This window comes from Tiliqua scincoides, chromosome 3 (genome assembly GCF_035046505.1).
Source record: "Tiliqua scincoides isolate rTilSci1 chromosome 3, rTilSci1.hap2, whole genome shotgun sequence".
Taxonomy (NCBI): domain Eukaryota; kingdom Metazoa; phylum Chordata; class Lepidosauria; order Squamata; family Scincidae; genus Tiliqua; species Tiliqua scincoides.
Window position 1 is genome coordinate 174,406,780 of NC_089823.1, and position 213,882 is coordinate 174,620,661.

Below are 213,882 nucleotides of genomic sequence, written 5' to 3' on the forward strand. Positions count from 1 at the left end.
AGCAAACACTCAATGGAAGAATGGGATGGCATGCAGAATGGAAACACACTGAGCTGATAGCACTCATTCTCAGTTACTCAGCTACAGCCCAATCCTATGCATGTCTACTCAGAAGTAAGCCCCATTATAGTCAATGGGTCTTACTCCCAGGAAAGTGTGACTAGGATTGTAACCTTAATAGGCACCCCATTGCACATACTGTTAATGCCTGTAAAATATGTTCATGGGTGCCATCTCCAAAGGAGCCACAGTCCACCAATGGGTACCTTTCTGGCTGCATGTTTCCTTTTCCCCTGGACCTAAAGCCATGCATGTGAAGCCTCACTTCACAGAAGGACATCATACCCCAGTCTACCCAGCAGACTAAGCATAGGTGATGTCTCTTCTTCTTCTTTGCCTTCTCTCTCTCTCTCTCTCTCTCTCTCTCTCTCTCTCTCTCTCTCTAACCCTCATAACAATTCCAAATGCTTTGTGAAAACCTCTGTTCTTCAGTGTCTGCTTTACACCTTCTGCTAAGCTTCTCTCCAGTTGGGTCATCGCTGGCAGGAGAGAAGATTAGAAGGAGAGAAGATTGTTGAAGACTGCAGATAACCCACCTCTTTTCTGCCAGCTCCTGTCGGCTGGTGTTCTCAAGGAGGGGGCTTGTGCTTTTGTCCTGCATATTTTCTTTTTTCTACTGAAAATTATTGTTGCTAGGAGGTCACCCAAAAAGTGTGTTTTGCCTTGTCATTTTAACATCTTAATGATATCTTTACTGGTGAGCTCCTGCCTAAGTAAGAGTTTGGCTCTCTTGTTACATGAGCTTCCCCTTTCCTGCTTTCTCATATGTGATCTATCTGTGCCCCCCACCATGGGGCTGAGCAATCTGTTGCGTGAAGTGTTCTGAAAAATGTCTGTGTGAAATCCATGGTAGCCCAGCAAGATTCACACCCTTCTTCAGGGAATTGGGTCACTTATGGGCGCAACATGGCTACAGAAGCCTATGATGGGGAAAGTGGTGTGGACCAAGCCCGCAGCCACCTTGTGCGTTGTAGGAATTGTGCGGAATGGGCTCCTGCCATCTCCTCACATTGATTGCTGCCCTTTGGGCACAGGTAATGTGAGAGCATTACCACTGATTAAAATTGTGATTGGTGGAAAATCCACCAATCATAATTGGTGACTGTGACTGGTGGGTAGCAGTGGAGGCGGTCAGTGTTATTGGTGACTGTGACTGGTGGGTAGCAGTGGAGGCGGTCAGTGTTACTGCTTTGTTTCTATAGCTCTTGTGTTTTTGACTTTGTAGCAAACAGAACATAGGACTCTACTACTGCAATCCTATGCACACTTTCCTAAGAATAAGCCCCATTAAGACAATGGGACTTCTGATTAGATAAGCATAGGATTGTGCTCCACTCCCTGACCACTCCCTGGTGGGAGCTCCACTCCCTGACCACTCCACTCCCTGACCACTCCCTGGTGTGCAGCAGAGTGAAACTGCAAACAAAGCGACTGTATCACACGAAAAAGGAAGGAAGACCTCGCATTGATACCAGCAAGACCCGGGATCAGAGAAAAGTGGAGGAATTTGCACAAGCGCTTGAGGAATCTCTTCCAGGCCCGGCCGATGCAAACGCATCCAACAAATGGGAACATTTCAAGAATACCGTTTACAACACCGCCTTGTCCATATTCGGCAAGAAGACCAACAAGACGGCAGACTGGTTTGAAGCCCACTCTGAGGAGTTGACACCAGTCATTGAGGAAAAGAGGAGAGCTCAAGCAGCATACAAGGCCTGTCCCAGTGAGCGCAACCTGCAGGTCCTCCGAGCTGCTCGCAGCAAAGTCCAACAGACTGCCAGGAGATGTGCTACTGGCTCCAGCTCTGTTCCGAGATACAGATAGCAGCTGACACGGGCAACATCAAGGGGATGTATGATGGTATCAAGCAGGCCCTAGGTCCAACACAGAGGAAAATTGCCCCTCTGAAGTCTGCCACAGGCGAGGTCATCCAGGATCGGGCACAGCAGATGGAACGCTGGGTGCAGCACTACTCTGAGCTATATTCCAGAGAAAATGTAGTCACCGAAGAAGCACTGAACAACATTGAGTGCCTGCCTGTGCTGGAAGAGCTTGACAGTGAACCAACCCTAGAAGAACTTCACGTGGCCCTGGACTCCCTTGCCTTTGGCAAGGCACTTGGAAAAGACAGCATCCCTGCTGAAGTCCTAAAATGCTGCAAAGAGATCATCGTCACTGAGCTGCATGAAATCCTCTGTCTCTGCTGGAGAGAAGGTGGAGTACCTCAAGACATGAGGGATGCAAACATCATCACGCTGTACAAGAACAAAGGTGACAGGGGTGACTGCAACAACTACCGCGGCATCTCTCTCCTTAGCGTTGTAGGAAAGCTGTTTGCCCGAGTTGTACTAAAGAGGCTCCAGGTACTTGCAGAGAGCGTCTATCCAGAATCGCAGTGTGGATTCCGAGCCAACAGGTCCACCACTGATATGGTATTCTCCCTTAGACAACTGCAGGAGAAATGCAGGGAACGACGACAGCCACTCTTTATAGCCTTCATAGATCTCACAAAGGCTTTCGACCTGGTCAGCAGAGACAGCCTCTTCAAGATTCTCCCCAAGATTGGATGTCCACCCAGGCTCCTGAGCATCATCAGATCTTTCCACAAGGACATGAAGGGCACTGTTGTCTTCGATGGCTCCACATCAGACCCTTTTGACATCCGAAGTGGAGTGAAGCAGGGCTGTGTTCTTGCACCAACCTTGTTTGGGATTTTCTTTGCTGTCCTGCTGAAGCAGGCCTTTGGAACTGCAACAGAGGGCATCTATCTCCGGACCAGATCAGATGGAAAGCTCTTCAACCTCTCCAGACTGAGAGCAAAATCCAAAGTCCAGCTGAAATGTCTGCGTGACTTCCTCTTTGCCGACGATGCAGCTGTCACTACCCACTCTGCCAAAGATCTCCAGCAGCTCATGGATCGTTTTAGCAAGGCCTGCCAAGATTTTGGGCTGACAATCAGCCTGAAGAAAACACAGGTCATGGTTCAGGATGTGGACTCACCTCCCTGCATTACAATCTCTGAGCATGAACTGGAGGTTGTCCATGACTTTGTGTACCTTGGCTCAACGATCTCCGACACTCATTCTCTCGATACCGAGCTAAACAAGCACATCGGTAAAGCAGCTACCACGTTTTCCAGACTCACAAAGAGAGTCTGGTCCAACAAGAAGCTGACGGAACATACCAAGATCCAGGTCTACAGAGCTTGCGTCCTGAGTACACTTCTGTACTGCAGCGAGTCATGGACTCTTCGCTCACAACAGGAGAGGAAACTGAGCACTTTCCACATGCGCTGCCTCCGACGCATCCTCGGCATCACCTGGCAGGACAAAGTTCCAAACAACACAGTCCTGGAATGTGCTGGAATCCCTAGCATGTATTCACTGCTGAAACAGAGACGCCTGCGTTGGCTTGGTCATGTCGTGAGAATGGATGATGGCCGGATCCCAAAGGATCTCCTCTATGGAGAACTCGTGCAAGGAAAGCGCCCTACAGGTAGACCACAGCTGCGATACAAGGACATCTGCAAGAGGGATCTGAAGGCCTTAGGGATGGACCTCAACAAGTGGGAAACCCTGGCCTCTGAGCGGCCCACTTGGAGGCAGGCTGTGCAGCATGGCCTTTCCCAGTTCGAAGAGACACTTTGCCAACAGTCTGAGGCTAAGAGGCAAAGAAGGAAAGCCCATAGCCAGGGAGACAGACCAGGGACAGACTGCACTTGCTCCCAGTGTGGAAGGGATTGTCACTCCCGGATTGGCCTTTTCAGCCACACTAGACGCTGTGCCAGAACCACCTTTCAGAGCGCGATACCATAGTCTTTCGAGACTGACGGTTGCCAATACAAATACAAAGGATTGTGCTCCAAGTACATTACCTTGGCATTAGCCCTGATATGATATTGATGAGCACAGTTTAATTCATTGAATTTCAAATAAGGATGAACTCACTCAAGATAGTGTGAAAGAGATAAATATGGAGAACTTTTAAAATTTACACTGCTAAGATGTTTAAATATAGCATTTCCAGTTTATTATTGATTACATTTTTAGGCTTCCTTCCTAGAAGTTCCAGGAAGCTTGTAGAGGGCTGATAAGAAATGTTTGCATAGCTTCTCTTTGAAGATAAGTAGTGTTTCTGATTAAACTAATTAAAAAAAAATCAGGATCCTGTTAAGTTTGTTACCAGGTCAAATTCAGTGTTCAGTTTCATTCAGAGGTACATTCTTTTTTTTTTTCTTTTTAGTTTTAATATTGCGTTGAAATCGGTTTTTCCAGTGTCACCAACCAATAAATGACACATAACAGCATGAAATTTCATCAGCGATTGAAAAAGACACAGTGCCATTGAAAATACTTGCTGTTGGACATGCTCAGTAGGCTTAGTAGTTTTCCAGTGGAGGGGATACCACTGAGATCCTAGAAGGGTCAGGGCACACTCACATGAGACCCCATGTATATGTCCAGCTAACCCCTGGAAACAAGGGATTGCTGCTGCTCATGCTCCACACCAGCACCCAGGAAGCTGTGACTTAATGGGGCAGCATAACAGGAGCTGGTGGAGCACAGGCAGCAACAGGAGCTTATTCTCGTTCTCCTGCTACATCAGATGCTGAGGCTCCCAGTAATTGTTAGAAAGCACTGGAGGTTTGTCAGAATCCCAAATGGGCATGTCAGAATGCCAGATGCAAGGGAGGGCACCAGGATGAGGTCTCTTGTTATCTGGTGTGCTCCCTGGGGCATTTGGTGGGCCACTGTGAGATACAGGAAGCTGGACTAGATGGGCCTATGGCCTGTTCCGGTGGGGCTGTTCTTATGTTCTTATGAGGTAGAACATGGACTGCTATCACCTGCTCCCCATAATCTCCAGTAAGCTTCTCCACTGGGTCCTTGACCACCATTTTACAATTCCCTAAGGTCCTGGCCCTTGATGATTTGTTGGGGGGGGGGACTGGGACAGCCTGGGAGCTGCCGTTCTCTCTCATTGCCCAGGAAGCCATTAAGAACCCCATGGGAGCCATACTGAAAGATGTCAATGAGGAACTGCTATACTGGCAATGTGAAGGAGGACTCATCTCCATGTCTGCACATGAGGGGAGTAGCTGGTGTGTGCCCATTCAAAGAGTCAGGAGCAGTATGCCACAGGAGATCCTGCAGGGCTTTTTTCCCCCACAGCCTCCCAAAACTCCATGTACCACCACCCACCTTCCAGTAGATGTGACAATCTTTAGCTTTTCCACAGCAAAGTGAGACTCCTGTATGACTTACCCTTTCCTATAAAAGTTTGCAAAGGTCAATTTGTTCATTAACAGGTTGCCAAACACTGCATAACTGTTTATCTTCCCTCATTAATACATTTGTCAGAATATTGCTGAAACAAAGTAAGCTGGAATCTGCAAATTACTCCTTGGAGATTTAGAAAAGGAAACTGATTGCCAGAGGTCTTAGTGAGCTCTGCGAAGAGGTCCAATGTAACACAGTTGGCCTAGAACCTGTGGAAATCAGGTATAACTCTTGTTTCAGACACGAAAGTTAGACTGTTCATTGGCACAATCTGCCTCAGCCTCCCTCATTAGAGGTTTTAAAGCAGGAACCAGATAAACACTTGTCAGGGGTGCTGTAGTTGTTGCCTGCACTAAGTGGAGGGTTGGATTACATGACCTCCAGGGCACCTTCCAAGTCTAATGAAGTCTATGAAGGCCTTTGTTCAGTCATTATCTGTCAACCCAATCTACTTCATAGGGTAGCTGTGAGGATCACAGAGGAAAAGGTCTTTCAGACTGCCTTAAATTCCCTGGAGGAAGGGCAGAATTGATGTGGAAGAAATTAGTATGCAGTACCAAATATAATCTTTATAGCAGATTGGTGAGGAGTCCTTCTTTGTAGCACCTTTATACTTACCTAGCACCTATACTTACTAGCTAGGGCTGGTTTTAGCCAATTGTTCCCCACACCTAAGGGGCCCCTGCATTAAGGTAAACTAGCTGTCTTAGCTTTGCTCCTGGCCAAAGGATATGGAGGCCGGTACTGCTCTGCAGACTATTACTGATGGCCGCAGCCAAGGTGCCCTTCTCCAGGGCCTCTGAAGGAAATTTTATCAGGGGGGTACAAAGTTTCTTTTAGGTCCCTTTGCAAAGGGGGCAGACTGAAACAGAGCTGGGGAGGGTGATGATGGGTAGCTACCGTAGCAGTCCAATTTCCTCCCAGATTTGTCATGTGTTAAGGAGTGTCATGTATGCATTCCTCAGCCCAGCATATATGGCTTGCCAGTAGCTGCAGCTGCACACTCGTGGTAGTTTCCCCAGCATCCCATGTGGGCAACAAGTCTGAGTAGGTAAGGATATGTAGGATCCCAGGAAATTTCTGGGCCCCTCCTTTGGCTCCTGGGCCCCCTTTTTGACCCTGGACCTGGGTACAAATTACCCCCTTTACCCCCCTCTCTTAGGCCCTGCCCTTCTCCTGTGCTTCTGCTGTCTCCACTGCAGTGACAAGCTCTAGAACAGCATCTGTGGCTGGAAATGGTGACCTTCAGTTGCAAGCTGGCCCTGCTGCCCTTTCATACACTGCTGCTCGCAGCCTGGAGTCTGATAGTTACCATAATCTCACTGGGTAGGGGGCATCCCCTCTAAAGGGTTCACAAGGCTATCTTTTTGGTGAAGCACTGAAGGGTCCCTAACAAATAGCACTGTCTGTTGCGAACAGTCTTGGCTGTTAATGTGGGGTCCCACAAAAAATGTTTCTAGTTGTGCCCCGCAGCTCCTAAGGCTGGCCCTGTTCCCAATTCTATTCCCAGTCCCTGGAGCAAATTTGCTCTGTTAGTCAGAGCTGACCAAACAACCTTGCAGCTGATGAAACGTGTCCCCTTGCTGCCACAACCTGTGAATTTTCTAGTGAACTTCTAGAAAAACCAGTTGATATGGGTCTGTCAAATACTGAGGCAACATCAGAGATAAAATCTAAAGATGCAGCCAAACCAGCTGAGACCAAGGACAAGTTAGCACCAAAAAACCCACACAGTTGGCCAACTCTTAAAGCCATCCCATGCATTTTGTCCCTGGCAGAGCATCCTGCTCTCTAATAACCTTTCTGCTAACAACCTTTCCTTGAAGTTTATTTCCGTGAAGAAATCTGTGTGACTTATATTTACTTGTACATGATTGTGCAACTTCAAAACTCCGGAAAGATGAGGAGATAAGAAGGGGAAAACACCGTAGGAGAAGATCATTTCCTCGTGCAATGTAAATAATAGAAGCTGACCCAGGAGTCTCACAGCATTTTGTAACATAAAGTCTGGTGCATAGTATAGCTTTCCATTTAAAGCCTGAGAATGTGGGATTTGGTTTGAGAAAGACATTCAAGCAGAGCACAGTTCAAATAGCAAAGAGAGGAGAGATGCCCACTGACAAGCTGCATATACTAGAGTCGCATATAACGAAGTCCTAATGCTCCCTTCTTCCTCCCAAAGCTCATCCAAAGAAGGGTGATGAACATCAGAGAGGGCATGTGAGTGAAAGGAGTGCTGAACCTTTCCTAAGCAATCATTTTTCACATAAACCACCCTCCCCTCCAGTGGTGTTTATCCCCACCACTGTTCCAGGGCTTTGTTTACAAGTATGCTTTGCACGGAAGATAGTCAGGGCCTACTTTCAGCCAGCTGAACCAATTGTTCCCAATTGGGCCCTGCACCTAAGGGAGCCCTACGCTGGGGTAATCTACTGTAGTCTTGTCAAATACACAGAATAACAAATTGAAACAGACACCTATCTGTTTTCACATCGCAGGTTTTATAGAAAGCAGCCAACAATTTTAATTTTAAGGCCGACCCTGAAGAAGGTCCATTATGTTCAGCTGCAGTGTCGGATGTAACTTGTCCCATATGTCCTTCCTCACCACCCCATGTCAACCTGCCTTGCCTGAAATCCTTATTTGATGCTGTAGTTATGAAGTACTAAATGAGTATGTGCAGGCGAACCCACGGTAAGTGTGCTTTCTTGGAAGATCATGGGATCACCTCTTTGCGCATGTTAAGAAGTCTGCAAGAAGGGGAACTTGACTGGGTTAATCTGGAGCAGGGAAATGGTGGCTGGAGAAAGAATTGGGCACCGCTTCCATTTTCAAGGGCTTGGACTTGAAGCTGTTGGTAGGTTGAGTTGATTCTCTTTTCTGGATGGCATGCTGTTTCTAGAGGAGCAGGACTGAACCAGCTGTGCTAATGCTGATTCTTCAAACTCACTGAACCATTTACAGGCTTAGTCACTCCTGCAAGACCCTCCTTACTTTCAAAAAACAAACACTGGGCTAGTTGAATTATTTCTTACGGAAACACAGCCTGCAGAGTTGTGTGCTTCTCACTATGTTTTTTCCCCGTTCCTTTGTGAAAAGTGTCCATAAAGCCACACCCTTGCAGACGAAAGCATATAAGAACTCTTAAGTCTAACATATGTTCCTTGCACAAAGCAAACAGTGGGAGGCTGTTTGCTACCATGGGCCCTGCACTGTTCCTAATGCTTATTACAGGAATACTTCGTGATGCTGGCTCAGGTAATGTGCCTAATTGTCTATATCTGCTTCTGCATCTTTACCAAGGCTAAATGTTAACTAGGAAGCTGAATACAACAGATTCACAGCCAACCATAACCATAAACCGCTTTCACAAGTGATGCTTGATTAAATAGTCCTGCATGTAAAAGGTTTGGTGCACACCAAAAACAAGTATGTCAAGGAGAAGGTTTATAGTTTTATATGTGCAAAGATTATTTTCCATTGAGAAACATTTAATCATGTGATCTCATTTATAGCCTGAAATGGTATAGGTCAGATGCAAGTTTGTTTATATAGATTTGAAACACTCTTAAGTCTTCCTTAATTCAACCAGGAGCCTAGAACAGCCTACACATAAATTGAAACAATGGACAATAGTTACAACAAGAAAAAGTGCATTGGAAGTGAACAGAATACATGGCTTGCTTCTTTTCTCTTTCAGGTCTGCATCCTCACCGTTGGTGTTTCTGTGGCCACTGCGTAGGGGCACTGTATACCAGCCCGCATGAACTTGTGATCTGGAAATCATCTCTTCTGAGAAGTGTTAATGGATTTTAATAGGGAGAAGTTGAAGAACAGCAATCAAATATGCAGTCCAGTCAATGCCACTTTTTCAATTTGCAGGGACAAGAAATACAAAATACATATTTCGTGTTGTGTTGGAGGGGTGAGACAAAACAGGGATTCTGTTGGTGTACTGCCCACCTTGCTGCCAAACAGACTCCCTGCCTGAGCTGACGGAATTGGTCTTGAGCGTGGTGCTGGAGTCCCCCCGCCTATTGGTGTTGGGGGACTTTAATGTCCATGCCGAGGCCCCGGGAACAGCTGTGGCTCAGAATTTCATGGCCTCCATGGCAACCATGGGTCTGTCTCAAAGAATATCTGCCCCAACGCATGATGCGGGACATACGCTGGACCTGGTGTTTACTGCTGGGCAGGCTGATGGTGATCTGGAGGTGGAGGACATTAAGATCACTCCTTTGTCATGGACAGATCACTTTCTGGTGGGATTTAGGCTTGTTGCGGCCTCTCACCTCCGCAATGGCAGGGGATCACATTCTATGATCCGCCCTCGGAGGCTGATGGATCCAAATGGATTCCTGAGGGCTCTGGGGGATTTTCCTGCTGCCAGAGCTGGAGACCCACCCGGCGCTCTGGTCGATCTCTGGAATACGGAGATGGCCAGGGCCCTGGATGAGATCGCTCCCGAGCATCCTCTGCCCAGTCGCAGAGTCAGAGCGGCCCCTTGGTTTTCTGAGGAGCTGTGGATGATGAAGCGGCAGGGCAGATGTCTAGAGTATCAGTGGCGAAAGACTCGTACTGAATCTGACCATACACAGGCTAGGGCCCAGTTAAGAGCTTATTCTAAGGTGGTGGTGGCAGCTAAAAGGGCATACCTCTCTGCCACCATTGCATCTGCAGAGAACCGTCCAGCTGAGCTCTTTCATGTGGTCCGTAGCCTTTTACATCTGGCCCCCCCTACTGGTGGGGAGGAGCACACAGAGGCTCGCTGTGACGAGTTTGCAAAACACTTTGCAGAGAAGGTCGATCAGATTCGGCATGACTTGGTCGCCGCTGTGGGCATATCTAGTGATGTCCCCGGGGAACCTGTCTATCCTGCTATTTGGGATTCTTTTCAGCTTGTAGAGCCTGAGGATGTGGACAGGATTCTCTGGAGTGTGAGACCTGCTGCTTGCCCGCTCGACCCGTACCCAGCATGGCTAATTAGGGCTGCCCGGGAAGGGCTGGCTGAGTGGACGGGGAGGGTGGTGAATTCATCTCTGAGGGAAGGGATGCTTTCACTTGCCTTGAAGCAGGCAATGGTTCGCCCCCTCCTGAAGAAGCCCTCCCTGGATCCCACTAATTTAAACAACTTTTGGCCAGTCTCGAATATTCCATTCCTGGGCAAGGTGATTGAGCAGGTGGTGGCATCCCAGCTTCAGAGGGTACTGTGGGAAACAGATTATCTGGACCCATTCCAATCTGGCCTCAGGCTGGGGTTCAGGATGGAGACTGCCTTGGTCGCCTTGGTGGATGACCTTCGCCGGGGATGGACAGGGGGAGTGCAACCCTGTTAGTCCTGCTGGACCTCTCGGCAGCTTTTGACACCATCGACCATGGTGTCCTTCTGGGTCGGCTCACCGGGTTGGGGCTTGGAGGCACTGTTTTGAAGTGGTTCCGCTCCTTCCTGGCTGACAGATCCCAGAAGGTGGTGCTGGGGGGTGCCTGTTCAGCACCCCGACCTCTTAGGTTGGGGTGCCGCAGGGTTCCATCTTATCCCCCATGCTTTTTAACATCTACATGAAGCCACTGGAAGAGGTCATCTGGGGATTTGGAGTGGGTTGCCATCAGTATGCTGATGACACCCAGCTTTATCTCTCCTTTCCCCCTGATTCTGAGGAGGCAGTTGGGGTCCTGGATCGCTGTCTGGAGGCGGTTAGGGGCTAGATGTGGGCGAACAAGCTGAAATTAAATCTGGATAAGGCAGAGGTGCTCTTGGTTCGGAAATCCACAGCTCGGGTACTGGACTATTGTCCTGCTCTGAATGGGGTTGCACTCCCTCTGAAAGAGCAGGTCCACAGCTTGGGGGTTCTCCTGGATCCACAGCTGCACCTGAAGTCCCAGGTGGCGGCGGTGGCCAGGGGAGCCTTTGCTCAGCTTTGGCTGATTCGCCAGCTGCGACCGTACCTGAGCTGCGTGGACCTGGCCACAGTAACCCATGCCCTAGTGACATCTAGATTAGATTATTGCAATGTGCTCTACGTGGGGCTGTCTGGAAATTACAACTAGTACAGAACGTGGCTACTCGTGTGGTGGCTGGAGCATGTCGGTTTGACTCTGTTGAGCCATTGCTTTGGCGGCTACACTGGCTGCCGGTTCTGTTCCGGGCCCAATTCGGTGCTAGTTTTGACCTTTAAAGCCCTTTACGGCTCGGGTCCGGGGTATTTGAGGGACTGCCTCCTTCCTTACAATCCTGCCAGGGCTCTTAGATCATCTGGGGGGCCCTTTTGACTGTGCCGCCACCAAGAGAGGTGAGAGGGGCGGCGGCCAGGAAGAGGGCCTTCTCGGTGGTGGCCCCCAAACTGTGGAATACCCTCCCCTTAGAATTGAGAACTGCTCCCTCTTTGCTAACATTTCGGCGTGCACTGAAGACCTTTTTATTTCAAAAAGCTTTTAATTGTTGACAGGCTGGCTGGCTTTTCTTTGTTTTTATATGAGGATCCACGGGGTTTATTGTTTAGATTTTTAATTATTGTTAAATTGTTTTAATTATTGTTTTTAATGTTGTATTTTTAATTGCTGTAAGCCACCTTGTGTGCCCTTTGGGCATAAAGGTGGGATATAAATTAATAAAATAATAATAATAGCTGTACAAGAGCTGTACAAGAGCTGTACAAGAAGAAGCATGAACAATAGCTTGTCCATGACTTTGTGTACCTTGGCTCAACGATCTCCGACACTCTTTCTCTCGATACCGAGCTAAACAAGCGCATCGGTAAAGCAGCTACCACATTTTCCAGACTCACAAAGAGAGTCTGGTCCAACAAGAAGCTGACGGAACATACCAAGATCCAGGTCTACAGAGCTTGCGTCCTGAGTACACTTCTGTACTGCAGCGAGTCATGGACTCTTCGCTCACAACAGGAGAGGAAACTGAGCGCTTTCCACATGCGCTGCCTCTGACGCATCCTCAGCATCATCTGGCAGGACAAAGTTCCAAACAACACAGTCCTAGAACGTGCTGGAATCCCTAGCATGTATTCACTGCTGAAACAGAGACGCCTGCGTTGGCTCGGTCATATCGTGAGAATGGATGATGGCCGGATCCCAAAGGATCTCCTCTATGGAGAACTCGTGCAAGGAAAGCACCCTACAGGTAGACCACAGCTGCGATACAAGGACATCTGCAAGAGGGATCTGAAGGCCTTAGGGATGGACCTCAACAAGTGGGAAACCCTGGCCTCTGAGCGGCCCGCTTGGAGGCAGGCTGTGCAGCATGGCCTTTCCCAGTTTGAAGAGACACTTTGCCAACAGTCTGAGGCAAAGAGGCAAAGAAGGAAGGCCCATAGCCAGGGAGACAGACCAGGGACAGACTGCACTTGCTCCCAGTGTGGAAGGGATTGTCACTCCCGGATTGGCCTTTTCAGCCACACTAGACGCTGTGCCAGAACGACCATTCAGAGTGCGATACCATAGTCTTTCGAGACTGAAGGTTGCCAATACTGAATAATAATAATATTTGCTTTTGGCATCACTTGTGAAACCGCCTTGCTGATTGGAAATAAAGTCAGGGCTGGAGGCATTAAAAAGGCTAAATCAAAAATCTGTGGGCTTATTTTAAATTTTAAAATACCTGAAAGTGAGTGGGATCTTTGTGAAGTCTCTTCATCTTCTCCATGTGAATATCTGTTGCTGTACTTGGAAATGGAACCATTGATTTCAGTTTTTCTCACTTTCAATAAACCATGTATAGTCAAGTACAGTTCAGCATGGTTACTGAGAAGTAAGTCTCACTGTGTTCAATGGAGTTTTACCTTCTGGTCATTATTTTTAAGTCTTCGGAATGCATAGGCTTGCTCTAGAAGTCTTGACATTTGAGCACCCCCTTGTGGAGATATATTTTGATTGTGAGGAGCTCCAGAAGGAACTCTCCAAACTGGCAGAATGGGCAGCAAAAGGCAGATGCGCTTCAATGTCAGTAAGTGTAAAGTCATGCACATTGGGGCAAAAAATCAAAACTTCACGTATAGGCTAAAGGGTTCTGAACTGTCTGTGACAGATCAGGAGAGAGATCTTGGGGTGGTGGTGGACAGGTCGATGAAAGTGTCGACCCAATGTGCGGCGGCAGTGAAGAAGGCCAATTCTATGCTTGGGATCATTAGAAAAGGTATTGAGAACAAAACGGCTAATATTATATTGCCGTTGTACAAATTGATGGTAAGGCCACACCTGGAGTATTGCGTCCAGTTCTGGTCGCCGCATCTCAAAAAAGACATAGTGGAAATGGAAAAGGTGCAAAAGAGAGCGACTAAGACGATTACTGGGCTGGGACACCTTCCTTATGAGGAAAGGCTACAGCGTTTGGGTCTCTTCAGTCTAGAAAAGAGACGCTTGGGGAGGGACATGATTGAGACATACAAAATTATGCATGGGAAGGATAAAGTGGATAGAGAGATGCTCTTTACACTCTCACATAACACCAGAACCAGGGGACATCCACTAAAATTGAGTGTTGGGCGGGTTAGGACAGACAAAAGAAAATATTTCTCTACTCAGCGTGTGGTCGGTCTGTGGAACTCCTTGCCGCAGGATGTGGTGATGGCATCTGACCTGGACGCCTTTAAAAGGGGATTGGACAAGTTTCTGGAGGAAAAATCCATTACGGGGTACAAGCCATGGCCTGTATGCGCAACCTCCTGATTTTAGAAATGGGTTAAGTCAGAATGCCAGATGTAGGGGAGGGCACCAGGATGAGGTCTCTTGTTATCTGGTGTGCTCCCTGGGGCATTTGGTGGGCCGCTGTGAGATACAGGAAGCTGGACTAGATGGGCCTATGGCCTGATCCAGTGGGGCTGTTCTTATGTTCTTATGTTAACAGGTTCACTGAAAATTGGGGGAAGGGGTTGGCCAAAGTTTGACAATCTCAGCAGGATTTACTTAATCTAGGACAGGGGTGCCCAAACCCTGGCCCTGGGGCCACTTTCAGCCCTCAAGGACTCCCAATGCGACCCTCAGGGAGCTCCCAGTATCCAATGAGCCTTTGGCCCTCCAAAGCAATTTGCTGGAGCCCACACTGGCCTGATGCAACTGCTCTTAGTGTGAGGGCAACTGTTTGGCCTCTCATGTGAGCTGTGGGATGAGGGCTCTCTCCACTGCTTGCTGTTTCACATCTGTGATGCAGTAGCAGCAGCAAAGGAAAGGCCAGCCTTGCTTTGTGCAAGGCCTTTTATAGGCCTTGAGCTATTGCAAAACCTTCATTCATTCATATAAGTTCATCTTTAATATATACATTTATGTAAACGTATCTAAATTTATTCAAATTTTAAATGTATACTGATTCTTTTTTTCCTCGCCCCCTTACTGTGTCAGAGAGATGATGTGGCCCTCTTGCCAAAAACTTTGGACACCCCTGATCTAGGATGCCTAGCCTTGACTATTATTAAAACTGTGCAGGCCTGAGCCTCAAAAATAAAATCAATGGCAGAAGCACTCCTGTGAAAGACACCTGCCTTAGACATTCCCACATTTTCTGCCGCTCACTTCCCAACAATGTTCTTGCTCCTCTCCCCATCTTGCCCAAAGCATCCTCAGCCCACTATTCTTCCATCTCCTTGATTCCCATTACCAACATTCCCTCCCAGCTTTTCTGCTTCAAGTTGTTCCTATATGGCACACACCTGTAGAAGTCCTGACACATTCTGTAGTGACTTCCAGACATCCTGTCCTGAAAATAAACTTCCCTGTACAACTGAGAACTTTGCAATGACAATAAACAGCATACATTATACTATATGCATGTGTGACTGAATGGATGGGTAGAGCAGGTACGAGCACTGTATTGGGTCTGTGAATGCAGTGCCAGGGATTGAAGATATTTATCCGTCTCACTGTATCCTCAAACAGGCACTTGGATGATTCCTGTAAGACTAGGTAAGTACTTAACCCACAACAAACACTGGGCTTACTTGGGCATATTTCAGCCATCTAAAAATTACTCGGCCTTCTAGAAAAACCATCAGACTGCAAGATGAATAATGCATTGAAAAGCCTATTCTAAGTTTCTCTTCCTTTCTAGAGTGAACCTATGAACCTAGTTTAATATGTGATTGTGCACCACCTAAGACTAACATGGCATGTTTTGTTCCAGTTTTCAACCTGAGGCTGGTCAATTCAGAGAACCATTGTGAGGGGCGCATTGAGGTTTATTACAATGGCACTTGGGGAACAGTTTGCGATGATTATTGGGATATGAATGATGCACAGGTTGGTTGCAAAGAACTTGGATGTGGAAATGCTCTTTCAGCCCCAGGAGAGGCTCATTTTGGTGAAGGTGCTGGAAATATCTTGCTTTCTAATGTGGAGTGCACAGGCACTGAATCTCATCTGTGGCAGTGCAAACACTTGGGCTGGGGTGTACATGGCTGCCGACCAGCTGAAGATGCCAGCATCATGTGCTCAGGTAATTAGGATTTTTCATGCCTACTTGTTTACACTAAGATAAAATTTAGCATTTTCTTCCAGTTACCAACCCACATATACAACAGAATTGGAAAGTACAGAAACCTTGCTCAGTCAAGCAGAATGCAGTCAGCAAGTTGCTCTTCTCAGGGGTATGGCAGGCAGATGGTGGCAGACTGAAGTGCTTTAACTGGATCACTGCTGTTCTAGCAGAGTAGTGGGATGGGGACATGATTTAAAATAGAACATGGATGAGAGGGAACACAGAAGCCTCCCCTTGAAGTGACTTCTCCCCAGGCATTTTTCTCCTGATACATCTCTCTCTCTCTCTCACTCACACTCACACTCACACTCACACTCACACTCACACTCACACTCACACACACACAGAGGAGGAAAATGGCTGCTGGGGAGAAACAGTTCTTGCATGCTATGTAGACTGCAGATTTAAACAAGCAGGCTTGACTAGCATTACAAGTCCATTGGTACATAAACAAGTGAGTTCTGAGATTCTTTAAGGAATAATGGATTTATTTTTTCATGAAATTTCATGGCCAAGAGCCTGCTTCATCTGATGCATAACCAGATCTGCATCTGAGCTCTTGCCTATGAAAACACATGCTGAGATAAATTTCTTTTAAAGGACACTTGTTTTTGCAGTCACGTATGTATCACATCTATCATTTCTATCAGTTACCTAAAGACACAAATGTAAAATGGCACATTTCTTCATTTAGAAGAATTAAGAGGTAACTGCTCTCTAAATTTCAGCTATGTAACTCAGAATGTTCATGCATTTCTGACGCTGTCAAATTACTGTTCATGCACAACTGATGGAACACTACCTACTGTCCACTAGGTGTCATTATAAACCAGTATCTACAAGCATACATGATCTCCCTACTTGCAATTCCACTTTTACCTTCATCTTTCCCTCAATGCCTTCCCCACCCTTTGTGCAAAATACATGTGATCCCCTTTTTTCTCAAGTCAGAAAAAGTCAAACCGCTATAGCAGTGGTTCTCACACTTTTAGCACCAGAACCCACTTTTTAGAATGATAATCTTTCTGGAACCACCAGAAGTGATGTCATGATCAGAAGTGACATGATCAAGCAGGAAAAATTTTAACAATCCTAGGCTGTAATCCTACCCACACTGACACAGCAGTCAAAAGCATCTTCATAGTAGCCAGTTCAAAGTACAGATCTGTCACATCTCCTCAAATGCAGTCACATACCGTAGTAGCATCAAGTCTAATATATTAAAAATAAAATATTTAAATGAATGGGAACCCACCTGAAGTTGGCTCATGACCCACCTAGTGGGTCCCGACCCACAGTTTGAAAAACACTGCGCTATAGAAATCCAGTGGCGGCAGGGTACAAAAAGGGTAAAATCCAAGATCCATGAACGTGGCCATGAACAAAAGTATAAATTATCCTGGCCAAGGAAAATGATTGTTGTTGCCCTTGTACAGGGGTCTCCAAACTTGTTGGCCAGAAGGCCACATCAAATATCGGGCATGGTGTGGACGGCCGGAAAAAAAATTTGAAAAATAAAAGTTAAATAAATAAATTAGAGATGGAGCTTAGATGAGTGAATAAATGAATGAATGTGCTCATTCATTCAACCTCTCTGGCCCTCAGAACACCCTCCAGACACAATCAGAGCACAGTTCTGGTCACGTTCTGTTGAGTGGGCCAGAGGCTTTCAGGGACAAGAGGTTGGCCACGGGCTGGAAAGAGGTTTGCTCTGGGCCGAGGTTTGGAGACCCCTGCCCTAGAATATTGCCACTGTATGAACCATGATCTTCCACCGTAGATGCAATTACTATTTATTATTAAATTAATCATTTGTTAAATCATTATATTATTGCTTGTTAATAAATAATTATTGCACTACTTCTGCAATTAGCAGGGATAGTCCTTGAGGCAGACTTGCCCATTTTGATCTGTCTCCACTGCTGCACCTCCAGGGTTCTAAGCCTACTACTTTCCTTCTCATCCATGTTTCAGCTTTTCATCTGTTCTGCAAATGCAGGGAGCAGAAGAAAAAGAAAGATAGCAGCTGGAACTGTGCCGACTAAGGGAAAGTCAAGGACCAGCCCTAGTGATTAGAGTGATTCCATTAGAAAACAAATGGAAGATATTTAGCAACATTTGGGGCATTTTTTTGGCACGAACTGTTCCTGGGACTATATGATCCACCAATAAAAGGCTCTCCTCTTTGCCTTTTCCAGCCTACATCAATAAAATGAATTGTAGGTTGCTAAGTGTGTAGCACCATGCAGAGAACAACAATGCAACATTGTAACAGATATCATTTCCATAATTCCCATGTCAAATGCCTCACAATGTAATAGCATATGGCCTTGGAAAAATGAACTATGAAAGAAGATTCCTGTTATAATTAGTAACCCTACTGAGTCATGCCAGGGACTGACAGTTTGAGGGGCGAATTAATTAGGTGCTAAAAAGCAAGCTTCTGACCTAGACGAAATAGGGTCCTTGCAGCTGTGCTATTACTCATCAAAGAAATAAGATCCAATTTAATCAGGGCAAATGCAAACTAAGTTAGGTGGAAGGATGCCCGCAGCAATAGAATCCAGTTGTTTGGCATGTACTGGCTGGATGGGAAAAGCACCAACTTGTAAGAGCAATCAAATGTGCTGCTGTATTAAGAAGGCTCTCGCATGCTACAAAGATGGAAGTTTCCATTTGTTTGCAGAGCCACTGCACACAGGCAAGTCAGTCACATAGGATACTGGGTGTGAAGGACCATCACTGTAAACTGTGTATTGATACAACAAAAATGCAGTGCTTGAAATTCAGGGCATTGACTTTGGAAGCTTGTTCATATGCATTGACTGAATTGTCACATGAGTGGGCATTTGTTCGGAATGAGCAATCAGTCAAGCACTCATTTAAATGCTAAGGTCAATCTATGCATACACAGCAGTCATCTGATGGTCTTGTGATACTGTTGTCAAAATCAGAGTCAGTGGTTGGCTTGACAGTTAAATTCAGTCTGAAAAAATCCAGAACAAAAATCATCTCATGGCAGTGAAAACGCAAGCTCTACTTTGTCTGCCTTCATCTTTGTAAATTGCAGCATGAGGCAATTCACATTGGCCTCAGTAGAGGTGTGCATCACTTAATGGATGGCTGGATACATAATGGATGCATGGATATTTGTAAATCCCTGTTTCTACAATCCCTGTTTCTCCAATCCCAATATCCAAGGGATTGGATATTTCTCCAATCCCTGTTATGTGATTGGGTTGTTAAGCGAACATTTAGCCTAATCGAGAGCCTTTGTTGTGTTCTGGCACTCTACAAGAGCTACAAGAGCTACTGTTGTTACTGTTAAAGCTACAGGTGACTGAAAAGATAAAGAGCATGGAGATGAGCACAGTTGCAGCCTCAGGGTTCCTGATAACCCAGTTGAACGGACATAATTATGCCACTTGGTCTCGTAAAGTCTCGTTGTTGCTAAAGCGAGAGGCTCTGTGGAATGTGGTGGTTAATCCGCCAGACTTGGCAGTCCTCAATGAGGAGGACGACGCAGAACTAATACAAACTTACCAAAGGGAAAATGAAAGAGCATTGTGTATAATTGGCTTGACCTTGGAGGACCAGCAGCTAGTCCACATTGACGGACTTATCTCGGTGAAAGAATGTTGGGAGGCACTCAGAGCCATCTATGCGCAGATACATCTCATGCAAAAATTGCTACGGACACGCCTCCAGCCAGGAGGGAACATACTGACTCACCTAGAGTTTATGAAACGGACTCTGGGGGAACTCCAGGAAAAGGAACTAAATTTTACTGAACTGCAGCAGGTGTACATAATTCTCTGCTCCCTCGATGAAAGCTATGACCAGTTTGTGGCAAATTTGGAAGTAGTACCCCAAGCAGAACTAACAATTGCCAGCCTGACAAGTCGACTCCTTGATGAGGAAAGGAGGAGAAAGGACAACAAAGTGCTTAGAGATCATAAGCAGAATTCCTCAGCCCTGCAAAGAGGGAAAGAACCTGTGGAAAGAGTAAGTGACCTTGACTCTGCAAAAGCTTACTCTGTTGTGAAAAAATGCTATCACTGCCAAAGCCCTTCCCACTTAATCAAAGACTGTCGGTCTAAAGGGGGGGGGGAAGAAACCCCTCCGTTATGGCAAAGGAGGAGGGGTGAATTTGACTGTCACCGGAAAAACAAAGGAATGTGGAAACTACTTTGTTATTGACAGTGGGGCTACGGCAAACATTTGCAATGATGAGACTGTTTCAATCATTCGAGCCGACAACAAACCAATGTGTCACACTAGCAGATGGAGTCACTGCCAGTGTGTGTGGAAAGGGAAACGTCCTTTTGCCAGTACTGCACAGAGCCCTTGAAATGGTATATGTACCAAACCTGACCTACAACCTCCTATCTGTTGCTGCGATGACAAGGCAGGGCTACACCCTGCAATTCCATACGGAGGAGTGTGAAATAATGAAGAATGCTGAGCACGTAGCAACTGCTAAATTACGTGGTGAATTGTATTTGTTATACTTGACTTCAAAAGAAACTGTGGGGTCAGTGTTGACTAACCAAGCAGCACACTCACATTGTATCCATAAGTTACACCGCAAATTGGGACATGCTTGTTTCCCAGCCCTTAAAAGGACAGTAGAACAATCAGAAGGGGTTACGTTGAGATCATGCGGCTTGTACTTGGATTGTGAAGTACGTAAGGCTATCAAGTCCAAAGCTACACCCACCAGGAAGCCTGGAAATTACATTACCAAAGAGGTGCTAGACCTAATATTCATGGACTTAACTGGGCCATTCTCTCCCAGTATGGGAGGAGCTAGGTTTGAGTTGTCCATCGAGGATCACCATTCTCATTTTGGATTTTGTTATCTGATGGGCACAAAAGCACAGACCAGCCAGACAGTGGAATACTGGCTGAAGTTTGTAGAGGAAGACAGGCAGGCTACCCAAATGCATCATAACTGACCGGGGAGATGAATTTGTGAACCAAAGGTTTGAAAGATTGCTGAAAGAAAATGGCATCGAGCACCGCATGTCGGCACCTTACCGACCTCAACACAATGCCCAATGTGAAAGAAGGGGCCAAACTTTGCAGAATATGGCATTCTGTATGCTTAAAGACAGTGGACTACCATTTAAATATTGGGGCGAGGCAATGATGTGTGCTTCGCATACTTTAAATGTGATCTGGCATTCTGGCGCAGGACAGATACCATATAAGATATGGCATGGGAAAACACCCTCTCTGGACTATGTACATGTGTTTGGTGTCCCTGCATATGTACACATTCCTAAGACACAAAGGCGTAAAGGACAACAGAAAAGCAGGAAGATGCACTTCCTTGGGTATGAAGCGAACCACAATGCGTACAGATTTGGGTACTTGCACTCAAAGGACCTTGTTATTAGTGCAAGTGCAAAATTCTTAGAGGACACTACAGGGTGGGAACGTTTGGGGCCATGTGTTGCCACATCCTACCCAATGGCAGATTACAATGGATTACAATCAAAGAAATCTGTCCCTGTAAAACAGAAATCGCCTAAAAGACTACCTCCTATGCTGAAGGAGGAGCCTAGGGATGAGGAGACATTCCCTGATATGGATGAAAAAGGATTGCAGCCAGAACCTGAGACTGAGATACCAGACCCAGAACCTACTGTTGTGACTGATGAGGATGTCAGTATACCCCGTAGATCCACCAGAGAACATAGGGAACCTGATCGGTTCAAACCAGGGACTATCTGTCAAGTATCCATTGAACCTTCCTCATATGACGCTATAAAGAACATGCCTTTAAGTGAACAAACAGCATGGAAGGAAGCTATCAATGCTGAGTTAAAATCTATGCATGATTTAAATGTGTATGCGGAAACCTATCTCCCACAAGGGGAAAAGGCAATTGGGTATTCAAGGTGAAGAGGGATGCAAATAATCAGACAAAATGTAAGGCCAGACTAGTCGCACAAGGATTTGGACAGGATGCGTCAGATTATGATGAACTGTTCGCACCCACTCTCAGAAATTGTTCCTTGTATAGTGCGCTGGTGTTAGCAGCGAAGGAAGGGTATAAGATTAGGCATTTAGATATTAAGACCGCATATTTACATGCGCCACTTAGACACACTGTTTACATGAGGAAAACTTTGGGGACTGCTGAAACTGATAAAGGATACTGGCTACTTAAAAAGAGCCTATATGTTAATGTGCTATGTTTTGTTGATGACCTTGCAATACTATGTAAGAATGCAGAACAAGCAGATGTTCTTATAGAAGCATTGCGAAAAAGGTTTACATTGCGTGACTTGGGGGAAATACACAATTATGTTGGATTGGATATTACCAAAGTATTAAATGGCTACAAAATATCACAAAGAGGCAAAATAGCCACCTTGCTAAGAAAGTTTAACATGGAGCAGTGCAATGGGGTGAAGATGCCTATGGAGACTGACTTCGAGAAGGATGAATCGCCCAGTCCCATGTTTGACACCAATATGTATAAATCCTTACTGGGAAGTTTAATGTACATTAGCCAGTGGAGTAGACCGGACATAGCAACGGCTTGTAATTTATTGGCCAGAGCATCAAGCCAACCCAAACAGAAACACTGGCTGGCCGCCAAACGTGTCCTGAGGTATTTAAAACAAACAATAGACTTGTCCTTGTACCTTGAACCTAAGGGTGGTCTGAGTCTTACAGCATATGTGGATGCAAATTTTGCCTCAGACACCGAGACAAGGAAGTCAACCTCAGGCATGACACTATTTCTGGCAGGAGCCTTAGTGGGATGGAAGACTGTAAAGCAAAGACATGTGTCGCTATCCACATGTGAATCAGAATTTGCTGCGCTGAGTTTGATGTGTTCGGAGCTTATTTGGTACAACCAGTTAATGTTAGATCTTGGCATACAGGTACCTAAACCAATTACAGTAATGGAGGATAATCAGGCAGCCATCCAGATGGCTATGACACCTGGTGTGAGAGGGAGGTCCAAACACACAGATGTACGCTTCCAAAACGTGAAGCAATGTGTGTCTGATGGTTTAATCAGCCTGACATACTGTGAGTCAAGCCAGGACGTGGCGGACGCACTGACTAAAGTGCAAGGAACTAATAAGCATCTAGAAAACTGTGAGATGCTGGGACTAAGGGTCTGAGTATGATAGATGACCTGAACCAAGGAGGAGAATGTTAGTTTTGTGTTCTGAGGGAAGCAGAACCACAGCTTACAAGTTGGTTCAGGGAGCAGGTGTAGATTGCTGAGTCAGCAGAATCAGCAGGCACCTGGGACTGACACACCCTGGGTGTGACCAAGCCAGCACTGATTGGCTAAGCTGACTACATAAGGTTAGTCTGCTGGAGCTTCCAGTGCAGCAGTAAGGGAGTTGATGGAGATAACTGAGGAGGCTGGATACTGTATGTATATGTTATTACTGACTTATGGACTGAACCTTTGACTGTGTATTGTTGGAAACTGATTTGGATTTGTTATATTTGGACTGACTGCTCTTCGTGTTGACTCTTGGGACTGTTTACTGACTACTCTACTTGTGATATCCCTTGCTCAAATACATCTGCTGAAAGTACTCTGCTGTCTTTGCTGTTTTTCTTGCAACCTGCTCACATTGGGACAAAGCAGGGACCCTACACCAACCATCCTATACAAAATTTAACCTTAACATGCCAGAAACTAGTTAGCTGCACAGGCAACTGGAGATAGAGCCTCTTTGTTGTGGAAATAGACACTCTGCTGAGCCTCTTTGTTGTGCTTTGACTACCATCAAAGTGGAAGGTTGTTAAGCAATGCCCACCTGTATAGGATAATGTCAGGAGGTACTTCTCAATAAAGTGGCTTCAGAAAGTTAGTGTTTAACACACACATCTTCCAGTATAGTGAAGAGAAGTGAATTATAATATGCAAGCTGTTTATATCTATCACAATAAGTAGTGAGATAAAGTAGTAGTTGTATTGGAACAAGGTGGCACTGACAACATGCAGAAAATTAAAGTCCTTTAAATAAATTTTCATGACAGAAAACACAGAGATACTGTTAGAATTATTTTAATTACACTAGGAAAATACAGTATTAAAAAGTACAGCATGGATTCAGTCAGGAAAGGCTTTCTGGGTTTTGTTTGTATAAGTCAACTTTTATTTCCAAACATGTTAGCCAGCTATCATACTTATTAACAATCTGTTTTCCTTTCAGGCAGAACTAAGCTGTAGGTAGATTGAATACTGCAGTAGTGCATAGAATAGCTGTGGTCTGACTAGCTGTGGTCTGACTTTCAAGAAGTCTTGATTCAAAGTAGTGACAGGTTTTCCACAGGGAAGGAACTGGATGTAGACCTTGAAGTATAGTAACAGTTGGAGCAGCCAGTAGAGAATACATTGCATACATAAAGGATAGCAGAAGTATCATCTGGATTGGTTAGGTTTTGTGCCTCAAACCTATATGAACATTACTTTTATTGGCCAAGACAGTTCCACTGAATACGTGGATGGTTGGTCAAAAGTCTACTGTTTCCTGTACCAGCACAGAGACAATATAAACAGTCCTCTGTTTGCTCTTAAGAGAAAACATGAAGTCCAGCTCATGTTTCTACTTAAGGGTCAATTTCTTCAGGTATCACTGTTATTATAATATCTTCATTGCCCCTACGTACTACCATGCTGAGCGTATTGTCCTTTTTAATAATGTCACTGACATCACTGGCTGAGTGTATTGGTTGTCCGTTGATGCTTATAATCACATCATTTTCTTTCAGGCCCCCACTGAAATACAGAGAGAAAAATGTTACCAACAGCCACAAGAATGGTAATTTTTTTTGCCTCTAGCAACAAGCTCTCAACTCTACGCAACTCTGTCCACAATAAGAACACCACAATGGTTGCTTGACAAGAACACGACACTGAGCCCCTTTCTATGTTCACTGAGCCCCTTTCAATAAAAGGACATTTTAGGGAAGGTTCTTGATATTTAGGCTAAATTGGAAACTTTCAAGGAGTGTATATCTCAGTTCAGGAGTCATCCACCACCACCCATTCCTTTTATTTATTCATAAAGATCTTACTTAACTTTGTTTCATTTTACTTTCTAGCTTTACCATCAAGTAAAACTTAAATGATTACTAGGAGAAACAGCACCCATCTCTTCTCTTCTCTCCCCTCACCCTATAAGCATTCATTTTTAATACAGAAATCAAACGTCCTTCCTCAAGAAGAGCAAATCTATACATCAAGCAGGAAGAAGCTGTTGCAACAGAACTGGCAGCAGTCACTACTGGCGCTGAGGCAAATGGGAAGGATATGGCCTTTCACCCCCTGTATCTTCTTGTCCCGTCTTGTAGACAAATTCTGGCTCTCAGTTATGGAAACACCAAATCAGCTAACAAGATGAGACATGATTCAACCTCTAAATAGAATCAGTTTATATAGCCACAAAGCAAGCACAAGCTTCTCATGAAAAGAAAAATGACTTACACAAGCATTTCTTTCAGAATAGATCTTTTTTAGAATCCACTAATTATTGAGAGGACCTGGCATTTTATGATGCTCAGAATGAACACCAGTATGGCAGTGAGTAAGAATTTTTCCACTCTTATTATTCAGCATTTATACTACAACACTAGGGCTGCAATCCTATCCAGACTTACCTGGGGGTAAGCCCCCAAAGGACTTACTTCTGAGAAGACTTGCATAGGATTGGGCTCTCAATAAGTAAATATAAAAAGCTAACTCCTTTGTCATTACACAGAATGACCACAGGCCCATTAGTTGTTAACATGTGTGAGATTTAGACAAGAAGAGCCCCTCAACTTACGCTTCAGCTGGAGTATCATGAATTACTTCAATAATGTAGGCTCCAGAAGTAACATCAGGGAAGTCTTTGTGGCGGTCTTTCAGTTCTTTAGCTTTGCTGTGAAAACCAATCAAATGAAATAAGAAATTACCCTTCTGTTTTGCCCTTAAGAGCAACATATAAAAGGCTTTCAGAAAATAAAACAGTCCTTTATTTTATCTGTAGCGATAAATACCGCTGTTCTGATTTTCAAAGTCCAATGTAAGAAAATTTTTTGCTGCTACCATTGTGAAAAATCCTAGTTTGGATAGCAGTGCCTTCTGAAGTTTGCTTTAGAAATGGTTCATTTTGCAGACTGACTAGTTTCTTTTTTAAAGTTCATATTTCTTGAAATATTTTGGAGTGTTGAGCTTAGGACAGCATTTTAAGTACACCAACTGAGAGTGTGTTCTTTCTTTTTTAGCAGATTTTGCTTGTCTCTGACTATCAGATTCTATTTCAACTACAGGAATCCACAACAGTTGTTAGGAAGATGACCACAATTACCAGGAAACTAGTGGAAAACTATGTGCCCTTCCTCTGTAGCATATAAACTGCAGCGCTGTGTAGGGTGTTCCACAAAAACAAATAAGCCCCCCCCCCAATGTGAATGAATTTGTCAGGGTTCCCCTGACCTACCTGAGAGTAGAGCTGCCCAGGAGCAAGTCCCCAGGCTGGGTAGCTGCAGTAGCGGGCGGAGAGAGCCTGCCTCAGCCCCTATGGCTGGCAGGGGAAATGGAGCCTTGGAGCTGTCATGGGCAGACCTTCATGCCTGCTGGGAAGGCAGTAGCAAGGCCAGATAGAGGAGATTGGCCTGCAGACTCCTGAGAGCAAGCCATGGCGAGCCATGAGTGGGTACTTAGTGGTAAACCTTGCCTGTTCCTGAGCCCGGTGCTGGGACTGTGGGGGACCAAGCCAGTTCCTGACCAACTGGGCGGACCTCCAGCAGATGGTCCAAAGCTCCAGGGCTCACTGTTGCCACCTTGCTTGCCACACTGCAGGGCCAACACCACCCACAAGCCCAGTCCACTCCAGAGGCGAGGCGATATGTAACATCTTCCATTATTATAATTAAATCCTGACTGGAAAGTGACCTATTGGTCCAATTCAGTTTATTCACCAGCAAGTTGAATGAGGGGGAAAAGGAGTTAAACATTTCCCTGGCTCCATTTCCCCATCTTCAGTACAGCCTGATGAGGCTGCTAATTGGTACAAACCAAAAGCAAAACCGGAGGTTTGTATCACATCAGGTTTAGCCCGGAGAAGGCACATTCTCAGGAGAGACTGGGAAATAGCCACTGATAAGGGAAATGTGGCAATATGAAAACTTACCTAGGAGAAAGAGACATCATTCGTATGCCAATATATTTCTTTTTAGTTACAGCTTTTCCTGTTTGAAGAGGGAGGAATAAAAGTAAAATTTATTTTGATAAACTCTTCTTGTCTGGACAGAAACTTTCCACTTATTATGGTAGAGAGAACTGGTAGACCTTGGGACTATCACATTAGACCTTGTGATATCACCTTGGGACTATCACCTTGGGACCTTGGGACCTTGTGATATAGACCTTGGGACTATCACATTAGAATGCAAGAAAGAGGCAGTATTTTTGAACATTTCCCTATATGAAGCAACCCCATGCATATACACTGACTCCCCAAGGTACTAAAGTTGGAGTTACAGATGTCCAAATTATGGATGTGTGTGTCTGCACGTGCAGTTTGCCTGTTGTGGTGCTTTTGCACAGCTGTTTCTATCTATGTACGTTCCAACTTCCAGACAGACCTCCAGAATGGAACCAGTACTTATGTTTGGGACAGAGCCCAATACTATTATCCACCAGCATGTAGCACACAGCAGCACTGACAGAGCATGCACTGCATGCTGGGGAAGGAAACAGACAGCCTAGGAGAGATGAGTAAAACTTTTTCTTATGTACAACCCTGTAGGCTGGCTACACCCTCTATTAAGTGAGGAGAACATAAGAACAGCCCCACTGGATCAGGCCATAGGCCCATCTAGTCCAGCTTCCTGTATCTCACAGCGCCCCACCAAATGCCCCAAAAGAGACTCAGGAAAGGGAGAAGGGGATAGGATCCCCTGCCATGTATGCCTGCCGCTAAGATGCTTCCCCTCTCACCCCAGAGCTACCTCCCGCCCAGCTGACTGCCCACCCTGAACCCCCCACAATCCTCCCCCACCACTGATTCACCTGCTCCTAATAGGGCATTTGGGAGCTGCTGTCACGCATGCAGGATGTCCAGTCATTTGTGCCAAAGCACACAACGGTGCCACAGTTTTTGTGTCGCTGGTCTTGGGCTTACGGTGGCAGATTGTGAGATCTGCCAATGTAATGTAATCCTTGGACAGGATTGGACTGCCAGTGCATAAAACTATAACGTTAGGGAAAAGATTTAGCATACCCCCTCACTGATGTGGCAGTTTATTCCTTGGGGAAGAATTTTTTTAAAAACACTCCACCTATAGTCTGAAGTGATACAATCCTGATTGCTACCACCAACCCCATGGAATGTGTAAAAAGGCTTTCAGTTTCCTACTGTACAATACAGTACCTTTAGATTGTCGGTCATGGGACTCAGTGAGGAATTTTTTAATTTTGTCTGATGGTATTGCAAAGGAGATTCCAGCAGTGACTTTCAGAGTATTAATGCCAATCACTTCACCGTCCTGTAGTAATGTGAACAATTCAATAAGCATGAGCTGCCCAGATAAAGATGGCAAGTCCTACCATACTTACATGGGAACTGTCGAAGTTGTGTACAACCTCTGCTGTTGGAGTGTAACTACACCCAAGAAGATTTACTTCCAGGAGTTGTTTGTATATCTAGGGATATAATTGTCATGGTGTGAAAGGACTTGTGATCAACTTTAAGGAGGCCAAAGGAATTAAGGTAATATAGCTCAATAATATACAGGCATGCTTTGCATGTATAAAGTTCCAAATTCTATCCTTGGTATCTTCTGTTTCAGACAGAGCTGGGGTATAAGCAAGGGCTGTAGCCACATGGTGGGTGTGCAGAACGTGGTTTCAGCCCATAAGACAGAGTTGGCAAAGACCCCTTCCTGGAAACCTAGAATTGCTTCCAGTTAGTTTAATAGTGGTAACCTGCATGGGCATACTGTCTAACTCAGAGTTCAATCCTAACCATGTGCTATGCTGGTTGAACATGTGTTTGCTGCCATCACAAATGCAACTCTGCTGGAGAGTGCATCCTGGCCACCACTGGGAGAAGTGAGCAGCTAGGTCTGTAAAACAACAGATGCCAGATTCCTGTCGCCTCAGGTGAGGCTGTGCAGGAGTTGGGAATGGGGCAGAACAGGGCAGGAGTGGGGAGAATTGATGATGGGGCAGGGAGGATCGAGACCGGGAAGGGTTCCGTTTTGGCATCAGCAGTGGCATCAGTAGGATAGTGCTAAGAAATGTCTGTACCATCTCTTCAAATAGTATGTTAGAAAAACCTGAATCTTTTCATATAATTATTTAGTGAAGATTTACAACAGATGGGATTTAGTCAATATACTATCGTTCAATTCTCCGCAATCCTGGTCTAGCACAAGGTTCTGTGTTGCTCACAGTGCCCTGGTCATGACAGAATAAGAAATACCAGAAGTCTCAGGTCCTTTTGATAATGCTTAGCTGCAGACAACAGTTTAATTCTGATCTACTAAGTTAGCGTTGCTAAGGCACCAACAGAATCACAGATAAAACAAGAGAACTAAAATAACAGGGAGCACCAAGCTTCCATATTGCATCCTCTTAATGGTGCAATCCTATCCAACTTTCCAGCACCAGTGCAGCTGTAATGCAGCCTCAAGGTAAGGGAACAAATGTTTCCATGCCTTGAGGAGGTCTCAGTGACTGCCTCCTCACCACAGGATGCAGTTGCACGCCCCATTGGCACAGCTGCACTGGCACTGGAAAACTTGGTAGGATTTGGCTCTAAATGCTTAATAGATCAGTTCTTTAACCCATTCTGCCCAGTCCACAGGTGTACACATTTGATATATGTTGCATATATGCAACACTGGGCAGAAATGGCTTTTAAAAAAGCATCTAAAGAATATATCCATTTGCAGATAAAGTAAGCAAATACACTATGATTACATTCATTTGGAAATGTGCACATAGCAAACGTTTTAAATACCAAACTTTTGAATTCCAAGAGCATCACATGATTTGCCAATGTCAGCAAGAAACAGTAATTAATAATGTTTGCATAGACACTTCTCAGCTTTCTAATATAAACTCTACCAATGGGGTAGGGAGTCAATTATGTATAAAATCCACAACACTAATTAGAATTTTGAAAAAGAAACTCTTACCAGGTTTACTAAAGGTCCCCCAGAGTTCCCATACTGTAAATTGAGAGAAAATTGTTTTAGTATTGTACTCTTACTAAGTCAACCATTTTGAAATATAGCTGTTGCTTGAAAAGGGCTTCATATTAACTTGTTTATTTATTTCGTACTAACAATGTACATGGAACTCTATACAGAGTAAAACATGTCTATTCAAAGTAAATCCTATTATGTTTAATGGGAATTATTCTCAAGTACTGACTCAACCTTTTAATACAATGATTTTTTAATCCAAGGATTAGATTCAACATTGATAGCCAATGCACATAAGAAGGACCCTGCTGATCCCCAGAGAAGGGGGGGATTTCCCTTTAAAAACTTGTTTTCAAAACTTCTAAAACTTGTTTTTCTAGGAAGTCAGAGGATTAGAACTGCTATTCTGCAGCTCACTCCAAAAAAAGTGACCCCCTCCTCCCACCTTGACTTGCTGAACAGTGGAATGCGGAAGTGATTAATTACCAGCCAGGAGCCAGGGTAGAGGGACAGGGGTCACTTTTCTCAGAGTGAGCTGCAAAACAGCAGTTCTCATTGACTGCCTGACTGACTCATGCTTGTTTGTTTTAATGCTTTTATTTAACACGTTTTTTGGTACCTGCAGGGACTTAGAGAATCAAACCCCAGCAGATACCGAGGTCCCACCTGTAAGTGTGTATAGGACTACTGCCTAAAGCAAATTCTTTACCAGTCAACATACCACAATAAGAAACAAACTGCAAAACGTGCTTAAGGTTCATGCAATCTCATGAGAGGAAGGAGGAACACTAAAACACACAGCCAAGACTTTGTGAAAGAAGACAGTTCAAAGACAGTTGTTTCCCAAAGCACACCACAGACCAAACAAAATACTAGAGCAGCCAAAATAAAGTGCTCTTATGTGGAGATACTTAAGGAATTCTGTTTCGTCACTACAATGGTCTATAAAGTAATGAGACCTCTTACCTGGTATTATTTGAGAAACAGACATATCACTGTATTATTCCCATTGGTAACCTTGATGTCTTCCTAGAGAACCCTAAAACGTTTGCTCTTTTAGTAGAGTTCCTTGCCAATTTAACTGAACTTGCTAGACACAAATTCTTTCATTTCTGACTTTGCTACTGAAGCTTAAGTAAATAAGGTTTTTTTCCCCTTAATTTTGTAGATTTCCAAGAAGTTAGACTAGAGTACAGCACAATCCTATGCATGTCTAATAATAATAATAATAATAACAGGTATTTATATACCGCCTTTCTTGGTCTTTATTCAAGACTTTATTCAAGGCGGTTTACATAGGCAGGCTTATCCAAATCCCTTATTAAATAGGGATTTTTACAATTGAAAGAAGGTTCTCTCTTTCAAGAACCACTACATTCAGGTGTTTCAATCCTATCTGGCTTTACATTCTGGCCTCCATCCTCCCACGTTCAGAGCAGATGGAATAGCTCGGCTTCAGCTTGTCAGCTGCTTCAAGGTCGCACGGTGCTGGTGGCCTCGAACTGGCGACCTTGTGGATGTTATCTTCAGGCAGACGGAGGCTCTACCCTCTAGACCAGACCTCCTGCCCCTCTAGACCAGACCTCCTGCCCCTCTAGACCAGACCTCCTGCCCATGTCTACTCAGATGAAAGTCCCATTCAGTTCAATGGTGCTTACTATCAAGTAAGGGCCCAATCCTATCCAACTCTCCTGATGCAGCCATACCAACGGGGTGTGCACTGCATCCTGAGGTGGGGAGGGGCAGTGACGGCAGCCTTCTCAAGGTAAGATAATGTTTGTTTCCTTATCTTGGGGTGGCATTGCAGCTGCATCAGCGCTAGAAAGTTGGACAGGATTGAGTCTAGGATTTTAGTCTCAGTTACCTGCTCCTTCAAGTGGAGCAGAAGAAGCACTGGAAGTGACAACTCCTTAACTTGATTCTAAACAGACAACATTTTGCTTCTTTTGCATCTTTAAAGATGTCTGAAAAACATAGCGTACATCTAATAATTCTAAGTCAACTATTTATGATGAAATACTTGACTGTGTCTCCATAAAGAACAAACCTAAAGATTAGTGCAGAATGGCTGCTGCCCATGTTCCAAGGTATAGGAAATCATTTTAACAAATGTTAATGCAATAACTTCATATCTGGGGGAACAGAAATAGAATCCTTGGATGCAACATATTTCAGAAGCATAAATTCAAGAGCTTTATGAAAAGTCACCTACATTGATAATTGCATCTGTCTGAATGTAGTCCATATCAGAGTTTCTAAGCCCCAGTTCCTTGCCTCCACGCTGGGTGGTGCTGACAATCCCAGTAGTCACTGTATTTTGAAGAGAGAATGGACTTCCAATTGCAACCACAAATTCACCAGGCCGCAACTCAGACGAACGTCCAAGAAGGAGGACTGGTAGTTTCCCCTGCAAATAGACACGGTCTAAAGTTTAAACCATCATAAATCCATAGCAACACAAGCAGGCATATGCTGAATTAAACAAAGGACCCAAAAATAGGTGAATTCAGTTTTCACACTAATAGCGTAATAGGAACTGCTCTCCCAAGAATGTTTAATCCTAAAAGACACAGACACACACACGGATATGTAATCTGAAAAAGTCATTATAAAACAAATTAAAACTCTATGGTGAAGCACTCCAAGACATGTATCTTATGGCTCCAGGATTGTACTTGATAATGACAGTTTCCTGGAATAAATTAGAAAAGGGAAAAGCTGGAGATGCCCACAACAATTGCTTAATAAGAAATTCTAAGAATAATAATAATAATAATAATAATAAAACTTTATTTTTATCCCGCCCTTCTCCCTAACGGGACCCAGGGCGGCTAACAACATATTAAAAACAATAAAATTTAAAAAACATTAATACAGACAGATAAAAACATTTAAAAACACACTACAGGGCCATAAAAACAGTAGTCAGATTAAAAGAGTAAAAGAGCAGATCACCGAGGAAACAAGCCTGTAAAACTAAAAGATGTATAAAAAGTTAAGAAGGCCAGAAATCAGAAGGCTTGTTTAAACAACAGTGTTTTCAGGCCTCGCCGAAAGCTCTCAAGAGAGGGAGCCATTCTCAAGTCAAGGGGAAGGGAGTTCCATAATGTTGGTGCCACTACCGAGAAGGCCCTATTTCTTGCAGCCACCCCCCGGACCTCCTTGGGTGGCGGCACTTGCAAAAAGGCCTTCTCTGATGACCTGAGATGGCGAGCCGGATTGTACGGGAGTAGGTGGTCTCTAAGATATCCTGGCCCATTCTAAGAAGTAGAAAAAAGCAAACCAACTAAGATGTAGATGATATTTTAGTTACAGAAAACATCTGTAACTGTAGCATCTGCCCCTCTCCAACCATAAGGCAATGCAGATTAGGAATAGCTCTCTTCAAAAACCATCCAGTTGCCCCCACAGCAAACTTGCTAAGAACTGGGTGAGAGGCAGTGTCTCTTTGCCAGGAATATAATGCCTGAGCATCAACTGCCCATGTTTTATAAGCTGCCAGGCCTGTTTTCTGGATAGGACCTGATTGGCAAACCCATGAAGTGGACCAAAACATAAATATCCCATTAACAACTGTCTCGGTTTTGCCTCTGAACTTAGGTTGGCAGGCAGAGGGAAGGGGATGTACTGCCTAGACTCTAGCCAGCTTCACACAAAGAGCCAATTATGATGCCATTTGTCAAGTGACTGCCCCCCATTCATCCATCTGAAAAACCACCACCAGCTGCTTCCTCACTCCATGAACCTGCAAGACAATCTTGCCATAATTATTCAAAATGAATTTGTGAGTACGCAATTGCTGGGTTCATTATGTTTAAGAAGACTGAAGTTCTATCATAGGAACGTTTCGATAAGAATCCTTTCCAAAATTATTCCTCAAAAATATCCTCAGCCAATGCAAGCCGTATTCTAACCTGTCTATAACTCTGAAAGCAAAATGCACTGCACCATCCAGCAGAGATAGGGCTTTGGCAATGGCGATGAACAAAATCATCCTGAAATCATCTGTGATACATGTGGAAGAGTCCTGCCCTGTGAAGTCACTTCTTATTCACGTATGAATAAACCAATACAGATACAAGCATGCCCTCGTATCCGTAGAGGTTCTGTTCTGGAATCCCCCATGGTTAATTGAAACCGCTGATATGGGCAAATGCCACCTCCCCCCAACTTCCAGTGCCAAGGGGACCCCTGAGGGCTTTCTTGGGCCTCCCAATGCCTTATAATGCATTAAAAATGTCACTCCTTTTCTTTCTTTCTTTTTTTTAAACCTGAAGTCATGTGTTTTTTTCTCTCAGAAGCCATGGAGTCTTGCTGAGCTCAGATGACTTTCCAGAGGCGAGAGGAGTGGAGCTTCTCTCGGCTCTGGAGGGGGCATGCGGGGGAGCTGAGGATTCGATCCGCAGATAAGTGAATCCATGGATACAGGATCCGCTGATGTGGGGCCCCCCTGTACTACAGAAAGGACTTTCACACCACCTCATTTCAAAATACAATTTTTTTTTTCAAATGGAATTTGTTCACACTTCCAGTTGCAGGTATTTAAACAATATAAATTCTTGGGTGACCTAGTTCTATGTAATGCAGCTTCTAATCAAAAAGAAATATTCAAAAAGATCATTAGTATTACAGTTCTGTGGCAGCTGTCGCTTCCACTAAGCTTCATGCAAATAAAAACCAGGAGTGGAAACAGAGACTGTAGTAACCTGCTTTACCTGCAGACACTTTTATCAGACAAAGGGCACAATCCAAACCTGCCCTGGATCTCCATCAAGGCAGGATTGGGGCTGAAAGTGGCTCAGCCCGGGGCAAGGGGAATAGCTTCCCCTTACACCGGGTAAAGCCACAGCAGCCCCAATGGGGTTACTTGGATCTACACCACCTCAAGAGGTAGTGCAAATCCAAGCAGCCTGGGACTGCCCTGGGCCACCCAGGAACAGGGTTAAGATCCGGCATAACCACTGGATCCTGGTCCTGCCTCCTGCTCCCTGCCCACCAACCCCCGGCAGCACCCCAAAACACCTCCTCCCCGCCCACACCACACACACCCCCAACCCTTGTGTTGGTTGAGCTTGGTCGACACAATTTACCTGCCTACTGGGGCCCGCGTAGGTGTGGGGAAGCTGGCACATGTCCATGTGCCGGCCTAACGCCACTTAGGTTGCCGCAAAAGTGCTTTGCGGCACTTTCACGACAGTGTTGAGCCAGCGCAAGGGACATGCGCCAGCCCAAGGCCTGGTTTGGATCAGGTCCAAAATGTATTCAAGAAAATATTAAGAAAAGAACCGTTCTGTGACAACAGATAAATCAAAATTGAGAATCCCAAGCTCTCAGCTAACAGCCTTAACATGACATCCAGCTGTGCTTCACATTTTCCTGGAATGAGTACTATGTTTTAATTAATCTGCCAATTGGAAAGACAGAAGACAGTGGAAACTTCCATATTCGACTGTCTGCTAATATATTAAGAAACCCTTTAGCTGCCTGACAGAATCAGCCACTTTACTTAGCTACTGTAGCAGACAGACACCCTGTGCCTTATACTCACAGTCTATAGTGGCAGCTTTTAACAGATTTATGGTCAAATCCTATCTTAGCCCTGATGTAGCCAAGCCAATGGGGCACCTGCTGCATTTTGCAGTTTGGGAGCAGTCAAGGAGGACTCCTCAAGGTAAGGGAACATTTGTTCTGTTCCAAATGTTCTGGGCCTGCACTGAGGCTGTACTGCTGCTGGAAAGTTGGGTAGGATTGGTTCTTTAGTAGCTTTAAAGCTTTTAACATAAGCTTCTACTTTTGCATTGCATGCTACATAGCGTCCTGGCCAGTAGTGGTACTAAAAACACATGCACAGAAGGAAAGGCAAAGAGGCTGGGGGGCTTTGTAACAGATGTTAAGTGCCGTTTAGAAGAAAACAAATACAGTACAATGAACTTATTAGCTTCTTCAAAGCAGCCACATCCAACTGCCAGGATGCTGCTCTACAATAAGAATGCTAAAGCAGAGGCATTCTGCTTGCTCACAATGGCCCGACTCTACTGACAGCCATTTCTATTGCTATGGTTCTTGATGCTACTGAATGAATCAAATGCAAACTAAGTATGTGCAGGGATACAGCAGTGATGGGGACATTAAAAAAAAAAAAAAGATATGCATACACATCTTTCATCTGAATGCCAAGTTCTTTTTCTGGGAGAAAGCTTATTCACATGCCAAATCGCTCTTAAGGTCAAGAGCCCCCCCCCCCATGCCCCATATCCATACTCTTTATTAAGCTGCTAGAGCAGGGGAAAATTAGGGGTAGAGACTGAGCAGAAAACAACATGTTTTGTATAACAGAGCAAAAGAAACTTTTTTTAAATCAGGTCAGGCCTAGATAACAGCAATAGATCTCCTGAAGCACATCTTCATAGCCTTGTTATTTTTGGCAAGAGAAAAGCAGCTATATAATAAATAATCAGTGAGTAAAGCAATTATTTGCAGTTGTTTTGAGTCTTCAAGCCTGGGCCAATACATATTGGTGAAATGTTGGTTCAAAGTCATGTACTGTATGAGTTGGCTGGGGATCATCTGTGTGATTCAGCATGCCTTCTGGAAAGAGTTAGCCTTTTTTTGTGGGGTTAAAAAAAATCAGCTGCAAAAATCCCTTCCTCAGCAGATGTTATAAAACACGCAAAATGTATACAGAACAGAAAGTTTCCAGAAAAGACCAGGTTATGTGTCATTTTCTTAAGCATTTTAAAACTTAAGTCCTCGAATGCATTTCATGCTTATTTACCAGTTTGTTCTTAGTCTTCGAACAATTTAAGCAATCACCTACTTATGTAAACAAAGCAACTCTTCTTTCTTTTTGTGCAGGTCCTGCTGATCTAAAAAGTTGAGCCAAACCAAACAACTACAGGGGGAGCCCCATATACGTGGATCCCATATCCACGAATTCACTTACCTGCAGATCGGGTCCACCCCCCCCCCAGCATGCACACTCCCTCCGCTCCCTCACCACCAGAGCGGCCTCTGAGCTCAGCAGAGGTCAAGGGTTTCCCCGGGCCTCCCAATGCCTTATAAGGCATTAAAAACATCACTTCCAGTTTCATGGGGAAACCAGAAGTTGTGTGTTTGTTTGTTTTTTGCCTTCAGAGCTCAGCCTGAGCTTGGCAGAGGCCAGGGACAAACCCCCGCAGATAAGAGAACACACCTGTATTTGCAGGATCAGGACCTTAGGGCACTTTCATGCATGACATTTGCAGTTAGTGTGCAACAAATGCACAACCTGTATTGGACAAAATTTGAACTCACATGATTAGTGCCTCATTTCCACATTGACAGTTTGCTTGAGAAGACATTCACTTACAGCCCAAACTTAACCCACTTTCAGCACCAATGCAGCTGCACTGCAGCCTCCATAATTGTTCCCACATTGCAGTGCAGACTCCACTGGCATGGCTGCACCACTGCAGGAACATTGGTTAGGACTGGGCTGTTAACTGGCAAGTGAGATAGGCTTTAAATATGAAAATGATCTTTAGTGCAGAAAGAACTACTGTATATTTCTTTTGACAAAAGGTCAAGGATGCTGAGGGAATTCACATTCAGTGGTAAAGAAGATAACTTTTACATGTTGTAAATTAAATGATACCCAGTATCTGACCCCTTTCTATGCCCAACTCGAAGTATGCCACTTTAGAAAAGCTTTCTTACAGCTTAATCCTATCATCCAGACTGTGCTGCCAGAACTCACATTTGGACAGCATAGCCTGACTTACAGCATTTGCCGACTTACTTACTTGCCGACCCCCCCCAGGTGCCTCTGGGAGGAAAGGCCGGGAGTAAGGCCCATTGTACTCAATGGGGCTTACTCCCAGGTAAATGTGGCTAGGATTGCAGCCTCACAGCCTAATCCTAGGCATGTCTACTCAGGAGTAAGTCCTGTTATACTCAGTGGGGCTCAAGGTACACCAACATACATTGTACACATAAATGTTATATGTTATGATGGCGCGAACATTGTAAAAAAAACTCTGGTAGATCTCCGGGCCTTGCTGGGTTTCAAAGTAGCTCTCGAGCCAAAAAAGTGTGAGCAGCCCTGCAGTATGTGCCTTTTTGGTGTGGCTGCATCGGTACTAGTGGAAGGGGATAAGATTGAGCTGTGTGGTACATATAGGCAAAACACAAAGGGGCAATGGTGTACCTACAAGCGGGCAGCGTACTGTAGGCACTACAACATGCCATGTAAGTGGACCCTCCCACTCACAGTCGGAGCCATTTTGGGCAGTGACGACAATGCGCAAGCGCTCCTGCTTGTTGCCATCACTGCCCAGAATTACTCTGATGATGAGGGGGCACTTACACGGTGCATTGTGGTGCCTGCAGTGCTTATCATGCCACATCCCTGTAGGCACACCCCTGTGGACAAATGGAAGTGCACAGGGCCCCCATGCATTCACCACTTCTGCAGAGGATGGCACTGAATGCATGGAAGTCCAGTGATGCAGGGGCACATGTGTGGCTTGGGGCACATGTGTGACTTGCCAGCACTCTCCCATTTGCCCCTCTCTGTGCACTGGCTCTATGCAGCACGCATAATACCGCAGTAAGGCCTCAGGAAATTACATTTTGGAGTGCAACAAACTAGTTTGGAAAATTCCTCTAGTTGTTTAAAACATTCCTGATGACTTACTGTGGGCATGTGTGAACAAGGCTGAAGAATGGGCTTTTCTTGCAGTAAATTGCAGTAAGAATACAATCTCTTACGAATGCACTAGTAAAAAAAGAGAAATGTGGGCTTTAATCTCTATTTGCTGTACAAGCTGAAAAGTTTATGGTGCAGAGTGGTTTGGAAATTAATAAATAATTAATTTATTGGAAAGTTTGCAGAGTGGTTTGGAAATTAATAAATAAAAAAGAAGTGACAGCATTCGGACCTCAATTTATGCAGCACCCTAGTTTTTCTTTAAAAGGAAAATAGGTTTATTTTTCATTGCATTCACACACTCAGCTGTTAGTGAGCTGTAACAGCAGTAACCCTGGGAAATGCCTTAACTAAACTGCACCAATCTATCAGGGTAAGTGATGCCAGAATGCAGACAAGCCTAACTATATTAAGACAGGAATGCTGTTTTATGCCTTAACAACATGCCAATAAAAACAGGGAAACTTCCAACTTCAATAATTTTACAGGCCTTCAATACATTCACATGGTCTAACAGAGCAGACCAGTGAACAAATAATCTGCAAAAAGAAAAGTTACTTTCCACTGTGATGCCCGAGTACGACTCACTCAAGGAAATATTGATTGTAAACTTAACCATACAAAAAAAAATCAATATTTTTAATGCAAGCGGAAAGGGGCTGAAATGACCTTTCCCAGTGTCCAGTAACACTATCACCAATGCAGTGTCAGCAACATACCAAATCCATTATGTGATGCTGAAAGCTAAGTCATGGTTAAAAGTGAGATGCAAAGATCTATGAGCAGATAAAATGAAAGCAGAACAAATTAAAACTGAATGAGGTGAATGCATATAGGACAAAAAAAAATTCACCAAGGCCGCAATTAAATACAGGACAGGGTTCCATACAAACACTAAAAGGAGGCTGTCCTTCAATTCTGCGGTTATTTTATAAAACTATACCATGAAAATCATAAAACACAAAAATAGTTCAGCCAAGATTCACCTTCGGGACATAAAGGAATACTTAATATGTGCTGCATGCTGTTTTATAATTTGTAATTGGAACCAGCTCACTAAACAACAGCTTATGTTCCAGTGTTCACTAAACTGGAAAGTATAAGGGAGCATGTGTGAAACACATGTACTTATTTCTGAAGAATGGGGAAAAGTACAACCTTCTTCCCCCTTAGTATTTAGGGACGTGGTGGTGGTCCAGTTCGGTATCATATCCCATGGGGGGCAGAAATGTCTTTTAACACCAAGAAGTCTAGGTAGAAACAATGCCCCCGGAAAGGAAACTGGCAACCCCAAATTCAGAGGAAGCTGAGACTCCCCTGCCTCACCTCACCTCCCACCTTAAGGTAAGTCCAAGAGGCCAGAGTTATCTCAGCAGATAAGCCAATGCTATACAAGCAAACAAGGAGGCTGCCTGACCAATCTAGTTCCAACTCTTCTGTACCCACATTTGCCCTCAGTAGTGTCAGCCCTGAGAGTCCAATCAAGATCAGGAGAAAAAAGTTATGTGTTTTCAACAAACTACAAAAGAACTGATTTTTAAAAAAAATTAAAAAGAAAAAGGGGAAAAGGTATCAACACAGACAGACAAAAACAGACACTTGCAAACAGGTAAGAAATACTGTATGGCTCGGAGTTGAACAAAAACCCAGGTCTTGTAGTTAAAGGCAAAATAAAGAAAAGACAGTGGTGCAACTAGTAAGACATGGTCCTATCTAGGTAAGCACTTAGTTCATTGCCATTTCTTCACATCTTTCCCCAGCTTAGGAGATGGGCTGGATCGCACAATACACAGACTGAAACCTCTTAGGAAACAATCCTACCCTGCGCTGGAACAGGCAAGCCAAGAGGTTTGTGCTATATCCAGCGCAGGATAGGGGCCCAAGGTGGCTCAGCCACAGGCAAGGGGAAACTTTTTCCCTTACCCCTGGGTAAGGTGCCCTTGCCCCTATGGGTCTCCTGAGGTGACCTCCTAAGGTGGCACAAGTCTGAGGAGAGTGGGGCGGCTTGAAGCTGATCTAAACTCCCCAGGAACAGGAACTCCCCAGGAACCCCCCAGCCCCACCTCCCACTCCCCACCCCGGGTCTTCCACTGCTCACTCTCCCCTGACCACCCCCGCCCAGGAACGCCTCTCTCCCACCCACCCCAGAGCATTGCATTGGCCCAGCTGGGCCGACGTAAGCCTCATGGAGGAAGAAGCCACAGAGATGGAATTCAGCCTCCATGTGTCGGCACACCTCCGTGTGTCGACACGGCTTACTCCTGAGGAGGCACAAACATGCTTTACAGCACATTAGCAACCCTCCTGGGCCAGCGCAAGTCCCGAATTCATTTTCAGAATTGTGTCCTTAGTGTCAGAACCAACAACAGCCTCAAGCACATTGGTGTTTGCCCTTAAGTGACCTAGCTAGGAGTGTTCATTTGCCTTTCTGATTTGAGGAATCAAGACCACTTGCGCCCCCCCCAACCTTCAACTTTGTCTGGTATATCTGAGTGCCCAGTAGACTGGCGCATTATTTATTTAAAACATTTATATCCAACCTGTGCTCTCACAAACGTGGAACACGCAAGGTAGTACATCCAATTTCAGCAAGTAGGTTGTCTAAGGCCTTTTGCTTCTCTAATATACAAACTGGCTGAAAAAGACAGACCATGCAACCAGTCTTATAGTACGGAGTTTGGAATGGCTGAATTGAGCCCCTATCATATTACACTAACTTAGGTGATTTCTTAGAGTTCACCACAGAACTAAATATTAACAAATGAACAGCAACTCTAGTAAGCAAGACTGCTGGTAACTTAGATTCAGGAGCAAGGCAGTACTGTATACTCAGAGCAGGGGAAATGCCCCAGGCACTGGCTGGTTGGCAATGCCAGAAACATTCATGTGATCTTCTGAACCCTCACCTCTCAAGAAAGTTTAGGGGAATGGAAAAAGCACATTAATAGTGCTGATCAGGGAGTGGGAGAGCGCACAAAGGAAAGGAGGGCTAAGGCATCAAGTCTATCAGAGGCTCTGCACTGCTGGAACTAACATTGCAGCACTGCGAACCGCTTTACGGTGGCATGAAAGCTGGGTTGCTGTCGCATGCTTATGGGTCACTGGAGGCGGGGAGTGGGAAGGTTGGATCCTGGTGGCAGCAACTTGCACCAGGATCCTATCCCCTATTTCCCAGTACACCCCACCCCTTTTCTCTCCTCAGACCTATGCCAGCAAAGATCCAAATTGCTTATTTCTCAGTATTGCCACTGCTTGAGGTCCAGTTATATCAGCACCAGGAAGTGAAGGCGAACTTTTGCCCTTCTAGTTTCTCTTTCACCAGCTGCCTTCCCTTCTATTTGTCTGATCAATTCATGTGGTTTTGCTTCCCCTCTGTAGCACTGTGGTTACTGTATTTGTGTGGCCAGAGGGGATTTGGCTTTTTTCTGTGTACACAGTCTGCGGAAAGCAGCAAAGCAAACTCTGTGTGTTATGCTCAAGTATGCTATTAGCCAACAGTTCTGAAAGCAAACTAGCTGCATCTCTGAGGTGCCTCTTGCAAAACATGTGGAAGTGATCTTGACCCTGCACATAATCAGACCTTAGAAAGTATCTTCTCAGATGTTTCCCTCATGGTGGTTTCAAGACATGTAATGAAGATTTATCTATTTATTTTTAAATTATCAGTACATGAAAGCTTTTTATTCCACATGTTCAGGAGGTGATTTTTCATTTCATTAATTTTCAATTGTGCTAATGGCCACTAGTTATTTTCTAAACACATCAGAAGACTTAAGACCACCCTCAAAGTACATAAAAGCAAACTGTGAGTAGTGACATGGAGAGACAGACTTCCTGGTTTGTAGGTAGGTAATTAGATTTTAAGGGATGACATCTAGTCCCTATTGCACCATATACTTGAGCATGCTGCAAGCAGTCACATCTGTATTTCCTCCTGCAAAATATATATATATATATATATATATATATATATATATATATATATATATATATATATATATATATATATATATGGTTCAGGAACAGAGTATCCTCTCCAGTGCGCGAAGCCTGGGTAAAGTAGATATGGAGGATAGACTGTTACCCATGCAGCAAATCCCCCCTCTCCACATCGCTGAAATGGACCAATGGAAAGGCAGAGGCCAATATGGTTGGTTCCAGCGGCGTCGCAGGAGTTGCCAGAACGTGACTGTGTTCAGCCATGAACTGCCTCAGGGACTCCGGCTCCGGATTTTGCCTTGAGGTTGACTCCTGAAGCCTTTTCCATAATGGGATGTAGCCACAAGGCAGTGGAGGTTTGGGATCAGAGTTTTCCTTCTCTCAGATGAGCTGCCTTCCCAGGCTAATGAGTCCCATCTACCCGGTGGCTGTTTAATCGCCTCTTACGACAAGTACAGCCAAACTGAGGGCCTATTCTTATCCCCCAGCCCCCAGGGGATAACATTCATAACTCCCCAGGGGAGTACATTCATAACCATGTACTCTTTATTCCAAAGTCTGAGACTCAACGGTGCCCCAAAGCCTCCTGGCACCCAGAGCTTGGGGATGCAAAAATGTCACCCTCCTGCATAATGCATCATCCCCACACCTGCATCTGACACTCTCCCCCACTTTTGGAATGGCTCCATTTTGGAGCCAGTTGGACACAAAGGCAGGTGGGCCCATCTTTGTGGCACTCGCTGCTTTCAGCAAGAAGAGCTGTGCATCTCCCCCCTCCAAGAACCCAGGAAACACCCGGAGCGCTGTGGAGGTGGGGTGCATCACCTCAGCCACCGCCTTCTGACAGCCCCCTTTGGCCTATCACCTGTGTCTCCCCGGCCACCCACTTTGTCCACTACTTCTGAGACTGCAAAGTTGGGCATTTTAAACCAACAACTACCACTATGTCATGACTGAAGGTGCTACCTGTACATCAATCTGATGGGTTGCACTTTTTCTCCAATTCAACCTCCTATTATCCACTATTAACTCAACCTGGCTTAACATTAAGCTAAATATGTGAACCGGGGTACAGAATAGACCTTTCCTTTTCCAGTATAAAGAAATTCCTCCATGCAACATAAGAACACACCTAATCCATAACCATGACAAAAATATACACCCTTTAAAAAATGTTTGTTCAATGGGCTTGGGACATCATTATTTCCCTGCACACCCTTCAACCAAAATGCAACCAACTAAGCTCTCTACACACTGTTTACCACTTGAAAGTCCTTGAAGGGAGGTCCTAACCAAACTGATGATGATGATGATGATGATGATGATTATCAACTACAACAACATTTATATACCGCCTTTCTGGTCATCGGATTACTCCTCTGACTTTATTCAAGGTGGTTTACATAGGGGGGCGTTCCTAAATCCCTCAAGGGGATTTTTACAATCATAGAGGTTCTCTCTTTCAAGAACCAACAACATTTCAGAATGGATCTTCCTGGTTTGGTCTCACTTCTGGCCTCCAGTTCTTCCACGCAGGCTGACAAGCAGCTCCATCTCTCACATGGAGGGCAGCCAAGACACTTCTTGCTCACACCAAGAGCAGGTGCAATCACTCAGCTCGGCTTGTCAGCTGCTTCAAGGTCTCGTCATTCTCAGCCATTCAGGGTGTCCTCGAACTGGCGACCTTCTGATGTTATCTTCGGGCTAATGGAGGCTCTACCCTCTAGACCAGACCTCCTGATTATTTATGAGTGAACTCAAACATGTACAGTGCCACTACTATCCCACCACCCTTCTAAAACTGAAGGAAATGAATTTATTCTTTCCTCATCTATGATCTGTGCTATCCGGATAACTGACTGACTTTTGGCAAGGCAGATGGATTTAAGTACTTGTTTTATAAACTGAGACACAGTGGTCATGTTTCATATAGTCAGGCCACCAGAGGTAATGTACAGTGAGGAAGCAGCAAGGACAATCTGTTAGGGCAGGGGTGGGCAAACTCCAGCCCATGGGCCAGATGTGGCAGGCAGCAAATCTCCATGTGGCCCACTGCAAGCTTCTCCACTTGGCCTGTAGCAAGCCCGTAACTGTTCGGAGGGTGTTCTGAGGGCCAAGGAGGCTACACACGGCCTCTCTGGCCCTTGGAACACCTTCAAAGGCCTCTGGGAGGACATAGAAGGTCACTTGTGGTTTTTCAGAAAAATCAGAAATGGCCTTCTAAATCCTCCCAGAGACCTTAGAAGGTGTTGGATGGACCTTAGAAGGCGTTGGCCCTCCGGAGGATTACAGGGTTCTGACAGCAAGGCCAGGAGCCCTTGGAAGGCCAGAGGTTAGCCTAGGGTTAGAGGCTGCAGCAGGTGGAGCAGAGATCCCCTCGCCTCCAAAGGGTCAACAGGGAGAAGCTGCACGAGAACCCTTGGAGCCTGTGCAAGTAAGGAGATCTTTGCTTGCCTCTCATTCCTTATTTTCAAAGTGCTTTTGGCTGGTGTTTCAACAGATCTTTCCTTTCCCACCTAAGTTATTTTCAATGAGACCAGCTCTGTGATGTGTTTTGCCCTTCAGATTTTTTTTCCTACCCACATCTGGCCAGGTCTGAGTCTGTGCTATGTTGATTTCTTTGCTGCCTGCAATCTCCTTTGCTCAGGTGCTGTTTTCTGCTTTTTTCCCCCATGTGCATCACTGTCTTTTTCTGGCGTTATTTCCACCACCACCCCATTCCTGGCTTGGTTCTATTTCTTTTTCAAAAAACTTGGAAGTGCCTGGTGCCTCCCATTGTGCCCCTTCGTGATGCTCATTTCATCCCTACGATGTATGCTTTTCATATCAAACTTTTTCGCATTGATGCAGCTGCAGTGCAGCCCTGCAGTACCGGAACGAACATTCCCTTACCTTGAGGAGGACTCTGTGACTGTCCTCCCACCGCTGGATGCAGCACACACCCTGTTGACACGGCTAAATCAGCACTGGAAATTTGGATAGGACTGGGACTTACCTTAGAGTTGTAAGGATTACATTCAGAAAATACATGTGAAGTGTTTGGCTAATTCAGAATGTATTATCCAACTGTCAGGTACTAATGTTAGACATCTTTAGTTAAAATGTGGAAAAAGGTTTTTGCCTTAAATGCTGGGCATATACTACCAAGGTTGGAGGAGACATCAGATGGGCCAACTTTCCAACTTGGCAAAGGGAAGCTTGCATCATCGCTTTTGCTTTGTTTCCTAAAAGTCCTTTGTGCTCTCCCGCTAGCAAACAAATTCTGCATAGGTGGCACTTTAAAGTCCCTTATTCAAATAATCCAATATTATTATGCGTCTCCGTGTGGGCTAGGTCAGCATAATGTTATGGAAACAGCAGGGGGACATCCTAAGAGTTCTGTTACTCATTTACTCTAAATTCTTTTCCGTGGAAAAAGGGGTTAGTCAGTGGAAATCAGTTCACGCTACTGGTGCCTGCAACTCAATACTTTATTTAATTTCCTTTCCTGTTTAGAAAATCAGTCTGTCCCGAGTCAGAAATGTATCACTTATAGGAAAATTGTATGCACAGGGGCTGCAAGACCACAACTGTTTTAGAAATGCTGGCAGCTTGGAATCTTACAGCAACTCTTCATATGTTTACTGACCACAGACTTCTGTGAGCCACTCAAGGCCAACCTGATGCACCAAGACATAATTTAGACAGACTTGTCTGCCTAAGAGAGAAAATATTTTCTTATGCTTTCAAGGCAGAACTGCCAGATAGCTAGATTCAATAATCGCCATAAATTTAAAACAATATTAAATATTGGTTCAAATTTAAGTGATAAAAAGACTAAGCGGAATGCAAACGTAATGGATGATATCCAATAGTATCATCAACAGAAAGAGTCTATATCCAGTAGAAGGAGCCCTTCTGACAGAGGATGGAAACTTTTGGATACAATCCAATGCCTTTTATGGCACTGAAATTTAAGTGGCAAAATGGCAGCATGAAAACCTGATAAACCAGCAAGCAAGCACTTCCTCATTCAGTAAAACAAACAAACCTTTTGACTTCACTATGCAATTTAGCATAAAAATGGGAATAAAAGCAGGAACTGTTTTTCCCAAAAAAATTTCTAATACTTCTAGTAAGCTCCTACTAGCTGAAAAATATCACATTTAGGGCACAATCCTAACCAGGTCTACTCAGAAGTAAGTCCTATTTTGTTCAATAGGGCTTACTGTCTGGAAAGTGTGGTTAGGATTGCAGCCTTAATAAGCAAACTAAAGTATAACTGTTTTCATGTTATATACAAATATCAACACAGTTTGTTAAACTATTACACCATGAAACTAGCTATAAATGTTCAATACCTTGCTCTGTCATTAAAATATACTGTAAAGAATAATATGATCTTAGCTAGAACAACTGAACACAGAGTTTTGTACAAGTACTTCCTATTTCCAGAAACAATATATAAAATAATCCAGGAAACAATCTTAAAAAGGAAATGGCTGAACTCAGCTACTGTGTATTTTCAGTTTACTTCCTTTGTACATCTTTGCCAAAACTGTAGCTCAAAGCAGAGTCCACTACAGTCAGCTAAGTGTACTCCCTCCTCAGTGTTCTCTGGACAGAACAGGTTCACAGTTTTCCCAGACCCATTTTGGGCAAATTTACTTTTAAAAAATGAAGGTAGTTTTCTTCAGAGCACTAGAAAATACTCTCATGAATTTATCTGTACAGCCAGCAGAGAATGATTGAACAGTTATAAGAGCTGAATAGCCCCACTGGATAAGGGCTCCTGTGTTTCCATTTCCTGAAAACTATGTGCAATGGAAAATGAAACAGCGTTCATCCCTTTACAAATGCCAAACTATATAACATCACAAACACACACACACACACACACCTCTGCAGTGCATTAGAGAGAGGTTTCAAAATAGTACAAATACAGTGGCAAAGCAAACTTACCACATGAAAAACAGAGAGCACTCTAGGGCATAAACAAACATTATTCTTGCTACATTTTGGGACAAAAAGTAAACACATGCCAGAAAATGTATTCCAAAAAACAAAGTTGTGTCTTAACTGAGCATTCCTCTTCCAAGACCGCACTGCTGAATTAGGACACATCTGCACAGCAATTACCACTGCTCTCAGCTGAACCCACAGTGCATAAAGTACCTTTTGCCCTGAGGTGACCTGATATGGAGAGTGCACAATCTGCACTGATGCCACAAAAAACAGTTTGCCAGTATTGCTGAAGTTTCCCTTTCTGTGTGGGCTAAAGCTGCACTGGAAGAGTCCCTTTGGCAATTAAAACAACAAAAGTGCATCAATTCTATAAGTCCTGTTATCTGCTCTCTTTATCTGCACAACAAACAGAATACATGCAAATGCCATGTGTAACACCTAAACCATTGTCCCAATTCCTTTCCCCCCATTAAAGAATTTTGCAATAATTTCGTAGTGAGGAATTCTTGTAACAATTTGTTAAGACAACAATGTTTTTTCAAAACACACTAGTCCTGTTCAAACAACAAACAAGCCATGGTTAGTTTTTATGGGCACCACTCAGTATGAGGACAGGAGACTGGAAGCATCCATTTGTGGTTTCTAACAAACCACGCTTCCCATTATTTCCAAATTCAGGAAACTGTGGTTTGTTACAAAATTGCAAAAAGGAAAAAAAAAAAAAAAAAAGAGGGACACCCTTTACATATCTTCCCTTCATGCACAAAGGGAAAGAAGCATGCCTGGATTGTGTATTCAAAATAACTGAATTCAATTGTCAAGCATACAATAATTTTTCAAAATACAATAGCTAGACGATTGTTATCTCTAAACCAGGGGTGCTCACACTTTTTTGGTTGGAGAGCTACTTTGAAACCCAGCAAGGCCGGGAGATCAACCAGAGTTTTTTTTAAATTCCATTATAGTCAGTGAGGCTTACTCCTGTGTAAATGTGGACAGAATTGCAACCTCAGAGCCCAACCCTATGGTGTCTACTCAGAAATAAGTCCCATGCTAGTCAATGGGGACTACTCTCCTGTAAGTGTGGATAGGAGCTTTAGAGCAGGGGTGCTCAAACTTTCAACTTTAGGGATCCTGGACCTTTAAAATTATGTAGGAGAGAATTTCAGCAGGTGCAGCTTGTCATCTGTGGGATGACAAGTTGCACCTGCTGAAATTCTCTCTTCTATACACTTGTTAAAGGTCCAGCATCCCTAAAGTTGAAAGTTTGAGCACCCCTGCTTTAGAGCCCAATCTTTTGCATGTCCCCTCAGAAGCAAGCTAGTCCATGCTAGTCAATGGGGCTTACTCCCAGGTAAGTGTGGAGAGGACTGCAGCTTGTGTGCCCAAGCCTAAGCCTGTCTCCTCAGAAGTAAGTCCCATGCTAGTCAATGGGGCTTACTCCCGGGTAAGTGAGGAGAGGACCGAAGCCTTGGGCACCTGCATCTCTCAATTGTTGCTGAACTTCCCCAGCCACCACCCTGCATCAGTGGCACTTCTGAGTGGCCCCAAGCAACTCCTCCAGACAGTCCCGGGCTGCTCCCGAGCCCTTCTGGAGATGCTCCTCAGGTTCTCCAAGGCACAACCAAAGTTCTGCTCCTGCAAAGTCAAGCCCAACTTTGCAGCTGCAAAGTCCTGCAAAGACTTCCCTGCAAAGTCAAGCCCAACCCTTGTTTAGCTCCACTACAGTTACTTGGGTGTAAGAACCATTGACTATAATGGGACTTACTTCGGAGTAGACAGGCATAGGATTGATCCTATGCACATTTACCTGGGAGTAAGCACCATTGCCTATAATGGAATTTAATTCAGGGTAGAACAAGCATAGGACTGTGTTGTAGGGCGGCAATGCTATCCATACTTTCCTGGGAGCAAGTCCCACTGATTATAATGTGATGTACTTCTGAGTAGACATGCATGGGATTGGGCTCCAAAGCCCATTTTATCAGATGCATAAAGTGTCTGCATTTAGCAAACAGAAGCACAGGGGGATACAAAGAAAATGTTATAGGGGGGAAAAAGCGATTAACAGTACAGTTTTCTGCATGTTTTCTCAGAAGTAAATCTGTGTTCAAAGGATTCACCTCCAGGGAAGTGTGAAGTGATGGTACAAAACAACCTCACAGTTCCATTGGGACTGAATTGAATATGTGGCTCAGTTTTAGTTCCACGAAGCCAGAGCTCCATCCTATGCATGTCTACTCAGAAGTAAGCCCCGTTAGAGCCAGTGGGGCTTCCTCCCAGGAAAGTGTGGACAAGCTTGCAGCCTCAGAGCCCCATCCTAGGCATGTCTACTCAGAAGAAAGCCCCATTAGAGCCAACAGGGCTTAGTCCCGTGTAAGTGGCTAGCACTGCAGCCCCAGCCAGGCTCCTTACCACATGTACCTCATGTCATCGGTGAAGAAGCGCGCCTGAAGCTGAGCCATCGCAAGAGCCCGAGCTGGTAATGCGAAGGGCAGAAATCCGCAGCCTGCCTGCTGCCCCCGAAGCAACCTCCCCGCTCCCACATGGCCCGGTTGGGAGAGGTCTAGCTAGAGCTCCGCAATCGATTAGTGAGGGCTGTCCTGCAAAGTCAAGCCCAACCCTTTAGCAGCTAAAGGCAAAATGAGTCGATCGTGGAGCCCTTAGTCTATAGACTAAGTCTATAGTAGACTAAGGGCTCTGCGATCGACTCATTTTGCCTCACGATCAACCGGTAGATCAGGATCGACGTGTTGAGCACCCCTGCTCTAAACCATGTCAATATGTCTGAGAGAACGGCACTCTGGATTTAGATATTTAAACAAACTTAAAACCCAAAGAGGTATACTGTTTTACTGAACTTTCCACAGTGTGTGCATTTGAGTACAGATCAGTGGGATCAACTGTTACAAACACCCTGTTTCCTCAAACATGTGTCCATTTTGGTTTCAGGGTCGGGCAGGCCTCCCTGAAGTGAAAAGGGATGAGATTTTGCTGGCTCCCAAGGAAAGGCCCCTCTATGGTTGATTAAATCTGGGTGCTTAAGGTCTGACAAAGGATGGCTAGCAAGAACAAGTCCTCCCGGAATGTTAAATTGAATTACAATTGTCCAACTAGGTAGTTCTTTTCAGACTCTAGGCCAAGAAGTTCTTCCACCTGAGATAACACACCCTGCCACACTATTGTTCAGTAGAAACTTCCTGGATGGGCCATCAAGCTCTTTTCTGACCTCCTAGAAAACTCAATCAAGGCCAGGAAGCGCAAAATGCATCACTCAAGAAGCTCTCCAAACTCCTTTGTCCTGCAGATATTCCTTTGTTTCCTTTGTGAAAAGTCCTATAACTTCCCTGCTCTAGAAGCAGATTAGACAGAGCAAGAACAAGACAGAGCAAGAACAAGACAAGAACAGAAGAAAGAGTTCATTCACTGCAGAGGCAGTGGGAGAGTACAGCCTGGCATTTCACTTTGGAAGAAAGAGGGAACTTTGCAGCCCTGCCTTGCTGTTCAAGAGGGACTTCACACTCAAGCAAACCAGCAGACTAAGATAGGTGATCCCCCCCTCTCAATTCCCAAAAGATTATTTCTTTAATAAACTCTTTATCTTCTTTGAAAAGCTCTGTCTTGTGGTTACTGTTAGCCTAATTTTGAGGCACTTTGAGATTGATTGCACTGCTCAACCATGTCAACGATTCCAAACTGCTAGATTTGACCTTTGTCTTGCTAATTTCCCCAACTTCAGGTATTTGTGTATGTGAGCATGACACGTGTAGGTCACATGTGTACATGTGAAGGAGCAGTGTTGGCAACACAACAATGTCTTTCTCATTCAGTCATGACCTTCTCTCCCAGCTGGGCAAGAAATTGGTGAGAAAGGCCAAATAACTGTACAGAACTGGTCCTGCCCATTTGGATCTGGAATTTGTAAGTATGTCTTGTAGCAAGGATCTGCTGACTCCACAGGAGGCTATGAAACTCATGTTTGATGTTTTAACTCATAGCTTTGTGGCTTGCAAAATCTCAAAAAGCTTTGGACCTTGCAAGACTTGACTACAAAAAGAGAACCTCACAGTAGGTCAAAAATAATTGTGTGAATCCAACCTAACATTGACATCCTGCTCATATTTATTTGGAAGTACGTTCCATGGAAATCAATGGGACCTAGTTCTAAACATGGTCTGTAATTGTTCATTCAAGCTTCTTTTAAAGCTCATTGTTCTCTATAAAACTTATCCCCCCCCCCCCCCAAAAAAAAGCCAGAGTATTCTGGTATTGGCCCAAGAAGCAAGGCAAATCCATCTATTACAATTGACTCACCTGAGCATCTATCTTTATTAGTGCAATATCTGCTTTCTCATCAATATCTTTAATTTTAGCTTCGTACGTGACACCATTCTTCAGCTCCACTTTTACTTTGTTCTTATTGGTAACAACATGGGCATTTGTAACTATCAATCCATCTTCAGATACAATGAATCCTGATCCACTAGCAACAGGAACTTCCCTCTTTGAAAAAGGCAGTCTAAAAAACATGAAATATTCACATCAAGAAGCAAAGCAGTCTGAAAAAGTATCTGGTTTTGCAATGACAGATACATCAACTTTCACAGTGCACATATTACTACATTAAATAAACACTTCTCCTCTAATAGACAAGTGTGAAAAGTATCATGCTATATTATTCGTATGTTTAAAATAATGTTTTCCTCCGAAACAGCTTCTAAATCATCAATATTTTGCACAACAGCACACAACTTCCACACAACCTCCAATACTAAAATTGGGATGCCTTGTTTACTTGCGAAACAATTCAATGTGAACCACAGCTGGTGCTATCTTCTCTACCACATCTGCAATGAAGTTGTATTTGTGCCGGAGGCTGTTGGGATCTTCCTGGCCTGAGGAATGAAAGAGAAAACACTTGTCAAATTAATCATAATGACAGCAAGAGGGTTGTGCAATACTTGTATTAAAAACAGCAGGTTTATATCTATTAAATCTCAGAATGTAGCCCAAGAATTGACAACAATTTTGTGGTTGAGATTATTTTTTATTACTAACGTGGTGAGGATTACTTCATTTCTGCCTCTGACTTGATCCCTAGTGAGCTTCTACGCACAGAAAGGATGACAAAACACGCATTTTCACACAGTGGTTCTTGTTCAGTTGCTTTGTAATGCAAATGCCACTTGCACTGATCAAGCAAGTTCATCTGCATAAAAAATGGTTCTCTCCTGCATTCTCTTCCACAATAAATACAATCACAATGGGAACTTAGATAGGTGAAGAAGTTCCATGCACAACTCTGCCACTTACTTTTTAATCTGATATTGGAGTCACTTCTCTGTATTTGCTGTTCTCACTGACTCTCAGACTCTTTCCATTCTAACAAGACTGCATTCTGGTTTCAATAAGTACATTATGCATAACACACCTGTAACATTATATATAGCTAACTAACATATTGCTATTGGTACAGCCATAAAAGTAGGGGGGGAAGCATTAACTAAAAATCTCAGTGGGCCTAATTACACTATCTTTAATTTTCCCACCTCTCGTTTCCACAGATTGTTTATGTCTTTCTTTTGATACCCTTTTGGCCACCACTCTGGATTATTCTAACCAAGGGTTGTCAAACTCCTTTCATACAGAGAGCTAAAATTAGCATTCATGCTGCCTGCTGAAGGCCGAAGTGACATCATTAAGCAGAAGACGGCCAGAAAAAAGCACTTCGTTATCACATAGAAACTCATTAGCTGCAAATGACAGAAGAGAAAAATGTGCAAATCTCACTCAAATTTTCAAGATATCCCAATTATCACGCTGGGAGAGACCAATTATAATGGGGGACAGATAAACTGCTTCGAGGGGGGAGCACTCAGCCCGCGGGCTTTATGTTAGTGACACCCCTATTCTAACCTTTTTACTATTATAAAAGGATACCTCTGCAGAACCCAAGTTCTCTCTTTGCACATGAAGGCGTTCTAATGGAGACTGTGAATTTTCAATTTCCTACTGTCTTCAGCAACAGACTCTTCTTGAACCAAATCTACTGATCCTAAACTATAAAATCAAGGACAGACACTTTTCTAGCAAGGGCATGAAAAAGCCCATAATCAGATGATTCCGCAAAATGAGATGAAAAAAAGATACAGACAAGAAGATGACTTAATCATTTTCAGTGCTAGCTTAAGTCTTCAGATCATCAATGTACTTAATCCCTAAACCACTTTGTGACCCACATTTCAGGAGATTAGCTACCCATTCCTTATCCTGTCCAGACACCGTTTGGAATCAAGAGGGGATTTTTTTCTGAACAATTAAGCTATGCATCCTAAATGAAAATAAAATTACTTTGATATGGTTAATATGATAGTTAACCTCAATCTGTCACTCTCAGATATGCACACACACTGAAGCTTACAGTGCTACACTGCCTTATATTTCTGCACTGATAATTTTCCTGGGAAGTGGGGCAAATCTGAAGAGCTCTCTGGTCTTTTACCCAAGAAACTCCTCTCCCTTCCCTTAGTCTTAGAATGCCAACTTCTGCAGTGTACAGGTCATGAGATTTATGACTGACAGCCAATAACTACTCAGCTACAGTTAGAAATAGCACAGAATCCTAACTGCAGATTCCACTTAGGCTGCAATCCTACCCACTTCCGTGGGAGTAAACCCTACTTAGTGCAAAGAGTCTTATGGTCCAGCCCTACCAAGCACTGGGTAGGGGTGGAGCATGTGAAGGGGTTTATGACAATGGAACACAATTTCACAACACACCACCAGCAGCCATTTTAGGAGGGCTGCTGCAATCAGTGACAGGGCAAGTGTACTACCACTGGACCAAGCAAGGTCAGTCCAATGGCAGCAGGGGGTGGGCAGAAGAGGGAGGAAGGGGGACAGAGGGAGGGGTGAATTGAGGCCAGAAAGGGGGTGGTATTGGTGGCAGCAGTGCTACTGATCCAGGGCCTGAAACTCCCCCATGGGATACAGCACACACTACATTTGGTGCATCTGTATCACTGCATAAGGAGTTAGAGAGGACTGGGCTGTTACTTCTGAACAGACATGCACTGGAGTGCACTGTTATAACAAATTATAATTAAAATCAAATATAAGCACTTGCTTACTGACTCAAGTAGCAAATGATCTTAAATCATAGTCATGCAAAGAAAATTTGCAGGAGGCTAGACACAACTCCCTTTAGTCTATTATACTGCTCAATTGTTTAGAGTCGCCCAAGCCAACGCAACACTCCACGTGGCAATGTAGCCACACTAGTGGAGCGTGTGCTATATCTTGCAGAGGAGTTTTAGGCTCTGAAGATCTCCTCAGGGTAAGGGAACATTTATTCCAGGAGGAGTATTCCAGGGCAGGAAGTCTGGTCTAGAGGGTAGAGCCTCCATTTGCCAAGATAACATCCACAAGGTCGCCAGTTCGAGACCACCGGCACCGTGCGACCTTGAAGCAGCTGACAAGCTGAAGCCAAACAATTTCATCTGCTCTGAGCGTGGGAGGACGGAGGCCAGGATGGAGGCCAGATCAGAATTGAAACATCTGAATTGTTGTGGCTCTTAAAAAATAGAGCCTTCTTTCAATTGTAAAAATTCCTACGGGGATTTAAATAAGCCTGCCTATGTAAACCGCCTTGAATAAAGTCTTGAATAAAGACCAAGAAAGGCGGTAAATAAATACCTGTATTACATTATTAATTATTATTATTATTGTCCGGGGGTAAGCCCACACCAGCCCACTGGGTCTACTGAACTATGTGCCAGCTATATTGCTGGGGCAAGTCCATGTGCACTCAGGTCAGGATAGATCAGGTTCCCAGGTCAAGAAAGGGGATAGGATATCAGCATGCAACACTGCTGCCAATACTACCCCCTTCCTCGCCTCAATCTTCTCTCCTCCCCCATCTACCTCCTCCCTCCCTCCTTCCCACTTCCTGCACCAACTTACTGGTGCTGCTGGGCATCCTCCAACCATTGGCACACAGCCCTAGCTGCTTGCTACTTGTAAAAATGGCCAGGCTGCACTGAATGGTGTACTGACTTTTGCAACAGCGGTAAAGGCCCTTAAACCATTGGAACGCTTGTTCTGACTGCATAAGGCCCTAACAGGATTGAGCCATTAATTTCGTTATCTAGAAATATAGGCTTGATGGTGCTATAAAAAAGAGGGCAAGTCTCTCACAAGTGATAGGAAGTTCAAGGGTAGTTTATTTATCAGGGTAGTTTATTTACTTGCTGTGACAGGGTATACTAGACCAGCGGTTCTCAAACTTTAAGCACCAAGACCCACTTTTTAGAATGTGAATCTGTCCGGACCCACTGGAAGTGATTTCATGACATCATCAAGCAGGAAAATTTTTAACAATCCTAGGCTGCAATCCTACCGACACCTACCCAGGAGTAAGTTTCATTTACTATCATTGTTAAAAGCAAATACATAGTAGCCTGTTAAAAGTACAGATCTGTAACATAAACAAAAAAAATCCCAATAGATGCTTCTTTGTTTGCATGTGCATAGGTACAACACAGCTATAGTTCACTGTTTATAAAATAGCTTGAGTGGGAAAACAGGAATATATTCATCAACATTATCAATGGAAAATGTGTCCACATAACTACCAGTATTTTGTTTTTGCTTTTTCTATGGTTTTTTCAATTAACTGTTCTTTAGTATCTATGCATTACCCCTTAGCAGTATCTTTACATGTAGAAAACATACAAGAAAAAAATGCTTGGATCTTATTACATTAATGAGCCACAAATACAATGTTCAGAGTTGGAACAATAAATTTCAATAAATAAATTTCAAAGCTGGAACTTGTTCCATCCTGTAGTATCTTATCACAACTGAAGTGTAGTAAAAGGTCAAAATTTACATTACACTCACTGCTTTTGTAAGCGTTAGGTAACTAAACCATGACACATTGACCTAAATTCTTCCAAGAGCTCTCTCAACTCACAAACAAACCTTACCTAGGGTAACAGCACTGAACTTTTCTTTTAAAAAAAACAACACAAAAAACCTAGAAACAACTTAAAGACAAACATCAATTACAAATTTAGAAAGTTAGCAAAGCATATGGGGACCATCCAGTGTATTGCATCCATATATGACTAGCTGCCTACTATGTGGAAGGGAGTAGGTGCTCAATGAAATGAGGTCTTTATCTAAACAGGGGTCTCCAAATTTTCATTATGAGGGCCACACTGTATATTTTACACGTTTTTACAGGCCTAAAAAAATCAGTTTTATAAATGAATGAAATGTAAATGAATAATGAATAAGCTTTACTTTGATCTTTTTTTGTAATCAGCATGATAAGATTCAGAACCAAAGAGAAATGTGACAATTACAAAGAAACAATGCCAAGATGAGATGATATACAATGATATGATATAAGAAATTATATACAATTAGTAAAAATGTCAAAATTAGCAAATGCTCTGATAAAAAAAACAAAAAACAAGTTGCTTAGGCCAGATAAAATCTTGTGGCAGACCTAATGTGGCCCCTGTATGAAGACCCCTACTGTGGCCATAGTATGGAGACCCCTGCTCTAAATCACTGGTTCCCAACCAATGGTGGACCACAGAGTAATGGTTCATGAGGTCTTAAGAAAAATCACTTTTGATCACTTCCAGCGTCTTGCCGAGCAAACACTCCCTCACCCACCACCAGAGAGGGCAGAGAATGGACACAGTTGCAGCCAGCAAGAAAAGTAGCAACCCACAAATCTTCTCTATAAAAAAAATACATCTAATAAGTCTCTAATAAATCTTCTCTATTACAAATTTAATTGTACTTTTTTGTGTGCAGGGAGGTGGGAGAAGTTGTATGTGGTCCATGACGATTCCAATTTTTCTTCAGTGATCCATGGGCTCCTAAAGGTTGGGAACCACTGCTCTAAACAAACAAGTTCCCCTCAAGGCCAAGGAGGCCGACCTGTAGAAGCTGTCAGAATACACAAGAAACATTCCTGGATTTCTGATAAACATGTCAATCATGTGGTGACTTGCCAGCCTGGAAAAAAATTGCTGCTTCCAGAGGTTCTCACACATTTATCACCAGGACCCACTTTTTAGAATGAGAATCTGTCAGGACCCACCGGAAGTGATGTCATGACCTGAATGACATCATCAAGCAGGAAAATTTTTAACAATCCTCAGCTGCAATCCTACCCACACTTACCCAGGAGTAAGTCCCATTTACTATCATTGTTAAACGAATAGGTCTGTAACATTTCCCCAAATGCAGTCACATACCATGGGAGCATCGTCTAATATATTAAAAATAAAATATTGAAATGAATGGGAACCCACCTGAAATTGGCTCGCGACCCACCTAGTGGGTCCAAACCCACAGTTTAAGAAACACTGGCTTAGACAACAATCTTTGCTGGAGATGGACCACACTGTTCTGTTGTATGGGGATGCAGCACACCAATGATATCACAAAATGTCACAGTGAAATCCTAGTGAAAAAATTAGGATTTTTTAAGAAATCCTAACCCATTTTCCAGTACTGGCATAGCTGTGCCAATGGGACGTGTGCTGCATCCTGCAGTTGGGGGGCATTCATGGAGGCCTCCTCAAAGTAAGGGAATGTTTGTTTCCTTACCTAGGAGCTGTATTGCCCTTATATCGGGGCTAGAAAGTGGGTTAGGATTGCACCCTTAAGCTGCTAAATAGGACATTGCTGAGGATCTCCAAGGCAGCATTTTCAGAAATCCTACCACTTTCTTATGTAGGACCAATAAGACAGGCAGAGCCTGACAGGATCTCAATACATGGTAGAGACAGCACTGGCTAAAAGAAGAGTTTAGATTTGTTTGGCCCTGGGGAACACTATGGACAAGCCAAGCCTGAACATAAAACAGACAAACTCCACTTTAACCGCAGTGGAACTGATGGCCAACACTGAATGTCAGTAAGGCTGTAGGGGAACTTTTAAAGGGACTGTTGGGAAAAAGCTAACAAGAATTGGAGAGCATCCAGTTTGAGACAACTCCTCCTTTAGGATTAGCAGATAAATGCATCAGGTCCACAAAGTGGGAACCCAGTTAAATTTATAATGTACAGAAAGAAAACGGCAGCTGTTTAAATCAAAGAGTAACAGGAAAAAGTACACACATAAAAGGTATTTAGAGAAAGAAGCATTGAAGGGAAATGGACAGACATTAACTCTACTGCCAAGACAATCACCTCAGCTGATCTCATTGATGGGTTGGCCCCACATATAGCATGTACTGTTGAACCAATCAGAAATTGTGGCCATAGGGCTATGGAATTCAGCATATACACAAGTGGAAATTTTGCCAGAATGTTCAATAGAGTCACACTTAATTTCAAACTTATGGAACATGAAGGAGAATCATTAAATGGAAGTTGAAAGGGGGAACAGCAAATCCCTTCAGGACACTTAGAAGTGATTTAGAACTACTGTAATTGAAGCTCAGTTCAGAAGGACAGAATGTGCAAATATTAGGAAAGTAAAACATAAGACCAGAAGGATGGTTAACAAGCTGAGCCAAGGAAACTATAAAAGGCAAATAGACATCTTTTCAAAGGTGGAAGTGGTGTTTAAATAAGGGAAATAAAAAAGAATAAAATCTGATAAAATTTTGGCCACCCCATCACAAAATGGGTACTGTGAAGGGTGCAAACAGGAGTGACCAAAACTGTGAGGTACAAAGCATTTGGGGATTTTTAGTTTAGCAAAGGGGAGATAGAACATAGTGCACTTGCCACACCATCCATAATTTTATAAAACTTTCTCCCTCCCATTTAACGTTATAGCTCTGGGTTACCCAGTTAAATGGATTCACTTGAGATTCAAGACAGACAAAAGAAATGTACTTCTTTGCGTAATGCATTGAAGTCTTAACTGCCAAAAGGTGCGGGAATGGCCAATGGCAATATCTAAGGGGAACGTCCATGCTTAGAGGAAGGGTACTCTGGAGGACAGTGGGGTGAGCATTTTTGCCTTTACACCCTCCGTGTGTACTACTAGAAGTGTTTGGCTGACCAGTTGCAGAGAGAATGATGGGCTTAGATAGACTCTCGGTCTAATCCTGAAGGACTCTTCTTAACTCCCACTCTTGCGTAAATATTTTCTGTTGTATAACGTGTATAGCAACAGATGGTGAAAAACTGCTTTAATGGAAAACATCTTTGTGTAAACAGAATGCTCAAGAAGCATAAGAATCCTTTTATAACAGCATTCATTTGCCTCTATAAGCAGTCAAGATAGTTACAAAAAAATGAACTGAAGGGGCATTTTCCCACATGCACCTCACTGAAAACCAATGACAGAACCTCACCAGAGTTCCAGCAGCCTTAGGAGACATGGCACTTGCCCAAAGAGTCTTGCAGCACAGAAAAACATGTGGCTTGCATGCCACTGCTCCCCTTCTTTTGAGACACACCCTTAATCTTTGACAGGACTTGAGAGAGGGGGGAGGAGAACAGAAGGACAGACCAGAGAAAGCCCATGGCCACTTTTTATCAGCTGTTCCTAGCCATCCTGTTCCCACTTATGTTGGCCTTGGGATAAGAGAAAGGTAGTTGAAACAGGCCTCACTGGGAATGTCCTAGAACTTCTTGACATTGGGGGCAATATTTTCTTTGCCCTAGTTTCCTTTGCCAGAACTTGCAAAAACAATCCTACATACCCTGTCTATACTTTACGTATAAATATTACACACACTCACACCTCAAGTGAAAACAGTGAAGAATCATCTTAAAGAGGAACTGTTTTACTGTGGCATCAGCTTTTATAGACCATGAATGCTAGTCTTTATGATGCCATGCAATGCTTTGCGGCTGATGTTGCAACAAACTCATAAGGTTACTCTTCTGGAATATCCCAGGTGGCAGCAATACTGACATGTACACAGTAATACGTAGCATTTTTAAAAAAAAAAATAGAGGCAGTAAAACAACTGCGGACCTCCGCAGCCCCACGCCTGGGGCAAAGCTCCGCAATGGCACCCCCCCGCAGGCTATCACTGCCCCCCCGCACAGAAATTCACCCCCCCCACACACACCAGAGGCTCACGTAGCCTCCCACGCCGGGGAAACCTCTGTGAGGTTCCCCGGCACTATAAACTGTGCTTCCGGCAAACCGGAAGCACAGTTTCCACCCCCGTTGGGAGCCTCAGAGGACCTAGCGGCCAGCGCCTGAGGCGTTTGTCCCAGGGAGATCTATGGCAAGCATACAACTGCAGTCAAAGCATCTCACATACTTTATCTCAATAAAACCATATAGATAGGTACTGTCCCATATGGCAGCTGTCACGGGGTGGGGCAAGTGCCTTTTCCTTTAAGAGGTTTTAAGCTGATGACTGGGCAGAAGATTCTGAGGCTACCCAGATGTAGTTTATTGATAATTCAGAGGATAAAACAGGGGTGTGGGTCCTCAGAGATGACACAGGAACAGCAGAGGAAGGAAGGAAGGAAGGAAGGAAGGGTGGGTGGGTGGGTGGGTGGGTGGGTTAGTTAGTTAGTTATATGGCTGACCTGCTTGTAATGTTGATAACTTTTAATCTGTTAAGTTAGCTAGTTTTTTTGTTTTATTCTACTGAAATGCATGTATTAATGTTTCTGGAGCAATTAGAGCTCCCTTAACATTTTATAATAAAATTCTTCTAAATGAAGATTAAGTGTAATATTTATTGACCAAGGAAATGTATTTTTAAAAGAACCTGAGTGCTTATGGTAGTATAAGCAAATCATATTATCCTTGGGGGTTTGGTGGATTAGGTTGGTGGAAGAGGGTGTGGGCTACATCCTGCCTGGCTTTGGGAATGCCCTCTAATCTTTCACTGACCCCAAGGGTGATGGTTGTGACATGGTGGCAGCTAAGGTTCTTAAGCAGCTGGTTGTGACATGGTGGCAGCTAGGGTTCTGTCTGACGCAGTGAAGTGTGGGTTCTGCTAAGTGTCTGGCATGGTGATTAGTGGTGGTTACCTCCAGCTTTGACTTGTTAGGTGGTTGTGGTGTTTCATGGTGCTTAGTGATGTACAGCTGTACCTGATAGAGTGAACAGTGATGTTGGTGACCTAAAACAGAACTAGGTGGTGCTAACCATCTGAGATACATGGTCCTTGGTCAACTGCACTGGCTACATGCATTTTACAGCAGCTGTTTTTGTTTTGTGGAGTGAGGAATGCAACAAAGATTAGGACAGATAAACGAGCTGCTGCAGTAGTCCCAGAAGTGGTGTAGCTTCCTGTCGGTGATCAGGAGTTGCTGTGGAATTTTCCTACACCCAAAACGGAGTGCTTGGAGTTTTGTCTCTCAGAAGCAAGAGAGTGGCATATTGATGTTGGCAGTGGACAGTTTGATGCCTACTACTAGTCTGCGAGTGTCAGAGGCTAGAGTACAAATTTTGAGACAGATGTTGAAAAATCAAATTCAAATTCTAGCCCAGTGGCGGAAATTTGTCAAAGCTACTTTCCCACAGTTACAATGGCAAGAAAGAACAATTTAATGATGTACTGGAGCTATCAAAAGTGGCAAATGGAAGGAATGTGCCTGACTCTTGCAAACTGGAGGCATCCAGTGCAGCAGGGGGAATCAGAAAAAGTGAATGCCAAAGCTACTTTCCCACAGTTGCAATGGCAAGAAAGAGATGGAACCAATTAATGACGTATTGGAGTTATCTGATTCTGCAAACTGGAGGCAACCAGTGGAGCAGGGGAATCGGAACAGGTGAAGAAGCTGCATGCCATGGAGTTGGCAAAGGAGAGAATGTGTAAGTCTGGTTTAGACTATACCAAATGTTGGCAACTGAGTGCAGTTTTTACAGAAAAGATGGCAAGTCTGACTGAGTTGCAACTGGAATTTGACTATAAGAACTTTTACAGAAAAAGAACTATTGTGTCTAAGATCCAAGTTGTGGCCCATGAAAATATAACTGAGGGTGGGAAGGAGGTTTCCAGGAAAGAAGAGGTTAAACAAATTGTGCTGGGTCCAGGAGAGAAGGAGTCTGTGGAAGTGGCTGCAGTTGTTGAGCCATTAGCATTCTCATCTAATTCTGCTAGGCATGAAGGCACCCCTCAAGGGCTCAGTGAGTTAAAGGAGACAGAGAAGTTTATCCCAACTGCTTGTCTCTCTCCTGAAAAACAAGTTGTGGAAGAAGATCTATTCCAGGACACTGATGATTTGTCTGGACTTTCCTTAACACAATCTGAAGCAAAGGACTCCTCAGAAGAATTGTTTCCAGGTGTGGAAGGTCCATTGGAGTCTGTTTTGTGGCAAACTGAAGTAAAAACCTTTTCAAATGAATTGTTCCCTTACAGTTCTCAAACAGTGAGTCATGGCCCACAAGTGGGTCACTGGGCTGGCACAACCTGGAAGCTGCAATGCATTATGGGTCACATTCCCCAGAATGTCTTATAGCTTCCAGATACCTCTGGCACACAACCCACTTGGTTGGCCACATCGCACTGTATACCAGAATGTCTTGCGGCAATGCATTCTGGGGCATGACCCAGAAGCTACAAGACATTATGTGGTGTGATGTGGCCTCTATGGTTGATGAAGTGGGTTGTGGCAGTAAAAAAATCTGAGCACCATTGCTATATGTTGTATGACTCAGGCTGAAGGAGAATGGCATGCCTAAGACCACCTAGCAAGTTCATGGTAAATGTTGCAGTTAAACTTAGCAACTCTAAGTATAAATTTTGTGCATCCTTAACATGTTTACACAAAAATAAGCCTTCTTCCCTTGGACTTGTTCCAAGGGAAATGTTCATAGCATTGCAGTCTCTGTCTCTTATAGTCAAAACAAATGTGATTTTCACTGCATGTTTACTTCTCAGTTTCATTTGTGTGTAGTTTCTTTTTTTAAGCAGTCAAGTCTTTATCAAATACAAGATGTTTCAGTCACACTACATTCAGTACCAGGTTTCCAGCTGACTCTCCAATCACTGATCAGCTATGCTAGCACTTAAATTAATCTTCAACCACATAGATTTCTGAAATGTGCATAGAGATGCTCAAGAATGTAATCTTGGCATAAGCAAAGCAATGCCAAATGGACAGGACACACAAAAACAAAGCTGATGAAATTGTCTGAACAAGTAGTGTCTTGTATAAGAGAAATACTTTGCAAACACTTAACAGCCAAGCACCCCAAAGTACTCAAAGATGTAAAATTCAAATGTAGCTGTTAGGAATATCCTATTCACATTCAGGACTTGGTTTCTAATAAGGATACCACTTTAAGTGAAGTGTGTTCCCCCTTTCATTACAAAGAAATGATGAATGGAAAGGCTACAGGGGCGGGGAGGCGGGGTTGCAATGGTCTATCGGGATTCCATCTGTCTTACCAGAAACCCGGTTCAGCGGTCCACCGGGTTTGAGTGTCTTCGTGTTGTGTTGGAGGGGCGAGACAGAACAGCGATTCTGTTGGTGTACCACCCGCCCTGCTGCCCAACAGACTGCCTGCCTGAGCTGACGGAGTTGGTCTCGAGCGTGGTGCTGGAGTTCACCGCCTATTGGTGTTGGGGGATTTTAATGTCCATTCCGAGGCCCCGGGAACAGCTGCGGCTCAGGATTTCATGGCCTCCATGGCAACCATGGGTCTGTCTCAAAGAATATTTGCCCCAACGCATGATGCGGGACATACGCTGGACCTGGTGTTTACTGCTGGGCAGGTTGATGGTGATCTGGAGGTGGAGGATATTAAGATCACTCCTTTGTCATGGACAGATCACTTTCTGGTGGGATTTAGGCTTGTTGCAGCCTCTCACCTCCGCAATGGCGGGGGATCACATTTTATGATCCACCCTCGGAGGTTGATGGATCCAAATGGATTCCGGAGGGCTCTGGGGGATTTTCCTGCTGCCAGAGCTGGAGACCCACCCGGCGCTCTGGTCGATCTCTGGAATACGGAGATGGCCAGGGCCCTGGATGAGATTGCTCCTGAGCGTCCTCTGCCCAGTCGCATAGTCAGAGCGGCCCCTTGGTTTTCTGAGGAGCTGCGGATGATGAAGCGGCAGGGCAGACGTCTAGAGTGTCAGTGGCGAAAGACTCGTACCGAATCTGACCGTACACGGGCGAGGGCCCAGTTGAGAGCATATTCTAAGGCGGTGGTGGCAGCTAAGAGGGCACACTTCTTAGGGTTAGGGTTAATTAGGGCTGCTCGGGAAGGGCTGGCCGAGTGGACGGGAAGGGTGGTGAACTCATCTCTGAGGGAGGGGGTGCTCCCGCCTGCCTTGAAGCAGGCGATGGTTCGCCCCCTCCTGAAGAAGCCCTCCCTGGATCCCACTAATTTAAATAACTTTCAGCCGGTCTCGAATATCCCATTCCTGGGCAAGGTGATTGAGCGGGTGGTGGCGTCCCAGCTTCAGAGGGTACTGGAGGAAACTGATTATCTGGACCCATTCCAATCTGGCTTCAGGCCGGGGTTCGGGACGGAGACTGCCTTGGTGGATGACCTTTGCCGGGGGATGGACAGGGGGAGTGCAACCCTGTTAGTCCTGCTGGACCTCTCGGGGGCATTCGACACCATCGACCATGGTGTCCTTCTGGGCCGGCTGGCCAGGTTGGGGCTTGGAGGCACTGTTTTAAAGTGGTTCCGCTCCTTCCTGGCTGACAGATCCCAGAAGGTGGTGCTGGGGGACGCCTGTTCGGCAACCCGACCTCTTAGGTTTGGGGTGCCGCAGGGTTCCATCTTATCTCCCATGCTTTTTAACATCTACATGAAGCCGCTGGGAGAGGTCATCCGGGGGTTTGGAGTGGGTTGCCACCAGTACGCTGATGACACCCAGCTTTATCTCTCCTTTCCCCCTGATTCTGAGGAGGCAGTTGGGGTCCTGGATCGTTGTCTGGAGGCGGTTAGGGACTGGATGTGGGCGAACAAACTGAAATTAAATCCGGATAAGACAGAGGTGCTCTTGGTTCGGAAATCCACAGTTCGGGTGCTGGACTATCGTCCTGCTCTGAATGGGGTTGCACTCCCTCTGAAGGAGCAGGTCCGCAGCTTGGGCGTTCTCCTGGATCCACAGCTGCTCCTGGAGTCCCAGGTGGCGGCGGTGGCCAGGAGAACCTTTGCTCAGCTTCGGCTGATTCGCCAGCTGCAACCGCACCTGAGCTGCGCGGACCTGGCCACAGTAACCCATGCCCTAGTGACTTCTAGATTATTTATTGCAATGCGCTCTACGTGGGGCTGCCTTTGAAGACGGTCCGGAAATTACAACTAGTACAGAACACGGCTGCTCGTGTGGTTGCCGGGGCACGTCGGTTTGACTCTGTTGAGCCATTGCTCTGGCGGCTACACTGGTTGCCGGTTCTGTTCCGGGCCCAATTCAAGGTGCTAGTTTTGACTTTTAAAGCCCTTTACGGCTCCGGTCCGGGATATTTGAGGGACCGCCTCCTTCCCTACAATCCTGCCCGTGCTCTTAGATCTTCTGGGGGGGCCCTTTTGACTGTGCCGCCACCAAGAGATGTGAGAGGGGTGGCGGCCAGGAAGAGGGCCTTCTCAGTGGTGGCCCCCGAACTGTGGAATACCCTCCCCTTAGAACTGAGAACTGCTCCCTCGTTGCTAATGTTTCGGCGTGGACTGAAGACCTTTTTATTTCAAAAAGCTTTTAATTGTTGACAGGCTGGCTGGCGTTCTTGCTTTTTATATGAAAATCCACGGGGTTTGTTTTGTTTTTAGCTTTTTAATCATTGTAAATTGTTTTTAACTGTTTTTCATGTTGTATTTTTAAATTGTTTGTTAGCCGCCTTGTGTGCCCGTTGGGCAAAAAGGCGGGGTACAAATTAATAAAATAAAAAATAATAATACAGCAATAAAACACTGTTATTTAGATATATTACATTTGGTGACTTAGTTCTTTTCTGAACACTATGGGTTTGTGTCAGAACTGAGCACTGTTCCCTCCTGCCACCTGCATAATGGTAAAGGCTGCTGTTGGGTTTTTTTTCCTCCCTGGAAATAGAATTCTGCAGATTGTGCCCTATCCCACTCTTCAATATTTGTAGTAACTCTTCGATGTCACAGAAGCCCATGACATCCTCTGTTCACTTATCCTTAACAGGAAGGGATTTCAAGGGATTCATGATCGCTAGGTACTTTGCACTTTCTGAAGCGGAAATTCCCAAGAACAGTTGCTTTGCATGAATTCCTGTCCAGCAACTGCAGGAAGCCTCCAAAGAGTCTCTCACATTTAAGGCAATTTGCAGTTTGGCACCCCAAACATGTTCTCTTCTATGGAGAACTCGTGCAAGGAAAGCACCCTACAGGTAGACCACAGCTCCGATACAAGGACATCTGCAAGAGGGATCTGAAGGCCTTAGGAATGGACCTCAACAGGTGGGAAACCCTGGCCTCTGAGCGGCCCGCTTGGAGGCAGGCTGTGCAGCAAGGCCTTTCCCAGTTTAAAGAGACACTTGGCCAACAGACTGAGGCAAAGAGGCAAAGAAGGAAGGCCCATAGCAAGGGAGACAGACCAGGGACAGACTGCACTTGCTCCCAGTGTGGAAGGGATTGTCACTCCCAAATCAGCCTTTTCAGCCACACTAGATGCTGTTCCAGAACCACCATTCAAAGCGCGATACCATAGTCTTTTGAGACTGAAGGTTGCCAACTACTACCCCAACCATACCCAAGAATTGGTGTAACATTTAAGGAAGCAAAATGTGTGTTGGCCTGTGTAATTAAAGAACAAAACACTTACCTGATCTCTGCATCAAAGGACAAGTGAGCCTATACTGTAAGCCTTAAAGTTCAAGCATCCTTCTCACTACTGTCTACTTTCTTGGTGTTCCTGCAGCAGAAACACATTTAAGCTTTTGCATCAATGCAGTTTGGCATTTAATGCTTTGCAACAGCCATAAAGGAACTTATGCTGCCAGAATGGGCTGTAAGTTATGCTTAGGGAAGCCCCAACAGTTTGTTCACTTTCAGGATCCTGCTGCAACATGGTAGAAGAACTGCTGATCAGCAGGGATTAGTAGAGGATTTAATACAAAGCTTCCTGTTTGACTTGAATACAATTTGCCGCAGAGAACATATGCAGTCTCATCATATCCTCATACAATCTACATGGCTAGCAGATTCTTTTTGCATACATAGTTTAATAATGTAATCATTTCCCCCCTCAGTATGTATCTGAAAAATAGGGTTCATGAAGGGCCCAATCCTAACCACATGTTTTGCCAGCATAGTCGGCTTTCCAGCTGTCACAAATGTGACTCCGTTGGAGAGCATAGCCTAGCCACCACCAGAAGCAACAAGCAGCCAAGTCCATGCAGTGATGACCGTGGACACTCTCTGCCTCAGGTAAGGCTGTGCAGGGGCTGGGAGGAAGACAGGATATAACCCAATAAAACTGTCAGCCGCAACTCCTCTTTACATTAATTCTGTTCAAAGATGTGCTATTGAAAATGGAACATTCCTAAATGTCAAATTAAGCTTTTAAGTACTTTGATTATTAACTTTCAATAAGATTACAAGATGATATGAATTTGGGGTGCCCCGATTCAAAAAATGGCATCCGTTTTGCTGTATCACGCCTAGTTTTGGAGATACAGTATAGCCTCATTTGTGAATGGTTCAAGTAGCTTCCTCATGAGGAAGCCATGGCCTAGGCTTCCTCATGAGGAGCTGCTTGAACAATTCACTAAAGAGGCTATGCCATGTCTCCAAAACTAGATGTGATAGGGCAAAGCGGATGCCATTTTTGGAATCGGCACCCCAAATATACCCAAGAATTGGTGTAAAGTTTAAGGAAGCAAAATGTGTGTTGGCCTGTGTAATTAAAGAACACTTACCTGATCTCTGCATCAAAGGACAAGAGAGTCTATGCTGTAAGCCTTAACATTCAAGCATCCTTCTCACTACTGTCTACTTTCTTGGTGTTCCTGCAGCAGAAACACATTGATGCTGCATGTGTGACAATGTGTATATTTTTTCCTACATAATAGTTCCACAAAATAAACTGTAATGAGCTGGAATTTGAACCTTGACCCTAATCTGCTCTGGCTAGATTGATTTGGTTTTAATTATGCAAGGGAGTAGCACCAGGATCCAGGTCTCTCGTTGTCTTGCATGCTCCCTGAGACACTTGGTGGGCCACTGTGAGATATAGAAAGCTGAACTAGATGGGCCTTTGGCCTGATCCAGCAGGATTCTTCATATGTTCTTATATCAAATTTGTTTAAAATATATAGGGAATGCAACCATGATGCTGATTCTTTAAAACTTCAGGCAGGGCTGGCTTGATTTTAAACAGGAAGTTTTCTCCCTACTAGAGTGCAAACCACAGGTCAGTGGTGTGTGAGTCAGTTAACCATCTTCATGTCTAGCATGGCTGATGAACATGTCTTGCTTAAAGGAACTCCAGTGGTTTAAAATAAATGCAGACCATTCAGGGGGTTCAGATCCTAATCTCAGTCCCAATAGTCAGTTGCATGCATTATATGATGACAGTTTCTACAAGTTACTTTTAAATGGTTATATGTCACTAAAACAAGACTGGTGTGAAGCATAATTAAAATTGGCAAACTACAGAAAAGATGCCCATAAAATTACCAACTATTACCCACACCTTGGCAAAGACTCTTTATTGCTCATTACATTTGCTCCACCAAAAGCTGTCTGAAGGTTTACATCAGTGGAAATATTTTGGAGACATTTATTGATCTTCAAAATCAATGAGGGAGAAAGCTTTCTGATGAGACACGAAGGGAAATAAACTGGAGAGAACAGTGCCAGGAGACTAAACTAACCCACACCTTAAAGATACTAACTGGATGATGAAAAATGGAATTCTGGGCTTTTCTATAGCACGTGAGCTCCAGTGTCAGAAGCCTTGTTACCAAAAGGGCTGTTTTGTTTAGGGGAATTATTACACTGCCCTTTTTGGAACATTAGGATCGTAGGCTGGATAACAAGACGGCGTAATGCAGAGAAATTCCCTTTTCCTTAAAGAGGAGACAGAGAAAGATAACTTTCAATAAAAGATTATGGTTTATTGCAAAAAAACAAAGGTAAACATAATGTACATGGAGAAATATATTTCTTGGTACCTAGCTTCCATGGTGGTTGCGTGTGAAGAGTATTTGGTGCATCCGAGGAAATCAGAAAAAGGAAGGGGGGTTGTAGGGAATGATTTTAGGGGTCCCTGCTCTCCCAACCCCAGCTGCTAACTAAAGATGGGGAGAGAAGGGGAGAAAAGGGGGGGGAAGAAGGGAAAGAGTTCCAAGAGCAAGATAGTTACCTGTTGTAGAGCCAGTTGGAGGGGCGGGGGGGAAGAGTCCAGTGGAGAGGACTCTCTGACACAACACAGATATGTTGGGCCTTGGAAAGAGAGAGAGCATGTGAGAGGAAGCTCTCTCTTAAAAGGGGTTGGGAGATAGTGCTGAGCTGGATGGTAGCTTGATTGCTAACCCAAAGCTGGGTGCTTGGAGTATGTATACATTTGAATGGGGATCAGGATGTCAGTTATCAGCAAAATTCAATGGGGTCTATGGCTGGCTTCCTAGATGGGGGAACTTAACAAAGACTGAGTGGAGACAATACAATGAATCAGTAACACAAGAAGGCAGTTCAAGTTTGCATACAGTAATGTAGGAGATGCTTGAACAGTGATTGGATTCAAACACAAGACTTCTTCGCATAATGTGTGACTATGGGGGGGGGGGTTGTGTAACCATGAGCTTGTGGCTTGACCAGAGTCCGGGAAATGTGGCCCTTATGCTGGGAGAACAGTTTAGCTTGCATGATATTATAGTCCATAATAACGTAACCAGATACCGAAAATCACAGCTAAAAGGCAAAAGGGGATTCTCACGTAGCAGCCTGACTTACTCTGGTCTACAGTCCAACCTATAAAGATTTCCGGCAGTACACAGGGGTTGGACTAGATCACTTACAGGCCATCTCCAACTCTGCAATTCTGTGACTGAGGGTTCTTCTCAGGGCCCCTGTGTACATTATGTAAATAATGTGACTGACTGCGGTAGGCTCACTTTTCCTAACTAGCCCCAAAGCCTGATTAAGAAGCACAGTGTGTGGGAAGGAGATTAATCTTTGCCATTATCCTGATCATGCTGTCCCCTCATCCTGGCAGCTGCCATTTATAGGCAAAAAATCAACCAAATAGGGGCACATTATTAATATATTGTGTAGTATGGCCTCAAGAAGCTTCAAATGCATAATCAGGAACAGATCAAGAAAGAAGTAAATGAAGCTTTAAGATGGGAAGAAAGAACTGTTCAGGGAAAAAGATGAATGGACTGGAAACTACCATGGAAGGAAACTTTGGTCTAGACAAAACCACAGTACATGACAAATTCTTGGGCTTCCACAGTTCCTCCTTCCCTTCTGTACAACAGCTCCCTCCCACTCTTCCTCATTTCCAGCAAACCCTAGTTTGTTTGATTCAGATGTAATAAACTACTATTTGCTAACGAGCAGGAAAAGAATGAGAGAACTGTAGCATGCTAAGGAATGAGTGTGAGAGCCAAGGCTTATTCACATAGTACCAAAACTATGGTTTGGCATTGAATCTCAAGATCCATGTTCGCTTTCTAAAATGGTCAATTCTTTCTGTTAGGTTTATTTCCTACATTTACCTGATTTAGGCTCAAATCCTAACCAACTTTCCAGCACTGACACAGCTGTGTCAATGGGGCACGTCTGCATCCTGCAGTTAGGTGGCAGTCATCGAGGCCTCCTCAAGGTAAGGCAGTGGTATTCAGACTGGCCTGAGGGCCCTGGCCTCTGCCCCCTTAAGGGGTGGGGCAGGAGGGAAGGCAGCAATCCCCAGGACTGTGTGGCTAAAGAGGTTGCAGGGACTGGGATGTACTCACCAGTCCCTGCAGCAGCCTTCCTGGGGTGAGGGGAGCCCTGCACCAGTGCCTGCAGTGCTCCCCAGCTGGTTCGAAGTGAAAGTGGAGCGATCACGCTCCACTTCCAGTTTTGCAAAGAGTATCCCAGAGAGTTTGAAAACTGCAGACGTAAGGGAATGTGTGTTCCCTTACCTCAGAGGTGCATTGCCCTCAGTGCTGGAAAGCTGGTTAGGATTGTGCCCTTAATTTCAAAGTCATACAGTCATTTCTCATAATCTGCTGATTATTCACTACCCCCCCCCCCGTTAGGTTTCTGAAAAACCCAGTGGATACTAAATCATTGATCCTATGGGATCAATGCGGGGTGGGGTGGGGGGGTAGCTAACCTGATCAGGGATGTCAGAAGTGGATAGCTTCAGAATGGGTGGACAGTTTCAGACTGAAAGGAATGACCTCAGAATGGCAAAGATAGGCTTGAGAATGGCCACGATGTTCAAAAGGGCCATGAATAGTTTGAGAACAGCCGCAGGTGCCATGGATAGCTGAGAACAGGTAGCAGATGGTCCAAGGTATTTTTGTTCCCATGGATAAGAAAATCTGCATGAACAGTGTGCAGACAGTGAGGACTGACTGTATTTCTTACCTATCACTACTAACTAAAGTGTAAAGCTAACACACGCAACTTGATATTTGGTTTTCACTATAACTGTCAGGGATGCAACTAAGATGTACAGCTATGTACAGGGGGGGGGGAAATGCACCCATGTGTGTACCTTACTTAGATTTTGACATTTCTTTTTTTGGAAAACAGGATGCAGTCATTCCATTTAATAGGATGTCCCAGTGAAAGAACATCTGATGAGTGTTAATATTCAGTACAGCAGAGATCTTTCCTACAGACTTTGCGGACAAAGGGCCAGTTGTCTTTGTAGAATTTCTTATTGCCTGCTGAATTAAAAGCCTAAAATACTAGTAGAGTAATGGAAAAGACAGTTTCCAATTTGCAGTAAAACTGTGCAAATCTTAGAGAGTAGCATTTCAAGGCAACAACTTCCTTCAAACTAAAATAAGTTCATTTCACTAAAATGTCAATAAACGTTGCTGTTTTTCATGACTAGTTACACATTACTCTCAGATAAGTATGTACAAATTACAGTCCGAAAGAACATCAGTGCCATATAAAATAGGAAAAATGATAAAGAAACCAGTGAAACCATAAAGATGAATTTATTGTAGTATGAGCTTCCATAGATGAGTTCTCACAGGCAAGAAGTCATTTCACATGCTCTTCACTATGACACATCATATAACAACCTACCAAAAAAATCAGCTAGACCAGATACGGCCAATCTACAGTTTTAAGGTTTCCTTTGTTCTCCGCGAGCTTTTGGACTGGTGGCCAATTAGATTGGGCCGTCATTCATATATCACATACAAATCCAAAACAGAAATAAACACTCAAATGTGCAACTTCTATCCAGCAACATCCAGACCTTTAGTGAAGCAGTGTTCCACTGCCTGAAGCTTCATCTGTGACTAGAAGGAGCTGGTGCAATCCTTCCAATGACAGTCCACTGCCTCGCTAAAGGACTGAATGCCACCTTCTATTTCATAAAACTTGGAAAACCCATCTGGAGCCAGAAAACTTGCTTCAAGGCTGCAGCCAGTAGAACATTAGTGGAACATTTCTGTGCTAGACAGAAATCCTAAATCTAAATATTTGGAATTGAGAGGTGGTGTTTTGTTTTGGTTTTTGCAGCAACTGATGGACACAACTAATGGATACAACAACTTTTTTCAAATGAGCTGATAACAAGCAAGGATGTCTTTCAATGGCTTTAATGGTGTTTTCCCTAACTAAAACAGGGTGCAGAAGGGAGTGATCAAGCCTGGAATCAAAGAGAAAACACCAGGGCACTTTATGCGTTTCGCATAATTCATAGTATTAAGTATTTCTTTAAAGTATTTAGTATTTATTTAAAGATTGGTTAGTATGCAAATTAAACCTACCAGCTGACAAATGCAGGCTGGAAAGCAGCAGGCTAAGGGGAGACAGTATCTGAAACTACTCGCAGTTTCAAATCATCATCTATAAATCATCTGTTCTAGTTAGAATTGTCCCAAGAAGAGGACAGAAGCAAAACAAAATCAGTTCACATCCTTGTTAACACATCTATGTTATTCACTCTTTTAAAAAGATATATCACTTTAAATGTGTTAAAGTACTTGGTGTGCTGCAGAGAATACTCACAAGTCCTTCCAGAATGCTATCCGTATTTAACCTTGATCTGATTTCATCTTCATGGAAACAACTGTAAACTTAGGTCATAACACTACTAATTTTCCTCTTGATAAATATCTGGTCTGACCATCCAGATTTCTCAGTGGAATTTCCCTTTCTACCCTGACTTTTCATTGCTGCAATTATTTCACCACTAAAAGTATTCATCTGCCTCTGTCATGCAAAACAGAATCTAGATTGCTGGAGATGATGATAGGAAAAATAGTAAGTCCATACTTTCCCTGTCTTTTGCTTGCAGAAGGATTGATGAATGTTTCACATTCCATTTTAGAAGTTCTCTCTTCTGGTTTTTTTTTTACCTGACTACTGTTTTTATGAAATGTTATGTTTTTATCTGCTTTTAAATTATGTTTTTAACTTGTTTTAACCTTGTTTGTAAGCCGCCTTGAGTCCCTTCGGGGAGAAAGGCGGGGTAAAATAAAGTATAATAATAACAACAACAACAACAATAATAATATTCAGGTTACTATAGACAAGCAGGCAGACTGGAGCAATGACCATATATACTAGACAGTGAAGTTTTTCTTCACCATTGTATTTCTTGCATTTGTAAACCCTTAAGCATCTTTTTTTATGATGGGTTCTAAGAACTTCTCAAGTAAGAATCTCCCGAGAATAATTGTTTGGGGCCCCAGCAGGTGCAGAATGTGGCAGCTGCTTCCCAATTGGGGTATGCTCCACCGAGGCACTAGCTTTCTGACCCACTTAACTGCAATAGCTGGGTTTCTCTTACAAAGCTTTGACTGGACTGGAGTTAACATATCTATGCTCCTTTCCGATCTCCAAGAAAATGTCCTCTTGGTAACCAGCAGGTCAAGTTTGTACAACTTGGGTATATCCAGAGCCATTTGGACAACTCTAGGTATGTCCAGAGCCATTCCACAGAAGACTAGCCATAACTAAAGCTACATTCAAAAATAAATCTATTATCAGGCTAGTTTTTTTATAATTGCTGAAGTTGCAATTATAACATTGCTAGATTTCTGTGATGCTGTGTGTTTTGAAAGTTCTGTCACTTGGCCCAGACACATTGGTCAACTGTGGCCACTGAAGTATGAACAATGAAGTGGCCAACACATTGGCCACTGAAGTATGAACAGGGAGTTCAAGAATAGGACACAAGGAACACACACAGCAAGCTTTAAAATTTCAGAAGAGTCTTAAGGAAAGCTATTTTCTCCAGCAAAACAGATGGTTGTCCTATCATCACACACTAATTGGACAGCGGCAAAGAAGGACTTCACCTTTCTGGTCCACTCAGCTGTTACAAAATGTGAGTGGCAGGGAAGAAAGAAGGGAGTACTACAACTTATAAGTATTTTTAAAAAGGAAGAAAACATTAATCCCGGAATTTACATTTAAATATCTTGGTCAAGAGATCCTTTTTGTAAAAAGAAAAATACTGTAGTGTGCTCTCTCAGAAGAGAATTTAAAACAACATACAGTACATGAGATTCTCTACAGGACTTCCAGAATTATGGAACAGCTTGTTTTTCTGGGTCACTCAAGAACCCCTTATAAAATGCTTAAAAAAAATTTTTTTCAACTAAGCCACTCCAAAAGTTTTGGCTTGCAGTACTACTTTATCTGTCACAAGGATGAGACCTGTCTGCTTTTCTAGCCCCTCCCTTTTTTTTTTCCAACTGACATGCAGACAGAGTACCAGTCATAGGAAACACAGGAGCATACTGGTTTTCCAAATGTTCCTAAATAGATCATTTTGAAAACACACACATGACAGTCAAGAGGGAAAAGTAGTAAAGAAAACAAGGATGCCTGAAAACCAGACTGGAAGTCCAGGATCTGGTAACCAGGTCAAAAACTGGGTTGGCAGCAAACTTAAGAACTATCCCATCCATGTAGGAAAGTTGAGGGCTGCTGAAAAAGAAAAAAAGAATCAGGAATGTACTAACAACACTGCCTAAGGACTAGATCCTGAAGTTAAAACAACTAAGTACTGCTGCTGTGTAATCTCAATTCATAATTAGAATTCCAATTTTGCAGAAATCTGTGCACAAATAGTTTTGGCATCTGTTCTGCCAGATTCCAAATCCAAGCCTCACTTAGGGAACTTATGCCCACTCTAAGCTTATTAGCTCTCCTTTTGTTCCCCAACTGTGGCCCCGGTTCTCTACTGCAGTACTGCTAGACTCCACCACCAGGGTAGCTTGCCTGTTTAAACTGCAGGGATCCACTTCCTAAGGCAGCAGTCCTTCCAGGTATAGCAGCACACCTCAGCTCCCCAGCTCTCAGCAGCCTGTTTGGGTAGTCCATTAGTCAGTGAGCCAGATAATCAATTAGCCAGAAGGTCAGTCCAGAAGGCAGAGCCGCAAGTCAACAGTCCAGTAGGTCAGATTCCAGGTCAGTCAGTCAAATCAGTCAGAGTACAGAAGCCAAAGTCCAAAGTCAATAAGCCAAGTCACAGTCCAAGGTCAGATTCCAGGTAAGTCAGTCAAAACAGTCAGAGTATGGAAGCCGAAGTCAAAGTCAATAATCCTAGTCACAGTCCAAGGTCAGATTCCAGGTAAGTCAGTCAAATCAGCCAGCTGCCAAGCCGGAGTCCAGAATCAATCAGCCCAGCCCAGCCCAGCCCAGCCCAGCCCAGCCCAGCCCAGCCTCCTCCCTCCCTCCCTCCCTCCCTCCAACCTGTACTCCTGCAACCCACAAACCCTTCTTGCCTCAGGTGCTCCTTATATCCTTAGGTACCTCATTGCCTCTAGTGGCTGCAGCTGTGCAGCACACCCTTTGCTGAAAGCCCAGGCATTAACTCTTAAAGGGGCCACTGCAGACACCATATTCTACCTCCTCGCCAGATCTTCTGCGATTCCAATACAGCATCTGTATATACATCCATTTTATTTTTAAAAAAGCATAAGTTGCAAGTCATTCCTCTGCTTAGTTTTGCATAATCAAATTGACTATTAGTAGGTTTTTAAGGGGGGGAAAAAAGAAAATTACTCATATCTTTGGTTGTATCCTAAGTTTAGTTAGTCATGGCCTTATCATTAGTTAAGACTATTCAAACTAAGAATCCAACCAATTGATTTCAAGTTTTCTATAAAAAAGAAGCTCATTTCAATATTAATTCTCATTTAAGTTCAAATGGTCATGGGACCAACAGAAAAGGATGGTTTTGGAACACCAACAAATATCTTTATTTTTGTTCAAATTTATCATTAAATTCAAGCAGGCAAATGAAAGCCACCTTGCAATTTATTTATTTGTCATAGAGGATTTGTATTCTTTCCAAAGAGCTCAGCAGCCCAAACCTAACCAGCACTGAGCAGGTTGGAGGTCTGAGCAGGTTGGAGGACTGAGCAGGCTGGAGGTCTCCTTGGGACGAGAACATTTGTTCCTTTACCACAGAGGTCTCCAAATTCCAGCCCAGGGGCCAGAGGAGCCCGTGACAAGCCTCTCAGTCATTTTCAACCACAGTGCCGTGGCACACTGGTGTGCCGCGGATGGTCTGCAGGTGTGCCACAGGACTTTGAGGAGGGTCATTTATTAGTAGGGCAACTGGGAAATTTGAGCCCCCTACCAGCAAAATGGTGTGCCTTGTCAACAGTCAAAATACAGATGGTGTGTCTTGACCATTTTAGCACCTTGCCAGTGTGCCATGAGATGAAAAAGATTGAAAAAGGCTGCATCTGATCCGGGGCAAGCCTCTAGACCCCTTCAAGTCTCTGGCCCGCTCAACCAAATGTGACCAGAGCTGTATTCCAGTTGCGTCTGGAGAGAGTTCTGAGGCCGGAGAGGCCTTGCACCTCCCCTCAGAATGCTTTCTAAAGGCCTAAAAACAACACTTCCTGGTTATCCTGAAAAACCAGAAGTGACAATTTTGGGCCACCTGAAGGCCTTAGGCTTTCTGAGGCTTTCTAATGTATTTATTTAAATTTTATATTTAAAATTTATTTATTTTTCAGGCCCTTGACACCATGCCAGATATTTGATGTGGCCCTCTGGCCTAAAAGTTTAGAGATCCCTGCTTTACCCCATGTCGAGCCTGTGCAATGAAGCTATTTGAGAAGCCCTATGTTAGGCTTTCAAGCCCAGGAGGAGTAGAACAGGATTTGTCATAGACCAGTGCTGCTGATCCTGCCCTCTGCCAGGCCTGACCACCCCTCTCTCTTCCCTCTCCCCCTTTACACCCCTTCCTCATCCTCATCCCGCACCATCTGGTGGGAGCTCTATTGGGTGCAGCTCTGGGATTCAGAACCTATGGGGATGGCATAGGACTTCCCACCAGCGCAGCACACTCACCAGGTGTCGCAAACATTCTTTATGATATGCTAACACCACCCCTAGCTGGTGCAGCAGCCACTATGCTGGAAGGTAAGAATAGGATTGTGCCATGAGTTGTCTCTTTTCATTCTCTCAATAGTCTAGTTCAGGGGTCTCCAAACCCCAACCCGGGGGCCAGATGCGGCCCACGACAAGCTTCTATTCAGCCTGCAACCAGCCTCTTGTCCCCTGAGAGCCTCTGGCCCACTCAATTGAACACAACTGGAGCTGTGCTCTGGTTGTGTCTGGAAGGTGTTCTGACAGCCAGAGAGGTTGAATGAATGAGCCCATTCATTCATTTATTCACTCATCTACCAGGTAAGTTCTATCTCTAATTTATTTATTTAAATTTTATATTTAAATTTTTTTTCTGGCCTTCAACACTGCACCAGATATTTGATGCAGCCCTCTAGTCAAAAACTTTGGAGACCCCTGGTCTAGTGAAATAGGTTAGACTTAACAACAGTAACTTGCCTAAGGCTATCCATCTAGCTTCATGATGATTACTTGACCTTAGGTCTCCTCTGATGCACGGTTCACAATGCTGGTTCTCACTTCACGTCAATCTCAGCAGCAGTGGATCTACCATTAAGCAAACGAGGCAATTACCGCGGGCGAGAGTCTTTAGGACCAAAGGGGAAGCCTTCTGAGGTTCCTGACACAGCCAAAAACTGTACCAGAAGTATAGTTTAAGATCATGGGGAAGCCTCAGACAGCTTCCCCAGTCAGTCCTGTTGCACTGTGGACCTTTGCCTTGGGGTACTTCAACAGTAGGTCTCCTACTGAGTCTCAGTTCAATTTCTCAGCTTTGACTGCTCTGATCACTCCATATTCTGGCATCATGAGCATCATCACACTTGCAATTTTTTGTTCAGCCTCAAGCAAATGTACCAGACCAAGTTCATAAAAGGCAGGTTTTGATGAGATTGCTTTAGCACTGCCAAGAATTGGCTTCCTGGGCTTATAGCATCCATTCATCAATCATTCATTATGCTGAGGCTGTCAGTTTTGCATTTCTGATCACATTTTCCATAACATCAATTGGCTCAAGGGCACCTAGCCGTAAAGGCCTTCATAGAAATCTGGATTTAGCATTTCAGCTACATCATCTACTTTGGAGGTGGGGTGTCACATAAAGCAACTCTACATATTCTCATTTTCTACAGTAATAGAGCAAAGCCAACACAGCACCTAAATATTTTAAACGGTACAGTACTGTTTAAGACAACAATAAAGTAAATCTCAGAATTATACCAAAGAATGGATCAATTCCAAAGAATAGATCAAAGTTCTACCAGCCACTTTAAATTATCTTCAATAGCCATTGTAATATCTTTTTATCTATACACTGAAGTTCTCAGGAAATAGCATGTCTGCTTTGCAGTATTCATGTGTGAAGAAAAGATATATCCCAACATTAAAATAGTTTTGCTCTTTTTTTTTTTTAATAAAATGTTGTTTCAAGGCTTCTTTTTTTACCCAAGAAACACTCCCATACCCTCTGTCCCAATGCCTGCCAGATGTTTGTAAGACCTTTCAATCACATTCTCATAAATAGAGGCACTTCAAAGTTACTCAAAAGTCTATGTGCATTCCAGACCACATAGTTTAATTCTCAAATTCCAGACTTAACCTTCTCAAGTCTGTCCAGGGAACTGTTCATTGCATGCATTATTTGGTGATCCAATAGCCACAGGCAATATCCGTCAATGCATTGTATATATTTAGCTAGATTTTATTATGCACATTTAGTACTACGCAGTTACATACATTCAGAAGTATGTTTTACCAAATTTAGGGCAAAACTGATTTGATGGCACGACCCAAGGTTGGACCCTGCCAATACTCTATAAAGCAGGCAGGATTTTTATATATCAGTGAGATCAACTCCTAGATAGGTTCTCCTAGAAAAGAGTTACTGAATAAGTGATTCCTAGATAATCGCTTTGAGCCCCAGGAAAAGCAGTACACAAATGTTTTAAATGAAAATTAGTATGCAAGTGCCATGGTTTGGAGCAGGCCTCAGGTAAGTGATTAGCAAGGGTAGACATCCTATGGATTTCTCAGTCACATTTTTATAGATGGAAACAGTTATGTCTAGGAAAATGTTAGGTAGTGTCCAATATTACAGAGCAGATGCATGACTGTTTCCCAAGTTGTTTTTTTTAATAATGAGATGCAGTCACAGAAAGCTGCAGTGTTGAGCAGAGAGAAGGTAGTGTTTTCCTCCTCAAAAATCACACCTCCAGTCTACTTTTCCACTGACAGAAAAAAAAATATACATGTAATTATATGTTTTCCCCTGCAGGTGTAAAGCAGAAGGGGAAAGTGAAATGGGGAGGGGAGAGAGGGACTGCCAGAGCAGAAAGAGTTAAGGAGCCTCTCACCTACTTGAGCTGTTTGTCTACTCAAACTTGCAGCTCCCATGACTGCTTTTATATTCAAAAAAGGTGGAAGACACACATATCTTCGATATAGTGAATCTCAAGTTCACAATAGAATTTATCTTTATGCAATTGATTGGCTGTAACTAACCGTCAATCAGTACAACTAGACTAAAATAAATTATCCATGATAAAATGTTCCAAAGACTATTGTCAATGGTTGCAAAGGTCTTATCATATCAATAGTCTGATTCATGCCCATGTCTTCCTTGGGTGTTTCACAACTTATTCGGGACACCTGCTAGAAGATTTGGCTACTGTGATACACAATGAGAAAGTGCTTATATTTAATAGTTATGCATACACAAGAGAGCTGGCATGGTGTAGCAGCTTAAAAGAGACTGAGCTGCAAATCAGATCATCTGTGGTTTGAATCTCCCCTTCACCATGAACTCAGTAGGAGTCCTTCAACAAGCTACTCCCCTCTCCACCTCAGCTCCCCAGCATGCCAGCCACTATCACTATGTAACCTACCTCACAGGGTTGTTGTGAGGACAAAAAGGAGGTAAAGAGCCATGTACAGTACACCACCCTGAGCTCTTTACAGGAAGTGTGGTATAAGAAAATTTTTTTAAAAAATCCTCGCTTACCTTACAGAATTGATGAAAGGACTACACTAAGATAACTCATACATAAGATGCTATTCAAATACTAAGTACTATAGTAATACGTATAGAACAACTGGAAAGAATCACACCAATATCACTAATAACTTCCTTCTTATAGAAAAAAAGAAGAATTCTAATAACTATCTTTTGCCCTCTCCATCTTCCTCAGACACTTTTCCTCACTGTCTTGAGCCCAGGGAGTTTCCTTACCCTATCCTCATTTCTGAGTAGCAAAGCTTCCCACCTAGAAACTGATCCTTTCATCCTCACCTTACCACACCCACTTATTTCCTTTGTGTACTTCCAAGTCCATTTCCACTGTGCCCATTTCCAGTTTATTACTTTCCTATCAAATCAAAGGTAGCCCCTTCCCACCATGATTCTGCATCCTAGACTCTCCCTCTCCCTGTCTTCTTACATAAACAAGAGCTCTTCCCCCCTGCCCCGAAGCATCCTGACTCATCTCCTCTTCCTCTCCATCTATCATTGCGGTTGCAGCTATTATGTGCATTTTGGAAAGACGTATTCTGAGGACAATGTGAACTCTCCAAGGTATTGGAAACAAATCAATGAAGTGCTGGATTCTAACCAAAGCATGTGGTTTCCTCATCATGGAGATGGCAGCCCCTTTAGTACTAAGGGAGAGCCCAATCCTAGCCATATCTACTCAGAAGTAAATCCCATTGTAGTAAATGGGGCTTATTCCCAGATAAGTATGGATAGGATTGCAGCCCTACAGCCCAAATCCTATGCATATCTACTTCTGAGTAAACATGCATAGGATTGGGCTGTAGGGCTGCAATTCTATCCATACTTACCTGGGAGTAAACCCCATTTACTACAATGTGTTCAACGGAGCTTATTGGGTTCCTTGTGTTCAATGGGGCTTACTCCCAGGAAAGTGTGGCTAGGATTGGAGCCCAAGACACCTTGCTTTCTCCCCCTGGCCACTACAAGGCAGGAGTGGGACACAAACAGAGGGGATGCTGAATCAGGCTGCACTCCTAGCCATACTTTCCTGGGAGTAAGCCCCACTGAACTCAACAGAACTTACTTCTAAGTAGACATGCATGGGATTGCGCTGTCACTCATTTCAGAAGCTTCTACTCACTGATGGAGGAGTCCAAGTGGAGGAGTTCCATGTATGATGGAAACTTCGATTACGTAATGAGTGGGGGGGGGCTGGAGGAGGAGGTCGCCACTCGGCACCCTGACCCTGTCTTGTAAGTATTCCAAACATGCTTCTGCCCATGTGCAGAGCGCCTTTCCGTCAAGTGACGCAAACGCACCGTGCGCGCCTGGGATGGCAGGAGAAGGGGCGCTGCAGCCTCCGCCGCCCTCGCCGCCCGCACTCGCGGCTTACCTGGACCGCAGGCGCCCCTCTGGATGGCGATGACAGTCGGCTGCTGCTGGCCCTCGGAGCGCCGGCTGGCAGCGCGCAGCTGGCACACGTTGGCGTAGCTCCTGCCGTCGTTGCCGCACACGGGCTCGTCGCTGGCGCACACGCAGCGGCCGCCTTTGGCCCGCCGGCGCACCGTGGCCGAGGCCGCCACGCCGGGGCCCCCGGGGGACAGGACGCACAGCAGCCCCTCGGCGCAGCCCGGCTCCCCGGCCGGGGGCCCCCCGCACGGCTCGCCCTCCTGCGCCGCGCAAACCGGGCAGCAGCCGCAGGAGTCGAGAGCGCCGCCCGCACCGCCCGCGCACTCGGAGGGCAGCTGCGGGCAGCGCGCGGGGTCGCAGCGCTCGGGGCAGGCGCGCTCCTCATAGCGCCGCCCGAAGAGCTGAGCCGAGCCGGGGGGCAGCAGCAGCAGCAGCAGGCAGGAGCAGCTCAGCGCCAGCGACCCCAAGAGCGCCCTCATCGCTTCTCCAGGCGGCGGGAATCGTCGGGCGAGCGGGACACGCGCCGGGCCAGACTGCTGCGCGCAGAGGCGCAGGGAGGACTCTTGGCTCGCGGGGTGGAGACAGCACCGGTGCCGGCGCTTCCGCCCCGCCCAAGCCGGGGCGGGCGGGAAAGCCGCAGCAGCAGCTTCAGTGCGCCTGGAGAGCGCGGCCAGCTGGTTCGTAGCGCTGCTGCTGCTGCCTGGGAGGGGACTTGCGCAAGCGCCAGGGGAGGCAGGCAACCTGCCGCCGCGCCAAGTGGGGCAGCAGCAGGGAAGGGCCTCCTGTGCGAGGCTGGGCCTGAAGCTGCGAAGCACCGCGCGGAGCGCAGAGCCTCTTGACGCGTTCCAAGGCAGGCTCAGGCCCGCTGGCGCTTTGGGCGCCTGAGCTGAAGAACAGCGGCTCCGAGCCGCGCAGTGAGGATCAGGGCAAGTTCTCATCAGGCAGAGCCCGGATGGTGCGGTGCGGTGGCTCCTGCACAGCACCAGCTGTGCCTGTGCCTTAGAGTCCTGGAGCCCACCTGTCGTACCCCTGCCCAGAAGGGCAGCGCCAGTTCGGTAGACAGGGTGGATTCTGTCCAGTGCCGCTGAGGCCCAATAAGCAGACACTGAAAGGTGGAAGGCTTTGAAGGTTCTTTATTGTTCAACAGACATGTCTGTGACCTTTGAGAGTTTGCACCACTCAAATTCAAAGGCCATGTTAGAAGGGTGGGACCCTCCTTTTATACATTTCAGTTGTCATTCAAAACACAGTCCCCTAAAAGGGTGTTAACCTTCCCTGGTAACGTTCTACTGGCCTTCTCGTGCTTTCGCTCTCTGCCCCTCTCCATTGCCCTCCTCATGGCTTTTGCCCCCCACCTTCCAACAAGGAAGTATCCTGGTTTCGGTCTAGCTATAGCAAAACAGGTCCTGCTATTTTCAGCTATGAGGTTACATATTGTCTGGCATGTGGGGTTTTGTTAGCTGTCAGCAGGGGAATTTTGTGACATTAAGCACTTTGGTTACCTCGTCAGCGAAAAGGAAGGGGGTCTGTTAATTATAGAATTTGCAAGGCAGTTAGTCTGGAGCATCTCGCCTAAGTTCATACTTGGCCTGCCTTTGTTCTGCTCCCGCTCCCCCTGTCCTGTATTGATGGTTGTTACAAGTTACTTCTAGGACACAAGGGGTCCAAGACAGGTAAATAGGCATCACACCGGAGGACAGGTGACTCTGGATTTAATACTGTGTGGTACTCAGGACCTGGTTAGAGATGTAAATGTTACAGAGCCATTGGAGAAGAGTGATCATGCTGTGATCCGTTTCGACATGCACGTAGGGGGAAGAATACCAGGCAAATCTCTCACAAAAACCCTTGACTTCCGACAAGCGGACTTCCCTCAAATGAGGAGGCTGGTTAGAAGGAGAAAGGGAGGGTAAAAAGAGTCCAGTCTCTCCAGAGTGCATGGAGGCTGCTTAAAACAACAGGAATAGAGGCCTACCAGAGGTGTACACCACAAAGAAAGAAGGGTTCCACTAAATCCAGGAGGGCGCCCACATGGCTAACCAGCCAAGTTAGAGAGGCCATAAAGGGGAAGGAAGCTTTCTTCCATAAATGGAAGTCTTGCCCTAATGAGGAGAATAAAAAGGAACATAAACTGTGGCAAAAGAAATGTAAGAAGGTGATATGGGAGGTCAAGCGAGACTATGAGGAACACATGGCCAGCAACATTAAGGGGAATAATAAAAGCTTCTTCAAATATGTTAGAAGCAGGAAACCCGCCAGGGAAGCGGTTGGCCCTCTGGATGGTGAGGGAGGGAAAGGGGAGATAAAAGGAGACTTAGGGAGGGCAGAGAAATTAAATGAGTTCTTTGCATCTGTCTTTACGGCAGAAGACCTCGGGCAGATACCACTGCCCAAACGGCCCCTCCTGACCAAGGAGTTAAGTCAGATAGAGGTTAAAAGAGAAGATGTTTCAGACCTCATTGATAAATTAAAGATCAATAAGTCACCGGGCCCTGATGGCATCCACCCAAGAGTTATTAAGGAATTGAAGAATGAAGTTGCTGATCTCTTGACTAAGATATGCAACTTGTCCCTCAAAAGAGCCACGGTGCCAGAAGATTGGAGGATAGCAAATGTCATGCCTATCTTTAATAAAAAGGGAAAGAGGGGGGACCCGGGAAACTATAGGTCGGTCAGCCTAACATCTACACCAGGTAAGATGGTGGAATGCCTCATCAAAGATAGAATCTCAAAACACATAGACCAACAGGCCTTGCTGAGGGAGAATCAGCATGGCTTCTGTAAGGGTAAGCCTTGCCTCACAAACCTTTTAGAATTCTTTGAAAAGGTCAACAGGCATGTGGATGCGGGAGAACCCGTAGACATTATATATCTGGACTTTCAGAAGGCGTTCAACATGGTCCCTCACCAAAGGCTACTGAAAAAACTCCACAGTCAGGGAATTAGAGGACAGGTCCTCTCGTGGATTGAGAACTGGTTGAAGACCAGGAAACAGAGAGTGGGTGTCAATGGGCAATTTTCACAATGGAGAGAAGTGAAAAGCTGTGTGCCCCAAGGATCTGTCCTGGGACCAGTGCTCTTCAACCTCTTCATAAATGACCTGGAGACAGGGTTGAGCAGTGAGGTGGCAAAGTTTGCAGACGACACCAAACATTTCCAAGTGGCGAAGACCAGAAGTGATTCTGAGGAGCTCCAGAAGGATCTCTCCAGATTGGCAGAATGGGCAGCAAAATGGCAGATGCGCTTCAATGTCAGTAAGTGTAAGGTCATGCACATTGGGGCAAAAAATCAAAACTTTACGTATAGGCTGATGGGTTCTGAGCTGTCTGTGACAGATCAGGAGAGAGATCTTGGGATGGTGGTGGACAGGATGATGAAAGTGTCGACTAAATGTTCAGCGGCAGTGAAGAAGGCCAGTTCTATGCTTGGGATCATTAGAAAAGGTATTGAGAACAAAACGGCTAATATTATAATGCCGTTGTACAAATGGATGGTAAGGCCACACCTGGAATATTGTGTCCAGTTCTGGTCACCGCATCTCAAAAAAGACGTAGTGGAAATGGAAAAGGTGCAAAAGAGAGCGACTAAGATGAATACTGGGCTGGGGCACCTTCCTTATGAGGAAAGGCTAAAATAATAATAATAATAATAACTTTTATTTTTACCCCGCCTTTCTCCCTGAAGGGAGTCAAGGTAGCTTACAACAGGTTAAAACAGATTAAAAACATAATTTAAAACAAATAAAAAACATATTAACACATATCATAAAAAACAATAGTCAGATAAAAAATAGGTAAAAAGAGCATAGAGCAGCAGCAAATCATAAAAGAATCAGGGCTGTAAAAATATTAAAAGATGTTAAAAAGATGTTAAAAAGGCCGAGAACTCAGAAGGCTTGTTTAAACAGAGGGTCTTCAGGCCTCGCCGAAAAGTCTCAAGAGAGGGAGCCATTCTTAAGTCAAGGGGAAGGGAGTTCCAGAGCGTTGGTGCCACTACTGAGAAGGCCCTATTTCTTGCTGCCGCCCCACGTACCTCCCTAGGTGGCAGCACTTGCAAAAAGGCCTTCTCTGATGACCTAAGTGGACAAGCCGGATTGTATGGGAGTAGGCGATCTCTAAGATACCCTGGTCCAGAGCAGTATAGGGCATAAAGGTCAAAACCAGCACCTTGAATTGGGCCTGGAAACAAATGGGCAGCGAATGCAGTCGCTGGAGAAGTGGACTGACAGAGTTGAACCGCCTACCTCCAGTAACCTCCAGGCTACGGCCATTGGGCCTCTTCAGCCTGGAAAAGAAGCGCCTGAGTGGGGACATGACTGAGGCATACAAAATTATGCAGGGGATGGACAGAGAGATGCTCTTTACACTCGCACGTAACACCAGAACCAGGGGACATCCACTAAAATTGAGTGTTGGGAGAGTTAGGACAGACAAAAGAAAACATAACTTTACTCAGCGTGTGGTTGGTCTGTGAAACTTCTTTGCCACAGGATGTGGTGATGGTGTCTGGCCTGGACGCCTTTAAAAGGGAATTGGACAAGTTTCTGGAGGAAAAATCCATTATGGGTTACAAGCCATGATATACATGTGCAACCTCCTGATTTTAGAAATGGGTTATGTCAGAATGCCAGATGCAAGGGAGAGCACCAGAATGAGGTCTCTTGTTATCTGCTGTGCTCCCTGGGGCATTTGGTGGGCCGCTGTGAGATACAGGAAGCTGGACTAGATGGGCCTATGGCCTGATCCAGTCGGGCTGTTCTTATGTTCTCAAACTTGTTAGCGCCAGGACCCACTTTTTCAAATGACACTCTATTGGGAGACACCAGCTTCACCAGCCTTTAAAATTGGGAGCTAGAAGGAAATATTTTATGTATAAGTACTGTAGTCATAACCAGAAAAAGACCCTCAAACGTTTATCCTCCGATATTTACACATGCCTACAAACTGCTGCAGTTCAGTCCTTTGCAGGGCAGCTATCCTGCAAACTGCAGGAGCCGAGCTCTTTGCAGGGTAAGCAGCAGCAGTACCTGATTTCTGAATAGCCTCAGGGCTTGGGGCAATTAGTTATCTGATCTTTCCATCACCCATTGGCAACCCAACAAAAATCAGGTCACTACCCACCAGTGGGTCCCCACCCACAGTTTGGGAACCACTGGTGGTTTGGAACTTGGACTTAAGACCTGGAAGATATAGGTTCAACTCCCTGTTCAGCCATGTCTTCCTGGGTGACCAACTTATCTCACAGGACTAAAGAAGGGAAGGAACTACATATACCACCTTGAGCTCCTTATAGGAAAGGTGGTTTAAAAAGGTGAAAAATAAATATTATTGCACCAGGAACATGGTGCGTTTCTCAAAGGGTTTACACTTTGGAGATTGTAGCTTCATCAAGGGGATCAACATCAAGGGGATATATGACGGTATCAAGCTGGCCCTAGGTTCAACACAGAAGAAAACTGCCCCTCTGAAGTCTGCACAGGCAAGGTCATCCAGGACCAGGCGCAGCAGATGGGATGCTGGGTGCAGCTCTACTCTGAGCTATATTCCAGAGAAAATGTAGTAGCTGAGGAAGCACTGAACAACATCAAGTGCCTGCCTGTGTTGGAGGAGCTTGACAGTGAACCAACCCTAGCAGAACTTCACGTGGCCCTGGGTTCCCTCGCCTCTGGCAAGGCACCTGGGAAAGACAGCATCCCTGCTGAAGTCCTAAAGTGCTGCAAAGAGATCATCGCCACTGAGTTGCACGAAATCCTCTGCATCTGCTGGAGAGAAGGTGGAGCACCACAGGACATGAGGGATGCAAACATCATCATGCTGTACAAGAACAAAGGTGACAGGGGCAACTGCAATAACTACCGCGGCATCTCTCTCCTTAGCGTTGTAGGAAAGCTGTTTGCCCACGTTGCACTGAAGAGGCTCCAGGTACTTACAGAGAGTGTCTACCCAGAATCGCAGTGCGGATTCCGAGCCAACAGGTCCACCACTGATATGGTATTCTCCCTTAGACAGCTGCAGGAGAAATGCAGAGAACAACAACAGCCACTCTTTATAGCAGGGGTGCTCAATATGTCGATCGCGATCGACCAGTCGATTGCAAGGGCAAAATGAGTCGATCGCGGAGCTGCTCCAGCTGTTCCTGCAGTTCCGCGGCTCGGCTGGCAGGTGGCACCGAAGAGCCATCTTCTGGGTTCTGAGCAGAAGATCTACGGGTCCACAAAGGTGGAGCAGTGGTTGGCAGAGACGGTTGCATTGTACAAGGCTCCAGCGTCCCCTCCGCCGCCCACCTCCGAGCCTGCGCAGGGGCAGCCTAGAGTGCGACAAGGGTGCACGCACGCTCTGTAACTCTCACTGGATGTCGGGGCGGGCGGAAAAAAGAGGTGAGAGCGCGCGCAGTCGCTGTTTGTCGCTCCGCTCACGCCCCCTCCCCCTCAGCGCCAGGGCTGGACAGGAGAGGCTGGAGCTGTGGCAGCGCAGGCCTCCGGACGAGGTTCGTGGGGGGGGAGGTAGAAGAGAGCCCCGCGTCGCCTCACCTCCCCACTGTGCAGGCCTCGGCCCCACGGGGCGGGGGATGCCGTGAGAGGAAGCGCCCCTCTGCCAGCCTCGAGGGTGGCCTCTCTCCAGCCCACCCCCAGGGCTAGAGGGTGGCCTGGGCATGGCCTTGGCTGGAAGGTGAGCAGGCGGCAGGGTCCCTGCAGGCAGAGCGCGGGGGACTGTGGGAGGGCAGCAGGTGGTCCAGGCTGCTTGCCCGCCCGCCCGCTCCGGGAGGGGTGACTGCTGCTGCTGCTGCTGGACCAGGCGTTCCCTCCCCCCTCCCTCTGCAGCCTGTGGGGAAGGGGCTGCCAGGGCAAGCCCGGCCGCCTGCTCCTCTGCCGGTCCTCCTGCAGGTGGGGGGCTCCCGGCACGGGCCAGGCAGGGCATCCCTGCAGAGGGGGCGAGCCTGTGCAGGGAAGGTGCTCTGCACGTGCTCAGGAGCACCTCCAGCCGGTGGCGTAGCTGGAGGGGGCTGGGCACCCAGTCTGGCGAGGGGAAAAACACTTTGCACATGCTCAGAGGTGGTGGCGCAGCTGGAGGGGGCGGTAGATCTCCAGGCCTTGCTGGGTTTCAAAGTAGCTCTCGAGCCAAAAAAGTGTGAGCACCCCTGCTTTATAGCCTTCATAGATCTCAGGAAGGCTTTTGACCTCGTCAGCCAGGACGGCCTCTTCAAGATTCTCCCCAAGATCGGATGTCCACCCAGGCTCCTCAGCATCATCAGGTCTTTCCACAAGGACATGAAGGGCACCGTTGTCTTCAATGGCTCCACATCAGACCCCTTTGACATCCGAAGCGGAGTGAAGCAGGGCTGTGTTCTTGCGCCGACCTTGTTTGGGATCTTCTTTGCTGTCCTGCTAAAGCAGGCCTTTGGAACTGCAACAGAAGGCATCTATCTCTGGACCAGATCAGATGGAAAGCTCTTCAACCTCTCCAGACTGAGAGCAAAGTCCAAAGTCCAGCTGAAATGTCTGCGTGACTTCCTCTTTGCTGACGATGCAGCTTTCACCGCCCACTCTGCCAAAGATCTCCAGCAGCTCATGAACTGTTTTAGAAAGGCCTGCCAAGACTTTGGACTGACAATCAACCTGAAGAAAACACAGGTCATGGTTCAGGATGTGGACTCACCTCCCTGCATTGTAATCTCTGCGCATGAGCTGGAGGTTGTCCATGACTTTGTGTACCTTGGCTCAACAGTCTCCGACATTCTTTCTCTGGATACCGAGCTAAACAAATGCATTGGTAAAGCAGCTACCACGTTTTCCAGACTCACAAAGAGAGTCTGGTCCAACAAGAAGCTGACAGAACATACCAAGATCTAGGCCTACAGAGCTTGCGTCTTGAGTACACTTCTATACTGCAGCGAGTCATGGACTCTTCGCTCACAATAGGAGAATAAGCTGAACGCTTTCCACATGCGCTGCCTCCGACGCATCCTTGGTATCACCTGGCAGGACAAAGTTCCAAACAACGGTCCTGGAACGAGCTGGAATCTGCAGCATGTATACAGTGCTGAAACAGAGACGCCTGCATTGGCTTGGGTCATGTTGTGAGAATGGATGATGGCCGGATCCCAAAGGATCTCCTCTATGGAGAACTCGTGCAAGGAAAGCACCCTACAGGTAGCCCACAGCTGCGAAACAAGGGTATCTTTAAGAGGGATCTGAAAGCCTTAGGAATGAACTTCAACAGATGGTAGACATTGGCCTCTGAGCGTTCTGCTTGGAGGCAGGCTGTGCAGCATGGCCATTCCCAGTTTGAAGAGACACTTTGCCAACAGACTGAGGCAAAGAAGGAAGGCCCATAGCCAGGGAGACAGACCAGGGACATGCTATACTTGCTCCCAGTGGGGAAGGGATTGGAACTCCCAAATCAGCCTCTTCAGTCACACTAGACACTGTGCCAGAATGACCATTCAGAGCGCGATACCATAGCCTTTCGAGACTTGAAGGTTGCCAACACCACCACTTTGGAAAGGATATAAGGGCAACAAGGGACGAAGGCAGGGATCAATATGTAATTCCTTTTAATTTCACCTGCTTGAGCTTAGTTACAATATCAAGGGGAGAGTAAGGCATGAAAACTATAGCTCTTCATTTGCTTCAAAAGGAGCTGAAGGGCCCTTCCAAGTATCAGTGGAAATAGAAGTATTGATGAGGAGAGGATGACATCTACTATGAGGTATTTCCTGCAAGTAAGAAAAACCTAAGTTTTACTGGATTTACTTCTGAGTAAGGTAAATAACACCATTTTCAAATGCCTCTAACATAAGAGCAGCAATCGTAAACCAGAAAATCCCCTCAGCTGTGGAACTAAAGCCTTGGCCTATTTATTTTTCATTCTAACCTGCCCTGGGGAGGGGGATAGCCTTATTTGCTACCCAAAGTCTTTTTGTAAACAGATGACAATCAACTGTTAAACAGAGGCTATATCCTTGCTCATTGTCTACACTAGCCATTTTCAACTACTGTGCCATGAATGGTCCCCAGGTGTGCTGTGAGAATTTGGTGGAAGATCATTAATAGGACCATTGGGGGATATGAGCCCCCCACCAACAGCATGGTGTGCCTTGTCTATTGTCCAAAAACCCGATGGTGTGCCTTGACAATTTTAGTACCTTGTCGGTGCACCATGAGACGAAAAATGTTGAAAACCACTCACCTACACTCTACAGCACAAAAGTCGCATGTTTTTATGTGACAGAAACACTACAATTTGTGACATCACAGCTTGCATCTACTGTTGAAGACTGAATCATGATTAGTGACTGTGGCACTTTGGTGCACAGCTATGCCGCAACAATGAAACATACATCATCACAAGTTTTGCAGCAAACACTTTAAATCCACCAGAGCAGATCATTTCGTTTCCCATATTTTTGCATGTTCCTATTGGCTTGGAAACCAAAATGAACATCCACTGAAACATGGAAACACCCATTAAGCCATCCCTAGATCCTGTTCTGTATGTTCAACTTCTGCGGGCATACTTTATAAACATGCCCTATTTTTCCCCCATGAAAAAATGAGGTCACTAGACCTAAATCAGCTATAGTAGGTTCCAGAAAACCAAATACATACACAAAAAAGGCTTTATCTAAATCTGTATTAGAAATTGTCAGAGGAAGTAGAAAGCAGCTTTTTACCTCATTCGTTCCTATAGCTTGGTAATAGACAAGAACATTATCTTCCAGGCATTTGGGCAAAGGCTATAGATGACACTATCCACTGGGAAGGCAAGGGCCAGATTGCTGTGCTCTGAGGATGGCAATGCAGTGATCTTGCCCCTTCCCCAATGCAGGCTCTTTAAATAAGAGAAAATGCTGGGCATGCTGGGATTTATTCCACCTTATGGAGCAAAATGTCTCCTGCACAGCCCAAACTTTACATGAAATTGAAATTATGTTAAGTCAGAGATTGCCTGTATGTCTATTCAGAGTTCAATGGGACTTACTCCCAGATAAGTGTGTACAGGATAGCAGAATTAATAAAAAACAAACAAACACCCTGTTCATTGATACTGGTATGTAGAATCACCTGATTTTGTTATTGAATACATCCAAAGCATTACACAGTTGTGGTACTGAAAACAGTTTCCCTAACCTTTTTAATTCTCCTGTAATCATGTTCTAGGTACCAAGTAAAAATACTTCCATTAGTTGAAGGAGTAAAATGTTGGCGTGCTAAATCATACATTCCTTTCGATAACCGTTATGTCGCTTGCCAGTAAGTGACCCTACATTCCCCAACTGAAACATCTGCGAGCAGGAAATTGTATTTGAGATCTGCCTTGACTAAACAGTCAGGACATCTCATCCTAAAAACTATGTTCTAGTACAGGGGTGTCCAAACCCCAGACCTGGGGCCGCTTGCAGCCCTCGAAGACTCCCAATGCAGCCCTCAGGGACACCCCAGTCTCCAATGAGCCTCTGGCCCTCCAGAAACTTGCTGGAGCCCGCACTGACCCAACACAACTGCTCTCAGCATGAGGGCAACTGTTTGACTCTCACATTAGCTGTGGGATGAGGGCTCCCTCCACTGCTTGCTGATTCACATCTGTGATGCAGTAGCAGCAGCAAAGAAAAGGCCAGCCTTGCCTTGTGTGATGCCTTTTATAGGCCTTGAGCTATTGCAAGACCTTCATTCATTCATATAAGTTCCACCTTGAGTATATTAATTTATGTAAACTCATGCAAATTTATTCAAATTTTAAATGTAAATTAATTCTTTTCCCCCTCCCGGCCCCTAACAGTGTCAGAGAGATGATGTGGCCCTCTTGCCAAAAAGTTTGGACACCCCTGGGTCAAGGACAAGCAATTTCACTTTGTCCTAAGCTATTTTCCCATCCTGCTTTTAACATACAGGTTCAGTATTTGCAAGGATTCCATTCCCAGAATTTAAGTGGATGGCAAAAATTGCATTAAAGCAAATCCATTAAAAAAGCAATGTCCCTTTGATACGGGATTTAAAATAGCCTTGCTCACTTTTGAGATCTAAGATAGTCATTAGGCAGACAAACCATCAATCAGTCTCTCTCCAGGAGCTTAGAAAGGCTTCACTTCAAGCCAGTGACCCCTCCCTTCACCTGGGAAAGAATGCAAGGTCATTATCTTTCGTTCACATTCTCAGGGAGAAGGGAGGGGTCACTTGCCTTGGAGTGAAGCTGTTCTAAGTGCCTGAAGAAAGAATGATTGATGTATTGTCAGCCAGCTGTCCTTTCTTGCATTAACAAGTCTATTGTTAAACAACTTTTTTTCCTTTAATTTAAAGAGCCCTTATCATACTGAGGTAAAACCATGGATAAAAAATCTGTGGATAATTTGGTTATACCTGTCTTTTCAGTTCAGTACCCAAACAGGAATTCAGCCAGCCTGTTTTATCAAATGTTAAGTTGCAATACTTACTAACAAGTACACCGATTAGCAGGTAAACACCCTAGTTTGTCTTTTCAAGCATGTTTGCATGTACTTGCATGGCAAAACAGCGGCTCCCAGAGAAATGGTACTGCTAGCAATTTGGAATAGCATGTTGAAGCTCTTCCCTCCAAAAAAATAGATCCAACTAGCTCCAGACTGCTGTTTCAAGCAGCAAAGGTTGTACTCGGCAATATTTCCTCCTTCTGGGGAAAATCAGAACTCAAATGAAGTATTGAGTCATCCCTGGTACAAAACCCAGAAATGCAGCTCCAATCTAGGGGGGCAGACAGCATCAGTTGTTAAGAACATAAGAACATAAGAACAGCCCCACTGGATCAGGCCATAGGCCCATCTAGTCCAGCTTCCTGTATCTCACAGCGGCCCACCAAATGCCCCAGGGAGCACACCAGATAACAAGAGACCTCATCCTGGTGCTCTCCCCTACATCTGGCATTCTGACTTAACCCATTCCTAAAATCAGGAGGTTGCGCATACACATCATGGCTTGTACCCCATAATGGATTTTTCCTCCAGAAACTCGTCCAATCCCCTTTTAAAGGCGTCTAGGCTAGACGCCAGCACCACATCCTGTGGCAAGGAGTTCCACAGACCGACAACACGCTGAGTAAAGAAATATTTTCTTTTGTCTGTCCTAACCCGCCCAACACTCAATTTTAGTGGATGTCCCCTGGTTCTGGTATTATGTGAGAGTGTAAAGAGCATCTCCCTATCCACTCTGTCCATCCCCTGCATAATTTTGTATGTCTCAATCATGTCCCCCCTCAAGCGTCTCTTTTCTAGGCTGAAGAGGCCCAAACGCCGTAGCCTTTCCTCATAAGGAAGGTGCCCCAGCCCCGTAATCATCTTAGTCGCTCTCTTTTGCACCTTTTCCATTTCCACTATGTCTTTTTTGAGATGCGGCGACCAGAACTGGACACAATACTCCAGGTGTGGCCTTACCATCGATTTGTACAACGGCATTATAATACTAACCGTTTTGTTCTCAATACCCTTCCTAATGATCCCAAGCATAGAATTGGCCTTCTTCACTGCTGCCGCACATTGGGTCGACACTTTCATCGACCTGTCCACCACCACCCCAAGATCTCTCTCCTGATCTGTCACAGACAGCTCAGAACCCATCAGCCTATATCTAAAGTTTTGATTTTTTGCCCCAATGTGCATGACTTTACACTTACTGACATTGAAGCGCATCTGCCATTTTGCTGCCCATTCTGCCAGTCTGGAGAGATCCTTCTGGAGCTCCTCACAATCACTTCTGGTCTTTACCACTCGGAAAAGTTTGGTGTCATCTGCAAACTTAGCCACTTCACTGCTCAACCCTGTCTCCAGGTCATTTATGAAGAGGTTGAAAAGCACCGGTCCCAGGACAGATCCTTGGGGCACACTGCTTTTCACCTCTCTCCATTGTGAAAATTGCCCATTGACACCCACTCTCTGCTTCCTGGCCTCCAACCAGTTCTCAATCCAGGAGAGGACCTGTCCTCTAATTCCCTGACTGTGGAGTTTTTTCAGTAGCCTTTGGTGAGGGACAGTGTCAAACGCCTTCTGAAAGTCCACATATATAATGTCCACGGGTTCTCCCGCATCCACATGCCTGTTGACCTTTTCAAAGAATTCTATAAGGTTTGTGAGGCAAGACTTACCCTTACAGAAGCCATGCTGACTCTCCCTCAGCAAGGCCTGTTCGTCTATGTGTTTTGAGATCCTATCTTTGATGAGGCATTCCACCATCTTACCCGGTATGGATGTTAGGCTGACCGGCCTATAGTTTCCCGGGTCCCCCCTCTTTCCCTTTTTAAAAATAGGCATGCTGTTGAATTGTTGAATATATCCTGAGGAAAACAGCTGATGAGGTCATAATTTTAGAACTGAGACACTATGCATAAACAAGTGATGTTTAGAACCTTCAGTTACTTTGCTAAAGCACATAGGCCAACCTAAACCATTAGAGAACTGTAAAGCTTACATTTTAAGCAAACAATACTGGCATGCATAAGTGGCTGGGGCATTTTAACAGTGTGCCATCAAATGAACAAAGTGTACTAGCAACAGACTATTCCAGAAGGGTTGTCATCAATAACATCTCATACTACATTTGTATAAGATGTGGTACTGCTGTATTTAAACTGATGGATGCCATTCAAGGCAAGGATATTGTACTGGAGAAAGCAAAATTTTCAAAACAGGTCTGGTTTTTGTTTATTTTTTTAAAATTGTCAGTTACTTGAATGTTCTGAGTTCAGAGAATAGCAAATGGTATGCAAAAATAATTTCATCCACTGTTTAACATTTATCTTTCAAAGTGCACTAAATGTAGTAGTCTGATAGGATTGCTATATTTAGTATTGAACTCAATTTATTAACAATTTAAGTGACATATGTACAGAAAACAGCACAGATTCTAAAATAATTTAACAATTTCATCAATTTTTATAAAAAGTACTGATAAGAGACCCTGACAATTTACAAACCACAAATATTTGCTTATACTATTGAACTATCTAAGCGTTTGATTTTAAAAGAATCCCATAAGATGCTGCTTTGCTTCCAATTCATTATGTTAAACTGGCAATACCAAACAATAAAAACATGCAGCGTGGAAATTGTACCAAAACCAGAAAATGTAAAACTATGTCAATACAAACATTCCAATTCAATTTCTCCCACAAAGTACATATTTGTGAAAATAAAGGGTTCAAATACCTATTGGCTAATTTGGTACAAGTTAAAATGTCTGCTACTAAAACTAGACTTATTATAACATTCAACTTATTAGCTTCACATGTAACTGAGAAGGCAAATAAATGTAATTTACAAACACTGCTTTTTAAAGTTTAGCTTATGGTTAAGAATGTAAAGGTGCTGCTATGTTGGATCAGTTTCAGACAAGGCCACTCCATTTTGCCATTGCAACTACTCTATCCTTAGGCTTTGTTCATGCTCAACACTTAATTCATTTCTATTATTATACAGACCTAAATCTTCATGTTTCTGTACACACCTGTTTTCCCCTCAGAATGACAAGGCTGGGGGTAACATTAACAGGTTGAATTTGCACATTAGCAACCATGTACCTTTCAATAGGTGTAATCTCTATGCGAAAGGAGGGAAGACATGATGGTCAGATCCAAGGATCCAGATTTGTAAGTTTGTACTGGGATACAAAACTAGTAACTGTGCTATGTGTATGGGCACAGTGATGCAAATTTACAAAAATGGAAAGAAAAGAAAGAAGGTGAAACAATGGGATCAGAAGGGTGCAGTGCAAGATTTAATGTGTAGCAATTGTGAAATATGGCCTGCACCCATGATGAATGATTTTTGTATGCAAAACAAAAATAAACAGAGTTCATAAACGGGGCAGTATGAAACCCTGCATCCAGATATCACATGATAAACTACTGTGTGCACAGTAAGCAAGGAGTTTTGTGGGCAAATTATCTTTTAGGCATGTGGTTTTGGAAATTAGAGACCACACGAGCAGTATAGAGACCAAAGACCAGGTGTCATGGTAGACTTAAGAATAGAAAAAAGTTACAAGTCTGGTGCTGCAAGTCAGCACAGATAATTATTGCAAGAGCTTTGCAAGGGCTGAAAGTAGGGTTCAGGTGTGAAGACAAATGCAGATGGTTTGCATTACTCTCCATTCCCAGTTTTATGTTTATGGCACTCAGAATGCAGATAATTGCAGGTCATTAGCGAAAGACTCTCCTTACAGCTCTTAAACAGCACAGATTAAGAGCTAATGCGATCCTGCCCATTGCACTGGCTAGAAAATTTGCTAAATTTCAGTGGCGTTTAAGCGATTTAAAGGGCAGTGACATTTTTTTAAAACTTTGGAGCAATACTATTTTGAAAAACACGATCTAAAATTGGGATCACCTGGCATAATTTCCTCCAAGGCAAAATAATGGGGGGCAGGCTGAGCCATAGCTTTCTTCCAATAAAGGATTTAGGCCTATGTTAGAAGTAGTCAGCTGCAAATGAAACCTGTGTTATGTGGAAAGCCATCTAGGGTCTTCATTGTATGGGGGCAAGTATGAGGGACAATCTCTTCAGGTTCATCTCACCAGGACAAAAGCATAAAGGGAGCCAGCAGGTCCTATGCTACAAGTACAGTAAGATTCCCCATAACTCTTTTCTGATATATTTCAGAAAGATGTTTTTTAACTCCATGACTGGGACAAAACTCAATTCCCACCTGAATGAAGTACAGGTGGGCACGCATATCTGCAGATCCAGTATCACAGATTCAGTTATCCACAGATTTCACTTCATTCATTAAGCCATTTCTGGCCAACGGTGCATATACACAACAGGGATCAAATGTGCACACCTGTGGGCTGGGCAGAAATGAGTTAAAGCAAGTAACAGCCCCGCTTCCAGCACAGCTACATAAATAATAAGGTAATGAAATGGGTGCACAAGAGCTGCTATACAAAATTCCCCCATATCTACTGTTTCCTTATCTGCAGACATGGGGGAATGCTATATAAAGAGCAGCAGAGGCCTGCCTGTACTGAACATTTGTCACTTTGGCATCTGTGAAAGTTTTTGTTTGCATGCTTTTGTTTTGTTTGTCAGGCATTGCACACATGGTATTAAAACAACTAGAGTACTGTAAACTGGAATACCTGAATAGCATTAAGCAGCATCATGTAAAACTTTGGGGCTTTTGCTGATTAGAGCAAACATTTTCACAACCCAAATACAAAATAGTGCATGCTCATTCTAATCAAATAACTGACATCAGCTTCTTAAACCCTTATTTTAAATCACTAAACCCCTGAACAAATCCAGTTTATAAAAACATAGTGCACAGCAGGCAGATACCAATATGCTGGCATCCCTAGCATATCATTTTATACATGTGCTGAACTACACTACATAAAGTAATTTTACCTCAAGGTTCAAAACCACAAAAGCAAGATCCAGTAACCATCTAACCCCAAAACATTTAACACATGAAGGAAGAACCCACAGGCACTTTTAATAAAATTTAGTGCACCAAAAGTTACAGGCCACAATTGCATGATTGAACAATTCAGTACCAGTTGACAGCATGAAACAAATTTGTTCAGTTTTTACTGACCCAAATATAAAACAGGAATCATTCACAACACGCTGGAAAAGAGAAATAAAATCTTACACAATGGTTTTAAACATTTAATTTCTGCAAAGCCTAATATAAAATACTTTTAGTTAAACCTTCAAAAGATTTAGTAGTCCCATTTCCCTTCTCCCTACTTAAAAAAAAAATCCACATAACACCCTTACTTATCGGTGGTCCATTAATATCCAAATGTGCAAAAGTTACAATTCACTTTTAGGAGTGCATCAAAAATAGGCTTAATATTCAAAATAGCTGTATTACTATAATGTAAGTTTCACAGCACCAAATACCTGGAATTCTAATGGAGTTGAATTATATGGAAGAAGGGTAGTGATTCACAGAGCAGTTACAAAAGGAGGAGTTCCAATTAAGTCAACAGATGAATGTCAGTGTAGCTGATCTGTGGTTCTCCCCTTTAGGAATGCTTCATACACTACACTTTCTTACATACAGAGGTAATCTTCATGCGAGGTAAACACATGTATGTAATGTCTGAAATGCGGCATAAATGGTTTTCTGCCATTATTACACAGCTCATTTCATCTAAGCATGCAGTGGCTACCAGATCTGTGTAATTAGTGAAAGACAGCACACATAGTTTCAGACACTGCACTACAAAATCTTTTCTACATGGGTCACTCTCTGCACAGGAAAAGTGCACTATGTGAAGCATTGTTCGGTTCGATAAGGTTCTACTGCATTGATCCTGTAGAAACAAACTTGTACACTCTTAACTCTGAAAGGCTGTGCCAGTGTTTTAGAAAATAAATCGACTTCCTTGTCAATAGCCTGATTTACTGTATAATTGTCATACCTGTTGACATTGTTTATTACAACTCTAAGATGCTAATCTTAGTTTTGCCAAAGTGATGATGAAGAGCAGCTGGTGCCTTGTTGATTGGCAACAGTAATTTTTTCAAATCATTTATTTTGGCCCCTCCTTATTAGAAAATGATTTATCATCAGGCTGCAGAAAGAGCAAAAGGCCTGATCTGATAATCAGTAAAAGGCAGCATATGACTATTTAAACATACATCAATTTGAATGTATGTGCACACATACAGATCTATATAAGCAACATTCCGTTCTTTCATACCATAGTCATCTTTGGCTAGAAGTCTGATCAAGGAAATTCAAGGACCAAAAACAAATACAAGATTCTCCAAAGACTTCCCATTACTACACATAACTGATTGGAAGGCTTGCATCATCCAGATCCACTGGGCCAGGATCCTGTTCCTGAGTGCCATTTTTATTTTGAGGTTCCAATAGGCCCTGTAGAGTCACTTTGGAAGCTGGGTCTCTTGAAGGGACAGCCTGGATCTTGATGCTCCCTGGCTTGGCCTTGGTAAAAGATTCGTGAAATCTTCGCTTCTCCAAGACAAGGGGCTTGATGTTAAGGTTTGAGACCACAGAGGGGTTGTGAGTGGCTGTGGAATGTGCGGTGGCTGTGGCTGTTTTTGCAAAACAGTTGGATTCTGAAGAACAGTTGGAATGCTCCTGTAAAGGAGGAATGTTTGTCAGATTCAGTGGATCAATAATTGCAAATTAATAACTCAGTTTCAAACTTGAATCTCTGAAAAACAAAAATCAGGGAAAACCAAAAGCAGAGCAGAAAGCGGGTGCTTTTCCAAGGCAGCAGTGTTAAGACTGTAAGCTTACAGCAGCAAGGTGAAACAGCCAAGTCATCCCTAGAAATCTAGCATGGCACTGCTTAATGCCTCCCAGCACAAACTGGCTTTTGACAGCTTCTTTATGACTAGGGGATGCAGTTACAATTAAGACTTTTATTGAAGATCTGTGCTTTGAAAATGCTTGAAGTGCTTCTTGAAGTCTAGTCCCCTAAAGAGTTCCAAGAAAGTAAAGTGCATGCAAAGTGTATTCAAATTCAAAAAAATAGTGAAATTCTTTATTACTGGAAGACAATTTTGAGAGTGAATATGCCTTGCATGTCTGTTGACTGTACACTAATTTCTCATTCTTTTGTGCTACTAAACCAGAGTGTAAGGAATAAACTAATTCAAATGGACACTATTCTAATTTAATTCTATGTTTTACAGGCATTTTAAATATAAATATGAATTCTGATGCCCAACCATTCTATCAACTATTCACAGATTAAATATTTGTACCTTTTATTCTACAGAAAATGATGCTTCTATTAAGCAATTTCTGCCCAATGTTGCATGTATGCAACAGGGACCAAATGTATACACCTGTGGGCCGGACAAAAATGGGTTAAACTACATATTGTGTACATTGTTTAGACGTACTAAACAGTCATGCCACTGCTGAATTCAGTGTTTCAAAAATATGCTTTAAGAGCTCTGCCAAATAAATTAATGTGGCATCTCCACATAATGTTTAGATATTATGAATCTGCCAAGATGCTGTGTCAACTCTTGAGAAGGGTAATAGCTGAAAGAGGAATTTAATGTCTCAGATACTGAAAACCTTTTCTACTGCTGCACACAGCAAAACAAGATCAGATGGCACAACAACCAGAAGTATAGCCAACAACTATTGCAGGACCTGCATTATGGAAGGCTAGCTGTGAAATCTACATTTCATCACAGTGCTGTGTGGCAGAGGGCTTTCAGATTAGAACAGATAACATGACCATGCTCCTTCTAGCTTGTTATTTCAGAATTATTACTCTATTTCTTGCAATACAAAAGCGGCTTTTCCAGAATAACTTAATAATGCATTCTCAGTGTGAAAGTGCTGACACTCTCTAGACTACAATGTTTGTACAGGGACCAGTAAGTAGGGATTGGATCAGCAGATGATCTTTGCAGAGTACAGGTTGAACCTACTTATCCACTGATTTTAGATGTGCGGATCTGGCTCAACGGGGGTCTTCTGGAGCCACATTAGGCCCAACCTTAAGCCTCTGGAGGCGACCGGAGCTGTGTTCTGGTCACTTCCAGAGGCCGAAAACCAGAGGTGCCCTTCTAGGACCTCTGGAGGCCATTCTGAAGCCTGGGCCTCAGAATAGCTCTGGAATTTGGAGCTCATTTGACCCCGAAATCTGTGTGATTTGATATCATACAGAATTTGGTATCCATGAGGAGTCCAGGAACAGAACCCTCGCAGATAATGAGGGTTCACCTGTACTCTGTCAAATGTTTGGAAGAGAAGCCACTTGAGACCCAGTTCAACCCAGCACTGATAGAGCCTTGGGATAAGGGAGCAAACTTTCTCTTAACTTGAGGAGGCCTCTGTGACTACCCACCAACACAGGATGCACTGCACATCCCATTGGCATGGCTGCATTGGTGCTGAAAAGTTGGATAGGATTGGGCCCTTAATTACTCTCAGCCAGCACAACAGTGGTAGGAGCAGAAGCAAGCAAGATCACCACCATCTCTCCATTGTTAATACTATAGTACTATTTAAATCATAGACCTCAAGTCATTAAAGACAGGGAAGACATTAAAAGATGTGTAGTAGAAATTGACAGCTGATCGTTTGCAAAGTGCTTTTGCCAGACATGCTATCAAAAACAATTTGTCTGGTAGAATAATTCTACAGTAATCAATATTATATATTCAACAGAGGAACAAACTGTAAACCCCCTCCCCCAGAACAAAACTACTCACAGGAAACAGTCACATCAAGGGAGACAGAAGCTTAAAACATGTAAACTTAATTTGGAGCAACAACAAAAACAAAGGGACTTAAAAATGTATGTGTGAATGACTTTCAAGTCAAAGAGGTGAATTTAGAACTAGACTTCTTTTCAAATATTATTAAAAACAAACAAAACAAAAACACAATGGGCTTAGTATTGATCTAGGCCCAAGTGACACCAGTGTTGGGATACTGCAATCCATGCCTTTGAGACAAGATACACACTTTGCTCCACCTAATGATTAGAAAGTGAGAGAGTTTATATATTCATTGTGCCACCTTGATTGATATACAGGTCACAAGTTGAAACAACCCCTACATCTTAGCTAATAGTTCCATGCATATCTATTGTAAAAGCCATGCAAATCAGTCCAAGTGGTTTTCCTTACTATGTGCATTCATGTGCACACACATTTGGCTATTAGCTTTCTTTCAAAAATGATAATATAGAAATATGAACTCTCATGCAAATTAGACCAAATTTAGACTTTTTAAAATGTGTGTGTTTTTAATCAGAGCTCATGTACTCAATAACACAAGCACAATGAAATGTGAGTAGAGATTTCAAGATTATGTGAATCTTTCCCATTCCTTATAGTGGAATTTGTTTAGAAGATTTTTAAAACAAGCAAACTTAATGGCCAAATAGAAATTTTAGAAGTTAGTATTTTCACGATGATTATAATCAGTGCAAGAAATCATGGGATTGATCTCATCGGTTTAAACAGCATTAATAAGTGCTTTGGATTCAGCCCTCTATTATTAAGAAGGCAGGTTTACATGAGAGCCCACATACGTGCTGCATTCACCAGTTCTTGATGTATACCTCTGTATACAAGGATTCGACAGCCTTCTGGCCTGCCGCATCTGGAACACAGTGCAAAGCTAAGATTAGAGTAACCTAAACTTGAGGAGAGGAGGGAGAGAGAAAGAGAGAAAGAAAAAGAATTGCTGACAGTTACTAGCTGAGTAATCCCACCACAAAGATTATATATACACACACACTCAGAGCAAAAGAGACATACACACATGTGCACACAGAAAAGCCCCTTCTTGATAGAATCTTTCACCCAGAACACTTTAATCCCAAACAGAGTCTCTACTGTGTGATGGCAATGAAAATGAGATAGCTATAATACTACTGCCTGCACAGATATTCTGGAGCAAGCGGGACAAATTTTAATATTCGTCAACTTTATGAAGATTAGGAATTTTTCAAAAAACAAAGTTTTAACTTCTAATATACTAAGGATGGCAAGGCATAACTTGCAATCTAGAAACTGCAAAACATGGTAAGAATGGGAAACATTCTACTAGAACAACATAATACTGAGTAGTTCTAAACTTCTTTTCTGCTGAAAAAACATATTAATGCTACCTGCAAGCTTAACACAAGCTATTGCTATAGTAAAGACTCAGTTTGGTAGTGTTTGAATTGTGATCCAAGCAGGCCACCAACAATGAAACCTACAATTCATTTAAAGTTGTCTAAACATCCCAACAAAATCATATCCAGATTTTGATTACTCACTGCTAAGAGGAATCACAAAAGCCTATCAGAATAGTTTTGCTCCAAGGTACTTAAATCAATACAAGGGAATCTTGAAATTTAATAAATACTGTCGTGTAATTTGATAGGTTTCACTGTAGCTTTCAAGCTCAGAATAGTGAATTAAACAATTTTAAATTTCATATTGGCACTCTCTAAACATTAAGACAATACAGTGCACACAGGCAGCACATACAGATACTGCTAAGATTAGCACTTAATTAGAAATGCAACGTTCTATGCAAATCAGTGATGCATGCAAAGATGTCACTCCAGATCTGGGATACTGTAAGAAGGGAAGTAACAAAACAGGTCTAGTGTGAAATACTGATCACTGTCAAAATAATAATTTAATCTCCTTAAACACATACAGAAGCTGCTGATCTTCCAGGTCCCCTCTGTGCTACTATTGCACCAGAAATTGCTTTAATCCAGCTGTGCATGTCCTCTGGACTATCTGCCTGAAATGAAAGAAAAAAGATAAAGGGCTCATATCTGTGGACTTTAAAAAGGCATACAACTAAAATTACAAGTTGCAAAATTCATGGAACTGATCATCTCATTATTTACCATGTGCTTTCTGTCTCTCGATAACTAACATCAATGCACTTCTCTAAAAATTCTTGAAGTCTGAGCATATATCTATTTTTAAAATACTTGGATTTTACCCAATATGACCAACACAAACTTAACTTGGGCAGCAATCCTACACACTTACCCTGGGAATAAGAGCCCAATCCTAATGGCCCATAGCACTAGCTCTGAGCTCCAGCGCCAGGTGTCGTAAATGTGCCATAAGGCACAATTATGGCACCCTTTGAAGGAAAAGCATCAGCAACAGCCCAGCGCCAAACTGATGCTGCATGGAGGAAGGTAAGAGCTCCAGGCAGAGGTGCGGGCTTTTGGGGCGGTGGGGAGGCGTTCCAGGGGAAGAAGCAGCCTGGGAGGGGGATGGGACTGGCCTGGGAGGTGGGTGAGACTGGCGAAGCCCTGCTCCACCAGATTCTACCCTCCATGTCAGGTTAGAAAGCCTGACACAGAGGCTCTCTCATCTGTGCCAGCAAAATAGCCAGTGCAGATGCAAGAAGCCCCACTGCAGGGGTTGGGACTTACCTCAGGGGAAGGGGACAAATGGTCCCTTCCCCCGAGGAGATCTTTAGCAGCTTCCCAGTGCCCATAGGACACAGTGGTTGCCATTTTGGTGTCTTACTCCCAACCATTTCATGAGAATACATGCCACAATCCTAAAACAGTTCAATAGCATTCCTTTAAGCTAAAATAGGATTTAACTGGCAACTATGGCTTTTTCCCATTTTTATTTGCTTCCTGTCCATTAGTCATGTATACAAACACAAATTATAACTTTCTCCAAAAAATCCCATTCTACCAAACTGACACTGAAGTGTTGTTGACAACTTTTTTTGGAGAAAATAAAATAGGGGAGAGGAGCAGGTTCCATTGGCTTCTTATTGTATGTTAAAGCTGTCATAAATCTAGGTTAATGAAAAAAGGTTATTGCATGGAGAGTTCAACAGTCTCATCGTATGCAATACAAAGAATGGGCAGGGAAGTTTTGCAAGGCTTATCTGAAGGAGGAAAACTGGTATATGAACCATAGAGGTAATAATATTATCACAAAGATGTGCTGCTTCTAAACATCTGATGTCTATCTGAGACACTAGCATAACATCACAATTTGTGACACTGCATCTAAACCTTCAAAGGGAACATGGATGGAATTATAGGGCAGTCAGCATCTATGATGCACTAATTACAAAGTGCAAGGGGGGATAATTAAAACATAGGATGTACTTCTCCCACTCTATTTTGAAATTTATAAGGTTTTTAGGGCAGAAAGGAGGAGAGCATAAAAAATGTTTAGACGATATAATGCAAATACAGACTGATTTATTTGGCTTAAAGAAAAAAGGACCCATTTTCAAATAATGAAGACTATTAGGGAGAATAGAAATTCTTTCTTTTCAACTATTGTGCTGCAGGTGGCTGTTTGACATCATGGTTGAAACAAGAGTCTGATTACTCAATCTGTAAGTGGAAAGCATTCGGCTGAAAATTAAAATCTGACTGTAAGGGAAGCATAGCTTCAGCCACAGTTGTCTGGATTTTTAAGAACACAATAAGCAAGAATTTGGTTGGATTAGTTTAGGTGGCGTCAATAGCTGAAGAAGAACTGAACAGAGAAACACTTTGACCTGTTTCTATTACTAGAATGGCTGTTGGTACACTCAGTGTGACATATTACTATACATGAGGAGGAAAAAATGTCCATACATTTTTTTAAAAATTTTATTTTGTTATCGGAAATAGTTTCCCACAAGATAATTACCTGCACATAAAATGTTCGAGAAGTTGTTACAATTTCAAATAGATTGTCTCTCATCATTATGTCACTGAAAGACAGAAATAAAAACATAACTATTTGTGGCTTTTTAAAACCAATGCTGCGTATGTCTTGACTGCATCTAACACGTTTCTTTGAATGCTCAAATTATTAAATCATTACCATTGCTTTTTTGAATGTAAAATTATTACAACAAGATTGTCAAGATTCCCTCTGCACTCATCCACTAACACTCCTTGTTCTAGCAACACACAATAAGTATACCAGGGACAGATACTAGATGCCCCTGTTCCTCCCAAACATTTGTGCAGGTAACAAATAGTCTGCTTATTTCAAGAAAAGATGTAGCAACCAAATTGTCAAAAGTGATGCATTCAATTTGATGTATACCATGGAAAACCTTCAGAATAAGTAAGCAAATAGTCATGACTATAACAGTACAAAACAGTCAGGTAAATGCTGCTTAACGACAGGGGTACATTCTCCGAAATACGTAGTTAGATGTATTCGTCAGTGTTCAAATATTCTAGAGTGGTAGCTGGTAGCACCCCAGAATTCCACAGCTGGTAAGACACCAGAAAGCCTTGTGGTGCCACAGCCCCCTATTGCAACCTACTGATGAGTTACAACCCACAGTTTGGGCAGCTCCACTGCTGTCCAGTGCTGTCGTTATGAGGCACATACCTGTACTTTTAATTTTTTTCATTCCCTCTGACAGATCCAAGCCAAAAGAGTAGTCTGTGCACTTACAAATTAAGAATGACAAAACAGGACGCAAAAATTATTTAGAAGATACTCTGAAAACCTGTCCCTTACAGTGCCATGGTAAGGCCACATCTGGAGTATTGTGTCCAGCTCTGGTTGCCACATCTCAAAAAGGATATAGTGGAAATGGAAAAGGTGCAAAAGAGAGCAACTAAGATAATTACTGGGCTGGGGCACATGAGGAAAGGCTATGGTGTTTGGACCTCTTCAGTCTAGAAAAGAGACGCCTGAGGGGGGACATGATGGAGACATACAAAATTATGCATGGGAAAGATAAAGTGGATAGAGAGATGCTCTTTACACTCTCACACAACACCAGAATCAGGGGACATACACTAAAATTAAGTTTTGGGACAGTTAGGACAGACAAAAGAAAATATTTTTTCACCGTGAAGTAGGTCTGTGGAACTCCTTGCCATAGAATGTGGTGATGGCATCTGGCCTGGATGCCTTTAAAAGGGGATTGGACACATTTCTGGAGGAAAAATCCACTATGGGTTGCAAGCCATGATGTGTATGTTCAACCTCCTGATTTTAGAAATGGGCTATGTCAGAATGCCGGATGCAAGGGAGGGCACCAGGATGCAGGTCTCTTGTTATCTGGTGTGCTCCCTGGGGCATTTGGTGGGCCGCTGTGAGATACAGGAAGCTGGACTAGATGGGCCTATGGCCTGAACCAATGGGACTGTTCTTATGCCATACTGTACTGCCTGCTCTATCACCTGATTTTCCTACTACAGTCTCGATTTCATCATTAGTATTTGTGGGCACATGCACAAAAGACAGTTTCCAACACAGTTTTACTTAAACACCTAACTGGTATTTTCACACAACTTACAATGTTTGTCTTGTTTTGCTAAGACCTATTTTCCCAAGTTTTCCTGCCACAATTTTCCTGCCACACGACAGTAAGAGTGTCCAATTACTAAAATTTGCTACAACTGTTAAAACCTCGATTCCTCCCCTCCCAATAACCTGCCTTTCCATTCAGAAAACCACATTGTTTTGCTGTTATGACGTATTGGCAACATCTCCTGATTAAAGACATGCCCGATTTCAAAAAATTCAACCTCAGCATAATGGAAGAGGAATGAGTTTGCTAAACCTTAAAGAGAAGATAAGGCGGCAGGTGTCTTGCTCTGACTGATTGCGATAAATTACCTTTACAGTTTTCTGGAACCTTCTATTTTCTCACCTTTGTTTACATTCCTGGACTTTATGAACCTCTTTCAGTGGTATAATCCGAAGTGGCTCCTTATCCTGAAAAAACAGAGGCTTAACTGGGTTAATTTTTTTGTCAATCAGCAAACGAGAACTTTGAACATCCAACTGGATGTGACCTGTGACAGCTGTATAACCAGAAAGCCAGCTTATTCACAAAGTTAAATAAATATGAGCAGGCAGATGAAGCACATACCGAACCTTTACACAGTTGAATTCACTTCAGGAACAGCACAACCCAGATAGTTTCTCTCCACACCGATTCCCAAGAGAAAAAAACAGGCTGGGATCCAGAACCCAAACAGGCTAATAAATACCCAACTGACAAACAAACCACCACATCAAGCTCAATATTGTTATTTTACAGTTATTTGGTTGATAACATAAGGAAAACAGAATTATTAACTCAGGATGATGTCATCATAATTCATGCTGTTTACAGCCCAAGTGACTGTCATCAGCTATGCTCGTTCAGTTCATTCAACACACGAACAGTTGCACTGATTTACACCAAACTTAACTGAGATTCATCTGGGGATGCGTTGCCAGGATATGTCTGCCATTCACCAAAATTAGTGGTCTGCAATTGGCAGACCTCAGGATACATCTAACTTAGAATACCATTGGACATTACATCAATATCCTTGACCAGGGCTTTTCAAACTGGGGTGTTGCAACATCCCTAGCCAGAGAACCCTAGTCCACTTTCCCCTTAAGAGGCGGGGGCAGGGGGAAGACAGATGCAATCCCCTGGGGTGCGGGGAGCCTGGCAAGACGTTCTGCAGAGCTCCCCAGGTCTTAAAAAGTGAAAACACAACAATAGTGCTCCACTTCCAGTTTTGCAAAGTGAAGCGCAATCGCTCCACTTTCACTTTTTAAGCTGCAGGGAGCCCTGCAGAAGGTTGCGCAGGTCCTGCACCCTCAAGAGGTTGCTGCAGGGACTGGTGAATACATCCCAGTCCCTGAAGCCTCCTGAGTGACGCAATACTGGGGACTGCATCACTGCCTCCCCTCCGCCCCTGCCAGAACTTACTGCGATTCAAACTCTCCTAGAGAGTTTGAAAACCACTGCCCCGACTAACAATTGCCAAACATGACCCCGCTGACAAACTAAACATCACCTAGGTTTTGAAACTCTCAACCAGGATTCCAATTTCGGGACATATGAATGAAAGAAATGCGCGAGAAGAATGTCCACCATCTGTTCTGTATATCTCTAGTACTCCTTCCTACCAGACATTATGTATGTGACAAAAAAGGGAGAATTTAATGGCCAGGTAACATCTGAACAAGGAAAGTGTCTGCTTGTAGCCATGTTGCTAGGCCCAAGTGCAGAGCCCCAGCTGTAACCAACTTCCAATTAGTGCATACCAGGCTTGGGAGAACTGTGGAGGAGGCCGCTTCACAGGGCCCGCTGATATCGTACCAAGTTACCAAGTGGGCTTCAAGGCCAACTTGATTAACAACAGGGTTCGGCTGTGAACACCTCAGGCTGGGAGGGGGGATTCCACCATGAGTAAGAAGGCTTGTGGCACGTCCACCACTAGAATGTTCGGCTGGAACCGAGTACTGATTGGTGGATGGGTCAGGAGACCTCTAAAGGTGAGTTTCTTTTGTTCTAGCTTTGTCTCTGGTTGAGGGGGCCTGAGACCCTTGACCACTCTGGCAAGAGCGACCTAACTTGTCTGCAGCAAGATGGGTCAGACTGGACTTTGGAAAGCTGAGACTTTGGTGAGTGATAGTTAGAGTTAGGAGTTAGTTGTTATTGTTTTATTAGGCTGGGTGTTGTATTGTATTGGTGTGCTCTTCTCTAAATTCCTAAACTTTTGACTGATGCAATGCTGTCTGTATAACTATGCTTTAAACACTTATTCAATAAATCTGACTTATTACAACTGACTGGATTATTGGGATTGGAGAAGTCACAGGGACTGGTTGTGAGAGGCAATCCAGTGTGTCTGGGGTGTACCTTGGGGGGTGGGGTATGACTTAGGGGAGGGTTTCTCAAATTTGACCTGGCTATCAGGATTGGAAGCTCTGCGGTTTAAGAGCGATTTGGCAACCGGTCTCAGATAGACCTGCGGGTGCCAAGTGACCATAAGGGTTTATGGCTACTTGATCATACTGAATGTAATAAAGAGATTATACGGCCGTTAAGGAGTGTGGTCTGGTTTTTTTTTCACAATCTAGAAATTTGAATTTCAACTGCCATTCAAGCAACTGTGGCAATAAGGCAGACTAAAGCATCAAGAAAGCCCAGACTCTCGTCTTCCTCAGTATAACCTGTCAACAAGTCTAACTGCTTTCAATCCTGTCCTGAAACAACCCTCATCCAAATTCTTAAACTGTACATTACCAGAATAGCCAGGTCAGGCACTGGCTCAAGGTTTGTGACCATCAGAGGCTGAGCCCCGAACTCTCAGTTATACCAGTAGCATCCACATTCAGGCTAATCAACCAAGAACTGCAATTATCCAATATAGGCAACCAGCATTATAAGAGTTGATAATGATCCTCAAGTCAGTTGTTCTTACTACAGGAGCTGAGAAGCAACTAAGAGATGGCTTTGAAGTGGTTATCTATCCTGACTCCAGGGGAAGGACAAGAGTGTTCTTAGTCACAACATTTCCAAAGGAACTACTTTTCATAGAAAAACAAGAAGTGAAAAAGTTATGCATAAATACATTAGCACAAACCACTGAAGCTAACCTAGAAATAAAAAAAATCCAAGGTATCAGTTACATTCTAAATTCAGCCCCCTTTCCAGAGCAATATTTTATATTTAGATATGTACCAGTTCAGATTTGAAGTAGCCTATTGTGTTCTCATCCAGCTGGAAGTATCTTCTTTTCCAGTTCTTCATCTATATAAAAGAAAGAAAGAAAAAAGATTTAATCTCCAAGGATCATAAAACATTTTAGCTTATTCACAAGAGCCTTAGAGTCTCTAAATTTAGACTGCAATTTTATTATTAATTAATGAAAATTAATTCATTAATTAAAATAGCCTTAATTAAATATCAATAATATTTAATTGTGTGTCACTTTCTACAGTAACAGTTGGAAAAAAAGCTAGTATTATCCAAGAGAGGGAAAGGAGACTGCAGAGCACATAACTAGAGGCAACGGAAAAAGAAAAAAGGGCATTAACAGCAACTATGTCAGCTCAGGTTAACACCCAACCATGTCCTGGTGCTATGTGAATAAGTCCTGGATTTACATGCTTCCTCCTCCTCCTCTAACTTCCAATTTAGTAGCAGGCCATAGTTTGCTGTTTCTGGGCAAACTAGCACGATCATGTTTTGCAGCCCTCACTTATGGCTAAACTACGGTTTGCACAAGTCATATTTTGCCCAGGTGTGAGTGGGTAAAATTAGAGCACATGAGGGGAAGAGGCAGTACATAGCTCATTCATATAGTAGCAAACCAGATTTTGTATCATGTCTGAACTAACCCAACTAAGAACAGATTACTTCAGATCTCTGTTCAACTGTACCAGTAGTCTTAAATCACAACAAACAAGAACTATAGGATGGCATCTTGCGGGGGTCAAATCACCAAAAAGATGGCAAACAGGTGATCACTACTCTCCAAGATTTCTTTCTCAAGCTAATAGGAATGCTAAGAGCAGCTGCAAACAAATACAAAGTCATAAATCCAAAATTTCAATTTCCAAAGTCTGCAAAAGATTTGGTAAGATCAGCCACATTTTCTAGTCAAAGACCAAAAACTCCAATAATGATTATATGTTTTACTAAGGCTCAAAGGTCATCTTCTAACTTCAGAAAGTATACAGAGCATTCATTTCCATTCTCCTTTTTCCCCAAATGTCAAATGGAGCAACATTTAGCTATGGAACCAACGCTGAGCAGGAACAGAAAGAGAAGACTGTTTTATGAGGTTGAGAAGGTTCTTTTCTCTTTCCTGATTTCTTCAAGCAAGAAGACAAAGACAAACTGCAATCAATTATCTCTTCCAGCTGATGCAACTCGAAGAACTCCATTTACCAATGCAGTAATATCAAGTAGTAAAACTCAGAGACACTTTGAACAATACTGCTTGAAAGTTGAGACAACTTGAAACTTCTTTCATATTGCAACTGCTCCTTCCAGCAAGCCATACCTATCAGTTCATCATTACACTTGCAACTATTGCTCATTTGCCTCCATGTTGTTGCAAACCACTGACAGCCAACAACTGTCCAAATGGGGAGATAATCTGCACTAACAAGGCAGTTTTAAACAGCACCATGTACTGGCAGTATTTGTCATGCTGTCCATATTAGAAAAAAGTAGCCCAATTTGCAGAATAAATGACATATTTCTGACCAAGTCTGAGCAAACTGCAACTAACTTTGTTAAGTCATTCATTACCTGAACTACTTCTACTCTAATAAAATCCCTCAAATTTACAAATAATAAAGTCTTAACAGTGCTCAAACAACCAATCAATGAAAGTAACACTAGCTGACTTCTAATCAAGGGTGGTTACAATAATATATTTAAAACAGACAAGCCCTAAGTTTCAAGTTTTGAAAGATGCAAATAGCCCTGTGTTTCTTCTCAAATACAGGCTCCCTTCTTTATAATGCAAGTATTTTAACCAAATCTGTTGTGCTTGTCAATTTTTTGCTACACTAGAATATAAAACATATACTTTATGTTAACTACAAAAATGCATCCAAGTTGCTTACCACTGCTCCTTGTTTAACACAATAGCCAGCTTTGATCACAGCATTATCTGGGGGATGTTTAGTTGAAAAGTAGGGAAGGTGGCTTTGAGACCGTTTCAAGTAGTTTTTATCTCCTTCACCACATTCATTTACCTCTTCTTTCTAGAATAAAGTAATCAAAATGATTTAGAGGTTAGTTCTAAACTTGAGAAAAAAAATATTTTCTCTTAGCAGAAATTCTCAATTCTCATCTTTGATTAGATGCATTCAGGCTGGGAATTGGGGGTGTTGCTTAAAATTGCTTGCATTTTGCTTCAAGCTTGTTTAATGTATATTTTTCTAGTGAGCATAACAATTTACATAAGCCCAAAGTATCTGGAAACAGACACAACAAAGCAATGTAGCAGAGATACTTGCCTATAAATTAAGGGCAGGTTTTGATCCAAAAATCATAGAATGTCCTCGGATAAGTTGGGGGTGTGTGTGTGTTTAAAACTTAGGTGGCAGCTGACTATAGTTTTGTCTGATTTTACCCAAGGCCAGATCCTGAAAAATAATGTCCCAGTAATTGTTACCTAAGAACTGTACAGTCTCTAATTTAATAGAAACATAGTAAAAGATAATTAGATACATTTTTATCTAAGTTAGAACATAACCTAAACAGGTCAGTAAATTGGGACACAGGATCTAGAGAGCAATAAATAATTAAACAAACCCAAATAAAAACTAGCTTGAGGTTACAAAAACAGTCCAGCCTAAGAGAACAGAACTAGGAGGGAAAGGACCTAGGAAGGGTCAATTCCCAACCTATTAAGAGCCCCAGTAGGCTAATCCAAGCAGTCCATTCAGGAGCCTGCAGAGTAGGTCACGCCCATCAGCAGCCATTTGCCTTCCTGAGCTTTTGTAAACTCACCTGGGAAGGCCAGCCCCCCTTTCAATCAGGAAGGAAGGAGGGGGGAGGAGCCAGCCAGGAGTATAAAGCTAGGCAGGCCATCGCGTGAGGCTCTCTGCAGACGCGTGTGGCCTCTGGGAACCCAGTGCCTCTGGGAACTAAGTGCCAGGTAAGGCACAAGAGTTTAGCATCTGGGCGAGTTCAGCAGCAGGGCGAGGAGGCCAGGGCCCCATACACTGCCCTTCCTCTTCCCTAGAGAAAAGGGCTGCTATCCAGTGTACGGTTTTTAAAAGGACCCCTAAATAAAACAACAACAACAACAACAAAAAAGCTATGCAGTCAGACAGCCAGCAGCAGGGTGGGGGCTATCCAGTGTTCTGCATCGAGTGCCACATGTATGATTATATGCCTCTGGGGCATAAGTCATGGGTGTGTCCTCGGTGCAAGGAGCTCCAGGCTCTCAGGGAACGCGTCCGCTCCCTTGAAGCCTTGGTGGCCGACCTGGAGAAGCGCAGGCAGCCAGAGGAGGACCGTGGGGAGACTTCTGGGGACGATCAGGCTTCGTCCCAACCTCAGGCGTGCAGCTCCTCGGCTGCCCGGGTGGGAAGTCTCGGGACTGGAGGACGTCATCCTGGAGAGGAGGGAAACAATCCCCTAGGGGGGGATCCCTTCTCCAGGGGATGGGCCCGTATCCGAGCGCACTCGGGATACTCCTCGGCGGGAGGGGGGTCGGGGGCTTCTTGTAGTGGGGGATTCTATTATTAGAAACATAGAGAGGGGGGTTTGCGACGGATGTGAGGACCGCATGGTGACTTGCCTGCCTGGTGCGAAGGTTGCGGACATCACTTCTCGTCTAGACAGGCTAGTAGACAGTGCTGGGGGAGAGGTAGCGGCTGTGGTGCATGTCGGCACCAACGACGTGGGCAAGTGTAGCTGGGAGGTCCTGGAGGCCAAATTTAGGCTTTTAGGCAGGAAGCTGAAAGCCAGGACCTCAAAGGTAGCGTTCTCTGAAGTGCTACCTGTTCCACGCGCAGGGCCAGCTAGGCAGGCGGAGATCAGGGGTCTCAATGCGTGGATGAGACGGTGGTGTAGGGAGGAGGGGTTTAGATTCGTTAGGCACTGGGGAACGTTTTGGGACAAGCGGGGCCTGTACAAGAGGGACGGGCTCCATTTGAACCAGAATGGAACCAGACTGCTGGCACATAACATTAAAAAGGTGGCAGAGCAGCTTTTAAACTGATCCCTGGGGGAAGGCCGACAGGAGCCGAGGGGCATCCGGTTCGGGACTCCTCATCCCTATGGGATGAGGATGGGGAGGTTAGAGAACAACAAGACAAAGGCAGGGTAGGAGAAGAAATTGGGAAAGGTAGGGTGATGGGATGTGATAGACGGTTTGGCACAATGAGAGGATGCGGGGACAAAGGAGCGAATAAGCAGCCCATCCTGGGGCATTCCATGTATAAATGCTTTTATGCGAATGCCCGAAGTCTACGAGCAAAGGTGGGAGAACTGGAATGTCTGGTGACAAGGGAAAATATTGACATAGTGGGCATAACGGAAACCTGGTGGAATGCGGAGAATCAGTGGGATACCGCAATCCCGGGCTATAAACTCTACAGGAGGGACAGGCAGGGGCGTGTTGGAGGTGGGGTGGCCCTTTATGTTAAGGAAGGGATAGAATCCAGCAAAGTAGAGATTGAAGGTGGGTCCGACTCCACCGTAGAATCTCTGTGGGTTAAATTACCAGGCTTGTGCAGCAATGTAATACTGGGGGCGTGCTATCGTCCTCCAGACCAGAAATCTGATGGGGACCTTGAAATGAGGAAACAGATCAGGGAGGTGACAAGGAAGGACAGGGTTGTAATCATGGGGGACTTCAATTATCCTCATATTGACTGGGTCAATTTGTGTTCTGGTCACGATAAGGAAACCGGATTTCTTGACGTGCTAAATGACTGTGGCTTAGATCAGCTAGTCAAGGAGCCCACCAGAGGACAGGTGACTCTGGATTTAATTTTGTGCGGTACGCAGGACCTGGTTAGAGATGTAAACGTTACTGAGCCATTGGGGAACAGTGATCATGCTGCGATCCGTTTTGACGTGCACGTTGGGGGAAGAATACCAGGCAAATCTCTCACAAAAACCCTTGACTTCCGACGGGCGGACTTCCCTCAAATGAGGAGGCTGGTTAGGAGGAGGTTGAAAGGGAGGGTAAAAAGAGTCCAATCTCTCCAGAGTGCATGGAGGCTGCTTAAAACAACAGTAATAGAGGCCCAGCAGAGGTGTATACCGCAAAGAAAGAAGGGTTCCACTAAATCCAGGAGGGTGCCCGCATGGCTAACCAGCCAAGTTAGAGAGGCTGTGAAGGGCAAGGAAGCTTCCTTCCGTAAATGGAAGTCTTGCCCTAATGAAGAGAATAAAAAGGAACATAAACTGTGGCAAAAGAAATGTAAGAAGGTGATAGGGGAGGCCAAGCGAGACTATGAGGAACGCATGGCCAGCAACATTAAGGGGAATAATAAAAGCTTCTTCAAATATGTTAGAAGCAGGAAACCCGCCAGAGAAGCGGTTGGCCCTCTGGATGGTGAGGGAGGGAAAGGGGAGATAAAAGGAGACTTAGAGATGGCAGAGAAATTAAATGAGTTCTTTGCATCTGTCTTCACGGCAGAAGACCTCGGGCAGATACCGCTGCCCGAACGGCCCCTCCTGACCGAGGAGTTAAGTCAGATAGAGGTTAAAAGAGAAGATGTTTCAGACCTCATTGATAAATTAAAGATCAATAAGTCACCGGGCCCTGATGGCATACACCCAAGGGTTATTAAGGAATTGAAGAATGAAGTTGCAGATCTCTTGACTAAGATATGCAACTTGTCCCTCAAAACAGCCACGGTACCAGAAGATTGGAGGATAGCAAATGTCACGCCTATTTTTAAAAAGGGAAAGAGGGAGGACCCGGGAAACTATAGGCCGGTCAGCCTAACATCCATACCGGGTAAGATGGTGGAATGCCTCATCAAAGATAGGATCTCAAAACACATAGACGAACAGGCCTTGCTGAGGGAGAGTCAGCATGGCTTCTGTAAGGGTAAGTCTTGCCTCACGAACCTTATAGAATTCTTTGAAAAGGTCAACAGGCATGTGGATGCGGGAGAACCCATGGACATTATATATCTGGACTTTCAGAAGGCATTTGACACGGTCCCTCACCAAAGGCTACTGAAAAAACTCCACAGTCAGGGAATTAGAGGACAGGTCCTCTCGTGGATTGAGAACTGGTTGGAGGCCAGGAAGCAGAGAGTGGGTGTCAATGGGCAATTTTCACAATTGAGAGAGGTGAAAAGCGGTGTGCCCCAAGGATCTGTCCTGGGACCGGTGCTTTTCAACCTCTTCATAAATGACCTGGAGACAGGGTTGAGCAGTGAAGTGGCTAACTTTGCAGACGACACCAAACTTTTCCGAGTGGTAAAGACCAGAAGTGATTGTGAGGAGCTCCAGAAGGATCTCTCCAGACTGGCAGAATGGGCAGCAAAATGGCAGATGCGCTTCAATGTCAGTAAGTGTAAAGTCATGCACATTGGGGCAAAAAATCAAAACTTTAGATATAGGCTGATGGGTTCTGAGCTGTCTGTGACAGATCAGGAGAGAGATCTTGGGGTGGTGGTGGACAGGTCGATGAAAGTGTCGACCCAATGTGCGGCGGCAGTGAAGAAGGCCAATTCTATGCTTGGGATCATTAGGAAGGGTATTGAGAACAAAACGGCTAATATTATAATGCCGTTGTACAAATCGATGGTAAGGCCACACCTGGAGTATTGTGTCCAGTTCTGGTCGCCGCATCTCAAAAAAGACATAGTGGAAATGGAAAAGGTGCAAAAGAGAGCGACTAAGATGATTATGGGGCTGGGGCACCTTCCTTATGAGGAAAGGCTACGGCGTTTGGGCCTCTTCAGCCTAGAAAAGAGACGCTTGAGGGGGGACATGATTGAGACATACAAAATTATGCAGGGGATGGACAGAGTGGATAGGGAGATGCTCTTTACACTCTCACATAATACCAGAACCAGGGGACATCCACTAAAATTGAGTGTTGGGCGGGTTAGGACAGACAAAAGAAAATATTTCTTTACTCAGCGCGTGGTCAGTCTGTGGAACTCCTTGCCACAGGATGTGGTGCTGGCGTCTAGCCTAGACGCCTTTAAAAGGGGATTGGACGAGTTTCTGGAGGAAAAATCCATTATGGGGTACAAGCCATGATGTGTATGCGCAACCTCCTGATTTTAGGAATGGGTTAAGTCAGAATGCCAGATGTAGGGGAGAGCACCAGGACGAGGTCTCTTGTTATCTGGTGTGCTCCCTGGGGCATTTGGTGGGCCGCTGTGAGATACAGGAAGCTGGACTAGATGGGCCTATGGCCTGATCCAGTGGGGCTGTTCTTATGTTCTTATGTTCTTATCTTATGATTACTTTCAGTAACGCTCACATACAAAGCACAGTAGTGCTCACTTACAAAGTTTTCGTGGCTGCTAATACCAGGGCCAAGTCTTTTGCAAATTTATTACTATCCCAATGTTAGCATGAGCTCAAAACTAGATACCCAACAAATGTAAACACTAGCAACTCACGCTATACCAAGACGTGTAGCAGCAACAATTGTATTTGAGTGATTTTTTTTAACTGGGCTAAAATGTTCAAAAATTAGCACTGCTTACTTTATAGCCCTGAATCTCATTCATTTCCCCTTATTCCCACTTACTTGGTGTGTGTCTGACCTGTTGGGGCTTTGGTTTTTGTGATAAGAGTTTCATTGTGTTTAAAAGGCTAGAGTGAAGAAGATTATTTTAAGTGCAGGAAGAGGATGGAAATAAGGGGAAAGGCCGAGATTGATCTTTCTAAACCTGTTTGAAAACTGAATAATTAAAAAAAATTTCTCCATACAATAATTCCACAAAGATTATTTTAAGCAGGAAATATTTTGATATTTAAGATAAGGAAGAGATAGAAAAGCTGATAGAAGTCAAACATTCTAAACTATAATCCCACAAGCACTCCAAAACACACATGGTGCTCCTAATGTGATGGCTGCCCTATCAGCTGCAATTAAAGGGGCATATCCACATGTGTGCAAGAGAAACACTGAGAATTCAAGAGAATTCACCGAGATGTTATTTGTTACAACAAAATTAATAATTCCTGTAGGCATTGGACCTCCTACACTGCCAGAAATTGCTCAACTGGTAGGACAGCATGCTGATTACAGAACATTTTTGATAAAAAAGGCATTATAAAGTTACAATATTACCTGAGTTGGGGTTATTATAGGAACGCCACCAACAATTTCGGTCCTGTAAGACATTTGCTTCTTTATCCCTATATTTTCAGCATGGCGATTTGAATTATCAGTTTGAGACAGTGAATCAGCCTGCTTTGGTACCTGAAAAAGTATGTGTATAAATAGATTCTGTAACATCTTTGTAATCATGGGAGCAGGAGAACAAAAAAAATTTATGGAGATAAATATGTTTTGAAAAATGGTGTTTCTATTTTGGATGCTCAATACAAATCAGATTAAAACACACTTTGCATTCCCATGGTGGAGGCGACAAATGATGAAGTTTGACAGACCAGTATTCCGTTATCTCATGAGCTTTGAATTTCCCTGTAACACTGTGTCCCTGCAACTACTGGATCACCTCTATCTACTTGTTTAACACACTTAAATAATTCAAACAGTAGGCAAGATTTCTCTTTCCAAGAGCCATACTAATTTTCTTCCAGAAAGGACTTTTCTTCTGTTTAACAGCTTTGACATAATACATAGATCCATTCCCCAATGTCAGAAGATTAATACACCTGCAATTTCCTAGATCTGACATGGATTGTCTTAAGAGATTGGTGTTATAAAAGGATCTTGTAGTCACAGGACAGGAAGGTAGTTTATATATGTTTGAAGCTGGAGTGGGAAAATCATCTCCACAGTTGTGCTGGAGTTCTGAGTCTCCATAGCTAAACACAACTGCAGGAATGACCCTGCACCCCTCACCAGAAAGAAGAAGGACTATCCCTAACCTCGTTTGGAAGCAGAATATGAGGCAAGGGACTTGTAAGCTTACCACGCATGCATACTTACCAGGAAGTAAATTCCACTGAACACAACTGGGCTTACTTCTGAATAAACATTTATAGACAGTGCTGAAGAGAAGGGACAAGGTTCTGATGACTACTAATTTTGGTCTGACTACTAAGACCAGTCCATGTTTGAGGAATCCTGAATGCAAGAGCCCTTTATTAACCCTAAATAAATATTTATACACACACATAAATACATATATTTTATATATTAAATGTATATTAACCTATGTTAACAAAACTTGACATGCAAAACAGGTTTCGTTACACTCATTATAGACATACATCCGGAACATACATGTGGAACAATACTAGCATAGAAAAAGAATTACTTACAGTGATTTTGGTAGCTTTGTTCAGTACATTAACCCATTCGACTAAGTCTTGCTGATCATTGGCCTGTAGAAAGTATTTCCTCATCCCTGCATTCATGACTGAGATACAACAGAAGACATAATGAACCACAGTAATGGAAAACATATGGTTGCACTTTTTTCTTTTCTTGATATTGTAACAAAACTTAATGCAGGGAGGGCTGAGGTCACCATTACATGGATCTCTAGTTTTGCACCTGTTTGATTTAGATTTTTTGGAAGAATATGCTTGTTTAATACCAAAATCTAATTTACACTCTAATTCACCCAAATTTTTGAAATAATGTGGGCAAACTTCCCATGCACTTTTGCATGTTCAGCTATGAAGCTCTGTTTTCTTCATCATCCATATCTGGAAAATGCCCATTAGTCTTGCCTGACTTAACGCCTTTTTAACTTTAGGCTCAAGAAGCAATCACAATTGATGTGACATTAGATGCAATCAACTGCCTTCAGAGAGAAGAGCATGTGTTGGATGTTGGCTTGGTTTAAGGTTAACTATTTGCACCATTCAAGACAGTGCTGAGAAGATAAAGTGCTCGATCAGGGACAGCTGCAAGTGCAAAGTAAACCTCTTATGCTCAGAGTTTTATAATGGAACACATAGATCGAATTCCCCTAACCTGCACCACTTACATGCATTCTTATGATAAAAATATTTTTGATTTATTAGTTTTTGAGGTATGCACTTAAATAAATCACACTTCTATTCATAGCATACATGTGCTGGCAAGCAGTCTTTGGTAAGACCATGGATTTAATTAGCCAGTTCTACACTGTCTCACATCCTGTGCACATAATTGAATGAATGAATGAATGAATGAATGAAGCTGGAACATACAGCACAGAGCATGTAACAAAATGATACTGGTTGATTCAGCTTGATTCAGCTGATGTGCAGGTCAACCCACATTACCTTAAGAGCTAGTCAAGCTCTGAAGACCCACTTAAGAGCAAGGCAAGCTCCGAAAACACTAAACATGAATATAAATTAAAAATCCTGCCAGTATTTCATCTATAAAAAGAGAATATTTTGCTCTTTATATTAGGAAGGAAATGTGGAATCTAAAGAATCCTATATTCTAAACAGAAACTTCGATTTGGGCCTATTAAGGAAAGTTCAAAACATATTCTGGTTTTTTCTTCTTCTTTAAGTGACAAGTTAGTTCCACAATCTACTAAACTTACCAAAGCAAAATTCTGCCTTTGGCCTCAGCTTAGTTGCATCACTAACCTGACAAAAATGAAAAGTTAAATATTAAAACCTATACATCTCTTCAATAACAAATTTCATATCAGACATAGTACAACATGAAAATAAGTTTCAGTAAAATTTGATCTGTGGTGAAGGCACACACACTTATTTATATAATGAATTTATACCCCACCTTTCTGTCAGTGCTCCTATAGATCCACAGAAGTAACAGTGAGTTGCATACTCAGTACTCCAGCAGACTACTAGGCATGAATGATCTCCATAAAAAAACACTGGTGGTGTTTTGAAGGGTTGGGGAAAATTAAAATATATGCAATACTAACAGTGCATTCCTAGGCATGTCCATTCAGTGGTATTTACTCCCAAATGTTTACAGGATTACAGCTGGGCAGCCCAATCCTGAGGTGCCTGGAGCTGCGGGACCCGGCTGCTCCACAAAGGGCTCCCGCCGGATCCAGAGCTTCCTGCGCTACCACGGGAGGCTCCTCAGGAAAAAGGGACATTCATCCCCTTCCCCCGAGTAAGGGAAGCAGTCCCACAATGGGACTACTCACTTTAGCGACAACTGTTTTGTCGCCGCTAAAGTGAAGGCGCTCGTGTAGGGCGCGCAGCCCTGCCCTAGCGCCCTGGATCTTGCGGACCTTGGCTCCGCAGATCCGCCTCTCCCCTGCCCCCAACACACCTCCCCCACGCCCCCAGCCATGTCTTCCCCTCCCCAGAATGCCTCCCCCACACCCTCGGACACGCCCCCATTTCCCATTCCGTAGCCCGGCTGTCACAGACACCGCTGAGCCACAGAACCTGGGCACCTGCCGTGCGCTGGCTCAGTGCTGGCCGGAGCTGAACCAGCTCCAGTGGGAGCTCAGCGGTAAGTCCCGCAAACATGCCTTATGGCACGTTTGCAACTGTGGTCCGTGCCACGATTGGACTCTAAATTTACTCAACCTGATTGTTATGTGACCATTTATGCATAACATTTGTTTGGCCTAATTTTGAAATTTAGAAAAAAAATGCCTTTGATGTTGTACACTAAGGCAGTGGTTCTCACACATTTAGCACTGGGACCCACTGGGACAGAATGAGAATCTGCTGGGACCCACCGGAAGTGATGTCATGACCAGAAGTGACATCATCAAGCAGGAACATTTTTAACTATCCTAGTCTGCAATCCTACCCACACTTACCCAGGAGTAAGTTTCCTATACTATATTGTTAAAAGAATATACTTTTGTTAAAAGAATAGTAGCCTGTTAAAAGTACAGGTCTATAACATTTCCCCAAATGCAGTCACATAGCACGGTAGCATCAAGTCTAATATATTAAAAATAAAATATTGAAATGAATGGGAACCCACCTGAAATTGTCTCGCGACCCACCTAGTGGGTCCCGACCCACAGTTGGAGAAACACTGCCCTAAGGTATTTAAAGAACTTTGTTTTTGCTAATTGTGGAAAATAGGAAAAATGAAATAAGAGTAGAAAATAGAAGCAAGCAACATTGTAGCACAGAAAAGTAAAGTATTATTAGGATTTAGTATACAGATCTCAACATTATTATTAGGAGAGTTTTTGTTTTAGAAAACAACTATTTTATCTTCCTATTCAGCAAGCATCACGGTAACAGAAAGTGAACAAAATTAGACATTCCCGTATGATTTCTGTCCCACTAGATACATACCCTTGAAAATAGCAACAAAAGCCTATTTCTCCAATTATAATCAGTTTCAGAAAAGTTAAAGTTTCTGTTGCCAAAATTTCACTTTGCACTTCATATACTAGGGTGTTCAAAAAAATACATACACATTTACGTAAATGAGTTCTAATTCATATTATTGTAGAAAAAAATAAATGCCGTCCAACAGAGGAGGAAACCACATCTTCAACTGGTCCTGTCTTTTGGTGAGGGGGGGAGCATTCCTGAAGGGTGAGGAATGCCCCTTCCAAAGGACCTGCAACACTCAAACATCTAAAGCAGGGGTGCCCAAACCCCGGCCCAGGGGCCACTTGTGGCCCTCGGGGGCTCCCAATCCGGCCCTCAGGGAGCCCCCAGTCTCCAATGAGCCTCTGGCCCTTGCTGGAGCCGGTGCTGGCCCAATGCAACTGCTCTCAGCATGATGACTGTTCGAACTCTCACCTGAGCTGTGGGACAAGGGCTTCCTCCACTACTTGCTGTTTCACATCTGTGATGCAGCAGTGGCAGTGAAGGAAAGGCCGGCCTTGCTTTGTGCAAGGCCTTTTATAGGCCTTGAGCTACTGTGAGACCTTCATTCATTCATATAAGTTCAATCTCTAATAAGTTCTTTTATGTAAATTTATTCAAATTTTAAATATAAATTAATTCCTTTTTCTCCTGGCCCCCAACACAGTGTCAGAGAGATGATGTGGCCCTCCTGACAAAATGTTTGGACACCCCTGATCTAAAGGAAGCAACTGAAGAGATGTGTGGAACCATCCCAGCATACATGTTGATGGATGTCTGCAGGTCCATTGGTCAAATATGTTAATAGTGTACAGACACCACTCAGGAATATTTTGAGCATTTGGTCTAAATAACTGGGTCAAGCAACTGCTTCTATGTACACCACATGTAGTAAATGTGTAAATTATAGTGTGACTGCGTGTGTGTGTGAATTATAGCATAATAAGTTTGACATACATTTTCTTGAGATGTCCAGTATATTGCAGAACTGGAGCATTTTCTATTAAATTTGTTCAGACTAAAATGGTTTCAAATAAAGATACACAAAATATTGTGCTATATTCACCAAGCAGATTGGCTCAAAGGTTAAGAGGCTGCAGAATGGAACAGTAAGGACTGCACAGCATGGGGAAGGCTTTTTCCAGACACTAGATCTTGTCCACAAGCCAAGGTTTGGCGTTTGCGGTCTTAAGTCATCTGGTATTACTTTGGAAATGTTTTTTTAAAAACACACACACATACCTTTGAAATGTAGGTAAGTTTAATGGTTCCAACTGGTGGAGATCCAGAAGGAAGGTTCTGAAAATAAGAACATAAATATCGCAGAGTAAGTGCATGGTAAGTAATATCGCATGGTAAGTAATATCGCATGGTAAGTGCATGCCAGTTCCTGCAGCCCCCTCAGAATGCTCAGACCCGAGTCCAAGTGCTGTTAGTATCACAGAAGTGCTCCACTGACGTCCACTGAGTTCAATAAACTTATATTCCTTTGTTTCTTGTTAACTATATAAAATTCGACAGCTGTTAAAAAAATAGAACACCATGGCCATAGTACCTAAAACCACATATGCCAAATTCAAATTAACTAGTCTGGTTTTCACATCAGCTCCCAGCACTGAACTAATCCACCAAATCTAAACACAGCAGGGAGTTCAAGAAAGGAAAACCCTGACAACAGGGTTAATCACACCTTTCATTTGGATAGCAGCTTGGTGTTGCAGACATATTTTGGTCCAAAAGTGCCTCTCAACCTATGATTACAATTAATAGTCTCACTTCTTGATTCTCAATGTGTTTAATCAGAATTAATTTTCACTGATTACTACATATTTCCCAATAAGTATGTCCAGAAGCATAGTTTTGGGCATCAGGCTTCAAATGACAGTTAAACAATTACTATAAATGTTGTTTTGTTCCATAATTCCTCTGGATCAGGGGTGCCCAAACCCCAGCCCTGGGGCCAATTGCAGCCCTCAAGGACGCCCAAACCAGCCCTCAGGGAGCCCCAAGTCTCCCATGAGCCTCTAGCCCTCCGGAGACTTGCTGGAGCCTGCACTGGCCTGATGCAACTGGTCTCAGCATGATGGCCGACTTTTCGACCTCTCATGTGAGCTGGGGGACGAAGGCTCCCTCCACTGCTTGCTGTTTCACATCTGTGATGCAGCAGCAGCAGCAAAGGAAAGGCTGGTCTTGCTTTGTGCAAGGCCTTTTATAGGCCTTGAACTATTGCAAGACTTTCATTCATTCACATAAGTTCCAATTCTAATATATCCGTTAAGAACATAAGAATAGCCCCACTGGATCAGGCCATAGGCCCATCTAGTCCAGCTTCCTGTATCTCACAGCAGCCCACCAAATGCCCCAACATTTATGTACATTTATGTACATTTATTCAAATTTTAAATGCAATTTAATTATTTTTTTCCCTAGGCCCCCCGACACAGTGTCAGAGAGATGATGTGGCCCTCCTGCCAAAAAGTATGGACACTCCTGCTCTAGATTCTTCTAGCATCCTCACACATACAAATAAAATACAAGGATTATAAATCAATATTTTCTCAAAACCTTCAATTCAGTCCAGAAACCAAATATTTATTATTTTGTTTACTCAGAAATTTATAACCCAGTTTCACCTCAAAAAGGAAACTCAAGGCAGTGCATGAAGTAGCAGGTATTTGTTTTGTTATTGCAAAATGTGCTTACCTGTGGATTATCCATGTACCATACCAAATTATCTTCTCTTGTGTCCAATATAAAATATCTCCGAAGAAACTTCCCACTATTTTCATTTTCTTCAATGTCTAGGAAACCACAGATACGATTTTGACGATCCACATAAGGCATTTCTGAACTTCAACATTACACTACAAATCAAAAGAATGACAAGTATTAGCTTTACTATATTCGTATGAAACGAAACTTTCCATACCTAGTTTCATTTAAACACAACTTTCAGTAGCTCCTTTTCAGAAAAGGTGGTACTGACATAGTGTAACAATATTTCTTCCTTATTGCCAAAGCATTTTCACTCAACATTTTTATGTATCATTAAACATAAAAACCACAAATGCAGTACACTTAACACTGACCAACCACTACCTCAAAAGTGGTAGAAGACAACAACAAACTATGCTATTCTCTCAAAAGATTGGTTAAACTTAAAACTTAGGGTGCAATCCTCCACACGCTTCCCTGGGAGTAGATTCTATTGAACTCAATGGGGCTTGCTTCTGAGTAGACAAACATAGGATTGCTGTGTTTTTACATGAAAACGCTGTGATAAAGAGATAGTGCCACACAGTGACTAAGATCAAATTGCAAATCAGAACTCTTGTGGTTCAAAACTTGCCTCTGCCATGAACTCATTGGTGGCCTTAGGCAAGGTCCTGCCTCTCAGGTTTCCAGCTGCAATATGGGAATATCACCTATCCTTACAAGGTAGCACATGTGAAACAATATTTATATAGCATTTTCCAAATATGTAATGTACAGTATTACTATTAGTTAAAACTGCATGCATTTCATGCAACTGAGTTAAAAAGTTGTAGTGCAGTGGATATGAGACTGAGTAGCAGATCAGAAATTCTCCAGTTTGAATCGCTCCTCTGCTTTCAACTCCGTGACTTTTAGACAAGCAATTTGCCCTCAACCTTAATCAAGAAAATAATGAAACACTTTGCAAACTTAGAAAGTACTATTATTAAAGACAGACGATTTAGTTCAGTGTTTTTCAAACTACATGGGTCGCAAGCCAATTTCAGGTGGGTCCCCATTCATTTCAATGTGTATTTTATTTTTAATATATTAGACTCGATGCCACCATGGTATGTAACTGTATTTGGGGAAATGTTACAGACCTGAGCAGGCCATAGTTTGAGCAGGCTACTATGTTTATACTTTTAACAATGATAGTCAATGGGGCTTTCTTCCAGGTAAGTGTTGATAGGATTGCAGCCTTTGGGATGTTTGGGGAAGTTTTAAAAAAACAGATCAGGAACCGCTTGGGAGGGTTCTTCTTCATTTTAAATAAAAATTTTAAACATATGTAATGTAAGCTTTTAATTTACTTGTTTAATCCATTTGATTTTATCATACTGGGGGATATTAAAAATTTTCCTGCTTGATAATGTAACTTCTAGCCATGACATCACTTCCAGATTAATGACATCACTTCCAGTGGGTCCCAACAGACTGTCATGCTAAAAAGTGGGTCCCGGTGCTAAAACATTTTGAGAACCACTGATTTAGTTAAAACATTAGAGAAGAGATCATTACCTTAAACCAGAATTTCAGATACTTTGCTGGGGGTTATATTTGTTCCATAAACGCAGCAAGTTCTAGACCTGCTGCATGGCAAACGTACGCACTGGAAAGCTGTAGGAACTTTTATAATCTTTTTTCTCCATTGCATCTTCTGGGAAAACCCCAGAACATTTAATCTTGGGCAAAAGGATATGGTGGAACAGGAAAAGGAGAGCAACCAAAACGATTAGTAGGCTTGGACATCTCCCTTACTAAGAAAGGCTATAGCACTTCGGGCTTTTCAGTCTAGAAATAAGGCTGGGGGGATGGATGCCATACTTGTGAGGCATTTGGAACCTTTGAGGCGGAGGCAAAGCTACAATTTTTAAATAACAAAGGTCTTGATATTTACAAAGGTCTTGTATTTATTCAAATGTGAGGAAGTACACCATTTGACTTGCAGCAAGTTAATAAAAATGTCTGATTTTAAAGAACAATGCAGAGAGAGACCTATACTCTTACAAATGAGATTTAGGCTGCAATCCTAGCCACACTTTCCTGAGAGTAAACAAAGTAAACTTTCCCATTGAACAAAATAGGACTGACTTCTGAGTAGACCTGGTTAGGATTGTGCCCTAACTGTATTTGAAACTTTAAGTTGTCTTAACATTAGGTATGCTTGAACACAATTGCCTGTGAGATACAATTACACCATTTGTCAGAACAAGTTATGACATTTCACCATAATGCCTTGGAGACACAGACACTGAATATCTGGGACCAAGGAGGTACCAAAAAAGAAGAATTGGTCATAAGTCTCATAAGTACAACCTATGAATACTTTGTATGTTCCAGATCTTTCAAGATAAAACAAGTATGGACAGATCTTCAACCAATAGGTTCTACAGTTTGAACCAGATAACTTTCTCCTACAAAACCATGCCACATATTTTGTGCTGACAGGTTTCAGAGCACTCTATGCAAAAAGTCAAAAATTATTTCCTCCTCAAAGAGGTTTTATACTCATTTAATATGAAGAAGGAAAACCACAAATACACTTGGGAACCCATTAACAAATGATCTCCAAGACAATGGTCAAATACTATTTGACCATGAAGGTCAGTATTCCTTGAAGTCCTGTAGCCATAAAAATATTTTTTAGGGTAACCCTAAGAATCTCCCATTTTTAGCAGGTTAAACAACTCGTTTAAGGAAGGGAAGTATGGTGGTGGAACATCAAACTCTAGCTACATTTGACATGGGTGGCATTTCAACCATTTATCATGGTAATTATAGTGCCGGTTGACATGGTACATATGTACTGCAAGTTCGACACACGAGTGAAGATTTTTGTCTTGAACATAGGGTAACATTCTGATAATTTTAGTTTACTTTTTTCCCCCCTAACAATTGTGATACACCCAGGACAAAATAAAATCTCTTGACTCCAGCTCCTGAATTTTGAAATCTGTGATTCCTTCATAAAAGCTCAACAATTGTAAACCTATTAAAATGGTAAATGGTACTGTAAGGCATTTCATCACTACCACATGAAACAGGTTACTTTTTAGACTTATAACCTATATTTAGTAAGTACATTTTTTTTAAAGTCAACTGTGTACGGATTACACAGTTCTTTGCCATGACTAATAAACATGTAAACATGCCACCTGCTCATCTTAGTTGTGATTTTTCAATACCTTACTGCCTAGTTGTCCACCTGCCCATTTTATTGCCCATTTTAAGATTGCAGTGGTTATAGACTGCTCAGGTAATCAACTGTTCCACACAGTTATAAAAAAATTAGATAGAACATTGGGTGATGTACCAGCAACCTCACAGGAATCAACCGATTGGCAGTCAGTTTGTATTCTTAAGCTACCGGAGCCTAAAGGTACAAAGCATTACCCTACACCATGTGGTTCAACATGTCTGAAACAGCGGTTGGATTATTCCTCCCCTTCTGTTTAAAGGCAGGGGAGATGAGCAACATAAATATTTAGGGCAGCACAGTCTATGTCCAACAGAGGAGTGGCCTGTAAGACATCCAGTATAAGGCTTGGCCTGCTTTTATCTTTTTATAAGCAGCTCTGCTGGTTCTCTGTCTGTACAGGCCAATCTCAGAAGGTGGGCCTCGCCACATGTGTTTTTTCTTAGGAGGGAGCTCAAGGGAAGCCACCATCAAGAGGGTGATGGGCCAGGGGAGATATGGTGGTGGGGGATGCACAGGCCATTACAGGAGAAGGAGAATCCATCATAGGCAGATTCTCTCTCCTTCTGGTCCTTCCCCCAATTCTCGGATGCCTGGTGGTCTTGGCAGTGAGTCCCTGGATCTGAAGCTGCTGCTTTTGAATGCCAGGTCGGTGAATAATAAAACCTGTATCATCTGGGATTTAATCCTGGATGAGAAAGCCAACCTGGTATGTATTACGGAGACCTGGTTGGACATGGCAAGAGGAGTTAGTGTCTCTGAGCCTTGTCCACCAGGTTTCCAGGTGTTGCAGCAGCCAAGGTTGCAGGGACGGGGAGTTGCAATGGTCTAGCATGAGTCCATCTCCCTTACAGGTGCCCTGTTCAGCAGTTTGCTGGGTTTGAAGGTCTGCATGTTGTGTTGAGAGGCTGGACAGGATTGGGATTCTGTTGGTGTACCGCCCGCCCTGCTGCCCAACAGTCTCCCTGCCTGAGCTGACCGGGGTGATCTTGGGGGTAGCATTGGAGTCCCCCCGCCTATTAGTGCTGGGGGACTTCAATGTTCATGCCAAGGCCCCTGCAGCAGGTGCAGCTCAGGATTTCATGGCTGCCATGACAACCATGGGCCTGTCCCAGAAGATCTTGACCCCAACACATACTGCAGGACACATGCTGGACCTCGTGTTTACAGCTGGGCATGGGGATAGTGGATGTAGAGGAGGTTAAGATCATTCCGTTGTCATGGACAGATCACTTCCTGGTAAGGTTTAGGCTTGCTGCAGCTTCTTACCTTCGCAGAGGCGGGGGACCGCATTCCATGGTCCGCCCTCGGAGGCTAATGGATCCTGAAGGTTTCCTGAGGGCTCTGGGGGATTTCCCCACTGCCAAGACTGGTGTCTCATCTGAGGCCCTGGTTGACCTCTGGAATGGGGAAATGACCAGGGCTCTGGATGAGATTGCTCCGGAGCAACCACTGCCACATCGCAGACTCGGAGCAGCTCTTTGGTTTACTGAGAAGCTGCGAATGATGAAGTGGCAGGGCAGGTGCTTAGAGCAACGGTGGTAGAAAACTTGTGATGAATCCGATCGGACACGGAGTAGAGCTCATTACAGAGCCTATTCCGTGGCGGTGGTAGCAGCAAAGAGATCTTACTTCTCTGCTACCATTGCGTCTGCTGAGAACCGTCTGGCAGAGCTGTTGCATGTGGTACGGAGCCTCCTCCATCAGGCCCCTCCAGTAGACCCGGAGGAACACACGGTCAGCAGCGTGACGTGTTTGCACAACATTTCGCAGATAAAATTGATTGTATTCGTCACGACTTGGATACCACATTGACAATGTCTGGCGATGTTCCCTTGGCCACTGCTTGTCCGGTGTTGTGGGATTCTTTTCAGCTTGTACAGCCTGAGAATGTGGACAGACTCCTTTAGAGTGTGAGGTCATTGGCCTGGCTGCTTGACCCTTGCCCAGCTTGGATGATAAGAGCTGCCCAGGGTGGACTGGCTGAGTGGATCGGGAGGGTGGTCAACTCTTCCTTGATAGAGGGGATGTTGCCATGTGCTTTGAAATGGGCGGTGGGTCGCCCCTTCCTGAAGAGGCCCTCCCTGGATTCCACTGTATTAGACAACTACCGGCCATCTCAACATCCCACTTCTGGGCAAGGTTAATTGAGCGGGTGGTGGCGTCTCAACTCCAGAGGGTCTTGGATGAAGCGGATTATCTGGATCCTTTTCAATCTGGTTTCAGGCCGGGCTTTGGGAAGGAAACCACCTTGGTCGCCTTGGTGAATGACCTACACCAGGGACTGGACAGGGGGAGTGCTTCCCTATTGGTCCTGCTGGACCTCTCAGCGGCTTTTGATACCATCGACCATGGTATCCTTCTGGGCCGATTGGCTGAGCTGGGAGTTGGAGGCACTGTTTTGCGGTGGTTCCGCTCCTACTTGGAGGATCGGTCTCAGATGGCAGTGCTCGGGGATGCCTGTTCGACACCCTGGTCCTTGAGGTGCGGGGTGCCAGTGTTCAGTTCTGTCCCCCATGCTATTTAACATCTACATGAAACCACTGGGAGAGGTCATCCGGGGGTTTGAAGTGGGGTGTCATCAATATGCTGATGACCCCCAGCTTTATCTCTCCTTTCCTCCAGACTCCAGGGTGGTGGCTGAGGTCCTGGAGCACTGTCTGGAGGCAGTGAGGATCTGGATGGGGGCTAACAAGCTGAAATTAAATCCGGATAAGACAGAGGCTCTCCTGGTTCGGAAATCCTCGATGTAGGTGCTGGAGTATCAGCCTGCACTGAATGGGGTTGCACTCCCCCTGAAGGAGCAGGTCTGCAGCTTGGGGGTCCACCTGGACTCGCAGCTGCTCCTGGATTTCCAGGTGGCGGTGGCTGCTGTGGCTAGGGGGGCCTTTGCTCAGCTGCGGCTGGTGCGCCAGCTGCGGCCGTACTTGGATCGTGCAGACCTGGCCCTGGTGATCCATGCCACAGTGACATTGAGGTTAGATTATTGTAACACGCTCTATGTGGGGCTGCCCTTGAAGACAGATTGGAAACTGCAACTAGTGCAGAACGCGGCGGCCTGTGTAGTTACTCGAGGTAGGTGGTTTGACTCAGTCAGTCCGCTTTTCCAGTGGCTGCACTGGCTGCTCATTCATTTCCAGGCCCAATTCAAGATGCTGGTTTTGACTTTTAAACCCCTATACTGCTATGGGCCAGGGTATCTTAGAGATCACCTACTCCTGTACAATCCAGCTCGTCCTCTTAGGTAATCAGAGAAGGCCTTTTTACAAGTGCCGCCGCCTAGGGAGGTACGTGGGGCAGCGGCAAGAAATAGGGCCTTTTCAGTAGTGGCACCAACACTATGGAATTCCCTTCCCCTTGATTTAAGAACTGCTCCCTCTTGTGAAACTTTTCGGCAAGGCCTGAAGACCCTTCTGTTTAGACAAGCCTTCTTAGTTTCTGGCCTTTTAAACATTTTAATATCTTTTTTAACATCTGGTTACAGGCCTGATCCTTTTCTAATTTGCTGTGCTATGCTCTTTTACCTGACTACTTTTTTATCTGACTGTTTTTATGATACGTTATGTTTTTATCTGTTTTTAAATTATGTTTTATAATCTATTTTAACCTTGTTTGTATGCCGCCTTGAGTCCCTTCAGGGAGAAAGGCGGGGTAAAAATAAAGTTGTTGTTGATAATAATAATAATAATAACGTCATTGACCTTTCCTAAGTGTGAGGCCACTGCCACTGGTGACTCACATGGCAGTAAAAAGTGTTAAAATAGTATTTTCTTACTTTATATCAAGATCAGAGTTGACACATTTTTACCAACTCCACTCAAAATTGCTTCTGACTCCAATGACAACTCCACAGCCCAGCATACACATTCCAAGTCTGTTTCCTCAAACCTCAGTTGCTTTGCAAATGACTTAAAGGACTATGTTTCAGCTTGAATTGAACTCAGATTTCATTTTAAACCAGGTGTTTCTTTTTAAAACAATGTTATACTTCAGAGGTTCTCAAACAGTGGGTCGCAACCCACCAAGTGGGTCGCGATAGGATTTCAGGTGGGTCACAAGAAGCTGGCAGCCGCCATCTTGGAAAAGGGCAAAAAGACCCGGGTGGCACCATTTTGAAAGAGGGCAAAGCCTAGGCACCACCATTTTAGATGTCCCCCAGGCACAGAGTAAGAGGAAAAAGCGGCTCACGTGTGCTGCTGCCCTGCCCCATCCCTAGGAGAGGAGAGCGTGCCTGCAGACTTTCAGGTGCATGCTTCCTCATTGTTGAGGGGTGCAGGGTCCCTCTAATAGGCTCCCTTTCTACTGCACAGGCAGCCTGGAGGGGTGCCCTGAGGTGGAGTGAGGTGGCCGCCCTTCTCCCTGGCACACATCCCAATCCCATCCACGCTTTCCTGGGAGTAAGCCCCATTGACTCTAATGGGACTTACTTCTGAGTAGACCTGAGATTGGGCTGGCAGGCAGGTGAGAGGGAGCCCGAGGTGGGGTCAGCTTGGCAGAGGGAGCGAGGGAGAGGGGTGGGATGGGGGACTGCAAGTTCCACACCAGCAGCAGCGAGGGGCACCCTAGCACCTGGGGATGAAGCAGGGGAGTGCCCATCCAGCCTCCTCACCTGGAGGTGGTGGCGGTGGCAGCATTCACACACAGGCAGGTGAGAGCAAGCCGAGAAGAGCACCCTGTGCCAGGGAAAGGTATGGACACTGCTGCCACCGCCACCTTTCACAGGCTCCACTCCACGGCACCCCTCCAGGCTCCCTCTCACTTCCCATGGGCTCCAAGGGCGACGGCAGTGTGCACACCTCTCCCTGGCACAGGCAGGCAAGAAGGAGGCTGGAGGGGCACCCTGTGCTGGAGCCCATGGAAAGTGGCAGCGGCGGCAGCAGCAGCACCTTTCCCCAGCACAGGGCGCTCCTCCAGGCTCGCTCTTGCCTGCCTGTGCGCGAATGCTGCCACTGCCGCCACCTCCAGACTTCCTCTCCCCTCGCATGGGCTTCAGGGGCAGCGGCAATGTCCTCACCTCTCCCTGGCACAGGCAAGCGAGAAGGCTGGACGGGCACTCCCCTGCTCCATCCCCAGGTGCCAGGGTGTCCCTCGCCTGCTGCTGCTGGTGTGAAACTTGCAGCCCCCCAGCCCACCCCTCTCATAAGAACATAAGAAGAGCCTCGCTGGATCAGGCCAAAGGCCCATCTAGTCCAGCTTCCTGTATCTCACAGAGGCCCACCAAATGCCCCAGGGAGCACACAAGACAACAGGCACAACCTGCATCCTGGTTGTCCCCCCCCCCCAAATCTGGCAATCAGAGGCAGCTTGTCTCTAAAATCAAGAACTTGCACATACCTACCATGACTTGTAACCCGTAATGAACTTCTCCTCCAGAAATTTGTCCAATCCCCTTTTAAAGGCATCCTGGCAAGATGCCATAACTACTACTTGTAACAAAGAGTTCTACAAACCAACCACACGGGTAAAGAAATATTTTCTTCTGTCTGTTCTAACTCTCCCAATACTCAGCTTTCATGGATGTTCCCTGGTTCTGGTGTTATGCGAGAGGGAAAAGAGCATCTCTCTATCTACTCTGTCCATCCCCTGCATGATTTTGTATGTCTCAATCATGTCCTCCCTCAGGCGCCTCTTTTCTAGACTGAACAGGCCCAAACGCTGTTGCCTTTCCTCATAGGAAAGGTGCCCCAGCCCCGCAATCATTTTATTCTCCCTCCCTCCTCTGCTAAGCTGACCCCGGTATGGTGCTCCCCCCCACATGACAGGTTTTCCCCCTGCCCCCTCCTCCCTTTCTTCAGCCCTTTTTTCAGTATGGAGCCTGACTGCTGAGGCAGACCTAGAATGGGCATGGTGGCATCCCCTCCCCCATGTGCTTGTATCTTGCTAGCCAGGCAGTCATGGAGACCACCTCACCCGGCAAAGGTGAAAGAGAATGCTGTCACCATTGCCACTTCTCACAGCCACAACAAGCAAGCGCTCCCTTCCAATGTAGCTACCCCACTGTTTGGCTTCTTTTAGCAGCTGGGAGGAAAACAGTGGGGTATCCGTATCTTCCTCCTTCAGCAGTGAGGGGAATGCTCCACCACTCCCTGACATTTCTCTGACGCACAACATTAAAAGTAGTCAAACCAATACGATGCATCGCTCCAAGTACCTTGGCCATCTCTTCTGCACTGAGAATATGTCTGAGAAGCTACAGACAGGGGGTTGGACTTGATGACCTTTTACATAGCTTCCAATTCCATGACTTTGTGATCTTTGGGGTTGTACGTGAAACTGACTGAAAGAGATCAAAGCATGTGGCTGAGAGCATTTTAATGATCTTCTCCAGGGTTGTATGTGAAATGGGGGTTGGACTAGATGACCTTTTCCATGATTTTGGTGATCTTCACGGTTGTATGTGAAATGGGCTGAAAGTAAGTACTGAGCATATGTCACAAATATTTTGTACCAGATGTTGTCTTATTTTTATTCTTTTTGCTTGATAGCAATGGTAGCAGGGGGAGGAGAATTGTAAGAAGCTTCAGAGCTGGAATATTTTCTCTTGTCATTTACAGTTTGAGTTCCTTGATAAGAACAGTGATGTCACTTCCTGCTTGATGACATCACTTCTGGTTCTCACAGTGATGACACTTTGTTTGATGATGTCACTTCTGGTCATGACATCACTTCCAGATTGATGACATCACTTCCAGTGGGTCCCAGACAGATTGTAATTCTCAGAAGTGGGGTCCCGGGCTGCAAAGGGTGAGAACCACTGCTATACTTGATTTTAAACAATGCTACATTTGATTTTTTTAAAACACCCCCAGTCCATGTTTAAAGGGTTTTTAAGATCTATTTTTATCTAGCTTGCTATTATACTGTATCCAACTGCTACTATTTAAGCTGGCACTTAGTCACTCACTAAGTACCTGTCACTTTTAAGGAAGATGCACAACATTAAGAACTAGGAGAAAAATCACACTGACCTAAGTAAGGTGCTTCAGGCTGAAACTATTACTAATTTTTTGTATTTCTAGCACTTCAGTTTCAACAACTGGAAGAACACCACGGGATAACACACATTTTGCTATCTTAAAAGTTAGACCTATTCCCGGGTATGTTTGAAGCACTAATTCCAAAAACGGCATCATTTTGCCCTATCACATCTAGTTTCAGAGATACAACATAGGCTGCAATCCTAACCACACTTTCCTGCGAGTAAGCCCCATTGAACAAAATACAACTTACTTCTGAGTAGACCTGGGTAGGATTATGCCCATCTCATTAGTCAATAGTTCAAGCAGCTTCCTTGTGAGGTAGCCTATTCCATGGCTTTCTCACAAGTAAGCTGCTTGAACAATTCATTGAAGTTATGCCATCTTCAAAACAAGATCTGATAAGGAAAAAAATGTCATTTTTTGAATCAGCACCCAAAATTCATACAAAACCAACATAAATTTTGAAAAAGATTTTCTGACCCTCAAATTTGCAGGTCTGTGCAAATCATGCAGTTATTGACAGCACCACAATCCTGCTTTAAATCAGAGTACAGAAGCTATTTCAAGATGACTACCCCACCTCAAAAAAAAAGACAGCAGCATGAAATTGTTACAGCTGCATTAACTGGTATTATGGATGTTGCATCCTACTGCCTATCCTAAAGCTAGATATTCCTCTGACTCATTGCCCTCTGCACACCCATATTTTCCAAATAATTCCAGATTTAACAAATTGCATCTTTAAAATTAATGCAACATACATATAATTCTTGCTGGATTCAGGCATGCTTGACCGACAGTCCTGTTCACATAGCAGTCAGCAAATGTACAGAAATCAATGCAGGCAGCTGGCATACCATAACAAGCCTCTTAAAGAAATATCAAAATTTGGAATAACCATTTAACCAAATATGAACTGTAAAAAGATGTTAAGTGTTCTTAGTATTAATTCAGTACAACTAGAGATACACACATGCTACGTGTTGATACAACTATTAGGAAACAAAGATATTCAGTGAAGTGTTACTTATTTGTAATATTAAATAAATATCTATAATATTTCAGAGATCGCATATTTTTCCTTGGTTTTTATTTGAACCTCAAAACATAAATACTGTTTTAAATTAAACACACACACACTACAAAAGTGATTATAAGACAAGAGTTAGTTTTTAGTCATTCATGCAGTTATAGCACAAAACAAGAGGTGCCTGCTCTTAAATTAGGAAAGGAAAAAGAAAGTACGAAAGTGTATATTTATTTAGGGATTTATATCCCACCTGTTAGCTAATGCCTCCTAACAATATACAAACACATTCCTGCCAGATCAGACTTCTGCAGGACAGGGAGCAAGGGCCCCAACATTATCAGACAACATAATGATGCTATTAGAAAAAGGCAACATGAAAATGGACATTGTTGACCTTACAACAATTTTACAGAAAATGGACATTGCTGACTTTTCCCTGTGTTCATAAACTGACATATAGCCACTCAAATTGACAAAAATATTTGAATACCTTCTTAGACCTCACTGAACTTATCACTGGCCAGACTTCTGCACCAATTTCAACACAGAATAAAATGTATAAGGCCACTGAAATAAGATGACTTAAAATATGGTTATTTCTGTGTGGGATTATAGCCTGTATTCTGACCATGTGATATCAATAATGATGTTGAACTCGAAAGACCAAAGATTAAAACTGTCCAGATGCCATACTTTACAAGGTAAATTTGAGGAATTGAGTGCATATAAAACCTACCTCACATACTCATGTATAAGTGCAGGTGTGCATCACTTTATGATGGGGATGCATTCTCCGATCCTCATTGTTATGCAATTAGGTCATTAAGCGAACATTCAGTCCAATCCAGTGTCTTTGTTGTGTAAACAGACACTCCCTGCGAGACACTCTGTCTGCACAGGCTACATAGTGCCTCTTCTTTGCCTCTTTGTTGTGTAAACAGACATTCTGCTGCTGGCTATGGGAGAACTGATTGCCTCATTAAGAGCCTCTTTGTTGTGCTTTGACCACAGTCATATATGGGGTCCACTGTTAGGAGCAGAAGGTCCTTAAGCAACATATGCCTGTAAAAAAATTATGCCTTAAAATTGACCCTGAAAACCTGAGTAAATGTACACACCAGTCAATGTGATAAGGCCTCCTCAGTTTCAAAGAACTGCTTGGTGAGGGGAGGGGAGGGGAGGGGGAAGAGACCAGAGTAAGAAGTAGGATATGGAAGAAAAGAAGGGGGAAAAGGAGCTATTTTACCTTGTTCAGAAGCAGCATAGAAATAGAGCTATTCTCCAAACAGAAAGGAAGGTGAAGGAGTTGTAGGCTTTGTTAGGAGCACAATACTTCCACAGCAGCGGCCCTCATAAAGACCTCAACTCCCATCACCACCCTCTTTCCTGTTTGGAGAATAGCAGCTTCAGAACAATCACTGGCAAGTTGTTTTTCGGGATCTAGCCTCAGGTAGAATCAGGCAAAATTATCTAAGTCAAAACTTTCATACAGCCCAAGTTTTACCCCCCGCTGGTCATAGTGAATTCCATGATTTTTGGCTTAAAACTTGCCCACAATTTAACCATGAGATCAACTTATACATGAGCATACGTGGCATATAAAACTCTGAAGAAGGCACACATACTGCTAGTTTTCAAGTTGTTAAGTGGTGATGCAATATTAGATTTTTACATACTTGAGTCCATTATGAAGAGCCCTGTAATAGCAGTTCAGTGATGCAGCAGGCAGCTAAATACAGATCTGAGACAACTAAAGCATCTAAGGCTAAACAAAAGCGTCAATAAAGCTAAATTTGCTGCCAATAGAGATCATGGGAACCTTTTCCTCACCAGACACTATCTCAGCCTTTGACAGAACAGCTTTAACAGAGTATACTAACTAAATAACCTCAAGTGTACCTTTCTTCTCTATAATTCCTCCAGTTTGATTACTTACAGTAATTTGCTGATGTGCAGCATCACTTAGATCAGGGGTCTCCAAACCCTGGACCGGGGGCCAGATGCAGCCCACGACAAGCCTCTATCCGGCCCGCAGCCAGCCTCTTGTCCCCTGAAAGCCTCTGGCCCATTCAACTGTACATGACCAGAGCTGTGCTCTGGTTGTGTCTGGAGGGTGTTCTGAGAGCTCAGAGAGGTTGAATGAATGAGCCCCATTCATTTATTCACTCATCTAAGTTCCATCTCTAATTTATTTATTTAAATTTAATATTTAAATTTTTTTCCAGCCCTCAATACCATGCCAGATATTTGATGTGGCCCTCTGGCCAAAAAGTTTGGAGTCCCCTGACTTAGATCAATGAAACTAGCAAAGATGTTCCTGTATCCACCTAGTCAATACAGCTACCCATGTGCTTTAATATATAGTTAGGTACTCTGAAAAAGAATTCTTATCAATTAAATCCAGAATGTTAGAAGCAATCTTGCATAAGTACATGCAGACTCTCAAATTATACTGAATCTTACAAACACAGGTTACAACTTTCTACAAGATAGAAATATACAGTATTTTCCCTAACCACACTGCAGAATCACAATGCCATTTTTAGGCAGATCCCCAATGAATTGTGAAAAATCTCTTTTGCTTCTACCCTTATCAGTGGCGTAGCTAGTGAGGGGCGGTTTGTCCTAGGTACCATGCTTGGGGGGGGGGGTTTACATCACAAGTGACAAAAATCACTAAAATCGCGGTGCTCCCTAAAACTAAAACACTTTAAGTATTTTTTCTCCACCTGTACAAGCACAGGTGATTTCTTAGGGTCAAAGCCAAGTTTACCACCACAAAACAGATCAAGAGGAAACTCTAAACCCAACAGTGCCACAAGAGGATGTGCTTACTTTCAAGTTATAAGTAACTTTATAGGTTATAGGCCAGCATTCTCCCCCAAGCACTAAGCCAGTTGAAATGGTTGTTGGATTACAGCTTTTAAATGAAATCTCTATTTGGCTGAGCACAACCAATTACAGTACTTAAAACTTTCATCCTTTCATCTAAATCAGACATGCATGACGTACAACCTAGAGATCACACTCCATGAAGACCTGATGTAAATAAATTATATTCTGCTGTTTCGAAATCCTCCCTATCTTCTAACCCATCAAGCAGGATTATTACTTTTCATGCCTTAAAAAATTATATTACTATGAAATACATGTGAATCTAATTAAACCTTCCTTTCCATAAGTAGTATTTCAACACCCTTACTTCCAACACCCAACTCTTATTATTTGCAGCAAATAGACATATCAAGGCAAAAAACAGCTTCTAACTCATGTGTGAGAGAAAACATGGAGAAAGCAATGACCTGTCTCCCAACTTGCTGCACCCCAATCAGGATTGGGCCCTTCCACATGAAGATTCGGGGGAGGGGCAAGAGAAAGAAGAGGCAACTGGCTGAAAACATGCAGGTTAAAACCATATTTGCATACACATCTCACGTGACCTTCAATTAACTTAGAAATCAGTTTGAAATTCAAGTGTTCTTTCTTAAAAACTTATCTACTCATTGCTTTACACAGATTTTCAGCATTTCAACATTCATGAATAGAATAGGTCCCCTATCCAACTCAACCACCATAGCGTATTTTCAAAGGAACTGCCTTCAGACAAAAAAACTGGGTACAGGAAGGTAAGATTTCATGATACAGGTGGGGCCTCCATATCCACAAGGGATCCGTTCTTGGACCCCCCCACAGATGCCAAATTTCACAGATAATTAAATTCGTAATTGGCCCCACCTGAGCCCTATGGTCACTTCCAGAGGTCTTTCTGAAGCCTGCAGAGGCAGTGTGCATCCGCCTGCTGCCTCTGCAGGCTTCAGAATGGCCTTTTGACCCTGGAAGGCTTCTCCAGACCTCAGAATGCCTTATATGGCATAAAAACATCACTTCCAATTTCCCTCAGGAAACCAGAAGTAGTTTTTTTTGCCAAAAAGGCCATTCTAAAGCTCACAGAGGATGCAAGCAGACACACACTGCCTCTGTAGGCTTTAGAAAGCCCTCTGGAGGCCCACCTGGAGGGATCAGGTGGGGCCAAGTCTGGCTCCACAAGGGCTAAGTCTGATCTGTGAATGAATAATCCAATGATAGAGGCCCCACCCATACTATGTTCAGATTTTCTTCTCTGCTCCAAACTTCAAAAGGGTCTCATTTAGTTTGCATGCTAATAAACAGTGCATAGAAAATTACTACTTACTAGAAAATAAATAAGAATTCTTAGGTATCACCAATTCTTATGATCCTAGGCATCCAAATGCTTTCAATTTTTTAGACCTCAATCCTTCTCACATGTTTTGGAATATTCCGAGGGTCACAATCAATTACTTCTTACAGAAAGGTACTAACCATTACCCTAAAGTTACAATTATTTCTAAATACAGAAATTAGCCAAATTTAAACAGATATGCACCCAGCTAACAATTTCCTGAAGCTGTGTTGATGTTAAAACTGTCAGAACATAATCATTACTCTTCCCATGAAGAGCCCTGATTATATTTTTCTCTGCAAGCTAAACACCTACACACTTCTGGATTTTCCTCAAGGAAGTATACCTACTTTTAAAGTAACACTAGTTTCCTTCCTGTAACACAAAAGGAACAGTTATAATTTACATTAGCAGGATATGCAAATACAGACTTGTAAAATTCAGCTACCATAGTAAGACAACTCGTATTGAAATCCTTATTCTATCACTGTTAATCATCAGCAAATCCTTCAGAGGACTTCTGCGACTTGTACTGAACAGTTATAAAGAACAACGTAATAGTATATTTGGAACTAAAAACTGAAAATGTTTTTCCCTGCCAGTCATCTGTACTTTTTGGTGACTTACAGTGCAATCCTAATCAATGTGTCTGCTCAGTACAGTTTCACTGTGTTCAAACAGGCTTACTCCCAGGTAAGTATAAGTAGGATTGCACTATCAGTGGCACCATCTAAAACAAATACGATTTTATATTGAAAAATGTAGAGGCCAGAAACAGAGCTGATCATTCATCAAAATATTTACATGAACTAGAGCACAAGTACTGAAAACTAAGTACGATCTAATAGCATTTCTGAAAGTCAAGGACGACAGCTGGCACAATCACTTTTTATAATGCAAATATTTATACAATTACATTTTTTTCTTTTCCTGGATTATTCACATACTAAGATAGGTAAATCCGGTGTGGCCAATTTTCTCCTCACAGTAAGGTATTAGAATTTACTTGCTAGGTCATGCTAGAGAATTCTCCCTCATGACCTAGTACAGAAGTGAGATAGAAAGAAAGCATACTTTGAACACCATGCACAGAACACTGGTCATACAACAGCAGTGATACAAACACAACAAATATAAAGTCACTATGGTAAAGTGGTAATGAAAACGGGCACATAGTGAATCTAAAAATCCCTGTGGTGACTGGAATATGGCATCTAACATGTTTTCAAATATGTTGGGCAAAATACTAATAATAAATCATCCCATCCCCACAGTAGTTTGCTTCAGTTTGAACAAGGAACACAGTTAATCTTAATGAGGCAAAAACAACTTCTGCAGACTATTACATCAGATTCTAGTTACCATATCCCAGCATTTCTCAGAGTGCTCCTAGAAGTGCTGTGCTCCCTGAGACCCTTTCAGGGCTTCATGAGCACACCATAAGTGGCTACCTTCTGCCCAGTTTATGCCAATGCTCTGAGGCTCTCAACACTCCATGTGTGTGCTGGTGGGCTCCCCAAGATTCCTTGTAGCAGTGTAAAGAGCTCCAGAGACTTTGAGAACCAGTACTATAGCCAATGCAAAGAAGCTGCTGCATGCAACACTCTCTGAAAGGCAAAAAGGTGGAGACAGGACTTTAATGACTGCATGTTAAATGAAAAAAGTTACAGCCAACAGTTTGCTTAAGAATATTAAAAATTAGCACCATTGGCTTTATGAATGGAAGCAGGTAGGAAATTTAAGTGCTAAAGGAAAATCTTTCTAACTGGAAATAAAGCGCACTTAGTTTCTTTAAATTATCAACATTGCATGAACCCAGGTATCCTTTCAAGTGTCAAATATTGACAGGAAAATGCCTAAGGATCTCACAGGTGCAGAATTGGAAACCATCATAGCAGGGACACTACTTCCGTGAGTCCCAGGTTTCCTTCATAAAATAACAGGTGTTCACCATGAAAGAGTCCCAAGGCTCAAATAAACTATCTTTGCTTTCCAAAGATGCTATTCACACACTATTTTCATGCAAGAAAAAAGTTGCACTCACTTTAATTGCTTGTGCCACATCAGTGTAATTTGTGTAGATTTGATTTAATAACAGAGCAGACTTTGTCATGTTGCTACATTATATTTAGCATAGTACTATTCATACATATAGTTGGTCTACACTTAAGAGTTGTAAGTGCATGTCGTTGATAGAGGCTTATAAAAACACTAGTTGAAAATGTCTCATACATTTTCATGATTAGGTAAGTCTCACAAGCCACATACTTCCTTAACTAACACTTTTTCTGCAAAACTGCTCATCAGTGTTAGAAATCATGTAGGGCTCCAATTGGCATTTGGACAATTGTACAATCACAGTTATTTGAGCTGTTATTAACTGTATTACTTCAGAATGTAGGTACAGTATGTTAATAATGCCAATCCTACCATTGTACAAAAAGTACTCTGTAAGAGGAGACTATAAAGGCTCTAGAAGGGTACCAAGCATAGCACAGGCCTAAACCAGTGGTGCCCAAACCCTGGCCCAGGGGCCACTTGCAGCCCTCAAGGACTTCCAATCTCGCCCTTGGGGAGCCCTCAGTCTCCAATGAACCTCTGGCCCTCCAGAGACTTGCTGGAGCCCATGCTGGCCCAACAGAACTTGAGGGCGACTGTTCAACCTCTTGCGTGAGCTGTGGGATGATGGCTCCCTCCACTGCTTGCTGTTTCACATCTGTGTTGTAGCAGCACCAGTGAAGGAAAGGCTGGCCTTGCTTTGTGCAAGGTCTTTTATAGGCCTTGAGCTATTGCAAGACCTTCATATAAATTCCATCCCTAATACATTCATTTATGTAAATTTATTCAAATTTTAAATGTAGATTAATTCTTTATTTTCCCTGGTCCCCCATAGTGTCATGAGATGAAGTGGCCCTCCTGCCATAAAGTTTGGTCACCCCTGGCCCAAACTACCACATTTGTGTAGGAATCAATCTGGGAACTAAACTTTCCCAGCCCATCAAGAAATAAGAATTTTTATAAAGTACTCCAAGCTTTTACAAGTATGAATTAAACAAGAATGCTTCAGAAGCATGCTAATATTGGATTATAAAAAAAATTGGGCTATCCACATCAAATTTAACTTAAAATCTGTCTTTTATATTCTGATTTAGCAGTTGCTTCAATCTTAATTTTGTGCATATGATAAAGTACAAAGTGAACAACTCTGAAACCCACTGAAAAAGTTTGCCAGATCATGTCCCCACCCATCCTATATACACAAACACATATGCAACCACAACCCAAATCACTCTATGATTCAAGACAGATAAGATCTGAGTCTCCACAGCGTCACGCTCAGAACACTGAGTGTCATGCTCAGAACACTGAAGTAACAAAAATTACTTGGTTACAAGATCAGCCCCTGACCGCTGGGGATGTTGCAAAGTCTCAAACTCCTACCAGGTTAATTATAACATACACTGCTAAATTTTCCCCAAGGTAAAAAGTCACTTTGAGAATCCTAGTCAAAAGGTAGGCGGGCATATAGGAGAAAACGCTGCATTCTGCAGTTAAGTAAAAGCAGGGTGCAGCCCTTCCAGAAAATGCTCATTAAATTTGTAATCCCCAACATCCTAATTACATCCACATTTTACACCCTCATCTTTTCCTTGGTCTTGCTCATCCTCAACAATATCACTGCTGTTAATGCCATGCCCAGAAGTCCGCATCCAGCACATGAATTACTGCATCTAGTTTACAATCCCAATCTTGTGCATCTCAGATAGTTCAATATCTGAATATATTTTCTCCCCACCCCCCAAAAAACAGCAATATCTTCTTCCCCATCCCAAAAAACAGCAAAAGAGCAGCCTTGCTAAATAAGAACCAGTTTGCTCAATCAGATCAAGGTCTATTTAGTCCTGCATCTTCTTCTGCAAAGGTAGCCAACCAAATGCCTTTGGAAAGCCCACCATTTGCAGGGGGCATGAGGCCAGGAGACATCCCCTACTGTTGCCCTCAAGCAACCAGCATTCAATAACACACTGCCTCTGAAGCTGGAGGTTCTAGTCCAGGGATGGCCAAACCTCAGCTCAAGAGCAACATGTGGCTCTTGTGACATATAATGCAAGGTTCTTGGAAATATGTTGGCTGAGCTCCTTTTTGTATCATAACTAATATAAAAGAAATATAAATACATTTTCAAGCGTTTTATTTACAGGATAAAAACAGAGAGCACTGGATTAAATGATAAGTTTAATGTTTGTGGTGAATCAATATATTTAAATACAAGAATTTAATATAAGAAATATAAGAATTTAAATGCTTTTTAAATTGGGGCTTTTATGTTAAGCAAGCTTGGCCACCACTGTTCTAGTCAGTCAGTCAGAGCAAAATAACAACTGATGAACCTACCTGTTCGCAGACTATCTTAGTGCCCTTTCTGGGCCGCCCAAGGCCCACCCAAGAGCCGCCATGCCCACCTCTTTAGTCAGGTCAAAGGTGAATGGCTCTGTTGCAGCCCAATCCTAAGCAGACCTACTGAAAAAGTAAGTCCCCCATGGTGTTCAATGGGGCTTGCTCCCAGGAAAGTGTGCATAGGGTTGTAGCCTCAGAGGCTGCTGCCAAGCCTAGGAGCAAGGTGATGGCAACCACCTTCCCCTGGAGCTTTGTCCCCAGAGCCATGTATGTGTGTGTGTGGGGGGGGGGGTGGATGCCTACCTGCCCCTAAGTCACCGAAGAAGATCCCTTGTACTTCCAGTGCATGGCAACAACAGCACAATCCTATGTCTACTCAGAAGTCCCATTGTGTTCGATGGGGCTTGCTCCCAGGAAAGTGCACAGGCTTGCAGCCAGACTGCCTCCTCGTAGCCCCCTCCTTCAGCCCCCCCCGCCTCCCTTGTGGCTCCTTCTCCTCCTCAGCCCTCCCCCACCGAGCCATCCCCCGTCCACCCAGCCCTCCCACGCCCACTCCCGCCTCGACCTGCTGCTGCTGCTCACGGGCTTCTCCGCCCTGCCGGCCACAGACCTCCCTCAGCCGCCGCCACTCGAGCTCCCCTCGCAGGCAGGCAGACGCAGGCAGCGACCCTCCGCCCCAGGCGCGGGAAGCTCTCCCCGGCCCTGCTCACCCTCAGCCGGCCGGCTACTCACTCCAGCGCGGGGGAAGTTCCTGCGGGAAACCAGAGAGCTCCGCCAGCCACCGCCGCTCCCCCAACACCGTCCCGCCCCTCTCCCTCTCTGCGCTCCTCTCGCTCAGCACAGGAGAAACTTCTGTTAGTTACCTCAGTGGAGCTGCACAGGAACTGCCTCCTGCAGCCACGCGCATGCGCTAACCCTGCAACGAAGCCGAGGTTAAGGCTTCAGGACTACAGGCCCCATGAAGTTCATGCGGCGGAGAAAGCGCCTTGAAAAACAGCCTGCCGCCTGAGAAGTGTCCTGGGAAATGTAGTCTTCTCAGCGCCGCAGCGTCCTCCCAAAAGTCCTTTGATATCGTTGCATGCTGGGATTTGTAGTCCACATGCCAAGCCTTCTTAATGCAAGTTGCATGCTTGAACCTGTCATTACAGAAGGGCCCTTGTTGCACTCAGTGGTTCTGGAAATGCCTTTTATTATGAGGCACTGGGGACAGATCCCATGTGGCTTTTCTTGTGTGACAGGCTAGAGTGAGGCACACCAGGAACCTAAAGGAAAAAAATATATACATACATACATACATACATACATACAAGTGCAGCCTATTTATCCATGGATTTTTTATCTGCCCATTTGTCTCAACACAACTGGGGTGGGGGAACCGAAAGACACACAACCTTGCCTCCTTTGCCCTGCGCTGGCATCCATTTCCAGGTAGCCCCAAACACTGCAAAAAAGCTCTGCCTCGCCCAGGCAGGGAAATAGCCCTGGAGCCCTGGAAGAGGTTCCCCTTGCAAAGGAACAGTAACACTCCTGGAGTCCCTGAGCCAGCAAAAAATCTCTGTAGCCAGAACACGTGCATGTGTTGTACATTGTACCTACACAGAAGCTCATGGTTACACAACCCCCCTCCTCACAGTCACACATTATGGGACGAAGTCTTGTGTTTTAATCCTATCACTGTTTAAGCATCTCTTACATTACTATATGCAAACTTGAACTGCCTTCCATGATTTTGGTGGTGAATTTCTGTTTCTGATTCATTGTATTGTTTCCACTCAGTCTTTGTCTAGGAAGCCAGCCATAGACCCCACTGAATTTTGCTGATAACTGACATCCGGATCCCCACTGAAATGTTTACATATTCCAAGCACCCAGTTTTGTGTTAGCAATCAAGCTACCATCCAGCTCAGCACTGTCTCCCAACCCCTTTTAAGTGATGGCTTTCTCTTACATGCTCTCTCTCCCTCTCTCTCCCTCCAAGACCCAACACATCTGTGTTGTGTCAGAGCATCCACAGGACATCCCCCCCCCCACTGCTCTACAGGACAGGTAACTATCTTGCGCCTGGAACTCTTTCCCTTCTTCCCCCCCCCTTTTTCTCCTCTTCTCTCCCCATCTTTAGTTAGCAGCTGGGGTTGGCAGAGCAGGGCACCCTAAAATCCTTCCCTACAACCCCCCTTCCTTATAATAATAATAATAATAATAATAATAATAATAATAATAATAATAATAATAAAACTTTATTTTTATCCCGCCCTTCTCCCAAAAAGGGACCCAGGGCAGCTAACAACATATAAAACAAATTAAAACATAATTTCACAGATAAAAACATATTAAAAAACACATTAGCAGAACCCATAAAAACAGTAGTCAGAAGAGTCAGAATAAAAGAGCATAAAACAGCAGTTCTTAGAGGAATCGGGCCTGTAAAAAAGCAACTAAAAGATATATAAAAGATGTTAAAAAGGCCAGAACGTCAGAAGGCTTGGTTAAACAACAAGGTCTTCAGGCCTCGCCGAAAGGACTCAATAGAGGGAGCCATTCTCAAGTCAAGGGGAAGGGAGTTCCACAACGTTGGTGCCACTACTGAGAAGGCCCTATTTCTTGCCGCCGCCCCACGTACCTCCTTAGGCGGCGGCACTTGTAAAAAGGCCTTCTCTGATGACCTGAGAGGACGAGCCGGATTGTATGGGAGTAGGCGATCTCTAAGATAACCTGGCCCAGAGCAGTATAGGGCTTTAAAGGTCAAAACCAGCACCTTGAATTGGGCCCAGAAACGAATGGGCAGCCAATGTAGCCCCCGGAGAAGCGGGCTGACAGAGTCAAACCGCCTAGCTCCAGTGACCACACGGGCCGCCGCATTCTGCACTAATTGCAGTTTCCGAACCGTCTTCAGGGGCAGCCCCACATAAAGCGCGTTACAATAATCTAACCTCGATGTCACCGTAGCATGGATCACCATGGCCAGGTCTGCACGATCCAAGTACGGACGCAGCTGGCGCACCAGCCGAAGCTGAGCAAAGGCCCCCCTAGCCACAGCCGCCACCTGCGAATCCAGGAGCAGCTGCGAGTCCAGGTGGACCCCCAAGCTGCGGACCTGCTCCTTCAGAGGGAGTGCAACCCCATTCAGAGCAAGCTGATAATCCAGCACCTGCATCGAGGATTTCCGAACCAGGAGAGCCTCTGTCTTATCCGGATTTAATTTCAGCTTGTTAGCCCCCATCCAGATCCTCACTGCTTCCAGACAGCACTCCAGGCCCTCAACCGCCACCCTGGAGTCTGGAGGAAAGGAGAGATAAAGCTGGGTGTCATCAGCATATTGATGACACCCCACTCCAAACCCCCGGATGACCTCTCCCAGCGGTTTCATGTAGATATTAAATAGCATGGGGGACAGAATTGAGCCCTGCGGCACCCCACACCTCAATGGCCAGGGTGTCGAACAGGCATCCCCCAGCACCACCATCTGGGACCGACCTTCCAAGTAGGAGCGGAACCACCGCAAAACAGTGCCTCCAACTCCCAACTCGGCCAATCGGCCCAGAAGGATACCATGGTCGATGGTATCGAAAGCCGCCGAGAGGTCCAGCAGGACCAACAGGTACGCACTCCCCCTGTCCAGTCCCCGGCGTAGGTCATCCACCAAGGCGACCAAGGCAGTTTCCGTCCCAAAGCCCGGCCTGAAACCAGATTGAAAAGGATCCAGATAATCCGCTTCATCCAAGACCCTCTGGAGTTGGGCCGCCACCACCCGCTCAATTACCTTGCCCAGAAACGGGATGTTGGAGACTGGCCGATAGTTTTCCTTATCTGTTTTCCTCGGATGCACCAAATACTCTTCACACGCAACCACCATGAAAGCTAGGTACATTGAATTCAAGCATTAGGACCAAGAAACATACGCTTATCATTTCTCCATGTACATTATTTTTACCTTTGTGCTTTTGTAATAAAACTATAATCTTTTATTAAAAGTTATCTTTCTCTCAGTCTTCTCTTTATGCAAAAGGGAATTTCTCTGCATTACGCTGTCTTGTTATCCAGCCTACGATCCTAATGTTCCAATAAAGGCAGTGTAATAATTCCCCTAAACAATACAGTGTGTGGTAACACACAACTGCTGTGCATGACCCTCCTCCCTCTTGCCGCTTCTGACCCTGCTGTCACACAGTCCATCCCACCCTCTCCCACCCTGTTTACAGATGGGATGAGACAGCAGGCCTGAGTTTAAAGAGAACTCCAAAACACACACACACACACACACCCTTGCAGCAGCCTCATATTTTTTTTCTGCGCCTGACATGTGTATCAAAAAAGACTCATGACTTGAGCGTTTTCAAGTCGCGAAAGCTCTCCACATGACTCAGAAAGTGCCTCTATTATGACTTGTTTTTGAGTCAAGTCATGGAGGATGGAAATGTGTGCCTCGAGTCAAGCCATGCTGGATACATCCCTGTTATACAGCATACCAATTAGTTGTTCCCTTTCATTCCCTCATCAGGGTGTTGTCAATCAGGTTCAGTCGGATCAGAAATTGGTGGTGAATCCACATGGTAAAAGATGAGATGCTTATGTCACAGCTGTGTCCAGTGCACCTTTCTACAAATGGGAGAATCCCACAACATGGGGCCTCTAGTGATGTTCCCATTGGCCAGTGGGGAGGATAGGAGGAGATACCTCTGCCTGTTATCTGTCATTGCTAAGCTTAAGGGTTGTGGATGCCCAACAAGAGATGGAAGAAACATGTGCAGAGCTTTGACTCAGGGCCTGCAGCCAGCTGGCAGCAGCTGCCTCACCGTATTCACTCTCTGTCCATTCCTGTTCCATATAATATTTATTTAATATATTTTCATCCTGCCTTTCTCCCACTTACGTGGGTTTTACCTCACACTTTGTAGTTACATATCAAGCACAGCTGTTCCCAGTGCTGAGTTATGGGCCCACTTTGCAACACTACAGCAACAGTCTAGCACGGTTCATGATGTTGTTGAAACACAACGTAATAAAAATCAGACATTGGTTCAAACATGTTGAAAGCTCTGAGACACTAAAAATTGTTCTTGCCAATGACAGTTCCCAATGATGTCATAAAACCACTTTTATAATCATCAACTCCGATTTCTTTTGCTCTCGTTAATATTGCCCAATATGTAATAATAAAAAAGCTCCCCCCTTCAAGCCATAAGCAATAGAAATCTTTAAAATATCTCATCAATTCTCTTTCTTTCTTTTTTGCATGTAAATACATCTTTGTTCCAGGCAGGATTTCAGTAACTGTATAATGAAACAAAAGCTGCAATCAGAGTGCAATAATGAATGCTGAAGTCAGTTGTGAACAATGGTTTGCAATTACCATGGCAACTTTTTCTACCAAACCCATGAAGGGTCACATAATTTGCTTCTGTGTGGGCCCGCAGCTTTTCATGGAGTCAAGTTATTCATATATTTTAGATTATCTTGTGGTTACAGTCCTCTGTTCAAGCCATCTAACAGTGTATTATGCTATGATTCATGAAGCCAGGACAAAACCCTCACCCACAGTGCCCGATTCAATTACTCCATGCCAAGAAAACATGCATTCTGTCGCTTATATTAGGGAGACGGAAGAACTGTCTTATTGTTAGAGTGTACAAAACTGATCCACAAGGTGTTGTGTGTGTTCCTAAAGAGCACATAAGTTCACACCACACACCCAGCTTTGCTGCTGTTGATGCTCTTTGATCCCCTATCATCTCAGTTTATGGAATGCATCCATTTAAGCATTCCCAAGTGTAGGGTATACTTTTCCATTTTATGCAGTCTCTAAGGATGTTTGGGTTGTGTTGGTGCCTTCCTTGAGTGATACATTTAGACTAGATAACCTTTGAGGCCCTTCACAGCCTTACATTTTTGCAATCCTTATGTAAATAAGGGCGCAAACCTAACCCACTTTCCAGCACAGACATAAGAGCAATGCAGCTCCAAGGTAAGGGAACAAACATTCCCTTACTTTGAGGCCTCCATGAGTGCCACCCAACTGCAGGATGCAGCACATGTCCCATTGGCACTGCTATGCCAGTGCTGGAAAGTTGGGTTAGGATTTGGGCCTCAGGCGGTGTCTTCAATGCAGGAGGAGATTGTGAGGTGGTAGAATGGTTGGTATTGTTCCAGATTGCAGGGAGGAGATCACATTTGATAGTTTACATTATAGAAATATCTCCTCGCAAGGAGAAAGCTAGCATAGTAGGGTGCAGACTGGAGTGGACTAGAGGAGAACAGCATATTCTCTATGATATGTTGTTTGCTTCTGTGAGCAAGTAATTTGCTTCTTTGAAAAACTCACTTGAAGTCTCAGTCTGTTCTATCACCACAGCCTTCTGCCACCTAATTCTGTGATGTGTAGCTCTTACCTGTAAGATTCTGCAGGGACTCAGGAAGAACCAGAGAAGTATTCACAATAAAAGTATTGTGAGAATGTGGGTAACAATAACAACAACAACAACAACAACAATAATAACTAGGTATTTATATACCGCCTTTCTGGTCATCGGATTACTCCTCTGACTTTATTCAAGGCAGTTTACATAGGCAGGCATTTCTAAATCCCTCAAGGGGATTTTTTCAATCATACAGATTCTCTCTTTCAAGAACCAATAACATTTCTGACTGGATCTTCCTGGTTTGGTCTCGCTTCTGGCCTCCAGTTCTCCCACGCAGGTTGACAAGCAGCTCCATCTCTCACATGGAGGGCAGCCAAGAGCAGGTGCTTGCTCACACCAAGAGCAGGTGGAATCACTCAGCTTGGCTTGTCAGCTGCTTCAAGGTCTCGCCATTCTCAGCCTTTCAGGTAGCTGCCGGTGTCCTCGAACTGCCGACCTTCTGATGTTATCATCAGGCTAACGGAGGCTCTACCCTCTAGACTAGGCCTCCTACTCCTAACAAAATAGTTAATATGAGGGAAAAGAAGAAGAAGAGAAGCCAGCAAGGCAGGGATCTCCACCTCTCCCCCCACCTGCTGTGCTTTTAAAAGTTGACCTATATTAAAAAGTGTATGTAAACTACCTTAGCTGCCTAGGGCCCTCTTGGGGGAGAAAGTGGGATAAAAACATAGTAAAGAAACAAACGAAGAGCCTCTTGGAAGGTGGAAAGGTGACATATAAATATTCATATTAGATTAGACCAGGGGCCTCCAAACTCTGGCCAGTGGGCTGGATCTGGTGTGCCTGCATAAAGATCTTGGGCGCAATGGTGATGAAGCCTGACCATTCTGCACCACAGCCTCCTATCTTTGCAGAAACTAGTGCCAGGCAGCCACTTCCCTCAGGAAATTGGGGTGCAGAGCCTTCTGGAGTGACAGGCAGTGGAAGCAGCTGCCTAGCTGAAGTTTCTGCAAAGATTGGGTGCAAAGATAGGAGGATGCAGCATGAAACAATAAGGTTTCGCCACCATCATGCTGCGCATGAGATCACTATTCAGGCCACTGTGGGCCGTTGTTTGGAGGGCCCTGCATTAGACAGACAGTTTATTCTGTTGTTGTAAGGATAACATCAAGATAATACGTAGGATGTGCTTTGAACACTAAAAAGTGAGAAGATGAATATCTATATCTCCCATACCTTTAAATTTTGGCAACTAGCAACCTGAGGGGCCTGTGTGGGGTGATCTGGATTTTGTGGTACTGAGCGATGGTTTTCAGCCCTTTCCCCCTGTGCCATTTTCCCCAATGAAGAAATCATCCCTGAATCTGCTGTTTGGTCCAGTAGGGAAAATGTGGATGCATTTCTTTTAACATCAGGACAAGGGAAAGCGGTTGTATGAACTATTCCTCAGGTCTTAGAGAATCAAGATGAACCACATATCTGTTTGACTAGAGCTGAGATATAAATATGCTCTGGCTAAAAATGTCTCAAGGTGAACCGGCAGGAAAATGCTATAAAAGGTAGTTCTTTTGTTTTCCTTTCAGGCCACAAATGACTAACTAGGTGTGTTGCAGACAGGCTAGTTCTGTGTGGCTTGCTTCATTTAAAGTGCAGTTGTTTTTATGGTATATTATGCAGTGTTTTAATAGGTTGTGTTTATTCTTGCTGTAACCCATCACCACCCAGAATGGGGAAATCAAAGCGCTATATTCACAATTGCAACAATGTGCCTCTGCAGAAGCACATTGAACATGTGAGATGAACACAGTAAAAGCCCAAAATAACATTGTTCCCTTCCTTCTTCCTTCCCTTTTACTTGAGCTTTTTTTTCCTAGTTAAGTTTTTGTCTTTTAAGTTTTTCATTCCCTGTGTTGCTTTCCTGTTGTTCAGAAATGTTTATTATTCTATACAATTCTGGTCGGAAGCATATACATAGTAGTTTATTCACACACAAGCAACTGTGACCTTCAGCTTAGCAAAGCTGTTTGTTTTGGAGTGGAGGAGAGTTGCCATGTCACTGCAGGTAAAGGGTTTCCCCTGTCTATTGTTTTCAAACAATGGCATTTCTTGGAGCCATTTGATCATACTCTTGTCAGTCCATATCTGCTTTTGATCATCTTTCTACTTAGGTTAATCCCTTCCTAGGGCCTCTCTGTACAACCCGGTTTAGTTTGCAGTAACTGCATGCTCATGTCTCATTTGTTGTTCCTGATCCATTTGCCTTCCTGCAAAGTTGTGCTGCTGTTACAGGGGTTTTCCAGTTCCCCAGCACTAAAATGGTAGTATTTTAGAACTTGGGAAATGCAGTTATTCCTTCAGGTAACACATCAGCAATTGCTGTTGCCATTTCTGTATCAGGGCAGCCTCCTAATGAGGCCAGGTGAACTGCTGCTTTGGAAGCAGATTTGGGAGGGGGGCTCTGAGGGCACCCTTCATCAATTCCGTTGGTGTACCATCTTCTACTTCCATCAATCACAAATCTATCCTCTTTCCTTACAACACCTCCTCTTCCAGCTACATATCTTCAAAAAACAGAAGGAGGAAAGCAGAAGTGTGTTGGGAAAAAGAATAGAGGACTAGAGCACCCCCCCCCCGACACTTTTTTTTCCCAGCACACTTTGGCATTCCTCTTTCTGCTTTAAAAAAAATCTCAGTAGCCGGAAGAAGAGATGGTAGAGGATGCAGCAATGGAAGGGAAAGGAAGCAAGGGGAGGTGATAGCTCACCTAATGCATGGAAGGAGAGGTTGGGCTGGTTCTGTTTCTGTGGAATTGAATTGTATTAATTCTATTGAATGCACTGGTTAGTGACTACTAGCAACACCTCCTCCTCCTGAGCCATGCACTATTGTATGAACTATGGGCATGATCCAACAAAACCTCAGCACTTGCTTGCTTAACTACAATGCCCATTATTTGACTTTTATTTTTATCATCATTATTACATAATCTCTTGTAGATTGTACACTGTACAGCTGTACAACCCCAGTGTGGAAGGACTCATCTAGATTTTTTTTTTTTTTAATTAGGGACAAAACCAGAAACATTATCCCTGTCAACACACATTGTAGCAATAACCTGCTTATTTCAAGAACAGGAGTAACTCTTGCCGGTTTCCCTATTGAAGGAAGGAGACTTTTGCAGATGTTGCACTGAGAAAGACAGATTTAAGGAACTAATGGTTCAGATAAGAATGAGAAAATAATTGGTTTTAATCGTAAAATAATGTTTTTATGAATAGGATCAGTTCAGAAATGAGAATATTCAGAGGAATATGCAATCTTCATAGGCTATATACAGTACAAGCTAATACTAAGATAGCAACAATAGCGCAAGAGTACTATTTCAACTATGTACTACTGTATATGCACAAATAGGTCAGAAGCTAGTGTAAATTATATTTTATTTTAACCAATTATCCAGCTGTTGATCTGTACATTCCAATCATCCTGATCCCTATTTTGGATAAAAATACCCAGTCTTGTGCCATAAAATCACAAGGCATTTTTAAGGCCATTTGGAATAAATGCAAATGAAAGTCCTTGAGTGTTTGCACTTGGCAACCAGTGCTGGCAGCCCAGTACAAGGCCTTACTACAAAGAATTATAAGACACAGCTGCAAAAATACACTAGAAACATTTTTTTTTCTGATAATATTAATACAATATGCTGAAGAGGGATATTTATATATCTATTCTAGGAGCCAACAGGAGTTTTTTTCAACATTTTTTTTGAGCACAGTATGCTAAATATTATTTTTCTGTGCTAAACTGAAACTCGCAAACTATTTTACTTGATTTAGGGCACAATCCTAACCCACTTTCCAGCACTGACATAAGGGCAATGTAGCTCCGAGGTAAGAGAACAAACATTCCCTTACTTTGAGGAGACTTCCGTGAATGCCACCTAATTGCAGGATGCCACACATGTCCCATTGGCACAGCTATGCCAGTGCTGGAAAGTGGGTTAGGATTTGGGCCATAAAGTCATTAAATTCAACTGGACTACTTCAGAGTAAAGTATTTCATGAAAGCAGATTTGTCTCATCCAAGCTAAAGAAATGGTCTGAGATTCATCTTCTGCCCTATTTTTTTCTACCATAATACCTTTGCTTTAGCATGCATTTCCAGTGGCACAAAAGTTGGCTATATGTCAGAATGGTCAAGGCAGCTTGGTATATTACAGGTATGTGTTTGCTGGGGTCTACATGGTGTCAAGAATAGTATTTTTGCCTGGTTATTCCATGCAACATTATCCCTAATTTGAGTACAAAGTACTTTTTAAACCTTTCCTTTCATTTCCTGTCATTTCAGAGTAGCAGAGGAACGTGAAGACTTCACTTTTAAGTTAGCTTGATTACCAAGTAATGCAGCAGTGCAGGATTTCTGTATAATAGCAAAGGCATGGATTGAAAGTCTAGCATCAATGCAGTATACACAAAATGGTGGTCGCGCCTTGTCTTACATGTCTTTAAATGACCTCCACATTTTGATATCTATAATTTAAAAAGCAAACTTCACAATACTTGGGCAGCACCAGTATAAAAGTCAAACATCCAAAAGTTATCCCAGACTAGACTGTTTGAAGGGTGAATATGGTGCGCTTAGCATAGATGATGATTTCCTGTTAGAATTGCCTAGAGTCAACTGAGCAGCAGCAATATGACTTAATATGAACACTGGATCATGTCAGGTCTGCTCTCAGTTGTTGATTGTTGTGGCAAAGATGTGGTCCAAATGGATGAGGCTGAAGTTGGAGTGGGCTATTGAGGACCTAAGTGACCAGAGACGGGCAGGCAAAGTCATCAATAATGGCTCAATTCCAGATTACTAATAGCACCAAGTTGCTCCAGCTGAAGAACCAAGCCTGATGCAACGTATATAGTATAGGGCAATCCAAACTCCTAGAGGCTCCCGAGGTACCCTTTTCTATCTGCCCTTCTGAGCAGCAGTACCTCCTCAGCAGCAAGGACAATGACAACAACATCTGCTTGATAGCTACTTGGGTGGCTCAGGGAGTACAGCATGTGGGCCTGACTGCTTGAGGTTCCAGTTTCAACCCCCCACCCCACTCCCCAATGCCTTATAGACCAGGGGCATCAAACAGAGGGCTGGTTAGCATCCATGGTGCCTGCTGAGAGCCAGAACAGACATAATTAAGCAGGAGGTAACATCATTAAGCAGATGATGGTCAGAAATAAGCACTTTGTTCTCACATAGAAACTCATTAGCTGCAAATGACAGAAGAGAAAATGTGCAAAACTTGTTCATACTTTCAAAATGTGAGAGAGCCCAATCATCATACTGGGAGATCTCAATTATAATGGGGGTCGGATAAATTGCTTTTGGGGGCCACATTTGGCTCATTGAATCCCTGGCCTTGATCTTAAGAGCCCTGGATTCATACCTTATCTTAGTCCTACCTTCTATTAGTAGCTCTGGTCACAGTATAAACCATCTTCTATATAAAAGCAATCTATACATTATTTTAGATCATGATTGACAGGTAAATGAAATGTTTATGCAAAGGACATTCTTTCACCATGTACTGTAACACAAAGAGCTGCACCCCATTCTTCTTGTGCAAATATGTCAGCATAAAAAACATACACCACGAAGAACATGAGACGCACAGTGCAGTCATACGTGCATCTAAATATTTTTGTCATTTAAGGTCATAACCTTAGAAAGTTGCAGATGTCATCTAAAAACACTGACGGGTACAAACAGCCGCCTACCTTTCTCATTAAATGAAGCGGTAGAAGTAACTCACCTGGGCTGTGAAGCAATGAGTAGATCAGTTTAGCACTTTTATTTTGGTAACAGATGATGGAAAGAACCATGCAATCCTAAGCATAGTTGTAGGAAAAGAAGACCCACTGAACGCTTACTTCTGAGCAAAGGCTTAGTAAAAAAAATCCTACGCATTTAGCATTGCACTGTAAATCATTTTTTCAGGTTTGTCTCTCCTCTTTGCAATAGCACAGCCAAATCCCTATGGGAAAATACTAAAACTATCTGTAAATGCTAGAAAGGAGCCTTCTGCCTTTTGTCATCTCACACAGTAAAAGGAAAGTGGGTATGGATTAAGCAGCTTCAGACTGGAGCAAGCGGGAAGACAGACATGAACTTGGCTAGCTGCAAAAGTTTGTGACCTTCAACTGGTCAATCTGCTATTGTTGACAACTACTTGTTAGGAGGATCTTATCAAGAGTGATCTAAACAGCTGTGTAATTTCTTTTGTATGGAAACTCAAGGCTGCCTGGTAATTTTGATCCCAGTGTAGGAAATGGAGTGTATACCATACTACAGTGTAGAATGGTGCTGTGTTTTTAGGCTATATTCACTCCCTAATCCCCATAGCCTTGGCAATCTATATGCCCAGCTGACATATCTGCGCACTTCAAATGCACTATTTTCTTCAGCACTGTGGTGGGGTGATTAGAGAGCACTTGGATCAGAAAGACATGTGTTCAAGTCCCTCTTTTCCTATGAAGCTAACTGGGTGACCTTGGGCCAGCCACTATCTTTCAGTCTAATCTATCTCTCAGGGTTGTTGTGAGGATAAGAGAAGGAACTCTGCATGCATCATGAGCTCTTTGGATAAATATAAAAAATACATTGGAATTTACAAAGCAGGAGTTTTGAAAAGGTTACACTTGCCCACAGAAACCAATCTAATGATAGGTATCATCCTTCAAGAAGGTGCTGACTACACAAGACTTACTTGCAAATTATTTATAATTACTTTCCAGGACTCTGTCTGTCTGTCACTCACACACACACACACACACACAGGGTGCAATCCTAACCAACTTTCCAGCAGGTAAGGGCAATGCAACTCCAAGGTCAGGGAACAAACATTGCCTTACCTTGAGGAGGGCTCTGAGACTGCCCCCCAACTGCAGGATGCAGCATATGCCCCACTGGCAATGCTATGCCAGCACTGGAAAGTTGGTTAGTATTGCACCCAAAGGGGCTTAGAAGACATAACAAAATATATCACAAAATAGCAGAAGTAGAACTAAATAAAGTTTGGTCCAACAACACGAGATGCCACCCATCCAAATAAGCACAAAACATTGCAAAGGCAACTTTGATTTGGGAGCAATGGTTAACTATTCCTGCATGGTACACTCTTCTGCTATTGAGTATATCCATGTAGTAGCAGTTTCATCACAGGTTCCCACTTTAGTAATTTCTCCTTGTACTATTGTACCAGGGGATGAGCTAGGGGAGCTTCTGGAGAAAGAACAGCAGAGCTGCAGGTGTAGGTTTTGGGGGAAGGCAAGTGCATGGCATTCTTCTTTGAGGCTTGAAGATGTGGCTGAGTGAGCTATCACATGCCTTGATGGCATGTGGGCTCAGGTTCAATCCTTATCAACTCCAGGCGGGGTTGAGAAAAATTCTTGTCTGAACCCCTGCAGAGCTGCTGTCCATCTGTGCAGACAGTACTAGCCAAGATGAACCAATGGACTGATTCAAAGGCAGCTTCCTATGACCTGACCTCACAAAGGGGCATGAGAAAAGGACTGTGTTTAAAGCGATATTAGTTGATAAAAACTCTGATGATTTTTTCACATATATGAGTCATCCATTAAAAGTTTCTCTTCACCTGAACATATCCTTTAAAGCCAGTTTAGCAGAACCACAGTGTTTCATTTCTCTCAAGGGTGGCACAAGTTAGAAGCCTAGCATAATTGACTATGCCCACTGCAAGTTCTCTGAAAGGAACCAGAGCACATATCCCACAAACAGATCACAGCATCTGTGCAGTTTGAAAAAGGGACAAGAGGCCAGGAGCTTCATGTCTAATTTCATCCTAACTGTCAGGGAGCCCATCCATGGTAACACCTCCCCTGATCTGAGAGTCCAGTATTAGAATCACCAAAAACAGACTTTGGCTATATGCAAATAATAGGCATGTACAGTCAATGGAATATTAGGTTATTTATGAAATGTGTACAAAAAAATAACCTAATATTCCATTGACTGTACATGCATATTATTTTCTCAGCTTCCCTGTGGGACGTAATACAGGCAATGACAGTATTTCTTGCAGAGATACTCGGGGCTTTCTCACATCTCCACGTGACTGTATTTTTCCACCTCTTTTTGTAGCAGTCTGATATTGGTTCTGTACTCTTTGTTTACAAATACAGAAATATCTCTGACATCCCCCAGCAATTACATCATGTTTCCTATATTCACCCACGCCGACATATTGACCTGTACTTCCTGTAACACCCACAGCTTCACTCCTTGGGTACTTTTATTATTTCTGTCAGCAGCAGGTACAAATTGTGATTCTGGCTCTAGAATGTGTTTTGTGTTTTTTTTAATTATTTTACAAGACAAGTTGAGTGGGTAAGCTCAGGTGATTTTTGCCGAATTTGTTATCTCGGCTTGTGGTGATTATTTTCAGTTCTTTTCTTCTGGTCAAATTTTTAAAATATATTTTATATTTTTCAATTTGTTTTTAAATTGCAGGTGTAAGATAGAGTGCCCAAACAACTGTATAGCCACCTCCACATGCTTCCTAGGCTATATTCTTCTGCCAACTAAGGGCCAGTGGTGTGCCTTATTGTGCAATGTGACCTGGTAGAGGTTTGAGTTTGTTTATAAATAGTAAGGGGGGAGCATGAAATGTAGAAAAACCATGGTTGGAGGATAAGGGGGCTCTAGCACTTTGCCCTCATGTAATTTGATCCATGTTGTGCCCCAATTTTTAGTTTGTTTTTTTTAAACTATTTTTAGTTGAAAAAAAATCCATTAGCTCTCAATTGAAGGGTTTGTTTTTTTTTAAAATAAATCAGGGTCAAAAATATGGTGGAACAAAATACTAAAGGTCCCCCCCCCCCATCTGCCTGACATAGTTTTACACATTTTGTGGAACCCCATCTATAAACAAAACTAAACTCCTATCTAGCTATGTTGCACAATTGAATGATGTGACCAAGCTGCAGAATAATATCTGGAGTTGGCTGTATTGGTCCTTTACAGCCCAACCCTATCTTCCCCCCCCCCGCCCCACAATGTATCCACACCAAATATGGGCACACTGTATCCAGTGGGGGGGGGGACGGATTGGGAGGCTTCAGAAGCAAAAGGGGATTTAAATCCCCGTATAGCTATGTAAACTTTCCACACTCTGCTATGGGTCTCCTCAGTACTGCATTCGTAATTTTGGTTACATGCGCCTAACAATGGGCTTCAATACAGTTCTACAAGAACTCTACCGAAACGTGGAACAGACAACTTAAAAATGGCAAAGTAATAATTATGGGCCAGAATCGACATACCAGTAGTAGTCACATGTTGCTTTACACGTTTGCACCATTCCCATGCAAACTAGGGGTGGAGGTGAAAGATGACTTTAAGAGCAACAGGGGTGTGCAGGATATGGGAGGAGTTTGTGGAATGCTTAAATTGTCATACCACAGGGAACACTGAAGTTAGAGACAGCAGACAATTGGAATAGGCATAAAGCTTGTGCTAGTTGTGTACCTTTTTTGATTGCTTATAAAATGAAAAAAATTGCTCTATATGAGGTTTTTCAAATTGTATGCCTTTAGGGTGCAGAAGAATGGCAGAAATTTTCATGCCAATAGGATGGGAAACACAAGTTATAAGCAGCACAAAATGTGCTGACATTTTATTAAAATCAATGGAAATCATTTTCTTTGGTGCACCTTCAACAACTTACCTGTAAAATAGATTCCCTGCATTCGGACTCTAAAACTCTAAATCAGTGATTTTCAAACTTTTTTGTCTCACAGCACACTGACAAGGTACTAAAATTGTCAAGGCACACCATCTGTTTTTTTGACAATGAACAAGATACACCATGCTGTTGGTGGGGGGGGGGCTCACATTCCCCAATGGTCTTATTAATAAATGACCCTTCCCCAAACTCCTACGGCACACCTAAAGACCATTAGTGGCACATGAAAATGGCTACTCTAAATAATGTGATGCCTTCACTAAGTACTATGAGGCCTGGAATATTAATACGAATTTGGTTGGAAAACAGTGATACTGTAGGCACTAGAAGTAGGGATGGACCGAAATCACTGTAAAGCAAATAGAGTTTCCATTTGTTGGCACATAAACCAAGGATTGCTGAAAGTCTGTCATCCATATAGGATATGCCAGGAGAAAAACACAGCCACTTTCTCCACCGTGCCAAAATGGGAGCGCTGGTGGATGTCAGCATTCCCTTCGGGGCACTGCTTTGCGTAGGTTTTCGAAAACCATTTCTTGCTATTTTCCTCCATTCCACAAACCAGCTGTAGAAAGAAAGGATTGTGGCTGGAGATTCAACACTCAGCTACAAAGGACACAGTAAAAATCCTAGCAGTACTGAGATTTATGAATTTCATTGAGACCTGTTCTTCACTTACCCAAAGAGATTTTAATCCAGTTTCTTCATTCCTTGCCAAAGGAAATGATTGCATAAAATAATCTTTAGAGAAATTTTGTTTCCCCCCCCCCGTGTGCTTTGTTGATAGCTGCAGAATTCCTAACTGCATGCAGTTCTATGAAAGTGATTGCAAAACAGGTTGACAATGCTAAGTCTGACATTGGTTTAATATCAGGACAATATGTCCGTCAAACGTAGTTTGGATGTGTTGACCCATCCATGTCAATGGATCAGGCCCAGGAAGGGGGATAAGATACGGCTCAGGTTGGTGCTGCCAATCCCTTGTCCCTCCTGGGCCTGATCCACCAACCTCCCTCCCTTGTTACCACCCAACCCTGCCCCATTACAACCCCTCTATTTCCCTGCCCTTGCCCTGTTCAGCACAGAGCTTACCTGCTCTGGCCTTCCTGCTGGTGCTGCAAACAGGCAAACAGTTGCAAAGTGGGGCTTTTTATTATTTGGAAATGTATTATGTTTTGTTCACAGCAGAATATGCACAATGCTTTATGTTCTGTTTTATATTCAGCCTTCCAAATCAAGCACAACTGTGCAACTCCACTGCAGCACAAGTGGTTGAAGCAGAGCTGGGAAAATGGGAAGCTTCACTCCCATGCACACGGTATAAAAGAGAACCAATCATGTGCTCACAAGTAAGAACTAGATTTGTGATTTAATAAGAAAATATAAAACTATCTCCAGTGTTATACAAGGAAAAGAAAGCAGATTGCAAATAAGATTAAGATCCATTTGACCCAGCATGAGGAAAGGGTGCAATTTATTTTAATGTTACTGAAAATGTGGTCACCTGTCCAAACCCCTAAATATATGGTGCTAACTCTGCTAGCTTTTTGTCCAGTGTCCAAATGAGCTCTTCAAGTGAGGAGCAGAATGTTTGTTGTCTTTTATCCCAAAGACGATGGAAAAAGAAGATAATAGGTCACGTAGACAGGAACGGATGGGATGAATACTTTCAAGACCTGCATCCCAGAAAGAGATAAGAGTTAATGCATGGATTTCTAGCTATGTGACCAGTGAGTCAAAAATAAAATTGACAGCTTTGTAAAAAGTGTAGCATGTAACTAACTAGAGAGTGCCCAATAGGGGCCCAATCCTATTCAATTTTCCAGTGCCGGTGCAGCCATGCCAAAGTAGTGTACACTGCATTCTGTAACGAGGAGGCAGTCATGGAGGCCTCCTAAGGCAGGGCTTTTTTTGTAATGGAACGCACCGGAACGGTGTTCCGGCACCTTTTTTTCCCCTCCTCTCTGACCCCACCTTTTTTCCCCCCTGCCTGCACTGCCCCACCCCCTTTTTTCCCTCCTCCTTGCCCCCACCTTTTTTCCCCTGCCTGCACCACCCCGCTCCGCACTGCTGGCTAGGGAGGGATTCGAACCAACAACCTTGTGCTCCACAGCCCAGCACTCTCTCCATTGGGCTATAGGAAAGCCTATTGTTAAAGTGTTCAGAACTAATATATAAGGTCTTCAGCCCAGCTGGTGGCCATAAGAACAAAAGAACAGCCCCACTGGATCAGGCCATAGGCCCATCTAGTCCAGCTTCCTGTATCTCACAGCAGCCCACCAAATGCCCCAGGGAGCACACCAGATAACAAGAGACCTCATCCTGGTGCCCTCCCCTACATCTGGCATTCTGACTTAACCCATTCCTAAAATCAGGAGGTTGCGCATACACATCATGGCTTGTACCCCATAATGGATTTTTCCTCCAGAAACTCGTCCAATCCCCTTTTAAAGGCGTCTAGGCTAGACGCCAGCACCACATCCTGTGGCAAGGAGTTCCACAGACCGACCACGCGCTGAGTAAAGAAATATTTTCTTTTGTCTGTCCTAACCCGCCCAACACTCAATTTTAGTGGATGTCCCCTGGTTCTGGAATTATGTGAGAGTGTAAAGAGAGTGTAAAGAGTTCCAAACACTTTGAGCCTAAGAGCTCTGGTGGCTCAATGGCTAAACTACAGGTCTGTGGAGCCAGAGGCTAGGGGTTCAAATCCCAGTAAGGAATTATATATATATATATATATATAAAAGGTGGGAAGGTGCTCCATGGCTGCAAAATATAAAGGTTGGTTGCTAGTTGCCAAAAGGGGGGCCAGTTGAGGCTGCAAAACTCCTCAAAGTTCAGTCCCAGGCAGGCTTTTTTTGAACTTTTTTTTAAAAGTCCCAGGTAGGACTTAACCCACAGCCTCCAGCAGGGGGCTCACTCTAGGAGCTTAACTGTGGGTTAAGTCCTAACTGGAACTTAAAAAAAAAAAAAAAAGGTCAAAAAAGAGCCTGCCTGGGACTGAACTTTGAGGAGTTTTGCAGCCTCAACTGGCCTCCCTTTTGGCAACTAGCAACCAACCTTTATATTTTGCAGCCATGGAGCACCTTCCCACCTTAAAAAAATTACTCCTCATAGGGATTTGAACCCCAAGCCTCTGGCTCCACAGACCTGCAGTTTAGCCATTGAGCCACCAGAGCTCTTAGGCTCAAAGTGTTTGGAACTAACACTTGAGGCACTGATGGCCACCAGCTGGGCTCAAGACCTTATATATTTGTTCTGAACACTTTAACTACTGTATAGGCTTTCCTATAGCCCAATGGAGAGAGTTTCCTATAGCCCAATGGAGCACCTCCCCACCCAAAAAAAATGGGGTGTTTCACTCCAGCTGTGGTAGGAGTGCTTTTGCTATCAGGGAGCTCACACGGGATGGATGTGTGTGTGTGTGTGTGTGTGTGTGTGTGTGTGTGTGTGTATAAAAAATGGTTTAAAAATAAATAAATAAATAAATAAATAAATAAATAAAAAGTTGTGAGTTCCTGCACCTATTTTTTTTACAAAAAAAGCACTGCCTCAAGGTATGGGAACATTTGTTCCCTTAGCCCAGGGCTCTATTGCAGCTAAACTGGTGCTTAGAAGTTGGATAGGATTGGGCCCTAACAGCCCAATCCTGAACTGCCCAGGGCGCATAGCTGTGGCAACATTGAGAATGGCTGCCACCACATCCTGCATGATTTGGGCAGCTGCCGTCGGTACCTTGGGAGAAGGGGACTTTCGTCCCCTTTCCCCAGGTAAGCGCAGTAGCTCCACAATGGGCTACGAAGGTGGGCGGTGAATCAAGAGCCTCTGTGTAAGGTGGCGAGCCCTATACGGAGGCTTTGGATCTGGTGGAGCAAAGTTCCACTGGTCCTGCCTCCCTCCCTCCCCTCTCCCTCCCCCTGGCATGCCTCCCCCTGCCCTCTGCTCACCTCCCCCTTTCTGGAATGCCTCCTCCCCGCCTCCCCCCATGCCCCCGCTTACCTCTCTGCTGCTTGGCAGTCTGTGCAACTGCTGAGCAGTGGAGTTTGGGTGCCTGCCCGGCAGTAACCCAGTGCCGACCAGCATTGGGCTACCACTGGTGCTCGCCTAGTAGTATGACCTGCAAATGTGCCTTATGGCACGTTTGCAACAGTGTGTGATGGCAGTGAGCAGCACGCTAAGCCCAGGATTGGGCTCTAAGGGCCCAATCCTATCCAAGTTTTTACTGCTGATGCAGTTGTGCCAATGGGGCGTGCGCTACATCCTGCGGTGGAGGGGCAGTCACTGGGGCCGTCTTAAGGTATGGAAACATGTGTTCCCTTATCACAGGACTGAATTGTGACTACATCAGAGCTGGAAAGTTGGATTGGATTGGGCCCTAAGTCAGCTGTCAATTTTTCTCTTATTCAGTCTGATCAATAAAACACTCCTCAAAATGTTTCAGATATCTCTGGCTTTTGAGGGTAGATTATGGAAAAGTCACATGGTAGCCAAAGTTTAGTCCATAGACCCTACAGATGGAAGACAAGCTTGGCATCCCTGTGTTAAATTATCTCTTGTAAAATGAATGATTGCTTATCACATGTCGTGAAGTTATCCTGATGTACATGCCACCCTCGCCACATGAGTGGCTGCTGCTGGTGGGGGCAGGAAAGCACAATGATGTCACAACATGTGGCAAGTACTCCTAACTACTAACCATAATGTGGGAGACCAAAGAACTGTATGTATGCAGTTCATTTTGCTAGTATTCCTATTTATAGCATTATGTATAGATGCATCATAACCAAAGCAATCATGAGTATAAGGGCCAAACTACATATGATGCTATAAGTGATATTGTGCTTTTATTTATATTTATAAAACAGCAGCCACAGGAGTCTCTGATCCAGACTGGATGAGTGGGAATGGTACCTTTTCCCTCTGAGCTGCAGTACTGGTGGAAATCCCCCCCAGCAACTGTGTGCACCCCAGGAAAGAACCTGATGTGCCAATGGCAGCTTCTCTTCTGGGGCAAATAGTAGTTTTGGATTAAATCACTTCCCCATGCTATGGTTCCAGCATGAATGTGCTCCACAGCTCCTCTGTGACTATTTTTTAGAGCAAAAATTCAGTAAAACTTTTAGAGTTACATATAGTTTGGCTCTAAGTCTCCAGTTTGCCAGGAAAGATGTAAAATTCAAATTTTTTCTCATTCTCTTTCATTTGCCTTTGAAACACAACTTAGGGCATGGATTAGCTCTTTTTGTTGCAGTCTTCCTGGACAACTGATCATGCAAACAAGTCTACAGGCACATACAGGTTGAGCCTCATTATTATGAGTTCATTATTATTATTATTAGCTTATTATGTGGGCTCCGTTCCAAGCACTCACGTGGATGGCAAAAAACGCACTATAGCAAATCCATTTAAAAAACAAAGTTTCTTTGCTCCAGTAATTTAAAAACAGCCTTGCTGACCTATGTGATGTAAGATAAGAGTCATTAAGAAGACAACCCATCAATCAGTTGTCCTCCAAGCACTTAGAAAGAAAGGCCCTTCACTCAGCCCCTCCCTTCACCAATGCAAAATGATCACCTTTCTTTCTCTTGCTCAGGGGGAAGGGAGGGGTCCGCTGTCAGCCAGCTGCCTTCACTCTTTCATTAAGGAAGCTATTGTTAAAGGACTGTTCAGTTTTTTAAACTGATTTTAAAGGGATGCATTTTTCCCCTTCTCCAGGAATCAGCACATTCCTTCTCATTTGCAGTGGCCATTCATGTTGAGTCAAATTTGTGTATAAAAAATCCATGTATAAATAGGCTGGACCTGTACTGTATCTCGCTTGAGATGTCCAGAAACTGCACCTTGTACAGCCCAAGAGGTTAATGAACCACACCTCAGTTTCTCAGTTTCCATACATTATGTGTACCAGAAGTAAGTAAATGGAACAATCCCAGATTTCCACTTTTGCTTACCTTGCTTTTGCAAGAAGGTTTCTTAACTCCAAACTTTTGAGTAAGTCTCTCAGTGGTAAACTCTGCCCACTTCCCATCAATCTGGCACTGTGCTTTGATTTCATACTTCACTTCGCGCTCCTGCTTTAAGCTGACAGGGCTGCGCTCGGCAGTGAAAAAAGAGATAATTGGATCTGCATGTCTGACTCTCTGAAAAAGACATTGAGCTGTGTTCAGTTCACTGTTCATCAGCACCCGTGTGCAGTTTGTTTTTCTACATCAACAACTCAGAACTTTGCATTACTTCTGTGCTCAGGGTAGATTACTATCATTTGATTTGCACAGTTTATTGTATCTTTGAGATCTGGGTTTTTGAGGAAGGGAGATTAGTTGGGCAAGGACTGGTGGGGTAAGGAAAAAGGAAATAGGAAAGGCATGAGAAGAGTAGGGAGACTGGAAGATAAAACTAGCACAGAAGCCCTTCTCCCTAATCCTTCTCACAGGACTAGTAGTAGGTTGCTCGGAGTTCTAAGACAAGGCCCTGGTCTGGACACCCATGATGCTGCTTGCCCAGCCTTGATGGCACATTGCCTATCTGCTTGCAAGTGCCACTGCCACTAGTACAGAGAATTTAGGTGTTGCCCTGGTCAAGTGGGCCTTCTGATGGGCTTGGGCTGACCTTCGGACAGGGACAACCCTTCCTCTACCTTACTTTTTCAGCACATTATTCTTTGCATCATCTACCATTGGGCTCTGTCCAGGAGCCGTGGATATTACACAGCTCCCTACTGTGCCACCAGCTCAGCTCATCAGAGGTGAGGCTGCAGACCTTTCATGACAACACTGGCAGAAACTTCTGGGCAGAATTCTTCTACCCAAAGAGTCAGGTGTTCAGAAGGAACATCTCATATATTAATCCAAGGACTGGTGTCAGTGGCCAGAGCAATAGGACATGAGGGAGGCTGCAGGTAAACTGGCTGCAGGTAAAACTACACATATATCTGGCTTGCCTGATTCCGAACAGCAAAAATAGCACACCTGATCTGCAAAATTAGAGACATGTAGGTATGCTCTAATGCTGAATGATCCCAGTCAAAGGGCACAATCCTCTCAGGATGTAGTCCCATGGAAGCCCCATTGTTATGAACGGGAGCTGCATAAGAATACCCCTGGCATAGAATATACAGCTGCACCATGAATCAGCTGCCAGAATTTTCTCCTTTTTGCAGCCAAAGATGCTATAATCTTCTTTGTGGAAATTAATCATTTGCAGGGTGCAGGCTAGCTCAATCTTTTATTCTTCTTTCTACAGCCTGAAAACAATTTGATATATTCACAGCACATATCTTTCCTTCTAACTTCAAGTATTACATAAAACCAAGTAGCAAAACTAGCCAAATCTCAGTTCTATTGATTTCAGGGGAGGGAGTAAAGTACACCGGTGATTCTCCAACTCAAATTCATGGGACCCAGACCTGGTTACCTTGGGTTTGGATGACGACCAGTGTAATATGAAACAAGGATCACAAGAATGATTTTCTTACCTGCATGTAAAAGCTGTATGCTGAAGCTTCATGTCTTATTGCTTTTATCTCAAAGAAGAATCCATAAATGGAAATGATTTCTGAATGGTATCTTGGCTCCTGAAGTAACCAGAATTTTTTTTTTTTAAAAAAGACAACTTTTTACCCCAGCTAGTGTCAAAATTATGCAAGTAAAGATCTCATAAAGGCTTCTCTTTGCAGGAAGAAATAACATATACATCTTTTGCCTGCCCCATACAGGGGAAAGATTATTTTAAAATTATTTTTCAAATTTCAGAAATCATAGCAAAGTACTGGAACACTATAAACATGATTCTGGAAAGTGTAAAAAGTGCACAGACAAAAAAAGTTACCAAAAGCCAAAAAATGTAGCATGGCCCTACATGCTCAGATGGCACCACTGAGAGTTTTCCTCCTGCAGAAAGATTTAAAAGTAAGGTAGGGAGAATTGGATGGGGGGGGATTTGGATCATAACCACATTATGGATAAAGGGTTAAAGCCCCTGTCCCCCTACATACTGTAATCCTATCTTGATTGGGCCTACGGTACTACTATATACATTAAAAAAAAAAACATCAAGTATGCATTCAACGCAATTTGTAGTTTGGCCTTGAGTTTCTGCAAGTAACATTTTAATACTGTGCCAATAGTCTATAAAAGCAAATTGTTTGAAGATATTCTCACACAGTTCAGGATATTTTCGTTCTTGAAAAAACAAAGGGTGGCTGCAGCGCAGCCAAAGTTAAGCGTTTTGCAGGCCAATTCATTTCAATGGTAAAGCGAAGCCTATACTGGCCTCTGCTATTGAAATCTATGGCACTTCAAAGTGCATAACTTTGGCTGAACTGCAGCCAAAATTAAGAGGCTTTAACTTTAAAACGCTTTCACGATTACAAACTCCTCCAAAAACATTATCCGTAGTGTAATGATTCTGAAATATGTTGGGATATTTTCCACTACTTAAAGATGACAAAGAAACAGATGCATATTTATAGTAAATAGGAGTATTAGCAAGCAGCTTGTCAGTCCCCACAAACCATACCCATACTGTATATGGGACCCATCCAGAAAGGATTTAGGGGATAATCCTATCAAGTTTTCCAGTACTGTGCCAATGGGGCAAGCACTGCATCCTGTGGTGGAGAGGCAGTCACAGAGGCTTCCTCAAGATATGGGAACATTTGTTCTCTTACCTCTGGGCTGCATTGTGGCTGCACCGGTTCTGAAAAGCAGGATAGGATCGGGCCCTTATTCATTTACAAAACTGAGTTGAACAGAGGAGCATGTTTTCTGACAAACTTCACCCCCATGAAATACATCCCTTGCAGGGCATGAGAAATGAAGCATTTTCTCTTCATCCCATTCAGAGTGAGGGAGAGAAGGATTGAACATTCTGTGATTTCACTTTGGGATGTAATCATGTAGTCAAGTTTAACTAGCTGCATGATGACAAGACATCATCAGACTGACAATGTGAACCCTGACAGTCTGGAATAACCTCAGGAAGTAGCTCATGTTTTGAAGTAAACGACACCAAAGTAGCATGCTCAGGAAAGAAACAGCTACAAAACAGGCAATCAAGAGCATATCAAAAAAGTAAGCAGGAGGATTTATGACCCCCTACCCCCAACAAATCATGTCCTCTCTTAATTTTCAGGGTGAAAATTCAGTGTAGCTCCATTTATTTTTTTATGAGGTAAAATACACTGAATATCATCAGGTGGCTCAACTGTTGCTGACTATTTTGCCTTCCGGACTCACTCACATTTAGCAATTCTCCATGTCTTAATGCTAAGCTACCTGTGTAAGCACCAAACCAAATCTCACTGCCTGCGTGTTAAAGTCCCTCTGGAATGCCATGTCTCCACCATTCTCCAGCTAAAAGGAAGATGAAATATATTCCAGGATGTAGAGTTCAGCATTGAAGCATTAGTTTCAAGAAAGCAGAAGAGACAACACAAACCCATTCAGGGATGGAGCAGTAGTTCAATGGTAGAGCACCTGCTTTGCATGCCCAAGGATCTAGATTTCAAATTAGGTTAATGGTTCCTCGTGACCTGTTCCTTTGGTCCTGGCTCAGAATATGCCCCTTCACTGGAGATCCAAAGAGACTATATAGTGCTGCTGAGGTGAGCCATTGCCAGCAACTGGTAAGATAATCGTCAGACCTGGTTCTTCCACACCTTTTCTCTTAGTTTATGTGCTGGCGCAGATGTTCACCTCTCCATTTTAGACACAACTTTCCACATTGTCTTCAAGAGAAACAGCAGCAGACTCTTGTTAGAGGAAACAGGAAAGCCTGGTCTTTCAGGTGCTTTAATCTATTCCTTGCCCTCTAGTCAGCTGGGTTGTTTGTCCTAGTCCAGTGTTCCCAATCTGTGGGTCGGGACCCACAAGTAGCTTGCAACCGTGAAACTGACAAGCTGATAGCTGACAAGGAAAAAGGAATTAAGCCCTATGGAAAGTGAAACTGAGCCATACTAGTATGTTTACTGGTAAGTAGGTGACCGTGAGTTAAGGCACAATCCTAACCCACTTTCCAGCATGAACATAAGCGCAATGCAGCTCCAAGGTAAACATTCCCTTATTTTGAGGAGGCCTTTGTGAGTACCCCCAGCTGCAGGATGCAGCATGCGTCCTATTGGCACAGCTATGTTAGTGCTGGAAATTAAGAACATAAGAACAGCCCCACTGGATCAGGCCATAGGTCCATCTAGTCCAGCTTCCTGTATCTCACAGCGGCCCACCAAATGCCCCAGGGAGCACACCTGATAACAAGAGACCTGCATCCTGGTGCCCTCCCTTGCATCTGGCATTCTGACATAACCCATTTCTAAAATCAGGAGGTTGCACATACACGTCATGGCTTGTAACCCATAATGGACTTTTCCTCCAGAAACTTGTCCAATCCCTTTTTAAAGGTGTCCAGGCCAGATGCCGTCACCACATCCTGTGGCAAGGAGTTCCACAGACCAACCACACGCCGAGTAAAGAAATCTTTTCTTTTGTCTGTTCTGACTCTCCCAACACTCAATTTTAGTGGATGTCCCCTGGTTCTGGTGTTATGTGAGAGTGTAAAGAGCATCTCTCTATCCACTTTATCCTTCCCGTGCATAACTTTGTATGTCTCAGTCATGTCCCCCCTCAGGCATCTCTTTTCTAGGCTGAGGAGACCCAAACGCCATAGCCTTTCCTCATAAGGAAGGTGCCCCAGCCCCGTAATCATCTTAGTCACTCTCTTTTGCACCTTTTCCATTTCCACTATGTCCTTTTTGAGATGTGGCGACCAGAACTGGACACAATACTCCAGGTGTGGCCTTACCATAGATTTATACAACGGCATTATAATATTAGCTGTTTTGTTCTCAATACCTTTTCTAATGATCCCAAGCATAGAATTGGCCTTCTTTACTGCCACTGCACATTGGGTCGACACTTTCATCGACCTGTCCACCACCACCCCAAGATCTCTCTCCTGATCTGTCACAGACAGCTCAGAACCCATTAGCCTATATGTGAAGCTTTGATTTTTTGCTCCAATGTGCACGACCTTACACTTAATTACAATGAAACGCATCTGTCATTTTGCTGCCCATTCTGCCAATTTGGAGAGATCCTTCTGGAGCTCCTCACAATCACGTCTGGTCTTTACCACTCGGAAAAGTTTGGTGTTGTCTGCAAACTTTGCCACCTCAAAGCTCACCCCTGTCTCCAGGTCATTTATGAACCCAAATTGGGTTAGGGTTTGGGCCTGAGTCAATTTTGAAGGACAGGCCAAGAGGAACACAATGCAACCAAAATGGTTCTGATCTAGTGAATGCAGGCCCTCAAAAACACACCAGAAAGAAGTTTCCCCCCATCCAAACTGACAAGGAAAATGTACTGAGCCCTACGGAAAGTGAAACAGAGCAGCACATGCATGTTTACTTATGGGTAGGCAAACATACTTATTCTCCTGTCAAAGGCCAGGTGAAGGGGAACCCAAGGCCACCAGAGTGGTCCTAATCTCATGACTGTGGAGCACTACAAATGCTCCAGAAGGCAGCCTTCCCACCATAGTATAAAGAAAAAAAAACAGAGGCTTGAGCAGCTCCTGCTAAGAAGAAACTTTCTTTTAAGTCTTGTAAAGCTAGGTGGATCCCAAAAGAGTATCATTTCGAGCAGCAATTTTCAACCGTTTTTGGGTGCAACCCTGTCTTGCCCTTGGACTGGTGCAAGTGTCTTTCACTGGACCAGAAAGTTCGCAAACGTGCCTTATGGCACGTTTGCGCCTCCTCGTGAGTCGGCTGGGCCAGCCTGCAGAGGCGTACCAGCCTGCCAAGGCTGAATCCAGCCTTCACAAGATTCTGTGGAGGGTGGGGGGAGGCAGGAGGGTGGTGGTCCAGGGTGGGAGGAGGGAGGTCCCGTGAACAGGCAGGCGGGGAACGGGAGGTGGGGCTGGGGCTGGGATCCAGCTGTTATGCTAGATCCTAGCCCTGTTCTCTGAGGAGCAAAGAGTGGCTTCAAGCTGCTCCACTCTCCTTGAACTTGTGCCACCTCAGGAGGTGGCACAAGTGTGAGGAGACCCATAGGGACTGCAGTGGCTTACCCAGGGATAAAGTGAAGAGTTTCTCCTTACCTTCAGCTGAGCCACTGTGGTGCCCTATCTCACACTGGATACAGCGCAAGCCTCCTGGCTTGCCTGTTCCAGCGCAAGATAGGATTGCACCCTTCATCTCACAGCACACTGACAAGGCACTGAAATCGTCAAGGCACACCATCAGGTTTTTGACAACTGACAAGGCACAGCATGCTGCCAGTGTGGGACTCACATCCGCCACTGGCCGTACTAATAAATGACCTTCCCCCAAATTCCTGTGACACATGTGTGAACCACTCGTACCACAGTGTGAACCTCTATGCCACTGCACAGTGGTTGAAAATGGCTGATTTAGAGAGTCATTTTAAAGTGTCAAATGAACCAAAATACCTCAATTTGCTTATTATAGTAAGCATACCAACTCACTGCATGGTAGTGATCAGACAAGATCCTCGTCAGCCATGGCAGAGGCAGGAAGTTAATCTCCCATAGTTCCTCCAGATGCTTACCTTTGGGAATAGAGAGTGGGGAGATAGAAGAAGCTAAATGACTACATTTTGGTTAATCAAGAAAGAAAAACAATCCAATTTCATTGCACCTGCAAATACAATTCACAATGAACTTACACGTGCTTTGTAGCCATGAGATGAAAAATAGGAAGAGCCTGCCAAAATGGTTTTTCAGCAATTATGCAAAGAGGAGAAACAGAGCTACGAGCTGGGATTTTATAAGGTCACAACTTGTGAAGAAACATCAGAAACTAACGCATAAGAATACGTGGCATTTGTGGGGTGTGCAAAGCCCTTCACCTGTATTACCTTGATGTTGACCTGACAACAACCCTACAAGGTGCATAAGGGTGCAGTCCTAAACCAGGTCTACTCAGAAGTAAGTCCTATTGTGTTCAATGGGACTTACTCTCAGGAAAGTGAGGTCAGGATTGCAGCCTTAGTCTTATTTCAGCTGGGGCCCTGAGGCTGAGAGGGAGCAGCCTGCCTAGAGCCACCTAGGGAGTTTATGGCAGAGGCAAACTGGTGAAGTTCTGATTTGCAGATCAGTCCCTTAGCCACTGTGCTTCACTAGCACTCTAGCTACTTTGCTACGTAAAAATCATAAGGCCGGTGAAGAGAAAGGAGCCTAACTGTAACCCTTGCTTCCCAGAACAGGATTGGCATATGTTGCTAGACGTAGCACAACAATACAGTGTGAGAGGCTAGAGTAGATGATTTCTAGTGCTGAGATCTAGATTCTAATCTTCCCCCAATTATGGGGCTCATCGACATCTCTCAGCCCAACCTACCACACAGGGTTATTGTGTGGACAAAATGGGAGAGGAATAATCTTGTCCACTGTCCTGAGCTCCTTGAGCTCCTGTCCTGAGCTCCAGCCTCAGTTGGTTATCTGCTGGCCTGACCAATCAGAAGAACTGTTGGCCTCATGAGTTATCACACAAGGGTCATGATATCTCCAGAGCATTCTTTCTTCTCCCCTCCTCTGAGCAAGGCCTCAGATGCAGAAGGAGGGGCATTGGCAGATAGAGGTTGGAGAAGACAGTCCTTCAAATATCCAGGTCCTAAATTATGCAGCCTTTGACTTCTGCTTGAAAATGGACTGTAAGCAAGGAAAGACACTTGAGCTTTGGTGCCAAGGTGCCAGCGTTCACTCTTGGTCAAAAGTCCAGCGGCTGCAGATGTTTCTAAGTAGTCTACAAATGCTGCCCCATCTTCAATGGACTCCAGTAGTCTAAACTGGAAGGGCACCAGGGCATGGATAGTAGTGACAAGGCTATCTCTGTCCTGGAAGAGTGAAGATGCTTTATGCATTGAGCATTCAGGTCAGCATTCAGATAGAGGGCCAAAGGTGGAATGTTCCTCCATCAGATGTCTCATTTCTCTTTTGCACGTGCAGATTTGTCCCTTCTGTAGACTGTTGCTACAGAGGAAAGGACACATGAAATCATGGCTGCTTCAGCTATTATTAAATGGGCCAAGTTCACACCCTACTGAGTCATACTTGCTAATTCACCTTGAGTTGTAGATCAAAGTGCATTTGTATGTGGTCATCTCTCTCTGTCTCTGGCTGATCACTTGCAGTAGAATGAGGTGGGAACAAACAGTAGAGAATTTAGGATTGGAGATTATCATATTTTGTGGAACTCCCTGTTGAGGGATGTTTACCACATTTGTTACTTGTTGGCTTGCAGGTGCTGAGCTACAAAGATCTTCCAGAGGGTTGTTTCTTTTTTTAAATAATAATGAATTGCTATTTACTAGATTTAGAGCTGTGACTTTCTATTAATCCACTTTGTTGTTATATATTAATTTTGTATTGTTTTAGTATGCTTCATGGGTTAGACTTGTGGATTTTAAATCAATAAATATATTTTAAATTGTCCCTGTAAACAACAATAACAACAAAATACACAACCCATTTTGCAAGCAGGAAAGGACCACAGTAGGGAGACGGTTGTAGTTACAGTATCTTCTTTCAGAAAGTTGTTTTATGTAAGGGAACACCAACAAAAAAATAGACCCTACCTAGAGTGAGCCCATTGTCATCACAAGATACCTTGACCAGCCCATTGTCATCACAAGAGGAGTATCACGGGTGGGGCAACATATTAGGGTGGAGAGAGACTTGCACAACCACTCACGTGGTGACACCAAGCTGGCTGGCGTACTGTCCAAACCAGTCCTGCCCCTGCTGTCTCCCTAGTACTGTCCCTTGCCTAACTATAATGCCATTCACTGAGTCACTTCACTCCTCCCAGTTCATTCTCCTTTATGCTCTCCACCTAATGCGTTTCCTGCTTCTGTTTAAAATTCTACCCAAGCAAATGTTTTCTTTTGTTAAAAATGCACAAATCCTTCCTTTTGAGTCATCTTGATAGCGGCAGGAGTGGTGTCAGAAGTTGGTCAGGTTGGGCACCATTGCCCCGAAATAGACAAGCAGTTATTCTTCTCCATGCTTGAACAGGGCCCATGCTCAAGCATCATTTCTCTGAGCCCAATACAAATCTGTAATTTGCATGAGAGGCCATCTCTGTTTTGAATAATTGGAAAATGTACATCCATTAGCTTCTTTTTGCTCTGTGTTTAAGTTCTTCGCATTTCTGACTGACTGTTTGGTATTTCTAGACTGACATGGCAGCAGCCCATTATGCATGTTCCTTACACACAAGTGACCCATGCCCTTTGGACACAGTCCCATGTCCTGGGAATCTAGGGTCAGTTCTTTTATGACAGACATCACACATTTACTTGCAAATCTTTCAGAAGGTGTGAATCCTATCACCACCAATGACTCCAGTTAAGCCTGAGATCTCAGTGATCCAGACTATTATGGTCCTCGTCCCTCCTTTCTACTGTCTAAGCCTGTTGCTTCCTCTTGCTTTCTTTTCATTTCTTTCTTTTTTTGCTTTTCTTTTCTTTTTTGGCAAAGAAAATGCCAGGAGGATGAATTCTGGTAGTTCTTAAGCAAACAAGTCCCATAGGATGGCACACACCTTTCTCCCCCTGAAACTTCAAGCCCCAGATTCTTCTCTCCCTGTCTCTTTGAACTTTCTGTTCCTCAGAGATTCCTCTGCATAGCAGCTTGAGTGTTGACTGTTGCTTAATGCAATGTTGTCTGAACTGGGACAAGGAAAGACAGAAATGTTGCCTGACCTTATCCTGAAAAGCTTTCTGGTATTTCTACAACTTATTATTACTATGACTAATGCTGTACACCCCAGCTGCATGAAAGGCACTGCTGTGTACCTTTAGTAATGGGGGAAGTGGAAAGAAGAATGGAAGCTTATGTCACAAGCCTGCTAAAAGAAACCACATCAAAAAGGAAAAAAACAAACAACCCCTTTTAATTGGCTCACTTTGTCCACTACGTTATGTCCTCACACAATAGCTTTTGATAGCAAGCCTGTGTGACTTGCCTTCTATTAACCACAATAGTTTGCAGTGGCATCACACAAAGCCAGCCCTGAGCTTTCAGCAGAGACGTGCTCTTTTCTATAAACCAATACAGTGTGATTCTTCAGCAGCAAAAGCACAAACTTGAATCCAGTTCCTCCACTTTGTGTGATTAGCTCAAATTAACGTAAGACATGGGCCACTGTTGTGAGACTAAATCTTTGGGGTTGCAAAAACACCTGGCAGGATGAACAGCATATCTGTGATGTCCTGTTATCTATGAAATCTAGATTTGTGTATTTCTAGATATAAAAAGTTGAATTTTTTTAATTTAAGAGAGACTCACAAGGAACTCATCCAAAATTCTTATAAAAATTCATCATCTGCACTCTTATACACTATACAACTCATAGCGCAATCCCATGCCAAAGTTGTGCCAACACCGCTGCTGTGTCAGCCCAACGTCAGTGTCACATCTGTCATATCCTAAGCTATATTCCCTGTAAGGGGATCCATGCCAGTGCAGCTTCAAGAGCCCAAGAAACTTCCTTTGGGCAATGCTCTCTCAGTAACACCATCAGTGTCCATGGAAGCCCTGACACAATCATGGGACAGCAGTCTGATGTCAGTCTGACATCGGCTTGATGTCGGCCCAATGTGTAAAGAGCCACTCAACACATCTTATCCAGCCCCAATGCTAGTAGCCAGAGAAGCGTCACCAGGGTGAACTAAGCAGGGGTTAGGAGCAGATGTGGGACCAATGAGTGGCCTTCTGCAGCCTCCAGCAATTAGTAATATGGCAATAGCCAGTGCCAGCAACCATAGGAAGATGCCCTAAGACACTACAGTTTAAAACAGAGGGGAAATGCATCTGAGGACTAGGTTCTGAGTACTGTACCTGTAAAAGAGCACACCAGTTGGAAGGAACCCTTTTGCCAGGGGAGGCACTGAAGTGAGCCACAAGGGGAGCCGCAGCAGCAGGCAGGCAGGCCAAGGTGCTGAGAGCCCACTGCACAGAGATGCAGGCTTGAAGCCAGAAAAGGCATGCGCAAGCCCATCTGTTTACATACACATTTAGATTTTTGCACTCACAGCATTTGGGACTCAATCAGTCCCAAACTGAAAACTCAATCAGATGTTTTTGCTTTGAAACAAAACATTAACTTACTTGAAGTGATGCCATGTAAACGAAGCGACTGGAATATTGCTACGTATTGCTGTCCTACTTCCCTTTCCAGGAAGGCGCATATCTTGGGTAAGCTAAAAAGAAAACAATGGAACAGAAAACTTTACTTAACCCCAGCAGTATTTCCTGTCCATGCTTGCCAACTTGCTACCAATTTGATCCACTTGCTACTCTTGCAATCAAAGGGGGACGACAACATTGCAAGAGCATGTAAATTGTCATGTGACATTCCTGTAAATTATTGAGAAGCCGAAATTGATTCTAAATGTTTTACTGCAGAGAAACAGAATTGTGTGCAATCCTCAAATGGGAGATTCTACCTGTGTTTTTCATATTGTTTTTGACGACACAGCCAGCGGCCTTTATTCACAATTACTACTAGTACGAACAGTCCAATCCTACCCAATACCCATGCAGCAATGCAACAGTGCCAGTAAGGCATGTGCTGCATCCGGCAGGGGAGTTTTGGGCTGCGAAGGCATCTTCAAGATAAAGGACTATTGTTTCCTTGCTCTGGGGGAAGGCCTCACCACACTACTGGATCTGTTCAGACCTGCGCCAGCTATATTGCCTTTCCATATCTCCTCCCCACTCTTTAGATATCACAGACTAATTTAATCATTGGAAGAACTGGAGGGTCTAGCTGATTAGTGTTTGCTCTTTCCAGACATGCATGTGTGTGTGTGTCCATTTAACCAGGTAATTCTACAATAAGTTTCTCTCATTGGTTCAGTCTTTGGTGTGAGAGTGGCATAAAACCTGGCAAGATTAATTGACTAACAGCACTCAGACAGATTCTGCACAAGGTGTTTCAAAGGTTGATCCTGCCATTGGATTACTAATGGTAGGTAATATCTAACTAACCATTTCAGTTATATAATGATTAATAAGAAACAGGCACTTAAGGCCAATTCTTCCCCAAGGAGGGAGATGCCAGCAGCACAGAGCTGGTAGACTAAACTGTCAAGGGCTCACAGATCATAGCAGCGTACTTCGGTACTATTTGATAAACAAATCCACATTTTCCAAATTGCAGAGCAGGGGAACAAGCCAAGATCAATACTAGAGGTGGAAGATGTCTGCTTTGTTTCTCAAGCAATTTTCTGCTCTACTTTGTATTGCTTTGCACAGACAGGTCTAGACTGCCTTGTTTTTGGAAGTGTCTAGCATTAATCGGAACAGAGGAAAGTGCTTTATATAGAGCCCGACCATTGGTCTGTCCAGCTCAGTATTCTTGACACTGACTGGCAGTGACTTTCTAAGGCTCCACTCAGTGGTCTTTCTGCACCCAATGTGGACAAGCCAAGGCTTGTATCAAGGACCTTCTGCATGCAGAGCAGGTGCTCTACTGTTGAGCAACAGCCCCTTCCCAATAGCTATAAACAATCCATCCGCATGTCCATAAGACAATTTTGATATTTTTCCTGCCATGGAGGATAAGAACACATGAAAAACTCAGCAAAACAACTTTCACAAGACCCTGAATGAAAAATTTTGTACAGGGCCAGCCCATCCATGGGGCCAAGTGGGGTTGTCACCACAGGCAGCAGATTGGCAGGGATTGCCCACCTAACTTATGCTCCTTCTCCTCTTACTCCCTGAACTGGAGTAAGAAAATAGAAATAGAAAAAAGAAATAGAAAAGTGTGGAGGTCTAGCCCTCCATTCTCCTCAATGACACACTTCCTCTTTGTCTTCACACTCCTATCTCCTTTTCCAATCCAGTGATGGAAGGAACAGAAGCTGGCACATCACTACATAAAGAGGATCAGCATTGATGTACTGCCTCAGTTGTCAGGAGGTCTTTGCCCTTCCCTGATCCTGAATTAAGAAACTAAAGTTGGGAACCAGAAAGCTGCTTACATTCAAGGAAGTGAATTGCACAGAGCTGAACCGGAAGTTCTTGATGGATCATTTTTTTCTGAAAATGGGGGAGCTGCCTAAACTGCCCTGCCTCACTCTTTTCACCACCTTGTGCTAAATTTGTGAGATGTTTCCATTTTGCCTTTGAACAACTAACGTCCACCACCATGTCATATCACAAATGTCACTCTTCTCTTCCAAAAGTACTTTGCCATGAGGCATGGGGCAAAACAATGGAAGCTGCATTCCCCCAAGCAGACTCCGAAAGCACAGGAGACAAATCAATTGAAGACATTAGTTACAACCCAATGCAATTGGGATAAAACTCTTCATTAGCAAACAGAAAATATAATAATCCTTCTAAAACCAGTAAGGGGAGCCATATCCTCCCAAAAAAATAGTTTTGGAAGAAAACACTATTGCATTCATTAACATTTTCTGCTCACTGCTGTTATGGATTTTTCCTGTAGATTACTGCCCTATCACTAATATTCTTCCATGGACTTTCCTTAACAGAGGAACCACAACATCAGCTCAATGCCTAAAAATGCAGCACTTCATAAAGGAAGTTCTGAATGAAATTATGTCCCTGCCCCACTTTTGGAAGGGAGTTCATTTGCAGCTTCAGTCCCACTGTATTCAGATGCTTCGAATACTTTCTACATGCATTTCAACCGGAAGCAAGCTCTTTGAGAATCAAGACATACCACATCTCTGAAAGGTCAGAGACAAATCGGCGGTCTGCTGCTGTAGTACACTTCAAAAGACAAAAAGTGGGTTTCCTCTGTATTTAACAATAGATCACTTCCCAGTGACTCTGCATAGAAAAAAGCTCTTTTCTGGGCAGTTCTCACAAGGAACTCAACTCTTTTTAAACACACAGTGAAATTCACATTATAATCTCAGGGAGGCATTTGCCTGATAGCACCATTGCCTGCATATTTTTCTAACTGTTTTAGTTTATATATATATATATAGTTTATATATATAAAATGGCCTTCACCCGATACCAAAAGGACATCAGGCTTGGTGCCAGGTAAGACTCTCTGAGGAGAGCATTCCAGAGCTGGGGCACTAGCATTGCATTACCCCTATCAAGGGTCACAACCCTCCTGAACATGGGAGTGCGGAGAGGCCCAAAGAAAGACATCTGAGGACGATCAAAATAGCTAGGTAGGTGATGTGGGAGATGGTAGTCCCTCAGATATCCTAATCCTGAGCTGTTTTGGTCTGTAAAGGTTAATGCCTGCACCTTAATTTGGGATCAAAATGAAATCAATGCACATGGTCAATGCACATGGTCAATAAGACAATAGCTTCACCTCTGCTGGCTGCTCACCTGTCTTCCCTGGTCTGGTACTAGCCACATGTTTGGCGGCAGCAGCACCTGCTGAATCCTAACCCCCTCACAGACCCCATCCACCCATCTCTCACCCCATCACTTCCCCATTCTGCCCCCACCCCATTTCACCCCCTCATCTTCCTGCCTCCCATGCCACCTTACCTGCCTCACTGGCACTCCAGCAACTAGTGCTGCCAAAGTTAGCTTTATGGCTGCTTTGCAGCAGCAGAATATGTGTTGTGCTGGTGGAACAGCCTAATAGGATTGGGCTGTTAGCAAAGTTTCTGAACCATCTTTAGCAGCAGTTCCAGGTACCACACATTGTTGTAATTCACATAGGACATTAGAAGAACATGAACAATTGTGGTCTGGCTACCTCTGACCATGAAAAGCCTTAGCTGATATAAGGCACTTTATGTCACAGAAGCTACTTAGTTCACCAAGGATAGGGATAAATCCATCCTTAGCACCCCTTTGAACTATGTACCTGGTCCATTGGGGGAAGGCAACTGCATCCACAACAGATCAAACACCATCTCCCGGTACAGGTGAACCACCTGCTAACAAGTACCTCCATGTAGGTACTTGTTGGTAGATGCTTCACCTGGGCCAGGACTGAGATTCATCTTATTGGCTTTCATCCTGTCTGTTTGAGAAATAAAAGCCCCAAACTCCCATGGGCTTTTGGAATTGGTCATGTGGTTATTTGGATATAAGCCAATAATTGCAAACTTGACACAGTTTGCAATGCAGAAAAACTCCTGCAATTACTTTGGTGAATTGTGTTAGGAGATGTTATAAACTAGCACAAAGGTACCCTACAAGCATCCCATGTAGCTCCTAAACAATGTCATTAAGGGCGCAATCCTAACCCACTTTCCAGCACCGACATAAGGGCAGTGCAGCTCCTAGGAAAGGAAAAAAAACATTCTCTTACCTTGAGGAGGCCTCTGTGAGTGCCCCCCAGTTGCAGGATGCAGGACACGTCTCATTGGCACAGCTATGCCAGTGCTAGAAAGTGGGTTAGGATTTGGGCCTTAGTTTTGTGCTTCTGTTTTGCCTTTGATTATCTCTTGAATGATGCATGTCCACTCCCTTTGACATGATTCTACATTCTTTGCCAGACTATTTTTGTAGTCTTAAATTGTGCTCAGAACATTTATAGGAAAACATTTATAGAATTACAGCCTTTTCTGTTTCAAATAATACATGGGGGGTGCAACTGGGAGCAAAACCATAATATGGGTAAAGTCTGAAAGTTCCCAACCCATCTACCATGGTTCTGTTCTTTTTGAACCCACCCCCTTTACCAGTCACTATTTTAAAAGCAACCAACCCCACTAGGCCTTGCTACATGCACACCTAACATGACCCTGAAGCTATCAAAATGAATGGGCATGCGATGTAACTCTGTGTTCAATCATGGTCATCACAAAAAATATTGAAATTAGCAATACTTGTTTTCAGATGATGTATTTTGGACTGAGGAGCTAGAATCCTTCCTGTTAGAACTCTCTGTTGGTGTAATTCCTATTCATCATATTTCATTTTGTTTGCCATAATGTGGTCTTATTATACTGGGTATTTATCAGTGGAATTAAAATACTGGAGAAGTACGGCATATGTGCATCCCTGCATATGACTTAATAAACAAACCCAGTGTGTTTCTTTTCCATTTCCAGAGGTCTTGCATGGCACATATGTTACAAAAAATCATGTTACATTAAAGAAATACAAATGTGTAAATGACAAAGACAAATTAACACACAATAAACTGAAAATGGGAGGGTTAAGTAAGATTAGGTGCTTGCTAGGGTTAATAGTTGATCAATTATGGCTGCAAGTCTATGCCTGCTTTCTTGGAAGTAAGGCCCACTGAACATAAGAGCCCAATCCTATGCATGTCTACTCAACAGTAAGTCCCATTATAATCAAGGTGGCTTCCTCCCAGATAAGTGTGGATAGGATTGCAGCCTAAGACTTACTTCTAAGCAATTATGCATAGGATTACACTGTAAGGCACTTGCAAAAGCAAACTCCATTTGCAATGTATAATGCAGAACTGAGTTGGGTGTTAAAATATGTTGCAAATTATTTGAAACGTGAGCCAGTGTGGTTCCACTCTTGCATCATCTCAGTTTGCACATGTGTGTATTGGAACTTGCTCATTTTCTGCTAGCTTTTCATGCCACTAGCTTTTCTCCAGCCAAACTTGTAAATAATGAGTCACCCCTGACTTCAGCTCATTTCCTATCTCTTGGTTTTAAAAAAAGCAAAACAAAAAGCAAAAGAAGAGAAAGAGGGAGGGAGGGGGAGGTTGATTCCAGGGATGGGTGTTCAGCTTTGAGCCAAACAATAATTTCTTTATAGTGGTACATGACTCATAGGAAAGAATGTCTCATGGGGATAGCAACAACAAAAACACACAAAAAAGGGCAATGTTAAGAAGATCCATCTGAGAGCAAAGGACCAACATAAGAACATAAGAACATAAGAACAGCCCCACTGGATCAGGCCATAGGCCCATCTAGTCCAGCTTCCTGTATCTCACAGCGGCCCACCAAATGCCCCAGGGAGCACACCAGATAACAAGAGACCTCATCCTGGTGCTCTCCCCTACATCTGGCATTCTGACTTAACCCATTCCTAAAATCAGGAGGTTGCGCATACACATCATGGCTTGTACCCCATAATGGATTTTTCCTCCAGAAACTCGTCCAATCCCCTTTTAAAGGCGTCTAGGCTAGACGCCAGCACCACATCCTGTGGCAAGGAGTTCCACAGACCGACCACGCTCTGAGTAAAGAAATATTTTCTTTTGTCTGTCCTAACCCGCCCAACACTCAATTTTAGTGGATGTCCCCTGGTTCTGGTATTATGTGAGAGTGTAAAGAGCATCTCCCTATCCACTCTGTCCATCCCCTGCATAATTTTGTATGTCTCAATCATGTCCCCCCTCAAGCGTCTCTTTTCTAGGCTGAAGAGGCCCAAACGCCGTAGCCTTTCCTCATAAGGAAGGTGCCCCAGCCCCATAATCATCTTAGTCGCTCTCTTTTGCACCTTTTCCATTTCCACTTTGTCTTTTTTGAGATGCGGCGACCAGAACTGGACACAATACTCCAGGTGTGGCCTTACCATCGATTTGTACAACGGCATTATAATACTAACCGTTTTGTTCTCAATACCCTTCCTAATGATCCCAAGCATAGAATTGGCCTTCTTCACTGCTGCCGCACATTGGGTCGACACTTTCATCGATCTGTCCACCACCACCCCAAGATCTCTCTCCTGATCTGTCACAGACAGCTCAGAATCCATCAGCCTATATCTAAAGTTTTGATTTTTTGCCCCAATGTGCATGACTTTACACTTACTGACATTGAAGCGCATCTGCCATTTTGCTGCCCATTCTGCCAGTCTGGAGAGATCCTTCTGGAGCTCCTCACAATCACTTCTGGTCTTTACCACTCGGAAAAGTTTGGTGTCGTCTGCAAACTTAGCCACTTCACTGCTCAACCCTGTCTCCAGGTCATTTATGAAGAGGTTGAAAAGCACCGGTCCCAGGACAGATCCTTGGGGCACACCGCTTTTCACCTCTCTCCATTGTGAAAATTGCCCACTGACACCCACTCTCTGCCCTCTGGCCTCCAACCAGTTCTCAATCCACGAGAGGACCTGTCCTCTAATTCCCTGACTGTGGAGTTTTTTCAGTAGCCTTTGGTGAGGGACCGTGTCAAACGCCTTCTGAAAGTCCAGATATATAATGTCCACGGGTTCTCCCGCCAAGTTCACTCAAGGCATTTTCATATATGTCTCAAGTCAGTTTGTGCTTAAACTGAACTACAGTGTGAATAGGAGACTGACAGCAGCTAGGATTTTATTGTTTTTATTCCTGTTACCATCACCTTGTTAGCTTTAGCTTGGAGCTGAGCTGAAGTACATGGAAGCATCTGCCACAAGCAGAACTACAGGCTTTCTGAGATGCTGGCCGGAGGGCTACTTCTTAAACTTCCAGCATCTCCAACCTGTTACAGGTATTCAAAGGAGATGTGACATTAGGCAAATCATTAGTACTGGCATGCTTGTTTTTCCTTGAGGTGGGGCTGGTGCAAGTCGAAGTGGACCGAGTTGGTGGATCAAGGCCAGAAAGGGGGATAGGATATTGGTGGTACAGCTGCCGTCAATATTGCCCCTCTTTCTGCACCCCATCTGCTTTCTCCCCACTGTAGTCTCCTCCCTCCAACCCTGTTCAGCCACCCCCTGCTCCCACTCGCCCCTCACACTGACTTAGCAACACTGGGATCCATTGGTGGACTGCTAGCGCATGGCCATTTGTCACTTGTGGTCGCAGCCAGACCACACTGTATGGTGAGTCTCCTTTTGTGACAGTCATAAATTATGCCGTACTGCCAGAGCACAAGTTCCAGCAGTGCAAGGGGCCATAAGGACTGGACCCTTTGACTGATTCATTGCAACAGGAATAAATTAAAACCTATTTCCATAACTGGTAACTTCCTAAAGTTAGGGAACTTCGAGCACTGTCACAGTGCCTTCTAAAGTATTGTTCCATTACAACGAGAGTTCATCTCTGTTTCCATGTTCAGAGAGTGTAGGGACCACAGTGCTCAACTTGGAATGGGAAAGCCATTTCAAATCGCTTTTCAGCCATAAAACTCAGAGGGTAATCTTGGACCAGCATCTCCCTCTCTCCTCCCCATAACATCCTTCCTCACTTGGTTGCTACGAGGGTATAATGGGAAAACCTATCCCTACAGCCTGGAACTCTATAAAAGGGATTGCAAGCATGATAAATAAATACAAAAATACATAAACATTTAATTACCTTCTAAAATATGTGAGAACAGTATCATACGATGGAATTATCTGAATTTTGGGGTTTTGTTGTAGGAAGACCCAACACAGTGCGGTTCTCAGGAGATGGAATTCATTGAAAGTGAATAACCTGTCAGGAAAGAACATCTTTATGAACTTCTGTGAAGTTTGCATGCAACACTTATTTTAACAAATGTCCACAGAGGTTACACTCTTGTGCGCTGTAAGTGCAGGAATTAAATTTTTCTCTCTTAGAACTTTGTTTATAGCTTTCAGTGTTGGTTTAATTTTTATTTGATTCAGCCACTTCCTCACTTATTTTATGTTGACTTATTGACTAAGGACCAAACTAGATGTTTACAATAGTAGGCCATAGGTAGGAAGGGAGAGAAAAGGAGGGTAAGTAAAAGTGAGGGAGGAAAAGGGACGAAAGACAAAATGAAATAGAGAGAAAAAAAGAAGGAAAGATCTGAGACAGTGACTAAAGAACCAAGTTTATGTTTAAATCTTACTTCCTATGTCTTATTTACTCCAACCTAGTTACAAAACTGGGCCAATGTGGAGAATTAGTGAGCCTACTTATTGTGCGGAATAATCACTTGTGACCGGAAACAAGGGCATGTAATTTCTCTCTCATTACCAATGTATCCCTGGAATGGTAGTTGCAGTAGTTTGTAGCAACCAAAAAAACAAAGGGCCCAATCCCATCCAACTTTCCAGCTCCGATGCAGCCACAATACAGCTCCAAAGTAAGGGAACAAATGTTCCCTTACCTTGAGGAGGCCTCCATGTCTGCCCCTCCCCCCACAGCAGGGTACAGCACATGCCCTGTTGGCACTACTGCATCAATGCAGGAAATTTAGATTTTGGCCCAAAAGAATCTTGCAGTATCGTAAAGATCCACACGCTGAAATAAATGTTGTGCCACATTTATCTCTAAAATGCACCTGATCCATTTCCTTTCCCAGTGTCACATGCTACATGGGGTTACATAAGGGTTGTCCACACATTAAATTTTATGCAAATACTATACAATTGTATTGCCCAGGCACTACAATCTGTAGTGCCTGTACCTGTTAACCTGTAATCTGTTAATCTGTACCTGTGTCCAATTATTCCTTCATTCAATATACAATGCACATGGAATGTTGATCTGTAAAAATGGAACCCAATACTGTCATTCACACAGAAATGTACACAGACCTCTTTACCTTGGTATAGCATAACATGCGCATAGCCCTCCAGCCTACCATGCTGAACTGATCTGGTAAAGTGTTCTCTTCCTGGCCCTCATCCTACTCATAAAATAGCCTTCACAGATGGAGGACATTCAGCCTAATCTTACATAATAGAGGCTTTTGTAAATGTCACATGGTGGCAAGGAAACTTTAAAAGGACAGCTCTTAAAACTTTGTGGGAGGAAGCTAATTGCTTTCTGAGAAGGGCAAAGTCAATGAATTGCTCAGATAAGACAAGAGTCTATTTAAGGATTAGAAACATGGAAATGTGTATTGCTTTCAGCAACATTTTGGAAGGAAAAGTAGCCGTCTTCAGCCTTCAAAACTCACTGGGAATGAGATATTTGCCAAAAACAGACATTCTGTCCATAACTATAAATAAATGTTCAAAACAAGGAGCTCCCACAGCTGCCCCTGGGAGTCACAAATGGTTGAGAGGAAAGAGGAATCTAAAATGGGTGACAGAAGAATAACAATGATAATTTATTTCTCCTCATCCTCTTTTCAGTACTCACAATGTATCTGCCCACTTCCATGCAGTATTTTTCAGATGTATTTGAGTTGTCAGTAGTTATGAATTTTTTGCCTTCACTAATGATATTTTCATGATATTCTGGGAAGATGCAGACTGCATGAACCAGTGTATTGCAGTGGTTAGAATGCCAGACCCAGGCCAGACAGCTCTGGGTTCAAATCCTCACTGAGCCATAAGCCACTTGGTAACCTTGGGCCTATCAGACTCAACTTAATCCACTTAAAGTGGTTGTTGTAAGGAGTTGCGCTGATGGTGCTCATCTTAGCATGTTGCCTATCTTCATTTTTGAGCCTTTGCTTCCAGACCCATTAAGCATGGAAGGGCCTTCCCTCTACTTCTTTATGTATGCAGTCCCAGATCAAACTAGACATACATTGATAGTGTGATGGAACAGTTATGTTGGTTTTTTTCAAAAGTAAATAGCAGCTGTGCAGGGCCCTGGTACAGTTCATAACTATGATAGGGGGAGGTGGGACTTCAACCCCTTGCCTCACCATGGTCCCCTCACTCTCCACTGCTGTTATTTGGCACCAATCCCTCCCAGAGTAACCATGTATCATTGTGTCTGACTGTTCCCTCAAAGCAGAGGTGGGTAAACATTTTGGCAGAAGGGCCACATCATCTCTCTGACACTGTGTCAGGGGCCCAGAAAAAAAGAATTCATTTACAGTTCAAATCTGAATAAATTGACATAAACAAATACATTAGAGATGGAACTTATATGAATGAATGAATTTTACTTAGCTTGTTTATAATACACATGAGAACTATAATACAGGCATGTAGAACCACATGAGAACTATGAGCTGTTTGCCACACACCTCTTGCACATTGAAAACATACAGACCAAGATTTGTTTCAGATGTGCTATGAAACCCATGGAGACATAAGTTGTTCAGAAGCAATAGGGGGAGCGGTTAAAATAATGCCCAGGGAAAAGCAGAAAACACATGGAGACTATAAAAGGCCTTGCTCTCTTGGCTCACAGCTCGTGTCTAGCGGTCGCAACTGACAGTCGTAGGCCGTCACAGGCTCCAACAGTCTCCAATGGGCCAAAGGCTCATTGGAGACTGGGGGCTTCCCGCAGGCCAGATTGGGGGACCCTGAGGGCCACAAATGGCCCCCGGGCCAGGGTTTGCCCACTCCTGCCTCAAAGGAACAGTGGGATACGACTGTGACAGGTAAATTACTCTGCAACCTACACTCTGGCAAGGAGGGAGTCGCAGACACAGTGCTCAGAATACATCTGGCAAAGGCATTATTTGCATCTTAATGGGCAACTCATACCTGTCAGCTTGGGGCTATACAAATCTGTTTTCCAGTTCAGGAGGTAAGATTATTTAATCCAAGAGAACAGTCAGTGGAATTAGTATTTTAATGAGTCATAAAGTCCCCAATTATATTTGCTGACACAATATAGAAAGCGTAACATAGTGGTTAAGAACACAAGTGGTGAAACTAGGAAGTACTTAATTCAAACTGTCACTTCTCCATGAAATTACCAAGGTAGTTGGAGACAGTCCACCATCCTGGAGTTTCGTTTAACATGGCCTGACAACACCCACCAGGGCCTTCCCTTTCTTGATGTACTGTAGACTGAGCAACAGGGGTGTCACTGCCTCCACTCCTCCTGTTGCTCTTCCTAGATTTGAACAGGAAGAGGGGAATGGAGTGAAAGAGAATGGAGAGGAGAGTTGTGGGCTACCATGTCTCCCAGGAGACATTCCAGGCCACCATACTCTTCTCTTCCACATTGCCTCTTCCCCTTCATTCCCCTCTTCCTGCTCAAATCCAAGGAGCAGGAGCAAGTGTATTGGTGGTGGTGGGAGATGCTGATAATGGTAATTATTTTTGCCTGATGGCATGCCATCAGTTAAAGAGGGGTCTTTAACTCAGGCTCCGGAAGATCTTGGACTGGTCCTGTCACCCACTCATTTCATATAGACTTAAGATATTCTGTCACCAAGATATAAAAAGGGAAGGTCCAGGTGCAAAACTCATTAAGCTATCTTCTGGGGACAGCTGCTCACTTTTAATTATAGGCTCAGTGGGTGATATTCTTCATTCCTTTGTGTAAATGTGAGTTGCCAGATGGGATTCTGGTCCAAAAAAAGAAATTTTAGTGTAGAAAAAACACACCCTTTGATGACAGGCAGAAGGGATTCTCTGAGCAAAGGATTTAGCAGACAAGACTGTTGTTTTTCTTTGGATTTTGCTGATCCAAACATCGTTTTTAAAACTGAAGTTAATATTAACCTGACCGCAAGTTCTTTCTTTTATGGCCTCTTTAATTGCCCTCTGATGAAAACTACTCTAGTAGCAGATGTGCTATGAGACAGCCAGCTAATTTCAGGGAAAGTCTTACTTAATTTTAGCAAAACAGATTGTTTTTCTGGGTATTACACTGGAAATAAGAACCTGGCATGTGGTAAGATTTGCTGCATATCTAGCCCCTTCAGTGCAATAAAAATTTCTTAGAACTGTTTCACACATGAAGTAAATTTACTAGGTTCTCTGTAATTTGGTAGACTGATTTTCAAAATCACATGACTGTATGAATCTGCCTTTTACCAACTCACATCATCGGCCTTCTATCTCTGTGCTATCTACATACACCTGACTAGGGCTGCCCAAGATCTTAAACAGGTTTCTCTCAGTCTTGCTAAATAAGATCTTTATAACTGGAGGTGGAAGGGTTCAGTGCTGGTGCCTGGTGGTTGCCTCGGCCTTCCCATGGTTATGCTGCCTATCCCCTGATAATGCCCTACCACTGCCACTGTTACAGGATGTTCAGCAGTTGAACTGACCAGGTGAGTGTTGGGATGGTCATGGGCACTCAGCCAGTAACCAACTTGATAAGCTCCTGATGCCACCCTTGCAAGAGTTGAATCTGAGGCTTTCTGCATGTGAAGAGTGTGCTCTACCACTAAAGTAGGGTCTGGTAGCCTACAGCCTGCAGGCTGGATACAGCCCACCACCAACATGAAGCTTGGCTTGGGAGACAAAGCCTTGCCACATAGGAGCAACCTGGACGTTCATTACCAAACATACAGTCTCTGCTGAAAAAGTTGCCAACCCCTAGTTAGACTTTGCAGGAAGGAATGAATGTATGTATTTAGTTCTGCATTGCGAAACCTCCTCACTTTCAAAATCCAAGGGATATTACAGGTTAGCAGAGCTGCAAGTTCAAATGTTGAAACCTCCTTTGTGCTAGCAGCAGAGATCTGGAGTTTAGGAGTGTCAGACAATTAGCTTGGATTTAAACATTGCTCAGATTCAAACACTGCATAGCAAAAATTTTTTAAAAAGCAAGGTGAAGTTCAATCTTGAAAATTCAGTTAATGGTGAACGGCTGCCATATTCACAAGTACAATTTCTATAGTGATCTACAGGGAAGAAAGCACTTTATTAATATTTGTGATGCATTTTTTCATGCCTGGCCGAAACTGGTGCTGCAGTTTAGATACCAACCGGACAATATCAGTTCCACCTGTACATTACAAAGAGTTGCTACAAAAGCATAAGATCTGGCTGGCACCTGACACAGGTTTTGCCTTCCTAAGAATACCAACTCTTCTTAAAAAGCAAACACTAGTGCATAGGGCTCCTTGTTTGTTGTTCCCCACAAACCCTTGCAAAAATAGACAATCACTGACCAGGTGGTATGGATAAAATAGACAATTACTGACCAGTATTATAGTTTCAATAATAGAGAGGGACCAGATAAGATTGCTATTATGTATGGAGATCTCTGTGCATTTCTTTGTGTCCTGTTCCTTGTGATGAAAGCAGACAATGGCTCACTCCAGAAAAATAATTACTGGTAGTTATGCTTAAATCTAATTGAAAAGGTAAGTTACAACTGCAATCTCATTGATTTCAGTGCAACTTAGGCATGACTGAAGTCAGTGATTTTAATGTACTGCAGGCCACAGGCAAAGCAGTTTTCCTCTGTGAGCATTCTATGGAGCTACCATTTCGTTTGCAAGTGGTCAATGCATGTGAAGGCCCACACACAAATACTATGCACTTTTCCCATCCTTTTTGGACAAAGTACCACTCAGCATCCTGACCTTGCAGATTTGAGCACTTTCTGCAGCATTTCTAGCGGGAGCTTCCGCAGGTGAATCTGAGAACCAAGCTGTGGAACAAGGTTCACTTCTATCCATCTTTCACAGTCCATGATCAAGGAGGGTTGCTTGTACTAATTTCGGGGGGGGGGGAGTGGGGGAGAGAGAAAGGCGTCAAAGACATTCTGAACTCTGGTACCACCTTGTGGCTGCAACTGGAAATTATAATATCAATATGCAAATCAAAATAGACATAAAATGCCTTTAATTAACTAAAAACATTGACTGTTAAATTACAGGTAAAATATATATAATGTGAATGCAACAAATGTGTGTATAAAGGTACAGTATTCTTGACAGGGAGCTGAAATTGCAACTCCCTCTTGAATGCACAAGCCTGCATCCACCTCTGTTTAAAAGTATGAGATAGACCTATATATTTGGTTGGTACATCATCATAAATTTCATTGGCACTAATTAACTGGAAGGGCAGCTCTGCTGCCACAGTTCTCCAGATAACTGAGACCTTTAACCAGGAGACACGCTCTGTTTCTATAAAAAAAACCCTCTCTCTTTTTCCTTCAAGAGACTAGCCATCAGCTAGTGAGGGAGAAAGACCTAATACAAATAAGAAATCACTGACTACTGAAAGATCTCCAGCAAGCTTCACTGGCAAAACTGTCTCTAAGAAGTCTTAAGTGACCATTGGCAGATCATGGTCAGCACTAAATCTATAATACCTCCTATAACTGCTTCCTGTTTTGGTATAGCATTCTTTGGGTGCAATTTTTACAGTATAGGTTTTTTAAAAGTTAAAATCCATAAAGCCACTTGAAAGTGCAGAAAAGTACAGCTGTCTATGCTGAGCGTTCAGTCAATGGATGCTATGTGTTCTAGCTAGTGGGTGGCCATTGAAAATAGTATATTCTAACTAGAACAGGGCAAACCATTTGCTACCAAGAAATGCTTCAGGAGAGAAAATAACAGGCAATGCAATCTACCGTAGATGCCCTCTTCAACAAGAAGCCTGTAATTCCTAAGAGTGGCAACATGGCTCCTCCTCCTGGGTGTAGCTTCTCCCACCATCTTCCACCACTGCCATGAAAGAGGAGCAACGGCCATGGTGGTCAATAGCGCAGTAGGCTCCACCCTAATGCCCTGGTGAATACGGTATTGTGGACACATCCACATTAGAACAGTGTTGTAATTTCCGTCTATCGTTCCACTTCACATGGCACTCTGTTTTCCAGGAACATATCCACAGTGTTAAGACTTCCTAGGTAGGACTTCTTCAAACCTAAACATAATGCTTAAAGACACACAAAGGTTGGTGCTCACCTTGCAGCCCGCAGAATAATAGCTACAGACATTGGCAGTGCAAATGGTATTTTTCATGACCTGCACACACCTGTGGGGGGGGGGGGGGAGAAAAGTTGGTTATAAATGATGGTTTAGAAATGAGAGCTAGAAAAAGAGCAGTACCAGAGATATCTATCTACCTTGTGAACTGAGCTCCAGTTACTCCATCAGGACCACACTTGGGACAGAGCAATCATTCCCTTCCCAGCCCAGCCCAGCCCAGCCCAATCTGCAGCAGCCTTCCCAATGAATACCACTGAATGTTGCTACTGCTGCTGGAGAGAAGCATTTTTATTTAATGTGACTTCATTTATCCATCAGGTAACCTAACTGCTTGTATGGTGAAGTCTATGACAACAGAAATATTTGCAAAATTTCCAATGGCAACACTAGGAAAAAAAAAAATGGGGGGGGGAACCCTGAAGGGTTAAGGTATATTTGGTGGAGAGAGCATGTTAAATTTCTGAAGAGATTCCATTAATATGAAATACAGTATATATGTCATATTAATGGTCCCATCCAAAACACATTTTTAATGAAGCACATCCACAGATTTTTATGGAGATAAATGTTCTTTTTCTCACCCCAGTTCTGGCATCAGCAGGTGAAGGTGAGCCCTTGGTGAACTGCTCTTTGTTGGTACTGACTGATAGTAATGCAGGAAGGCACTCTAAGTACCTGAAAAACAGCTTTCCTTCAAGCTGGGGGGGGAGGGTAGGTAGGAGTGCAAGACACTTGTCCAGGAAGGGGACTCTTATGGATCTTCTCCCACAGCAGGTGTGGTGATGTCATCAGCAGGCATGCTCAGTTACTGCCTCTGTACCTTTTTTCAAAGGATCTTAGCCAAAAGCAAGAATCTGGCTCAGTAGGAGGCAAATTGTATATGAGGAAGGCAATTTAACCCTTGCTTCCATGCTGCTTTTCTAATTAACACCAATCTCAAGCTGCTATTTGCCCCACATTTTCCCCCACAGGACTAGTAGTAGCTTGGGGGGGGCAATTTAGATGGGAAAATGTTTTTTAAAAACTTTCTAAGGGAGTAAGTTAACATGTAGGGGCATAAAATTATTTGTCTAAGGGCATAAGTTAATGTCTAGGGCCTGCCATTGTCTTTTCCAAGTGATCCATGACAGACAGTATGTAGCTCTTATTACATTAAGGGCTCAATCCTACCCTGCGCTGGAACAGGCAAGCCAAGAGGCTTGAAATGTATCCAGCGCAGGATAGGGGCCAAAAGCGGCTCAGCCAAGGGCAAGGGGAAACATTTCCCGTTACCCCAGGAAAGGCATCCTTTCCCCTTTGGGTCTCCTTGGACTTGCAACACCTCTTGAGGTGGCACAAGTTGGAGGAGAGTGAAGCAGCTTGAAGCCACTGTGTTCTCTCAGGAACAAGGGTTGGGATCCACCATAAGCACTGAATCCCAGCCCCGCCTCCCGCTCCTCACCCACCTGTCCCCAGGGCCGCCCACTGCCCGCCCTCTCCCCACCCAGGAATGCCTCCCTCCCACCCCAGACGCTTGTGTCAGCCCAGCTGGGCCAACACAAGCCTCAGAGAGGAAGCCGGCACGGAGGCTTATGTCAGCCTCCACAGGCCAGCGCTTCTCTGAGGGCCAGCCTGGCTTCCTCCCAAGGAGGTGCAAACATGCCTTATGGCACATTTGCAACTCTCCCGGGCCAGCACAAGGAACTTGCGCCGGCCCGTGGGTGCCTCTGGATTGTGCCCTAAGGCTACAATTTTAGACAAATTGTAAGTAAGTCATTAAGTAAGTCCTGGGAGTAATAGGGCAGCGGAAGGGTACTGACAGTCAGAATAGTCTTTGGAGCCCAGGTCTACCAGGCTTTTTGATGCAGAGCCCAGGTCTACCTGACCATGTAGCATTGGCAGCTAGATAATATGGAAAATCAAACACACTTGTCTCTCTAAAATCTTTGAAATATAGAAATCCATTGCAGAAAATGAGCATCATTGTACTGAGGTTCACAGTAGAATGGAAAGTGTCCAATGTGCACCAAAATGAACTTCTGCAGAAGTTGTAGTCCCTCAGCTCCTGAGTCCCTGAGCTCCTATACATTCCTTCACAGTCATTAGATCCACAAGTCAAAGAGCAACTGTAGCAGGCCAGTTTCCTCCCAGATTTGACACTGTGTTAAGGAGGGTTATGGATGCATTCCTGGGCCTAATGTGTATGGCTTGCAGCAGCAGTTGCCAACTGCATGCCTGCAGTTGTGACCCCAGCCTCATGTGCAAGTAGTGAGTTTGGGTGAGATAACAAAATGTAAGATCCCAGGAAAATTCTGGGCCCCTCCTTTGACTCCTGGGTCCCCTTTCTGACCCAGGACCTGGGTACAAATTACTCCGTTTACCCCCCTCTCCTAGGCCGTCATACATTTCCAAACAGAAATAAGTGGCAAGAGAACACTATGATAAAGAAATTTTAAGTTGATTTTGGGCCCAATCCCATCCAATTTTCCAGTGCCGGTGCAGCTGCGCCAATGGGGCATGTGCTGCTTCCTGTGGTGGGGAGAATGCTACAGAGTCATCCTCAAGATAACAGAACATTTGTTCCCTTATCTCAGGGCTGCATTGCAGCCACAACGGTGCTGGAAAGTTGGATAGGATTGGTCCTGTGTTGTTGTACAATCTTATAGGTTATGGGCAGGGTGACTTTGGGAGGTGTTGCAACAAACTCCTGCACTCCTTGGACACTATGTATACTCTGAGTTCATGGGACATTGTGAGATATAAATTTAGGATTGTATCAAAGGTTCCTTTAGGGGAAGGAAACTTCCTCTTCAGGAAGGGATCCTTTGGCTATAACCTGCAGTTTAATAACTAAACCAAAGCAATATACGGAGTTCACTTTTGCCAAGTTAAACAGCTTATCTGTGGGGCATTGTGCTGTTACTTAAAATAACATCTCAGTTTACCCTCAGTTTACAAACATCTCAGTTTGTAGTTTATCATGAATGCATACAGGACACAATGATAGCATGCCCCAAAACCAACAATGCAGTTTGGAGAGAGGGAGTAAAATGGCCTGTTGATATTAATACAGGTCACAGAGACTATCTATGCAGTCATATGCTCTGTAACAAGATTGGACTAGCGGGCTGTGGGGCATTGACCAGAGGCTGTAATTAATGGCGGTCATTGTTGGAGTTGGTGCAACTCCGTCTGCTGTCCAGAGGGGGCAGGATGCTGTCCAGAAGGGGTCAAGCTATGGCCCAGTGACTCTGACCTTTCTACCTGCTCTCTCTGTGATCCTTGTGGGGTGTGGCCCTAACACTTTATCCTTCCCTTCTCCTCTTCTGAGCACTGCCTCTTGTCCTCTGGCCACAGACCTGTTAAGATGTACACACCAGGGCTCTGATGCCCAGGCCATCTTGAGCACAAGGCATGCAGGACGAGGCAGCTCTAGGGCCTTGCTATCTCTAAGTGTTAGCTGAACCTCTGATCCTAATCAGATGCTGTAAATATACACTCAATGCAACTGTAAGTAAATAACTTCTTTTTTGCAACTTTAACAAGCCATTGCCTCTTTGTCTTTTTTATTGATTAGCAGTCAGCCGGGTGAGGGAGGTTCCCTGGCGTGATACCAAAAGGGGGGGGGGATCCGCTGCTTAAGCTACTCTGCTTCCCCCTCAAAGAGGAAACTATTTTTAATTTCCTCCAACAGTCATGCCCTATTCACACCTAGCATATAACTGTAGAAAGGTGGCTATGGGGGATTTTTAGATGCAATGGTTGCTTTAACAAAGCTATAGGTCATCATCTGTCCAGTTCAGATCCATATTAAAAAAAAAAATCCCCCACCATTTACTGATCACCACCATCAGGATACTACATTAAGAGTTGTTGTGAGTGACATGAAGTTGCAATGGGCTGATTTTGTGAATCCAATATTTGACCTTCTTGATCAGGTTAGAGCAGCTATTGATCAACTTTTCCACAGAAAAATAGACAAGAGCAAATACAAAGCTATTCTGTAAAATGGAGTAAGAAATAGACATCCCAAAAGTGGCATAGTTCATTCTAATATACATGTCATCAGAAGGCTGGGGGTTTTTAATTACTTTTTTTTATTTTTTATTAGTATCATCCCTAAAACTATCCCAAAACATTTCTCTCAGTTTAGCACCTTAGACCACAACGAAAGGTCTGTTTTATAGCACGGCTGATCATTGCCAAAAGCAAATACAGTAACTTTAAACAGAATTGAATCTGATCTGTTAATTCAGTTAGGTGAAGAAAGGACTGAAAGCCCATTTCTGGTTTTCTTAGTTTTGTTCTAATGGAGTGCAACAGTTGATGGGTGGATCTGATAACCAGATGCCATCATGTCTTTGAGAAAAGTCACTAAAATAGCTGTATAGACCTGCAAAATACAGAACCCAGCATACTAGCTATAGAGCTATTTGTTGCTATATTTCTGAACAAAGCATCCATTGGAAGTGACTGCCCATGGCTTTAATCTGTTCAATGCCCATTTAAGGCCTGACTAGGATTGGTGTGGGAGATTTGTAATCAGTATTTCCCATGATTTTGTTCTACATTTAAGTAATAGCAGCTGGAGGGGGGCAGCTTTCCTCCATGCCGCTTTCCTAATTAACACCAATCTCAACCTGCTATTTGCCCCCCAGGGGAAATTTTCCCCCACATGACAAGTAGTAGCTTTGGGGGGAGGCAATTTAGATTGGGAAAATGTCTTTTCCCAGTACCCCTTTGCCTCAAAGAGATGTGTTCACAGATTGCCCAACCTCTCCTCTTGTCTGACCTTAAGATCTCACCAGGCAGTGCACTCACATATTTGCAAGCAGAATTAAGAATTGGAAACTTGCTTTTTAAAAAAGGAGAGAGAGAGAGAGAGAGAGAGAGAGAGAGAGCGAGCGCTGAAATTCTCAGGATGCTGATTTCTGTATCCAGTTCCAATTTCTCTAAATCACAGCACACACAGATCTGTCTATTCCCCATCTCTCTCTCTCTCTCTCTCACACACACACACACATTTCCACCACGCCTTAACTTTGTAAGTCATTGCCTCCAGGTACCTCTATGATTCCATTCCTCCCACTTTTTTGAGTCATATCTTTTTTTCCAAGCCCATAGGCAAGTTTTGCTGCAATTTCAACATACTGTCTATCTTCCTTTACTGTCTTTCTTACTCTCCTTCTCCTTCCTTTTCTTCATGGCTTTCTCTTGCCAGCAGAATTTTGCCACTAATTTTATCTTTGTATGGCACGTCATCTTTTCCAAGCTCTGACACGATATCAGATACAGTGTTCCAAATTTTGAAATAACTGATCAACCCCATTTCCAAGAATGAGCAAGTTTGACAATTCCAAAATTTGCATGAAGCAAATAAGCTGAATGTATACCGTGCTTCCGGTTGCAGACTATTTTTGTATAACTGTAGAGCTTGACCATACTAGCCCTTGTAAATTTATGCTCAACTTGCAGTGACACTTTTCTAGAGAGATGGAGATGCACCTCTGTGTCCTAAAAATATGTTTACTTCATTACCTACTGAGATAAAAGTGACTTTACCAAGACTAGTGTGTCACTCCTCAGTCAGAACTTTTTTTTTGAAGGCCAGTTTTAAAATATAGAAGACTATTCCAGTAATAACAACCCAGATGATTCATTCCACATTTCTTGGCAGGCGAAGGGTGTCAATTTGTGCTTCTGCCGGGTGACAGAAGGACCTATTTCTACCATTCCCGCATTCTAATAATACCTAATTCAGGAAAGGTGTGCCAAGAGACACAGAATATTTTGCCGGTAAAGCAACACAAGGTTTGTCTGGATTGTGGGCTACAGGAAGGGACAAAACATCATTACATCACCTGGACTACTAATAATGGTAAGCTGTCCTTTTTCTTCCCTGCTTCACAGGGTTGCCGTGACAATATAACTAGCGCTCTATTGTTGAGCTCAAGAGGGCAACAATTATCAAGGCAGGTTATAGGTTACCGCTGACACGGTGGCTTAAGTAGTGTTTTTAAACCTGACGTCAAGATACACAACATTTTGGCCGACCAAGTTGACATTCCACAGAACTAACTCAATTAGGGAGAGATGCCAATATTTTGTACCGCTACACCATTCAGTCTCCATTTGTAAAGCCTATTACATGACAGGGCAGCAGTGTCTACTTACTTCTGGAAGAGGGTGGGGAACTGTAATACTGATGCTGTAGCCAGGATTCCCAGAATGTCTTCTTCATTTACTTCTAGTACAGAATTGTATAAATTCTTCAGGGCAACAGCAAAAGCTTCACAGCAACAGAACACATAAGTAAGTAAGTAACAGCAAGTCTCAAGAGCAACATCTTCATGAGGTCTAGCCTCCTGGAGAACAATTCCATTTGTCCCTTGATCAGAATTTTCCCATATTGAGATGATGGCGCTGTGCTATGGAATTTCTCTACTGTGTGCTTCTGCTGCAAGACCAAAGCCAGCCCTTCTGTAAAACCCACGTGGAGCGCAATCCTAACTATGAGCTAGGCTGGCGCAAGTGCCCTGCACCAGCCTAAGAGGTCACAAATGTGGTGTAAATCACATTTGTGCCTCCTCGGGAGCAAGCCACACCAGCGCATGGAGGTGCGCTGGCACACAGAGGCTGTATCCGGCTTGTGGAGGGAGCCTTGTGTCAACTGAGCTTGGCCAATGCAAGTTTCTGGGGTGGGGCGAGGAGGCGGGAGGGAGGTGTTCTGAGGTGGAGAGAGGGTGGGTGGAGGGCGGGCAGAGAGCAGTCCGGGGGTGGACGGGGAGCAGGAGGTGGGGCTGGGATCCAGCTGTTATGCCAGATCTGAACACCCATTCCTGAGCAGTTCGGAATGGCTTCAAGCTGCTCTGCTCTCCTCTGACTTGTGCCTTCTCAGGAGGTAGAGTAGGGCTGCAGTGGCTTACCTGGGGGTAAGGGGAAGAGTTTCCCCTTACCTTCAACTGAGCCACTGTGCAGCCCTGTCTCGCGCTGGATACAGTGCAAGCTTCCTGGCTTGCCTGTTCCAACACAAGATAAGATTGTGCCCTTAGTTGGTCATCTCATGCAGCAGATTAGTCAGGGGTTCCCACCTCTATCCACCCACTCAGTTGCACAGCTGCTAATGTTCCTCCTCCCTAGCTTAGAAAAGAGAGGGAACAGAGCAGATAAGGACATCTGGAGGAGAAGAGAGTTGTGGACTACAGCGTATTCATCAAGGATAGCAGGAAGAGCAGAGGTTAGCATACCACTGGGTAAAAAAGGACTGCATTAGACACACCAACTAAGGTATCAGGAAGTCTTGGGCCTCCATGAGAGCTGCTCCACTTGCATCATTTTAACGCCACATATAACAGGTTTGTTTTTTTTAAACCTCCTTTTTCTTAATAGAAAGTTGAGGTCATGTAATGAAATTGTTTGGCAGGAGATTCAGGACAGACTGGGGAAAGCACAGACTAGGCTAATTAACTTTCCTTGTTACCACAGCATCTGTCCCGGGGGGGGGGGAACGGGGACAACAGAGGTGCCCTAAGGAAGGGCATCACACAAATCAGAGACAAGAGACAGAGACCTACAGAAAACATCTGATCTACTGAATTTGCATTCTGCAGCTAACGTCAGAACCAGAGAGGAAGGAATTACCAAATCGAGTGACATCTGGATCGTCAATGTCCAACTCAATTGTGACCTTAGGCATTTCTCGCCTCTCTCTGCAGGGGTCTTTCTCTTTCCAGCCGTATAGCCAGCGCTCTTTATAACATCTGGTTTCTGCCAAAAGCATTGGGTGCAAGGAAGATTTGTACAGGACTTAAAGACACAATAAACATCACAATAGTGAGCAAGCTTGAGAATTTGAGCCAATGCTGACCTGATAAAGTTAACAAGGATTGCTTGGCTTCTCCTGAATTTCAGCCTGCCCTGCCTGTGTTGTTCACTAGCTGGTCTGGATTGCCAGCTTTCATTTTTTTTTTTTATTTATGTTTCCAAAAGCTAGCTCCTAGGTCCTCTGGAAGTTGAGATATGAGCTCAAATGTACAGGCAATATCCAGCTCCATCATCTGAAACCGGAGGCTGTTTCCACCTTCCAGTCTGCTAACCAATGAAGGAAGCTGAGCTAGGACTGACACATAAGGGAAGCAGTCGCATCCTGTTTTCTTCGCGTCTTACACAAACACCCCTAGAGGTAGGAAACCAGTATAGTCACAGTTCTGGGGATGCAACTTACTGGTTCCTTTAGAATGCTTTTTTCTTTTTCTTTTGTGAGAGTCTGCCCATAATAAAGAAATTCAAGATTTAACATAGCTGTGACTGAACACTGGTGCCAATATACATCCCCAACCAAAGCACCAAAATTAGGACTTCATTATTTTTCCAATTCAGGTCTTACTGCATGGTTTTGAATGTGCTTTTTTTGTTTTTAAAAATTTGAAAGTGCAAGTTAGCAGAGCACAAGACTTTCTACATGCAATTTGGTCTGGGAAGGAATATGAGTGGAATAATTTAAGTATCTCTGTTGCTACCTGAAGAGTGTTTTGTGCAGGTGATTTTAGGCTGGAAAAAAATCAACCTAGCCTACTTCTCAACTTGGACCACATTGCAAGGCTGTTGTAAACCACTATTTCTAACATCAAGCTTCCAGTCTGATATTTGGGCAAAATTGGCATTGTGACAGAAATTTCAAAACCTGTTAAAGGTAAAAATAAATAAATTAATAAATAAGCAGACCTTACAGTTGTAAAATATGAAATAGTCAGTTGGGTAGTCACTTGGTTGGTCCCATGACCATTTGAACTTAAAAGATTGAAACAAACTTCCTTTTTATAGAAAACTTGAAAACAATGAATTAAGTTAGTTTTGACGAGAGGTGTCAAACTCATTTCACACAGTGGACTGAATCGCATTCATGGCACCTGCTGAGGGACAGAAGTAACGTCCTTAAGCAGATGATGGTCAGAAATAACCGCTTTGCTCTCAGGTAGGAGCTCATTAGCTGCAAATGACAGAAGTGAAAATCTGCAAATCTCGATAATATTTTCAAGATGTCGGAGAGCCCAATTTTCACGTGGGCCACCCTTTCAACAAGTGCTGCCGAGATGTCACTTCACAGTTCAGCAGCTGAGTAAGCGGCCTGTGAAGTGACACCTTGGCAGAAATGGTGCTGCTGACTGGGCAGCCCACACAATAATTAGGCTCTCCTTGGGGCCTCAGCAGTGTCTCCCCCTCACACCCCTCTTTGTCTGCACCTTCCCCCATAGCATTCTCTATCTACTGTAGTCTTCTTCCATCCCTCCCAGAGCTGAAAGGGCACCGCAAGAAGGGCCCAATTATCGTGGGCCAGACAGAGCTTCTGTGGGCCATATCTGGCCCACAGGTCTTACGTTGAACACCCCTGCTCTAGCCTACGTCCCTCCTCCACACGTCCTCTTTTTCTTGGTTCTTCTCTTCCTTTTCAAAGAAGAACAGAGGTGAGCAGTGGCCACAGCTGCCTTATTTGGACAGACTAGCTCTGCCTCCATTTTCTTTCTTTACCCTTCCTTTTCCTTCTGTGTCTTTTGATTTCAATTATAAGCTTATGGATAGAGTGTTTATAATAGCTGATTCTTCGTTTTATACTGTACAGCACCATTGTTTAGGTTGGGGCCAACCTTTCATCATTTGTATAGAAGAAGAAATACCAGCAGGAAATTCCAGAAACCCTAATGTTGAAAGGGTGGCCACCCCTGATTTAAGAACATAATTTAGGTGTTCAAGAGTTATTGTTATGATTGACAGCAACCTGTTGGCTAAAAATGGAGTGATGTTGGTGGTATAAATGCCTTATACATAAATGTGTTTTGGTGTCCTCTTTTTTTTTTTTTTTTTTTGGAACCTAATCAAAATGATAAAGATTTTGGAAGTCCTTTCAGTACCTTTTTCAGTTTTGACCTGTGTTTCTGTATCACGCAATTCATCTTCTTGTATAGCTGAAGCAAGAAGATTTGAGAGGACCTGGGATTTAGATAAGTACATGCGATGAAGTTCCCATTGGAAGCCCAAGCACTCCAATATTACATCTGAGGGGAGAGAACAATTAAAATAAAACTTTGCATTGGATAGCACTTCCTAACAGCCCAATCCTATCCTTTTCCCTGCCATAGCATGCAGCCATGCCAAAACAGACTTGGGAGAGATTAAGGAAACTACTGTCCCTTACCTCTCTGTAAGTCTCTTGATTGCCAGTGGATCTTCTCAGACCTGCACCAGCTCTGCAGTTGATGCATGTCTGAGAAGAAAAAGGCAGCAAGTCGGGAAGATAGCTTCCTGGCATAAATAACTTGTGCCAGGATACACACTCTCCTGCATCTGACATACCCCTTCCTTTCCCCCACTCTGCCCACTCCCACTTGCTCTACCCACCCTGCCAACTTACCAATGTTGGTGGGGCTTTTCCTGGCTTCTGCTGTGCACCAGGTGCTCCTCAGTGTCTGCAGTGGCGGCCCAGAAATGTGCAGCCATGTGTGCTTCCATAACAGTGCGATGATACCACAAAGCACACTCTGCTGCTATAACACTAGTTTTGGCAGCAAAGGCCATGTCTTTGGGCTGTCAGTGTCTAAAGCACTTCATATGTGTTATTTTGATGTAGTCCTTATAATAATCCTGTAAGTCAGCAGTTACCAAACTGTAGGTCCGTGGCCCACCAGTGGGTCACAACTCAAGTTTTGGTGGTTTGCAAAACTGATAGGGTAGATTAGGTTATGTGCATCAAGGGGTAAACAACCTGCTACTTACTTGGGTAGCGCACTGCTGCCCAATCACCATAGCCACAGGGGCTTGAGTAGCTGGTAAACTTTGGGGGGGGGGTCCTGTTGCTACAAGGTTTGGAAACCACTGCTATAAATTAAGAATTTATCACCCCCATTTCATAGCTGGGAAGTTGAGGCTGGGAGGGGAAGGCCACCTGTTGAATTCATGGCAGAGGCAAGATGTGAATGGAAGAAGACCTTGTTTAGAGCACAGTCTAAGCTACAAGCTAAATCAGGGGTGTCCAAACTTTTCGAAAGAAGGGCCACATCACTTCTCTGACACTGTGTTGGGGAGCCAGGGAAAAAGAATTAATTTACATTTAAAATTTGAATAAATTTACATAAATGAATATATTAGAGATGGAACTTCTATGAATGAATGGAAGTCTTGCAATAGTTCAAGGCCTATAAAAGGCCTTTCCTTCGTTGTCGCTGCTGCTTCACAGATGTGAAACAGCAAGCAGTGGAGGGAGACCTTGGCCCACAGCTCATGCAAGAGGTCAAACAATCATCCTCACGCTGAGAGCAGTCACATTGGGCCATCACGGGCTCCAGCAAGTCTCCAGAGGGCCAGAGGCTCATTGGAGACTGGGCGTTCCCTGCAGGCTGGATTGGGGGTAGCCAAGGGCTGCATATGGCCCCTGGACCAGGATTTGGGCACCCCTGACCTAAATTAATGTATACATTATACAATACACAAGATTTCTAAATCCTAAACCTGAGCTCCTTCTCTGGAGCTGATAGGACAATCATAGCAGCTTGCATCTCTGATCATCTTACCCACCTGGCTCCAAGCCTTCTGTGATCTTCTGGGTGTAAGAAAACAACATCTCGTTTGGGGCTCCTTTGAGGGTGAAAAATCTTAGTGGAGAGAGAGGAAGAATACACAAAGATTAAAATACACTGAGTATTATTCTGTGGCAATGCTTAACAGTAAGGAACAGCTCCATCTTAAAGCTATTTGAAAAATGTTGACATGCGAATGACCCCTGGCAATTACCTGTGTTTGGGCTTGCTTTTTGTCAACAAAACGGGTAAAGTATGCCCACTGGCTTCTTTCACAAATTCTGCATTCGCCTTCCAATCTTCTCGCTCGGCATTCAGGGACACTGGGGTGTCAACTGAAAGATTTAAAAACAGTTGCTTGTTTTCCCCTCTGGCACATATCAAATTGTGTCTGTTACAGAAGATAGGATGGGCAGGTTTCATGGAAAAACAAAGCAGATTGTGTAACCACAGTCAGCATAGTCTGTACAAGCAGAAATGAAAATAATGGCCCATTCCTAACCTCGGCCGACCCAAAGCATACAATGCTGCTGACGTGTGTCCTAGATGTTATGGGCTGGGTGGAAACTAGGCACCCCAGGAGTGGTAAGTAAAGCAAATTGTAACTTCCCTGTAGGCTCCCTGGACCCCAATGGGTCTTCTCAGACCTATGGCAGCTCTTTTGCTGGCATAAGTCTGAAGACAGTCCGGGGGCAGGTCTGGGCTGGGCAGGGGGGATAAGATCTGGCATCTCCCAGCCCCAGTCTGGCCTGATTCTCACCACCTCCCCATCTACCCCCACCACCAATTTGCCAGTAACAGTTAACATTCTGCTGTCACCCATGCACAGCTTCCCAGCCTTTGTGTTGGTAGCAGTTCTGCAGTGCACCTACCAGGCCAGCGGCATACAGATCATGAAATCTGCAATTGTACCCTATGAATAGGAATGTGCTGAAAGTAGCAAGTATTTGTTATCAACATTAGCAAAATGTGTCAGCAAGACACGGGGCTTTGCAGCAGAAAAAGTAATGTAAAAGGATTTGCTAAGCCTGCTTACTTTAGAACAAGCCACATTGAACTTGTAGGAGTGGTCTGTGTGTTTAGGAAGCTTGAAACCAGTGGATGAGATCAAGTTCATGCTCTTTTTCACTCATAGCAACTTGTTTCTTTTAAAACTTGATCCTGTATCTCCCACTTGAATCACAATTACTGAATATCCACTGAAGCAGAGAACTGTGTTCCATGCAGCCCACACTGAGCTCTAGCCGCTAAGAAATGATCATGAATGCTTCATTCATTGGCTTGATCTGATTTCTCTGAACTTATACAATGCATTTCTCTGGCATTGCTTCCATAAATAAAGTTGAAAATGTGAAATCAGCATTTGTTGTAGCCTTATGGCAGATTGTTTAACCCTAAATAAATACAGATTATGATTGAGTTAAACCATTCAAAGAAGAGTCCAATGTAACACTTATAGCACCTTACTGTTAATTGGAGGGTTTGAACTTTTCCAAGCTATTTCCCACATAACCTCAGTTCTATATAGCGCTAACGTTCCCATAGGTGCTCTGGAAATGAAGTGACTGCATTAATTTGCATTAATTTATTATAAATCCAAACTTCTAATCCTACGCTAATCCTAATTCTAACAGCTAATCCTGTGCACACTGACCTGGGGAATAAGTCTCATTGAACAAACTGAACTCACTTTGGAGTACATGTGCATAGGATTGCACTGTAAATCAGACTCCAGAAAGTATTCTTAGTATATACTAAGGACAGACCCCTACATTGTCACAGTTTGTTCCCCTTTTCCCCATTTCCCAGGCATGAAGAAAGATAGGGAGAGACATTGCCAGCTTTAAGATGATGAGCACCAAATTGTACCCACTCGGTTCCCCCATTTCTCCTTTTATCCTATTAAAATCACATCCCAATTCCTTCCTTCTTTCAAAACACTTCCCTTCCTTTCCTATGAGAAAGGGAAGAGAAAAAGAACATGGTGTCATTTCACCCCCCCCCCTTCTTCTGCAGGCCATTCATGGAGTGGGGAGCTTAGTGCCTATAAAAACTGATCCACAACTGATCTGCTTGAAGTGATCTGCTTCACCCTGCTTCATGTCAACCCTGTGGGCAGGGCTCCAAGGAATGCCACAGTAGGGACCGAGGCAGTGGATCCTACAGCAAAACTTGGAAAGCTTTATTATATGCTGCAAACCATAGTGGTTTAGGAATGGCTGCCCAGGACAGCTGTGATCTATGGCTCCCTTCCATAGTACCTGGTGAATGACATCATCGCCAGGCGTAGGCATTCAAGGAGACACTCAAAATGCACTTCACATCTGTGGTGATGGCATAGTTGAATGCTTCTCTATTAAAACAAGATTCTTATATACAAAACTATTGTGGTAAGAAGAAGGTTAAACTAGAACTCCTCTCCCTGGCATTCACTTTTCCACTTGCAAGAGAGTTTATTTTTAATATAGAGGAATATGTAATCACATGATTCCCCCCACCTGCAATCATAATTGGTGTGGTTTAGGAAAACTTTTACTGCTCCATCTGTTTTTTGTGTGAACGAGATGACCACGTAGGTCAGACCGGAATGAGTAAGATACACTATGCCTAACAAACTATTCTTTCCTTCCTCTCCACCCTTCTTAATGTTATGAAGTTCAGTCCAGTTCTTCCAGAAGCACAGTTGCTCTCTAGTGGGCCAGTGTGGAATTACTGATGATTCTGGGAACAAATCATTCTAGGGATCATTGCTACACTTTTTGGTAGCCTAGCGTTGCAATTTTGGTTCTGAAGATTGATATGCTCTCTGAATTACCTTGACCACCTTTTTCCTGGGCAAAAATGCAAGATATTAAATCTTTTCATGAAACTTAGAAGATTATGAGATGAAGCAAACAAGAGGGTTTCCATCTGAAGAGCTACTCAGTGTTTTTCAATTACCACCAGTGGTGAATTTTTAAGTGCAAGAGTTGTTGTGAACCACCCTCCTATAGCAACACCCCATTTAGACCCCAACAGAAAAAAAAACTTTAAATTTTTTCTTACAGTATTTTCTTCTCCTAACATTTATTCCTACATTGAAACTGACTATACTTCTTTTAAAGAGTTAGCTCATTTCATTCCAAACTCTTGGAGTTGGTTGCATGAGTATTAAAACAAATGCATAAAAAGGGAAAAATTGGATTTAAAAAATCCCAGATAAATATAAAAGGTATATTAGAGTGCTAGCCTCTGCATTTTACTCAAGTCCCACTGTGTTTATTAGGTCTTATTCCTAAGTATATATTTGCATAGGATTGTAGTCCCATATATTGCTTTTCAGGCAGCCCTTGAGAAAGACAACAGCCTTGATACTAACATGCGCTAATACAAATGTCTTGGTTTGCTTCCTGCTGATGCTTCTTCTCAACTAACTTCCTTTGGGAAAAACATTTCAGGGGCAATACCTGAGTGCTCCTGTTGATAACATCACCATTCCTGCTGTACAAAATATTCTAGTTGCCCAGCTCCCCCTCAACTTCAGCCCTGCTTACCATCATACCTGACATTATTCTCATCAGAGTCTCATTGAGACCAACTCGAGTAGCCTTATTAGCTTGTGCAATTCCTAGCAGGTCACAGTTTGGGCTGAATGGAAATTGCCAGCGGTTGGTGAGCCCAGCTTGCTTGCGGAAGTAACGTGGTTTCACAGGTACTTCAATCTTAAAAAAAGAAGAAGACATTTTTTCAGTTTTCCCCCCAAAAGTTCTGGGTTACCAAGGACAACTGAAAACACTTCAGATTCAGACGGTAGTGGCTTGGATGAAAGCAAGTACTGTCTTTCTCTTCTGCTCAAAAATGGCTCCTTCCTGCTTATGTGAATGGAACTTCTTCCATTCACAAAAATAATAATTGGGCTTTAGTCCAAATTATGCCTCTGAGCAATTGTTGCTGAGTGGCAAACCAAGGGAGACCTGTTGTTTCTTTTTCATGACACACTTGTCAGCTTCCTGGAAGCACTGTGGAAAAGGTGGTGCTGGTCTGAATGGACTTCTGATCTGCACCAGCATGGATCTCCTTGAGTTCTTAGGGGTTCCAATTTCCTTGGTCAAAAACCCAGATTTTCATTAATCACCTATAACTAGGGCTTGTCACAAAATCAAGAAAAAACCCCCACCATGTACTGAGTTGCCAGCCCACACAGCAGGAAGAGGAATGAACCTGAATAACTACCAGTACAGCAAGTTCTCGCAGCATCGTTTGTTTTTTTAAAAGTTGGTCAGTGGGTTTCAATCTTCTGACCTCCACATCCTCCTGCAGGGCTATTGGAAGCTGCTTCCAGGTTGCGCCAGGTCTGCAACCCAATTCCTTGGCCTTGTTGTGCACCAGCAGGCAGCCAAAAGGCTTCCTGGAGTGCAACAATGCTTTGCAGCACCACAGGAAAGTGCTTAGTGAGCGTGCCACTTGAAAGAGTGTTATTGAGCCTGCCTACTGGAAAATTGGTTTGGTTACAAGTTATTTTGCTTAAAGTTGCAGTTTCCAAGATCCTCTCAACAATTTTAAGTGAGACTTGCTTTTTAAAAACAACAGCTTTCGCCTGGATTGCCAGCCAAAATATTACCTAAAGTAAAATTCAAAGTGAATTTTGTGCATTTGTCCTCAAGAAAAACATGTGCAGAATTTCAAGGGAAGTCAAACAAGTTTTGATATCTGGGCTGTTTTCAGAAGTTAGCAGCATCACATAATGTGTCTGATAAGATCGGCCAACTGAAGAGCAGGAGTTGTGATGTTGAAGAATGTTCATAAACATTCTGGTGCTTCCTGAAGGTCACATATATGATTTTATTATATTGTGCAGTTGTGCGAGAGAAGTGAAAGATCAGTTTGACTACATCTAATCACACAGGACCAAAGATCAGCCAGAGCCCTTGTGCAGCTTAATGGAAGGAGAAAGGAGATCACTTAAGAAGGAAGGAAGGAAGGAAGAAGGATCACTTAAGGCTGTGAAGGCAAGTGGGGAATAGGCAGTAGCTTAGCAAAAAAATTTAATTATACTGTTCTTTATGATGGTGATGATGATGATGATGATGATGATGATGATTGCACTTTATATTTCCTTCCTGTTTTGGCATTACACGGTTTGTTCTGTATGTGTATATTACCTTCAGCACTGCATTTATTTGGAGGGAAATGTGGAAAACAAATCATTTAAACAAATAGGATAGGCCAGGATAGGGTTTGGATGGATGGATCTGACAAGTTCTCTGCTGTTACTGGAAAGGAACATAGATTGGCAACAGACATATAGGCCAGGGAACTGAGAGAGGCTAATAGTAATGAATGTCATATACTGATTGGAATGAATCCAGCCCAATCTTTCACTCACAGTTTCTAGTATGACTAGGATTATATCAATTTTCTTTTTCAGTAGAGTTGCAGGTTAAAGTGCATAGATTTTAGGGCACATTGTTTTACACCCAAAGTGGCAGTTCACAAGGCATAATACAGCTCACAACCCAATCCTATCCCTGGCAGTGCCAAAATGGCAACCACTGTATCTAGTGACCACTGTATCAAGGAAAGCCCCAGGCTTTGGGTTAATCAAGTCTGGGTTTACTTGATTTACAAGCAGTGTCATTGTGTTCTTGGTCCTAGTTCAGTGTTTCTCATCTGCCTACAAGGAATATGTGGTCAGGAACCCTGGGAGCATGCCAGCAAACCACGTCTCTAGTGCCGATGCACTCCATAGCCCTACTCCAGGCCTCTACACATGGCATTTGTCTTAAGAGGCCAGTTCTGTTTAGGGAAAGATCCCCTTGTGATTGGGAAGATGTTAGCACTGGAGATGCCCTCTGCCCCAACCAGGAGTTCTTTATAAATGGGCGAGTAATTCCTGAACAGGACTCTGAATGTCGTGTTCATCTGAAGCTCTCACACCTACCTTAGCTATCTCCATCTCATTTGGTGATAATCCTCCCAGAGATACAAAGGGTGCTGACAGCAAATAACTGGAGGTTGGAGAGACATCATCAACATTTCGTCATGTAGGAAGAGCACAAGACAAAATTTAAATGCTTTTAGTTATGCATTATCTCTATTGAGGAGGGGGATCCTGATGTTTTTCCCTTCCTTGTGCATAAAGAAACTCATAGAAAAACAAGTGATTTTTTTGTTTCCTGTTCTTTTTCCATTTTGCTGTTTACACTAGTTGCAGTAAAGTAGTTCATTACAAAAGGCAGATGTAAACAACTTTTAAGTCAGTAAGTCGAGCCCAGGAGAACAGCATTTTGATATTCTTTGGAGTCCTTCACCCTTCTGTTCAGAATATGGTCTATCTCTAATGAGATGTCAGACATCATTGGATGCACTAGATCAGCGATTTTCCAACCATTTTCATCTCATGCCACACTGACAAGGCATTAAAATTGTCAAGGCACACAAACAGTTTTTTGACAATTGACTATGCACATCATGCTGCTGGTGGGGGACTCACATTCCCTAATGACCCTACTAATAAATAACCTTCCCCCAAACGCATATGGCACACTTGTAGACCATTCACGGCACACCAATGTGCCATGGTACAGTTGTTGAAAATTGTCGCTCTAGATTCTACAACAGTTCTCCATAACATCAACCACCCATTCCCAACATATTCCTGAAAGCACTGGCCTTGACTTACAGGTGTTCTTTAGTATCTAAAGCTGGTGTTTCAGGAAGAAAAGAATTCAGCTGAAGTAAGTCTAGGGAATTCCGAACTCTTGCATGGAGACGCTTGTAGCGTGCCATGTTGGGAAATGCTGCACTGCCTTATTGTAAATAGTCTGCTGGTGATGATTGGAGGGCCACTGCAGCATGAAGCTTTAGAGGCCCCTTCCCATATCTCCTCCACCTAGGAGAAAAGACAGGACTCTTTATATTCCTTTGTAGCAACAAAAGGTGATATTTGCATACAGACAGGTCTCTTTTATGACATCTAATCTTGACTGTGGCATCATCACATCTTGTCATGTGCATGTTTCCTACAGCCTGAAGGACACCCTCAATTCATGATCACAGCAAAAGAGAACTTATCTTCAAAGAAATACCTTTCAAAAGAAAATGCGTATTGGAACACTGATAGTTTCTGGTGTCACAAATACCAGAAAGAGTAAAGTTATGTGAAACTATACTGGGAAAGTTGCATGTGCAAACTCATCATTTCTTAAAGTTTCTGTTCTAGTTGGTCTTCAGACATTATTTGCCATCAACTTCTAGTTTAATGAGACTTGTTTCTTTAAAAACAAATGGGATATCATGAATGTCTGAACACTTGTTGTAATAAACACTACTCATACTTTGTATATCATTATTAAGTTATATCTTTGTTCTTATGGCCTGAGTGGCCAGAAGTCTTTTCCTGCAATTACTCCTTGTGGCTGGCACGAAAGGTTGAAGACTCTTCTCCCATCTTACTCAGGTCTCCCAAGGTAAGGAAAAACTCCAGGACACTTCCCCTCATTTGGTGCCCAGACCAATCTTGACCCCTTTCCCACCTTCCCTTGAGTAGGTGATAAGGCAAATTAGCCCCTCTGTCAATATTCTTGGATATAACATGAATGTTTTTTTAATATTGGAGTTATTACAGCATAATTCAGCTCAACTCTAGACCAGGGGTAGTCAGTTGGTGGCCTCTAAATTGCAACTGAGCGTGAAGCTTTTTTCCCATCTGGCCTGCAGTACATTCTCAGTTGTCAATGCAGATAGTGCTGCTTCCAAGCTGCACAGAGTGCCTCCTTTGTACCTGTTACCAGC

General features: G+C 43.8%; 3 protein-coding genes across 8 annotated transcripts; all 3 read right to left on the minus strand.

Moving 5' to 3' along the window:
- Positions 1-23,856: 23,856 nt before the first annotated feature.
- On the minus strand, positions 23,857-83,060 carry HTRA1 (HtrA serine peptidase 1). The gene is made up of 9 exons (XM_066619965.1): positions 82,393-83,060; positions 52,371-52,470; positions 51,890-52,094; positions 32,219-32,413; positions 29,998-30,030; positions 28,227-28,341; positions 26,985-27,042; positions 25,635-25,730; positions 23,857-24,586 (listed from the first exon to the last, which is right to left on the minus strand). The coding sequence occupies exons 1-9, from the start codon at positions 82,886-82,888 to the stop codon at positions 24,418-24,420; spliced, it is 1,467 nt and encodes a 488-aa protein (XP_066476062.1). The 5' UTR covers positions 82,889-83,060; the 3' UTR covers positions 23,857-24,417.
- A 17,124-nt stretch (positions 83,061-100,184) lies between these two features.
- Positions 100,185-146,877, minus strand: PLEKHA1 (pleckstrin homology domain containing A1). 6 transcript variants are annotated; one of them, XM_066620708.1, is made up of 13 exons: positions 146,790-146,877; positions 126,199-126,359; positions 124,738-124,794; positions 121,770-121,810; positions 120,544-120,641; positions 119,381-119,512; positions 113,211-113,351; positions 111,313-111,381; positions 108,493-108,557; positions 106,518-106,581; positions 104,542-104,631; positions 103,418-103,488; positions 100,185-100,488 (listed from the first exon to the last, which is right to left on the minus strand). In XM_066620708.1, the coding sequence occupies exons 2-13, from the start codon at positions 126,282-126,284 to the stop codon at positions 100,272-100,274; spliced, it is 1,131 nt and encodes a 376-aa protein (XP_066476805.1). In that variant the 5' UTR covers positions 126,285-126,359; positions 146,790-146,877; the 3' UTR covers positions 100,185-100,271. The 6 variants fall into 6 exon arrangements, with proteins under 6 accessions (XP_066476805.1, XP_066476804.1, XP_066476801.1 ...); XM_066620707.1 differs by having other exon boundaries at positions 103,448-103,488; positions 121,770-121,815; XM_066620704.1 differs by having other exon boundaries at positions 121,770-121,815.
- Positions 146,878-163,774: 16,897 nt separating this feature from the next.
- On the minus strand, positions 163,775-212,877 carry BTBD16 (BTB domain containing 16). The gene is made up of 18 exons (XM_066621449.1): positions 212,771-212,877; positions 212,030-212,096; positions 209,651-209,810; positions 206,324-206,444; positions 206,108-206,184; positions 204,448-204,591; positions 203,449-203,451; positions 202,181-202,306; positions 200,714-200,828; positions 194,537-194,606; positions 193,202-193,332; positions 187,366-187,485; positions 179,301-179,392; positions 174,654-174,736; positions 171,449-171,526; positions 169,648-169,746; positions 168,125-168,313; positions 163,775-163,849 (listed from the first exon to the last, which is right to left on the minus strand). Exons 1-18 carry the CDS (start codon positions 212,875-212,877, stop codon positions 163,775-163,777), a joined length of 1,857 nt encoding a protein of 618 aa, XP_066477546.1.
- Between the last annotated feature and the right edge of the window lie 1,005 nt (positions 212,878-213,882).

Coding starts and splice junctions, on each gene's coding strand:
- PLEKHA1 (XM_066620704.1), bottom strand. CDS start 126,339: ATGCCTTATGTGGATCGTCAAAATCGTATCTGTGGTTTCCTAGACATT. Junction 119,513..120,543: donor ACAAAGCTACCAAAATCACT/GTAAGTAATTCT, acceptor ATACTTTTTCAG/GTACCAAAGCAGGCTGATTC. Junction 113,352..119,380: donor CTATAATAACCCCAACTCAG/GTAATATTGTAA, acceptor ACTTTATTCTAG/AAAGAAGAGGTAAATGAATG.
- BTBD16 (XM_066621449.1), bottom strand. CDS start 212,877: ATGGCACGCTACAAGCGTCTCCATGCAAGAGTTCGGAATTCCCTAGAC. Junction 212,097..212,770: donor TTAGATACTAAAGAACACCT/GTAAGTCAAGGC, acceptor TCCAACCTCCAG/TTATTTGCTGTCAGCACCCT. Junction 179,393..187,365: donor GTTCTCACATATTTTAGAAG/GTAATTAAATGT, acceptor TTTTCTTTTTAG/CTTACCCAAGATATGCGCCT.
- HTRA1 (XM_066619965.1), bottom strand. CDS start 82,888: ATGAGGGCGCTCTTGGGGTCGCTGGCGCTGAGCTGCTCCTGCCTGCTG. Junction 32,414..51,889: donor TAATAAAGATAGATGCTCAG/GTGAGTCAATTG, acceptor GTCTATTTGCAG/GGGAAACTACCAGTCCTCCT. Junction 27,043..28,226: donor CCATGACCGACAATCTAAAG/GTACTGTATTGT, acceptor CTCTTCAAACAG/GAAAAGCTGTAACTAAAAAG.